Here is a 211949-nt window from a genome sequence, read left to right on the forward strand (position 1 = left end):
CACTAAATTGACGAGAATTTCGATATAGTTTTTTGACCGTGTAGCTCCAATGGCAATGAAACATTTTTCGGGAACAGCAGCCAAGGGGCACATGGCCGTAACTTGCAGGCATTTTACGGCCTTTTGGGCAGCTGAATGGAGTTCAGAGTGCTGGGGGAGCTGTTTCTGTCTGCTCTGCTCTCAATGGCTACTAACAAGCAGCCGCCCAAGGTGAATGCGGTTAAAGTGTTTTCGGTTAAAGCATTTCGTGGGCCAAGGCATTTGCATAAACAGTAAAACCTTCGCACCAACGCCAAACAGGCCAGCAAGCAAACAAACAAACAAACAGACATACAAATACAAACACAAATAGACAGAAGGCCAAAAACCGGCAGACACAAGTCCCCGGGATGCGAAGGATAAAAGTGGCAGAAGCAGAGACTTCCTGTTGCTATTGCAACCAGAATTATTTTATTTCCGTTTCCGGACACGCACACTTGTAGCTGGCCAGCCGGAGTCGAAAATGCGAAAATGCGCCTGCGGTTGCTACCTTTCTGCGCCCAGATAAATTTTCACTAAATGCACTTTTAATGGGCTCCACACGGCACTCTCCGGAAAACTAACCCGAATCCGGGACCCCCAACGAAACGAAACCGGAACAAACCAAATGAGCCGCCAGAGATGCGCCATAATCACTATTAAAATGATAAAAGGTATTTGGGAAAAATGGTTAAAACAAGATTTTGGATTATACTTTAAAAATTCAAATCTCTGGAGTTCCAAAATCACATGTAAAGGTGTCCAAAGGTGTGTTATATTTTATAGGTATATCGACTAATAGATTCTAGACTTGTTGTTGCATACTTTTAGGCACTTTAGACATGAATTTTAAATCCCTGTGGATTCTCTGGCGCCATTCAAAATTTTTTCTTTAGGCCTAATGTTAAAAATAACATTGCAAATTTTAATAGTTATAGCTTTTTCAACCGAATAGGTTCTGCTCATCTCTAAACTGCATTTGAAATTGTATGTTGCTATTTTTCGACAGCAGGCCCATCCACGGGGTCCTGGGATGGAGATGTTTGGGCAGAGGGAAGCTGCGGCTGCGGTTTGTCCAAATAAAGCAGTTGAGTTAGTTATGCGCAGCTTGCGGTTTCGCTTTGACTATTTTTGCGTGCAGGAATGCGAAATGCCAGCGGGAGGGAGGCAGAGAGCCTGGCAGAGAGCCTGTGTAAACGGCAGACGGACTAATTAGGAAATTGTACGCTTTAATGCAGCCTCAGCGAAATTGACGCATAAATTTGTTATTGAATTTACACGCAAAAGCAGGAACGAATTTTTGAGGACGACAAGCTGGGAAAAGTTTTTCGAACACAAAAGCGGAATGTCCTGGCCACACACATGCTGGCCATTTATGCACTTGAACTTTTGCAGCTCAAAGTTCCGGGGATAGAAAATCGAAGTTTTAATTGGATTTGCGATTCAATTAACAGATTTGTCAGCATGTAAACAGTTTTATGATGTCGTCGCAATAGCGACAGGACCTCCTGAGCTGAGCTGGCTGTGCAATTGCGTTTCCACCTTTGAATGAAATTTATTGAAATTGATTTGCCATTTTAATGGAATTACTGTGGCATGGGGAGCGGGAGATGGTGCTCCTGCATTCCCAGCTCGGCGTTTAATTGAAATCTTTTAATTAGTTTGATTTTCCAATCAAGTGGCATAGAAGACAAACAGGAGTGGCCATTTCCCTGCGGTTAAGGAGAGGACCCGGCTCCCCACTCAAGGAAAGCCAATTAGTTGCAATGCCTTGAAGTATGCTTTTGGGGCTGTGGGCTACTGTCTCGGTTCGAGTTCGATATCCATTATGTTGTTCACGTCGATTGTCTGTCGATTACGAAATCCCTCGACCCCTCTGTATCCCATCCCCCCTTTCCCCCCTTTGCCCAGAACCAGAAAAGCTATGCAAAGCTTTCCCTTCTCCGGAGTCGTTGCGCAACATAATCATTATCCTTGGCTTAACTCGAGTGGCAGCAGATATACACGGAGTGCGGAGCAGAGTGGCTCTGTGCCAGGCTCTGCCAAAAGGATTTCGCCTATTGATTCCACAAAGTGAAAGCCAAATCCACATGATATCAATTTGCTTTCAACGTTATGCCGCTGGCGTAAATAACCGAGACAGTTGGCTGAGGGGGAGCGAAACACTTTCCGGGGCAGGGGTTTTCCTGGGTTTTCGGGACTTTGCGTGGGAGTTTCCTGAAAAGCCGGCGGAACTAAGCGACTTCTAGCGCCTGACAGCGGGTGTTGAGCAGCGAGGAGTATCCAAATATCCAAGTATCACAGCCCCGGGTTCAATGGATCCCCATGAAAGGCGGTGGTAGCCACTCGGGCGGCATGCTAATGATGCGGGAGATGGTGATATCGAAACTGCAGCCGTATCCGATTCAATTAACTAATTAAGCTGCCAACTGAAACTATTCGCGTTTCAACTGGGGGAAAGTTATTCCTGCAATATGTCCCTTTATATACGCAAACGAGGTGAAAACAAGTTCATAACTGCTTTACAAGAAACGGCTTACGATACATTAAGAATAGTACTTTATTTTTTAGGCCAAACAATTTACAAATGTTAAAATATCAATCCGAAATATATTATCAGTATTTTTCCCTATATCCATTGGTTTAAGAATCGGAGCCCAAAACCTCACTTCCAAGTCACATAACTTGTGTAATTTTATCCCGATCTATAAGTTCGATACCTCTTTAAATTTGTGGTTAAGTTCCCTAATAATCAACGTTCAAATAATTCCTTTATAAAAGGGTCAACATTTTAACCCATTTTCATGTTGAATTTTTTCGTATTTCCAATGGCTTTCAGAATAGGAACCCAAAACTGCACTTCGAGATCCCATAATTCCTGCAATATGTCCCTTTATATACGCAAACGAGGTGAAAACAAGTTCATAACTGCTTTACAAGAAACGGCTTACGATACATTAAGAATAGTACTTTATTTTTTAGGCCAAACAATTTACATATGTTAAAATATCAATCCGAAATATATTATCAGTATTTTTCCCTATATCCATTGGTTTAAGAATCGGAGCCCAAAACCTCACTTCCAAGTCACATAACTTGTGTAATTTTATCCCGATCTATAAGTTCGATACCTCTTTAAATTTGTGGTTAAGTTCCCTAATAATCAACGTTCAAATAATTCCTTTATAAGAGGGTCAACATTTTAACCCATTTTCATGTTGAATTTTTTCGTATTTCCAATGGCTTTCAGAATAGGAACCCAAAACTGCACTTCGAGATCCCATAACTTGGGCAATTGGATCTCGATTTTGAAGTGGGATACCTCTATGAGTTTGTGGTTGAATTCTCTTACGATCTACATTCAAATATTTCCTTTATACGACGGTCGAAATTTCAACCCATTTTCATGTTGAATTTTTCCAGATTTCCAATGGCTCTCAGAGTAGGCACCCAAAATTGAACTTCCAGATCCCATAACAATTGGATCTCGATTTTGATGTGGGATACCTCTATAAGTTTGTGATTGAATTCTCTTACAATCTACATTCAAATATTTCCTTCATACGACGGTCAAAATTTCAACCCATTTTCATGTTGAATTTTTCCGTATTCCGAAAGGCTTTCCGAATGGGAACCCAAAAATGCACTTCCAGATCCCATAACTTTTGCAATCGGATCTCTATTTTGATGTGGGATATCTCTATGAGTTTGTGGTTAAATTCCTTAAAAATCTACATTCATTTATTTCGTATATAAAAGGGTCAAAATTTTAGCCCATTTTCATATTGAATTTTTCCAGATTTCCAATGGCTCTCAGAGTAGGAACCGAAAATTGCACTTCCAGATCCCATAACTTGGGCAATTGGATCTCGATTTTGAAGTGGGATACCTCTATGAATTTGTGGTTGAATTCCCTAATAATCTACATTCAAATATTTATTTTGTACGACGATCAAAATTTTAACCCATTTTCATGTTGAATTTTTCCGGATTTCCAATGGCTTTCAGAGTAGGAACCCAAAACTTCACTTCCAGATCCCATAACTTTTGCAATCGGATCTCGATTTTGATGTGGGATAACTCTATGAATTTGTGGGTGAATTTTCTTATAAGCTACATTCAAATATTTATTTTATACGACGATCAAAATTTTAACCCATTTTCATGTTGAATTTTTCCGGATTTCCAATGGCTTTCAGAGTAGGAACCCAAAACTGCACTTCCAGATCCCATAACTTTTGCAATCGGATCTCGATTTTGATGTGGGATACCTCTATGAGTTTGTGGTTGAATTCTCTTACAATCTACATTCAAATATTTCCTTCATACGACGGTCAAAATTTCAACCCATTTTCATGTTGAATTTTTCCGTATTCCGAAAGGCTTTCCGAATGGGAACCCAAAAATGCACTTCCAGATCCCATAACTTTTGCAATCGGATCTCTATTTTGATGTGGGATATCTCTATGAGTTTGTGGTTAAATTCCTTAAAAATCTACATTCATTTATTTCGTATATAAAAGGGTCAAAATTTTAGCCCATTTTCATATTGAATTTTTCCAGATTTCCAATGGCTCTCAGAGTAGGAACCGAAAATTGCACTTCCAGATCCCATAACTTGGGCAATTGGATCTCGATTTTGATGTGGGATACCTCTATGAATTTGTGGTTGAATTCCCTAATAATCTACATTCAAATATTTATTTTAAACGAGGGTCAAAATTTTAGCCCATTTTCATGTTGAATTTTTCCGGGTTTCCAATGGCTTTCAGAGTAGGAACCCAAAACTGCACTTCCAGATCCCATTACTTTTGCAATCGGATCTCGATTTTCATGTGGGATACCTCTATGAATTTGTGGATGAATTTTCTTATAACCTACATTCAAATATTTATTTTATAAATGAATGGGAACCCTAAACTACACTTCGAGATCCCATAACTTTGGCAATTGGGTCTCGATTTTGATGTGGGATATCCCTGTGAGTTTGTGGTTGAACTCCCTAATAATCTACATTCAAATATTTATTTTAAACGAGGGTCAAAATTTTAGCCCATTTTCATGTTGAATTTTTCCGGGTTTCCAATGGCTTTCAGAGTAGTAACCCAAAACTGCACTTCCAGATCCCATAACTTTTGCAATCGGATCTCTATTTAGATGTGGGATACCTCTATGAGTTTGTGGTTGAATTCTCTTACAATCTACATTCAAATATTTCCTTCATACGACGGTCAAAATTTTAACCCATTTTCATGTTGAATTTTTCCGTATTCCCAATGGCTTTCCGAATGGGAACCCAAAACTGCACTTCCAGATCCCATAACTTTTGCAATCGGATCTCTATTTAGATGTGGGATACCTCTATGAGTTTGTGGTTGAATTCTCTTACAATCTACATTCAAATATTTCCTTCATACGACGGTCAAAATTTCAACCCATTTTCATGTTGAATTTTTCCGTAATCCCAATGGCTTTTAGAATATGAACCCCAAACTGCACTTCGAGATCCCATAACTTGGGCAGTTGGATCTCGATTTTGAAGTGGGATACCTCTATGAGTTTGTGGATGAATTCTCTTACGATCTACATTCAAATATTTCCTTTATACGACGGTCGAAATTTCAACCCATTTTCATGTTGAATTTTTCCGTATTCCCAATGGCTTTCCGAATGGGAACCCAAAACTGCACTTCCAGATCCCATAACTTTTGCAATCGGATCTCTATTTTGATGTGGGATACCTCTATGAGTTTGTGGTTGAATTCTCTTACAATCTACATTCAAATATTTCCTTCATACGACGGTCAAAATTTCAACCCATTTTCATGTTGAATTTTTCCGTAATCCCAATGGCTTTCAGAATAGGAACCCTAAACTGCACTTCGAGATCCCATAACTTGGGCAATTGGATCTCGATTTTGAAGTGGGATACCTCTATGAGTTTGTGGTTGAATTCTCTTACGATCTACATTCAAATATTTCCTTTATACGACGGTCGAAATTTCAACCCATTTTCATGTTGAATTTTTCCGTATTCCCAATGGCTTTCCGAATGGGAACCCAAAACTGCACTTCCAGATCCCATAACTTTTGCAATCGGATCTCTATTTTGATGTGGGATACCTCTATGAGTTTGTGGTTGAATTCTCTTACAATCTACATTCAAATATTTCCTTCATACGACGGTCAAAATTTTAACCCATTTTCATGTTGAATTTTTCCGTAATCCCAATGGCTTTTAGAATATGAACCCCAAACTGCACTTCGAGATCCCATAACTTGGGCAGTTGGATCTCGATTTTGAAGTGGGATACCTCTATGAGTTTGTGGATGAATTCTCTTACGATCTACATTCAAATATTTCCTTTATACGACGATCAAAATTTTAACGCATTTTCATGTTGAATTTTTCCGGATTTCCAATGGCTTTCAGAGTAGGAACCCAAAACTGCACTTCCAGATCCCATAACTTTTGCAATCGGATCTCTATTTTGATGTGGGATACCTCTATGAGTTTGTGGTTCAATTCTCTTACAATCTACATTCAAATATTTCCTTCATACGACGGTCAAAATTTCAACCCATTTTCATGTTGAATTTTTCCGTATTCCAAATGGCTTTCCGAATGGGAACCGAAAACTGCACTTCCAGATCCCATAACTTTTGCAATCGGATCTCGATTTTGATGGGGGATACCTCTATAAATTTGTGGATGAATTTTCTTATAAGCTACATTCAAATACTTATTTAATACGACGATCAAAATTTTAACCCACTTTCATGTTGAATTTTTCCGTATTCCCAATGGCTTTCAGAGTGGGAACCCAAAACTGCACTTCCATATCCCATAACTTGGGCAATTGGATCTCGATTTTAATGTGGGGTACCTCTATGAGTTTGTGGATGAATTCTCTTACGATCTACATTCAAATATTTCCTTTATACGACGGTCGAAATTTCAACCCATTTTCATGTTGAATTTTTCCGTATTCCCAATGGCTTTCCGAATGGGAACCCAAAACTGCACTTCCAGATCCCATAACTTTTGCAATCGGATCTCTATTTTGATGTGGGATATCTCTATGAGTTTGTGGTTGAATTCTTTAAAAATCTACATTCATTTATTTCGTATATAAAAGGGTCAAAATTTTAGCCCATTTTCATATTGAATTTTTCCAGATTTCCAATGGCTCTCAGAGTAGGAACCCAAAACTGCACTTCCAGATCCCATAACTTTTGCAATTGGATCTCGATTTTGATGTGGGATACCTCTATAAATTTGTGGATGAATTTTCTTATAAGCTACATTCAAATATTTATTTTATACGACGATCAAAATTTTAACGCATTTTCATGTTGAATTTTTCCGGATTTCCAATGGCTTTCAGAGTAGGAACCCAAAACTTCACTTCCAGATCCCATAACTTTTGCAATCGGATCTCGATTTTGATGTGGGATAACTCTATGAATTTGTGGGTGAATTTTCTTATAAGCTACATTCAAATATTTATTTTATACGACGATCAAAATTTTAACCCACTTTCATGTTGAATTTTTCCGTATTCCCAATGGCTTTCAGAGTGGGAACCCAAAACTGCACTTCCATATCCCATAACTTGGGCAATTGGATCTCGATTTTAATGTGGGGTACCTCTATGAGTTTGTGGATGAATTCTCTTACGATCTACATTCAAATATTTCCTTTATACGACGGTCGAAATTTCAACCCATTTTCATGTTGAATTTTTCCGTATTCCCAATGGCTTTCCGAATGGGAACCCAAAACTGCACTTCCAGATCCCATAACTTTTGCAATCGGATCTCTATTTTGATGTGGGATACCTCTATGAGTTTGTGGTTGAATTCTCTTACAATCTACATTCAAATATTTCCTTCATACGACGGTCAAAATTTTAACCCATTTTCATGTTGAATTTTTCCGTAATCCCAATGGCTTTTAGAATATGAACCCCAAACTGCACTTCGAGATCCCATAACTTGGGCAGTTGGATCTCGATTTTGAAGTGGGATACCTCTATGAGTTTGTGGATGAATTCTCTTACGATCTACATTCAAATATTTCCTTTATACGACGATCAAAATTTTAACGCATTTTCATGTTGAATTTTTCCGGATTTCCAATGGCTTTCAGAGTAGGAACCCAAAACTGCACTTCCAGATCCCATAACTTTTGCAATCGGATCTCTATTTTGATGTGGGATACCTCTATGAGTTTGTGGTTCAATTCTCTTACAATCTACATTCAAATATTTCCTTCATACGACGGTCAAAATTTCAACCCATTTTCATGTTGAATTTTTCCGTATTCCAAATGGCTTTCCGAATGGGAACCGAAAACTGCACTTCCAGATCCCATAACTTTTGCAATCGGATCTCGATTTTGATGGGGGATACCTCTATAAATTTGTGGATGAATTTTCTTATAAGCTACATTCAAATACTTATTTAATACGACGATCAAAATTTTAACCCACTTTCATGTTGAATTTTTCCGTATTCCCAATGGCTTTCAGAGTGGGAACCCAAAACTGCACTTCCATATCCCATAACTTGGGCAATTGGATCTCGATTTTAATGTGGGGTACCTCTATGAGATTGTGGTTGAGTTTTCTTACAATCTACAATCAAATATTTCATTTATACGACGGTCAAAATTTTAACCCATTTTCATGTTGAATTTTTCCGGATTTCCAATGGCCTTCAGAGTAGGAATCCCATAACTTGGGCAATTGGATCTCGATTTTGATGTGGGATACCTCTATGAGTTTGTGATTGAATTCCCTAATAATCTACATTCAAGTATTTTCTTTAAACGAGGGTCAAAATTTTAACCCATTTTCATGTTGAATTTTTTCGTATTCCCAATGGCTTTCAGAATAGGAACCCAAAACTGGTTTTCTAGATCCCATAATTTGGGTAATTGGATCTAGATTTTTATGTGGGATACCTCTATGAGCTTGTGTTTGAATTCTCTAAAAATGTGCATTCAAATAATAATTAGAATAAGAGGGTCCAAATTTTAGCCCATTATCATACTCGATTTATCCTTATTTCCAATGGCCTTCAGAACTCAAAACTGTACCTCCCAATTCTAGGTTGTATATCTTCACTTTGTTTTACTTTAACTTAAGGATATTTTTGCAACGACTTTATTTATCTACCAGTGTCCTTTTCTGAGTTCCACAAACACTTTCGTTTCCGCCTGACCGTGCTCCCTCCTGCGACACCCACTTAAAACTATCCATAACTTACATTAGCTCATCGCAGGCACACCCAATTACGGTTGACTCCCGCTCCTTGCCCCTCCACCATTAACTTCTTGCCACAATCCGCAAGTTCGCAAGCCAAAACTCTGCGGCGAGTGCAAAAAACGCAACAAACCCGCCAACAAATCCATTATGAGCTTATGCCGCGAGCGCAGTGTAAACTTTTCACACGAATCGCGAAAGCTTCACTTTTTCCACGCCGAGCAATTATTTTAAATGCGCCGTCAACGCCGCCAAACACAAACTAACCAGACAAACAGGGGAAGTCCCGGAGTTTGGGTCCCAACTCCCGGAGTTTCGAGCCCCAAGTCCGGAGGAGCTGGAAATCCTCCTCCGACTCCGTGCGTGCATAATTAATTCAGCGCATAAATTCAAGACGCCGGCCCAGAAAGCAAAAGGAGCGGGGCAAGTCCCAAGGAGCTGGAAAGTCTATGAAATTATAAACTTTATCCTTTCGCGGCGCGAGTGTCAAATGGCGACTGGCTTTTTGATGTCGCCAGACAGTCAGCCATCCACAATTCCCGCGCACGACTTTAAATAAATTAAAAAACCTGAACGATTGTGCCAGATGGAAAATGCTCCCCAGTGGGTGGCAAAACTGTGCCACCTCTCTGCGGGGAACCCCTTTCAAAGGGGCGGGAAAACTAATCCAAATGTGGCAAAAGTATTCGATACAGATCAAACAACTTTCAGATAATTAAAACTGAAAGAGAAGAATAAATTGCTCGACGAAGTGAGAGATATCATGGATGAAGAGCTGGGGATATGCAAATCCCGTAAAGGACTCAGAAATGGATATGCAAATGTCTGCAGAAAAAGCAGAAGAAGGCAAGCAACATAAGTAAAAGCGGCAAGTAAAGGTGAGTGCTGCAAAAAAGTCCTGATCAAATATGGAAAAAGGATTGAAAACAAGAAGAAAAAGCTGCCATTGAACCATTTTAGGAGCCTAAATAATAACAGTTCAAGCGGAATTCAGTGTTCTAACAACTTTTGCACTCGGCCATTCCACTCGCATAAAAAACACAACCAGAAGCTGTCGCCAGTCGGCAGCTCTCCTATTTCCCATTTCCCATTTTCCATTTTCTCCGGACTTTTCCCCGCTTTCAATATTGTGTGCTTCAAGTGCTTTTGCTCTTTGCATTTTCGCATTGTCAGCAGACGGCGTCTGCTCCACATCCTTTGATTTTGATGCCTCGCCAGCTTGCTCCTGGCTCCTTAGACTCTTTGGTAATTGAAAACGCAAGTTAATTTCTCACTTGCCTGTTTCTTTGTTTGTTGGCTGGATTCGAGGATTCCAAGGATTCAAGGATCTCCGCAGGAGAGGCACGAGAAAACTGGGCATTGTCGCACTTATTGTATTAAGAAGATTTTTCGGCAAGTTTTCGTAATTAGTAAAGTTTTGATTGTGCGCCAGCCAATGTTCATTTGCGAAATGCCTTTCCCAAATTGATTTCAGTCCATGAAAATCAGCATAATCCGCCAGCTGGCAGCACTTTGCATAACCAGCCATCATCTGGAGTCCAGGATGCCCCTTCAAAAGCAGCTTTGCACTTCATTTTCTCCACAGTCTCGGCTCTCATGGTCAGAAAGTGCATAAATTGGGAGGTGAAAAAATGCTTTTTCCGCCACGTCAAGGAACATTTATCGCCATTCGAGACAGGACTTCGGGCAGTAAGTAGCTTAGAACTTGTTTTACCCACCGAGGCGGCAAAAAGTGCGCACTTCATTGATCAGCATTGCCATGGCTGGGCAAATATTCAAAATTTGCTCAGGCACGATGCGATAAGCAAATGCATATGGGTTTTTTGCCAACTGTAATCGAGCATTTGAATTTGCATTTGCAAATGTGGAAATGTGCCGGGAAAACTTTGCCGCCAACGCAGAGATGACAAAAAGGCGGTGGCAGCGTCCAGATAGTGGCATTTGCACTCGAAAAAAATTATCAGTGAGTTTTGGCAGTGATGGCAGTGAAATTACTAGAGTTTTGAGTTCACTCGTATAAGTGTCTAAAAGTATGCAACGAAAGGTTTTTCATCTTCACATCTATGACCTTATGTCGAAAGATGGCTTTCTTTTTTTTACTGCATACTTTAGACATCTATTCAAAAATCACCCTAAATATTTTGAAAATATTTTTCTATTTCTATTTACGAACACAAACTTATAAAATTCAATTTGTTCCCTTTTTTTTACCAGTGTTTCTGCGTTTTCCCAGAACTCTGATGATACAGGTGCCAGCGACAATTGTCGCAGTCACGTAAGGATCAAAAGCGTTGCAAAAAACGCAGACACAGCCATGACATAGATGCGAAAGCAAACTGTCATGTGGCAAAATATGCGCTGCTGTCCCCAATGGACAGTAGTCCGGAGTCCGGAGTCCGGAGTCCGAAGTCCTTTCATATCCTGCCTGCTCGGCATCCTGTCCGTGGGCTAGGCACACAAATGAAGCTTTGATGCCATCAAATCGTGTTTGATGGCGGGTGATAGGCGGCAGGTGAGGCCATTGATTGATTTTACCCTCCTGCAAAACAAACTAATAAGCGAGCGCGCAGTTGGGGAGACAAGCCTTTATGGCGGTGCAACAGTGCGTATGCGTGTTGCACACTGCGTATACGCCACGTATACGCAACGGGGAACGCGGTGGCATGTGGAAAGTGCATTTATATGGCAGCAGCAATCGCTTTTAAGCACCGAACAATGCAGCTTCCACGCATGAACAGTTCGCAGCTGGATCAAAGTTGCTGGCGCACACCGCACACACATGGCACAGGTTCGCACACACTCGCCACACACACCCACCGCTTGCTTTTGGCCTTGTCAACACACTTTTGCAGGTGGGCGGATTTCGGGACCACGCCCCCTGGGGATGCATTGTGCAACGGCACACAACACATGTGCCAAATTCCACCGGATTTACTCGATATGTTACTTACAAATTGTTAAAAACCCGAAAGGGGAAAAGATGCGAATTAAGCTGCGTATGAAATGTGCTGGGCAAATAAAATAGTAAGAAAATATTTCAAACATCTTTCGAATAGTTCCCACAAAATAGTTTTTTAGACGTGCAAGGCGATAAACATTCATTTTTATCACAGCCATCCTTTAATTTAGTACTATTTACTTAACAAAATTTTACTTCGATCAAAATGTAATAAAAAATATTTACTAAAATAAAATGTTTTAAATATCTTTACATTTCATTTTATACATGCATTCTACTTGTCGATTTTCATTTCAAATATTTACATTTTACCATGTAAACTACACGTAAAACTTGGCAGCAATACGAACTACGTGCGGTTTCTGCAAAGGGAACACTTCGTTTTTTAAGAAAAAACCGATAGGGGCGCCCTACCTTGAGCACCAATGAAAGATCCGCGAACCAAAGTACTAAGACCAAGTAGGTGCTGTTTTAAAGTTCAGCTCGTAGTTCGTTAAAGCATCCTGTGCAATACATACAATGACATTTTTTTTATCCGGGTTTTGTAAAGAAAGCAGTCCAGATCTGTGGTTAAGGGTTATTCCGCACTCGGTTATTCCTAAGTATTTAAACCCAGGTTTGACTTTGTGGTATAATAAAATATAAATGTTGCATTATAAACATTCGTTACTATTAAAAAAACACACTTCCTGAAGCTTTCAAGAGCTTATTAAATTATTTTTCAAAAATCCCACGACTATCTGGTGCAAACATTCGAAAGCTCTTTCAGGACATGCGCGACAGGACTCAGCTGACCTTGAGTACCACAAAAAATACGACAATCCCCGAGAGCAGCAACCCAAAGAACGTTGGGCCAAGCCGAAAATTTATGCGCGGGCAACAAAAGGCATTTGAATCGGCAATCGCCGTGAACGTGAGCAGACGTCTCATAAAAAAAAAACCCAAAAAAGGCAAGAGAAAAATCCCAGGAACACGAGGGCCTGGCATAATTTGAAAGACCAAGCCCATGATGACCATCCTCTAAGAACCAAAGAACCCTTGATAAAAGCCGGGGGTTGTGCGTTGCCCTCGGCTGCGAAATGTGTAATTTGCAGTTCGCAAAAGGTTCTCAAAAACGTGGTCTGCCGAAGGCTACGGCTTCTGCTCTCAAGACCCTCTTATCGGAGAGTTTTATCGGTATACCGGGGGGACTGAGTTCTATACTTTGATGATTGCTCTCTCGCTTTCTGGCGATGCTGTAACCACGAACTGCCCGTCAGTAGAACGCGAACTGTGGCCACGAAAACAAAACGGGTCTTGTACATAATTTATATTTTCTCACATCGCACAGCGTAAATTGCAGAAAAATATTATTTCTCAACAGTTCTTAACAAATACTTCATCTGAAAGTGTATCGATGATGCTTAGAACTCGTATGTTTTAACTTAAAGTGCTTATAAGTGGTTCGGGAGTCGCAGCAAAAAATCAATTATAATTTGTGTGTAAGTATGCCAACAGAATCCGTGACATTTTGTCTTTGGCTTGCCCTTTGTGGGCTATTTTGGGCCAGGACGTCACAAATGCCACTCCCTGACGTCACAAACCACCCACGCGAACAGCTTCCGAAAGCTTTGCCAGACACTTTGGCGCCGCTTTTCATGGTTAATAAGGTATTACCTATATATCGACACGAGTCTGATGCAATGTCAACCTGCGATTTGGTCAGAAACGTCACGAATCGCGAGATAGTACTTGAAATGCCAGCCACGTCGATAAGTACTTGGGCTTAGAGTCGATCTCGAAATTAATGAGCCTCGTTCGGCGGTGGAAACATAATACCCACGACCCACCTATTCTGGAAAGGTGTGTTTTCCTCGACTTATTGGCTATTGGCACGCCGGTAGTGTAGGTATCAAATGCTCACTTTGCTTCTTTGGCCAGTTCAATGCCTTAAAAAGGAGGGATAAACCCTTGGCCTTGACAGAGAGCCTGAAATTTATTGGCATTCGCGAGATGCATCACGAAATTGTAATTTAATGAAAGCGCTTAAATTGTTTTCTGAGCCCGAAAACCGCAATTTGTCAGCCCAAACAGATGTCAGAGATTAGGAATTAAGTATGCAATTTGCTTAGGCATGAAAGCTGGCAAAAAGATCAATTAATGAGCGTGATAAGCATTTTACTCTCTATAAACCTTAAAGATTTGTACACAGAAATTAAAAATATGGATCGATTGATGAAATATACATTTTATTTGATATTTGATTTAGTTTTAGAATATAAGACAATAATGTATTTTGGCTTCTATTACTTTAAACCTTAATTTAACATTCAATACGCAAAGCCGATCAGCTGATAGGACCGAGAGTTAACGCTTTTGCATTCCAAGCAAGATCCAAAAGACCCGATTTTATCAAGCGACTTTCAGGCTTAGTATATCAATTTCCTAACGAGTCGGGGAGCTCTTAAAGTGCCGCACTTCATGAGGAGAATTAATACAACAAGATGATCGCACTTAGAAATACCTTCTAACCGGCTACATATGACGTCGGGGGACGCACCGCCAATTGTCGTTAATTCGGGATTATATACACAAATTGCTAATAAAGGAGAGATTAAGCAGCCCGATGATGGGTACTTAGCAGTTTGGGAACAGAAAACCGGCTGCGGGACAGATCGCAAAATATATCGACAGTCAAATCATCAAAAGCTGGAAATCATCTGCCTTTGTTTCGTTGGTCAATAAACTCGAATGGCCCGAAGCGAAATTTAGGTTGAAGTAACGCTGAAAGGCGGCAAACATTCTCGGTAATACAAGTTATTTAAATAAATTATACTGGGAAATTGCAGACGCGTCGCCATTGTGCTTCAGTTGGCGACAGATTGCGGAGACTTTGAATGTGCTTTGAATGCTTTGAATTAAGTCATTTGTGTAGATGTGGATGCAGAAAGTACCCGGCTTACTGCGGATATATTCAATTATAGATCGGGGCAAGTGGGCAGCCAGGAATAGATTTGAATATTCGCGCGAAAATCAGAGCTTCTTATGTCCAATTTGCATTTTCAAGCGACGAAGGCAGCCTACGTGTGAGCGTGGAAAGATACACGACAAAAGATACTTTTGTATCGCAAAGGGTACATAGAACCTAGGTTCTAAGCAATTTGACTGAAGGGTACGGTTTTTACCCATGTGGTAACAATCTTTGCGGAACCTAAGTACCCTTCGCGATACAAATGTATCTTTTGCCGTGTATCTTGGGTTCTAAGTACCCAAAGATTGTTACCACATGGGTAAACAAACCGAATACCTTCAGTCAAATTGCTTTTGTTCTTGAGCTTGTCTCTGTGTATCTGTTAGATAAAAGCCAGCGTGTACCATTTTCCGCCTGCCAAAGCAAACAGAAGAAATGAGAACCATTTTTCGGCAACCGAAAAGGCCAAAAACCGAAAAAACAAAAGGTACGAGAGTCCGACAACCACGATCACGGGAACAAACAAAACGCGGCGTCAAAAACTTGTTTCGGTGAAATTACAAATTCAAAAAACACAGATTGCCGGTTAGAAACAAGCGAGCCTCTCAAACGAACATCGAACAGGTTCGAAGTAGCGCCAAGCCGAGCTTTTGTGGCTTTTCAGCTATCTGAAAACCTGTAGCTAAAACTCATTTGTTTACTAAAAAAATGTCTTCACATTATTTGACTAACTTATTTTATCCTTCTTGCTTTTAATATCTTTTTTAAATTCAATGAATTTAAATAAACAAATTGCTATAGTAATAAGATAATTTTTTTATCCTAAAATATTCAGTGGGTTAAGTTAATGGTTTAAGTTGTGTACTCTTTAAAAAATTTAATAATAATAATAAAAAGCCCTTCGAAAGCTCAAGTTTTTCTCTGTGCATAACAGTGTAGGAGATTTCCCCCAATCGACCAGTCCCGAGTCCGATTAACCTCTGGCTGAGATTTCCGGAGCGAAGATGCCTCGGAGCGCAATGGAATCGCCGGTGGTTGTCAGTCTGCTGTACCCGCTGAATGCGTGCGGTTCTCGTTCTCCGGCGCAACTTGTTGGCAACTGGAAATATCAGTTAGTAAAGCCCTCTTAATACACGGAAAAAGTGCTCGACCTTCTTGAGCAGGTAGCAAAGCCTAGTCACCTCTCTAGTACTCAGTTCTCAGCGTTAGTCAAATAGCATACAATTTACGTATATAAAATATGTTTGCTCTGTACAAGCAACACTTGTGTTTGTGATTAAAAATGCAAAAGAAAAGAACAATAAAAATTCCATTAAAATTAAAAAGGTGTTAATAAAATGGAAAAACAACAGTGGTGAAACACAAATTTAAATTAAAACGCATGATGCGATTTTGGCAACTCATAAAAACGCTATTAATAACTGGCCACAACAATTTATGTGTGCAGATCTGTTATATATACCAAATACCCGAAATGTTCGATTCTTGTTTAAAGTATATACTTAGAATTGGCGCTGAGTGAACGCCTAACTCAAACCTGTTGATAATCGAGCCTGTTTCCTCTTATTTTGATTTTTGTGAATCAAACGAAATTCTTTTTAGACCCTGATAAGAATTAGGTGGTTGAGATGTTCTTGGTGATAATCAGCACGAGGAAAACAGTTCTGAATCCAGAATGGGGAACTAATTTTAAAAATCAAACTGGAAGCATCTAGATTTGGTTAGAAAAAACATTTCATTCTAATTATCTTGTAAATTATATTAATGCACTAATGCGTGTTTTCTGTTTCTCTTTGAAAGTAACTCCCTATTATGCTCATTATCCAATTGTAATTTCGAAACAGATGGCCTGCGTATGATATTTTGCCAGCGAAAAAATCAAATTTTTCCACAATTAGCTTCAATTAGTTGATAGCCCAGGCTAACTACGCATATATTAAGCACTTGCCACGAAACTGATAGCCCACCAGTGATTTATATGGTCTATACAATACCGAATTCTGTTTACTATACCGAAATTAATGGATTTCGTTAGTTCTTTGTGGCACTGCGTTTTTGTTTACGCCTGTGGTGCGCACACGAACACCATTTTCGATGAATCAATAGTGTGCTTTGTATCTTGATTTGTGCATAAATTGGGTCAAGTAAATGGTAGCTGTGGTGCAAAAGAGCTAATTGCCCTGGAGTGAACTAATGACAATGCCTTTCACACGTAAAATATACCCCCTGCTGGCAAAATGACTAAGTCATGATGCAAACCCAGATGCAATGTGAATTCCAAAGATGTAATTTCGTATTTTTCCCCGCTCGGATTTCACTTGAATTCCGCACTAAATAATTGGAATACCCCGAATACCGATACTCCATTAAAATCCATAATCTATTCGTAGCGAGATCTGGAGTAATTGTATCTTTTTCGACCGTTTTCACTCCGTTCGGCTTGGCTGGCCAACTGTAAAGCCAAGAATATCTAACATCAGATGGCCAATTAGCAGTTGAGGGTTATAGATCCGAGTTATGGATCTGGTGTTCATTAGTTTTTTTCACCTGTTTGTTTTGATTGTGCCATTCTATTCTACCAGTTATTCCATAACTGAATCACACATCGTATTATTTTGTTTGTTGTTCTCGCCTCTTGATGTTATGCTAATTTATGCAAAGCGTGGGTCCAGTACCGGCCTCCGCTTTCGCTGAGGAAGTCACCCCTTCCCCTTCTGCCACATGGGGAATATGTATACTAAGGTAAACAATTGGCGTGACCCAATCCCATAAGTGGGCGGGCCACTTCCTTGGCTTTGTGTCGAGTTCATAGGCCCACACGTGCCTTCCTTCAGAGGCTTATCAATCAATCTTCAGGCTCCGTCAAACTTTTACGCCGAAAGGAATGGCTATAATATAATTTTTGTGGGTTTAACGAACCCCAGTCCATTGCTTCCCCACCATGTAATGAAGTCACGACTGATTGTAGGACCATGACAGACAGTTAAATATCTGTTGAATTACGCACACAAATACAATTTTTAAAAGTAATAAAAATACTTTTTATGCCAAAGTTAGAGGGTTTTTCCTCTGTGGAAATAATAAACTAAAAGCTTGTGCCCAAAAATGCGAATATAAAAGTCAAGGTAAAAGTAGAGCAAGCTTTTTACTTCGACCAATGACCTTTAATTACCTTTCACTCAAAAAAAAGTAGGAAGGGAATCGTGAAAGGGAGAACTTAAGTTCAGAGGCAGTGCCTTCTCTTAGAATTCACAAGAGATTATCAACTGCCTGGCAAACACTTTGAGAAACATTAAAATTAAACATCTGATAAAACCCAGACGTTGCTCAAGCAAAATCACAACTTGGCACATAATCTAGAATTTAATATTTAGAATTGAATTTCCTCTTTTCGCAATTAGCACGCCATTTCTCAAAGTCAGTGGCAGAATCGCAAATTCCCCTCCAGAGACAAATGAATAATTAACAGCATTAAGAAAGCAAGTTCATTAGCTAAGAGGTACGTGAACTGAAGGAAAATACTTTTTCTTTTAAGCACTGTGTTCAAATAATATACTAAGCTAAAAAGGTTGACTATAAATAGACTTTGAACCAACTAAACACGTATAATTTATTGATCTATAAAGCCATGTTGTAAACAATCATCATGTAATTAATCGATGGGGGGTAGATTCTACAAAAAGTCAAAGGTATGGGGAAAATAAGGTGGTTTACTTGTTATGACTGGCAAGACATTCAGTAAAACCTAAAAAAATGATTAATTAGCTTAATATTAGTGAAAAATTCAGAGAAAACCAAATTAAATTAATTAAAAAGATTATTGACCTTCTATGTAGGTCAGAAAACAAGTGGTTTTGGCTTTTAGTAAAGAATATCATATTTATAATAAATATTGTAAACTCTATTTTTATACTTTCCAGGAAACTTGTAATACCCGAAGCGCAGTGCTGACAGCATGGAAACGGAGTCTCTGAATCGCAAAAACTCCTCGCGAAAGAGTTCGATCGTGAACGGGAATGGAGATGCCTCCGCCAAGTTGACCAACGGAGATGCGGATGGCGGCGATGGAGGCGGAGGTGGGGAGGTGACCCTGAAGGCCAAGATGAGCCTGCTCAACGGGTGTACCGTCATCGTGGGCTCCATCATCGGATCGGGCATCTTTGTGTCGCCCACGGGAGTGCTGATGTACACGGGCAGCGTTAACCTGGCCCTCATCGTTTGGGTCATTTCCGGGCTCTTCTCGATGGTGAGTGCTAAAGCTCATAAATTCCAATAACCTGATATGCAAATTGGAGTAGGGCACTCGATAGCCCAGACACCTGTTGCCTTTTGCTCCAGGTGTAAATTACCCTCCGGTAAATAACAGCTGGGTGGCAAAAGTGGAAAGATCGAGTGGGTGGAACTGGGAAGGGACTTTCTCATTCAATTACGAATGCTGGCAGAGTGCCACGGCGACGCTTAATGAAATTATTGAAATTCCTACACCCAATCCAAACGCCCAACCACCCACACACCCACACAAAGGCACGCACACAAACATGACAAGTTCATGTCAAACGCAGGAAATGCGGCTTCAATAATATAACGTATACGCAGTGGTGCTGGTGACAGATGACAGCGATTGCGCACTCCTAAAGCACTTAAAAATTGAAAATAAAATCGAAAGAAACCCTGTATTATTTTAAAACTGGAAGATAGTTGTTTATCCATAACATATTATATCTTGTTTTATAAAAAAGGAATCCTTTTAAAAATATTATATTTGTTAAACCTTCTAGGTGGGTGCCTATTGCTATGCGGAGCTGGGAACAATGATCACCAAGTCGGGAGCTGACTACGCTTATATCATGGAGACCTTCGGCCCCTTTATGGCCTTCATCCGTCTCTGGATTGAGTGCATGATCGTGCGACCCTGTTCGCAGGCTATCGTGGCCCTCACCTTCAGCACCTACGTCCTGAAGCCATTTTTCCCGGAGTGTTCTCCTCCAGAGGACTCGGCCCGCCTCCTCGCCGTCTGCTGCATACGTGAGTTTCAATGGGTTTTCAATATATTTACTTTTTTTGCGGGCGGAAGAACCTCCCCTGAACCGCAATCTCTGCACTCGCGTACTTGACCCATAGATTAGAAACAATTAAAATGCATCCCCCGAGTAGTAGGCAAATAAACACGCTGAAAGAGTTTGCCATATGCATCAGGCTTATCAGTGTGCCAGAATGGGAGTGTTTTGTTTTGATTTCAGCTTGGAAACAAATACAGATTGGACAAAATAAAAATATATTTTTTCATGAAGAAGTATTCTGAAGAAGAAATAATTATCAAATTTATATTATTTATCCTACTCATATATGATCATGACTCAACAGAAAATGCGATTGAAAGCTTTAGAACTCTGAACTTGCGATAGGACTGAGTTAAAATAAACACTAATTCTGATAATGAAAATAATTACTAATTTACATTGTTTATCGTATTTATACATTGGAAAATTTAAATGAAAACAATTATTTGTCATAAGCCAGGACTCCAACAAAGTATTATAAATCACCAATTTAATGTTTATAATTTTAGTAATCTCGTCAAAAAATGTTGTGTGTACTGACTTAAATAACCACAAAATTTGTCAAAAATAAATTTTAGCTTGTCGGAAACCACCACCATAATTTATCTAAGTTCAAAAAACTTTGAGCGATATTCTTTAAAATGACAGTTAAATGGTCAATCACTTCCCCGCTTAGTTTAAAGTTTCCAATGCCCAAACCCACTTGTTGATAGTCGCGTTTCCCCCATAGCTCATTTAATAGTATTAATACTGATTTAATTGTGCGGAATCAAGTGCGTTTGCATGAAACAATAGCGCGGGCAATAAATAACGAGTTGTCACATTGTCACATGAAAATCCTCGCGCTATTACATCACCCACATGGGTCGTTCGCATCTGGGGTCTTATATCTTCGGCGTGACTCCAAAGTCGTGATGGGCATGGGTGATGGGGGCTCGAATGTGGGTTAAGCGGTCTTCTCAATACATATTTTCTATATATTTTTCAATATATTTTTCCATTTTCCCCGTTTACTTTACAGTTGTGCTAACCCTAATCAACTGCTGGGACGTGAAATGGGCCACTGCTGTGCAGGATATCTTTACATATGCGAAAGTAAGTCGGTTGGATTGTTTTTCCATGGACTAAAAGGCTAACTATTTGTTTCTCCCTGCTTACCAGCTGCTGGCCCTGTTTATCATCATTGCCACTGGCGTTTACCAACTATATCTCGGCAATACGCAATACTTTACGTTTGAGAACACGGACACAAAAGTCACCTCCATCGCTTTGTCCTTTTACTCGGGACTCTTTGCCTACAATGGATGGTAAGAGGATTACTGGGGACGTCGAAGACTCTGGAGGGACACTTACTAATTGGACTTGTTTGCTTTGCTTGCTTTTTGACAGGAATTACTTGAACTTCATCATTGAGGAGCTGAAGGATCCCGTCAAGAATCTGCCCCGCGCCATTGCCATCAGTTGCACCCTGGTGACCATTGTCTATGTGATGGCGAATGTCTCCTTCTATACCATCCTGTCACCGGATGAGGTCATGGGTTCCTCAGCCGTGGCGGTGACCTATGCGGAGCGGGCCTTTGGCATGCTGGCCTGGACCATCCCAGGTGGGTTGACCCTAATAAGCTGATTTTATAAAAGAGGTCCTTATGGCTTGGTTTGATTTTCCAGTTTTTGTGGCCCTTTCCACCTTTGGAGCAGTGAATGGTATTCTGCTGACCTCCTCCCGACTCTTCTATGCCGGAGCCAACAACGGACAGATGCCCGAGATCCTCACCATGATCCAGATCCAGAGATTCACGCCCACTCCCGCCGTTTTGGCCATGGCGCTGCTGTCTATGCTGTACCTCACCGTTTCGGACATCTTCGCCCTGATTAACTACGTGGGCTTTGCCACTTGGGTAAGTTGGGCAATATCCTTTGCTAGATCCCTAACTAACCATAAATTTCCCCCCTCAGTTGAGTATTGGCGTGGCTGTTTTGTGCCTGCCCTGGCTGAGATGGGCCCAACCCAATCTGCCGCGACCCATCCGAGTGCCCTTGGTATTCCCCATTGTCTATCTAATCGCCACCATGTTCGTGACCGTGGTGCCCATGTACGCCAGTCCCATAGAGACCGGATATGGCATCCTGATGATCCTGTCCAGCATACCTGTCTATCTGGTGTTCATCGCCTGGAAGAACAAGCCTATCTGGTTCCAGAAGACCATGGGTAAGTGGGCTAGCCCATTCTCACATGACAAAAACTGCTTCCTTCCTGTTGATTTTCACTTATTCACGCTGTGATCCCCACCCATTTTTGATATTCTAGGCGGACTGACACAAGTTCTACAGAAACTGATGATGGTTGTGCGTCCCAAAGCGGCGTCAAAGGTTTTTAAGTTTGCTATTTTATCCTAGTTTTACCTTGGTTAATCCATTCGACTCACCTGCCTGCCTTTTAATTCAGCACTAATTTCTAGAAGAGTTGATAACTCCACTAACCAACCACAAGATTTGCAACCTCAATCTTTACTTTGCACCCTAACTCTAGCTGATATGGTAGATTAATAATATTTATATAACTCACAACTAATCTCGCTTGTATTTTCTATACCTTCCAGTAAGCCTCACACGATTCCTACAAAAAATGCTCATGGTACTCGGAAAGCAGACGAAACCAGCTCAGGTGTAAAAAGTAAGGAACGTTCTTCGGGAAAAACAGCAGAGATTAGTTTTCAAGTTAGCCAAGAGCAGAGAAAAGCATTTAAAGCACACATTTGATTGCATGATGCATTATATAGACAACGTAAACGCTTTTGTGTAGCCAACCAATGATATACATACAAAAACACACAAAAATTTCTGCCAGCTTCTGGGCGACAATACAATATATACTATATATATTTTTATATACACATGTAAGTCTTAAGTTGAAACTGAAGCATGGCCCAGTGTCCAGTAGGTTTACGAAGTAAGTCCAAATTAAAGTTCAGGTTTGGTTCCGAACTTTATGGAAAGACTGTGGAACAAAAAGGGATATACAAGGAATTATTAGGTGTCCAGAGCTGAACTTCAATTGGGTCTTTCGAATTTGGCATTTTTAAGAGAGCTGTGCAAGCAGAACGAGTCTTTTACGATTTTCGAGTATTCTCAAAAGGTAAAGCCCCCACAAAAAGCTTTTGTTTAATAATTCATGTCGAAACTAGTTTTTTAAAACATTTAGGAACCATGCTCTAGGCTTGGCTTTGAAGTAGAAGAGCTAGAAGAACGCTTGAACATACTCAACAGAAGGATCTACAGAGTTAATTCTAATACCTATCAATCATGAACATTTTAGAGCACATTTGATTACTTTTCATTGATTTAAGAGTCTAGCTTAAGTGGCACTGCAATTTTATTTCATTTACTTAAGTTTAAAACTACCTTTAGGTTGCTCAGTTTAGGTTTCATTTGTGCATCGTAGGGAGTGATACATGTACAAATCCTGGTCGAATCTACAAAATACAAAAACCATCGCCCAATGCACATATCCAACAAGAGAAATGATTTAAAGTTGTTGAACGAGAACAGGAACATTGCCAACATACATATTAAATATATCGAGAATAACACTATATGCAAATTGTTGTCTAATTACGAAAACCAATCCTATCGAATCGAATGTATGTAGCATTGATTTAAACATTCATTAGTTGTTGTTGCTTTGAGTGTTCGGCACTAAGTGTTATTCATATAAAAATATTATTGCCTATTTAGCATTCAACTATTTAACTGTTACACACATACAAAATATGGAGCCGCAGCTGGGGAATCTGTTTAACTACTATGAAACATATTGTTGACAATAATAATGTATTTATATATAAATGTATATTATATTAAATGTATACTCCTTAGAACCTCTGTCTTTCTGGAAATAAGAACGATCAAGTGAAGTAAATCGACAATTGAATATTTATTTTTTCAGGTTTTCACTTGGGAAAAGGAGTTTCACTAAACATCACAGGTGTCACGGTGACATTTAGTTAAACTTCTAATCCCCGAAAATGCTGGAGTCCGGCGTATTGATGTACTGGATCAAACCGAGTCTTAGATTCTCGATCTCCCTTTGCTTGAAGACCTTCTCCGCCTCCGAAAGTTCGTAGTTCTTTGTGCTAATGTAGACTTTCAAAGTGGGGGCGAAGGTGGTTTTCTCCGCATCAGTTTCCAGTCTTTTGAATTCCTTCTTTAAGACGGAGTATGTTTTCCTGGTTGAATCCACTTCCCTGTGTGGCCTTTGCAGTCTGGCTCCATCGCCACCACTCTCGTCGATCTCCTCACTCAGATCTTGATTGATAGATCTAATTTCACTGCGCAGGTCTAAACTTTTCCGCCTATATAGATCCACAAAATGCTGCTCCATGGCCAGTTTTAGCTCCGCAAACTTGGAATCTATGCGTCCATACCAGTAGGCCAGACCATTATAGTCCTCATGAGAGAACTTGGCAGTACGACGCCAATGGGCTAGGGTTATGTCAGGCACGGATCTCACACAGCTACGGGTTCCAGAGGCCCTGCTTACCTTGTTTAAAGTAATAGAACTCTGGGAGACTGATTTCGGTTCAGATTTAGCAATTAATTTTCGGGATTTCTCCAGGGATCCATAAGCTATGTCCGCCAGCTTCAAGATCTTGCGTCTCGAATCACTTTGATCGGGAGCTATGGGCAGTTCAAACATAACCACTGCAGAATTGGGACTCCTAAAGTCAAAGGACTCCTTCAAGCAATCGTTTAAAAGGGTACTACCATTTTGCCTGCCCTGTGGCAAATGTCTAAAGAACTCGACCAAATCGGGTCGATTTTCGCTGCCGAAGATGTGAAAAATTGAAAGATGAACTCTGTGTTGCAAGGCCAAGCTATCCCGGTACACAAACTCAAAGTCCAAATAGTCATCGCCAATTCCACGATCTCTTATGGAGGTAAGGTCATTGGTAAGCCACTGGAATAGCTCCCTGGTGCTGGAAATACTTTTTCCGCAAGGTGTGACCCTTCGTCGATTGGGTACCGTAAGGGGTTCCACCAACATGTTGACCATGTCGAATTTTCTGACATCAAAGTAGTCTATGTTAACTGATTTCAGACGACAGCGCATTCCTACCATCACTTTGTCCACTTCATTTACCAATAGGCGGGTCAAATCGTTGGGGTTGTGGTTCCTTTGGCTTGTGATACGCAGCAGACTTCCATGGCGTCGGTGACGGAACATTTGGCCAATATAATCGCTTAGTTCCGCCCTGATGTGATTCTCAAAATCATGGCCAATGGCATCGAATTCCAAGTGACGGTAGTAGCGAGGAAGATCCACTTGATTACCAGGCTTAGCTGAGCTATTTTGCACCCTCAACAACACTGACTTGCTGTCCAATATCCTGATATCATTCTCCACATTTTGATCATCCACATGACCACGTCGCTTGGGATCGGTAAGAACCACCAGCACTAGATGGTTTTTTTTGGTCGCCGGGTGGCTGTTCATGGTCCAGAATTTTTTTATTCTTTCGGTGAAACGTTAATTTTGAAAACTAGAATTTTGATAGTCTAAAAGTATGCTATTTGAATCAAGACAGCTAGATCATTTCATTATTTTAGACTATATTGTAGGTTAAAATGAATACAAATGGTTACCACACAAGACATTTTAAAGGAAATGAACGACATATATAAGAAGTAAAACCTTCCCTAGTTATTCTTATCCACCAAGTTATTTATATGATGCAAATTCGCATGGGAGGCCTGCAGAAAATGGCCAAATTCTGTATTGGCTGTCTGTTTAAGTAGTTCCTCGTACTGGGCCAATTGGTCATCGAATCGTTGCCGATAGCCTTTCAGTTGCTCCGCCTTTTGGATGTACTGCATCAGACTGGCATGGACCAGTCTAAAGCGATCTTGGATCTCTTGCTGTTGGCTCTCCAAGTGATTCAAGTGGGCAAAGGAGCAGGGGGAAGACTAAAAATAATAATAAGTATTGGCGGGTGGAGAAACATAAGATACTCACCTGGGAACCCGATTGGGTGCCATTCTGCCGACTGACCAGATGAGCCAGGCTGAGGAGCTGGGCATTCTGGGCATCCACCTGGGAATTGGTGGCCACGACGTGGAACATGACAGGCATGTACAAGGATTGGCCGCGACTCCTTTTGGTCACATGCATCATAAAGTCTATGAGTTCGGTTGAAGGGACAGCGGGTTCAATTTCCTCATCATGAAAGTAGCCATGTAATCCTCGCAGGGAGTCCACACTGAGCTCCTCCATGGCCACCAAAAGGATGGACAGTCGGACACGGAACCGAAGTCGCCTGTCCTCCGAGGACACCATGTACTCCACCTCCAGGGCTTCGTGACCGGGTCCTGTGCTAAGTTGTGCGCGCATCCTGTACTGATTTAGGAGCCACAACATCAGGCCATGGAGGTCGTCGAAGGCACGCTCCACTTGCAAGCTGTTTCCCTCGTCGTCCTCCAGCAGTTTCCTGAACCTCAACGCGCCCTGATACAGGTGGAGACCCTCGCTTTGCAGCATCGATCTCACCTGGATCACCAGGGTGTCCAGGAGGAACATCAGGTGGCACTCGCGTCTCACCCTCAGATGAATGAGGAAACCATCTCGCCGCTTCCCAAAGAGATGGTTTAGAAGGATGGGAATCTCTTGGCCACATTCCCTTGTGCTCAGCACATCAAAGTGAAACTTTTGGCACATGATCAAGTGCGGCTTGGAGCTATTTTGGCAGTAAAGCAGTCGGAGGCTGTGCTCGTCCAGAATATTCACCTGGCCGCCATATTGGAAGCCCTGAGCCGGCGGCTCTTGTCCCCTTACCGATGCACAAACTCCAGTGAAGACTGCTCCGTCGCGCTGCCCTGCTTTTCCGGCGGTCTTATTGTCATTGAATTGCACCACAGCTCGGATCTGCTCCATGATCTCAATCACAATTACAGGTAAATTTAACACGAAAAACGAAGTATTTATGGGTAAAAAACGAGAAAAGCACAAATCACCGTTACAATCGAGCTTTAATAAGCAGCTTATTGAAAATCAAACGATCTTAAAAAGGTGATCTATCTAAAAGTTTAAGTACTCAAAGGTAATGGAAATACCTAAATTTTTCAGGGTTAAGCGTTTTGAAAAACCAAAAAAAAATTTACATATTCGTACTAACGTACGTTTATGTTTATTTATTTATTGTAAGATTTCAGAATTAACATGTAAATATTAAAAACAGATATATAATACAATTAAAACTTTCATTGAACTTTTTTCTTTTGCTTATTTTTTTTGCTTTCAATGGGAAGGCATTTATTCCAGGTTTTAACCACACAAAAACCTAAAATTCCTAGGACAACTAAAAAGGCAACTAAAAATGTGCCCAAGACATCCAGGCTGTGGTATACGATGAAGTCCAAATCCCTGCCGGCCACTCGCATGTGCGCAGCTCCCTTGTGCCGAAGGATATAGTGGGTCCACCAAATTGCCTTTTCCATAGGCTTCATGGGTTGATCCCGATGTCTGGTTGACGCAGTCTGTGCCATTTCCCAGAAGCTCGTGTCCGTTACCAGTCGTATAATGGTCGAGTTGAAATCTTCCCTTGTCATTTCCTTCAAGTTGAGAACCAAGCCCAGACCCGTTCGTTGAACATGTTCCATATTGCGGAACTGGTCAAAGAAGCAGGGCAGACCCAACATGGGCTTTCCATGATAGATGCTCTCTACAGTGCTCAATAATCCTCCGTGGGTTATAAAGAGTTTTACCTTGGGATGGGCCAGAATGTCCTGCTGAGGGAACCATTTGCTAATAAAAACATTCGAAGGTTTTCCTGGCAACTGCTCATCCTCGAACTTCCACAGGATTCTCTGTGGTAAACTTCCAAAAGTTTCGAGCAACACTCTTCGACGATCCTCGGACAGAGATTTACTTTTGACGTTGGTTCCGAGAGAGAAGTAGATTACTCCAGACTCACCAGCACCCTGGACAAAGTCCTCCAGTTCCGTGGGCAAAGCCTTGGGATTCTGTTCGACATGAAGTCCACCCACCTCGATAATATTTGGAACATAGGGGCGCGGAGGAGCCAGTGTAAAGTGCTGGTTAACCAGGACCAAGGCAACGTTTTTGGAGATCTCAGATAGGGGTTTATCTTTAGCTGTACTAGGGAAGTACTTTCTATAGAGCACCTTCTGTTTTTCCGCATGCCGCCATTTATAGTTGATCCAGGAAATAGCTCGTTCCACAAAGTGAGCCAATCGTCCCCCATATGTCTCCAAATCGTGAAAATCAGAAGAGGGAGATTGGAGGTACGACATCGGTGAGACATTGCCCACTAGTTCGTCAATCTTCCAGTCAGTGCCATACGAAGCCATTCCAATTATCGGGGCCCCTAAATGGGCCGACAGACCACAGAGCACGTCCATCCTCCAAAGATCCACTATCACAAGATCAAAATGGGACCTCTTTGGGCCGAGAACCTCGCGACGCACTACCTCGTTATTTAGCACTATGTTTGTGAGGTTCAGGGTGTATTCGTTGATAAAATCACTATGTTGCCAAGTACTCCTGGGAGAGGATGCCTTTCTAATGACCTCTGAAAGGATATCCGAAAAACGTGTTTATTCACAAAATAAAAAGTCTTATAAAGAATTTTAGAGCATTACCATCAATATTTTCAAACACCTCCGGAATAGGAACGTCGTGTATATTTTTTATTGGCTCCCTTAGGGGAAACGGATTTACGGTAGTTATTTCATGGCCCAGAGAGGCCAATCTTTTCAGGTAGGGTAAGGCAAAAAAGTAATGCGAAGGACTCGGTATAGAAAACAAAGCCAGGATACGAGCACTTTCCAAATATCCTGGGAGAAGACACAGTAGCAGAAAGATTCCCAACATATTTAGACCAGACATGTTCTGCCTTGAAGATCAAATGGAAGACTAAATATTTCAGTTCGTCAATGAAAAGTCTAGTTTTCTCAACTGATAAAGCGTATCAAAAGTTGGGTGCGAACCAACAAAATTTTCAAAATTGGACTGATGATATGCAAAATCAACAGACAAAGACAACAGAGGTAATGTAGTTCATTTCGTTTAATCGCATTAATCCTTACATCCACTATCAGAAATTGCTTGGGTTTCCCAATCACTTATCATTTTTAGGTGTCAAAATGCATGTACTCAAAAAAAAACCTTCATTTTCGGAAATAGTCCATGGGACTTTGTTATTCAAACATATTGTTCCATAACTTCGTACGTGACATTCATACCTTTGTCATAAGCTTAAGTTCTTAAAACAGAACTCGCAGTTTTATTGTTCAGAGGAATTTGAGTATATAAAAAATATTCCAATCGCTTAATTTAAAATTTTCGGTTGGCCAAAAACTTATCGCACTCTTGGCGCGAAAAATCGATAACGCCAATTGTGTCATCTCTCGATAGACAAGCGTGTTATCGCAACACGTGCACCTCTAACTTAGTACAAAATACGCAAAAAGTTTCCTTTTCCGGGAAAATTCATTGAAAAAGCGCAACAGGTGGACACTTTTACGCAATAAAACAGCAGGAATTCGCTAGTTAATCGATTCGGCATTGATTCCAAGTCGAAACAAGACTCAAAGTAATGCAGAAAGCAGCTGATTGGGAAACAGCTGCCAGCGCTGAAGACCGGCTGAAAATCTTATAACCCGGTGAGAATAAGAGGAAGAACCACCGATCCAGTATTTTAGAGCACCCAAATGTAGCCTGGACTTCACTTAAACCACTTCGACTGAGATTTAGCGAACAAATGGCGGACGAAATGGCTACCAAGGAGTCCTTCCGCGAGCGGCAAAGCCAGGAATTGGAGGTGATAAAGGTGAGAAGCTGTCCCCCTCAGTACCCATCAAACTAATCCCTTTTCTCACTTGCAACAGTCCATCTTCGGCGGCGACGTGGAGGACCTCAGACCACAGGCGAATCCTGGCCAATGGAAGCCCACGGACATAAGGATCCAGCTCACCCCGCTGAGAGATTCATCTAATGGTCTAGAGACCTATGTCTGCACAAAACTGCATGTCACCTGCCCCTCAAAGTACCCCAAATTGTAAGATAAGAGTACCCTTTATAATTCATTTGCTAAACCTGTTTTTCACTTAGGCCCCCCAAAATCTCACTCGAGGAGTCGAAGGGCATGTCGGATCAGGTGCTGGAGGCCCTACGCAACCAACTGCAGGCCCAATCCCAAGAGCTGCGTGGTGAGGTAATGATCTACGAACTGGCCCAGACCGTTCAGGCCTTCCTGCTCGAGCACAACAAGCCGCCCAAGGGCTCCTTCTACGATCAGATGCTACAGGACAAGCAGAAGCGCGACCAGGAGCTGCAAGACATCCAACGGCAGCGGGAATCCCTACAGCGCCAGACGCTCATCGACGAGGTGGAGCGGCGCAAGGAGATGTTCAAAACGGAGGCTAAGAGGCGCGGCGAGCCCAGGCGCAGTATGAGCGAATCGAATCCCCGGCACCCCAGCTCATCGGAGAGCTCCGAAAACTCCTCGCCTTACTATAGAGGCCACATTTACCCATCGAAATGCCTGGATCACCGTAACACGGATACGCTCTACTTCCACAAGATGGGCAGGCAAATTCAGAGGGGAGGCTGTGTGGGTGAGGGTTTCTCATGCAAAAAAGGCTCCTTATCTTAAACGTATGGTTTCCTAATAATCTTTTTTACTTTACAGGTCACTCTCAGCGGGGGTGCATCGCCTACACCGGCATAGATATGCACTGCGGCCAGCTGCTCTATATCACCGAGTGGAACATCAAGTACTGTCAACTGGAGCAACCCTGCATCGGTGGAGGAAAGTGTCACTGGAGCAGCGAGTCAAAGTGCATGGGCAGTCATCGTGTGGACGACGTGATCGCCGCCATCGAGAAGCAGGTTGCCTCGCTGGCCCAATTGCAGCACAAGAACCTCGTCTCGTACGAGTGCGTGCTATGCATCAAGCGGAAGGAAGGGTTGCTCGTGTATTTGGTCCAAGACTTCCTCCTCGGGACCAGTGTGTTCAGCATCTCCTCCTCGCTGGGTTGGTGTATGGACGGCGCTCGAATGGTGGCACGTGGTGTTCTGGATGCCCTCATTTTCCTGCACAACAAGGGCGTATCCCACAGCCACCTGCTAGACAGCACTGTGTTTATGGACAACACGGGCAATGTGCGCGTTTCGGACTTCTCGCTGGTCCCCAATCTTCTGGAGCTCCTAAGCGGAACTGGGCAAAGTAGTAGTCGTGGGGACTTACCCGCTTTGGGTGCCCTGGTGGAGAGCTTGATGCCCACTAACAGCTACGAGATGCGCGACTTTGTAGACAAGTAATTATTCGGAAAAATAAGTTGATCATCTGCTAATTCTATGTCTTCTGAAATACAGATGCAACTCGGACCGCACACTCTCCGCTTCAGAATTGCTTGAGCATCCATTCCTGCGCTTTTACGTGGATAATGGCCAGCAGCAGGTGATGCAACTTCCACAGCAACGACATCCTAATCCTGTCCAGCGAACGGGTCCCGCCATGCCTTACCAGATACCCACACTGGCTTTAAGTCAATCCCGCCTGCGAACCGAGTTCGAGGTCCTCATGTACTTGGGAAAGGGCGCCTTTGGGGACGTGCTGAAGGTGCGCAATATTCTGGACAATCGAGAGTACGCCATCAAGCGGATACCGCTACCCGCGAGGAGTCGTCAGCTCTACAAGAAGATGACGCGCGAGGTGGAGCTGCTATCGCGGCTGAACCACGAGAACGTGGTTCGCTATTTCAACAGTTGGATAGAAAGTGTGGACGATGCCGATGCCGCGGAAATGGACAAGTTGCTGGGTGGAGAATGGTCTCAGAGTCAGCAGGAGCTCAGCGTGAAACCCCCCAAGTCACCACAACTTGGACCAACTTTGGAAGAGGATGAGGACGAAGAGGACAGCTCATCCAGCATGTGGAATGGTTATATGTAAGGAACACTTTAGTCCCTTCGATTGAAATCATTATAAATAACTGGTTTTTATCCCGCAGACCCACCATGGAGGATTCAGATTCCGATGGCATCGAATTCGTTGACTCCAATGGCAAGGTGGCTGTCTACGATGACGAGGAGGAGGAGGACTCCACCAGAGGCAAGACCAACTCACCGAAACCGCTGATGCAGGTAATGTACATCCAGATGGAGTTCTGCGAGAAATGCACACTACGGTGAGTTTGGTGAAGAAATTTCCAGTTGATTTTCGATCTTTTTAATAACTATGCATTCCCATTTAGCACCGCCATCGATGACAATCTCTTTGACGACTCGGATCGCCTGTGGCGTCTATTTAGGGAAATCGCTGAGGGCCTTGCGCACATTCATCAGCAAGGAATCATTCACCGGGATTTGAAGCCGGTAAACATCTTCTTGGACTCCCACGATCAGATCAAGATCGGAGACTTCGGCCTGGCCACCACCAGCTTTCTGGCCCTGCAGGCTCACGAATATGCGGCCCCTGCGCCTGTTAATCAAATAACAAGCGCGGAGGATGGCACTGGCACGGGAAAGGTGGGAACCACTCTTTACGTGGCCCCCGAACTGACAGGAAATGCCTCCAAATCCGTCTACAACCAAAAGGTGGACATGTACACCCTTGGGATCATTCTGTTTGAGATGTGCCAGCCGCCATTTGACACAAGCATGGAGCGGGCTCAGACCATTATGGCTCTGAGGAATCCTTCCATCAACATACCGGAAGCGATGCTTAAGGATTCCAAGTACGAGAAAACGGTGAAGGTAAACTAAAACCATCATTTGAAAGCTTTATAGAGTCTAACTGTTAAATAATCGTTCAGATGCTTCAATGGCTTCTTAACCACGATCCCGCCCAGAGGCCTACTGCCGAGGAGTTGCTCAGCTCAGACCTCGTTCCACCAGCCCAGTTGGAGGCCAATGAACTTCAAGAGATGCTGCGCCACGCCCTGGCCAACCCGCAAAGCAAGGCCTACAAAAATCTGGTGGCCCGCTGTCTTCAGCAGGAGAGCGACGAGGTGTTGGAGCACACCTACCACTTGGGCAGCAGTCGGGCCATGAAATCCTGGAACTCGGCCATCATAATCGACGATATAGTGTCCCTGAATCCAGTGATTGAGTTTGTCAAGGCCAAGGTTGTAAATCTATTCCGAAAACATGGAGCCATTGAGGTGGACTCACCGCTCCTGTCGCCACTTTCCGCACGGAATAGCCGTGACAATGCGAACGCCAATGCAGTCCACTTGATGACCCACTCCGGATGTGTGGTGGTCCTACCTTGCGATCTAAGAACCCAGTTTGCCCGCCACGTGACCATGAACAGCGTAAACCTCATCCGTCGCTATTGTGTGGACCGAGTTTATCGAGAGGAGCGGGTCTTCAACTTCCATCCCAAGCAGAGCTACGACTGCTCCTTCGACATCATTGCTCCCACAACGGGTAGTCACCTAGTGGACGCGGAACTCCTATCGCTGGCATTTGAAATCACCAGCGAACTGCCGCGTTTGCGGGAAAAGAATCTGGCGATCCGCATGAATCACACGAATCTGTTGCGGGCCATCCTCATCTTCTGTAATGTTCCAAAGGCTCAGTATGGAGCACTTTTCGAAGGCACAATGGATTTCATTGAGTCCCGCATCTCACGCTTCCAGTTTCACTCAAGTATTACAGGGATAATGGAGAAGTCGCGAACCTCTGGCCAAACTCTGATGGACATGTTGTTGGCCAATTTTCTGCTGACTGGTTCCAGAAGCACTGTGGATGATTCGGCGTTAAAATCTCTGATGCGCGGGAAGGGCGAAGCGGCTTCGCTGGCGAGAGGAGCCTTGAGGGAACTGGAAACCGTTGTGGGATTGGCTTACAGTTTAGGTGTAAAGGTAATAATTTTACTTTTAAAGGAGTTACTTTTTCTAACCATCTAAAATCTAGTGCCCCATTCACATTTGGGCTGGTCTGCCCATCAGCTTCGACCGTGCTAGCAGCGGTGGAATCGTGTGGCAGATGACTGCTGACTTGAAACCCAATCGCTCTGGACATCCTTCGGTTCTGGCGATTGGTGAGAGATACGATTCCATGCTGCATGAATTTCAAAAGCAAGCGCAGAGCTTTAATCCCACCATGCCCGCACGAGGAGTTCTTAGTGGAGCAGGCTTGACATTCTCCCTGGACAAACTGGTAGCTGCAGTGGGTGTAGAGTACGCTAAGGACTGTCGAGCCATTGACGTTGGCATTTGCGTGTGTGGGACTCGACCGCCGCTCAAGGATGTGACCTACATCATGCGACTGCTCTGGTCGGTTGGCATCCGTTGCGGCATTGTGGAAGCCGCCAGCGAACTAGGGGACGAAGCACAGGATCTTGCTCGACTAGGAGCTTTACATGTCATCCTTGTGGCGGAGAACGGCTCGCTGAGAGTGAGATCTTTCGAGAGGGAACGTTTCCAGGAGCGTCACCTGACCAGAACCGAACTGGTGGAGTTCATCCAGAAGCTGCTGCGAACAGATGGGTTCAATGGAGCCACCGTGGAAAACTCCAGCCAGTTGTCAAACCTGGGAGCTGGCGACAACAGAAGCAGTGGTGGGCGAGAAAGGGAACGCGGCGAGAACGGACTCAGCACCTCTGCCTCGAATGCCACCATTAAGAACAGCTACAGCCAGCTGCCGAATCTACAGGTAACGTTCCTCACCCACGACAAGCCCACGGCGAACTACAAGCGGCGTCTGGAGAACCAAGTGGCCCAGCAGATGAGCTCCACATTATCGCAGTTTATCAAGAAGGAGACCTTTGTGGTGTTGGTGGTGGAGCTGCCGCCGGCTGTCGTAAATGCCATTGTGGGGGCCATCAATCCCCGAGAGATACGCAAAAAAGAGACTGAACCGGAAATCAACTTTGTGATTGAGCGGTAAGTGAATGAACCTTACATATTTCTTGCGCTTGCCCAGACTCTATAAACTCTCTAGATTTCCAAAATACAAACGCTATATATCCGAGATAAACGACGAGGTGATGGACTATCTGAGCGATGCCAAAACTCCAATAGTTGCCTTGTACAGCATTTCCGATTCCTACTATCGCGTCATCATCTAGCCAACGCCAATGCATAGATTGGGCGGCACTACCTAGTAGCTTTCGCCATAAGTAAGCTTTGAGTTGTCACAAATGATTTGGGCCAAAATTCTACTTAGTTGGCTGTCTTCCGTGCCATTTACCTTTTTGTCGAATCAAAATTCGTTTTTATAAGACCAGTTTAATGATGGATTGAGTGGAATTGAAATTTTTGAGATTGTACGTTTCTGGATCTGAAGAAAATATTTTGTTTCTTTGGCGAAGAACGAGGTTCTGCCATTTCATGTAATTCTTCTCTTATTTATAAGCAAATAGATTATATATTACTTGGTTAAAAGTAAAAAACCCTTACTGATGCTGTTCACGCCTAAGTCAAAGGAATAGTTGAAAACTTGCAAATAATTCCTTGTTCAATTTGTAGAAATATACTTTAACAAGAAAGCTCGTCGAAGAATTCAAGTATCAGAGTTCAAAGTAGTATAAAGTATAAGTTAAAGAAGAGGCTCATGGTTTTCATAGAAAATCTTCCGAATTGATTTTTATCCTGGTTTCAAATCCAACAATAACAGAGTTACGAAGAGGACGGTCAGAGTTGTGAATCTTCATCCATATTTTTTTATATACGTACAAGTTTTAAACACGAAATTTTTAAGCCTACAATAAAGTTGCATGTTTTGAAAGTGTCTTCCCGAAGGGGAAACATAACAAACGAAAACTGTACAAGTTTTATCCACATCGCGGAACTCACGTTCCACTTTCTCCGGCAGATTTGTTGAGCGAACGGGGGATCGCCGAGGCGGGTCCTTGGAGAACCTTTCGCGAGAGGCGCATGAAACCGGAGACGGGATCGCGGCCAAAGTACTTGACCTGGATCTCCTGACCCACTTCCAGATTTAGCGCAGAGGGATGGGCAATCTTGCGCTGATCCAGCTGCGAATTGTGCAGCAGAGCGGGTGGCATACTGGGATATAGGATGACCATCACTCCAGTGTCCCGCAGTTCTGTGATCTTGGCAGAGTAGATTCCGCCGAACTCCAGGTCCGGCACTCGCTCCTTCACCATGTAGCCTTCGATTAGTTCCTTCGCCTCATCCATGGCAGCTTGAGAAGGTGCGAATACATTGAACTGGGTCTCATCGGCAGCGGTTAGGGTGGTGCCCGTTTCTAGATAGATCCGCTTCATGTGGAGGCCACTGGGTCCAATCAACTGCGCCCGCTGGTGCGGCTCCACAGTTAGGGTCTCGCTTACTGGCCAGCTTTCCTTGGGGTATTTTCTGGAAGATAGAAGGATGATAAGTAGATGAAACCAGGCGTTCCAAGTTTTGTTCAAATTTAACTTACCTTGGTTCCCTGATAGCCTCGCTCATGATGTCCAGAATCTTGGATTTGGCATCGGTTGCCTTTTGCAGAGATTCCATCACTACCTTTAGAGGAATGCCCGGAACCTTGAGGTCCGCCTGGATGGCGGTAAAGCCCTTCCGCGTGCCCGCCACCTTCATGTCCATGTCGCCCATGTAGTCCTCGATACCGAGGATGTCGGTCAGGATGCGGTAGTCCTGCAGGTGCTTGGTGTCCTCGTTCTCGAACTTGGTGACTAGGCCAATGGCCACACCCGCTGCTGGCGCACTCACTGGCACTCCGGCGTCCATGAGAGCCAAAGAGCCACCACAAACGCTGGCCATGCTGCTGCTGCCGTTGGATTCCAGTACTTCAGAGGTGAGCCTCACTGTGAAAGGGTAGTCGTTGGGCAGGGTGGGCAGCAAGGATCTCTCCGCCAAGGCGCCATGGCCCAGCTCACGGCGACCCACTGGACCAATCCGTCCCACTTCACCCGTGGCATACGGCGGAAACTCGTAGTGCAGCATAAAGTTCTTGGCCTTCAGACCACCGCTTTCCAGAGCAGCCAGCGAGTCCAGTTTCATCGCGCTCTCCGGCGAATCCAAGCTAACCGTGCAGAAAACCTGCGTCTGACCACGCTGGAATAAGGCGGATCCGTGGAGCGGCTTGTACATGTCCACCTGGCAAGAAATGTTCCTCAACTGGTCGTACTCCCGTCCATCGCAGCGAAGTCCCCGCTCGAAGATCAGATCCCGGAAAATGGATCTGCTAGCCTGGTTAAATAGCTCGCCGATTTGCGAAGGTTCCGTGTCGGGAAAGGAACTCCACACCTTGTCGATGACGTTGGAGCGCACTTCGTTGACCGCGTTGTCACGCGAGATCTTGTCGTGCTGTGAGTCCTGGAAGATCTCCCTCAGCCGCATCTCGCACATGCTCTTTACAGCCTGCTCCAGATCCGGGTCTACCTCGGCTGCCGACTCTACTTCGCGTTTCTGCCTGCCGTAGGCCTTCTGCAGCCGCTCGATCTCGTGGATGATGAATTGGGCTTCCCGGGTGCCCTGTTTGATGGCCTTGAGGAGATCCTGCTGCAAAACCACATTGCCCTTGCCCTCCAGCATGACCACGAGGTTCTGTTTGGTGGCGGAGACTACAAGATCCAGTTGCGAAGACTGTAGCTCCCGGCGAGTGGGGTTAATCACCACCTCGCCATTGCAGAGGCCAACGCTGGGGGAGATTGAAGGTGTTATCCTGGGGACTCTACTTGGGTTGCCCTGTTACTACTAACCGCACTGCTCCAATGGGTCCGTTCCAGGGAATATCACTCAAAGACAGCGCCATGGAGGCGGCATTGATGGCCAGGACATCCGGACTGTGCACCGCATCCATGGCCAGCATGTTGCACACCAGCTGTGTCTCCGTGCGGTAATCCTTGTGGAAGAGCGGGCGCAGCGAGCGGTCAATCAGGCGGGCGGACAGGATCTCCTTCTCCGAGGGACCCAGCTCCCGGCGCATAAAGTTCATTGGTATCCTCCCGGAGGCAGCGTTCTTTAGGCGGTAGTCCACCACGAGCGGCATGAATCCCTGGCCGGGATTGGGCTTCGATTTGGCCACCGCGGTGACCATGACTGCGGTGTCGCCCATTTGGCACACTGCTGTTCCGTTGGCGAACCTCGCCAGGCGGCCGGAACTGAAGCTCATGTTACGTCTGTGGAGGAGTGGGTTTATACAACTGGAACTCGAGGTGGAGGCAGCATACTCACCCATTGCTGAAGTTCACCTCCACGGACGGAGCCTCTCCGTTGACAGTGCTCTGGATTCTTCGTTTTGGACCGGAACTGGATAAACTTAGGCATTTGAGGCGATAATTAAGCAGCTTCAGCGTTTTCCTCGTGAAAATCATGGCCATTATCTAAAAGTGCCGGTTCACTTCGGCCAAGGCGAAAGGTTAGTACCCTGCAAAAGTAATGTGTCAAACAACAGTATTTATTCAATAGCAATAATTACTTTTAGATTTGTTTTTCCCTTTTAATTATGTAGTTTATATATGGCACTTACGTATAACTTTTAAGTCATTTATTCCAAGAAATAATATGCCCATTGAAAAGAAGGTAGAGTGAGCAACATGTGTGTGTTTAGCGTTGCCACCTGACGACCTTAGTAAACAGCTGGAAAATAGCTTTAAAATTAAATATTATTTTAAGTAATTAAGAAAACAAATCTTCATCGCTTAAGTTTTTCATTTTTAGATATCGGTCCTAGTTTGTATTAACTTCATTGAAGTCAATTTAAAACAAATAACCGTTTCCGCTCAATGACTAGACAAAAAATACCAAATATAGCTACTAAATGGCTGAGTTGAGTACTGAATACACAGAGTTGAAGATGGCGTGTTAGTAAGCGCCAAGTTTAAAAGTCACCTAAACTCGTAAAAAACCTAATAAACATCAGGCGTCCGCTAATGAATGCGTTGTTTGCAATCACAATCCCAACGGAACTTTTTAAAATCGATGCATACAGAAAATCTTGGAAACTTTTTTTTTGTAAATTGGTGTTTTATAATATACCTAATGTAGATTTACTTTAGTTAAACATTCACTGAATATTTTGAACATTCACTTGATAGTTAAAATATCCCTATCACGTTTTTTTCGAAAAAGATATATCGTTACGATATTTCTAAAAATATTCGACAACCAATGTTACCATCTCCGTTAAATAAAAGCTCCCCTGCATTCAGCTAGACGACGTGGTATTTTCGCTTCTGCGAAAAACTGCAGCATATCCACCCACCGCCGGCGACGGTCACACAGAAAACAAAAAATTTTTTCGAAAGCAGACACATTTCGCGGATCCATCGGGGACTTGTGCAAAAAGCCCAATTGCGAACGCCGTCGTGCCGCCGTGAAAACGCCGCTAATCAGAAGACCTGGTCAGAATCAACCGTTTGCCTCTCGCGACGTTCCTTAGGAAAAGCAGAAATTTTCTCGCCGTATTTTTCGTATTTTTTCCGTCAGCGAAACGCCGCGTGTGTCGTTGTGTGCGTGTGTGTGTCTGTGTGTGCCCGCCCGCCCATCTGTGTGAGTGTGAGAGCGCGCGTGTGTGAGTGTCAGTTTTGGTGAGAGCCGCAACAACAACAAAAACAGCATAAAAGAAAACCAAAATCGACAAATGCGGTCAAATTGAAAAGAAAAACAAAAATCAAAGAGTATATCTCGCGCAAAGCCAAAAGGCAAAGTCAAAAAGCACAAAGCCAGGAAAAAAACGCAGATTTTCCAACGGAAAAGCCGGAAAATTGCCCACTAGGCGTGTCGCTGCTTCTTCTTTCAAATTGTTTATGCTGCAATTGGCGTAGTGAGCGAAAGACAGAGAGAGAAAGAGAAGGGTCTTATCAACGAGCGCTTATCAGAATCCGCAGATTTGTTGCGAATAAATTCCAACTAGCTGAAGTTCGCAGTAGAACCGCACTAAGCGGTAAAAAAAGAACATCAAACAAACAGGTAAGTCCCATTAATCAGGTGGAAATCGCTGCCTCTTCCTCTTCGATGGTCACACCTCATTTGCTGTCCCCCTCTGATGCACTTAAGCACTTAACGTAACTGTAATTTACACACACGTTGGCCTTGTCTCTCTCGTCTAATTAATTGCATTAATGCCGCAGGACTCGCGGCATCCCTCTTCCCCATCCCCGTCCCCGTCTGTCCATCGATTAAAAAGTGAAAGCAATCGGAAATGCTTATCAGCTGGTTCTTCTTCGTTCTTTAAACACACACACAGTCATGCAGGGCAAACAAACAAACAATGCACAATATGAATATTTATAGCTCATTATTTATTGTCACTTTGTTTTTGTCGCCTATCCTTTTAACCGCAGAAGAGGGCCGATCGATAAGTAATCGAAAAGTTATTGAAATAATCATTTGAATTGAGGGATCACATAAATTCCTTATGAGTAATCAACACACAAACAAAAAAACCCGATTTATCATTTACCACAGCTCGTTCTATTCATTCATACGGATATCCTAAAAATTCCCTTATTATGTTACAAGTTCAGAAACTTTCATTAAGACTATTGCTCACTCGAGAAAAATATTAGAAAAAACAGTGATTAATGTGTCAAGTGTCGTCACTATATGTCTCAGATTTTAAAATCATGTTTTAATAATATTAATATTGTCATAAGTTATTCATCACCCGTCAATTCTTTTCTGTCAAGGAAATGTTTTAAGAAATGCTAAAGTATTTGATTTTTTGAGTAATTTTTTGTGCAATTCACATTATAAATCAATGACTCACTTGTCAGTTATTTAGAACTACCAAAATCTTAAAAATTTAACGGCAATCTATTTGCGGTACGTGCACTTTAAAAATCCGTGTATTTATAGCATGAGCATCAAACTAAGAACTCGAACCAATTAGTGAAACATTTTGAAATCACCATAAATCACCATCCATTGCCGGGGTAATAAATTCCCGTTTCCATTTGCAGCTGACAAATGTGAGTCGTTAAAAATAGTTTTTCCCCAAAGCGAAAGTCTTTCCCCACATTTTCAAGGACGGCCCTCGCAATGCTTCGATGTGTTTCCCTTATTTTCCTTATCGCCTCTGCATTTCGAGTTGTTTTTTCTGTGGGACGTCATCGGCAGCCGGGTGTCTCTGATTGTTCCAGAGTTTCTGAATCGCTGGCTGCATAATTAAGACGGGCTGGACGTTTTGCTGATAAACGTTTCCGCTTTTCATCGGACGATTGGAGTCAATGTGCCATTTACAGAAGAACCCGAACTCTGCTCTGCAGATGGTTAAAGTCCAATATCTGTGATGTGTGACCCCATGTGGTGCCCTTTTCAACTGTCAAGTCGGAACTATTGTTTCGCCGTTTCAAGGGCTTGCGTCACAGTTTATCGACTCGAATGGCAACCCATTCCCACAGGGTGACGTAGGCAATTGGCAGGAACATGTGTATCCTGTGTATCCCGTATCCTGGGCCCAGGCCAGACCAGACCAGACAACAATAAACCATCAGTTCCAACCCCATGGGCAAATAAAACCCAATCGAATATTATTATCAATGAGGGCAGGACCCAAATGACGAACCCCATTTAGTGCGTGGAGGAGGGTTGGCCACATGCTGCTCTTCCCTTGGCTGGATATCATCGCCAGGACTTGAACCCATACCCTGGATGTCTCCAATCCCAATTCCAATCCCGACCACGCCCACATGCCATCATCATCGCCTTCTGCGCTAATTTGGCGCGACTTTGACACTTGTTAGCCAATATGTTTTTGGCTCGTGTTAATGGCCCAACGGGAATTGATATTAATTGCCCCGCACGCCCCGCACGCAGCCCAAAATGGGCGTGGTCGTTGGTCAATATTGTTAGTCCCTAGAACAAAAAAGCAACAAATAGAGAATACAAATGCCCCGAAAATCAGCTTAAATCAATTTTTTGTGGTCGCCGCCTTTGTTCACTTTCTGGTTTTTTGGCTAAAATCGGCTTACCAACTTTCGGTGCCTGTTATTCTTGTGGCTTTGAATTTTATAAAAGAGCCGAGGGTTCCCTCCTTGTCCAATCTAATTAATCCTGCCACCCCTGATTGGGAATATGGGATTTTCTTTGCTTCTAAGAAACTAAATTTTCCTCACCCTTTTTTCGAGCCATTGAAAACTGAAAACGCTCCAGAGGTTTCCATTTTTCCAGGCCCTGTATTTTCCTTTCATGTTCCCTAATAAAACTAAATTCAATTAGAACTTGCAGTTGGAGTTCCCTGTGCGTGCGGGAAAAGTTGAAGTGAAATGTGAGAAAAGTTTTGCGGGATATGTCGGAAAAGTGAACGAGGGATGAGGGATAGTGTAAATGGGCGGAGGGTTACGGCCTTATTAGTTGCCAAAGGAAGTCTCGGAGGGCATGCAAATTTAATCGAATCACTTCAAGTGAAAAGCAATTTAATGATGGTTGCTTTGCTTTAATTTCAAATAGATAAAAGGATAGTCCCTAATTGGGAAAATGTGGGATACAGTTTGCTGCGTGAATAAGATTCGTTGGAAAGATAAATACTTCTTTGATTATACGCTTTATCAAGTTTGTTTTTTTTTTGATTTCGTCTAAATCAAATTCTGAAAAATATAGTTTGACCCTCGAACTTGAATCAAATCCTAACAACACCATTCTCTAACCTAATTTGTCATGGCTAAAGGTTTTCTTAAACCCTCAGGTCTGGGCTTGCTTAGGTAATTGCCACACTTTCAATCCATATCCAATCCACCTGCCAAATTCGATGAGCAATTCCCCCATCCTAGCGGGCTAGAATTGATTCCTAATGGCCTCTCCTCCGTGCTTCTCATCTTTACCAAGAGCTTACCATCCGGCAATCCTCTTTCCTTAGGGGGTGGAACACATTCCGGGCGAACACCTGAACTGAACTGACGCACCTGCCCCCTCTGCCGTCGAATTGATAAGAAGAAACAGAAATTCTTGGTGCTAATCAACAAGACGGGAATGACAGGTGGGCGGCGGTGGGCTGATGGAGCAAACAGAAGCCAAGCTGGCGTAATGACCTTGATAAACTTTCGTTCCGAGGAGCTTCCATCGAGTAGATTTGCCGCTTCTCCAGCTCCGTTTTTCCCGGAATATTTGGCTAGGGGCTATGTTATTTGCTCTTGTCTGCCGAAAAACGTTTTACATTCACAGCCGCCCCCGAAATAACCACTGCCCCTCCCCCACGGAATAAAAACAACTCGTAAAGTACACATAGACAAAAAAAAACGAAGTATTCTTTTGGCTTTTTTTGGTCCCTTCCTGTGCCCAAAATTGTTCGGCTTATGCCGCCTCGACGCTTTTGTTGTCTCTTTATTTTTCAGTTTTTCAGTTTTGATTAAAGACAAACCCCAGTCCCTTTTCACCTTGCTTTGACTGAGTGTTATTACCACTTTGTCGCATCAACCTTTAAACTTTGCCATTTTATGGGGAGCTCTGCTTTTCTGCCTTTTTCGCCTCTATCCAAGTATTGTTTGCCGGCGCATTTGAGGTGGGTCCAGAAATTGGATTTTTTCGGAGCTCTGCCTCTGTCAACACACAAATAGGATATCATGATCCATCACCCGACGAGGCAGAGAATTTCAAATAATTATGCAAAGTGTCATTGAAACTTTGCAGCCCAAAAACAGCAGGGAGAAAAAGGTGAATCGTTGTCGGCGTCTCCTGCACTTAAAAACCAATCTCTTGTGCATTGACCCTCGCTTTTAAACCAAAAAGCAGCAAAGCCAACGCAAAAACATAAAGAAACGGCAACGCAACGTGGCCAACACCTTGACTTTGTCTCGGTCAAGTTTGGCGACTTGGCAACAGCGACTTCTTGGCCAAATGAAACGAAAAGGGTGGAGCAGGAGCCAAATGAAATTGATCAACAGTAGTCGAAGAAAAGCACACCCTTCTTTACTGAAAACCCATTTTAAACATGTTAAAAAGCAATGAAACTAATTGTATTGCATTTTAAACCATTTCAACTCATTGTGCAAAATTATTCAACCGTCAAAAACATTTTCCAATCGATTGCCAAGTATTGTGCAATCGTTTATTCAAAAAACGCGTGATTAGTTCCTTTGAGAATTCCAAATTAAAAACAAAATTATTCAGCTGTCAGAAGTGCTTTTGTAAAATTTACTAGAGTGTTTACCCAGGATTTAAGCAAAAGAGGAAGCGGCATTCAGCTGCGTTTAAACCGGTTGGGTGCCCACATTTAAATAATCTTATTTATATATAATTAAAATAACATATGGGTTAAGACCTTGAACTTAACTAAACCAGTTTTTAAAGAGCCATTTTCGTAAAGGCTGTGGCTCAATTTAAAAAATCAAAAATACTTTTTATCGCAGTGATTTTTTCGGCAGACAAAGAGTCAAATCGTAACAAATTGATTATGACTAGCCAGCAAAAAGGGTATAGCCACATTTTTATGCAAAAACTGGAAGGCAGAACAGGATTTTTTCGCCCAAGTGGCAGACCGAATCCAATGGAACCCAATTCGAGGTCCCCGCCATACGTGTAGAATTCATTAACCATAATGCGGGCTGAGGGGAGGGAAGAAATCGGAGGGTGCCTCAGTTTCCAGGAACTTTTGCTTAAACCTAATCCTGGGTGGTCCGCTGCGTTCGTTGTTGCCACAATGTTGGTCATAAAGAATTGTACCTAAAAACCCCGATTCACGTTAACCTTAAACACTTAATGTTGCAGTTCTTAATTCTATAATTGCGTTACTCACTTTCAGTTACCCAACCAGCCGTCAGCAAATCGGTCATTTCCATTTCGAGCAGCCAAAGGTGAGTTTACAATTCTCTGGAATTTGAGCAATTTTATCTGGCCAATTGATAAGACACACTATTCACGTTCCGCCATAAATTATGTCATAGATCGACCATACGGAAGCCGCATTTGTAGAAGCATTTGATTGACGAGCACGGCACGCTCATTCAAATGAATTGACATTCATTCAGCGACAGTCTGGTTGCAATTTTCTCCCAAAGAAATTCCTAACTGGCATCGCTTCGGCGAACTGCTATCGTTAAGTGTTTTCTGACGTCGGATGAGTTTGTTTTTTCAGTGGCCAATCGCGTTTTTTATTGAATTTATATCTGTCCCGAGGAACACAAATCATTTTTCATTCACTTTACAAGAGAGAATCATTGTGCAAACATTTATGGTGCTTAACGTTGTTTCTGGTGTTACTCACCCATTTGCTTAGAGTGGGCTTACTTCTCGAGGGGTCTATCAGTTACTTGCACTCTTGGCCGAAGAAGTTTTGTGCTCGATAACCAAAGAAATACCAGGCGAATTTCACTACGCAAATACATTTAATAATAGCTTTCTGTATAATTCCATAACTGATTGAGCGGTTTTGTTGATAAGGAATTCAGATTGCACTTATCAACATCCTAATAATACTTATACAGTGCATATTTTGGCTATTGTAAAGATTCTTTTAACAGAGAAATACATATTATCTCAAAGTATTTCGGCCCTCGAAATCAATTGATAACTCATAAGTAAAAGTTTGAAGACAGTGGTTATCAATATGGGAACCGCTTAATATGCGAAGTATTTCTGAAGATCCTAACCTATTTAGCAGAATATAGCAGTTTAAAGAATAATAAAAGAATAAAAAATAATAACATTTTTTCATGAGTTATAAAAACATAAACTTCCCGTGTAGCTTTAACACTAAATTTAATGGTAATAAAAAAAGAATAATCCTTTAAAAGTCGGGTGTACATTTTTATGGCATCAGAAGGTTGCTTGGATCCTCTCGAGTGTGCTGCATTTAAACTTGTTATTTATTGTTATAAATTTTTAAACATTTGTCCTCCTCGCCTCCACATTTGCAAAGTTGTGTGCCTTTTGTTACAACGTTGACATTTTGCTGCAAACACGGGGACACAACATTTGTACTGTGCAACAACAAGCGGCCTTTGTTGATTCTTGGGCTCACATATATAGGGAACTTTTGCCTAGGTAATTTGCCAGCGACGCCTACAAAATGGAGCTGGGGGCGTGGCAGCAGGGCTGGGCGATTAGCAACAAAATGCAAACTTGTTAGCAACATATTTTTTCCGAGTCCCAGGGTAGAGCGCAAAAGTTTCTGCTGCACTTCAAAATGTAGTTTGTTATTTTTTTGCGTCACCCGTTTTCTGCGCTGCTGTAACTCTGCAGTTTCCATTGCACTTGCCAAGTTTATGGGGCACTCGAAGTGACAAAGAAAGTTTCCGGGCCCATTCCGGAGTATTTCCAAACTCGCAGCTGGCATTTGCCATCGAGCATTTACAATATATCCTATCCCATTACCCATTTGGCAAGGTCCTGTGCAGGACAGGAAGAAACGGCGACGTCATGACGAGTTTTGCCCGAAATGTTTATGAGCTCATAAATTCTGACACAACACCGTCGGTCGTCAGATACTCAGATACTCCCCCTGAGTTTTTTGTCTGGCTACCTGGGAGTTTGCCTTTCGCGTCTTTTCTTTTTGTTTTTTACGCGTCTGACAACTTTTGGCACATTTGTCGTACATCAAATTAGGAGCAGAATGCCCGACGGCGCGAAATGATTGAGCATTTGCATTAAGCCGAATCAACACACAGGTACACACACAGGAATGCAAAAGAATCGTGAGGAATGTTGTATCTTGTAGCTGGCGAAGGTGTCGACTGGCCGAATGCCCTGCAATTACTCAAATAAACGATTTCGATCAATTACTTATGGGTGTGAGGTGGTTATTTATTCCAATTGAATCAAGGTAGGTGGCTTTTTAATTCTCCCCGGGTGCCAAAGAATTTCTAAATGTACTGGCCTTGGTCCGGTGTAACCACAGGTTGTATTCAAGTTTATTTTTTTTATGAAAGGTCTTAGAATACGAGAATACGAGCGTTTTCTATGGAACTGTTCCAAAAAAAAATCACGTAGTTTATGAAGTCAGGAGGGCAGCCCCCAAAATGTCCCTTGATTGCGCGAACACGTCATCATTGTCCCTTGGTCAATTTGCAGCTATTTTGGTTAGCAAAAAGCCAAGGAACACAAAGACACAAGACCAACAATAAACGTGGGTGTTGGCCTTCCGCGAGAGTGGGAAAACTTTGGGCAAATATTGACTCAGTTATACGAGTTCCATTTTTATTCGTCCGCCGACTCGAGTAAATAAAGCATTTTCAAATTTATGCATATGCATGTCAACTCAGCTCGGCTCGACTCAACTTGGCTGAGTGCCGTTCTCGTCATTCGTCATCGCTGCCATCTGCACTGCCGCCTGCAAACTTGGCTTTATTTTAGCCAACTTCAAGTTCTATTCACTGGCAGTCAAGGTCGTGAGACCCATAAATATCTGGGTATTTTCGCAGAGATTTAAGACAATGCCAATTCCCTTGGATGTGAACATATTTACTCCGCTGAAATATCTAGTTATTTCTATGTACTCTCTCTTTTAAAATCAATCAATCAATAAAATTACATCAATAACAATTCCTGATTTCTTGGACTACCTCGAATTATAATTAATCGATCTGGAATACATTCAATATATAGATTGGGTTCTCTCATATTTATGGTAGCTCTGCCCTTTAGGCTCCTTATAAAAATTCCCCTGGCTAGTTTCCATCCATAATGTGCAGCACAGTTGTCCAAATACCTGGCCAGTTCTCCAGTCCGAGTCCCTGTGCATTGGCGTCATCTGCTGTGTTGGCTTAGCTCTCGGCCTCGCTGGGCCATTTGGCCAGGTCTGGTGACCCGTACCTGACATTTGCTTAACGGCCGGGCCAGTCTTCTTCGGCCCGACCGACGATTGGCCTCCCCCAGGTCGAATTTCGAGAGCAGCCTCGGTGCGAACTGATGCACCATAATGTTTAATTTATAATTAAAAGCGTTCATGGGCTTGGGTAACTCTTAATGCGACACGAAATGAGATCAAAGGCAGGCAGTCAAGCGTCGCATCATGGACTTTAAGTCGCCTTATAAACATTGGGCATAATTACACCGAAATGCTCTCTGCCTTCTGCAATTCGGGATTCAATAACTTTTCCGATGGCATTCGAATGGCAGAAACACAACCTTGAGTGTATCGATTTTAGAACAGACGATGGAAACTTTGTGTCATTAGGGGAAATGGATATTGAAATGGAAATTTCAATCCCGCTCTGATGGACAATCGGTTTACGTGCTGCCATTGCATTTATGATGGCATTTGCCTCAAAGCCCAAAAAAAAGGAAAACATATAGAACAACCGCTGTTCGTTGATTGATAAATTCGTTAGCGAGGGCATGTAAAACTTAGAAAAACAAAAAGGCAGAGAGGCGATCGATTTCTGATTGGTTTGCCGTTCGATTAGGAAGACGGCGAGATTTACACGAATCGGACGTGTGCTTTGTTTGGCTTTCTGTATCTGTATCTCTGTATCTACGGCTGTATCTATATCGGCTGCAATTACGACACGCTTGTCTATTTGTTTATGCATTACACAGCGAAAGAGCCGCAGATCCCAGCGATTTGACCGGCGAGCAGCCATTCATAAAACCACAACAACAGCAGCGACAAGCTTTTTACGCAATCGCCAGCCTTGTGCCAAAAAATAATAATAGTAATAATGCGCAAAAATAATAATAATAAATAAATAAAAACGAGCGCATGAGCCAACGGCCGAATTCGAATCCGATTCGAAAATAAAATGCCTCAAGTTTTGCATTAAAATCGCATGCACTTTGTGTTGAAAAATCAATTAAAAGCGCCGGCCGTCGCTGGCAATTAATGCAAATAGCCAGAGATAAAACTAAATTAAGAGCTATGCGAACTCGAATGAAATGTAAACATGCAATCCCCAGCCGAGAGCCAGTAATAAAGAATGATTTAAGAATATTTTAAACGTACGCTCTTAGTATTTATACACGATAAATACTTGTATTTCTTGAAAATGGAACAAATGCACGAAATATTTGTGCAGCAGCAAATGCAAATAGTCAGTTGCAGATGAAAAATGCTATCAATAAATTGAAATTTTCAATGGAAAACCAGCTTGGGAGTGTGTGCGATTGAAGCTTTCAATTGTTGAATTTTAATATTGGGGTAAACAGGGCATAATGTGTGAAATTTGATGATTTCTCCTTTCGACAAACACATTTTTGACTTGCGAGAGTATTGTGTATTTCCATTTTACATTTTTTCATATTTTTTCTCGAGCAAAAGTTGAGTATTAAAAATCATTTTTAATGACGGGGGCCCGTTGCCAAAATCCAAATCCCTTGGAAAGTCCAACAATACAGAAACACTCACGTGGGAGCTCGAAAAAAGCGAGTAAGAACCTGTTTCTAACAAGGCGGCGCTTGGACTTGCTTAGACACTTTGGAATAGAATGATTAAACGAATGTTTATGCATTGTGTATGCTGTCGATAATTCCAAATGACGTCACTGTGACGTCAAGCACAAACCGCTTTTATTTTTATTTATTTATTTCTGTTCCTCCTTGAATTAATAGCAGAGGGGGTTAAACGGGGCCGGCGGCAAATGCCAAATTAAAACATGTACACAATGTCAATAATACATCGTCATAGTATTCAAATGAAGTTTGACAGACACACACAGAATGGCAGAAAGAGTAGACACAGGTGGCCTTATTTTACTCAGTTTTATTCAGGCGAGTGGTAAAAGCCGAGCTGCGGACTTGGTCAAAACGCGGGCCTTGGCCATTACGGTTGCCAATGTGGGATGGCATTTATGCCGCCCGCCATCGCTGTATTTATATCCCCTGTCTGGCCAAAGCGATTCGTCAGATAATTTGTCAGGTTCAAGACCAGATGATCGCTTGATTTGTGGTCTATATAAAGAGAACTGGATTGCATTAAATTTGCCTCCATTTGCTGTTGCGCATAATAATCATAGTGGTAAAGAAACCCGGCTTGCTTGGGTGCTAACAAATAATTAATTCCTTTATCACACTCCCTTGCACACCTGTAAATTATTGTTTTTATTTCGTTGGCAGCTTCTAAAAATAACATTTGCTTTAAATCCATTTCCAATAATAGCCCAAAGTCATAAAAATGTATACTTTTGTAAATATCTAATTATTCATAGCAGGTCGCCAGGCGGCCAACAACAACATTTTCAATTACATTTGCCAAAGTTAATAATTAAAACACCAGTGAATTATTTATGGCGCCCATTATTTTTTTGTTTTGCTGCGGTTTACACGGCCGTGTTTACGTTTTAATGTAATTACGCTCATTATTATGTAATAGAAAACAAGTCGGCTGAGAAAATCACAGCGAAAAGGCGATTTTGCAAGCGGACTACGGGGCTCCATATCACCAGCATCATCGGGGGATCTGTCGCGATGTTGTCGTTTTCGTGTTTCAGTTGTTTCCCAACGCGCCCAAGGTCCCTTATTAGAATACAGAGTACAGAATACAGAATCGCTGAGCCTCTGCCCCGGCCCCGCCCTCGTACCGCCCCGCCCCCAGTCCGCATGAATGGAAGGCTTGACGCGGAGTCGTCTGGAATGTATGGCGGCTATCACGAATGAATGGAACTGTTCAAAGCGGCAACAATAACAATAAACATATACAAATTCCAGTGCCATATTGCGGCGATCAAATGTGGAGAGCGAACAGTCAGCGTCATGCGTGTATGGCTGTCAGAAGCATAAATATTTAGAGAGATTAAGATCAAGGAGGGAGATATGGAGCGAAAACGTTTGCTGCGGGCTCTATGTGTTTAATCGTCGGTTTTGTTCAAAGTTGTATACTTTCTGATTCGAAAAGGGAAGAGTTTCCAAACCAATAGTTATATTTTTATTATTTATTTCTCTTTTCATAGAAGTTATCTTAAGTACAATGATATATTGACAGAAAATCAATAAGTCTTCGATTCTTTATCACTGATTTTTGGCCCAGTTTTTCCCTCGTTCCGTCCTTGATCTACATAACACTTTCAGAAAGAGTGATTCACGAGAAAGTCACACCTCCGTTTGCACACCCACTCCGTATTGTATCTATATCTATATGGATGTTTGACTTTGATTGCTATGGCCCAATTGCGTTTGTCGTGCCTCGACAATTTTCGCACCATGCAAATTAGGGAGCCAGAGCCTATTGCGATTCCAAATGATGGGTTTTGTTTCCTTTTGCTGCTGTTATTTTTCGTACTTTTTCGCCTGTCACTTTGTTGCCGCAGACTTCTAATTGTATTTTTCAATAGGCCAAACGTTTATGACTCAGCGCCGAATGCAAATGACAAAAGAAATTATCACATGATTATCATATGATGTGGTGGCTATACCTGTCTGCGATTTCCATGAGGTTACACAAGTCAATCGCTGATTGCTCGAATCTAATGAGCCACCCAGCTTCTTCTTGGCTTCTCATTCACGTTCCCTTATGAAAAGCCAGAAAAGGCCAATGACTTTGCCTGCCAGGCGTCACTGGAATATTTAAGTTGCAACTCCCGCCGAAAAAAGCGAACAAATTCAAGTCAGGAGCAGTTTGGGTCCTGTTTCTGGTCCTTATCCCGACCAGTGTTTGCCAGGCTTTCCCTCGACTCCGTCTGCCTTTGGTTTCTGCTGCTTTCGCTTCTTTTGTGCTGCATACAAAAGATTTTGCTCACCCGTTGTTTCCTTATTTTCATGTACTGGGTACTCGGAGGGTATGCCATCGAGGACTTAAATCCGAAGATCCCGAGCTCAAAAGGTCCTGTGGAGTGCTCAAAATCCACTTGCGGGGCACACACTATTCGCATACCCGGGCTTTAATTTATTCGAATTTTTTCCCCCATTTTTGTGTTCATTTGCAAGAATTCTTCCCTTATTTTCCAGCTAGGGTGTAGACGGTACACACATATATTTATATGTGCGATTTCGGGAGGGTGTTTACACACACTCGCCATTGAAATGCAGCCAAGCATCTCTGGAGCAGTGAAGCTTCCGCTGCATAAATATTGCGCTACTCGTGTGCATTCAGCATTCTGTGCAATTTATTTCATTTTACTGCCAACTGCCAGCTCTGAGCTCAACTTCAACTTCAGTTTCAGCTTCAGCTTGTGCTCAAATTAAATTCTTAGCGAGATTTTCTGAGGAACACATCTCATACTTCTGGCTCACTTGGTTTAGTTGGTAAGCCGGACATGAAGTGCTCTTTTCTGTTTGCTGATTAGCAGCTGGCAAACACATATTTGCCACCCCAGCCCAAATGTATGTTGACCCCGCCCAACCTTTGGGCCAACTTGCAAAGTTGCCCCGGCCTGATTTTGTCATTGGCCAAAACTTTGTTACCCAACTTTAATTGCAGCTAATTGTTGTGTTGACAAAAGCAAACTTCTAATGAAAGAGAGCTTCTCAAAAGTCTGTATATTTTTATCCCCCTTACAAAGCGAAATCCTTTTAAAGAAGTTTCAATGTTGCTGGCACTTGTTTTATTTGTATTTAAAAACAAAATAGATTTCTTTGATACTGAAAAATACTCTGTTTATTTACATAGTTTTATTTATTGCTGAATTTCTTTTAGTAATGGCGGGGCAAAACGACGTTCTATTGGCCTAGCAACATTTTTTTTCACAGACCTGGCTTTTTTCGTTTCATTTCACGGATTCTCTTTATTAATTGCGAAGTGGTTTTACAAAGTTTTCGTGTTGTTTGCAGTCTACAATGCATTAGTTGCAGTTGCAGTCCAGAGAGCTTTTGCTTTTGCATAAATAATAATAAAATATGGCTGGTGTCGGAAAGCAAGAAGAACGGAACAACGCTTGAATAAAATATTTAAATAGAAACCATTTTCGGGCTATTGTTTTGCATCAGTAATGGCTGCCATTGTGGCCAGTTTGTGGGTTGTGTTTCAGAATGCAATTTTTAGATACACAGATAAACGAATCATTGAATAATGTTAGCTTGATATTGAAAAATGTAATATTTCAAGATTGCGACTAAATGTTTGTGAGTTTCAAGAGTCTCACATTTTTGCTTCTTACTTTTGGAATACAAACTTCAACTATTTTCCAGAGTGGATGCATCTCTCCTGTTCCTATCCCAAATTGTATTGATTTTCGAGAGGGTTCTGGTCATCCTCGTTAACCAGATTTACGCATTTAAGTTAGCCCTCGGCCAATTATGGGTTCTGCCCTCCGATGACCTCGACTCTTGGGCGTGGCAGTGCATGGTGCGAATAATGAGTGCAACAAATTTGGCCAAAATGGCGTCGATTGGGTGCTGGGCAAAATAACCGGTGGCGAAATGCCAAGCCAATTTACACAGGCCATTAGTTGATGCTGTAATTTCTGGCTGGAATTCGCAAATGCTAATTAGCTTAGTTCCACCGGAAATAATTCATGCGAAAATTCATCATTTAACTAAATAGTTGAGAATTATGCGCACAGCCATTTTTGTGGCTTGTTTAAATTTTGAATGAGCTGTTCATTGTTATTGTAATTGTTATCTTTTAATTATTACGCTATTCCTGCGGGGTTTTTCCCTGTTTGAATTGTGAATTTTAAATGTTTTCACGAAAACAAATCGTCGTATTCAACGGAAAGTTATTTCTTTGACGTATGCTGGGCTTATCTGATTTTTTCTTTCGCATTTAAAATCCAAATTCTAGGAAAATAACTAAGTACGCAAAGTTAAGTTCCCCTCCGGTCAGTTTGTTGTTGTTGCCAATTAAGTTTTCATGTGACATTCAAAACTCGGGGGAACTGCAGAAACTGCGGCAACTGAAAACAAAAAGTCGCGTAATTGAGTTTGCCCAGTTATCAGTTCGCACTAACTGGGTAACTGAACTAGTAACTATAGTTACTGTGGCAACGAGGGTCCTGCGAAAGTTGCTGTCATTCGAAAATGTCAAATAATGGCAAATAAATAAGCCAGAGATAAATGAAAATATACTGGGGGAAAGGCGATTGGAGGAGGAAAAGTCAAGGCGAGTCGATTTGAGTCAAGTTGTGTGGCCATTTTGGTGGCCGCACAGTTTCGCCGAATTAAATCCAGTTGGCTCGTAAACCTTGAGCGCCGAAACCCAACAAATCCTCACGCTGCTTTGGCTTAAATTGTCTGAAAAAGGGTTTATGGTCATGACATTTTATGAACTCAATGTAGGAGCAAGCCAAACCGAAATGAAACGCAACCTTCTCGGCTGTAATCTACATAAAATTGCAAACAAGTATTTGCCCCCGTACACACACATTTGTGCAGGAATTGTTATTGTGATTGCCTGGCCAAAAGCGTTTCGTAATAAGCTATCTGGTATCTGGTCTCTGGACTTTCCCTGCTCCTGATTGCTGTTAACATGTCGTAGAGTTTTCCTTTTCCCAGAAATTTGTTTTGTACCACTTGGCCTGCAGGCAAGCGAGGGCCATGGGATTTCACCATTCACCATTCTCCATGCAGCTTTTGTTCTGTTGATTAGGGCCACGTACATTTCAATTAAAATGTCGCCCCCAGCGCCAGAAATTAGGTAAAATCCGGCCAACCAGCAGGCGCAGCATTTCCATTTCCCTCGGTTATCTTTTGGGGCAGGGCCTACTTCCATGTAACGCTTTTGTCCCGCTGTTCGCAACTGAACGCGCAGGAACCGTCGAAACATGCTTCCGCTTTTCACGGCCTGTCTGTTGCCCCAATCTTGGATGACTCCCCAACCATCTGCATTTGGCATCGGAACATGTTTTTCCAATTTCTGCTCTGGTCTTAAATGCTCCCAGGCCCTTGACAGTCGGATATTGTGGGTGTGTCCGATCAGAGTGCTGAATCACACTTGATGTGGGATGAAGGTTCTACAGGCTTGCGTCCATTAACTATGATAACTTTGGAGTGGATAGAAAATGGAATGTTCACTAGGTAAGGTAAATACATTCGGAGGAAAAATATAGTTTCATCGGATAAAGTTTCTAATTTGATGGACGATATGATACCCTATATTATATTTTAAGTATTTCCCTTACTATGTTATATATCACCACACTTTTTGAGTACCCGTTTCGGGTCTTAGGGTATATTTTATTATTCCTTTTAGTATCTGTGATACGCCCCCACCCGCCCTCAGTTTCCACTTATTTTTCATGGTGTTTACCCTGATGCCTTCCGCCCATCATTTCCACTTTTCCCTGTCCTGTTTTTGTGTGCGCGACTGCGACTTTCACTCATGAATAGTTAAATCCGCCTGCCACCTCGCCCCAAACCAGCTCCCTACAGCATTCTCGGGGCTGCTTTCCATCTTTGCCATTTTTTATTAATGAAATCTCATGGCTCAATGAAGCGGAAACTCCCCTAAGCCAAGTTCAAGTGTCCTAGAAGGAGGCCAAGAAAAAGAGGCCAGCTCAGGCGTTAATGGGCCAGCTCAAGAGCCGGCCAACGTGTTTTCTTGTCGGCCATCAACTCGAGTTCGGCTCTTACTGATGTGGGCCGTTCTAGTTTGTTTCTGACTTGACCAGGATCTGTCAGCCGCTTGATTGCCCCTCGTATTCATAATCCCCGCCCATTAATAAGTCCCGCAAAGTGGCCCTGTTGGCAATCAGTGAGCGCCAAAGGCAATTTATCTAAGAGCTAATCAAAGCCGGTCTGGTAGGTTGGTCTGCCAATCCAATCCAATCCTTTCGACCGGCAATTAAAGCGAGCAGGGTGCAAATTAACTATGGCCAGGATGGCTGGATGGCTAGCTGGCTGGCTGGCTGGCATGGCATCAAATAGATTGAATAACCCTATGTCCATCGCCGCTCGAGGGATGTTATTCGGGTTCCTGACCGTCTGTATTTGCTTATTTGATGTGGATGTTGATGTGGATGCAAACATCCACAGACCGATGGACGCTGTTGTTAACCGCAGACGCATTTTTCCAACTACCACCGAAAATGAAAATCCAGTTTCCCCATTTCCCCATCTGCCGGCCCGGAGGCAACTGCTCCCGATGATTGCTGGCTCTGCGGTCCCATCGAGATTCCGCTGCTCCGCCAGTCAGTAGTCAGTCGACTTCATTATGGGAGTGCTCTATTCAATTACGTGGGTGAAGTGCGGCAGGATGTCTGGTGGATCGGGATATCTGGGTATTGGGGACCATCATATTTTATGGGCGCCATAAAGGTAGGGCTGCTTAAAGCCCAATTTATAACTGGTCCGATAAGGGAGCCACACGCACATGGCATTTATTCGAGGCATCGTGGCATCTCCGCCAGCGGTGGCTTGTAAATATTTAACCTGCAACTGCTGGAGCTCATATATCTTGGCCGCCCTGGCTGGTGAATCATTCACTTCGCGTTCGCTTTTGAATATTTAAGTCTGCCATTTGGCACTTTCCGTACCTTTTTATCTATGGCATTATTTATGCTCCGCGTTTAGAGCCGCGCTAGGTGTCTGGATGTCAGGGACCAGCGACATTTAAAAAAAAGTCCCAGAAGTATTCATTAAACTGGGTTAGGGTAGCAAAGGGTATTTCAAATTCATTTAACTTTGTCCCTAAGTACCTTACCTTTTTAAAAAATAAATGTAGCAAATTTAAAATTGTATCTAAAGGTATCTCTGCGTCTATTCCTCCAGAGCACCTAGCTTAATGTTTACCATTACTTTTATGTTTCTTTATAATTTTTCTTCCTTTTCGGGATGCAATAAATTTCATGGTGCCCTCGGTTCAGTGCTCCACTTTAGCCCCGCAGCATTGGCATCAATATGGGCGGCACAAACGTAATTTAATGGACTTTTAATCTATTTCTTTACTGCCACTGATCAAAGGACGAGCACAGGGCAGAGAGCAGGCGCTAAAAAATTTTAAAATGCTGGAATAAAAGGAAGAAAAATGTTGATGATGCGTGCTATGTGCCTGTGCCTTTCACTCAGTGTCTCATTTTTTTCGGGGCCAAGAAATTTCATTAGCTTTCTCTGGGAGACTTTAATTGCCTGTCAATGCTTTTTTGTGGCAGCGCATAAATCGATTTTTAAGTAGCTAAGCAAAAATATGCTAATCGCAACAAGGGCAGCAGCTATAAACGTGGCTGAAAAGTGTGCAAACGTGCTGGGGAAAAGTCCATCAAAATGTCTGTTCCGAAGGGGAGGAAAAACGATGAGTTGCGTCCACTTTGATGATGGAAAACTCCAGGGAAGGGGTGCAAGTTTTCACATTGTTTCCCGTAAATTGGGGCAAGAATGAGTTTCAACTTTGGACCCTGAAGTCACTTAAAAATATCCTTTTTCTTACAGTTGTGTTTTTGTAATCTCAAATGCAACTCTATGCTATTAAATGTAACACAAAGTCCTTAGCAATTTGATCGCATTTCCACTTCACCTAACAGCTTTATCCGCAAAAATTCAACAGAGAATAATAAAACGAGATGCCATAGACGAAATAAATTGATGTCAACGCCTGAAAGCAAATAAACCAGTGATAAACCATTGATTTGTATCTGCCTTCATTTCTGGTGACAGCTGACGGAACGCTCGAAAGTATGCTTTGGTTTTGTGGCCATGGAAATTGCGTATACGCCCGTTGGCATTTAGGGCATTTCGATTTTGATTTGTGGTAAAAATTCAAAGGCAGGCCAGAGTGGCCGGAGTTTATTTTTCCATCGCATTCAATTAATATTTCGAAACGGGCAGAAGGCAGCAACCGCATTTCCTAGGTTGCCAGTCTTCTTGTGTATGTTATATTCATAAATCATTCTCGCATAAATATTCGATGGTCTTTCTTGGAAATGTTGCATAAGTTTAAATACTTTTCGGCCGTGGGCGGAGGCCCTCTATGTTTGTGTTCGCATTTTCGTGCCTATTGAGGCATGAAATCCGAAGGCTCTCCGCCTCACCGCCCAGCATCCGGTCTTTGTGCCCTGTTATTGTTCCAGGGCGCTGGCAATATGTTTGCCTTATTTCACTTTGTGTTGACAGCAATGACCCACATGCATAAATCATAACTTGTTCGCTTTCACACACTCACACACCCTCCAGAACACGAACCCACACCAATAGATGTTCAAAATTCAGCAAGCTGCAGGGAAAATACATTGTTTCTGAGAAAAACCACTTTTCGTGGCAAATATTTTAAAAGTCAACCGAAACATTTGCCCTGATTCACAAAAATAAGAATTCTGGGGAAAAGCAAATATTAAATAATATTTATTATTGCGATACTTAATTTGAAATGGGGAAACTACATTGTCAGCTTACATTTTTTTGACAAATAAATACAAAATGGACCCTAAAGCGCATTTTAAAGAAATATTCACAGGAAAAATCAGCTTAAAATTAAAGTTAAAAAATCCATAAATGCTCATTATGATCAAACACTTCTATAACAGATATGTGAAGGCAGTAATTACTCATTGTTAAATTTAATTTAAAATGTATTATGGTACAAAATCGTTTAAAACGCCAGACATAGCAATTCACAAATTTATTGAAGCAAAACGGTAAAGAAGTTTTTCGAGAAAATAGCAAATAAAAAGCGTAAGAGACACTTATTGTGCTATGTCCCTCTTTGGTCCAGTATTTTGCGAAAAACATTTTAAAGACAATTGACATTTTCATGCGCTCCTAATTAAATAAAGTCAGAACGCTGGAAATTCAATTTGTTTTAGCACGAGAGCTTAGAAGCGTGGCCCGAAAAAGTCGATAAAAACATGGCCACTGTGGAAAGCTGTTTGTTTTTGGCAAATATTTTCGTGGCACACATATTCTAATCAAATAACCAGGGATCGCTTTGCCTCGCCCCAACTGGAGAAAAACGAGGACTCATTGTGCACAAAATTCAAATGCAATTTATTAAAGCGCAAATTAGCAGAGTGAGTCCTGGGAGTCAAGCGCTGACAGCGTTTGGGGAAATCAAAAACAAAAAAGAAAAGGAAACATGAATAAGCAACGAGAAAGCTTTCCACTTTTCACAAACACACATGCGGAATATGCAGACATATGTGCAGGGTCCTCTTTGCATATGCATATCTGAGTGGAGGGGCAAATTATGCATGCAAACAGGTCGAAGCAGCCGGGCCAGGACATCCAGACATCCATACAGGATCCAGGGTCCCAGCCAGGACCCTTGGCAATCCAACGCTTCAGTGCGCCTCAAAGTATGCAGCAGTTTTTAAGTGTATCTCGGTTTCGCCAGGAATTCGAGGCGTTTCCAATGGCAGCTGAATCGAATCCCCCAAGTGGTTGGACCTCCTGCAGATACGTGTCTTGTGAGTAGAACTCAATCGCTTGCAATGCGGGTCGAATCATAATTTCTTCCTGCTGCGGGGCTCTAACTCAACCCTTTTCAAAAGAAGAAAAATGAGCAGTGGCAAAAAAAGCGAGAACCAATCAAGACCAATCTCGACCAGTCGCACTTGTTTTCCAACCCATACCGCATAGCTGTCATGCCAGGAGAATTTAAAACGAGGGAAAGCGGGAGGCAGGAGGAAAAATGGTTTCACTTGGCAGCTGCATCGATGTCCTTGCCGAGGTCTGTGGCTCCGAAGAACACCAAACTGGGTCATTTTTGGCATAGTTGTTGGCGCGCTGCTTTATTGATTGCCAGCAGGAAAAATGACACCAGTCCAGCATACTGGACATGGATTATCTTGCTCCAGATTCGGGCTACAATCTGGTGCTACACATATTTCACGGACTGGTTTAGTGGTCTGGTGACAGGAGAACGCAGGAAAAAATGAAGGAAAACTTAAATCACTGGTGTTTTGAAATAGCTAGTAAAGGTGCCTAAAAGAATGCAGTAAAAAACAAAGAGACTTTTAAGCTTTTAAGGTTATAATGGTTTCTAAACCTGTCTTAAACAATGTCTCTTTTACGCTTATATTAAACTAAATACTTTGGTAGTTAGGATGGGAAACCTATTTTCTGGTTATAAAATGCGCTCTTATTTAACTGTGTAGTTATTTTACTCGTTAGTTACCTGGAGGCGTAATTCTGGTTCGAATCTGATATCCGATGACTTGACAGAAAATGTACTACCGATGCTGTTGCGCTGATTCCCGGCTCTTTTCGATTATCATAAGTCAATCGAGTATTGGCCCAACTAACCGCATACTTGTGGTCGTCTTTGCTGTCGACCTACCCCATCAGCTCCCCCGATGTATTAATGCTAATGCGACTGCAGTGTTATACAACACCTACTGACACGTCTTTGCGGTCGACTGAGCAGTTAAGTAGACACAAATACGAATTGTGTTTGCTTGTCAAGCGGTGGGAATATCACTTTGGAGGGGGAAAACCAAATAGTTTGTAACGCTTGGGCCCTAAAATGTGAAAATTATCACTGGGCTAATTCCCAACGAGCTTAAACTAGATTATTCTAGATGGTTCTAGTTGGGAAAGGGCTGTAGGTGACTACCGCAATTCAGCTGCCTTGAGATTATTATACGAATAAATTTTAATTTAATATATTTACCTTTAAGTCCTATAAAATGATCAAAGTGAAAGGCTTTTCATTCCACTTTCCTTTCAAGCAATTGTCCCAAGTCAAACAGGAAAGTTTTTGTGCCGCTCACTAAATCGCCTCGCATTTCTAATTACCGACTCATAATGCAAAGAAAAGCGGAAAATAGAAAAACGGAAGAGAAAGGCGGACAAAGCATAAAAAGTCAGCAAGGGGGAGAGCTGATTAAAATTTTGCAGCGACTGCAAATTAAAGTGAAAACATTTTGAGGGAGTCCTACGCTCGTATGTACGACTACATGGCAGAGGAGGCAAAGGACATGCAATGCCACAGGGCGCCAGGCGAAAAGTTGATCCTTTGCCCGGCCAACCAACCAGTTGGAGGAGGAAGCCGCACCCAGCCGGAGCCGAAGTAAAAATCCGGGGAGTGGGAAATAGAGCCAACCACATATAGGATAGACCGACCGCCCACATGCACGTCCAAGTTTAACGCAAATAAATTGCGCATTCAGAGCGAAATTAACACGGCTCAAAGGGGGAAAGCGGGAAAGTGGAAAAGCGGGAAAGCGGGAAAGCCAGGAGGAGGAGCAACTCAACTGGGTGGCACAGCCATAACGAAGCTTAAGCGCAAAAATATGTGGGGACCCAAAAAATAGATGGAAAAAATATATGCGGAAGGCAGCAGCAAATAAAAACGAAAGCCAAGTGGGCAATATGACTCGCTTTACTCGACTCAACTCGACTCGACTCTGTGTTTTTCCTCCGGTTTGCTTTTGCTTTTTGCTGGCATCAGCAGCAAAATGCAGACAGAAACAGGATGCAGGCGACTCCATAACTCACGGAGTCGGGCAAAACGCGCTGAGGATATCCGTTTTGGGCATTCCCATGATTGAGGTTGTCCTTCGTCCTCCGTCAGTCCCAAACTGCTCCTTCGTGTCGCTATTTTTGCCCTGCCTACTTGACTATGCATGGGCGGTGGATTGCGAGTGAAAACATGGCACAGAGAGAAAATGGTAGTACGATTCGAGTGATAAGTTGTCTAAATTAATATGTGAAAGCTCAATCACTTGTAAAAGTGTCTAAAAGTATGCTACACAAAATTTGACGTCTTTCGGAATCCTGCGGGCTTGTCGATTTTTGACACTTTTATAGGAGATTTGAAAACTTTTGTGATAATACATTTTCACCTTAAAGAATGTTTCTCTGAGTGCCTCAAAAGACGGGGAACTTCGCGTTTGGCATTTAAATTGACGTATTCCGATTTTCTGGTTACGGTCATGACTGTCATAAATGTGATAAGGGATGATATGCCTTGTTTCTGATCCCTGTGCAATCCCATCTCCCCCTCCATTAACCGTGGACTGACATTTGGGGCTGTCTGCTTTGTCTTAATTAATAAGTCAATAGCTTGAATGCTTGAGGCTGCTTACGCCGCCCAAACGATGGCAGCTGCTCTCCTCCATAATTTAGTTAATGCGCTCCTAAACTAGGGCCGCTGTCAGCCCCCAGTCCATTTGGACCATCCAGCCCCCCTTTTGCCAAAATCTCGGATGCTGAGATGCTCGAGTGCCCAACAAAGTGGGACAGATAGAAGCAATTTGCCTGCGACAAGGTGACAAAGGTGCGCGGCTTGAGCACAAGTGAATGGTAATGGCGGCCATAACAACGGCGGCTTCTTCGGGCCGTGTGGCAACGTAGATACCCTGAGGAAACCCTAATTGGATGTGAACGGGAAGGATTATCTGGGAGAACTATCTTCAATTTGCTGTTAACTGAGATAGGTGGTGTTACATGAATGGTTTGCTTGAAACATTTCATTTTAGGTCTTAAAAAACCATTAATAAAATGTGATTAGATGCAAAAATGTATTGGAACTTTTTAATGTTAAAGTTTTCGAATCTAGTCCTGACATCATATTTCATTGACAGGAAGATTGATAGGACTTCAATGTATCTTTTTTTTTAACGAAATCACTGCGAAGCCTCAAAGAAAACGACATTAGCTTTGTTGCCACTTTTCCAGGAAGTGTTGAAAAAGTGGCTGTAATGCTGCCGCTTAATTTCGTTATGAGCCCCATGCACATTTGCGCCATTTCGCAACATTTTCATAATGGCGTCACTTGCTGCAGGCAGACACGTGGGTAAATGTGCCAGGGAGCTGTGGATGGAGATGGTGATGTGGATGTGGATGTGCGTGTATGGCTGGATGACTGACAACATCGTTTGGCGGTTGAGTTTTTTATGCCAGCATCGTTGTGACAGCCAGCAGAGGCGGCAGCATCGCAAGCGGGCCTAATGGCGCAAATGTTCAATAAAGAGGCTTTTAACGTGCGCAGCCCTGCTCCTGGTCCTTTCGCCCTGCTCCATCCTGAACTAGACAGGAGGAGATGTCAGAATCTAGACGGGAGTGCTCAATCTGGGCCCATTCCGATGCCGCTGGTGTTTCGCTCTTTTAGTGGCCACTAGAACGCACTTTATGGCTCCGCACCTCACATGGAGTGAAAATGAAATGGCCATATTCATGCCCATTCGAGGACTGAATAATACATGGCGCCCGTAAAAGCCATGTTTATTGGAGGGAGCCCCAAATATATTTAGCTTGATTGGCACCATCCCCCGTTTTATTTGGCTACGCATTTCAGAAACAATTAATTTAGATCCGGACTGCAAAGCAGAAAAAATTGTTTGGAAAATAAACACTCGCATGGCCACACTTTCCTGCCTTGATTGATGTGCCCCCAGCACATGGTGCGGTTGGGATGGCTGTTCCATAACAAATAGATCTATATGTAGCTACATGAGTTCATTTTTAATTAAAAATTGCCTATGCGCGGATCCAATTCAATTCGTTCGAGAAGAGCAACACCAACAGCTTTATGACGCACATAAGAGTTGATAAGTGCAAATAAAGCGACGCAGTCGTAAAAAGAGTATTTCTAATAAAGAAATTTCAAAATCATACAGCTCACGGGGTCCACATGTACACATCCACATGTAAATGCCTTCACGCAGCAGAAGAAAGCTGGTGTCATTCAATTATTTTGCTATTAGTTGCTCGTGACACTCGACTTCACAAGGCATGCCCACACGTATAAGGCTCCCACTCTGGAAATGGGGTCCCAGCATCGGCTGTAGATCCCCAGCTCTCGTATCTCCACTGTGGAAGGCCCTTGTCAGTGGGTCCATGATTAATAAATGCGACACAAAGTCGACCGCAACATTACTGACACCTCCAGAAGGCCAACAGCCATCAAGGTGGGCCAAGTATGCTGTGGCTTTCCAACCCAGATCTGTTTTTGCGGGGTCTCAACCACAAGATGGAACTCACTTACGCCTAGAAATACACATACAGAAAATTTCTAGGGATATATAAACGATATATGGATGAGATATGCTATGTTACTTTAATCTCAATTAATGAAGGTTTTTACAGAGGGGATCTAAAATCGTTTATTAAGGCTACTGAAAGTATGCAATAAAAGAACTCAACTAAGCTGTTCCATACTTTTAGAAACCTTTATGATAGTATTCTTAAAATTAAGTGATTATGTGGCTCTCCTACTACTTATAACGGATATCCTTGAAATAAGGATTTACCTCATTATTTTTCAGTGTACATATGCAAACTTCATCATCGCACGCAGCTCTTTTGTCACAAACAGGTGAGACAACAAGTACACGTCGACATAACGTGTACTAACTTCTCTCGAGGGGCGAACTTGAGCCACAAAGAGCCAAGGATAAAATGATATATGCGCACATGCAAATACTTAAATTTTAAGAGCCTCAAAAGGGTATTGTGGTTTTCGCCGGCAATTAAGGAAAATGTAATTAAATTTACCTAAAAGGAAGCTAAAATAAAAGAGTGAAAGAGATAATTCAGAGAGTCATTAATTAATTGATATTAAATTGCTAGGGAACTCATTTAAATTCATGATGATTTTCAGCCCAAAAAGAATTCCTAATGCACAGAAAATATAGTTCACTGAAAGCCACCCTAAATGGCCCCATTTAACCCGCATCGTAAGGACCCCTTTTATCCCAGCAATCCCTTGTCAAATCCAATTAACTAAGATATTTATACGTCTTTATCGCTTACATTTACTTGCAGATTGAGGAAACCCATTGGCCAGCAGTCCCACATTCAATCAAGCGCAAATTGGTTCAACTTGCACAAAAGGGCACATTTCGGCCTTGCAAATTCCAATCTTGAAACTAAATGACGCCTGTGTCTGAAACGGAAACCGAAACCCTGCTGCCAAATACCGCAACGCTGGACGCCAGACGACGGCCACAAATTAGCCAGCCAGCCGTAGATTTGCAAGTCTAAGGAGTAGCCCAGGAGCCAAGTGAAAAGCAGAAAGGATCCCTGTGCAAAGGAGCCAGCCAAGGTCAAACACGGGAACCACATCAAAGGGGAAGGACCAACCAGCCAGTGCGACTGCGACTATTTTTTCGAGAGCGCCAAAGGATTCATTAAAAAACCGCCAACCTGGAACTAATGGAATTAGAGAATATTGTGGCCAATACGGTCTACTTGAAAGCGAGAGAAGGTAAGTGGCTTTATTTTCTGAGCAAGTGAATACTTAAATATTTGAGTGCCGAATTTGTTTCACCATGTGCACAAGGGACAAGTTGGCAATTACAGTCGTAATTTATGTAAATAAGGAAAGAGCATATAACAGATTGGTATGCTTTTTAAAGATTAGGGAATCATTTTAGCAAGAGACAAACTGAACTTGTTTTTAGGTCAGAATAAACAGAATGTCTTAAACAAGCCAAGCGAAGTGTTGAAAGTTCAATAACTTTGGAAAATATGTTATAAAAGAATTTAAGTGAATTCTTTTCAGCTGCTATAGCAGCATCTTCTCCACCATCAAATTCCACTAGACAGACTTTTTTTTGGCAGGCACGTGCTGAAGTGCTCTGTGCTGTCACCTTGTCATCGATTTTTGCCGCCCCACCTGCCGCATTGCAGCGTGGTCTGTTTAATTGTATGGATTGAAGTTGGGCTCGAATTTTGCCTTCGAAAAAGGGGAGGCTGCGGGATGTGAGGGCTGTCCGGGCCGATGTTGTCCTCGCTGGGCGTTCTGCCTGGTCCTGGGCTTTATCTAAAGTTAATGAAGCGTTAAATGTTTGCGCTCCAGCAACTTATTCATTTTCATGCTCCATGGTGCCGGGCTTTAAGTGCTCTATTGGGCGGACGCACCCGCAGATACACTTCAGTTCGTTATCGAGGTCACACTTCAATTGCAGGGCCCACCACCACCGAGCCACCTACCAAGTTCACTGTCATCTTGGAAAACTCGCCCACCATCGAGTTTTCCTCGCTCGCTGCTGTTTGTTGGCGCCATTGTTCTGTTTATTTACAGCAGAGTCAACTTTGGCGATTAGGTTGTGGGAAATTTATGCAAAGTTATGCATTAGCCGGCGGAGGAGAGGGGCTTGTGCAAAGGTCACCTTCAGTGTCGGCATCTTGCAACATCCCCAACATGTTGCATGTGCCCCACCAGCCACCAACCAGCCGTATCGTATCCTTTTGCATGCGGCCCAATCAAATATTTCATTTTAAATGTTATTTATTTTATTGCCGTCTGCCTGATAGTAAAAGCCGGTTCCCGCTCCCCTTCGCTCAGCAAAAAGTATCTGGCAGATACTTTGGTTCGTTTGGTTTCGGGCCGCCTCAACAGATTTAAATGACAGAAACGTGCGCAAAATTTCAATTTGTAGTAATGTAATATTTTAGAGCAGAGCGGAATGGCAATGGGCTATAGAAGCTAGAAGCTAGGATGAGCATACACATTTGCAATACATTTTACGAGTCAAAAAGTGAATTTGTCTTTTGGGGAAGCATGGGGGAAGGAGGGTTGAGATGTCTTGAAATGAAGTCGCGCCTCCAACTGCCGCCGGCAACGAGATGAGGAAAAATCCATTGCCATAAAGTTTTTCCAGCCCTATTCTTCTCTCTCCGGAAAAGTTCTGGTCTTTTCCGTCTTCCCGTCATATTTTCTGGCCGGCAAAGTTATTGCTGAATTTTATTCTCCTCGCCAGCTGAAGTATGCAAAAGCAAATGCAAATGGAGAAAGCAGGGATGATTGTTCGCGTCGGGAGAATACGTTTCTTTAGTCACTCATTTACAAAGACTTATTGCTGTCGGATTGGTGGCATGAGAACTCTGAGATCTGCAGGAGATTTAAGGGCTTACTGGATGCGTTTTCATTTCGCAAGAATACGTACCCAATAACTGCCGTATGACTTATGCGACTGAACTTTTGAACGAGATTACTGTTTCTCTAGAGTAAGTTACCATATCCTTTTACCAATAATGCTGCATTTCGTTTTAATTAGTCCCTTATTTAAGGTAAACCAACCCAAATCTCATTAAACCAAGCACTTAATTATGGGCTGTCCATCACACGACTGTCCTAGACTAGCAATTGTTTTACCAGATTGCCATGTGGGCGCTCACACGATTAATTTGACACTGGGATATCATTTCCGATGACCCCAAACGAGTACGCAAGTCAAGTAGAAGTCATTGCCTGTCAAAGTTGGTCTGCAAAAGCAATTCTCCCGTATCAGTTGTCAGATTGTCGCTCGTCGATGCTATCGGCAGCACGTATGTTTGAATATTTATATATATGGGATCCAATCGGATGGGGATCACAGGGGTCTGGGGTCGGATGTTGGGGTCTTGAGCGACCTACGTCACTCAGCGGAAGCAGTGCGTCACAAAACGCTGGCTTATCGCTGGACTCTGGTGGTTTGCTGGTTGTTGGTGGTGCAAGTGGTGCGATAGTGGTGCTGCGGCCGCATTCCGTGATTGCTGGCTCATCCAATGGCTGAAAGGCCACGCCCCTTGGACAGAAACAACAAAAACAGCTGCTCTATAAAGTTGTTTTGGCTAATTGAATGCGTTCCTTAATGACTGCAAATGCCAAACTCGTCTTCCTTTGTGCTGGCATTAGGGAAAATTATGTTTGCATTCTGAGCTGGTCTGTTATTTCTCCTCTTCTGCTAGTTTTTCCTTTCTTTTTTTCCTCTTCGTGGCATTAAAATGACGTCGCATTAAAGTGGTTTTGCGGTGGTCGAGGGCAGTCGGGAGTCGGGGGAAAAACGTCGCCATCGCCGCATAAATTTCTCCCTAATGCCCGGTCATAATGCTGATTATACCAAGAGGCAGACGTTGAAATTCAGAAGACTTCTCTTGAAGTCCGAATGAAGTGAGAAATTTAATTTGGTCCCAGCTCAAAAGTTTGCCGCTGCACTCTAGTTATCAGCTGGACCAAGTGCCATAAAGAGCGGAATTTACAGTGCGATAGCGAATTAGAATTAGAATCCCACAACTAAAAGTGAACAATTAAAGCAGGGACTCAGAAGCTTATCGCCGAACTAAGAAACAGCAGCCGCAACTTGTTTGGCGGTGTCTTTTGATGTCGCAAATCCATTTATGGCTAACATTTAGGGGGAATCACGATCTTGCGTTCTTAATAGAGTAGATGATTCAAGAGTGTTTTGCACTTGGAGACGTTTCTTCCTAAAATGGGAAAATGTTTTTCGTTTATGTCAAAAACATGTTAGTCTTCAACTCTCCTTCTAATCTCCTTCTGTTTATGATTTCCCGCAATCATAATGGTATATTACAGTACATTCTAGCACTTCTGTGTTGATAGCTTTAGGCATCCTCAAATTTCTTTGTCATTACTTCCTGGAAATACCAAGAAAATTCGGATCCTTTTCTCGGTATTTCGTAGTACTTGTTTGTTTCTGGGAGCGACAGGTGCCGCTGCCAAGTGGAAAAGCAGTTCATTGACCGTTGGCCAAGTAAACAAGTGAGTGGGCACAAAACACAGCAGAGAAACACGCGAATTCGTTCCAAGTGGTCCCCAGTGGCAGTTCTCTTTATCGGGCGGGTCTAACAAGCCCCAGTTATGTTGTATGTATGCTAAGCAGTTAAAAATCTAGATGTTAATTATCGCACGCAAACCTGGGGCCACTAGAATGTGGAGTATAGAGTAGGCAGCTCTGGCCGTTGGGCAGCTCATCAAACCCACAATCTCTGGCAGCAGGATGACGGACGTCCTCCTGGTGCCGAAAGGGGGAAGCCACTCGATGGGCTTGGATGCGGTCTGTGGCTGTGTGTCTTTTGTGCCCTTTGGTCTTCGGTCTGTGCCCTTTGCTCCATCTGCATTTGCAGCACGTACCACCCACATCCCCGGGAACCAACTTATCACGCCGAAGCTGTATCTGGGCGAGGAAGCCCTCTCTCTTTGTTGGTAATTGCAATCAAAACGATTGTTGTTTGGCAAATTGAAGACACATTGATTGTTGCCACGCACCACACTCGCCCTAATTGTATATGTAAAGTGCCACAAATAACGATCTGCTGCAAAGTACATGGGGCGTGCATTAACTCCCTGAAAGTAATGCCAGATATCCGAGCACTGAACATTTCCGCTGACGGGTAAAAACAATATTCATTAACACTTTGACGCGTATAAGTAATATGCGAACGATGATGCAGATAAAGAAGGGAAGTCTTGGGTGATCGACTGTAAGGGTACCTCATCATATACAATATTTACTTCGGAATATTTATAAAATAAAGAAGAATATTTTTAAAAATGTGTTTCAAGCAGGAGTTTTATAAATGTAGTTTTTTTCACAACTAACCGAATAATTGGTTTAAGCAATTATAGATTGGTCTTACAACAAAGGTATTTGTTTGTATGCCCCTTTATATAATCCCGAAGGATCTAGAAACCATTCATCCTGTCCTGTTTTCGGTATATATTCTTTATTGCCACCTTTATTTGCCATTTTAAAAGCTTATTCCTTGTCACTAAAACCAATACTCCAAAGCTGTTGAATGGTTTTGGAAAGCAATTATCCTGGCAAATTAAATTCATTACCAGACAACAAAGCCTGGCGCACTGAAAGGTGTAAGCCTCTTGGGCTGGCACTGCTAACAATGCCCGTAGAAGACTGCGCCTCGATAGTTGTTTATTATTTGCCTTGTTGACAAAGGAAACTGATATCTTTTGTGCCGATCAGAATTTCAATTATTGGGGATTAAAAGGTGAGGTGGCCGTTTGCAGTGATGGGAAAGCGAATATACCCGTCCGTCGGCGAACTCACATGATGCAAACAAATCTAGCCCAGAGAGCTCCATGTTTATACGATGTCTGTTTCTGCTTGATTTTTTTTTGTTTTTTTGCACTGCCGCTGTGGGAATTCAAGAGATTGCTTTTGAAAAACCGGTAGCTGCTGCCGGGGGAGTCGTGAAACACAGATACTCAGATGCCCAGATACACAGATACAAACTGTTTTTGACGTAGGCAAACAGCAATAATCAGAACGGCAAAAGCAATAATAAGAAATAACATCGAAACGTCGACCCCCGACGTTCGAGAATCGAATCGCTGTATTAAGTGACGCGCTGCTGCGTCAGCAAATGAATATTTAATCGGAATATTTAATCGTTTTGTCGATGGTCCGTATACGTAATATGCGAAATATGAGTATTCAAATCAATTTTTTGGCGGAGCATTAGTCTTCGTCTTGCGTTCCTTTTGCTTTCCCTCTTAATTGATTGAAATGGATATTTATGATTGTGCATTGTCTTCAAATTGATTGAGTTTTATGCCCAGCTTTTTTGCCTTTTCGATGCCATCAAGTTTGGAATCCCATTAAGCCACCGCGGGGAATCCCCGACCTCATTAGTCGATTTCGTGGTTCTTCAGTTGTGAAAGTACTCCGATTACGATTAGAACCTACCCACTCAACCCCCTTCTTGCCACACGAACATCTATGCCGTAATGTTGTATGCATTGTGTGGGGAACCGCAGAGCAAAATGCGGCAGGTGGCAGGTGGTGACCCAGTATCGCAGCCGTGTGACCCTAACATGCTTAAAAATGCATGCACTAATGACCGCAGAGACGACAGGTTCATGTAAACACACGAGTGCCGTCCTGCGACATCATTTGTCCCTTCGCCCTGGCAGAATGGTGGCCGATGGTCAGCGGGGCGTATGATTAATGTTTTAAAATTTCATGCGGGAAATGACCGGAACTGGAAATAATTTAATCACCAAGCTGGGGACTAGAAATCGATATGGGCTAGCCGCCGGGGGACTTTCGTCAGCCCAACGAACTTAATTAAATAACAAAAAGTTGCCCTTCTCATCTTTTTTTGATGCCTTTATTAATAAAGGTCGTTCCTGATTCCTGATTGATTGTCAATCACTATTTCAAGACCTTCCTTAATTTAAGCATATGAATATAAATGTATTTTCGATGCTCGTGTCAAACCCAAAATGCTTCCAACCTATCGCATTTTAAATATAATTTATTATACGTCTATATAGAGACCCGCATGTGTACGCTGTTTTACCTGTATCTTTTGAGCTCGGCACACGCGTCTGCTCGGTGGTTTGGGGGGCGTGCGGATTATATACAAAATAAATTGGAATCTATTCACTTTGGCTGTCGGCTATGCCCAAAATAAAAATGAAAAGCAAAGAAGCCGCCGGCGGCAGCAGCTCAACAGCTGCCCACTGGCAGGCGACACAGATCGACAAACAGTGGGACTTGTATAGTATGTAGTGGATATAGACGAATATGGCCGATAAGCAAGGCGACTTAAGCGCCATTAGCCTGCCACGAGCCCACGTCGGCGTCCAGTGGATTCGGGACCATAAAGCAAATTTATTGATTGTTTTGACAATTAGTTTTTTATACTGTGCATTATTTATATGGGGTCGAGATGGGAGGAACAAAGGCCCGGCCAAATTCCAGGCAAAATGTGCTTTCACTTATATTTGCCTACGCTCCTCCCCCGGCTCGCCTCAGCTCTAATTTATTTTTATTATGTTGGATTCTTGTTTTAATTTGTGAAAAGGGGGTGTGGGGCTGCAACAAGCGTGCCAGACTCATAAATTAAAAGCATCCAAAGTCAAAAAGTGATGGGAGTTGCGAGGGATTTTCATGTAGCTGTGGGCGGGGTAGCTATCCAGCTATCCCGCTATCCAGATTGTGATTAATTTGTCGGCAGGGCAACGCGACGTATGCGCAATGCACGCAAATGCCAGTCGACAGACAGCAAGTCTGGGATTCGGATTGAAATTGGGATGGCTGCTCTTCTGGTCAAAACAAGCAGATCCCGAGGATAACTCGCCTATTTGTCTTTGTTAGGCGGAATGGGGAAAGGACCTTCCTTATGATTGATGTCCTCATGGCGCAGTGCGTGTTGCCTGCCTTTAGGCGTTGTCGCCTGCCATTTTACGAGGCAGCTCGGGGAACAATGCCAGAAGTGAGCCACTGAGCTTCGACTGCGTTAAATAAAACGAAACACCCATAGTTTGCAGATGGGAGGGGAGGAGTTCCTCCTTGACACCTCCTCAAAGGCCCAGCGTTTTATGTCCTGGCATAAAAAAGGAGCTCGTGCAGAGGCGGAACTTGGCATATTTTATGCTGGCGTCTGCCATGAAAACGTAAGTGTCGCAGTGAAAATTTCTGCTGATGAAAGCCAAGTGAGTTATATTTAGGTGGCACACTGGGCCGAGTCGAGTGATGCGAAATCGATAAATATTTATTGGGCTTACTTTACGATTATGCCTAAAGGTGAGCCATAAAAAGAGATTTGCCGGGATTCATTTCTGATTAAACTAAAATATTTGAATGCACAGGGGACGAAAGCTCACGCGACCACTGTGCTCATGGAAGTGGATCTCCTGTTGCTTTGCTGCTTCTTCCGCTGACAACGTGTCGTATGCGCAATTTCGCCATATAAATGACAGCATTTCAGGTTTATGGCAGTTTGCGACTCTCCCGCGCGCCTCGCATATCAATTTCAATTCAATTTCTGACAGCATACAACGCATCCATTATCCATTGAGCCGGTGCAGCAGCGGCAACTTAAATTTCTAAAATGCAGCCAGCCCGGCTCTTTACACTTCATTGGTTGCCAAATGTGCCGGCAACTTGAAATGTTGTCAGCGGCAGCTTCACCAGCTTCGCCAGCAGCACCAGCAATTCCCCAAAGCAAATAAATAAATGTCAACGGCAGGTGGGGAAACCAAAGGTAAGCCGCTCGCTTTTTGCTGCGGAGGCTTAAAAGCAATTATAAAATGCAGCGACAGCTAAATAATAACAATGTAACGCCAGCCAGGCTTTTCAATTTCCATTTCGCATTCGGCATTTGCCATTTACCATATACCATTTACCATTTAAATTGCAGCATAAACACAATAGAAGTAATGCACTGCCCGAGTACTGATCCTCATCCATAAAACGTTGTCGAATTGATTTTATTTATTGCCGGCCGACGAGAGAATTGCAAATGCAATTTCAATTAAATCGTTGATGCCACAAAAGCTGACGAGTTTGCAGTGGCAATTGAAATCGCAGAGCGGAGCTTATTGTTTATTTGGTGCTTGGGTGGTCGCTTGTTTAACTTGGCTGATACGACGTGGTCCCCGGTGACACTCAGTTGCCATAAAAATAATAAACTGAAAATGAAACTGGGGAGTATCTAAAAAGGAGTACCATATCCAAAAGGTCAGGATGTACAGAAATTTACAATGGATTGCCAAGTCAAGAATAACACTGTCAATCCTTTATATAAAAATGTCTACTTAAGTCTTAGAACCAACTTAAATTTGGTTAGAAATGATAAAATAAAATAGTTGAAAACCCGAGATAATTGCAATATTGGTTATATTATTGGTTATTAAATACCTAATCGTTGCTCATTTTCGATCCCTTCTATTTCTGTGCAATCTCAAGACATAAATAACTTTAATAACCACATAATCGTCATTCCCTCGGCTTGTATGTGCACTGTACATATATGCTGGTCCTTTGTTTATCTATGGATTACACATGAGTGACACACAACATTACATAGCAGATGAAACCAGTAAAGATGCTGGGTTTTATTGCGTTATTAATTTCAATAGATGACGTGCAAGCAGAGGATTTATGATGCAATGGTCCAAGTTGATTGTTGATATTTTGGGATTTGCTTTAAATGCCATTACTTGCAACAGTCGCAGGCTAAGCTTCGTATTTCTCACCATATGCTTGGTATTCGAATTGTGGCCATAAATTCCTGGAGTGTAATTATTTCCGCCTTGCGGCATTCGAGGCAACTAATTACATTCGCAGGATCAAGGATGTGCTAATGGTGATTGCACTTTCTGCTCTCGCGTTGCGTACTTTGTGGTCCCAGGCCAACGCTGCGAATGAGCAATCTTTGAATGTACGAATGTCTGAACGCCTGGCATTCGGTATGCGCATTTAATTATAATTACTACTTACAAGCTGCCTAATGCGCTCAGCGCGATTGGCGTGTGTACAGATGGGATGGGTCTGCGACGGCATGGGATGGGTTAGGCACCCTTATATCATATTATAACGTGAGCATAAGCCGCTTGCGTTGCATTCGAATGGCAGAGTGCTGCCTTCGACGACTGTCAACTGGCTTTTGTCGCTGTCAGTGCATTCTGGCATTCTGATACTCTGATAGTCTGGCATTGCATATTTGCCTTTGTTGCTCGACAGCCACCGCCTGCTGATTGTTTGACTGGTTGGGTGGGTGAGTGGGAGGGTTCGTCGGCTAAAAATAACACACCCATACGGACGGCGAGCAGAACCCACCGAGTGCGAGTGCTTGACAATAAACAATGCCAGTCGCTCAGCCAGATAAGTCTTATTTCTTTTTCTGCCCCTTCAAACGTTTAACTTTTGCCAAGACGTTTATTTTCGTACGCTTGCTTCTATTTATGCTGCTCATAGTGTGCACTTTTCATAAGAACGTCACTTGGTTGGCGTTATTTTAAGTTCTCAAACTTTTAATTAGAACATGTAAACTCCGCTCTTGGTGGGAAATTTAAATACTATCTGCGCTCAGAGTTTAAAAATCAGGAAACTCAACTCCTGCTCCTTCTGACTTTCCACCCATCACTTTCCGGATTCATCTGTTAACTGCCGAGAAGTCAGACATGCAAATTGCCTTGGAGTGAAAGTGGGAGAGAGAAATTGCAGCTCTGGCAAGTTTAATTGGCAAACCAGTTAGATGCCGGCCATCAATCAAAGGCGACGGCAGCAAATCGCTGGTTTATGATAACTAAATGCAAATGAAAATCACATGGCTGCAGTCGCACGGGGAAAATGAGCAGGAAAATAGCCAAAGCAGTGGAGCAAGAGTAAATAACGAGCATCGATCATGTTGTTCGGCTGTCAAATGAGCTGCCAAACAAGGTTGCTTAATGTGGGAATGCGGCATGTGTGTTTGTTTTTAGCTGTTTAGCTGTTTGGTTGTCTAGTTGTTTAGTTGGCCAGAGCAAACATTTATCTATCGCCAAGTGCCAGCAGGTCGCGATCCCAGTAACGATGCGAGCTGAACTAGACTGAAATGAAATCAAATGTTTGGCAAAATGTAGAGCGTTTAATTGACTGTTTGCTCGGCCGCAAGTCGACTGCCTCTGACTTGACTCCACTCCACTCGACTGCAATTAATGTCAAGTCAGCGGACACTGATGAGCCGCCAATGAGGGCAACTAATAAAATTCATTCATAAATAATTCAATGGAACCGAGACAATTTATAACAATTTCGAAACGCAGGCGTTGCCCGCTGCTCGTTCGGCTTAATTGATTTGTTTTGCACCCAATAGAGAGGCAGTGCGATTATTTGGCATTTGAATGTTTGAGCGAGCCTTGCCAAATTGGCGTAGATTGCGAGTAATTGTGGGTCCCTGTCTTCGTTGTCTAGCCACCAGAGTCAAAATTAGAAGCATGTGTGTACAATCGGAATCAAATCCCAAATCCCGACCCCGCGTTATCATTATCAGCCATCCGGAGTCTCCTCTGCAAGTCTATCAAGGCTATCGCGCAATCTTCTATCTCCATGTCGGCCATGTGGACGGCTGATGAGCAGACCGAAATAGAAAAATACTCGAAAATTATACATGCAAATCCAGACTGATAAAATGGCCCAGATAATTGCGAAGAAAGCACATGTGCCCCTTTGAGCCGTTTTTAAAGAGCTTCCATGGCAACAGCTGTTCACTTGTTCGGCGATACATTACTCAAATGTTGTACAACTTCAAATGCAACCATATGTGCAACAGTGAACAAGAAAGAGCAGCGAGCAACAGCAGTATTTCTTTCGCAGAAATAGTTTTTACACCAGGCACACTTTTCAAACAAGTGGGCATGATGTTTGCCCTGCCAAGTAGATTTATTTATTTAAATGCGTGATGAAAAATGTTGCTTAGATGATACTCAGCATAAGTTATTTATGGTCGTCTTAGAATGCCATGGATAGCACTATCTTGGAAAAACAAAAGATACATCTTTGCACCTTTAAGGGGTAATACCAAAGTCTGAAGCCATCACTTTTTGTCCCTGAATGTTTGGCACACTACACATTTCGTTGTTCAACATTTTTCTATGCAACTTAATACTTTTCCAACAGTTGCACACACACGATGAATTATAAAACAAAAAGCAATATAAAAGGAAGGACTGAAATAAAAGCCAATGGCAATTAGATGGCAAACAAGTTTGCTGGCCATAAGCAATGGCCAAGAGCCAGTGTAAATGTACATATGTGAGTGGTCTGAAGTAACGAGTTGAATGAAAACGAGTGACTCCCAGTGGGAGGGAAAAAGGGTCGACACCTTGGTTTCTGGGTGATACTTGGATAAACAGGGGATTGCATTTGAATAGGTGGTATCTTCAAATTTAAGTGGCATATTGGAAGTCAGTGTGTAAAATTTTTAAATGAAATAAAGTTGAGGTTTTATAAGGGGTTAGTTTACAGACAAATACCACTGAATAATGTTAACTTGATAATGAAAAATGGGATTTTGCATTTTTGATTTTGTACAGTAAAATTTCTTATGGAAAAGTTTAAAATTTAAATGAAATTCTCTCCGCGGAATGTCGCTCAAAAATCACTTCAAATTCGATCTAGATGGTTTCCACTCCCATTTCCGCCGATGCGCAAACTGATTGCTACCCTGTTTGCAGTTGTCGAGAGCAGAAGGCGAAAACATTTCGGAAATTCAACGCTGACGCTGAAATATGCAACATTTTGACAAATACTTTGACAGCTGCAATGCAAACTGAAAACTGCCGGCTGGCAGCAGTTGTTTTTCGATGTCGATTCGACCGGGCTAAGGCTAAAAACCCGATGCGGCGCGATGCTCCGGGTGCGTTGGCCAAAACGCTATTTGGATATTTGGATATTCGAGTATCAAATCACGACACGAGCAGCACGTTCGGACTGTCAGCGCTGGGCAGAATTATTTAAATTATGTACAAACTACACTTTGGCAAACTTGAAATGCGAGACACGCGCCATGTGCTGCTTTTGCTATTGCTTTTTTCTTTGCTTGTGTTTTTTGCCAGGCCTGTGCAATTTGCTTTTGTGTGAAAAGTTTTTGGCCAAGAACTTTTTCGGCATTCTTGTTGCCCTGCCTGATTATTTGTATTATTTTTGTGTGCTTTGGCGAATTGTTTTTCGGTTTTCGGGCCGGCGTAGGAAATTGCACTTTAATACCTAGAGAATGGCGAGAGGAACGTGCAATGTCTTTGATCCAATTTGCAATTCCAAGTCCCCACATCTTTTGCGGCGTCCCTTAAATGCTTTTGGGTCCCTAAGCCTTGCGAGTGTTATGAGGGTGGAAGTGCACTCAGAAAATAACTTTTAAGAATGAATTTGCTGAGTGCTCTTGAACCAAGAATAAATCATTCTTAAACCTCGAAGTATCCGTAAATGTTCTTGATTCAAGCTTGCTTAGAAGAGTTCATAGTTCATTTAAGCATAATCATTGTTCGGTTCAAGAACATTTCATTCTTGATTTCGCTTAAAAATGTTTTTCAATTAAGAATGCTGCTTTAAGACTGAAACGTTCTTGAACCCAATTCGCACCTGAGGCAATTTCCAGCCCATTTGGGCTACGTTTTTCCGAGTGTGGAAGTGAAAGCATTTGCATTACAAATTCCTTTTTAGCAGGCTTTTACTCGGTCTGGTTTTATTTTATTTAATTATCAACAGGACGAGCAACTCAAATTTCAGCACGGAAGAGGAGGGAACAGCCTTTGGGGTCTCCATCTCGAGGACCTTTCAAAAGGCGGCGACAGCAGCCTTTGATGTGTTCCTCGTCCTTGAAGTCACCGTCCCTCGAATACACGTGTCCTCCTCCTTTTCCGCTCCTCCTTTTGGCAAAAGGTCAAAGTCCTTGGCAACACTTGTCGGAGTTTAAGGCCAACAGGCTGTCCACCAAAATTGTCATTCAACCATTGAATCGACCCAATGGTAATGAGTCCAGCTGCACACGCGGCGTATGATTAATCAAATGAGAGGTGGAAAAAAGTGGAAAGCGAAATTGAATACGTTTTATTGATTTTTATTGTTTTCATATTTTTCATTTGCGTGCCTTTCATGGGAATTTAATGAGCCGAATCGGGGGCCTTTGTTGGACAAAATGTTTATTACGTTTATTACCACATCAAGAGGTCGTAACCCGGGGGCTGTATTTATTTATGAGCGGGATTTGCTCGGCTGCTCAACTAATTTCGCCCTGTTTTTGTGCCCACTTAATTATGGCCGACGAGCAGATGCCAAAGAAACATTGTCACATGGCCTGATGCATGTTTTTATTATTATTATCACTACTATGGTAGTAATATATACCATACAGGGCCGCTCTTTTTGTGTGCGTGCCCGGCAAGGTTAATACAATTTGCTGGCCAATTGCCCTCGGCCGAAGAGGAGCATAAAGGTCGGCTTCGAGTAATTACGACCAGTCCTGGCATCGGTCCAATTTTCCTAGATAAACTAATTTAACCGAAAATCAATATTAGCCCGGGCAAAATCAACAGACCCCTTGAGTTCCGGCCAACAAACTGCATTCTTCAGCTGATTGCCGACGCAAAAAGTGTTTAAAAAACATTTAACAACGCAAAAGCAAAGGGCCAAAGTGCCCAAAACCAAACGAGGCGGGAGTGTTGGCCATAATTTCCGTTTCCGCAATCAAAAGGAGATAGAAAGGACATTTCCATGGGAGAAAAGAAACGGAAAGGAAGCGTTGGGCACACAAAAGTGTTATAGGGCCAAAAGAGAGCATCGCAGCTTTTGCTATGCAATAAAATAAATTTTTTGGAAACTGAAAGAAATATAATACAACATGATATCTAAAAAAAGCAATTCAGTTTAGCTTAAGATACATTAAACTATTAAGGTTTATTGACTTTAAAATTAATTATGCAGTTTCTTTATATTTTAGTTCTTTACCTTTTTATCCAATTAAACTCAGCTGACATTTCCCTAAAGTTTCCTTAAACCAATTACATCTGAAAGTTACAAGCTAAAGTTTTTCCTTATATTAAATAGTTCGTCTTGTAAATTTCGAAGCAGAGTAAAGTTTTGTCAGTTTCCTGTTCCTTTGCATTTGGCTGCAGAAATAGGATCCAATATTTTTTCTTTTTAAGACCAAAAATGTCGTTAAATCTGCCACCCAATCTGTTGAAAAAAACGCACACCTGAGTTGGCAAAAGTATTGTTACTATTTCAGAAGTTAAAAGGAAATTGAAATGCTTGTTGTGCAGTCGAGCTGTAAGTTTAATTGGCAACTTTTAATAGCCACAAACGAAGCCAGTTGAATAATTGTGTAATGTTGAAAACAATAATTATAATTGCTGGGCAATTTGCGCAAGAAACGAGAATTCAAGCGGACCCTTCTTGGCAAATGGAAATTTTCACAACTTGTGTGGGGAGGGGGGAAGTGGCAAACGGGTAGCTGGGAAAATGGGAAAGCCGGCATGAAATATATTTTCAAACACAATGTCACAGGAGTAGCAAAAGCAACCACAGCCAGGAGGTTCAGCCTTCAGCCCTTGAGTTTACTGCTTGGCTGATGCTGCCACATATATATGTACAAAAGGGCACTGCCACCTCCCACCACCCACCACCCACCGACTGTATATACAGGGAACTAAACTTATGTGCGGGTATATATAAATTCGAGGGGCACCCGACCAACAACAACCCACTCAACCCACTCAAACATGCAGCGACAATTTCCTTGAGTAGGATACGAGTTTTCCTTTTTTAGTTTTTAGTTTTCCTCTCTGCTTGTGCAATTTTTATAACAGCAACAGCAACAACGTCAGCGACAGCGAATTATTATAACGAGAAATGCACTTGAACGCTGCAGCGAGGATACACCATGGTATTATGTATTATGCGGTGGAGAGTGCAAACTATGGCACTCGAGTGGCTAAGTGAAACGAGGCGGGACTCCGGGATGCAGAATTCAAAGGGTTTGGCGTGAAATGAACCACGCGCATAATACTAATTTAATAAATTAAAAAACTTTCGAGTTGCTGTACAATTTTTCGCTCCTTTGTGTGGCATAGAGGAGATGAGAAAGTGAAGGAAGCCATAATGAGTGAGGAAAATGGCCAGGAAAATAACTTTCACAACTAATAAGGGAGGAACTAACTGGAAAAGTATGAAATGAAGGAGGCCAGGTGGCAATTTAATTAACTAAACGACAAGCTACAGTTTCTCCCGTGCGATATTTTCTATTCCACACCCAATCCGCATTGTTTCCCCTGCAGTATTTATGCCAGAATTCCGAAAACATTTCAATTCCATTTGATTTTTTGAAATCCACCACCCACATCCGCTGCCACAAAAGCGGCAGCATCATTTATTTACAGCCGACGTCACGTAGTTGGCTCTCTATTTGCAAAAATCCATTTCGCAAGTTCATTCCAAAGGAAAAAATGTAACAAAAATATAAATTTTGATGTAAAGTCTGGCGCAGTGCGCCTGACTGCCAGTCGGGATGATGTGTTTTCCGGCTGAAACAAAGCCAAACCGCAGTGTGTTCAGTGTTTCAGGTAATGGACGCGGGGGCGTCCTTCTGATGGGGATGTTGATGTTTGCACAATGCTTTTCGGGCCTTTGTGTCCCGCGGCGGTTGCACAAACTATTTACCAGCTTTCAGCCGGCCATGTCAAGTCAGTTGTGCCAATATTTGCACTTCTGCATGCTGCACTCGCTGCCGTGGGGGCTTTAATTAAAAGGAGAAGCGACACGGAGCCTTATCAGTTTTTATATTGGCCATTAGGTCCTGTGTCCCAGGATTCCCAGTCAGGTTGGTGGCCATTGTCTCTGGGCATTCTCAGGTAGCTCGTAGTTCGCCCGGGTGCCATTACGCATACGCAGTGTGGTGCTTAAGCACCTCGGCCATGTTTACGTTTCGTTTATTGTGCGTTTTACGACGTCATGTGCGCCATATAAACCCGAAGGAACGGAACAGTTTATGCCCATTTATTGGCCAAGTAGCGTGGCCAAACAGGAAAGTCGCATTCGAAGTCGAGGTGAAGCCCAAAACGGAGCTCAAAGGTGGCACAACAATACTTCTCGGCCACTTTGTATTTGAATGAATAAATTAAAGCTCATACATATGTGAATCACAACTTGCTCGTTTGACATTTTCACATTTTTCCCTCCATTCTATTTGAAATGATTGCTTATGACGGGCAAAACGTGCAGAGGACATCAAAGGACATATATAGGGGGTTCTTCACCTAAGTTTTCCCCTTAAAATACCGAAATTACTAGCCCAGCTTAAAACCATTTCTCGGGTCATTTGAAGCGGGCTCTTTGGGGACTTAAGAAGGTCTAATGACGGCGCCAATGAATCAACTTTCCTTTATAGTTTGGCCCACCAAGTTAACTGTTTTCTGCCACTCCGACGAGGCCATTAAAAAACGGCCACAAAGGGCGCCAATTTTCGTGTCTGCCGAGGAGCAAATGAAGCTTGAGAGTCTGAAGATCTGGAGAGGAGACTGAAAGACAAACGAAGCAGCAAATTGTGTCCCAGGTTTCCAGTTGATGGCCAGGACCACTCCGAAATAAAACAAATTAATAATGCTAGGCAATAAAATCCTTTATAACGTCTCCCGTTGTTTTATGGCCCTGCCAGACTAATTTAACTATTGCCCAGCAGCTGGAAAAACATACGAAAAATAAAAGAGTAATTCTTTTTATCTCCCTCTTGAGTGAGAATTCCGATGATGCGATTTGTATAGCCACACATTTCGTTTTTATTCGCGTGTGCTCGGAATTTTAATGAAAATATTTGAGTTTCTCGATGGGTGTTTCGACTTTTAAACTGGAAGCACATGAGTAAGTAAGGTACAGAGAAAAAAATAAACCAAAACCTTAAGTAAGTGAAAATTGTTCATAGATAGTTATGATTGAGAAGAGACCAGTAGAGTATTTTGGATTCGTTTTGACTTTGGGTATATTATTTCCTTGAATAAATGTTAGCAATTTCGGTTTTTTCTCTTATGTGATCTACACACTCTTGTGCTGAATTTTATTAATGGGTTAGAGTAAATTAATTTACCACACTCCCATTTCCTTTATCGGACATTTCTGGTTTCGGTTTCCTCTATTGCTGTAATAAATTGCACTTAATAGCCAGTCTGTTCATTAATTCCTTCTGAATTTGGCTGCTTTTCTTTTGAGATCGATTTTCAGTTGGGTGTGAAGGTATACCTGGTGTAATTATTTTATCACGCATTTAATTAGTTGGCTGCGGGTGTGCAAAGTGCCATTTTGTGCATTCCGTGCGTGGCTTCTCCGCCTGACCTTCGACCTTGAGGGGTGTGGGCACCGCGTATTGCACATTCCATATCGCGTATCGCATTCTGCTGGCGGTCCTGGGTTGCAGCCCGCAATTAAAAGCCTTTGCCAATCAAAGGCCCATTTACATGCATTTCATGTGGCAGCGTCTGCTTTTATTTCCCTCACTTTTTCGACTCCACCTCCTGGGTGGCCGCCCACCCACTGGAACAGCAACCCACCACCCCCTCGTCGGGTTTGGGGGCGGAAGAGGGGTCTGCCAATCAACTTTTTCGATTGCCGGCGGCGTAACTTTTACGGCTTTTTATTGTTATTTTGTATTTTTATGGTTTTTTAACAGTAATAATTAATTTAATGTGCGCTTCGCTGTAGGTAAATCGGCGGCATAACGCTCCCCGATTCGCCTGACGTTGTTATTTCTACTGGCTGCTTTCTGTCTGTTTGTTTTGCATTAGCGAGATGTGTAAAAACTGCTGTTGAACATTGTGTCCGCTGCTTTAATACATGTTTTGTGTGCTGTCACTGCTTTTTGTTTTGTGCCCGCAGTGACGCTGAACTTGAAACAATCAAAACCCAGACAGCGCAAAAAGGAGACAAACGAGAGGTTAAGTGGGGTTGAACAGCAGGATTATCCATACATCGGGCCTTTTGAGATTTATCAGTGGCTGGAATTTTCGTACACATGTTTTAAACAGATTATTTAAATGGTATACTTGTACCAGTTTTTTTACAAAGTATTCTTTAAAATAAATTAAAATGAAATAAATATAAAAATAATATAATTGATGGATTGTGACTTACCTTAATTATCTTTTCTACAATCATATTTGAGGTATCACAAGCATTAAGGATATTTGCTAAATGATTTTGATGGTTTACTAACTTCAGGTCTACATTGATTCCTTAAATTTGAAGGAAATTTTTATATAGATAGATTACCTTGCCTAGGCCTTCCACCCTTATTTTTTGTTGCGTGCATAAGTTTTTAAGCTTTAATATTTTCCAACCTTCGCCATTCCACAGCAGTGAATTCCCATGGCCATTTCTTGGGTTTCAGCCCGACCTCACCGCCTCCTAATAGATTTCCCCTGTCGATCGAAAGCCTTCTGAGACGGCTCCCCGAGGGCCTTGGCCGTGAGCTTATTAGCACGCACTTAACCTTGGACCACGACTTGGCGACTTGGCCAAAATGGAGAGCGGCCATAAATAATTGCAGCTAACAGTCGGTGGCCGCCTCCTGGTTTTCCTTGGCCAGTGAAAAATTACATCAAATTACACTAAAACGAAAGAGCGGAGACAACTTGACACTTATAAATTGTGTCACATACTTCTTGGCGACCAGCGGGAAAATTGATCATAACGATGTGGCGCAGGGTTTTCCGAGGTCCATAAAAGTTTTCGACCGAAAAACTTTTAATGCGAATCGATAAATCAGAGAGCGTTTAATGTAAATTGTAATTTCTTTTTATTCCGCCCGGACTCTGAGATGTGGAATGGCCCTTCGTAATCTAGTGTCAACTTGTTGAGTCGTAAATAAGAAGGACTCTGGACTCGCCAGTCCTCCAGTGATGACTCCTTATCCTTGTCCTTACATCCTTGTACTGGGTTTTTGCGTCCGAGCTCTCAATTAGCCAGCAACATTGCGGCCATTGCAGTTGTCAGTCGCTCCGGCTGACAAATTGCATTTGTAACCGCTTGACTGCTGCAAGGGTGAAGTACATGGAGCCCCAAGCCCAAGATGGGGACGCTATTTTTCTTATTGATTGGTTTTAATTAGAAAAGCCATCAACCGCAAATTAGCCTTGCGATGGCTTCATTAATAAGTTTTTATAGCACTTTTCCTTCGCCCTCCTCCCTGCCACCTTCAATTACTTTTGTTTTTCTTTGGCACATCCACATGAAGCACATCAGCGAACTGAACTGAACTGAAGGGAAAACCGCTCACATAATGCGATTTATTTGTTTTGAAAATGTTTTCTTGACTTTTAGCTCGTCCTCGCACAAGTTTCGTAATTCATTGAAATGCGGCGTTGTTTCTGTTTTTACGCCTCGCCAAATAATTGCAGAAACTTTAGAAAACTTTTTCGGCGTCTAGAAGACGAGAAGATGGCCAGTTCAAGAAAGTTCACTTTTAAAGAGCACTAATGACGCAGAGTTTATTAGAAAATAGCTTTCCAATAGTCACATTACCTCCTCTTAGCCACTTTGAATTTAATAAACTGAATTTATCGAAGACTTGGCATTATAATCCCATAATCCCTTGGCCCACACATTTCATATTTGCTTCAGTGCCCGGGTCTGTCAGCTAATTGTTACTTGGAAAACTTCAGTAAGCCCCTTGAACGTTTCGCAGACCAGCAGTACCACTCTCCAGCTTTGGGTTAACTTTTCCCTTTTCCTAAACTTTTCGCCGGTAATTTCATTTAACTAAGCGCAGAGCAGCCTCATCCTTCTTCAGGTGGCTCTTCCTGCTGTATGGAAATTACGACTGCTGCCGCGGCTGCTGCCCTTCAAAGTTTGTGAGTTTATTTTTGCATAATTGCACTGAGACTAAATTAAATGCTCACGCACTGCGAGATCCTGCGTCGGAGGAACTTTAAGCCGGGCTAAACTTTTGGCAGCAGACTGAAAAGCTGCCAGTTGGCAACATAAATAAGTGGCTAATGCTCTGTGGCCAGACAAGTCTGTGTGTGCATTTGGCATTTGGCGTTCAAAGCCCCTCAGAACGAATGTGAGTGCTTGCAGCAACTGAAGCAGTCCAAATTACAAGGTTGCTTTTACGCCAGAAACACGCCTACTTTGTAGTAAATGGCAGTGTGCTCCTTTGAGCAACATATAGCATACTTTTCAGGGCACATCAGAGGGTGGTTAAATAGTTTTGCCAACGATTTAACTAGCCATTCCCTAAAATACCTTTGTAAAGGCAATTGAATTTAATATTAAATTCCTATATCCTTCATAAAGCTTATAAGAAGATTACAATAAATTATTAAGTGGATGGAACAGGTTAAACTATTTCCTTGAACTCGACTGTGTGGATGGGCATATTAACCCATTTTCCTCGACCGGCTTTGTTGCTGTTTCACCCGCTCTTCCGCTTCCGCTCGAACATTGTTGCCAACTCGCCTACATTTTGCACTTGATTTTGACTGCTTCTGACATTTATGCCCTCTCACCGGACTCCATTCCTCGCCAGATGCCTGGCCGTCCACTTAATTTTCTTGTTAGATTTTATGGCCCCACTATTATCGACTGGCCGGGGCACTGAGAGAAACGCCTGATATAGTGATTTATTCGGTGTAATGAGGCCTTTGTGTGGTCATCTGTGCACAACAAATGAGACGGGCTGGGCTGATTGCTGACTTGAATTCGGTGACGGAATTAGGGGTATAAACCATACACCCTCTGTGTGGTGTCCGAGAGATCTCTCGCCACATAAACTGATTCATTCCAAGTGTCACGAGTCACGAATCAACTCAACAGACGAGAACAGAGAATGCACTCAATTCAGTTTATTTGTCTTGTTTATGTGGATGCATTTTATGCATTTCGCATTGAAAATATTGTTTTTATGGCTCGATGCTAGTGCAAATAAAACAGAATTGCCGGCATAACGTTAAACCAGGCCAGACAGAAGAAGGACAGCTTGGCGATGGGTTCGGAGTTGGGTTTTTGAATGGGGATGGGGATGCGGAGTAGCAATCAGTGCAATCACGTCCACAGCCCCTAGTTTTATACACAAGTAAATGCAGAGCGCTCACTTTACCTTTGCACTCGAGTGGCTGGGAAAATCAGAGTGTTTGCTCCGGAGATGAGAATTAGAAATTCCATTCGAATTGTTATTCACAAAATGCCAATTGAGTGGTGCGGCTTCCGATTGAACTATTAAATCCCCAGTCTTTATTTGCTCATTATAAATGTTTGCTTCGAGATTGTCTAACTGATTTCTGTTCTGTGCCTTTTCAGGTGGTTCCGACAGCAACAAGGGAAAGAGCAAAAAATGGCGCAAAATATTGCAATTCCCACACATATCGCAATGCATCAACCTGAAAGACAAATTAGGTGAGATATAGGGGCGTGTTTAGTGCATACTCTGTATTTACTATATCTAAATTCTACAGACATAAGCTATGGCTACGTGATAGATCAGCAACCCATTGGTCGTGAGCTCTTCCGCCTGTTTTGCGAGAACAAGCGGCCCGTCTACTTTCGCTACATCACCTTCCTGGATGAGGTGGTCAAGTAAGTGATGAAGTGAGCACTCTAAGCCCTCAGTTCATAGGTTAACCCATGAATTTACGCCTTACAGATACGAGATCGAGTACATCTCGAACCGCATATTCATTGGCCATGACATCGGCCGACGCTTCTTGGACGTCGAGGCCCAGCTGGAGCTGCGCAACGGCAGCGGTGGCGACGCCCTGGACGCCGAGACGCAGGAGGAGCTGCTGCTCAACAGCAGCAATGCCAATCCAACTGAAACAGCTGAGACTGAACACTGCAACAATACCACCGCCAACAACTGCAACAACATCAACAACAGCAACAGCAACGACATTAATCACAAGAAGCTGGACACGCGCAATCACAACGGCGACGATGCCACCGGGAATGGGAGCGGCAATGGCCACCAGGAGGACGAGGACGACGGCGAGGGCGTCAAGAGCCTGGACGGTCATGGTGATGCGGAAAAGGGCGGTGGTATCGGCGGCGGGGGAGAAGGAGGCGGAAAGGGTGGACCCCATGTGGGCGGATATCCCGACGAACTCGTGCTGGACGTGCTCAACGATGATCTCATTGCGCAAGTGCGTAACAAACTCAACAGCGGCGGCAAGGACATCTTTGCCCAGTGTGTGAATGCGGTTAAGGCGTTCCTGGCCGGCGAGCCGTTCCGGGAGTTCGAGAGCTCTATGTACTTCCACCGGTGGGTTATATTGCCATTCAAGGAATAGTTCCCGCAAGAGCTTATTCCTCTGAAAGCAATTATTTCATTTAGTCTGTCAGAATGCATATTATTGGCATAAGCTGAGATCATTTTCATGCCACCCACTTTCAACTGAAAAAAGAGGGAAATTCCAAGAAAAGCCCTTAATACTTTTCCGTGTTTTTCTCTTCCCACCAGATATTTGCAGTGGAAGTGGCTGGAGGCGCAGCCAATCACCTATAAAACGTTTCGCATGTACCGGGTGCTCGGAAAGGGCGGTTTCGGCGAGGTGTGCGCCTGTCAGGTAAGCCAAGAGGAAAATCGCCACCTGTGGCCACCTGACCTCGTTCTCACACTCCCCACCTTCGCTTTTCCCTTTCACAGGTGCGGGCCACTGGGAAAATGTACGCGTGCAAAAAGCTGGAGAAAAAACGCATCAAGAAGCGCAAGGGCGAGTCGATGGTGTTAATCGAGAAGCAGATACTGCAGAAAATCAACTCGCCATTCGTGGTCAATCTGGCCTACGCGTACGAGACAAAGGATGCCCTCTGCCTGGTGCTGACCATAATGAATGGTGGGTGTTATCCTGTTACCCTGCATCTCTGCATCTCAGTGCGGGCCAATACAGCTGTCGATGGCCAGCCAGTTAGGGTTAATTAAGTGCTGGGACTCTTTATCGGTTAATCCTGTTAGTTTTCGTTTTCCCATTCGCTGGAATCCACTCCATGTGTCCAGTGTTCAGTGTTCAATGTTCAGTGCTCGGTGTCCTTCGCTGCCAATTATCAGACTGTCCGGCATTTGCATGCATTCATTAATATGATAACAAATGCATGTGTAATCCCAGCGATGATTGAGTTTGCAATTTTAATTAAATTCCTGGCATTCAGTCGGCTGGCACAATGCCGAAGTCTGTCCGTTCGTCAATCGACGGCCTAATTGAATTTGAACACAAAAGCCAGAGCAAGTCAGTCAATTCAGTCAGCAGCCAATGGGGCTCTCAGGACCTGTCATTGTTGGAGGAAGACAATCAACGAGCTCTTCTTTTGCAGGCGGCGATTTGAAATTCCACATTTACAACATGGGCGGCGACCCGGGATTTGAACTGGAGCGTGCCCGCTTCTACGCCGCCGAGGTGGCCTGCGGCCTGCAGCACCTGCACAAGCAGGGCATCGTCTACCGGGACTGTAAGCCGGAGAACATCCTGCTCGACGATCACGGCCATGTCCGCATCTCCGACCTGGGACTGGCCGTCGAGATTCCGGAGGGCGAGATGGTGCGCGGCCGGGTGGGCACAGTGGGTGAGTAATCGGAAAAGCGGATTGACTTAAATGCCTCCAGCTAAGCTCCTTTATTTCCCCCCCCTTTATCCCATTAGGGTACATGGCCCCCGAGGTCATCGACAACGAGAAGTACGCCTTCTCCCCGGACTGGTTCAGCTTTGGCTGCCTGCTGTACGAGATGATCGAGGGGCAGGCGCCGTTCCGGATGCGCAAGGAGAAGGTCAAGCGCGAGGAGGTGGACAGGCGCGTTAAGGTTGGGGTCATAGCCATTAGTATTCATCGGTATTCCGATTAAAGCTAATACTCTTCTGCCCTTACAGGAGGATCCCGAAAAGTATTCAAGCAAGTTTAACGACGAAGCCAAATCAATGTGCCAACAGCTGTTAGCTAAATCGATAAAGCAGCGCCTGGGCTGCCGCAACGGACGCATGGGCGGGCAGGATGTGATGGCCCACCCGTTCTTCCACGCCACCCAGCTCAATTGGCGTCGCCTGGAGGCTGGCATGCTGGAGCCACCCTTTGTGCCAGACGTGAGTTGACTCATTTGCATACATGCCGCTGTGATATTGGAAATGCCTGCTCGAAACGTCTACTTTAATCGCTTTTCCATCATCCGCAGCCGCACGCCGTTTACGCCAAAGATGTGCTCGATATTGAACAGTTCTCGACGGTTAAGGGCGTCAATATCGACGAATCCGACACGAATTTCTATACGAAATTCAACACTGGCTCCGTGTCCATTTCATGGCAGAACGAGATGATGGAGACCGAGTGCTTTCGGGAGCTGAATGTCTTTGGTCCCGAGGAGTGCCCCACGCCGGACTTGCAGATCAACGCGGCGCCTGAACCTGACAAGGCGGGCTGTTTCCCCTTTCGCCGAAAGGTTGGTCTACTAGTCTTGCTTACTCCTGAGTGGGACTCTAATAACTCGATTTCTTTTGCAGAAGAAGCAGCCGGCTCGCACACAGCCTATTCCCATTCCCGAGCATCTGCTTACCACTAGTCACAGCGTGTCCTCCACGACGGTCGAGAGCTGATAGCATAGATCGCTCGAGGATGCCTCTAAGCGGACGCCTGACGTAGACGTCGACACATAGCACAAATTGCGCACAGATACCCCGGATCGGAGGTTTTCAGCAGGAGCGGAAGCAAAAGAACATCATAGCACAACCTAATTACAAACCAAAACCGAAATCGGTTTCCCACTCAGTTGACGCGCAAGGAGCATTTTTGAAATTGTATTTTTACAACAAATTTTCTAATGAAATTGCAAGCTGATTTTGACCACACTACACACACAACATATATTTATAAATGTTTCCAAATGACTTCAAACTGAAACAAAAACACACACATAAAGCACACATTAGAGTGTTAATTAATTGAAACCGTGGTAGCATGAATACCACTCACTATAAGGCCGTCAGTTTGTCACAGCACCCAAGAATAATGTTACTTAAATACGAGCGCTATTTAATATCTAATTGATCATCTATGACATGCGTCGCCGGAGGCAGGACAACAGCAGGAGAACGAGGAGGAGCAGGAGCGGGAGCAGTACTATGTAGACGGCAGAGTAGAGGCAACGCCAGCAGAGTAATGTGTAATTTTTGTATAGTAGTTTGTGCTCAACGGGACCGCGTTGGAAGATAGATGTTCTAGTTAGCATTTGTAAGTTAAGAAAATGACATGAATACTCGAAAACTTGAATGCATTTTTAACAAATACTTAACACATGCTACTACTATATTGTACATGCATAGATACATAGATACATAGTTACGATACGAGCGTACAACCTAAACAGATTGTAAATTTTAAAACCTATGATTATTTATACGACTCCTAAGTTTTATTGCCGCACACCTTTGCTAAGCTTTCATATTGTTCTTTGACTCTTTTCTGTTGCCTAAGTTTAAGTTGGCCCGATGGCCGCAGGTTCCCGCGGGAGAACGTTATTACTGATATTTGTTTCGTCATGCAATAAATTGAACAGCAAGTAATGCTAACTAATGCTAATTCATTGAGATATCGATGTCAGCTAGTGTCTAAGTTTTGTGTAAACGTAGCGTAGGCATTTTGTAATTAGCAACAAAGAAAAAAACGAAAACAATGGAAAACCAATTGGAGAATTTATTATGTTAATATGGAAAATTGATTATGATTATTGAACTTGTTGGCATTGGCAGCGAGTCTTAGTTCCAATTCACTTGATTTAGGCACAACTAGTAAATTGTAAGGCATAGATTGAACAACTACTACCAGCACAAACAACAAGCAACCAACCCGCATTCAGAGCAACAGCAGCAGACAAACGCCATCAGCCCCGAATCCAATTCAGCACCACAACTACATAAAGTAAACCAAACTGAGCAAGCGCCGAAATATTTATCTCTAGCAATTAAAGGCATATTTATAGAGCATCGTAAATACCAGATATACATACATAAATAAATCTATTCTGTAAGCGAAATGATAATGATACAAAATGCAAAACACAAACGCAGAGTCAGAGATGAACATTCAAAAACAATAAACGTATTTAACTACCATGTCGGCTGGTGTTTTATTTCTTGGGTATGGGTGGGGAAATGTCGGAAATTATACGATTTATTACTTCCTTAGATAAATGGGTTTTAAATGTTCTCTAAAATAAGAAAATTGATTTTAAAAATGGCGCCTTTTTGTTTCATATTTTTGTAGCATACTTTTGGGCTGACTTTGGTTGCCAAAGTGTGGCATACTTTTGGGCCGTCGATGGTTGGCAACGCGGGTCTTGGCTATCGTGAAAACTCGTGACACGCACAAAAGAACAGCGTGGTTGCCCATCTCTAGCACATTAACAGCTGTCGGCCATCTTGAAAAAGAACCGTTATATGAGTTAATTCAGAGTTATCAGCAGACACCTGCTACCGATTCTGTTCGCCTGGTGTCTAAAATCATGAAATTTGGTTTTCTGATCTAAAATTGATACCGGTGTGGTCAATTTGTCTGTCGAATTGCGAGATTTTCCCAGTCCAAGTACCAGGGGAACAGAAATATCAGTAGGTGGATGCGAAATCTGAAACTTGTTATTTGTATGGATGTGTGAGGATCACCTTGCCCATCTCTAGCACAGTTGTCCGCCATCTTTGAAAATAACCATTATTTGAGTTCAGTCAGAGTTATCAGCAGACACTTGCTACCGATTATGTTCGCCTGGTATCGCAAAACATGAAATTCGGTTTTCTGATCCCATATTGATACAAGTTGTGGTCAATTTGTCCGTCAATTCGCAAGATTTTCCCAGTCCAAGTACCAGGCGAACAGAAATTGTAGAAGGCGGATGCTGAAATTTTGGAACTCAGGAGCCCCGAAATGTGGGCAATGTTTTCTCTTCTTTGTATGTGTGAGGATCAGCTTGGAATAAATGCCAGCAGCCCAAAAGTATGCAATATTTTGGAGCGAAAAGATGCTACAGAAATGTAATTCACGGCCTACTTTTAGGCTGCCCCTGACCAACATTCAAAATGAGTTTTTTCGTTTCCGAATAACAGAAATACTTTTACTTATTTATTTTAAGACCTATACACCACACCCTTTTAAAGCTATCTTAAAACCTAGACAAAATCATATCTTAAACCACAGTGGCTTGCGCCGACAGTTGAAAATCTTGGTCGTTTGGTGCACGCCCGTGTAATCAAGCAGACACTCGGCTCCATTGTTCTCGAAGGAAATCTCGCCCAGCTTGTACTCGGGATTGAGGGCCACCCGCAGGATGTAGCGCCGGTTGACGGGCACTCGGGTCACATCCACCCACTGGCAGTCCAGTACATCCGTGTAGGTGTCTGCACAGCCCACGGAGATGCCTGTAAGGATATTGGTTACAATGGTTCCCATTTGGACTTCCCAGTAGATCTTAGCTTACCCTGGGTGGTGTTGCCGCAGGTGTACTTGGCCCGTACTCCTGGCGTGCAATCCGTGTCCATCAGGCAGAAGGAGGCCTTGTGTCCCTGGGCCACCTTCCGGTATTTCAGGTCGTAAACATCGAAGGTGGCAAACACGTTCATGCTGTGGTAGTGCCTGTGGCACTGGTGCCACACCCAGTCCTTGTAGTTGGCGTACGGACTCACATCGGCCGTGCCCACATTGGAAGCCTTCACGGAGAAGCGTAGCAGGATCCTGGCGGCGTGCGGGTTCGTTCGCCGTATCTCATAGGCGTCGGCGGACACGCAGTGCTCCTCCATGGCGCAGGTAAGCCTCGACATGGGCACCGCCTCCAGTCGGGCGGTCCTCTCGATGTCCGCCAGCCCGATCTCCAGATCAGCCGAGTGGCTCACACAGGCCACCGTGCTGACATTTTGATTCCTGGCATTGCAGAGGTTGGGATAGTGCGATTCGCGGATGCACTCGGACAGCCGGCGCTCGGTTCCCCGACACAGGGTGCCCACCATGCCCCACGGATACCTGCGGCTGTCCCCGTGCTCCGTGCCCTGGCCCGCCTTCGAGGAATAGCCCAGTCCCAGCTGCCGGCACACCACATTCGCCTCCCGCATGCTCCAAGTTGTGCTGCAGATGGTGCCCCACGTGGCGCCAAAGTCGAAGCTCACCTCCACGCGCCCCTCGCGGAGGACTTGAATCCCGGCGAGGGTGGTCTTATTGGTAGCCAGTCGTACCATCATGTTTCGGTAGTTGTTTTGCACGTTCAGCCCACTGTTGTTGGCCCAGCACTGGCTCAGGCCCACCAAGAGCAGCACCAGCCATGTCATCGGTTCCATAGCTCATCCAGCACCTTCTGGTGGAGCACACCCGGCTCCCAAGCAGTTTTAAAGTCAGCGGAAACAATGCCGCAATAGGGCAACAACTGGCGAATGGGGCTACATATGTAGGAGGTATATTGTGCGTTGTGCTCCCCAGCGGATCGACCCACATCTGCTTGGCAGGCGGGAGGGAGCGGAAGGGAACACGTTTGTATACAAAGCTCAGCTGGCAAAATGCCTATTCCGAGCGCGCGTGAGTGCTCTTGTTTTTTGCGGTTTCTGTTTCTGTTCTGAATCTGATTCTGTTTTTAGGGGCTAAGGGTATGGAGTGCATACGTAAACAACAATTCCTGCGCCCCTGTTATGACTGGAGCAGCTTGGAGATAGCCTCTTTCAGTTCCGTCGGCTTGAAGACGCCGCGTTCCGTGATGATGCCGGTGATCAGGGTGGCGGGGGTCACATCGAAGGCGGGGTTCCAGCAGTTGATGCCCGGCGCAGCGATCCGGTGCTCTCCCACGTGTGTCATTTCCCGGTCTGGCCGCTCCTCAATGATGATGTGGTCGCCTCCGGGAATCGCCAGGTCGATGGAGGTCAGTGGGGCGGCCACGTAGAAGGGCACACCATGGTGCTTGGCCACCACGGCGATCTGGTAGGTGCCAATCTTGTTCGCCGTGTCGCCGTTGGAAGCCACCTGGTTGGAAAGACACAAAAATAATAAATGCTTCTTGGCATTTTTAAAAAGCAATGTTTGAAATGCTCTAGTTTCACAACATATGATTTAAGTTTTTTTTTTTAAACAGTTCTAAAAGTATTTAAAAATATATTAGCAATAAGAAATTTAGCAATCTAAATTTAACAAACACTTTGTTTTAAGTGATTCTAGACAATTGTGAAACCTGGTAAGTGGCAGCCTTTGACTCAAGATGAATATAATAAATTACAAATTCATTGGGGGCTGGGACACCAAATGTCTATGCATTGCCATCACTTCCAAACCAACAAAACCGTGAGATTTTAATTACAGATCCTACAGTTTACTCACGCGATCTGCTCCCACCACCACAGCAGCCACATTCTTGGCCCGCAGCAGAGCAGCCACCATGCTGTCCAGAACTAGGGTGGCGGGGAATTTCTCGTGGACCAGTTCGTAGGCTGTGAGGCGTGCTCCCTGGTTGTAAGGACGGGTCTCTGTGCAGTATACGTGCTCTGGAATAGGGAAGTGCCATTAATATAAATCATTTATTTAGCTAATCTCCATTTAGTGCTCACCCAGCTTTCCCAGCTCGGCCAGCTGCCGGACCACTCCCAGCGCCGTTCCGTATCCGGCGGTGGCCAGGGAACCCGTGTTGCAGTGGGTGAGCACCCTCACAGAACCCGAGGATCCTGCCGGAGCTCCACTTCCCTCTGCAACGCCCTGCAGAATCGCCTTGGCGCCATGTGCTCCAATGGCCCGGTTATCGGCAATGTCTTTCTTCAGCATCGCCTCGGTGGCATTTAGGAATCTGTAATAAAACTGAGATTAGCTTGGTTTGGTAAGGCTTTGGATATGGATTATTACCTTTGCTTCATTTCGGCCACGTCGATGGCCTCGTCATTGTAGAGATCGTTGGCCAGGCTGATCAGTTCGTCGGCGGCGATTTTCATGTTGACTGCCGTGGGCCGGGAGGAAACGAGGTAGTTCAGCTTGCCCTCGATCTCCTGGCGCAGCGATTTCTTGCTGCCAAACTCCTCCGGGTTGAGTTCCACGGCCAGGGAGAGGCAGCCCACGATAGCGATGGCGGGAGCACCACGGACCTATATAAAGGAAAGTTCAGAATCAGTTTAAAAATGTTATTTTAATTGGTTGAAATTAAAGTTAATTTCCTGATTAAATGTTAGTCTTATGAAAAGAAAATAAATGGTTTTCAATATTAGACATATTAATAACTGGCTAAAACCAGGGAAATACAATTATAAGACCCATTAATATAATTAAGACTTCTTCATCAAATCATCTTGATCAATTTAGACATTTAAATGTTTTCTAAACACACAATCAAGATGTAAACAGAAAACATTTAGAAAATGCAGATTGTCATGTTGTTGTCATGTCAGCAACGGGGCCACTGGGGGAATAATTTGGGGACTACATTCTCATTATTAGAATCAAGAGCACAGAGCACCGAGATTAGGTTGGCTGGCCTATCTTGGCTTATCAGGTGACGATGCAAAAGGCCGGAGTAAACAGTTTACATGGTATAATTCCGGGGCTCCACGTGATGAGGCGCGTGCTCCTTGGCTAAAGACCAAGCGATCTGCCACCAATGGGCCATCATCACCATCATCCTCTGGGGGCATTAGCCCAGTAAGAGCCGATCGCCGAGTGACGCGCAAGGAGTAGTTTTATTTTTGGCAAGCGTTTTAGAATTTTTAATTTCAATTATGTTATTTATAGTCGGGCAAGGGAAAGCCGACAAGCGACAACCGACAGCCGACAAGCGAGCGATCATTGCGCAGATTAAGAAATGTACCAATAAGAATTTTAATGGCATTCTGCCGGGGTACGTGGATGGGGGCTATTAAGGGTTACATAGGTGGGAAGGATGCTCACCTGCATCTTGTTGATGACCTTCCAGCCATCCTCCACGCCCCTCACCACCAGGTATTTGGACTGACCGGGCAGCAGCAGCTGGTCAAGGATCTCCAGGCTGCCCCGCGAGTATTTGATCGACTGCAGGCTCATCTTTCCGGGGTTTGTACTGTAACTGAAAGGAAAAATGTTCAATTAATAGGTGATACATTTGTGGGGAAAGGCAGGGCACGGACAACCCACACTTTGGGCTGCCGATGGAGCACAGCCGCGAATCGCTGACAATTTATCAGTTATTAATCAAAGGCGATCGCCGGGGTCTCGTTTTCAGTTTGGGTTTCGGAGCTTTCAACGCTTTCTGGCGACGTCTGAGAGGCGAATGCGAATGGATCACTGAGCAACTGAACAGGCAACGCGGTTTTGGGGCATCGGAAGAGTGTTTTTTGCAGCCGAGCGCCACGAGCGAAGGTGCCGAGAACGACGCCGGAAGAGCAGGCGGTGCACGGAAAAATGTGGTAATAAACAATCTAAGACGTTCGTTAATATTAGTTAAATATCAGGGTTAAAGAACATTAAACAAAATGGGAAAAAAAGTTTCAGGAAAATTTTGAATTGAATTGAATATGGTCTTTAATTTTATAATTATCTATACTAAAAGTCTACATTTCTGAACTCCTAACAAAATTGAAGTTTGCTTCTAACAAAAGATATACAAATTACTAAAAATAAATTGACTTATTGCAACTCTAATTCATATATAAGTTGCAAAAATAGTTATCCAATTCAAGTTGAAATTGAAATGGAGATCTTAAATTTTATGCTAACTCTATTCTTTAATTGAGTTAGATGAAGTTGAATTAGTTGAAATAGATTTTTTGTGATCAAGCGATTTTATGTATCGCTCTCTTTGGGAACAACTATTTTCTTCAGTGTACTTGGCAGAGGGGGCGTGGCGGGCGGAGGCATCGGCTGCTACATCGACGATTAATTCAAGTTGACAAGATCGGCTGTCGCTGCTTTTCCTCTGCTGCTGCCGCTGCCTCTGCTGCCGCCTTTTCCCCAACTGATAAACACTTTTGCCTTTATGAGGTCTCCCTGATTCGCTTGTTGACAAGTGTTGCGCGGCTAGAAATTAATCGTGTGCTTATCTGTCGGCCGGTCGTTGGTTATTGGGCAATTTTGAGGTGCCTAATTAATGCGACTGCAATTAGTTGGGCCGCACCGTGACAGCGACTTTTCCGCTGGTCCTGTGCCAATAAATCAGATCGGCCGATGGAATGCGCTGGGAGGATTGGATCGACTGGGGCAGCTCCACCATCGCCGTTTATAAGGCTGCTAAGGGTAGCAACTGGTGGTTGCCGCAAGTTAACCTCACCCACCCTATGTGACACCCAAATCCAGGTGGGATTTTCAGGTTCCGGGACTCGGAAATTCGGGAAACGGGGATCGCTGTTATCGCATCGGCCACGCGCACGTTTTTCCAACTCGATTTATTTATAATTTTTGATTTGTAAGATGCGGCAAGTGTGGTATTCTCTTTTTTCGGTAACAAAACCAAAAGGGGGCTTGTTTATCTAGCGATTTTTAGCTATTTTGTAGCTGTTTTTTGAAATCGTAACTCACAGCTGTGGTGAACTTTAGCTTCCGCCACCAGAAGCCAGAGGGCGCCAGCCGAGCGCCAAGTTCAAACTGAGCAGGCGTTTAGTCAGTTTTTCATATTAAAAACAGTTCCATAGTTATAGACACCTAGAATCAATCATGAGCAAAGTAAGTGGATCAGCGCTCTACCGCCTGGTGCCCTCGAAAACCCTGTTCATGCTGTGTGATGTCCAGGAAAAGTTCAAACCGGCAATACCGCTGCTGGGTTCCCTCATCGAAAACACTGCAAAACTGGTGAGGCAGCTAAAATTGACAGGATAATAGGCGACTTCTAATGGATTCGCATTCCAGCTGGCAGCCGGCAAGGTCTTCCAAGTGCCTCTGGTGGTCACCGAGCAGTATCCCGAGAAGCTGGGCAACACCGTGTGCGAGTTGGATGTGAAACATGCCTGTGCGAATGTTCCAAAGACCAAGTTTTCCATGCTGGTGGAGCCTGTGCGAAAGAAAATGACTGATATCTTTGGGGGCAAGCCCAAGACAGCGGTGCTTTTTGGCCTTGAGGTGGGTCTTATGTTGGGTTATCCATTAAGTTGGTAAAAAGTATTAATTCTCATTTCTTAGACCCACGTGTGCATAGAGCAGACGGCATTTGACCTGGTAAACGAAGAGATCGATGTCTGGTTGGTGGCCGACTGCTGTGCCTCGCGCCTCAATCAGGATCGGGATTCGGCCTTAGAGCGCCTGCGTCATATAGGTTGCACCATCTCGACTTCCGAGAGTGTGATATTCAATCTACTGGGGGACAAGGATAACAAATCCTTCAAGGAGATTGCTCCGCTGGTGAAGAAGGTCTCTGCGGATATGCAGCTTTGGCGCCCCTCAAAGAACTAAAGCCAGGCGGCCTTCTTTCATGTCTTTCCGACCACTAAAGTAAACTATCCTTGCAGCACATATGCAGAGTGTGTCCAGGGGGGAATTATGAGAATGGGAATTATGAGAGAAGGACCCACCGGTAGGGCCGGCTCCCTGTCCCTGTCCTCGTCAACTCATAAACATCTCGGCCAAGTGGACAGCTGAATGGAGCAGCATTTGGTGCTGCCCCTTTTTGCCTAAGCGGCGCCTTATAAGCACCATCAAGAGGCACACATCCATGGCCCATCTCCCATCTCCCACCTCCCATCGATAGAAACAGCAGCAGCTCCTGCAGCGCAGCAGTGCTGCCAATTTATGCAATGACTTTGACTTGGAGCCTCTCGGACCTGGAATTGGCTGGCGGGGCAGTTAAATTTTATGATGCAATCGCGACAATCTCCAGCGCCCATCTAGCCATCTTCCATCGGCGCTGCAGGCAGCCAAGGAAGAGATCCAGCCATCCAGCCATCTAGCCAGAGATCCTATCCTTACCAAGTGATGGTGACAATGTAGGCAGGCGTCTGATTGACTCATAACAGGCCACGCAAACATCGCGATCTTGATCGCCATTTGCATGCCAAGGAGAGGATCGCTTCGGATCGGATCTCCGCCGCCTCCGGCAGCTGGCAATTTATTTGCCCAGGCAGCCCGTGTCCCCATCCCCATCCCCATCTCCATCTCCATCTGCATCGCTCTAAACCTCGAAACCTCTAAGCCTCTAAACCACTCCTAAGCACAACTGATGGCGATGGCATCTTGGCACGCGATAAGTCAACAACTTATCTGAATCCGAGTGCTCCCCGGCCAAAGATCCCAGATCCATCCAATTAGGCATGCCCCTCAGCTGTTCCTAAGCGGGAAAAGTGAATTGGGCTAACGGCAATGTGCGTAAGCCTTTTCCCGCCCAGCGCAGCCATAAATTTCTGGCCTTGGGACTGGTTTTCATGTTTTCAGTGCCTACCTCACACTTCCCAAGCTGGCATATTAATAAATTCAGTTTTCCTTTTTCAGTTGGATAGGCTAAGATGATAAATCTGTGAAAATGCCAGTGTGCAAATGAACACGGCTCCATTTCCACTTCCACTTGTATCTCCCAACTGAAATGATCAGTGATCTGTGATCCTCGGCAGCAGCTGTAGATTCTCTGCTGCCGTGGAGAATCGATGAAAGATTGGGAATTTATGTGCTGGCAGCCCGGCAAGTGGCAACTGCGGACACGCTCATAGATCAAATCAGGAAACCAAGAGACCAGGAGACTTAAATGGAAGTTTCGTTGGTCTGGCCATAAACAAGCAGGAATTAGGAGAAAACCCAATCCCTAAAATTAAGAAATTTATCAGGCAAACGCCGGGTCAGCAACTAGAGTCCAAGAGCCAGTCCACCGCCTCCTCCGTCACAAGTTAATCCCCGAGGAGGCATTTATCCCCCATTTGAATGGAGCACTGAAACACGGTTGTCCGCTGCCGGGAACCTGGAAATTCCTGCAGATCCGTTGACAAATGTGAGAATCCCAGGCGGCGCCTTCAAAGAGCCGCTCGAAAGCGCTGTACCCGGTGCAGTTTGTTCACTCAGATTGCATAATTTATGGAGCCGCCTGCCCAAATTAGCCAAAATCTTGCTGCTCCCCAGTAATGAGACATCTAATGAAGGATCGCTTGCATTTCCCACACTTTGTGCCTCGCATTTCCCATGCCAAACAATTAGTGCAATCATGTCTTTATGCTAATTATTCGTTTGTTCTTTAAAATACCGCTCTTTCGGAAGGGGGCGTGGCACCCGGCGGTCATAGGGAAAATTCTGTTTCGGTTTCCGCCTTCCCGTTTGGGTTTTCAGTTCGGGTTTGAGGCCCCACGTCACCTGTTAACCCACAAATGCATGTGGCCAGTGACCAGCAATTAGCCGAACGAGATATGTATCTCCGGTTGCTAAGTGGCTGCGAGTACGTCTAATTAGCATATGGCCCACAATGTGTATATCTGCATCGGTTTCAGTTCAGTATTCCGTTTTGGGGGTGTGGCTCTGGGTGTGAGATGCCCAGGGCACACGTATTAATTAGGCCCGGTTATGATTGCAGGTTTTGGAGCAGCGGCGATAATCGTCCGCTAACAAGAAGCTGGGAGTCGGGAATTGGGAACTGAAATTGGGAATCGGAATTGGGAAATGCGTGTGGAAGAACTCGATGCCCCAATCAAAGCAAAGATGCGGATGGGTTAAGGTAAATCTGGTATTCGTGATATTTCACTTATCTCGTCTGATTGTAGTTCGAGGGTTATTTTAACGAATTCTTACGGTCTTTGCTCGGACGACTTCATAAACATGAAATTATCTTTTTATCAATGAGTAATTTTCGGATTACATGGTAATTGTACTGTACCATAACGGGGAATAAAAATGAAGCTTTGAATACCAATCAGAACAAAAATGGACTAATAATAGTTTTACAAGTTTTTGCAACCCCAACTAAAAGACTGAATTTTAGTCTTTTGAGGGTACTTCTATGTAAAAGTTACCTAACTTCTGTGAAGTTTGAAGAGTGGAGTATTTTCGATAATATCTTTATAAATTTCCATCCCATTTCTTTCTCCCAGTGGTTCCACCTGCTCAATTGAATTGGTCAGGCAAGGCAGGGACAATGGGTCAATGGTTGGCCAGTCTGGTGTGCACTGTACAGGTCGGCCTCCTGTCGTCGATAAAGATCGCCGCTGTTTATTTGCCGCTTGTCCGATCGCTCAAACTAGATCAGGCGGAGATATGAATGCTGTTTACACCGTGTCTCCGAATGTTTTCTCTCAATCCCAGTGCTATCTTCACTTTTATCAAACAATGCCGCAGCGGCAACAATGGCGCGACATTTGAAAAGCAGTGAAAGGTGGCCGGTGGCCAATGTTTTTTGGTTTCTGGCCGCTCTACTTGGCCATCGGGTCGGCCTGGAAGAAGAACACAGTCATAGTGGCAGTCATATATGTAACTAATTTGCTTAAAGCATGCACAATTGGAGGCCACTTCGCAGGGGCAGTTGGTTGGCCCACAAAAGTCGCCGAAAAAGATTTACACAAATTTATGCTGGACACTCGGACGGCAGACTCACTGCGGTATTTTATTTATATATGGGCAATTGGCCAACAAAGGCGGCCGAGTCCAACACATTTGCGTGCTTTATGGTCGGGAAACCATAAGCCCCTTCTCCATCTCTCAATCCCCCGTCAAAGTGACTTCACTCGCATTTGACTTGCAGTTTATGCAGTTGCAGTTGCCATATTTGGGCAGTTTCACTTGTTCGGGATCTTCTTCTTCGGCCGAAGGTGGGGGACAATTAGATATGCGCCATGTGCACTTACTTTCTAACCAAATTAGCATACGGCGTTCGCGGGCTGCGGAATTCCATCCTGTGATTGCAAAAGAAAGTGACAAGGGGATAGACTAGGACACCCGAAAACTCATAAGGAGCTGCGGTTTTCATTAGCCAAGGAAAGCAATCGATTGATTGCCCAAATCGACTGGCTTTCCCTGACCCAGCCCCATAACAGAAAAAAGAGCCTCCGAATAGTCCACTTGACTCAAAACTCAAATGTCAAAAGGCTGCGCCCGTGGTTCATTTCCCAGTGGGGTCAAATCCATTGTGTCACGACTGCCCATAAACACCTAGTAAAAATTAAAATGGTCGGACAACGACTGTTGTTATTAAATCGAAGTAATTTGTGCAGGGCCTACAAAGAAGCCGCCGAAGACTCTTGGATTGGCAGCCATGGAAAGTGAAGTTTTGGCCCGGCAGATTCACTTTCTGGGCGGGAAAACAAAGGCCCAGAACCCAGAGAAATGGGCTAATGATGATAGCCAAAAAGGGCTGAGCTCTCTGGCTCTAATTGGGCTTATTAGAGGCTGCCGAGCTAGTGATGCTCCAGTTCATTGCCCGAGACTCCCACCAGCAAACTACTCTGTCAAATGCATTCAATTAAGGTTAATTTATAGCCACTTCCCATCCGTAATTACCGAACGCCAAACGAAAATGTGTCAGTACGTTGGCAAAACTCTGCGGTTATGATTTGTGAAGATCTCCATTCGGAGCTCAGAGTTCCCAACTCCACTCCATTGTCCAATTCGGCTGGCCGTGATTAATGGAGTGTGTGGCCGGCCGGCCGCTGGAAATTGGCACAGTCTGCGGATTGCGGACTGGTGGTCAGTGAGCGATGTAGGTGATGTTCCCGAGATCATCTCAGATGTCCAGTTAGCCGGTTTCCTATGGCTCCAGCGTTGGCTTGTTGGCCTGTCAGGCGGCAGCGCAAAACTGACAGCCAACATTGACATCCGACGACGACAACGGAATGGGTAAATACTAAATAACAAGGGGCTACAGGCCAGGATTCCTGGTCTTACGGGCCTGCAAGCCTTGGACTGGGTCCAAGGCAACGGTAGCCCATGTCGGACATTCAAATAATGGAATGATGTTGTACCTGTACCTGACCCATATCAGTTTTCCTAGTGCCTGAGCCTGAGGGGGTTTTTCTTTTTCCCGCAGCCCGGTAAAAGTTCAGCAGGTCGCGGACAGAGATTTTTGGCGTATGAAAAGTGAAAATCCCATTTGAATGGGAACTGGGCAACTGAACACTTGAGCAACTGAACGATTGATCAAATGAACGGCCTGCCTCTCGGCGAACCAAACCAAACGGCAAATGAATCGTGTTGACAGTGAAGTGAAATGTAGGAGGTTTTATGCTGATTTCCACAAACTGCAACAGCTGCTTGCAGGCCGCAATTTGCTAGGAAAAATCAAAAGTGAAGGCGTTGCGGGAGATCTTCTTCTGCGGCCAAGGCTTTCATTAAATTTCCAAGCGAATTGCGATTCCAGCGATCAGCCGAAGAACCCGAACGGAAAAACGAAAACCGATTTAGCTTATGGAGCAAACACAAAGCACTCGAAAAGTCGCACTCGAACGCTTTTCACTCGAACAGCACAGAGCATTTCCTTTTGTCTTTGCGATCGGGCAAACGGGTTTCCCTCCATCGGCTCAAACTCGACTTTTTGGCTCGCACTTTGGCTGCTGCCGGGGTGTTGCTCTTTATTTTAATTTGCCTGGGCAAAAATATCCGGGCAAAGTGCTAATGAGACATAATGACGTAACAGCCGCCAAGGCCAGGACTAATTTATTATTTCTCCCCGACACCCGAGAGATCCCTTTGGGCCCATCTCCACACCCATCCGATGATGCCACTGCAGTTGGCTGGGGCAATATTTCCTAATATTCGCAATCATTTAACTTAATGTGCGAACATTAATTTTCCTAGTCGAGGATGAGGATGCGAATGCGGCTGCGAATGGAAGGCGATCCTGCTGCTGCCGCCGCTGCTGGCCAGGGCAATCTGCAATCTCCGCCTGGATCTTACCGCATCCATCGCTGGGCAAATAACCGAACACGATATTCACTAATGAGACTGGGTAACGCAATGTGGGCGTGTCGCCGCCGGCCTTCGTGAGCCAGCCACAACAAACAACAAACAATTCAATTTTCAATGCCCGCGGCCGCCCAAAAACAAAACATTAAATGCTGAGGAGGGCCGAGGCGGTGGAATTAAACATTTGCAATTTATAGCTTAATGCATGCAACGTGCGTCAGATTGCACCGCCAGATTGGAAGCTCAATAGAGAAGAGGAGCTGCCAGTGGGACTGGGACTGGGATTCGGATGCAGAGCGGGAGTGGGTGTGCCATCTAGTGCCATTTTGGACTTGGACACTCGGGACTTGAAGCCCATGCCCGATCTGCCGTATTAAGTTTCACTCTGCGGTAGCAATTTGTCACTCACAAATAAAGCATTCCCCATGCCCCATGCCCCATACCCAATTCCCCATTCCCATTCCTGGCTAGATTCTCCGGAGACTGTGAGAACTCCAGGCGAAGAGGCATCATTAAGTGTGCCGGCCCAGACACTTTTCAATGCCACTTGTGTTGACTTTTCAACCCAAAAGCGAAACGAAAACGAAACCAACGAGTTGGCCCCGTGAAAATGAAAACGATTCCAGCAAAAGAGAAAATGCGGCAAGTGTGTGGGCCACTCGGTATCCAAGTATCTAAGTATTCGAGTATCCGAGTGTGATGGCTGTCACTCACTTGGCCAGCGGACAACCACTGGCGGAGCAAGGGCACCACAACGGTTGGCGCTCAGGGCTGCCCGAGTCACTGGGTCAACTGGGTGAAGGTAATGCAAAGAAAGACAACCAAATTTTATCTAGAAAACGCAGACATAACCTAGTTCAAAAAACATAGCAAAATGAAAACGCTTTGTTTTGGGTGGTCTCTAAGAAGAAATATTATAAAATCCGTTCCTAGTACACACATACACATTTTATTACAATTTCGGTTTCAGTAACAGTATTCGCTGAGTCCTAATCCTCTACATAAAAACAGAGACTCCTTTATATACTTCGATTCTAACACATTTTAATGCTTATGTAAACCTACACTCAAACCATTTCTAGATTTCTTGGTCTGGCCATAATTTGCTTTGTGTTCTGCGAGCAAACATTAAGACATGCCTTGACTAAAGCGCGCAGCCGAAACAAAAGACTTAGGGCACAAACTTGGCCGGAACGCACTTGATGCGTTTTGCGAGTTATTGTTACTTTATTGTTGGTTCTCGCTTTTCGCCCATTTCTTTTGGCCACTTCAAAGCCGCCGCTGAGCAGGTTGGCACAATGCGTCTTAGCCCACTTTGAGCAGCGAAAAATCAACATCGAATTATGGCAACAACAAAATCGCAGTTGGCCTGTACAGGCTGACAAGTGGTACAAGTACAGCGAACGATCCATCGCACCTGCCCCCTGACTTCTACTTATATTTCCACTTCTCCAATGGAGAATTCTGGGCTGTCGAACATTCTAAGCGCACGCGGTGAAAGTCTAGAAACGCTCGAAACGCCGGGGCTCAATGACAAGAAATTCTGGTCTTCATAATGAGGCTTATAAATGTTTTTATGGTGGCAGCTGAGCTGAACCCCGTCTACAGCTAACTACAATTTGGCATGTGCACCATTTATTAGAGTCATGCGAAGAGATTCATGCACTTGTGGCAAATTGGATTTTTAATTGCTCTGTTTTAAATTTCATATTTCATCTGGCGATCCAGCAGCAGTCGATCTCTTCGGCTATTATGCAGCTGTATTTTCAGTTTGGTTGTTTTTATAATTCTTCCAGATGGAAAGATGTGAAATAATGTGAAATCGATCGATGGCTGATGTGCGGAAAATGCGCTGATCATTAATCTGTCAAATTGAAAACAGCAAAATGCTTCCTCGCCGTAAACGAGTGAGTGATCTTCTGGCAGTCCAGCGATTATGGCCACAATTTGTGTCAACTCTTGGGGAGATTGCTAAGAGATTCTCCCATCCAAGATCTCTATTCAATTCAAGCGATCCGTGATTCGTAGATGACAAGTTGCCGGCGAGAGTTCGTTTTCCCAGGAGTACTGTTAAGGGGCAGATTGTAACCGCCTCTTCCGTCTAATCAAGCTGATTGCCTCCAGATGCCAAGCAAATATAGCCATATGCATATAGGCATTACGTCCATTCGATTGCCGATTGCTTCCTGGGTTATGACTTCTGCGGCTAATGCCAAGAATTAGTTGTGGAAAAATTAACACCACGCGGGAACGGCATTGACCACAAGGCTGATTGTTCTCCGTTTCTGTTCTCCGCGGACTGGGACTGGATTGAGAGAGCTGAAAACAATTTACGGGAACCAGCCTTCTGGACTCTGGATTCTAGCTATTGGCCAGCTGTTTGGCCAAGTGCATTGACTGCCTGCAAATTGCACTCTGGCAGTTCGCTGCTCGCTGCACAAATTGATTTGAATGAAAGCGGAGGGAATACTGCATTTTCCATTTACCATTGCCATTTCCATTTACTGTTAGCTCATCTCTGATTGATTTCTGCTGCCGCCGCTGCTTCTTCTGTCACCTTTGACACATTTGGCAACGGGTTGGGCCGGATTGGACGGAACTCATCATTCGGTTGCTGGCAAATTGAGTACGGTCAGGTGATCTCGGGGGCAGCGAGTAAGGGGAAATTCTCCAGATCGATTTGTAACTGCAGATTTTGAAATATTGCCATAAAGAATTCATTTTCCAACGGGTAGATGCACAAGAAGCCATTGAAATTCCTCCTAAGTATTGCTTGAAAAGTTCTCTGGTTGATTAACATACAAATTAGTGCCTCCTCCTAATTAAATTTATATAAGCACTCATAAGGTAATCACAGAATGTCTATATTTAAATGCTTTAAGCATAATCACAAACTAATTTAAACATTAAATCATCTTGTAATCTCTTAGGAGCCACCTTGATTATGCAAATGCTAGAAAACGGACCGTGAATTAAAAGAAAACCTGAATGCTGATTATGGGAACTTGGCTTTTGCATTCTGGATTGCTGAAGAGAATGGAATAGAGATTTGCTGCCGGAGCTTGGCTGACACTCTGTCCTTTTGGGCGAGTCAGTCGCGTCGCTGATTTTCCAGCTGCCGTTGCCCATTTTCTATTTTCCATTTTCCATTCGCCCTGCCAGCCCATCCACAGCGTCCACAAACATCCACTAATCTCGACAATCGTCCGAAATCGACATGTAAGGCCCTTAAAATGCATGTACTCCTCGCCGGGTTGGGCTGCACTGAAAGCAGTGGGCGTGGCAGGCCCGGCAGCCTGTTAAGCAGACCACCAAAAGCCACAGACCGGGACAGAACCGCACTTTAGCTCGCTGAACACAGGGGTTTCGTTTTCGGCAATTATCAAGATGATGTTTGCCAGTTGTTGTTGTCTGCGACATTCGTTAGATGCTTCAGTTGCGGTCCAAAAGTCGTAGGATTCGGTTCGGTTGGGAATCGGGAGTCGGGAATCGATAGGCTTGGCTTGGACTGTTCGGGACTGTTCCTTCTGAGAGAGAAACTAGAACTTGGGCGTGGGTGTGGACAGACAGACAGCGCTGGGGATCGCAATCCCTATTCTGCTGGTCCTATTCCTATCCCTATTCCAATCCCTGGCCCTATATCGGCTGGTCATTAGTGCGCAATCGTTAGACTTTTAAATGCCCACCACGTTCTGCTGGCAGTTTTGCGACTCTTCTGTTTTGCTCTGCTTTGTTACGAATATCGTACCAATTAAGTGGGGGAAAACACACGCCGAAAAGGTAAACGAAACAGAGTGTCGAGCATCTGTACACAGCTTTAATCACGTTTCAAACGATAATACCCACTGAAAACTGGGTATGATGGAACAAGGCTTGGTTTGCCAACACCATTGTATTATAAAGAACTTTTATATTGGAAGTTTCAGAAGTACAAAGCAATGTAATATCTCTCAGAGTACATAGTTTTCTGCGTTAAAAATTAGGATAAGAACTTTGCAAGAAATATAATAATCTCTAAAAAATACTCAAACTAAATTAGTCTGTAGATGTCTTCACAAAAAAACCAGAAGATCCTTTTATAGATGGGGTTTCTAGAAGGGTATCTCTCAGTCCACTTCCCCGACTGTACCATCCACCATTCTATTCATTTGGCCAGCGAGATATATCATTTCAGTGCTGCGTTATACGAGCGTGTGTAGGATGCAGTGGGTCCACTCGCATGTACAACCAATTAGCCGATTGGCGCAGAATGAGATCGAGAGCGGAGCGAAGAAAGCAATAGAAACCAGCTGAGGATTCATAAATCAACACAAAATTATAAAACAATCGGAATGCGGGCTGCCAATAAACGTTAATTGCGACTACAGGACAATGTGATGTGATGGCCATGGCCGTGGACATCGATATGGATATTGGATATGCGACACCGACACCGGATTGGATGTGGATGTGGATGCGGAATAGGCAGCCAGAGCAGCCAGATCAGCAGATGCAAATGCAAATTGCCGAGGAGCGTTGAGCGTGTTGCGCCAATTTGCTTGGCCTGCCAACGTCTGTCAACGTCTAGAGGGCCCTTCTTGGCCAAGATTGGCTAGCAGCCTCTCAGTTTCTCGGTTTCATGGCTTCTTGGCTCCTTGGCTCCTGGTCCTTGTCGGCCATTGGCAATTACATGCAGCTCACGTCCTGTCAAAGTTGAAAGATGACAAATCAACTTGACAGCCGCGCCAATTTGCATGGCCACATGGCCAGCGACTAAGATGATGCTGATGATGACTGCACGTGGAGAAAATGAATATGATATGAAGATCAAAATAATATGTTACAAGAAGGAAAAGTTTGGAAGAAATAGGGACACTGTAGATTTACGAGTTTTGACTCTGCATTGATCCTTAAAATGTTAGAAAGAGCTTTATATATTTATAAGATGTACAATATTTTTAACGACCAATTTCAGATATCTCTTTTCCGAGACCTGCGATTATTAAAATACAATATAAATTTATTTTATTTTTTGAGTGTGCTCAGACCGTGTGGGGTTCGGAAGATCGGGGGCTTGGAGATCAGGAGATCTAGCTTTCGCCACCAGCCTTGACGCCCGGCATTGTGTAATAATTGGCAGTTCGTGGAAAGCTTGATTTTGAAGCCGATTAATTGGATCGCTTCTTGAAGTTGCAGTTGCAGTTGCATTTGAAGATTGAAGTTTGAGAATGTGAATGCCTATTTGGCATCTACTTGCCTGATGGAATGTTCGTTGGGAGCAGGGGCATTGGCCACAATTGGCAAAACCCAGAACCCAGAGCGTAGAACTCAACACTCAGAACCCCGAACCATTGGCAGGTGGAATTAGCATATTAATTTACGGCACCGGCAATTGCACTCATTTTCATAGCCAATTCTTTTTCTGCGGTAATTGCGATTGGCGAACGTCCATTAGAGTAGAATTTTATTGCCCATCGCATAAAAGCGGATTGAAATGGGCTGGGGAGGCCCAGAGGGTTGCCAAGGAGCGTTTGTTTTCCCGGCGACAGCTTCCGTCAATTTAATGGCTCCTTGCAGGAGGTGGCTGGCCATCCCAGCAGGGGATTCACCTCCGGCTGGGCCAGCGATTTGGCATCCAGTTTGCTTTTGGTCGCGGGCACCACAAAAGGAAAAAAGGAACAGGCTGGTAATGAAGACAACTGGGAGCCAATCTTCGGCAATATTTCAATGGGCCCAGGAATGGCCGTCCACGCAAATTAGTTACTCTTCAGTTTTGTAGATCACCGCCACTGAAGGCGGGGAATTCAGGGCGCACTTGTTCTCTGGCCATAAGTTATGTTAAAGCTAAAAGTTAAGGCCTTTTACCACTCTGATCTTCTGTCGACTGTCGTCGTGTGGGCCTTTTTTGCTGGCCTGTTTGTTCACACGACTTTCATGTTAGCAAGTCGTTCTGCTAACAGTAAAAATCAATAAGTACCAGGCGGCTTATTATGAGCCTTGCTTACAGTGAGCTAAATAACTTGCCTCGCAGAACATGCGGCAATCATCGTTGTTCGCCTTCTCCACCTTCCATCCTCCCTGCAAACAAGCCATTAGGCATTAATTTCAGCCATATGCACTGGACTATACCATACACCATACAGAATGCTCCAGGGACCTCTGGATATGTCGCACTGCAACCGCATGAGCACGACAAGGGGCAAAAAATAAATTAATGACATAACTTGGACGTAACACACGACTCGATTTGGGATGGGAATCAAGTTTATGAGTGGCCGTGATGGGGGAGTAGTACTGCAAAGCGGGCACTGGATAAACTGCACTAATTTCGCGGTATGTAATAGGAATAACATGCTCGTGCCCGCTCATATTTGCCCGACCTTTGACCCCCCGGTTTGGACCTTTCACATCGCCAGGAAGCCGGCTGGTAGATTGGAACATTGGCTTATGTAAGCAACCTTTTCGGGGTTAAATGCACATTACAAACAATTTTGTAATGCCCAGTTAGGCAACAGAACTGAAATTTGTTTTCAAATTATTTAAGTCGAGCATGGATGAGCGGATGCTGGACTTACTGGACTGAGTGGACCGGACTGTACTGCAATTGCAATTTACGTAAATTAAAGCAACATAATGCAAGACGTGTGGGTCACCGAGGGGCCTGAACTGATTCCGAAAATTGCTCGGATTGAGAGAAGAAGCTGCCTGACAAACTGGACTGCATCCATGGGAAGAAGCATCTGCTGGCTTTTTGTTTTTCGTGCACCCGTGGGCGGGCTTTGGTGGAGTTAGATGTCCCAAAGAAGATCTCAAAAGAGTGGATAATTATGCACACAAATGACAAGAATTTGACAACCTGTTGTGATCGACCGCTGACAGGCGGAGAAAACGCGCTTCTGTATTCGAAGTGCACAATGGACAATGGAAAAGTGAGAGGGACTGGGAATGCCGATGATAAGCCCTGGACACAAAGAAACAAGAAAGTCGGGCCGAAGAAAGCCCATGGATCTCCCTTCCGATCAGCGATCTCCAATCTCCAACTGAGGGGGGTGATGCATATTCAATCGACCCTGGTTTTCTGTTTAACCCTCACGTGTCCGTGGTACTTGTCTTTGGGAACTGAAAACATGACACATGAATATACAAATAGACGTTCACTTCTGGCCCGCGAAATGAGCTCTTAATTAAGCATCCGTGTCAGTTGTTTCTCGGCGCTTTTTTCGTGGCAGCGGGAGCCTGGCAATGGCATCCTTGAGCTGGTCAAACAAAACAAAAAAGAGGAAAATACCACAGCGACATGCAAGTTTGTGGCCAAAGTCTTTCGTTTTTGGCCATGACTTTGGCTTGACTTTGAGTTTGGCCAAGTGCAAGTGGGTCACACAGCTCTTAAAGCTCCAGAGCCACAGCTATAGCTATAGCAATATGGCTGTTCGATTTTCTTGTAAAACTGGCGCCTGACATCGTCGGCAGTGGCCATGCATAAATAAATATCATACGTGCATCGGACCCAGGTTCAGGCACATCTGGTTATGAGGGAAGGAAAAACGCAAATAGAAACAGAAATAAATAAAATAAATTTCGCCTGCAGCTTGTTTGTTTGCCGGTGTGTTTGCGGGTTTGTTTGCCTTGCTCTGCCAGCGAGCAATTTACAATTCGCACACATGCTGTGCTTGTTGCTGCCGCAATTGCTGTTGCTTTGCTGTAACTTTGATGCTGCCTTGCTGTTGCCTTTGCTATTTTGCTATTGCTTTTGCAGTTGTTTGGCAACGAAACCGAAAATAAATGCACGTTAAGAGGAGAAGTCCTGTCATCGGTCAACTGGCCGCAGTTGTTTGATATGCTAGCCAGCCAGCCAGCAGCACCAGCAAAATCGGCAATAGCCAAGGCAATAGGAAAGCAACAGTTGCCCCCCGAACACGAATTTCAATTGGCATACTCTTTCTTAATAAGGTCGACTCAAAATGTAGCGGTGCCACAAATGAAAAACCCAGCACAGCATTTTTTACGTTCTTTAAAATTTTGTAATAAAATCGTACAACATTTTTTTTCACTCTTATTGTCTAGTTAAATTTTTCAACCAATTTTCATGCTGGATTTTTCCGTATTTCCAGTGGTTTTCAGAATGGGAACCCAAAACTGCACTTCTAGATCCCATAACTTGGGTAATTGGATCTCGAATTTGCTGTGGGATACCTCTGAGTTTGTGGTTGAATTTTCTAATAATATACATTCAAATACTTTGCTTAAACGAGGGTCAAAACTTTTACCCATTTTCAATATTGGATTTTTCTCTATTTCCAATGGTTTTCAGTATAGGAACCCAAAACTGCACTTCTAGATCCTATAACTTGGGTAATTGGATTTCGAATCTAATGTGGGATGCCTCTATGAGTTTGTGGTTGAATTCTCTAATAATATACATTCAAATACTTTGGCTACACGAGGGTCATAATTTTAACGCATTTTCATGTTGGATTTTTCCGTATTTGCAATGGTTTTCAGTATAGGAACCCAAAACTGCACTTTTAGATCCCATAACTTGGGTAATTGGATCTCGAATTTGATGTGGGATACCTCTATGAGTTTGTATCTTAATTCCCTAATAATCTACATTCAAATATTTCTTTTGTTCGAGGGTCAACATTTTAAGCCATTTTCATGTTGAATTTTTCCGTATTCCCAATGGCTTTCAGAACAGGAACCCAAAACTGCACTTCTCGATCCCATAACTTGGGCAATCGGAACTCGATTTAGACGTGGGATACCTCTATGAGTTTGTGGTTTAATTCCCTAATAATCTACATTCAAATATTTCTATTATACGAGGATCAAAATTTTAACCCATTTTCATGTTGGAATTTTTCGTATTTCCAAAGGCTTTCAGTATAGGAACCCAAAACTGCACTTCTAGATCCCTTAATTTGGGTAGTTGGATCTCGAATTTGATGTGGGATACCTCTATGAGTTTGTGGTTGAATTCTCTTACAATCTACATTCAAATATTTCCTTTATACGACAGTCAAAATTTTAACCCATTTTCATGTTGCATTTTTCCGTTTTCCCAATGGCTCTCAGAATGGGAACCCTAAACTGCACTTCGAGGTCCCATAACTTGGGTAATTGGATCTCGAATTTTATGTGGGATACTTCTATGAGTTTGTGGTTGAATTATCTTACAATCTACATTCAAATATTTCCTTTATACGACAGTCATAATTTTAACCCATTTTCATGTTGCATTTTTCCGTTTTCCCAATGGCTTTCAGAATGGGAACCCAAAACTGCACTTCCAGATCCCATAACTTGGGCAATTGGTTCTCGATTTTGTTGTGGGATACCTCTATGAGTTTGTGGCTGAGTTTTCTTACAATCTACATTCAAATATTTATATTAAACGAGGGTGAAAATTTCAACCCATTTTCATGTTGAATTTTTCCGTATTCCCAATGGCTTTTAGAACAGGAACCCAAAACTGCACTTCTCGATCCCATAACTTGGGCAATCGGATCTCGATTTAGACGTGGGATACCTCTATGAGTTTGTGGTTTAATTCCCTAATAATCTACATTCAAATATTTCTTTTATACGGGGATCAAAATTTTAACCCATTTTCATGTTGGAATTTTTCGTATTTCCAAAGGCTTTCAGTATAGGAACCCAAAACTGCACTTCTAGATCCCTTAACTTGGGTAGTTGGATCTAGAATTTGATGTGGGATACCTCTATGAGTTTGTGGTTGAACTCTCTTACAATCTACATTCAAATATTTCCTTTATACGACAAGCAAAATTTTAACCCATTTTCATGTTGAATTTTTCCGTATTCCCAATGGCTTTCAGAACGGGAACCCAAAACTGCACTTCCAGATCCTATAACTTGGGCAATTGGTTCTCGATTTTGATGTGGGATACCTCTATGAGTTTGTGGTTGAGTTTTCTTACAATCTACATTCAAATATTTATATTAAACGAGGGTCAAAATTTCAACCCATTTTCATGTTGAATTTTTCCGTATTCCCAATGGCTTTCAGAACAGGAACCCAAAACTGCACTTCTCGATCCCATAACTTGGGCAATCGGATCTCGATTTTGACGTGGGATACCTCTATGAGTTTGTGGTTTAATTCCCTAATAATCTACATTCAAACATTTCTTTTATACGAGGATCAAAATTTTAACCCATTTTCATGTTGGAATTTTTCGTATTTCCAAAGGCTTTCAGTATAGGAACCCAAAACTGCACTTCTAGATCCCTTAACTTGGGTAGTTGGATCTCGAATTTGATGTGGGATACCTCTATGAGTTTGTGGTTGAATTCTCTTACAATCTACATTCAAATATTTCCTTTATACGACAGTCAAAATTTTAACCCATTTTCATGTTGCATTTTTCCGAATTCCCAATGGCTTTCAGAATGGGAACCCTAAACTGCACTTCGAGATCCTATAACTTAAACAATTGGATCTCGATTTTGATGTGGGATACCTCTATGAGTTTGTGGTAGAATTCTCTAATAATATACATTTAAATACTTTGGTTATACGAGGGTCAAAATTTTAACCCACTTTCATGTTGCATTTTTCCGTTTTCCCAATGGCTTTCAGAATGGGAACCCAAAACTGCACTTCTAGATCCCATAACTTGGGTAATTGGATCTCGAATTTGATGCGGAATACCTCTATGAGTTTGGGGTTCAATTCTCTAATAATCTACATTCAAATATTATTTTTTACGAGAGTCAACATTTTTACACTTTTTTATTTTGGGGTTTCCCGTATTTCCAATGGTTTTCAGAGAGGGAACCCAAAACTTTCCACATTCCATTACTTGGTTAAATGGACCCCGATTGTAAATTAGCTTTCCTCCAAGAGTTTTTGATTAAGTTCTCTTATAATCTATAGTACATCAAAATAGAGGAGAGCCATATCTGAAATATCTTTTAATAAACTTGCAGTCGAAAGCCTTTTAGAATGTCAAATAAAAAGTCTAATAAAATGCTCATTAAAACGAATATCTATAAACAGTAATCAAATTTTGTAGTAGCTCGTAAAATTTAAGTGAAGATTACAGAAAAAGCATATAAATAAACTGTCACCTTTTTCCATCAGTAGAGTTTTTAATTTGGAAAAGACTTTTAAAAAACAGTTTTCATCATTATTTCTTATGGATAATAAAAACCATACCATTAGCAAAACAAATATTAAATTGGATGCTCTACGTAGAACAGTTTCTTCAAGAAAACATAGCTGGTGAACTTCTTCAAATACCACGATTAAGAAGAGTATTTTCGATGGCATCGTTCAAGATCAACTGCGATCTGTAGGAGTTTCCCACCTCGTTTTTACTTTCAAGGCACTCCGCGAGCGGAGGAGTTGGGCTTTACTCGTTTTATGGCTGCAATTTCGTGGGTATGCCGAAAATCATCAGCCATCATTAAGGTCAGTTCGTGGCTAAGATTTGCGTAAGTTCGGCAAGTGAAATGATGCGATGAGAAGCGATGTGTGACAATTTCTGGCTATGATCGCTGACCCCGCAGATTTCGCTAATTTGAAAACGAAAGCCGGCGAATGGGGGAACTGAATGCTGAATATCTGCCAACCACTTTTCGGAAGCCCTTCTTTCAGTTGTGGGACCTTTTTCTTTTCAGTTACTTATGCAAATTGGCGAGGGCCAAAAATACGAGCCACAAGACCCCGTCACATTTTTGGGAATTTCTCTTTTGCCTTTACGACGTTCTAAATGTTCCCTCCAGAATATTTCGTTTAATGAGCGCGTAAAACTGCGTGTTGATAGTAAAATCCAGCAACTCGAAATCAACAACCAGTTTCAAGGTTGTTTGGGCGTCACGGTGCTGTGACACTTTCCATTTTATGGATGGGTGTTAATAGCGAAAGCTGTTATCACTGTATTCTCAAATTTCGGGTTCTTTGTTTTGGGACACCCACCTGTGGATGATCGTCAGCTACCGGATGATCCTTTCACTTTTCCCCACCACTCACTGTCGGAGATTCAATCAAAACCGAAAAATAATAAAGATCAATCAAGCAGCAGCAGTGAAACAAAGGCGACTGTGCCTTTTGTTGCGGTGTTTGATTTCGTTTATCATGTTAATTCTAGTCCCAAAGAAGCGTCTATCTCATCCGCCACTTTATCTAGAGACAGCTACCTGAATGGAGTCACGGATCCACACATAAGTGAAGTAGAATGGAGGCGGGGCCAGGTGGGCGTCGATTCAAGCTCTCAACGTCGTACAAATTAATCAACACGTAAACGAGACGCTTTGGGGCCAGATGATCAAAGAGGAGACCTTTTGTCCCAGTTCGAGGAGCACGCCCGCTCACATATGGTTGGGGATGGGGTTTTGGATTTAGGTGGGGATTTAGATGGGGCGAGGATGGGAGGATGGTCTCCTAATGGGCTTTTTATTGGGTCACCAGGCGACGCAATTCACACAAGGCAACGGCGGGCAACGTTCAGACACCTGCCAAAGACCCACATTTCATTAATTGCCTTTTAGCCCGAATCGTGAGTGAGCCAAAATGGATGTTGGAACGGGCCACTCTGGCCGAGAGGGAAAGTTTAAAGTGCAAGGGAGTCAAGGAGCCAGGCCAAATTGGATATTCAGTTCACGAACTCTGTGCAAGAAGTGATGGATTAATGGAAAAGACTTTGCAAGTCTCTCTTATGTCGCAGAAAATGTTATACAATTGATTTATGGATTCTTCTGGCCAGCGGAATTCCCTAAAACGCCGAAGCCGCATTTCTTCCATCGAGAATCCAGAATACAGAAGCGGATTCTGGGACAGAATGCTGTCGTTTCCCAGAACTGTCAGCATTGCAGATGTCTTCGCTTATATATCAATAAGGCGACTTAAATGGTCTAATGAGTAAATTAATTGCTGCCGGCCATGATCTTGTCCATGCTTTATTTGATCTACACTAATTCGCAATAAAGACTCTATTAATCAGCCAGGGAAAAAGCCGCCCCATTTGACCCCACATCAACAATCGGCGATTAATTAGTGATTGGATAGTGAGGGATCCATTAGGAGAGGTTAAAGAGATGCTATGAAAGTGCATCGATTTTAGTGCGCTTTTTACTTTCATTGCAAGAGGGTTAACAATTTGAGCGTTGCCCTAATGATGGCACATGCAGGTAACAACGATCGATTAAAGTCGTTCACTTCAAAACAAACAAGCGAATGGGAAAACATCGCGATGAGCTATGTCAGATTAGATGAACTGGTTGATGCTGGTGGCACCTCGAGCATTCAGCTCTCACTTCTCCTCCACTTGGATACCCTGTAAGAAATCAGTACTCTAAACTTAGCTCAGAAGAACCTCTACTAAATTAAGACATTTACGACCTGGTCAGATGCGAATCAATAATGAAATGGCCATGCAAAATTCTAGACACAACAGCGCTTAAAAGTCGCCACGGGGAATGCCGCAACGGTAAATGGGTCTTGAGGAGACTTTGGACTTAGACTCCAAACTTCATGACTGCAGATACCCGACTTGAGATTAGAATGAATCATTTCCAGGCATCCTAATTGAGTTGTGGCCACGCTGGCAGGCCGAAATATTAGCAGACGCCTTGTCGATGTCCAAGTTCGGTTGGGTGAGTTCCAGTCTGGGTGTTAGTCTGGCAATAAGACCGGAGTCCCAAGGTGTGAGACTACTTAGCCTGGGCAACTAAGCGGGGCCAAACGGCAACGATTAGTCGCAGGCTTTTCACGAGGAAGTGGACGAAGTATGGACAAAGGGCCATTTATCAAGAGCTGCTCATGTCTCGTCTCTCTGGGCAAATTAACCGTTCCTGAACAGACTAACTTACTAACTGACTGACTGACTGACTAACTAAGTTGGTGGCTAACGGGGACTCCCACTTTAATTGCTCCATCGAAGCTCTCACACCGAAAGTGTTATTAAAAGTCGAATATGGAAGCGGAGGGAATGTAGTTCTCTGGGTCAATACGAGCACCTGAACTAATCAAAGCAACGTTGAGAAAGGCACGCGTTCTGTAAGCTTTCACAAATAACTCACCAATATTGCACGCACTTGGAATGTGACTTCGAGAACTTGAGGAGAACTTTAGGTCCGGTTTAAAGAGAGATGTGCCAAACGAATTCGATGGGGGAGTGACAAGAACCTAATCTGATCTTCAACCCGAACCTTAAGGGTGGACATGCATCTGTGAGAACTCTTACTCGAGCTGAACCTCACGTTCCATGTGGCAAAGGGTTCGATTTTCCAGGTTCCAGGTTCCAGTTCCATAAAACACAATGGAGCATCGCCCGGCTCAGTTCTATTGTTCTATCGATGGCCATGGCTTGCAAATTTTCGGCAGCTTTAATGTTTATTCATGAATTCCAACATGAAACGGCAATGCAACGAGGAAGAGACAAGTTCTCTGGCCTGCGCAAACATAAATCAAATTGGCCCAGTCAAGACTTGTGGTCGGAGCCAAAGAAACAGATGCAGATGCAGAAAGAGCCAAGAGCAACTGCAGTACGCAGTCATGGCCAACTGATTGAGCTGTCGCGTATTTGGGTGAGGTGAGATCGCCCAGTGTCCAAATGGCCATAGAATTTGAGAATTTGAGGCCTTGTGGATGGGGTACACCTATTTCTGGCTCTGAACTTCGTGTCTTGGCTGCTTAGGGAAATCTGCCGCGGAGAAAACGAAACGAAAATTTCCATATACCCTGTGCTCTTATATGGCTCCAGATCTCTGCCATTTTCACGGACTTTTGTCATATCAAATGGTAAATGGTAAATCGTAGATGGTATATCTGGAAATGCTAAAATGCCCGAGGCCCGCCCACAGTTAGCACAGATCCATCCTGAGAAGCCGGCGCAAGTGGGTCAACTGCAGCCGGCTAACGGAAGTCGATTATCAGTTTTATTCTAACTCATATAAATGCACACAGGTGCGTACTCGGATACCGTATTTTGCAGGGGAAATACGGGGGATAATGCTCGAATTTCCCAGAGCAGAAACTCGATTTAATCCGCTGCACCAGTGAATGATCTTCATTTTGGCATGGCGCTCCAGATTTTAAGATTAGGGAGGGGTCTCCTCCGCCGGCGGCGATATCGAAAATGATTTTCATGTAAGGAAGGCGGGCAGGGGAAGCAAAGGAATAGTACTCTGGATGGTGGACATCGGGAAGAAATCGCAATAGCAATATAGCAATAGCTCTGGGACCGCGAGTGCGCTGCACTTATTCTATTACAAATTTTATTACACTTAAGTGCGGGGAGGCCGAAATGTGTGCCATGGGTCTACAGCTCCATGGCTCCATAGACTAGTTGAGCCATGTCCAATCCTCCGGCGGGCGCGCTCTTTGAAGATCTTTGAGGCTCCCCAAATTGCGCCCACTGATGTAATGTTTGCTCGATCTGGTCACGTTGCACGTAACCGCAGCGCGGCTTTTATTTAACGTGCGGTAATTGCATTAATAAAGAGAGCCCAAATCCCAAATTATATTGTACAAATTGAGCTGCTGCGTACAATGAAAGCGAAATTGTTTGATTTCCAGCCGATTGAAGCAGCGGCATCGAATCGAAACCATAGCTGGAAATCAATCAGCCGCAAACGAAAGACTCAAGACACGAACTTGTCAAAGGGGGTTCCAGGAAAAGCTGACGAGCTGGGGAGGATGATCTGGGTGGCGTGGGCCCAAATTAGCTGCGGAATGAAAACAACCATTGCCTGCAGGCGGCGTGGAGGAATAAACCGAATCAACCGAAGACTTCATGTGTTCTCTGATGTTTCTATTATCGCTTTACGACCTAACCGTATTTCGAAATAACTGCTTGATGATCAGCATTTAACACTTCCATTTCCTTACAGCAGCAGCTGAATGCATTCCCATTCTGGATCGGCTCGCCGGCCGACATGATTTACGACTTGGCCACAATAAAGCTAGCTAGCTAGCTAAAAAAAACCCTCCCACAGATTAATTTCAAATCCATAACCATCTGGCCAGATGCGAGAGAGCCATTTGGTATTCGGTGCTCCACACTCTGTTCTGGAACCCAACTGGTTGCACCTGTTCCACTTGGCCGCGGGTCGTGTGGCCATAGAACATTTTCATGTTCAGCAGAGCATTTTGTTTTTACGACAACATCGGAGGAGTCGTCGTCGACGTCGTATCGTCGTCAGACTCCAGAATGGAACAGGATGCGGCTCTGCAGGCTCCGATGGCAACTTTGGCCCGGACTCGGACTTTTGGACTCCTGTCATGTGGAACTGGCATAATAAAATGCTAGCAGCGCTTTTCGGTGGCCGCGGTGGCCCCGTTGTGCTCCTAATGTTGGCATTTATATGCCACAGAGTTCTTAATGCGATTAGGGCAATTAATTGCCCGTCGCCGGAGCGTTCGACTTGCAGATTTCAGTCGATGTTGGCGGAAGTGGCCATGGCGTGCTCACAAACTAACGGTCATTCAGGCAGTGCCTATCGATTGCCTCTGCCCATTAATAATCCCAGTCCCCGTACCAAGATGTTGAAAGGAATGCTGCGGGTTTGGTCGAAAACCAAAGTCGAAACCAACCCGAAACCGACCTGAAAGTGAGAGTCGCTCCGGGCAGCCGAATCGATTCCAATCCGAGTCCATGCGTGGATGCAAACAAACAAATCGCTGATTTATGCTTGACTCGACAGCAGAGGGAACCATGTGAAAAGTGCCGAACCTGCTGCACAGCTCCTCCCACTTCACTTTCGTGTGAAAAGTGGGAAAGTGCTCCAAACGGGCGGCAATCTGCATCTGGTCAGGCATCCCTGCCCCGCAGAAGGCGATGATGGATTCAAGACCCCTGTGCAATTACCGCCGCTTAGCATAAATCGCGCGACCCAACCGCTCTGACCCACATTAATCCGCTGCAGAACACTGCGCCCAGAGCCAGAGCGGAAATTAACTAAGCTGCAATCGGGGGGAACTCCATAGAATACACTGGGCGAACCATTTTAGGGGTTTAAATCTAACTAAATAGATAATCCTGAATATGCGATCATTAAGTTTAATCTGATAACTCAACTAATTTAAATCAAATCATATCAATAATTTCCCTAAAAATTGTTTCCCAGAAAAGGGATCTTACTCTACACATGTCCAACAATATTCAGCACACATTAGGTTATCGCAATATTTTCTTTCCGTGTACGAAATAAAAGCCACTGCGCACGCGCCACTAGTTCGCTTCATAAGTCACCGCCGCAGTGGCGGTCTCGACTTTGTTACATATTATTTATTGTGTCGGCGCAGCAGTCCCGACAAAACCTGGGTCCCAGATCTCTGGGCCCTCTAAATATATCTCCAAAGTGCGGCTCCGACTCCGAGCTGAGCTCCTGCTATCCTCCTCCGTCCCAATCCAACCAAAAACAAATCCCGTGGGCGTTTAACGGCATCCCGTAAGTTGCATATTTGCCGGCAAGTCAAAAATTCGTGTGCTCAGCTTGAGTATCGCCTAATGGGTGTGGGTGTCTGATTCTCAGCTCCTTGGCTGCGGGAGTGCGGGATTACGGGATCCAGACCATATCGGTGGCAATAAAATTATGTAAAGAGCATTTCCTTTTATTTTTCGGCGGCAACAAGTGTCGATGCGGAGTTGTGGGCGAACTCAAGAGCAGGGGCAGAACAAGTAAATGCAATTTGTGGCTCCATTTATGGGTTAGATGGTTTCGGGGCGTTAATTTGCTCAAGTCGTAAAGGTTTAGGCCTAGCTAACAAATGTAGCAATTATAGGCTCATCTTTTAATTTGTTTTAAAAGGTTTTCTTCTTAATGAAAAACCATAAATAGTATTTCTCATCCCGGCTCCATCTGACCAGCAGTTTTCCCATTTAAACGAGACTTTCGTCTCACTTTCATTAGCTCGAGTGCGACAAGTTCCCATGTGGGGAGACCTAAGCCCTAGGAAATCGGCTTATGGGCCATTTTATGCGGGTCTAAGTCTAAGTAGTGAAGGTCAGAAATAACACTCGTAACAAGCTAATGTCACTTAGAACCTGTATGCGTTTTCGGGGGGCCCTTAACAGTTCCAGAAAAACTGAAAGTCGTAATTGAAAGTTTAGAAAGAAAGTTGACGGCTTGGGACCCCCGAGAAGGGGCATTCGAATTAGAAAAGCGTGTTTGATCAACACACAAATCTCTGGGGCCTGGCCCGATGAAAGAAAGAACCCAGTCGGTCACACAGTAGCACACTTTGCATACCCATACCCCGAAGAGATAGCTTCGTCTCAGATAGCTCCTCTAAAAGGTCTCTTTTGTCCATTTAACCTAACGGTTGAGCACATGAATGGGCTGCGTGTTAAATTTATTCATGTGGGGTTGCTTATCTCCTCAGGAATGGTAAGACTAACCGAGTTTTCTAAATTTTATGAACTGATTAGGCAAATTATCAAATTAGCTGTTCAGCTCTTCGGATTCTGTTTGTTTTCTGGCATTGCTTTAATTGGTCAGCTTAATTATGGTGCTTGGATCTCATTAGTTGAATGAAATGCGAACTTGTAAAAAAAAATGTCTTACTTGGAAAAGAATAATTCCCCGACACTTGGAACCATCAGGCAGCCGTTGACCTGCGGCAATTGAAGTTCGATTAGCCGGTTTAAAACACACATCTCAAGTATGTGCTAAACGTCTTTTAATTGGAACAATCTCAAGATCGCATTTTCTCACCCTCTCGAGTGAAAAGCTGGACCGCTTTCTCTTTGACTTTTCATCCTGTCTGAAATTTAATCCTGTCAATATCATTTGCGCCAAGCGTATAAGCATAAGCGAACCCGCTCCACTGAATCTTTCGCAGATGTTCATGAGTTGTTGAACCCACGAGAAATTCAAGATTCGAGCTGAATAACGATATATTAAATGGCAAATTGTTTTCTGATGAGTGTGAATGGGGAGTGGCGGAGTTCACATAGTGATTTTTTGGGTAGAAGCCCTGCAAATTCGTTTAATACGATTAGAGTGGCTTTTGTTTTCGGAAATCTATTGGAGAACGCTGATTTGTCATACCCATAAATAATCTCTCTTTGGCCCCCAAAAAGGGGACTTTCTTTGGATCGTAGCCAATTGTAGCCAGAAATAGAAGCGACCTTTTGTTGTCAATGGGTCTAGTGTAATTACAAAACGGTTTCGGGAGATTCACAATGCAAATTGTCTGGCCTGACCCAAATACGCAGTAGAAGAGCCTTCCATTATCCGGAACGGAGCAGAGTAGAGTTCAATTTAATCATACGAGAGGAGGCTCTTTGGGCGAAAGAAGCCAACTTAGTTAACTAACTGGCACAGCACAGGAGCCAAGGAGGCAGACAAACGAACTATACCATACCATCGTATGTAGGTAAACAAGCCAGAGCCATTTGCTCAATAACTCATTTAAAAGCGACGTGGACTGCGGACCCAATAATGAACAAATAAAAACCGAATCTGCCGTTCGCATGGAGCCCATCGAACAATGCCCAGGAACTAGCGGAATCGATGGATTCCACACACATGGTTTCGGCTTCGGCTTTAGCTCTGCTATAGAAAGAGACCCAAGCCGAAACCCGAAACCAAAAGCCTGACCAATTGACCGCAAAAACGGCCCACTAAAACGAACCCACAACAAACAATGCAGGCAAAAGCGAAAAGGATGTCAGTCATAAGCCAAGATACATGGCCTCCTGTTGCCTGCTGCCCATCTCCAAGCTCCTTGGGTAGTGGGAGTCAGGAGTTGGGAGTTGGGTAATGGTTAATGTGATATGGCCAAGATACTGCCTCGCGGCATAAATCACTGTGCAGGTTGGCCCCACCATCCAGACTTTATGATCGCAGCAGACCAAACCGCACTCGAGTCGAAATGAATATGTTGCCATTTCCCAGGGAAATCGAATCGGCACAAGAAATTGATTATGTCGATTTACATACGAGCATACGAGTCAATTGAGTTATGATGCCCAGACTTGTGCGCTTGTGGGACACATTTGAGTAGCTGTCCCACTTGCCCTTAACCCAGATAGTCCCCAAAATGGGTTACAGAATCGCATTTATGACAAGCTCCCCGGGTTTCGTGTCTGGCTGCCACAAATAAGTCAGGCTTTTTAGCCAGCTCGTGCTGTAAATGATGTTGTTCCCTTTCCGGGCAGCCAAAAACAAAAAAAACCAAAAAAAAAAAACAGTCCCTACCGTTCTGGGCTCTCGTTTCTCAGCTGCATTTGCGACTTGCATGAATTTCAGCCGAATTTTTATCGAAAGTGTGCATCTTACGCCCGCTGCAAATGGTTAGGAGGAGGCTTTACTGGATTCCTCGTGGCACGGCTTTGCATGTCTATTTAAATCTTAACATGCCGCTGACAAAATGCTCAGCAATGAAGACAACAACAGGAAGGCAGAAAAGCAGCGGAATTAGGAACGGCAATAAAAAACAAAACAAAAAAAGAAAAGCAACGGGAAGACGTCTGGCCTGGAAATTGTGCCAGTAGTGTAGACATGGCCACATTTAACAGGAGCAGCAGGATCAAGTCTTGTTCGAAGTCCCTCCTCCACCTGAAGTCCCCGATCCCGATCCCCAATCCCCCACGGTTGTTCGCCTGGCTGTTTAGGCGATGTCAGTGCTGATAGGCGACGCTGTCTGGGATCGGGTCATGCCTCAGATGGAGATGCAGATGGACCAGGAGGGGTCCACCCCCCGCGGCTCAAAGTTCATGACATTATCCTTCTTTGTCTCCATCCCCCTCCCAGAACCTTGTTAATTCTGCTTGTATGATGCGATGTTCTCGTGGGGGAGATGCAAGATTACAAATTTGTATTCCCAGATTGTGCCAATTCCTTGTCCACACATCTTGCCCGTCCATTAATCTTTCTGCGAACCTTTCGTTTGCTTAATTATAGAAAGGTGTTCTCAATGCCATTCCAATTCGCGGGATAGGGCGTGCCTTGATCTGATTCCCTTCGATTCTTTGATTCCAGTAACCTTTATCATAAATCATCTTGAGTCATCTCAAGCTAATTGATTCGCTCGAACGAGGAAAGCAAGAGTTATTCTCCCTCCACCTGACCATCACATTGTGGGTCAAAGCAATTCCCCAGGCTGTCAATTCTTCTGCCACCACAATTTATGACTATTTGCATAGATCTCGACTGGGGAGAATGTCATCCATGTGCGTCAGATGATATCGCAATCAAACTGAAGTCGAAACCTGTTGGAAGCCGCGGGTTGAAAGTTGGAGGATAACAAATGAGAATGTTGGGGGTTAATGATGCCTGGTGTTGACTTTACGCCACTCGGTTATCTATTATGGTGGGGAATCTATTTCTATTTCTCCGATGTCAGCAATTATTGGCTATTAGAGGTTTCACTTTTAACAGGTCTGTGGAGTTTTACACACATTCTGTTCTTCTTTGTTTCGCGATTTAATGAACTTTCATTTCCCGAGCCGAACATTTGCAATTCGCTGGCCGGTTTAGCGTTCTGCTGCATTATACATCCGATGAGAATGCGAAATGGAGTGTCCCCAAATCCAATTCCTATGCCAGTGATGCATGGCCATCGCTCATCTGCCTGACTTTTTGCTTTTGTCTCTGGTCAGAATCGTGACGCGAATGCCGAATCCGAATCCGAGAGCAGGAATATCGAAGGAAGTCGACGGAGATGGAGAGGAGACCTTGAGGAGGATGAAACCAGAACCACTGGAACACCAGATGTGTGTCGATCGCGGGGATTTGATTTAGTTGAAAGCCCCGTCCGCTTGACACTCGACATGAGTGAAAAGCTGGCGGAGATTCGTGGCGATTCTACATTCTCCTTTTCGACAGGCATTATTTCATTAAATCCGTACCCGTTTGATTAGAATCACTTTCGAGTTCGCTGGGAAGTGAAACTTCTGCACGACGCACTTTCGATGGCACGTGAGACAAACGGAGTGCATCGGGAACTGACCATGAGAGACTCTACCAGGTAACTGGTGGCTGGTAACAATGGAGTGATATGGGAAAGGCTCTCCCGAAGAGACCTCTCCCCATTAGAGGGTCAGCAAATGGAAAAGACAGTATCCAAGCGAAATGAAATGAAAATTGCAATGGGCTAGGTTTCACTTCTGGGCGAAGAAGAGCGGCATCTAATCACAAGGGCAGCCCGTTCAACTCCCATCTGCAATGGCAATGGAAACTGCAGATGCAACTGGTTGCCGAAATGCAACGTGAGCCACATGCAACATGCAACATACGAGATGAGGTTAGAAGAAAGAGAAACGGAGGTGGAAACCAAAACCAAAACAGAAACAGAAGTCCCAGAAGAGGAGCCAGTCAAAGTGGCAACGGCCTGGGAATTGGGCTAATTGATGTTTAGCTGCACTTTTACCCGAAACGTGGACGGAGAGGAGGCCATATCGATGCACATCCAGCGACAAACCAGCCTCAAATGCATATTACATGACTCCGCAACCAGGAGCGATCCGATCCCAGTGCTTGTCTGCTGATCCGACTGCATCTTAATTAATCCGAGCATCGGCTGACTTTGAGCGGGATGGAGGTGGAGATGGAGATCGGGGAGTGCTTTAATTGAATACAATTAATTATTGACACATTTCGGCAGGAATCCAAGGCTTTGGGGCCCGATAAGCGGAGTCGTGAGCTGACTTCTGAGCAGAGCGAATTAGGATATGGAAATGCACTTTCTACGGACCTCTATCTACAAGGAGCTGCATGCTAAACGGAGCTTGTTTTATGCAAACTGCAGGCTTAACCCAATTTGTTGGGGAGTCATTGGAGCATTCCGGAGTGGAAAGAGTTAATTGCTGCGGGAGATTCTCCCACTGGAATGCCATCCACCCAACGGTACCATGAGCGTTGCCTCTCCACTGGAATCTCCACTCCAAACCCAACATCTGGTGCTACTGACAGGTGCTGTGGACATTTTCCAATGCATTCAATTGGAGGAGACACCAAACAGAAGGCGGAGGAGACACCAAACAGAAGGCGGCGAAGACATGGAAACGTTGACAAAGTCGCGCAAACATTTCAAACATCTGCTGCCTGTTTGCGTTGAATGGAGGAGATCACAGAACAAAGTGGAGGATGGAATAGGGGATCCAAGGAGGAGGGCCATCCAACGGCTTACTTTTCTCACCCGGCCAAGAAGACCGCAGATTCCGCGGAGGAACATGGCCAACAATCGATTGGAATGCCAGTTGCGGGTGTCGCTTGCCAGGGGACAGCTCCTCCACTCTCCAGTCTTCTGGTGACAAAGGCCCAGCATCCGAGATCCAAAACCCCGTCCAGCTAGTTCAGGAACCCAGCCGAAGACAAGTGCCCGCTGACGCTCCTGACGCCCCCAACGGTGCCATTTGAATATCAACATTTGTCATCGTGTGTCGTGTCGCATTCCGCACTCCTTCTGTTTCTGTTTCTGCCCCTGTTTCTCTTCCCGGTTGAGGAAATGTGCCCAAAAGTAAACAAAATCCAATTAAAGTCAAGTGGAACATGGCCAGGGATCAGGAAGAGTGGAGCTGCTTGTCTCGGCCTTTTAATTGAGGAGCTCTCATGTAGCCATGCAAATGTGGGCCAGCCGGAGGCTTTGCAGGGGAAGGTGGAACGGGGAATGGAGCTACTTAAAAGGATTGTTGCGGAATGGCAGTGCAAATGCAATTACTTTGCGGATCAATTTCCAACACTTTCCCTGGGGGGAGTGGAGCAGCGGGATGGAGGCAGACATAGAGACCTGGAGCCTCGAGATCCGAACAAAGGAAAGGCTTTCCCGCTATCTCCCAAAGATCAGAGCAGACCAATGAAATTTTGAACGCGTTCATTGCGAATTGTAATTGAAACGCATTACCGCCAAATGGCAGCCGTAGAGTTCGGCTCTGTCTCCCTGTTTCTGGCTCTAATGGGCGTTGGCCACAGATCTCCACCAGCTCCGCCAGTTGGAACACAACGAGCACAAGCAACGTAGGCGATGACAGCATCGGGAAATGGAGACCAAACTGAACACTACGCACAGGAGCAGGATTTGGGGGGCAGGCAATGGCGACATGGCAGCCGAAAGTAGGTGAAGCAGCCGCTAACGAAGACCAACTGGAGGATAGGATGGCATCAGATGGGATGGGATCCGCAGGGAAGGAGCCTGGAGGCCAGTATCAATGGAAGGCAATCGGACATGCCGACGCATTGGCAGCCAACACAGAAAGAAACAAACTCACCACGTCCAGAGTGGGAGTCACTCGACTCACGCACCTAGATGGAGGAATTGGAATCTGGAGGGGATTCCCGGGAGAGGAGTGGCTGCTCTTTTAGGGACAACAATGCGCGGCTCGATTTGTTTGCGATTTGGTTAAAGCAAATTTACGGCAGCCGAGGAATGTCCCCTGTCTTCAGAGTCCACATCTCTCTCTCAAATCTCCGTAGGTGGTCAACACCCAGAAACCTGGTGGTACTGATGGCCATCAACTGGTTACCCACTCATCCAACCAGCGTTCCATGGAGAGGTGCATGCGATTAAGTGGAGCTAATGAGGCTAAAGAGATTTCATATTCCCTGCGATGGAGGCCCATTTGTCATATGCATCCCAGGGCCTCCATAACGGTTTCGTTTTGGTTAAGGCATCGCAGATATGCAGCATGGGAATTCTTGTCATTAGAGGAGCATCTTCACCCCACCCCTTAATATTCATGGGCTTGGTCACGTGCAGCAGATGTGAACGATTTAACCTTGACAGGAGACAAAAACGTGGACCCATCAACGATCGATGATCAGCGATCCAACGATCCAGTTGGACCCGCCGGACAGGAAGAAGAACCGTTCTGGCAACGTGAAATCAGCAGGTTGCCTTGGTCGATAAGAGATCGGGCAATTAGTTGACAGGGATTGGATGCGATGGCCAGGAGGAGGAGAATGAGGAGGAGGCAGTGCGTCTTCGTGATCCGATGACGGTGACTCCGACTGTGATGTTGGAGGTGACTGTGATGGGCACGACGGCTCCATATTGGTAATACCAGAGGTTGAGGATCGTGATGACCGGCACGTTCGTCACTTGTTCTCTGGCTCAGATCAGTCCGGATTGACTCTTTTCGGGAGCAACTTGGCCACCTTCCTCTTCCAAGTTCTCTGTTCTAAATGCCGTTAAAACGAAATGACTTCACGGCCATTTCCCAGAAGCAAACGACACAGAAACCGAATTCGAAATCAGCATCTGAATTAAATCCACAATTATTATGAGTTCTCTGTGGCTCGGCTCTTCTCTGTTTTATCTCTGCTGGGAAAACTCATCAGCGATTGCTGGGAGAGATGACCCAAATTCTGCATAATTGTTCCACTGTAGCTTGGTCTCCTGATCGCCTAACCGCATATCTCCTTTCGGTGGTTTCCATTCCTGGCCGCCAAACACTAAGCACCGCAAATACACCCCAAAAGCGAGAAAGTTCATTATGTCCGGCGATCATTTGCAGGCGGATCATTTTCATTTCCATTTGCGTGGCGTCGGCGGCGTCGATCTGCAAATTATCCTGACACCCGGCTCCATCTAGTGTCCAACTCCATCTCTGCATCGGCTCTTGGTCCGGTTTGAATTTTGTTTGGAATCTCTGAAAGCCACTTGACCGTCGTCCAGGTCGACAGTTGCGTGTTTTCCAGATTTCGGTTTCGTGTCGGGGATAATGGAGAGTGGAGAGGAAGAGGGTGGACCGAGGCGTTATGTCGACTTTGATATTATAACCGCAATTAGTCGACATGGTCTCGAGTGCTATCTCTGGCATCTGCACTAGCCACGAGAGATTGCCCCTCCGGATCCCCTTTCCTGGTTCCGCAGTGAGAGTTTGGCTGGACTCCATTTCCCTGCATTTCTCGCACTCTCGAACGTCTCGAGCGGCGAGTCTCGAGTGGCGGATGATTGGGCACGCGGAGCACGGACACCAGGGAACCCTCCTCCCTGGGAGTGACTCAGCCTCCCATTTCCACCGAGATGCAGATGGAGTGCAGATTGCAGACCCGAGATTCAGATCGAATGGGTTTGGAGTGCGAGTAGGAAACTTTCGATTGCTCACTGGCGGGGTTAGATGTCAAGAGCACATAGATGAAACGGGAAACTGACCGCAGGATGCCGTTGAACTCTGGGTTCGCAGTTGTAGATCTCTTAATCGATGGGAACTGGCTAAAAATAAGAATCGGAATCGGGCTCTGCCATAACAATTTCCTGTCAATCAGAGCAGCGACTGCGACGAGATCTCCGCCCCTTCTTTGCTACCGTGGAGTGCTTCCAGCACGCAATTAATTAGTACTCTGTCTAAAAGGGAAAGGGGAACTACGAATGGTGGACAGTTCCAGATCGAATCTGCTGGAGCGAGGAGATCCAAAGAGAAGTACCCGCCAACTGACCAACGGAGCTCATCAAGCCACCTACGCTTACGGTACTTGGCCAGCTGCAAATTAATCTCCCCCCCCCCCACGTCACAGTAAGATTCTCCAAGATTCTCTGGAGAACTGGAAACGGGGAATACGGATAGGAAGCCCCGGGGCCTGCCACACTTCTGAAGTCATTTTCCAAATGCTTGACAATTTATCATTCAGCTTTATTTGGGCAATTTTTCTGTTCGTCAAGTGCTCGTGGCCAAAGGGAATGGGAACGGGATGGGGTGGAAATGGGGAAACTGGTCAAAAGGTAGCAGAATAGCTCAAGTCAATGGCTTGGCCCAAAACTGGGTCAGACTGATTGAGGAGCCGGCGGCCGTCGACTGCCAAAAATGTTAATTAATTCGAATTAAAATGTTGCGAACGCGGTGCGCTGACAGAATCCGAATCCGCAAAGGAAATGGAGTTGGACTTGGTCTCTGGCCAAAGAGATGGCATAGGAGTTCCGAAACGGAGTCCAGATATGCCGAAGAAGGCGTTGGCGTTGGCAGTTTACCGTTGGGCGGACTCACCTGAACCGCTGATAACTCGGTCCTCCGATTCCCATTCCGTTTCCATTTCTATTCATTCCACTTGGTTTGGTTTTAAGTTCTGCGGTTTCTGCAGCGGACCAAAGGCCAGGCCAGAATTTTGATATTGAAATTGCTACCTTGGCACACCGAGCCGAGGAACAGAGGAAACTTCTGCCGGAGGCCATGGTTTGATAACATCAGTCCGAATCCGGGGGAGGAGCAGCTCCCACTACAGACTACATTCTATAGGAAAACAAAAGACAACAATTCCATTTGGTAAACGCTCGCCCAGAGGAAAGCGGAAAATGCAACGCCACGGAGGAAAACAAGAATGAAAAATAATCTAAAGTTTGGATGTGGAGCTGTGGCTGGAGTTGCAGCTCAGTTTGGTTTCGGTTTGCGTTTGCTTTGGCCAAATGTAACTACAATTTAAATGCTAATCTGGCATCTGTTGGCGGTCGGAGGTTGGTGGATTTCGGATGGCGGACAATAGAATGGAGTGGTAGGAACGGGGGGCATGGGCAAACAGCCCGCCCACAAACCGCCCACCAAAGGGAGGAGGAGGGGTGACTCCGGGGGTGCAGTCACACTTAGCGGTTAGTTGGAGCTGTGATTTGCATTTGCTCATTAGCCGCCAAAACAAACCCACAAATAAAGGAGGAGAACCTCCAGAAGCCCCTGCCCTCGGAGGTGCTTATTTATTGTACCATCTGACTCCTGACTGACTCCGCTGTCTAATTAGTTTTCACGCCTATAAACTGCCGACTTTATTTGCGGCGGATGCCTGCTCTGGATTCCCAGCGAGATTGGCCACAAAAATGTCGGATCTGGGATCTCTGGCCGAAGTTCAACGGAACCCAGAGCCCAGTGCACAGTACCGCTAGTTCCCCTCCGAACTCTCTCCGGGAAACCGCGGCGTTTAGGGGGAACTGAAAGTACAGATGTACAAATGGAATCAGAAATAGCCAGAACTGGAAGCAAAATCAAAAGCGAAAGAACATTTGTAAACTGCCAATTATTATGAAAAGAGGAGACAGCAACAACGGCCACATGAGGTCGGGAAATGGGAAATGGGAGGACGGGGAGGAGGAACAAGACCACAGCGACATCCCAAGAACTAGATTCTAGTTAGTTAGTTCTCCATCTCCATGCGAAGGGGTTCCCCTCTGGAGAACAGAAAGCGCGTCACGCCGAAATCCCGAAATTCGCTCGTTACCATTCCGAGGGTTTGTGATTGGGTTCTGGGTTTTGGTTTGGGTTTGGGTTTGAGTTTCGACCGGGACTTCAGCTGGGGTTCAGTTCAGCAGAGCGCCGGCTGTCGGAAGAACAGACCCCTCGTCCAGCTCCCAAGTTCCAGCCCAGACCACTCCAGTGGACGTCTTCTTCCTCCCCTCCCGATTCCACCTCTTTTTCGGCTCGCGTGCTGCCAAACCGCCAATTACCGAACATCAAAAAGCAGTTTCCCTTCCTCTCCCTTCGACTCCACTTCTTTGTCCAAGTCTCTGGCCAAGTCTGCCCAATAATTTGCTCTTGGTTTGTGTGTGGCTTTGTTTATAGTTTTGTCAGACTCTGACCCTTTACCTTCCAACCCATTCCCATTCCGAGTCCCACTCCCTTCCCCTGTGGACACCCAAAAAGGTGTTCGAAATGCCAAGAATCCGTTGCCGAATCACGCAATGGGAAATAAGAGGAGGAATTACCCAGCAACAGAAATGCAAATGGGAAGTGCTCTCCAAGATCTTCGTGGTTCACGATGCGATACATTTCGGGGCCAAAGCCACGCCCACAACCGCCCAGCCTTCCTCTCCAAGTTCGAAAATCCAAGTTCCGTTGCGAGCAGAAATTAATTTAATTATATCGGGCATAATAAATAAAGTGAGTTATCCAACGCGGTCTGCCCTGCGGCGTCTTTTGACATTTTAATCACGTCGGTCGAGGAGTCACTGGCCCATTTAAAAGGCGTCGGACGCGTGGTGGGAGTAGTATTCCGGAGTTCCCCCGAATCGTGACTATGGAGATAAAGTCGAGGAGCAGGAGGAACAGTTCTTATAGATGACTTCGGGGGAGGTGTCCACCTATCCACAGATTGCGGAAGAGAGAACCATTTTGATCTCACCATGCATGCTAATCACTATCATCGGTTGCCATTATATGAGGGGCACATCCATTGGCGTAACCATTAACAACAGCGATAATCCTCGATGACTTGATTGATAACCCACTGATCCATAAAACATCGATGGCTTGCTCGTTGCATCACACAAAACGATGGTCTTGATCAATATCATTTCATTTGCATTTTGCAATATGGTTTCTGCCCAGGGTTTATCCTTTTATAGTCGCCTCTGTTTGATCAGTCCGCTCTTTGGCTTCTGCGTGGGCCTCCCTCTCTGGACCTCTGGAGTTCTCGCTTTGGTTATAATGACAATCACGTTCCTCCAGCCGAATCATCTCTCATCTCCGCAATCATCATCTGCCGCTGAGATCTTCATGAACTGGGATCTGGGAAGCGGTTTGTTTGCTAATGTGCGAGAAGTCGAGGATCGCGTGGGTCGAGTTTTCCAGGGGAACAAGTGAGGTAGTAAGAGGAAGCTGCAACAAAGTTGCTGATTATCCCAGCTGGTTGATTAGAGCAGTCCCCCAAATCATCATCAGACGAATGAATGAGTTCTAAGCAGCTCCGCTATTCCACTATTCCACTTCCAATTCCATGGGATGACGGAGCCAAAATTCGGAAAATGCAATTGAAAAGCCGCGGAAAATGCCACAGAGTGGGGTTGATAAAGCCAGCGCCAATTTCCCGGTGCAAATTATTGCGGGTTTATGGGTGCTGGGTGCAAATGAAATGTTTAAGGCATCCTGTTTCCATCAGCGATCGAATGAAGCGTGGACTCACGGGGCATCCGTGGAGATCCGTTTATTGCCGCCTTGATTTATGCAACATTTTCCGCAATAAAAGTGCCAACGACTCGAAGAATTATTACATCATCACGTAATAGGCCTCCGCACTGGACCCAGGTTCAGGTGGGACTCTTGCCAGGCAGCAGCCTCCTTTGGGGCGCCACGCCCGCCTCAAATTGCCCTCCGATTGCAGATCCCCTTGTAGTTATACCTCCCCGACCCAGAAGACCCATCCACTCCACTCTTTCGCGCTGTCATAAATCAGTCGCCTGCCTCGAGTTCCCGCAAGAGGAGCGGCATTAAATACTCGTACTCTCCTCCTAAATTGCTGCCCGAACAGTCCAACAGCCCAACAACAACCATGACCACAATGCCGCTGTTAAGTGTCGTGTCATCCCCGAAGATCCATCATAATAGTCGGGCCTCGACTACAAAGATTTGAGCAGAGAAGAATTTGCCTGGCACGTGTCCATCATGGCAAGTGGCAACGAATTCCGGCGAGGGAGTTACTGGGTAAGATCTTGGGGGATCGGAGGTGCTAGATTGTGAGGAGAATATTACCAGATGCTGTAATAACCCGCCAAATTGGGGCTCTTCGCGGGGAGGGGGCAATACCTGTCCAGCCACTTGTACTCCAGGTCCCTTAACCGGACCCCACTGTACAGATGTACCCCGCGATGTGGCTCGGAATGGCCCATTGTGCAGAGACACCAAACACGGAAGTCGCGGCGTGCGCACTCCCCAAATGCCCATTTAATATAATTTCTATTATTTCTGCCAACTCTGGCAACTGGAAACTGCCACCAGGTGACAGTTACAATGCAGAAACAATATACAACGACCGGAGTCCCGATCCCACTCCTCGAATTCTGAGTGGGGACATTGCCACCATCCCAATACCAATACCATTCCCGATCCCGATCCCAATCCCACCAACCTGTCTTTGCCCACTCGATGGTCCGTTCCCGCAATCGTCGCAATGATCATCATAATCGTGATCGTTTTGGGATCGAGTTTGGGCTCCAACTCCAAGGTTGTCTTGTCCTCGGGGATCCATTTTTGGCATGCGTTCGGCAGCGAACACTTCCTGTGGCTGTGGGAAACACTCGGGAACTTGTTCCTTCCATGCGACATGTTCGCCACGATTCCTCTCGAGCTTTTCCCCCAGTTTCTGTTTGGCAACCCACCCACATGCAGTATGATATCCCAACCATATAAAGATCACTTTAGCCCGTGTTTGTATTGCAAATATTTTGGAAGCCCGCTCTCATAAATCAATTAGCCAAGTGTAACAGTTTCGGGTCGGGATGCCAGTTCTGGTGGGTTGGATGGGGCGATGGTTAAGATGGGTGGGATGGGTGGTGGTGGCTCCGTTCCACTTTGTGGTGCATGGTGATCGGTGCATGGTGCATGCAACAGGCGAAGCGGTCATAAATTTCCAAGGCGATGCCCCTTTTGTGTAGCTGCAAATGGCAGCCGAACTTCGAGGTCCACTCCTCTGCCTTCTGGCATGTGGAAATTGGTGCAAATTGATGAGAATATAAATGGAAAATATTGGGAGCGGAGTAAGGCGTATCTGTCGGACCCAGGATCATTTTCAAGTCGCAAATAGAGGGGCAGATCCACAGTCTGTTTGCTTTGTCAAGTGCCGCGCAGTGAAATTGATGAAAATTGCTCCCATTTACCGGTTCGGTTCGCACACCCGCAAGACGCGAATCTCGCCCAGATAGTTTATCAACTCAAGTGGTGCTCCATCAGGAGCCAACTCCTCCGACTCAAGGTCGCTGCAGGTGGAAGAAGTGCAGCCAGTGGATGCGAGGAGCAGAAACAGGTGTTGCCTCTATTGACAGTTGCCTTGATTGGCTTGTGTTGCATGTCGCACGCCTCGTGCTGCCTCCTTGGGCCCAGGTGCTCCTCCTGCACTTCCTCATCTGATTCCACATCCACATCCACATCCAGGTTCCAGCCCATGCCAGACACACCCCTTCATTTGCAGAGACCGCGTTTGAGCAGGAACCCATCCACTCCAAAGACAACTGCATTTCGGGCCCATTCTAACAGAGCAAGCCACAAGTTGGCGACTTGTCGACTTGGCGAGCTGGTGTGCCAACGCCCAGAGCAAATATTGGGAGAATAGCAACAAAATCCCATCCCATCCCCTTCCGCATCCCATTTCTCCATCTCGATCTCCATAACTTGCTGCAATGTCGTCGCTAATCGCAGGCTCTGGGATTGTAAATTAAAAATGGAAGCCTTGATGGCAGGGAGATTGCATCACCTCTGCTCACCTCTCGATGTGTCCGGATTCATCAGCGGAGGAATTAATGATGGGAATATGAAACCGCCAATTTGCCTAGCTCCATATCGAAGTGAATCCCTCTCTTCAAAACACCCAAAGAAGGAGAAATGCTTTCCAAATGCTTTCCTCTCCATATGGGCGCAACAATCGAATTGCTCCAACGATGCCACCTCTGCGTGCCCATAACTCACTAAATCCCCCCCCTTAACCCATGTCAGCCGAATCCAACTCTGGCCAGGCTAAGCAGGAGCAAAAAGTGCGGCAATTAGAAGCAGAAGCTGCCGATGGCAGTTGGATGTTGCCCGGTGATTGAGTTGCAGCTCAGGTGGACTTCTCCTTCGCCTCCGAATCCCCGAGATTCTCCATTCGCTGCTGTAATTGATGATAGATGTGGAAGAGGGGGAGGAGGCAGGGGAGTGGGAGGCAACGACCAACGGCAAACAGGAAAATTCATATTACGAAAAAACTGCATCGCTTAAGTGTCATTATTGAGACCAGAATTTCAACAAGTCGCTGCCGTTGTCGTGTCTTCTGATGCAAAAGTGGAAGGTGCAGGGGGTTCTGGGGAGAAGGGGCAGATGGAGATGGCAACTTTCACCGCGCTCAGAATTCCTTTGAGCAGTGATCTTGTGCTTCGGTTGGATGCAGAGGAACCAGAACCACAGCCAGACATCGGTCAATCTCGGATCTCCGGACCCCTTCCTTTCCTCCTCCTCTGGGTGCGCCAATATCCGCTGGCCACAATCAACACCTCCGCACCGCCCACCGCCCCTTCTTGGCGAGGTGGAGCCATCACTCAACTTCACCTTCAGTCAGTCTGAGGCCTCTCTTATCTTTGGATATACCCAATCCCCCATCCAGTCCTCCTACTCCTCCCCCAAAGTCACCTGGTGTTGTTTTTACACCTTGCTCGTTTTTGTGGCCATGGTCTCGTGTCGAATGGATCCCAACTTGGGAGCAGAGTGCTGTAGTTGTGGTGGCAGTCCAAGTACAAGACAGCACCAAGTTGTCGTCGGCGAAGGGCGTTAACTGGGTTAAACGCTCGTTGACAGTTCTATGCCGCCGACCAAGCCAAGACCACATCTAAGCCAAGAATTCTAGACCAAGAGGCAGTGGCAGGGGAGGGTGGAGCCGAAGGTACTGACAGTCAGTCAGTGGCACAGGCCAAACGAGACACTTGCTAAGAGTGAAAATTCTGATAGAATGTTTTTTCCTTCCTCTGCATAGAAAGCTGCAATTAGAGAGAGCCGAAGGGAGCCATTGAAAAGTGAAACAAAACAAATGAGATGGCGGTGCAATCAGAGGAACATCGTTACCATTCCACCTCATGAAGTTCACCTTTCGATTCGAATCGGGGTCACCGGATCACACTTTCATCATGCGTGCGATTCTTATCGTCATTAGGACTCCACTGGCTACTCCTTACCTGCAGATCTTAACTCCCTCCCTTGATTACCAGCGCAAATCTGGAGAAACACTCGCCGAAGATTGATGACTCACATTTGTATCTTTGCGTGCCATCGCAATCCTTTCCATTTCGCCAAAAATTCTCTCCGTTCCGAGTGAAAGTAAACCACTGCGATGAACCCACTGAAATTCAAGAGTGAGAGACTAGCTCCACTTCTAATGAGCCAACTCCAAGTGCATTTCCAAGTAAAAACGAATCTGAGGTGGGGACCAATCAATTTGCAAACAATCGAGACACGAGACGAATAAACGAGCTGCACAGCGAATTTCTTCGAATGATTGCCGGAAACATAAACTCCTGCTCCTGATCGGCCTCCACTTTCTGGGGAAATGAAAATGGGAGGTGGTCTTTTGGAACACAGGAACAGCCCACGCGGCAATCAGAGAATGTGTGAAAAATCGAAAGGAAATTTGCATGTCACTCAATGGAGGCCTAAACTTTGTTTGCTCTGCAAACGAACCTCGAAACTCTGGACAAGATCAGGGCAACACCCCGCGGTTGTTCCGTCACTCTCGGCACTGTTTCTTGGCACAGTTTCTCGGACCTAGAATGGAAACCAATATTTGAATATTGATCGACACAGAAATCAGAACACGTCGAAAATCAGTCGATGGCCCATTTTAATCCACTTCCTTCTAACGGTCGAGTATTGATATATCTCTAACCATCCGCCGCAGTGAATCTGGCCTTGATAAGAGGGAGCAACAAACTCGGCGCTCTCGAGTGTGAATGTAAGCGTTGTCCAACCCCATTCGGGAAATATCTGACATGAGATCGAGAAGAATGGCTTCCCGAGAATCGCAAGCTTCGTAATTTTGGCAACGATCGCGGCATGCGATAGCAATTAGAGCAAAACTCTGACATTTCCAATTACTCAATCCAAAGTTCACCCACTCTTCTGGTATCCCAATCAATCCCTGACCATCTCGAGAACTGGGGGTCTACCCATTCACACGCCAATTCCAATTCCGACTCCAAAGTCAAGGAGCGAATCCGGATGACGGTAGCCGATTGCAGACTTCCTACTTCGATCCCAACTCCCAAAGCTTTTCCGAGATGAAAGACAGAAAGACACAATTTATATAATTTCTTTATCAGATCTTTTCGATGTAGTTCATTGTTGGAAAAATTGTATAATTCCCTCAGAGGCGTTAATCGAACGCGGAGAGGCCTCAATTATGGCCCAAAGCGACAATCGCTGCAGAATCAAAGTCGAATCTGGATTGGAATCACTGCCCCGACAAGTGTGGAAATCGGATGCAGTGCATCGGATGGAGAGTGAGATTCAGATACATATGCTTGAAAACGCGGGAAAAGTGCGACGAGTGCAGTTCGCTGTGCTTTCGATGATTGCGCGTCAATATTTAATTGCATTATGTGACGGACAAATTCGAGACAGCCTCCGCTTTCTTTGTGGCGCAACTACTGCTGATTGCTGGTGGTGTTACTATGTGCAGTGTGGTTGCATAAACGCTGTATCAAACCCGGTTGCCTTGACTAAGCTGCCCCCACAATCAGTGACCTCATTCCGCACTCCCCGTTTTTTCAACTCTTTATTTCTTATTTTTAGCTCTGCCTTCGATTGTTATCGCGCACTTAATTAGGCGTGCGTTGAGGTAATGCTCGTGAAGTTCCTCTGGTACTTACAACTTTGGTCATTAGAAAGCTAAGCTGCAAGGTTCTCGGGGTTCTACTTCCCTCCCCCCTGGAAAATCGCGGGGCATCTGAGACTCTTCTCTGAGTGATCCGTGCACCTGCCGCTCTTTTATGGCCCGCTGTGGCACTTCAATTTGGCATTATTCAGTGCAATTCAATGCCGCTGCTGCGTGTCAGGCAATCGCATTAGAAAATCATTTGCCTCGACTGTTATAATTGCATTTTATTACTTCCGACAAGAACGAGAAACCCAAGAGCTGTGGACCCTTGGCGAGAAAAGCTGTAGTCGTAGCTCAAGCTGTAGTTGAAGTTGAAGCTAGAGCTGGGACTGAAGAAAGTTGCAAGCGAAGAGCTCTCTTCTGCGGAAGAGAGCTGGCGAAGAGCGGCTGCTTAAGCCATTAGCTTTCCGCCATCTACCGGTTTTTCTTCTTGGCCAAAAGAGAGTTAGTCGCCGCTGCCTCGGCCTCTGCCGCTGTCTCTGCCGACGTCGTTTGGGGCCTTCGACGGTCGGCTTCCCAGCTTGAAAACGTTTTCCGCGGCCTTCGCAGCGAGCATTCAGTGTCAAGGTGCTCGAACTGGCGGTCGCTAGCGCTCCATCGATAGAAGAAGCTAACGAACTCGATCCGATCTTGCCCAGCATCTGGAATCTGGAGTTCCTCGAAGAGTTTCGCATAAGAACGTTTATCCAAATCGCACAAGATTCAGTTGGGCGCTCCACTTTCGACAGTGAGGACGTCGCTCGAGCGGTTCGCGTAGTTTCGGTCCATCAACTTAAACAATCAAAAAACTATTTTTTAAGAAACAAATCAATCGTGTGTTTTGTGCGTGTCCTGTTCCGAAACAGTTAAATAACCCCTGCCACATTCTCAAGTGACCAAGGTAAAAATTGAAAACGCGTTCTGCAATTCATTGACATTCAATGCCTGACAAGGTGTCAATTGTCAGGCGAACAGGATGTCCACATGTCGATCAATTAAACGAAAATGGTCAATGGATCATTAGAGAAAGCTTGGGTGAATGTCAGCACAAAAAGCATCGAGGAGATGTCACATTAGATTCCAAGTATCCAAGTATCCAAGCATCCGAGCATCCAAGTTTCCAAGTTTCCAGTTTCGAGATAAATCCGCGGAGCTGGAACTGGCATTTTTGCCATGCCGGAAACACGGCGCGCAGAACCCGTCAACTCCCAAATGTGCAGAATTCTGCAGGCAATTAACTTTCGGCCTGGTCAAGACTTCTTGCTCCCCTGTCGATCCACCATCCACTGGGAATCCTGGTGGTGACCAGTGATTTGGGTCAGTCAACGGTTCGATGCGACCATTTAATGGCAATTAGCTGGGGCTCCGACCAGTCAAGACCTGAATGTCAAAAGAGTGCAAGACTTTCGCTGCCTGGGCGAGAATCCAAGAGTCTAAGAATCCGAGTGACAAATCTCTGCACTACGTGATCCACAATTCATTGCCCTGTTACGAAATAAGCCGGGCCAAATGGTGACCCAAACTCATTAATATTCCGGTGGGGTATTGGATCCGAAATGCGTTCAACGTCTAGAGCTGCTTCTTCGTGAGCTCGGAGATCATGTTTATGGATTTGGGTGCATAGATTAGGGTTTCGAATGGCTTTCGAATTGGTGCGGTTGATTTGCCGTTAGGTTCGGGCCATGAAATGAAAAGTTTTGTCAAGATTTTCCCAAAGCTTCTTGCCTTTTTTTGTTTTTGCTTTTCGATACACCGCAGCCAAGGGAAACTAGTTTTGTGGCTCTTTTGATAGTTGAGAAATTTCACTGGCCATTAATTGAAGATTTGTCGCTAACTTTGAGAAATTTCTGCCAGCCACAAAAAAGAATTTCTATAGAAATAACTCGAGGTGACCCACATCCAAGCGGAGCCAACTCCTTCTGACGATGGCCAGCGGGTGCAGTTTTCAAATTGCCAGCCATGAAATGAAGATAGCAGCTAGCAGCTAGCAGCCAGGCCAAGAAGTAGTTGCCAAGTGGCTTTTCTGGCCAACTTGGAGAACCTGGCTCCATCTCCTTCTGCGGCGAGTTGCACACATTGCTTACAGTTACACTGAGCAGCGCTTCAATTGAGATAAGCTCCGATGGTAGTTATGTCATTCCCTGGCACACTTTTCCAACCAGCCAGCCAGCCAAGACAACAACTAAACCAATCACTCGCCATTCTAATTAAGTGGCAACTAGTTTTTGGCGTATTGGTGTCATAAAAGTGCTCTATCGGCACCTAGACAGCACAGGAAAGCAGTGGGATTAGCCCGAATTTCGAACCAGATCTGAACAAGACTCACTCAAAACAACACTCCATAAAGCCTGGCCAAAACAAACTGTCAAATTTGGCTGTAAATATGTGTGCTAAATGAGAAACAAGTTGCTAAGCTGGCTGATAAATGCTCGGACATCCCGATGCGAGCATGCATATATATAAATCTCCATTCGATTCGAATCTCGGGATCCGCAGCAGGAGCAGCTCGGCTGCCAAATGGAAATTTATGTCCATGTCCGTGAGCTTGTGAGTCTGCAGCAGCGGATCTGTGGATTAGTTTATTGGCCCACTAAGGCAACTGACCCACAGCATTAAATTGTGATTTGAGTGGGCCAGTAGCTGACTGGCTGGTAGTAGTTCTCTCCAGCTGGGTTATACCACCGGGTAATTAGAATGTTTTCCTCTCTTATTTATTTTATTGAATTGCAATACATCGAGTTGAGGTACCTGCGAGGGGCACGCGACTCGCTCTGCTGGGCAGTCCGTGTCATTGACCAGCAACCATGGAAATTGATTTGCAGGCAGACAATTGCATAATCGTTGATTATGAGGCACTCACGAAGCTGTAGACGGAGCTGCAGCTTCAAACTGCAGTCGAATTCGATTAGTGCGGAAATCAAGTCGAGCGCATGTGGATAGAAAAGCCGGGCTCTCTGTGATTTAACGCATATTACACGTAATGCATTTTCCATGCAGCTGGGTACTGGGTCTCGAGCTGAAGCTGAAACTGAAAAAGAACCGCAAAAGCCACTAACGATCCAACATAAAGCATCCAACAGTTGTGTTCTCCTCCGTATCGATCGCATTGTGATCGGAGGGGCCCAATCAGAATTCCAGCTGACCATTCCAGTTAACAGCTAGTGCTTCTTGGCTTAAAGTCCAGGTGCTTTCGGCCATGGATTCTTTTTTGTGTAGCCTAGCTTCTTGGCTTCCTGTGCGTGCGCCAATGCCTAAGTGGCATTATTTTAATTCCTCTGGCCGTGCGTGTGAGCAGCGTTTAGATCTCCGAACTGCAGCCGTTTTTCCTCTCCAAGGTTCTGATGGGACCATCAACCAAATTGATTTTGCATCTATTCCTGGGCAATTAATCAGTGCTGGCTTCTTCGTGCTGGTGGGCGTTGCCATTGCGATTGCAACTGCAACTGCACAGCTGGATAGCCCGTATTAAACCCATTATTAAAGCTTAACTGTAACTGCCGGGGCAATTAATCACGAGATAAGCATGGGAGTGGGAAGACACTGAAATGCTAATTAAAAACCAAGCTACCAAAACGTTCTTTTTGCCATTTTCCTTCGCTTCCAGAGTGCCGGAATACAGAATACAGAACACAGAGGCCAAAATGCAACTGCGGTCAATGACAAAGAAGCGAGGAGTCAGCATGATGGCGCTGCTGGGCCTAATGCTGCTTTTGGTGGACACCTCTTCGGTGGCGGCACGCAAGCTGCCCAAGCGGCCGGCGGTGAAACCGTTGAAGACATTTCCGCGCAACAACGCCACACCGATTCCGGCAACGGGAGCGGGAATTGCGGCGCCGAACGGAAGCGAGCTACCAAAACCGTTGAGCGTTGAGCCAGCGGAAGCGATTGTCGCATCGCCACCTGGCTCTGCAGATTCCTCAGGTGATTCTGCCACTGCCACTGCCACTGCGACTGCCAATGCCCCCGCCCCTGCCCCAGCATCACCTGCTATATCACCTGCCGCCGAGACCAAGGCCGATGATCTGGGCCCCGCTCCCATGGCAACACCTTCGGGGAGCTCCTCTTCGGTGGACGAGGACTGCGAACCGGATATGATTGGCTTCGAACTCATAACAGGGTAAGTGTCACCGGCAAGCAACATAAATCTTAATTGCGGACAATTAGTTGTCCATGGAGTACCATGAAGTGCCATTGAGAACCATTAAGTACCATCGAGTACCATGGGATCCCGTGGAGCAGGGACAATCGCAGCATAAATTATACCCACCACTGCCTGTTAACACATCGTAAAGGTGGTTTCCCCCATTTATAATGCCGCCAAACCACCCACTTGGGTTGGCCCAAAGCCCCAACGAGAACCCCAGAATTTATGTGCGTTACTTTCCGGTTAATCCACCATCGCAGGTACGTGCTATCGGCGCCATCCAAGCAATTGGAAACGCTGCCCGGCACCCTCATGCTGACCGACTGCCTGGAGGCCTGCCAGGCCAATGAATCTTGCAGCGCGGTTAATTACGAGACGGGCCTGTGTGTCATGTTCCGCAGCACCGCCGATCAGTTGCCAGGTGAGTCGACTTTTGGCTGCGCCGGGAGAAAAGAAATGAAATAGGCTTGGAGAAGGATTGGGTCCTATAGCCAGTCTGTGCAGTTCCCTCTACAAAGCCTCTTAAAACGCCACAAAATCCTAATGACGGCAGCAAAACAAACATCATAGATACAATGAGAAGTACCAATGAAAGCTCTAAGTTCTCAAGTGTAGATTTTAAAAGTTTGTTGCTAAAGCTACCTAAATGTGATTCAGTTTACGACTCCAATCATTTCCAAAATCAAAGAGAAAGTAAGTCATTACAAATGATTTTTGAATTCCTTTGCGGTGCTGCCTTACTTAATGGGTTCCCAAACACAAACTACTAAGGATTAAACAAGACAATGTTGTTATTATGTCCTTAGCATCAAAGAGAACTTTAAATTAGAATTTTCCCATTAAAACTTTCAGTATTAGTTAGTTTTTCCATGTGTAGTTGCTGTTTAAAGAGCACCCAGCTCAGCACTCGATAGCCCAATCACGATCTTTGGCTCGCAGCTTGTATGTTAAATGTTTCCCGCTAATCACAATGAATGCCGCCCCCATCTGGCCATCCATTCCCCTGCACTTCTTTACAGGTTCACTTTCCCGCTCCCAGTACCCCGTGTTCACCGTTTACGCGCAGAAATCCTGCTTCGGAGTGCGTCCCTGCTCGAAGGCCTGGTGCATCGATCGCGTCCAGGGCTACCGACTCCCAGAGCGGGCCAAGGCCAGCCAGAGTGTGGCCACGCGGCGCGACTGCATCGAGCTCTGCCTGGGCGAGACGGAGTTCACCTGCCGGTAAGTGCTGGGGTACCGTTACAGCAGAGCCACCCTCTTGAACTGAAACACCCACCCCGCCTCCTTTGGTGCACACACCTCTTTACTCCTCCCCAAAGCACTCGTCAGAAACCACTAAGCACTCTGCGACACACGAAAAAATATAAAAGTATGCATTGGGTCTATTTGGTTTTTGCAATGTGGATTGTTTCCTATCGTAAATAAAAAGTTTAAAATTTATAAATAATATTGTTATTCATTTGTATTACCAAAAGCGAATTTACGCAAGATCAGTGTCTTTACTAACAATTAAGAATAACTAGATTTTCTTTTATATTTTTTAAGTACCACATTTCTTTTGCCCAAAAAAATGTCATTTCACCATTTCCCCCCTTATTTTTCTCTGTGCACCCCGATCCACCTGAAGATCGGCCAACTACTATGCGCACTCTGGCCTGTGCGAGCTCTCGGACATGGATCGCATTACGCTGTCGGACGAGGCGAACATCGCGGCCTACGATGGCGCCGACTATCTGGAGAACAACTGCGCGGAGGAGCCCAGCAAGCTGTGCGAGTTCAAGCGCGTAGCGGGTCGCATTCTGAAGACGGTGGACTCGGTGCACCAGAACGTTCAGACCCTGGACGAATGCCGCGACCTCTGCCTGACGGCCCCGTTCCGGTGTCACTCGTACGACTACAACGAGACCGGGGAGCTGGTGTGCCGCCTGTCCCATCACAGCCGGGCCACTTTGACGGATCTCTCCGAGCCCTACCTCTCCATCGAGGAGGCGGCCACCTACGAGCAGTCCGCTTGCTACAATGTCTCCATCGACTGCCGCTCAGGCGAGATGGTGACCAAGATCCGTACCTCCAAACTGTTCGACGGCAAGGTCTACGCCAAGGGAGCACCCAAATCCTGCGCTGTGAATGTGAACAACTCTCTGGAGTTTGACCTCAAGATGCGGTACAACGATCTAGAATGCAATGTGCGACAGAGTGCCTACGGCAGGTATATGAACGACATTGTGATCCAGCACCACGACATGATTGTCACCTCCTCCGATCTTGGACTGGCCGTATCCTGCCAGTACGACTTGACCAACAAGACGGTGGTTAATAATGTGGATCTGGGTGTAACTGGAGAGATTGAGTCTACGCTCAGCGAGGAAATCATCGTCGATTCACCGAACGTCATCATGAAGATAACCGCACGTGATGGCAGCGACATGAAGAGGATCGCCGAGGTCGGGGATCCGCTGGCACTGCGATTCGAGATCGTCGACGCCAACAGCCCGTACGAGATCTTTGTAAGGGAACTGGTGGCCATGGACGGGACGGACAGCGCCGAAATCACACTGATCGACGCCAACGGCTGTCCCACGGACCAGTACATAATGAGTGCCATGCAAAAGCTGGCCAGCAATCGCAAGGTGCTGCTCTCACAGTTCGACGCCTTCAAGTTCCCCTCCTCGGAGCTGGTGCAGTTCCGCGCCCTGGTCACGCCCTGCATACCGCGCTGCGAACCGGTTATCTGCGACAACGATGAGAACGGCGAGCTCAAGTCGCTGCTGTCCTACGGTCGTCGCAAGCGATCGGTGCTCAACGGCACTGATGGCGGTAAGTAAACGGTTCTTCTCGGCCAGCTTCGAAACCAGGGATGGAAGGCCAGCCAAGCCACCAATCCACCAACCAGTGACCTCTCGAGAGGTGCACCATCTGGGTCTTAGTTTCTTGGGGCCACATGGTGTTGCACATGTGACATTTACTTTGACCGACGGAAGGAAATCTTCAGAAATAGCTGAGTTTTTGAGTAGGTTGCAATATTTCTTAGAAGAAGCTTAGATAACCAGTGGATTGTAGAAAAATTCAGAATTTAATATCATTTTGTATCTTATTTCCTTAAAACCCAAGAACATTTATAGAATTTATGTAGGATCATCCAATTTTTGTATTTACAAAGAATATTTAAAAATACCAAGCTTTATAAGGTAAACACATTTATTTAACATCTATGTCTGTTAGAATTGGTATCGAAAGCATAAATAATGGCCGGTTTTTAGCCAAAAAAATAAGGTACTTTTAAAAGTCCAATAACAATAACTCAATAGGATTGAAAGTAAATTGGTTTCCTGTTAAATTTTAAAAGTCAATCTATTTATGGCCGTAAAAAAGTTATAGGAGTTTGCACTGCATCTACAAAGATGTGTCCATTAAAAAGAGTATGGACCATAACAAGGCTGACACCAATAGCTTTTATCATTCGGTCGGCCGAATTGGAATGCCGTACTATATGGCCCATCCGGGATTTATGAACCTTCCTCAGCGGTACACCATCCCTGGTTTGGTAGCACAACAGACCAGAAAAGAACACTACAGAACAGAACAGAACAGCTCCCAGAAAACATATTTCATTTCTTGTTTGCCTCTTTTTCTCCTTCTCGCTTCTCTTTGCTCGCCTGCAATTTTTTGTGTCTTCTGTGATTTTCTGCTCGATGGATGCGCTGCTACCTTTTCACAGTTGAGCTGGCCATTAAGTCGGAACGCCAAAAACGTGATGTGAGTCATCAGGCGGCCGGCGATGAGAACCTTCTGCTGGTGCAATCGATACAAATCACCGATAAGTTCGCCTTCAATGGCGCCGATTCTCCGGGAGGCAGCGGTTTGGAGGCCGGTGGTCTGGATGGCCTGGCCAAATTGCAACTGGACCTGGGCACCAAATCGGACACTTGCATAAATGGCTATGGTGAGTAGTGGGGGATGGGGACGGGGATGGGGATGGGGCACAGGGGATTGGGGATCACTTAGGTCTTGGGTCTCGGGTCCAGACCAATGTGTAGCACGGTGGCAAGTCTATCCAAGTCGGCTCCATCTATTTGGTATCGCTGAGCGTGGCGAATTGATTTGCGTTAATCGCGTGCCGTCGCGCCATCTAGCCTCTAGAAAAGTTTTAAAAAAACGAAAGAGCCGCACGGACTTGCCAACTTGCCGACTGAGTGCCCAGCTAATTAAATAAGCTCGTAAATTTTCTTCAACTCTTTTTACAACTCTATCCAGGCTTCATAATTGCCGGGGCTCTGTTCCTGCTGCTCCAGCTGACGGTCATCGCTGTCTGGGACAATATGCAGAAGCGAGCGTTACACAAGCGGTAAGACCGTCAACGCCAGTGAATGGCCTCTTAACAAGCCAGTTGGAGAGGTTGGAGACGGAGAAGATGGAACCGGTGGAGTGGATGGAGCTCCAAATGCAGATGGAGGATGGAAATGGAAGCAGAGACAGAAACAGAAACCGAGCTGCAGGTGGAGAGGCAGAAACTAGCATGAAATTCTACTTAGCTCAAAACTTAGCACCGCTCATAATCTAGTTAGTAGATGTACGATCGAGAGATGGAGATGGAGAATGGAGAAATGGAGACGCCCTTCCCCGGACTTTCCGCCATAGAGCTGGACTCCTCTGTGAAGGGATCCCCCTAGGAACGAACCGTAGCTTAATATTTATACCTATGCCTAACTATAAACCCCCACGTATGTGTGCGCATTTAGGCGCCCCCTCTATAAGACTTACTTGCTAGGACTACTCACTCTGAATACATATGTCGGCATACTATCAGCTTAAGACTCGGAACTTGGAACTCGGAACGAAAAGCTCCTTAGTTGTAGTGCGAACGAACCATTCAAACCTCTCAAGCGAGCTTCGAACTGACAACCATTGCTCGTTTAAGAGGTTTGACTGTCTACTAATACTTAAACACTTAACTTAACTTAACTTAACTTAATGCTTATATATGCTAGGCCCAATCGAACAATCGAACACAAACACACAAAAATGTAAGAAAATGTAACAAGAGACAAAACTTCAGATGCTATAAAAGGTAAATAAACGTATTAGAAAGATACTCGTTTGCATTCGCATTACTTTTCTTTTCCTTTTAACCGGGTTTGTTTGGTCTGCGATTTCGTTTGCGTTTGCGGAATACAAAATTTGCCCGTCACTGTCAATGCCAATCGATCGATTTAACAAGGCCAAAACCTCAAGCCCCAGCCTCGGCCATGATTGTTGGTTTTGGCCTAATCAACGTTGATACAAATCAATCAAGAGCAGCGTTTAGACCACCTCCTCCTCCGATTTTACTTCGAATGCGACTTCCTTCAGCCGAGTGGCACACTCACCAGGTGGAAAATTGGCCCGAGTGAAACTGAACCTTGGCTAAATGGCGCTGAACTCGGCTCTAAACGGCTCCAAGTCGAGCTGCCTGCAGTAAAAGTGACAAACTAATTGGGCGAGGAAACGAGGGCTATGAATTGCAGGTAAACAACTTCATTAACATGATTTCACCCACATTCGCAGTGCAGGCAGCGAAATGAGCTCCAAGTTGAGTGGGTGGTGTAAACTGGGCTTTTACTTTAGGAATGTGTGGGGCCTTTTGGGCACCCTAAAGTAGGTTACTTTTATGGGTGTACTTAAAGCAGTAATTAATTGCATTACATGCACCCAATTACGTTCTTTAGATGATCGTAACTTTTCAAGAAAAAACAAACAAGATAATGGAAGGTAATATCTTGGTCCGTTTACGCATTTGTTAACAAAAGAATTTCTAAGTTTATGGTATCACATTAAGTAGGATTTCTATTGGAAAGGCCAGAAACTTGTGCGGAAATCAGAACAGTAGCTTTAATTGTTTCTAGCCAAATCGTTGCTCCAAAGTAAGACAAGACTTGCCATAAAATATTTAAACAATAATATCCTTTTACCAAACAACTCGCCATTTACTTTTTCATATGGCTAAATACCAATTGTTACAAAGACTTTCTTCAAGCCATTCTTCATCTGCGCCTAGATGAAAAGTCACCATAATTTTTAGTCATAATTATTACTGATTTTCTATCAACCCATCCCAAGATGGCAGTTGCAGAGGAGAACAAAAAAAGAGAGGACAAAAGGCAGGCGGCAGCAGCGGGCAAAAAACAATTTGAAAGGAAATGTTTAACATTATCTCGAATCTGATGCTTTGAACTCGGCGCAAGTTGGCGAACATGAACATGAAAAGTTGCCAAGTCAAATGCTGTCACTGACATGGCCATCCAAATTTAGACAAAGCCTCCAGAGGAGGCGACTCCTCGCGACTCCTCGAGACTCCTTTTTTTGTATGTATGAATTTTTGTTCGTTTCGTTTCGTTTCTAATGTCCCCGAGACTTCTGTGCTCCCTGCTCCCCAGCATAGCGAAAGTCTTTGAACACTTTCCGTGGCTGCTTGGATGCACAGCATCCGTTTGGCCAAGGCTGGCTGGCGTCTTTCTTTTCTATATTTTTGTCACCGCGGGACTCACGGGTCTCGAGTCTCTCGCAAAGGCACGCATAACATAAATTCTGCAATGCGTATTTCAAAAATTGCTGCCTTCGATGTGTCGTATGGTCTTTATAAGGAGCCGAACAGAGGCCTTGGCCATTCAGTTGTCCGCTGGGCAAATGTTTATGTCAAACGCGCAGCAAATAAAGTGCTCGGCTTGACAATGTCCGCGGCAATGTCAACAGATGGTGGCCATGGCCACGGCCCTTGGGGACCAACAATCTGGGTGGGTATCCAGTTTTTTTCCATTTTTTCGGCTTCTCTATTGCTGCTTCATAATCTTTATGAATTGCCGGGGAGACAATGGCCTGACGGAAATGCTACTGCCAGGCATTTGCAACTCATTTTGCTGGCAAAAACCACAGGTAGAAGCCATAATTGATAAGAATTATAAAATAACACTAGTTTCTAAGATCACGCACGCGGAGGCAATACCCGAAACGCTCTAGATTGGGCCAGGATCGATTCGGGAGCATCAAGTGGCGAGTTGGATATCGTTAGTGGCATTGCATTGCGGTTCTTTTCTGTTTCGTCCACTATTCTAGTAGAATAACAACAGCAACGGCAGCATGGAAAATGCATTACGTGTAATGTGCGTTAAAGCACGAAGTTCAGCTTACAGCTCAGATATGTGCGGAGTTTTCCACGGACAGCGATTGATTTCCGCACTAATCAAATTCGAATTTACCATTGATTTTTCACTTTGAGCTGAGCAGAGAATGCGGTGTGTGCACAGCGGGAAATTGCATGTAAATTTGTTAGGCGGAATCAATATTTTCCTTTCGTGTTTTGGGACAGTGCTCGATGAGAAGCATTGCATTTTATGATCTGATAGTATTTATTGTTCATCTAAACTAAAATATGTGATTAAAATTTCGTTTAGATGTTCTCCGAACGTTGATTTATTTTAATCGGTTATTCATATACCATATATGATTTGAGATTTATGGTTTGAGATGATATTTTATTAAACAATCCATAATCCAACATTTTTAACGATTTAAATGCCCTGCCTTTTCCCAGTGTACTCCCCTAATTAACGATTATGCAACTGTCCGCCTGCAAATCGATTTGCATGCCTGCTGCCATCGCCAGTTCTGGTGAGGTGAGTCTGGGAGTCTGGTCAATGACATGGCCGCGGAGTCATTAGCGAAACGTTGAGAATGAGTCGCGTGCCAATGGCAGTACCGTTCTCCTCGCGGAGAATTACACAAAAGCGGGCCACAACACTGGGGCGTGAAGAGTCACAGATGGAAATTCTAATTACTCGATTTCTTGTTGACTCCACTGACTTACATGAGCAAGAACAAGCCAAACCGAACAGAACCGAGCAGTCGAGAGGCTGGCGAAATTTGCAGTAAAAATGTTCGCTTTGCCCCACTCAAATTACAATTTAATGTTGTGGGTCAGTCGCCTTAGTGGGGCAATAAACAAAGTTCCAGTCGAACTCCCATACCCATTCCCATTCCCATTCCCAGTGCAAGTCCAAGTCCAAGTCCAAGTCCAGGTCCGAATCCGAATCCAAGTCGCTAAGTCGCGGATTCCTCGCATCGGGCAACATAAATTGACTATGTGCACAGCACACAAATGTTCGAGTGATTTTGTGTGCCGCAGGGAGTGGGGCGGATTTTCGCTATATATTTTCCACTTTTCTTCTTGATTCGCCAGCATATAAATACAATTGCTGCCGAGCGGTGCGCTTTTAGCTGCGCATTTGGACCCAAATTCAAATTCAGATTCCGACTTGAATTCAGGTTCGTCGGCGATTTATTTAGGCAAATAAACAAATGGCATGTGCAGAGTGTTAATTTATCAAGTTGCCGGCGCACAGAATTGAAAATAAGTGCGAGAAAATCACTTTGCAACGGGGAAAGATCCCCAGATGCAAGTTGCTCAATGCCCAATGCTCAGATGCTGTCGGTTGGCATATTTATGGCCCGGCTGCTCATTTTGTCAGTCCAAAGTGCCTGCCATATATCAGGGGAGCATATCTCATTACTTTGTGATATTGCCAATGCATTTTGTCTGACCCAATAGACACCTACAAATAATGAAAAGGACGCAGATACCCCGCACCATCTTTGTGTCGACGTGGAGAAAAGATTTGGCAACGCCAACTGGATTTCTCCAGGCCAAAAGCCAGAAGAAAAAAAGAAACAACCAAAAAAATCGACAGATACAATATGTGCAAGGAATCGAAAGACTTAAGCGACAAACTTGCTCGGCATACCTCTGTAAAGACGCGTTGCCAGCAGATAAATGTTCTTTAAGTCGTTTTAATGCTATATAAATTCATATTTCTGTACAAAATCTTATAGTGGTAACGACACAGATGTATCAGAGTCAAAAGACTTAGGCAAGAAACTTGATACAAATATTTTCACGGCTCAATTTAAATACTTACAATAAAATTACGGTCCATAATAATTAATAAACAAAGGAGCAATGCAAGCAACCATTTCCGACAACCCAAACACGGTATAACAAATCACTCAAATCGAAACCATTAACAAAGGAAAGCCCATACATTGTAATAAAGAGCAATAAATTCATCATTTAGGATCTTTGGGAGGTCGGTTTCCACCTTCAATGCAAGCCAGGGCCGATCCGAAGCCACATCGCATTAAATGAATTTCCCTATAATTTATTGTTGATCTTTAAGTCTCATTAAAATGCTGCTCCAGTCGCACGGCGGTTCAGTTTGTGTTCAACTCGGGCTGTAAATGAACTCGACCACATAGATCATTCATAAGCAAAAGATCTCGTGACGCTGGCCAGCATATTGATGAGCTGATTCTTGCCGGGGAGAAGAATTCTTCTGCGGATGCTGTAATAGCGGCTGAAAATGAGGAGAAGAGAACCCCTTCTTCGATGGTCTCTAAGCACGTAGCCAGAAATTTGTCAGCCGAAGAAAGGAAAGTGAAAAATCTATAAACGATGCAAATAGCGACGTTTTGTTCAAATGCCAAGTGAAAAACGTTGGAAGATTGTCAAGGGGTTTTTCGGTTCGGAATTGGAATTGGGATTGGCTTGATTCCGTTTGGAAATATCAATGGCAGCCGCAGGGCGAGAAAATGGAAACAAATGGCCTTTGTTCGCCAAGGTGAATGCCACGCAGTGATTTGCCGACCAGCCGCACATCAATTGTTCGATCTTTATTGGCCGCTTTTCAATTCGAAGGCAGTTTTATGAGCCAAGACATCCAAGCGAAAGTTTTTCCTGTCGTCGTCTTCGGCTGGGTGGCATAAATTACAAAATCAGTTAGACAAATTGTTCGGGCAAATGGCCGGGGACCCAAGACGATGACAAAGTCGTCAGCTACTCTCGTTGATAATCTGCACAAAACTGGGGGCCCAGTTTGGCTCGGCTGCCGGCTAATTGTCTGCAATTGTTTCATAACCGTTGCCTGACCCAAGCCAAGTGACCCAAATCCCCTGAGCTGACCATCCAGCCGCATCCAGAAAGAGATTTGCCTCTGAGTCTCTGCATCTCTGGAATGAGAATTGTGTTTTCTTTTTTTTCTGTTTCTGGTTTTTTGTCATTCTGCGTGTGCGGCCGAAATGAAAACCCAGCCGAGCTATCAGCGTAATTGTGTAAGAATTTTCTGCGCATTTGGGAAATGTGTCTGCCAGATGATGAAAAACAGAAAACAAACCAAACGAATCTCCGAGTGCCCGCAGAAAAACCTTTTCCGGGCAGTGAGAATTTTCAGAGTTTTGTCGCACGAAATGCCAACGGTTCAACTCCGTTGTCGAACTGGAAGATGACACGGCGCAATGTCCGTCCGCACGCGGAGACATTCACCCATACCCATGGTCATATCCCAACCCATTCTATTCCAATGCAATCCCATCCCATCCCAGCTCATCCCATACCATACCATTCGGTTTTCTCAGCTGGAGCATCCAAAGAAGCATCCATCCGTCCATCCACCTCGCGGAGATCCTCTTCATCTGCTAGTTGGGGCACGTACGCCGCATGTCAGTCTAATTTGCTGACATGATTATGATTTTGCTGGCCAACAGAGGCCAAGACAACACGGTAAGAAACATAACTATATACGACTTATATACACATTTACAGTAAAACAGTAACCACAAGCTACAAAACAATATTAATATATTCCGTCAACATGTTTTAAGAAAATGTTGAAACAGTATCTTGATAAAATTTGTCAAATATTGAAACCCATAATCATAATGCTGATTAAGAAGGAAATTAGCCTCTAAAATTTTATAGCACCCTAAAATTGGGTTTTCGGAACAGCAGCTTTTGATCGTTTGAGGAACGAGAACATTTCAAAGACACAGTTACCTAAAGCCACAATTTAAAAAGTATGTTGAAGTGCCATAAAAATTATTGATTGGCTTAGTTGGACTGTAAAATTAAGAAAACTGACAACTGCCTGTAGCAATGTGTGCAACTTGACAAACATTTCTCGCTGTGTGGTGTTTAGTCAAAGGAGGAAGAGGCCTATGTCGGCAAGTGAATGGCATTGCCTCATAAGCCGCCGAGATGGGCTCTACCAATTCGGTTTTGCGACCAGTCCGGCTTCCCTGGAATCGGAACCCTCCTGGCCACTGGATCTCCGTCGATCTGCTCCGCTTTGAGGCACTCTGATTTGAAGGCCTCCTGCTGTTTTGTTTGTTTGATTCAGCGCGGATTGATGTCGGCCCATGTCGACCAAGTCGGCTGTTGGCTGAAAGCATTTGAGCCATTTTTAGGCGGAAGTCGCTGCCGCTGACTTGGGCGTGACATAGTTGCATTTATTAATGCAAATATTCCGTTTAGCCGTGCATTCCGCAGATATGAAAATGAATAACCGTTCTTGTCGCGGCATTGAATTATTCTTTGGCGAAAACTCGGCTGTGTTCTTGGCCAAGAGAACTTGAAGAGTTGGTAGAAAAGCCAGGCAGCGCAGTCCACGCAGGCTTCACTAATTCTCTTCAAGATTCTCTTACTTTCTACTCTTAACCAACACTCTTCAGACCTCTCTCCAAGAACTTTCTCCAAAAGAAGCTTTTCCGACACCTGAAGCTCCCCATTCTCAGTTCTTGTTCTCGTCGGAAGCAATAAACTGCAATTATAACCGTCGAGGCAAATGATTTTCTGCCAGGCACGCAGCTTCGGCATTGAATTGCACTGAATAGCGCCAAATTGAAGTCCCACAGCGGGTTATAACAGAGCCCAGGGCATTAGCAAAAGACAGGTGCACGGATCACTCAAGAGGGGAGTTATGGAGATGCGAAATTCTGGAAGAGGGGCGGACTCAGCACGGGGAAGCTCCCAAGCACCCAGCAGCCCGGCTTTCTAATGACCAAAGTTGTAAGTACCCGAGGAACTACACGAGCATTATCTCAACGCACGCCTAATTAAGTGCGCGATAACAATCGAAGGCAGAGTTAAAAAAACTAAAAATTAAGCGTTTAAAAAAACGGGGAGTGCGGAATGAGGTCACTGATTGTGGGGGCAGCTTAGTCAAGGCAACCGGGTTTGATACAGCGTTTATGCAACCACACTGCACATAGTAACACCACCAGCAATCAGCAGTAGTTGCGCCACAAAGAAAGCGGAGGCTGTCTCGAATTTGTCCGTCACATAATGCAATTAAATATTGACGCGCAATCATCGAAAGCACAGCGAACTGCACTCGTCGCACTTTTCCCGCGTTTTCAAGCATATGTATCTGAATCTCACTCTCCATCCGATGCACTGCATCCGATTTCCACACTTGTCGGGGCAGTGATTCCAATCCAGATTCGACTTTGATTCTGCAGCGTTCGATTAACGCCTCTGAGGGAATTATACAATTTTTCCAACAATGAACTACATCGAAAAGATCTGATAAAGAAATTATATAAATTGTGTCTTTCTGTCTTTCATCTCGGAAAAGCTTTGGGAGTTGGGATCGAAGTAGGAAGTCTGCAATCGGCTACCGTCATCCGGATTCGCTCCTTGACTTTGGAGTCGGAATTGGAATTGGCGTGTGAATGGGTAGACCCCCAGTTCTCGAGATGGTCAGGGATTGATTGGGATACCAGAAGAGTGGGTGAACTTTGGATTGAGTAATTGGAAATGTCAGAGTTTTGCTCTAATTGCTATCGCATGCCGCGATCGTTGCCAAAATTACGAAGCTTGCGATTCTCGGGAAGCCATTCTTCTCGATCTCATGTCAGATATTTCCCGAATGGGGTTGGACAACGCTTACATTCACACTCGAGAGCGCCGAGTTTGTTGCTCCCTCTTATCAAGGCCAGATTCACTGCGGCGGATGGTTAGAGATATATCAATACTCGACCGTTAGGAGGAAGTGGATTAAAATGGGCCATTGACTGATTTTCGACGTGTTCTGATTTCTGTGTCGATCGATATTCAAATATTGGTTTCCATTCTAGGTCCGAGAAACTGTGCCAAGAAACAGTGCCGAGAGTGACGGAACAACCGCGGGGTGTTGCCCTGATCTTGTCCAGAGTTTCGAGGTTCGTTTGCAGAGCAAACAAAGTTTAGACCTCCATTGAGTGACATGCAAATTTCCTTTCGATTTTTCACACATTCTCTGATTGCCGCGTGGGCTGTTCCTGTGTTCCAAAAGACCACCTCCCATTTTCATTTCCCCAGAAAGTGGAGGCCGATCAGGAGCAGGAGTTTATGTTTCCGGCAATCATTCGAAGAAATTCGCTGTGCAGCTCGTTTATTCGTCTCGTGTCTCGATTGTTTGCAAATTGATTGGTCCCCACCTCAGATTCGTTTTTACTTGGAAATGCACTTGGAGTTGGCTCATTAGAAGTGGAGCTAGTCTCTCACTCTTGAATTTCAGTGGGTTCATCGCAGTGGTTTACTTTCACTCGGAACGGAGAGAATTTTTGGCGAAATGGAAAGGATTGCGATGGCACGCAAAGATACAAATGTGAGTCATCAATCTTCGGCGAGTGTTCCTCCAGATTTGCGCTGGTAATCAAGGAAGGGAGTTAAGATCTGCAGGTAAGGAGTAGCCAGTGGAGTCCTAATGACGATAAGAATCGCACGCATTATGAAAGTGTCCATCAAAAACGCCACCCGGTGACCCCGATTCGAATCGAAAGGTGAACTTCATGAGGTGGAATGGTAACGATGTTCCTCTGATTGCACCGCCATCTGATTTGTTTTGTTTCACTTTTCAATGGCTCCCTTCGGCTCTCTCTAATTGCAGCTTTCTATGCAGAGGAAGGAAAAAACATTCTATCAGAATTTTCACTCTTAGCAAGTGTCTCGTTTGGCCTGTGCCACTGACTGACTGTCAGTACCTTCGGCTCCACCCTCCCCTGCCACTGCCTCTTGGTCTAGAATTCTTGGCTTAGATGTGGTCTTGGCTTGGTCGGCGGCATAGAACTGTCAACGAGCGTTTAACCCAGTTAACGCCCTTCGCCGACGACAACTTGGTGCTGTCTTGTACTTGGACTGCCACCACAACTACAGCACTCTGCTCCCAAGTTGGGATCCATTCGACACGAGACCATGGCCACAAAAACGAGCAAGGTGTAAAAACAACACCAGGTGACTTTGGGGGAGGAGTAGGAGGACTGGATGGGGGATTGGGTATATCCAAAGATAAGAGAGGCCTCAGACTGACTGAAGGTGAAGTTGAGTGATGGCTCCACCTCGCCAAGAAGGGGCGGTGGGCGGTGCGGAGGTGTTGATTGTGGCCAGCGGATATTGGCGCACCCAGAGGAGGAGGAAAGGAAGGGGTCCGGAGATCCGAGATTGACCGATGTCTGGCTGTGGTTCTGGTTCCTCTGCATCCAACCGAAGCACAAGATCACTGCTCAAAGGAATTCTGAGCGCGGTGAAAGTTGCCATCTTCATCTGCCCCTTCTCCCCAGAACCCCCTGCACCTTCCACTTTTGCATCAGAAGACACGACAACGGCAGCGACTTGTTGAAATTCTGGTCTCAATAATGACACTTAAGCGATGCAGTTTTTTCGTAATATGAATTTTCCTGTTTGCCGTTGGTCGTTGCCTCCCACTCTCCTGCCTCCTCCCCCTCTTCCACATCTATCATCAATTACAGCAGCGAATGGAGAATCTCGGGGATTCGGAGGCGAAGGAGAAGTCCACCTGAGCTGCAACTCAATCACCGGGCAACATCCAACTGCCATCGGCAGCTTCTGCTTCTAATTGCCGCACTTTTTGCTCCTGCTTAGCCTGGCCAGAGTTGGATTCGGCTGACATGGGTTAAGGGGGGGATTTAGTGAGTTATGGGCACGCAGAGGTGGCATCGTTGGAGCAATTCGATTGTTGCGCCCATATGGAGAGGAAAGCATTTGGAAAGCATTTCTCCTTCTTTGGGTGTTTTGAAGAGAGGGATTCACTTCGATATGGAGCTAGGCAAATTGGCGGTTTCATATTCCCATCATTAATTCCTCCGCTGATGAATCCGGACACATCGAGAGGTGAGCAGAGGTGATGCAATCTCCCTGCCATCAAGGCTTCCATTTTTAATTTACAATCCCAGAGCCTGCGATTAGCGACGACATTGCAGCAAGTTATGGAGATCGAGATGGAGAAATGGGATGCGGAAGGGGATGGGATGGGATTTTGTTGCTATTCTCCCAATATTTGCTCTGGGCGTTGGCACACCAGCTCGCCAAGTCGACAAGTCGCCAACTCGTGGCTTGCTCAGTTAGAATGGGCCCGAAATGCAGTTGTCTTTGGAGTGGATGGGTTCCTGCTCAAACGCGGTCTCTGCAAATGAAGGGGTGTGTCTGGCATGGGCTGGAACCTGGATGTGGATGTGGATGTGGAATCAGATGAGGAAGTGGAGGAGGAGCACCTGGGCCCAAGGAGGCAGCACGAGGCGTGCGACATGCAACACAAGACAATCAAGGCAACTGTCAATGGAGGCAACACCTGTTTCTGCTCCTCGCATCCACTGGCTGCACTTCTTCCACCTGCAGCGACCTTGAGTCGGAGGAGTTGGCTCCTGATGATAAACTATCTGGGCGAGATTCGCGTCTTGCGGGTGTGCGAACCGAACCAGTAAATGGGAGCAATTTTCATCAATTTCACTGCGCGGCACTTGACAAAGCAAACAGACTGTGGATCTGCCCCTCTATTTGCGACCTGAAAATGATCCTGGGTCCGACAGATACGCCTTACTCCGCTCCCAATATTTTCCATTTATATTCTCATCAATTTGCACCAATTTCCACATGCCAGAAGGCAGAGGAGTGGACCTCGAAGTTCGGCTGCCATTTGCAGCTACACAAAAGGGGCATCGCCTTGGAAATTTATGACCGCTTCGCCTGTTGCATGCACCATGCACCGATCACCATGCACCACAAAGTGGAACGGAGCCACCACCACCCATCCCACCCATCTTAACCATCGCCCCATCCAACCCACCAGAACTGGCATCCCGACCCGAAACTGTTACACTTGGCTAATTGATTTATGAGAGCGGGCTTCCAAAATATTTGCAATACAAACACGGGCTAAAGTGATCTTTATATGGTTGGGATATCATACTGCATGTGGGTGGGTTGCCAAACAGAAACTGGGGGAAAAGCTCGAGAGGAATCGTGGCGAACATGTCGCATGGAAGGAACAAGTTCCCGAGTGTTTCCCACAGCCACAGGAAGTGTTCGCTGCCGAACGCATGCCAAAAATGGATCCCCGAGGACAAGACAACCTTGGAGTTGGAGCCCAAACTCGATCCCAAAACGATCACGATTATGATGATCATTGCGACGATTGCGGGAACGGACCATCGAGTGGGCAAAGACAGGTTGGTGGGATTGGGATCGGGATCGGGAATGGTATTGGTATTGGGATGGTGGCAATGTCCCCACTCAGAATTCGAGGAGTGGGATCGGGACTCCGGTCGTTGTATATTGTTTCTGCATTGTAACTGTCACCTGGTGGCAGTTTCCAGTTGCCAGAGTTGGCAGAAATAATAGAAATTATATTAAATGGGCATTTGGGGAGTGCGCACGCCGCGACTTCCGTGTTTGGTGTCTCTGCACAATGGGCCATTCCGAGCCACATCGCGGGGTACATCTGTACAGTGGGGTCCGGTTAAGGGACCTGGAGTACAAGTGGCTGGACAGGTATTGCCCCCTCCCCGAGAAGAGCCCCAATTTGGCGGGTTATTACAGCATCTGGTAATATTCTCCTCACAATCTAGCACCTCCGATCCCCCAAGATCTTACCCAGTAACTCCCTCGCCGGAATTCGTTGCCACTTGCCATGATGGACACGTGCCAGGCAAATTCTTCTCTGCTCAAATCTTTGTAGTCGAGGCCCGACTATTATGATGGATCTTCGGGGATGACACGACACTTAACAGCGGCATTGTGGCCATGGTTGTTGTTGGGCTGTTCGGGCAGCAATTTAGGAGGAGAGTACGAGTATTTAATGCCGCTCCTCTTGCGGGAACTCGAGGCAGGCGACTGATTTATGACAGCGCGAAAGAGTGGAGTGGATGGGTCTTCTGGGTCGGGGAGGTATAACTACAAGGGGATCTGCAATCGGAGGGCAATTTGAGGCGGGCGTGGCGCCCCAAAGGAGGCTGCTGCCTGGCAAGAGTCCCACCTGAACCTGGGTCCAGTGCGGAGGCCTATTACGTGATGATGTAATAATTCTTCGAGTCGTTGGCACTTTTATTGCGGAAAATGTTGCATAAATCAAGGCGGCAATAAACGGATCTCCACGGATGCCCCGTGAGTCCACGCTTCATTCGATGGCTGATGGAAACAGGATGCCTTAAACATTTCATTTGCACCCAGCACCCATCAACCCGCAATAATTTTCACCGGGAAATTGGCGCTGGCTTTATCAACCCCACTCTGTGGCATTTTCCGCGGCTTTTCAATTGCATTTTCCGAATTCGGCTCCGTCATCCCATGGAATTAAAAGTGGAATAGTGGAATAGCGGAGCTGCTTAGAACTCATTCATTCGTCTGATGATGATTTGGGGGACTGCTCTAATCAACCAGCTGGGATAATCAGCAACTTTGTTGCAGCTTCCTCTTACTACCTCACTTGTTCCCCTGGAAAACTCGACCCACGCGATCCTCGACTTCTCGCACATTAGCAAACAAACCGCTTCCCAGATCCCAGTTCATGAAGATCTCAGCGGCAGATGATGATTGCGGAGATGAGAGATGATTCGGCTGGAGGAACGTGATTGTCATTATAACCAAAGCGAGAACTCCAGAGGTCCAGAGAGGGAGGCCCACGCAGAAGCCAAAGAGCGGACTGATCAAACAGAGGCGACTATAAAAGGATAAACCCTGGGCAGAAACCATATTGCAAAATGCAAATGAAATGATATTGATCAAGACCATCGTTTTGTGTGATGCAACGAGCAAGCCATCGATGTTTTATGGATCAGTGGGTTATCAATCAAGTCATCGAGGATTATCGCTGTTGTTAATGGTTACGCCAATGGATGTGCCCCTCATATAATGGCAACCGATGATAGTGATTAGCATGCATGGTGAGATCAAAATGGTTCTCTCTTCCGCAATCTGTGGATAGGTGTCCACTCCCCCGAAGTCATCTATAAGAACTGTTCCTCCTGCTCCTCGACTTCATCTCCACAGTCACGATTCGGGGGAACTCTGGAATACTACTCCCACCTCGCGTCCGACGCCTTTTAAATGGGCCAGTGACTCCTCGACCGACGTGATTAAAATGTCAAGAGACGCCGCAGGGCAGACCGCGTTTGATAACTCACTTTATTTATTATGCCCGATATAATTAAATTAATTTCTGCTCGCAACGGAACTTGGATTTTCGAACTTGGAGAGGATGGCTGGGCGGTTGTGGGCGTGGCTTTGGCCCCGAAATGTATCGCATCGTGAACCACGAAGATCTTGGTGAGCACTTCCCATTTGCATTTCATTTGCTGGGTAATTCCTCCTCTTATTTCCCATTGCGTGATTCGGCAACGGATTCTTGCCATTTCGAACACCTTTTTGGGTGTCCACAGGGGAAGAAAGTGGGGCTCGGAATGGAAATGGGTTGGAAGGTAAAGGGTCAGAGTCTGACAAAACTATAAACAAAGCCACACACAAACCAAGAGCAAATTATTGGGCAGACTTGGCCAGAGACTTGGACAAAGAAGTGGAGTCGAAGGGAGAGGAAGGGAAACTGCTTTTTGATGTTCGGTAATTGGCGGTTTGGCAGCACGCGAGCCGAAAAAGAGGTAGAATCGGGAGGGGAGGAAGAAGACGTCCACTGGAGTGGTCTGGGCTGGAACTTGGGAGCTGGACGAGGGGTCTGTTCTTCCGACAGCCGGCGCTCTGCTGAACTGAACCCCAGCTGAAGTCCCGGTCGAAACTCAAACCCAAACCCAAACCAAAACCCAGAACCCAATCACAAACCCTCGGAATGGTAACGAGCGAATTTCGGGATTTCGGCGTGACGCGCTTTCTGTTCTCCAGAGGGGAACCCCTTCGCATGGAGATGGAGAACTAACTAACTAGAATCTAGTTCTTGGGATGTCGCTGTGGTCTTGTTCCTCCTCCCCGTCCTCCCATTTCCCATTTCCCGAGCTCATGTGGCCGTTGTTGCTGTCTCCTCTTTTCATAATAATTGGCAGTTTACAAATGTTCTTTCGCTTTTGATTTTGCTTCCAGTTCTGGCTATTTCTGATTCCATTTGTACTTCTGTACTTTCAGTTCCCCCTAAACGCCGCGGTTTCCCGGAGAGAGTTCGGAGGGGAACTAGCGGTACTGTGCACTGGGCTCTGGGTTCCGTTGAACTTCGGCCAGAGATCCCAGATCCGACATTTTTGTGGCCAATCTCGCTGGGAATCCAGAGCAGGCATCCGCCGCAAATAAAGTCGGCAGTTTATAGGCGTGAAAACTAATTAGACAGCGGAGTCAGTCAGGAGTCAGATGGTACAATAAATAAGCACCTCCGAGGGCAGGGGCTTCTGGAGGTTCTCCTCCTTTATTTGTGGGTTTGTTTTGGCGGCTAATGAGCAAATGCAAATCACAGCTCCAACTAACCGCTAAGTGTGACTGCACCAACGGAGTCACCCCTCCTCCTCCATTTGGTGGGCGGTTTGTGGGCGGGCTGTTTGCCCATGCCCCCCGTTCCTACCACTCCATTCTATTGTCCGCCATCCGAAATCCACCAACCTCCGACCGCCAACAGATGCCAGATTAGCATTTAAATTGTAGTTACATTTGGCCAAAGCAAACGCAAACCGAAACCAAACTGAGCTGCAACTCCAGCCACAGCTCCACATCCAAACTTTAGATTATTTTTCATTCTTGTTTTCCTCCGTGGCGTTGCATTTCCCGCTTTCCTCTGGGCGAGCGTTTACCAAATGGAATTGTTGTCTTTTGTTTTCCTATAGAATGTAGTCTGTAGTGGGAGCTGCTCCTCCCCCTATTTTCCTCCCCCGGATTCGGACTGATGTTATCAAACCATGGCCTCCGGCAGAAGTTTCCTCTGTTCCTCGGCTCGGTGTGCCAAGGTAGCAATTTCAATATCAAAATTCTGGCCTGGCCTTTGGTCCGCTGCAGAAACCGCAGAACTTAAAACCAAACCAAGTGGAATGAATAGAAATGGAAACGGAATGGGAATCGGAGGACCGAGTTATCAGCGGTTCAGGTGAGTCCGCCCAACGGTAAACTGCCAACGCCAACGCCTTCTTCGGCATATCTGCACTCCGTTTCGGAACTCCTATGCCATCTCTTTGGCCAGAGACCAAGTCCAACTCCATTTCCTTTGCGGATTCGGATTCTGTCAGCGCACCGCGTTCGCAACATTTTAATTCGAATTAATTAACATTTTTGGCAGTCGACGGCCGCCGGCTCCTCAATCAGTCTGACCCAGTTTTGGGCCAAGCCATTGACTTGAGCTATTCTGCTACCTTTTGACCATTTTCCCCATTTCCACCCCATCCCGTTCCCATTCCCTTTGGCCACGAGCACTTGACGAACAGAAAAATTGCCCAAATAAAGCCGAATGATAAATTGTCAAGCATTTGGAAAATGACTTCAGAAGTGTGGCAGGCCCCGGGGCTTCCTATCCGTATTCCCCGTTTCCAGTTCTCCAGAGAATCTTGGAGAATCTCACTGTGACGTGGGGGGGGGGGGGGGGGAGAGAGAGATTAATTTGCAGCTGGCCAAGTACCGTAAGCGTAGGTGGCTTGATGAGCTCCGTTGGTCAGTTGGCGGGTACTTCTCTTTGGATCTCCTCGCTCCAGCAGATTCGATGTGGAACTGTCCACCATTCGTAGTTCCCCTTTCCCTCCTAGAAAGAGTACTAATTAATTGCGTGCTGGAAGCACTCCACGGTAGCAAAGAAGGGGCGGAGATCTCGTCGCAGTCGCTGCTCTGATTGACAGGAAATTGTTATGGCAGAGCCCGATTCCGATTCTTATTTTTAGCCAGTTCCCATCGATTAAGAGATCTACAACTGCGAACCCAGAGTTCAACGGCATCCTGCGGTCAGTTTCCCGTTTCATCTATGTGCTCTTGACATCTAACCCCGCCAGTGAGCAATCGAAAGTTTCCTACTCGCACTCCAAACCCATTCGATCTGAATCTCGGGTCTGCAATCTGCACTCCATCTGCATCTCGGTGGAAATGGGAGGCTGAGTCACTCCCAGGGAGGAGGGTTCCCTGGTGTCCGTGCTCCGCGTGCCCAATCATCCGCCACTCGAGACTCGCCGCTCGAGACGTTCGAGAGTGCGAGAAATGCAGGGAAATGGAGTCCAGCCAAACTCTCACTGCGGAACCAGGAAAGGGGATCCGGAGGGGCAATCTCTCGTGGCTAGTGCAGATGCCAGAGATAGCACTCGAGACCATGTCGACTAATTGCGGTTATAATATCAAAGTCGACATAACGCCTCGGTCCACCCTCTTCCTCTCCACTCTCCATTATCCCCGACACGAAACCGAAATCTGGAAAACACGCAACTGTCGACCTGGACGACGGTCAAGTGGCTTTCAGAGATTCCAAACAAAATTCAAACCGGACCAAGAGCCGATGCAGAGATGGAGTTGGACACTAGATGGAGCCGGGTGTCAGGATAATTTGCAGATCGACGCCGCCGACGCCACGCAAATGGAAATGAAAATGATCCGCCTGCAAATGATCGCCGGACATAATGAACTTTCTCGCTTTTGGGGTGTATTTGCGGTGCTTAGTGTTTGGCGGCCAGGAATGGAATCCGCCGAAAGGAGATATGCGGTTAGGAGATCAGGAGACCAAGCTACAGTGGAACAATTATGCAGAATTTGGGTCATCTCTCCCAGCAATCGCTGATGAGTTTTCCCAGCAGAGATAAAACAGAGAAGAGCCGAGCCACAGAGAACTCATAATAATTGTGGATTTAATTCAGATGCTGATTCCGAATTCGGTTTCTGTGTCGTTTGCTTCTGGGAAATGGCCGTGAAGTCATTTCGTTTTAACGGCATTTAGAACAGAGAACTTAGAAGAGGAAGGTGGCCAAGTTGCTCCCGAAAAGAGTCAATCCGGACTGATCTGAGCCAGAGAACAAGTGACGAACGTGCCGGTCATCACGATCCTCAACCTCTGGTATTACCAATATGGAGCCGTCGTGCCCATCACAGTCACCTCCAACATCACAGTCGGAGTCACCGTCATCGGATCACGAAGACGCACTGCCTCCTCCTCATTCTCCTCCTCCTGGCCATCGCATCCAATCCCTGTCAACTAATTGCCCGATCTCTTATCGACCAAGGCAACCTGCTGATTTCACGTTGCCAGAACGGTTCTTCTTCCTGTCCCGCGGGTCCAACTGGATCGTTGGATCGCTGATCATCGATCGTTGATGGGTCCACGTTTTTGTCTCCTGTCAAGGTTAAATCGTTCACATCTGCTGCACGTGACCAAGCCCATGAATATTAAGGGGTGGGGTGGAGATGCTCCTCTAATGACAAGAATTCCCATGCTGCATATCTGCGATGCCTTAACCAAAACGAAACCGTTATGGAGGCCCTGGGATGCATATGACAAATGGGCCTCCATCGCAGGGAATATGAAATCTCTTCAGCCTCATTAGCTCCACTTAATCGCACGCACCTCTCCATGGAACGCTGGTTGGATGAGTGGGTAACCAGTTGATGGCCATCAGTACCACCAGGTGTCTGGGTGTTGACCACCTACGGAGATTTGAGAGAGAGATGTGGACTCTGAAGACAGGGGACATTCCTCGGCTGCCGTAAATTTGCTTTAACCAAATCGCAAACAAATCGAGCCGCGCATTGTTGTCCCTAAAAGAGCAGCCACCCCTCTCCCGGGAATCCCCTCCAGATTCCAATTCCTCCATCTAGGTGCGTGAGTCGAGTGACTCCCACTCTGGACCTGGTGAGTTTGTTTCTTTCTGTGTTGGCTGCCAATGCGTCGGCATGTCCGATTGCCTTCCATTGATACTGGCCTCCAGGCTCCTTCCCTGCGGATCCCATCCCATCTGATGCCATCCTATCCTCCAGTTGGTCTTCGTTAGCGGCTGCTTCACCTACTTTCGGCTGCCATGTCGCCATTGCCTGCCCCCCAAATCCTGCTCCTGTGCGTAGTGTTCAGTTTGGTCTCCATTTCCCGATGCTGTCATCGCCTACGTTGCTTGTGCTCGTTGTGTTCCAACTGGCGAAGCTGGTGGAGATCTGTGGCCAACGCCCATTAGAGCCAGAAACAGGGAGACAGAGCCGAACTCTACGGCTGCCATTTGGCGGTAATGCGTTTCAATTACAATTCGCAATGAACGCGTTCAAAATTTCATTGGTCTGCTCTGATCTTTGGGAGATAGCGGGAAAGCCTTTCCTTTGTTCGGACCTCGAGGCTCCAGGTCTCTGTATCTGCCTCCATCCCGCTGCTACACTCCCCCCCAGGGAAAGTGTTGGAAATTGATCCGCAAAGTAATTGCAGTTGCACTGCCATTCCGCAACAATCCTTTTAAGTAGCTCCATTCCCCGTTTCACCTTTCCCTGCAAAGCCTCCGGCTGGCCCACATTTGCATGGCTACATGAGAGCTCCTCAATTAAAAGGCCGAGACAAGCAGCTCCACTCTTCCTGATCCCTGGCCATGTTCCACTTGACTTTAATTGGATTTTGTTTACTTTTGGGCACATTTCCTCAACCGGGAAGAGAAACAGGGGCAGAAACAGAAACAGAAGGAGTGCGGAATGCGACACGACACACGATGACAAATGTTGATATTCAAATGGCACCGTTGGGGGCGTCAGGAGCGTCAGCGGGCACTTGTCTTCGGCTGGGTTCCTGAACTAGCTGGACGGGGTTTTGGATCTCGGATGCTGGGCCTTTGTCACCAGAAGACTGGAGAGTGGAGGAGCTGTCCCCTGGCAAGCGACACCCGCAACTGGCATTCCAATCGATTGTTGGCCATGTTCCTCCGCGGAATCTGCGGTCTTCTTGGCCGGGTGAGAAAAGTAAGCCGTTGGATGGCCCTCCTCCTTGGATCCCCTATTCCATCCTCCACTTTGTTCTGTGATCTCCTCCATTCAACGCAAACAGGCAGCAGATGTTTGAAATGTTTGCGCGACTTTGTCAACGTTTCCATGTCTTCGCCGCCTTCTGTTTGGTGTCTCCTCCAATTGAATGCATTGGAAAATGTCCACAGCACCTGTCAGTAGCACCAGATGTTGGGTTTGGAGTGGAGATTCCAGTGGAGAGGCAACGCTCATGGTACCGTTGGGTGGATGGCATTCCAGTGGGAGAATCTCCCGCAGCAATTAACTCTTTCCACTCCGGAATGCTCCAATGACTCCCCAACAAATTGGGTTAAGCCTGCAGTTTGCATAAAACAAGCTCCGTTTAGCATGCAGCTCCTTGTAGATAGAGGTCCGTAGAAAGTGCATTTCCATATCCTAATTCGCTCTGCTCAGAAGTCAGCTCACGACTCCGCTTATCGGGCCCCAAAGCCTTGGATTCCTGCCGAAATGTGTCAATAATTAATTGTATTCAATTAAAGCACTCCCCGATCTCCATCTCCACCTCCATCCCGCTCAAAGTCAGCCGATGCTCGGATTAATTAAGATGCAGTCGGATCAGCAGACAAGCACTGGGATCGGATCGCTCCTGGTTGCGGAGTCATGTAATATGCATTTGAGGCTGGTTTGTCGCTGGATGTGCATCGATATGGCCTCCTCTCCGTCCACGTTTCGGGTAAAAGTGCAGCTAAACATCAATTAGCCCAATTCCCAGGCCGTTGCCACTTTGACTGGCTCCTCTTCTGGGACTTCTGTTTCTGTTTTGGTTTTGGTTTCCACCTCCGTTTCTCTTTCTTCTAACCTCATCTCGTATGTTGCATGTTGCATGTGGCTCACGTTGCATTTCGGCAACCAGTTGCATCTGCAGTTTCCATTGCCATTGCAGATGGGAGTTGAACGGGCTGCCCTTGTGATTAGATGCCGCTCTTCTTCGCCCAGAAGTGAAACCTAGCCCATTGCAATTTTCATTTCATTTCGCTTGGATACTGTCTTTTCCATTTGCTGACCCTCTGGTGGGGAGAGGTCTCTTCGGGAGAGCCTTTCCCATATCACTCCATTGTTACCAGCCACCAGTTACCTGGTAGAGTCTCTCATGGTCAGTTCCCGATGCACTCCGTTTGTCTCACGTGCCATCGAAAGTGCGTCGTGCAGAAGTTTCACTTCCCAGCGAACTCGAAAGTGATTCTAATCAAACGGGTACGGATTTAATGAAATAATGCCTAGCGAAAAGGAGAATGTAGAATCGCCACGAATCTCCGCCAGCTTTTCACTCATGTCGAGTGTCAAGCGGACGGGGCTTTCAACTAAATCAAATCCCCGCGATCGACACACATCTGGTGTTCCAGTGGTTCTGGTTTCATCCTCCTGAAGGTCTCCTCTCCATCTCCGTCGACATCATTCGATATTCCTGCTCTCGGATTCGGCATTCGCGTCACGATTCTGACCAGAGACAAAAGCAAAAAGTCAGGCAGATGAGCGATGGCCATGCATCACTGGCATAGGAATTGGATTTGGGGACACTCCATTTCGCATTCTCATCGGATGTATAATGCAACAGAACGCTAGACCGGCCAGCGAATTGCAAATGTTCGGCTCGGGAAATGAAAGTTCATTAAATCGCGAAACAAAGAAGAACAGATTGTGTGTAAAATTCCACAGACCTGTTAAAAGTGAAACCTCTAATAGCCAATAATTGCTGACATCGGAGAAATAGAAATAGATTCCACGCCATAATAGATAACCGAGTGGCGTAAAGTCAACACCAGGCATCATTAACCCCCAACATACTCATTTGTTATCCTCCAACTTTCAACCGGCGGCTTTCAACAAGTTTCGACTTCAGTTTGATTGCGTTTTCATCTCACGCACATGGATGACATTCTCCCCAGCCGAGATCTATGCAAATAGCCATAAATTGTGGTCGCAGAAGAATTGACAACCTGGGGAACTGCTTTGACCCACAATCTGATGTTCAGATAAAGGGAGAATATCTCTTGCTTTCCTCGTTCGTGCAAATCAATTAGCTTGAGATGACTCAAGATGATTTATAATAACCAGGTCACTGGAATCAAAGAATCGAAGGGAATCAGAACAAGGCCCGCCCTATCCCGCGAATTGGAATGGCATTGAGAACACCTTTCTATAATTAAGCAAACGAAAGGTTCGCAGAAAGATTAATGGATGGGCAAGATGTGTGGACAAGGAATTGGCACAATCTGGGAATACAAATTTGTAATCTTGCATCTCCCCCACGAGAACATCGCATCATACAAGCAGAAATAACAAGGTTCTGGGAGGGAAATGGAGACAAAGAAGGATAATGTCATGAACTTTGAGCCGCGGGGGGTGGACCTCTCCTGGTCCATCTGCATCTCCATCTGAGGCATGACCCGATCCCAGACAGCGTCGCCTATCAGCACTGACATCGCCTAAACAGCCAGGAGAACAACTGTGGGGGATTGGGGATCGGGAATTCAGGGGGAGGAGGGACTTCGAACAAGACTTGATCCTGCTGCTCCTGTTAAATGTGGCCATGTCTACACTACTGGCACAATTTCGAGGCCAGACGTATTCCCGTTGCTTTTCTTTTTCTTGGGTTTTTATTGCCGTTCCTAATTCCAGTGCTGTTGTCTTCATTGCTGAGCATTTTGTCAGCGGCATGTTAAGATTTAAATAGACATGCAAAAAGCCAGGAAAAAGGTGGTCGGTAAGGACAGGCTTTGAAGCTCCTCCTAACTTTTTTTCAGCGGGCGTAAGATGCACACTTTCGATAAAATTTCGGTTGAAATTTATGCAAGTCGGGGCAGAAACAGAGATTTGCTGGGCCGCCGAGTCAGACAAATGGTAATCCCGTTCAAGGAGAACTTGAAGACTTGAAGGGTGCTGCTCGCCCAATGATTTGGCAATTTGTGGTTTTTGTGAACTTATGCGATTCTTTCAGGTTTTTTCCACCGCCTGTACATAATTTACTAAGCGGCTTTTGTGTAATTGCTTCGAGACAATGTTTATAAAGAGTGGGGGGAGTGGGAGGTAGGAGACCACCCGAGTCGGGTAATGACAAAATAAATGTTTTGGGCCGGGCCAAAAGGTCAACCGACATGGCTGCATAACGGCATTTTTCGACAACCGACATCTAGAATGCAAAGCGATCTGAGAGCGAGTTCCTGGATTCGGATTCGAATTCGGGCTCGGATTTGTGCTACCAATTTATGCTTTGGCCCAAAGCTATCTGCCATTTATCGGTTTGGCAATTAAACTGGTCGAGAGTTGTGGTTTCTTTTGGTTTTGGGTTCTGCTCGGATGCTCGGGTGAGGTTAGCGTTGAGGTGGCGTTGGCAATTGTCGTCTCTTTTTCTATTTTATCGCCGACAGCTACCGAAACCGTCTGAAAAAACCGTCTCCACCGGCTTAAGCTTTATCAATGGCCCCGAGTTAATTGAATTTCTATCCATTGTGCGCACTTAAGTGGCACTTAACCCACTGCCGCAGGTCCAGATATGATGCAGCTGCATCAGCAACTGCAGTTCGCCGGAATTCGTATAAACCAACAGACCCCGACTAATTGCTTTTTATTATTTTGCCCATTTCGGCTATTTTGGCGGCGGGTCCTATCGGCCCATTACCATTACCTCTCAATTAGATGAAAGCCATGGGCCGTAGTAAAGCCGACTCGAATTTCTCCAATTGACATGTTTTAGCCCTCCGATTAGCCGGTGTGTGTGGAATTTTAGCCGCTGGTCTAGCACTTAACAATCATTTGGCCGCCGCTAAATGTGTATAATTATGGCCATAATTAAGAGGCCCACTTTCGATGGCGCAGCCAAGCGATTTGGCTAGCGGGTCAGACGAAAGGTTGCATTTCTGGGTTTCCACCGCTCGCATGGAAATTGTAAATTAATTAATTATACGGAATTCGCTTTGTGTGCGACTCCGAATGGCGTATAATACCTTGATGTCCAATCGGCTTATGTGCAGAGTTCTCGGTAAATTGGCAAAAGAATATTACCTCCATCTCTACAGACGTATAATGCGGGATCGCACTGGGTGGCCACTAATGCGCTAAATTAAAACCAAACAATGGCCGGGCGAGCATAATTGTATTTGCCAAAAGCCACGTGCAGGGGATTCTATATTCGAGCTCCAATTTGTAACGCAAACCCAATAGAGGTGGCAAACCGATCCAAAGACCGAGCATCTTGTGTGTGTTCCCCACTCCGTTCCCTCTTTTTGGGCCATAAACCTGAATGGCCGCAATAAATGTGGTCGATCGCCACCGACGATCGGATCGGTGACCATGAGGCTGCCGACGACCGACGTCCAGGTTGAAATATGTATTTGATGAGTTTGACAATCGGGCGATCGATCTTGTGGCCGGGAGCACATAAACCAGGGTTCAAGCCCATCAATTCGGGAGGCGATCGTTTGCCCCGATCAGTACCAATAACAATTTGTTGGGGCCACCGGAAGCTGAGTTAATTTAAACGGAGGCATTAAAGAACCTTTACAGGTAGACCAAAGGTTTCCAAATTTTCTGCCACTGATAACCATTTCCCAAAAGCATTTATCGCATATGCAAATGACCCACAAAAGGGTAGTAAAACAGGGCCAAGAATATTAGCCGTGTGCTGACTTGTATGGCCCTACACATGGCTTTCATTTTCATGGGAAACACGAAAACACTTTCCAACTTTCGGTTTTCCTTGCAGGGCCATAAACAAAATTGTTCTTAATTAAGAATTTTGGAGTAGGTTGTGGCGACATTTTCAAACCAGAACTGAACCTGGGTAAACAAAAAACGAAAGTAGCTGCCCATCGTTCAAGGGTTATGCAACAACGAATGTGGGAAAATATTTTTCGGGGAATATGTGCAAATAAAAGATCTTCTAAAATTAGACAGATGATGGGCGCTTGTCTACCGAAAGCCTAAGAAATGAAAGTTACTGTTTCTTTTCTGACCGAAAGTCTTGTTAGTGCTTTCTGTGCATTCATATTCAAATCGATACGCTTTTCATGGGCCATTTTTGTGGCCCCAGACTCTCACTGCCATTGATCACTTGCATTGAAGCCGAGCTCTAGCATGATTTGTTTCATAGGTAATCGCTTAACGGGTTGACCCGATGAAAGAAAAGCCAGTCAATATTACATGATTTATGAGTCATCAATTGTGGCCAAACAAATTGGAAACATCGCCTGTCAATCGAGTGGTCGTCTCGAGGGTAGGCTTCCATCTTCCATCTAACTAGCCATTCATCGAACCAGCGAGTCATCGATGAGTTAATCAAGTCGAAGACTGACAGCCGTCAATTACAACACTCGAATCTGCGCAATTGTCGATGCATTTTCTATTTGGTTATCTTGGACCCTGGAATATGGGCGCTAGGAATAGAGAGTTTTGAGATCATATAGAAAACGAAGCTTAGATACTCTAGTAGCCTTAAAATATTCTTCGAAACAGAGCAAAGTAACTTATGGATTTTAAATTGTAAATAAAACATTGTCAAGAAGTTTGATTCATAAAATACATTACAATTTTCCCCATTTTCGGCTCTTCAATTTTTTTGGACCAACATGAATAGATTAGGCTCTATTGTTTTTTCAAAAGCAACTACACGTTTGTGCTCAAAAAAATGCGATCCATCCAAGGACAAAGCATCCAAAAGTGATAACCCGAAGGGCAAAGGAGACAAGAAAGATCACTGTGGAAGAAGTAAGCTGAAACATATAGTATTAATGTCTGCAATATACACAAGACTAGTTGTTTTAAAGGTACAGAGCCCACTAAGCCGAAATGTAATAAAAATCCTGGTGCTAAAACATCTACTTCTGGAGGTAAATCAACTGAGCAATGTGAAAAAGACAAGAAATGAAGCGGAATCAACAAAATTAAATGTTATAAAGGCATTCCTATAAAGTAAAGGGTCTTTCAAAGTACAAATAAATACTTTAAATATAATAAACCTCAAATAATCAATGTTACCTAATCTTTTTAATCAGATAAACCCCTATTCTTTATGGAGCCGCACTCTGCAAACTCCCACCTATTTGGCATCTTGTCCACCCAAACGACTCAAACATTCATCACTTCGCGCCTCATCAGCAAACCATTATACCCTCTATTAGCAGTGGCATGCAGGTGAATATGCAGAGTCATAGAGGCACTCGAGCATCCTCGGCAGAAGTGTGAAGATGATTTGCACTCGGAAGACCATGGATGAGTCTTCGGCTACCGAACATTCCTGCTGCCTCAAGGAAAGAAGGGAAGGGGCGCACTTTATGGCTTTTCCGCCAACGGAGCACTGCAAAATCGTGCCTGGAGTTATGCAAATGAATTGTTTATTGACAGAAGTGTCACTCGTGGCTTGTTGGATAAACATTGCACAATAATTTTGACTAATTGCAAGGCAAATTGTTAGAAACGCGCAAGAGAAGTGGCTGCTGTGGTCAAGCGGACAACCCAATTTCAGTTTACTGACTGCATTTTTTCAGCTCAACTTGCCAACTTGCCGGCCGCCGGCGGCTTTTGGAGCCAGTCTTTTTGGTGGGCGTTTTTGTGGACCAAAAAAAGGAGAAATGGGGAACATTTTGCTCGCTACTTTTTTGTTTGAACTATTGAACGAACGTATCGGGGCCCCCGGTTAGAACTAACTGTGCGCTTGAGTTAAAGCCTGCAAAAATATTATAATCTTTATGCATAAATTCACACACCAACAACAACTACAAGAACAACAACCAGCAGGCAACGCACAGAAACGAGTTCGAGTTCGCTACTTGAGTCTTTTGTTTGTAGTTGGCGGATATAAATAGCCATGGACCATTGAGTTTCTGCACTATAAACCCAATTTCGCCGGCTTTTTTATGGCATCTGCCGAATAGCCTTAATGGATATATTCGCCTAATTAGCCATAGACACACGATTCTCCATTAGCCAAGCTTAATCTCCGCCTGCATGATGAAGAGTTTGGATTGAAGATGGATGTGGCCGTGGAGATGGAGATGGACTTTTCCCCGAACCCCACACGATACTTGCTGGGAATGTGCGTTCCACCGAATGGCCAGAAATAGCCAAGTCAAAAATAATATAAAAAATAGCTTTCCTGCACACGCAGCTGTGACCCACAATTGAAACAACAAATCAAGAGACAAGCAGATATGCAGACACAACTGCAAAACCACTTTTCGGTGGCTTAAAGCCCCCCGCCAAATCGACTACTTAAATTGCCCATTATCCGGCAGTACTTTTCGCTTTCAACTAGAGCAGTTAATGCCATTATGGCAGATGATACGGTTATGTGGATGCAACTCGAATCGATTGCAGACCAAGCACATTACATCAGTCCGCTGCATCAAAAGAAAGCGCCAACCGGCCGCCGAAAGATGGAAGCTCATTCAAGGCACTTGGGAGCTTAGGAGTAGCTAAAATCGTAGTAGAGCAAGTGCCCGGGTCGATTGAAGTCGGTTCACAGTGGTTCATTGGCAAAAATAAATCCAATGAAATATGAAGTTGGGGGAAAATCCGATCTTGGAACGAAAATATTTGACAAAACAAAGATGACACCAATTCTAGATTAAAAATTGCAAGTTCTTAAGAGAAGGGTAACCCTACTCTAGCTCCCTCTAACTTAGTTGAAAAAGTACTTAAGCGGATACTTTAAAGCGGATCAGTAAAGATTTATGCCCCAAACATTTAAAGGTATACCCTTTTTGAAATTGCTGAAAGAAGCACCTGTTCTGCCTTGATTGTAAATCTCAGCAACTTTAATGGATATGCAGATAAAATGTTTACCATCTCTTTAGATCTTTGCGACACCATCGTCTTTATGAACAATTCACATATTTACATTTAATTAGCTTGCGTTAATTAAGAGTTCAAAAACTCGCTCATGTGATGATGGCTCAAATAATGGGATATTTATTAGCTGCCATTTCCATACAACATAAACCGAACAAACCATCAACATAAAATAAAAGGCAATGCTTTTCTCTTCGACTCATCCTGCATGATTTTACACACCGATTTACGTAATTATTTTATTAAGATTATAATTATTTCATTAGTATATAGTAAAAATATTGCATTTAAGTTTCGCCAAGCTTTTCCGCCTGCCCGGTGGGGTGCCAAAAACCCGAGACGAAAACCACTGTGGCAGGGAAACATGGAAATCATTTCAAATTTTTCCTCTGGGATGGCCAAAGTGCGAGTGGAATAAAGGCCATTAATATGAGCCAAAATAAAATTGATAATCGTCTTCCGTTAGCCGAGCCACTGATGCTGCTCCTGATGCACTTTTGTTGTCTGAACCAGCTGACCCAGTTGTTCCCAGCGATATGAATGCATTCCGAACCGGACCAGGATGCCAACTGATGGCCACAGTGGGCGGGCTTTTTAGCATTTTAGCATTTGCCATTTACCAACTTCCATCCACCATTTACCATTTACCATTTGATATGACAAAAGTCCGTGAAAATGGCAGAGATCTGGAGCCATATAAGAGCACAGGGTATATGGAAATTTTCGTTTCGTTTTCTCCGCGGCAGATTTCCCTAAGCAGCCAAGACACGAAGTTCAGAGCCAGAAATAGGTGTACCCCATCCACAAGGTCTCAAATTCTCAAATTCTATGGCCATTTGGACACTGGGCGATCTCACCTCACCCAAATACGCGACAGCTCAATCAGTTGGCCATGACTGCGTACTGCAGTTGCTCTTGGCTCTTTCTGCATCTGCATCTGTTTCTTTGGCTCCGACCACAAGTCTTGACTGGGCCAATTTGATTTATGTTTGCGCAGGCCAGAGAACTTGTCTCTTCCTCGTTGCATTGCCGTTTCATGTTGGAATTCATGAATAAACATTAAAGCTGCCGAAAATTTGCAAGCCATGGCCATCGATAGAACAATAGAACTGAGCCGGGCGATGCTCCATTGTGTTTTATGGAACTGGAACCTGGAACCTGGAACCTGGAAAATCGAACCCTTTGCCACATGGAACGTGAGGTTCAGCTCGAGTAAGAGTTCTCACAGATGCATGTCCACCCTTAAGGTTCGGGTTGAAGATCAGATTAGGTTCTTGTCACTCCCCCATCGAATTCGTTTGGCACATCTCTCTTTAAACCGGACCTAAAGTTCTCCTCAAGTTCTCGAAGTCACATTCCAAGTGCGTGCAATATTGGTGAGTTATTTGTGAAAGCTTACAGAACGCGTGCCTTTCTCAACGTTGCTTTGATTAGTTCAGGTGCTCGTATTGACCCAGAGAACTACATTCCCTCCGCTTCCATATTTCGACTTTTAATAACACTTTCGGTGTGAGAGCTTCGATGGAGCAATTAAAGTGGGAGTCCCCGTTAGCCACCAACTTGGTTAGTCAGTCAGTCAGTCAGTTACTAAGTTAGTCTGTTCGGGAACGGTTAATTTGCCCAGAGAGACGAGACACGAGCAGCTCTTGATAAATGGCCCTTCGTCCAGACTTCGTCCACTTCCTCGTGAAAAGCCTGCGACTAATCGTTGCCGTTTGGCCCCGCTTAGTTGCCCAGGCTAAGTAGTCTCACACCTTGGGACTCCGGTCTTATTGCCAGACTAACACCCAGACTGAAACTCACCCAACCGAACTTGGACATCGACAAGGCGTCTGCTAATATTTCGGCCTGCCAGCGTGGCCACAACTCAATTAGGATGCCTGGAAATGATTCATTTTAATCTGAAGTCGGGTATCTGCAGTCATGAAGTTTGGAGTCTAAGTCCAAAGTCTCCTCAAGACCCATTTACCGTTGCGGCATTCCCCGTGGCGACTTTTAAGCGCTGTTGTGTCTAGAATTTTGCATGGCCATTTCATTATTGATTCGCATCTGACCAGGTCGTAAATGTCTTAATTTAGTAGAGGTTCTTCTGAGCTAAGTTTGGAGTACTGAAACTGTGATACCCTTTCTCACAGTCTCTTGTTAATTAGGAAAAGTAAGAGCTGGGTGCTCGAGGTTCCACCAGCATCAACCAGTTCATCTAATCTGGCATAGCTCATCGCGATGTTTTCCCATTTACTTGTTTATTTGAAGTGAACGACTTTAATCGATCGTTGTGGCCTGCATGAGCCATCATTAGGGCCACGCTCAAATTGTTAACACACTTGCAATGAAAGTGAAAAGTAAGGTAAAATTGGTGCACTTTCATTGCAACTCTCCAAGCCCTCCAGCCAGATCAATCACTAATTAATCGGCGATTGTCGAAGTGGGGTCAACTCAGAGGTCGTTTATGCCTGCTGATTAATTGAGTCTTTATTGCGAATTAGTGGAGATCAAATAAAGACTGGACAAGATCATGGTTTCGAGTAATTAATTTACTCATTAGGCCATTTCTGTCGCATTACTGATCCACAAACGGGAAAAGGCGACGCCGCCAGTTCTGAGAAGAGGCATCTCAACTTGCCCCAGAATCCGCTGCTCGATTCCCAAGAGCCAAGAACCAAGAGACTTCCTTGTTACAGTTGCAGCATTTTAGGGAATTCGGCTAACAAGAAAAACTCATAACTCAATTAAGAAGCGGCCTGTAATTGCTACACCCATGGACCACTCGTAGGCGAGTGGATCGGATGACAAGTCTGGGAGCCAGTCCGTAAGTGAGTGTCACCTGCTCCTACTTCACCGATTCTATTCGATTCGAATGCGATGGTGACAGCGACCGTCTCCAGCGATTCCACTCGAAATGTGGCCTGGACAACGTGCTAATGAAAGAGGTAGCCAGACGAGTCAGACCATGGTGGACTCATCTCGCACTAGATAACCAATTTAGTAGCCGACTGGTCCATCGAGATGCGTGTGCAATCGATTGTGCGAAGAACATGTGTTAATTATGCTGTTAAATGGCGTTGATTCGATGTCTAACAGTGGCCACAATTGATATTGATGTGGACAGGTTATGGGATGTAATGGGAAATCGGGTGGAAAGCTGCGGAAAGAACCAAGAACGAGGCCCAAAAAGAAGGGCTGACCAAACGAAAGTGTCACATCATGCTAACCTTGAAATGAATTTATACCGCGACCACAAAATTAAAGCTTTTTATGACCTGGGCCATTAGAATTACTTTTGCCAAACACAAGAAAGAGAAACTTAAGCACTTGTCTGTTGGCTTTTTTGCCAGAACCCGTGAATAGAAAGCCAAATGAAAATTAAACACGATTTCATGGTCCTGGGATTTGCTTTAGTTCTACGCTACTTTAATTTTTGCCCAGCCCAACAAAAGGTTTAGCTTAAAAAAATGTGAAAATAATTGTGTATAAGTTTCACACACTTGCCCCCCACGCAGAGCCAACAAAAAAATCCGCTTAATCATCCTAATTGTTCAGGTATGGCTTTAACATTTGCCGTGACTTTTGGCTTTTGGGTCCGGTAGCCGAACACTCGATAAAAAGTCTGTTGTTAAACAAATCATTTGCATGCCACAAACAAGAGCGTTTCAGATCGAGTCACGGCTCATCAAATCGAAACACATCACGCAGTAAAACAGAAAACCATACCAAACCGAAAGTAAGAGGTCCATTAGTCCGAACAAAAGCGATTTAATTGCCAAGCTGGCTATTCTAAGATGGGTCTCGTTTCTCCTCGAAAGAAGAGTCTGCCTTCGGTTGATTTTCTGATGGATAAGTAGCTGTATCTGTATCTGTATCTTTACGGAATGCGCTCGCTTTCATTCACTTTCATTCACACCTCAAATTAGCGAAACGCTGTAAAAGATTCATTGTTCGCCTGCTGACTTAACGGTTCCGAAATGACAATTGGCCATTAGCATAATATAACTTCTTCTTTTGGTTTCTGTGCTGTTTTTTCGTCTATTCGAGTTGCAAATTCGTTCACGTCTGAGCTCGCGTGACGAATGACCCTTGACCTGCGGAATAATGAAGAGCTCAAGAAGTCTGGACTTAAACAGCTGACACATTTCGTCTTTCGATTGCGTTCTCAGCTCGTTACTCAAATGAGGTTTCCGGTGTTTTCACTTTTTCTTTCTTGCACTTGAAGTACCATCTTCTTTTACTTTTCCAGAACCCGCATATGGCTCTATGTTTACCTATGACAGCTGTCAAGTCGAGCTCTGTAATGATATTTCCATAATGTAACACATTTTCACCACTTTTCCCGAAATTCCCCGGGCGTGAGATATTTTTCGGAGGTGTTAATATGTTTACCCTGTGTGGAATTCTATTTTAAAACGTGATATAATTCGATTGAGAAGCCACCAACATGACTGGGCAATTCTCATGGACCATGGACTGTGGACCGTGGATCTTGGCTTATGGATTATGGGCACCCATATATCATCGCGATGATCTGAAGCATTTAAGCCAAATTAAGCCGCCATTCAATTGCCATTCAGCATTTTGCGGTCTTCGCCGGGCAAGCAATTTGTCCTACAATTAAAGTGATTCAGATACTTGTAAGACTGTTGCACAACCGAAAGAAAAGACTCGAGTTTTCCTTACATAACACGATCATTTCAATAGTAATGGTAATGCGCTGACAGTAAAAGTAATGTCCAGCCATATTTTGGGCTATCAACATGTGTGTTTAAGCCGCGTCGCGTACAATATTCAACGTTTTCGACTTTAATCTTTAACGACACTGCCACACAAACTCAAACGAAGAGCAGAGCTAATTGTTTTTAATGCCTTTGTTTTTGGCCAAGACAAGACAAGAAGAAAGTGCACGAATTAAGGCAAATAATGTCAACGGCTAACGAACTATGTATTCCGAACCAAAAAACCTTTTAGCCAACGGCCGCGTGCCTCGACGCGCCATAAATACAATTTATTCGGTTTGCTTTCTTTTGTATTTGTTATGGCTTTTTAATAATTTACCGCGAATGCAACGTGAAATTTACTTATACAATCGCCGGGCAAGTTCATTTCACACAATCAGCGAACATCTTTCACAATAATTCCACTCGCCGTCCCGATGAAACATATAGATTTCGGCGTGAAAGTTTTATGACAGGCCTAACAGAACATCAGAGCGTCTAACATCGATACGATATATGGTGTGGTGCGATCCGATTATGATGATCACTTGATAGCCAAGGCCGTGGACGTGGATATGGATGTGGATGCCACATCTATCGCCACGATGGCGGTGGTAACTACATCCCAACATCTAATCCAGACGCAGCTGCGGGCCTGCAACTTGTTAGGCGTTTTTATGATTTGATACCCTGGAAGTGGCTGAGATATTTCTTGACGGGGTTTTTGGGATGTGAAGTCATTTTGTATAGATTTACCATTGTCCAAGATTGCTTTATATACGTTATTCCCTCTGCTGGCACTCTACCGAAACACTCTGTGACCACTTCCTCACAGTGAAATTCCGACATTTTATACTCTCTTCCTTGAAGATCTAATATTTTTATAATGCTAAGCATTACCCATTCGAATCCTCACAGTCACACCCATATTACTCGCTTTTTAATTGAAAAATGTTAGCGGCTCTTGGCCACTTTGCACATAACTGACAAAACACCGCGGGTCCCAACTGCACTGGCTACATGGATGCTAGATGTTGGATGCTGGCTGTTGGATCTGCAGACTGGGTTATGTTTTCATCTTCGTTTTTCCATTTCTCGTGCTGCTGCTCCTGGTGGTGCTGTTCTAATCTTAATCGCTGCTAATCACAAGCGATCAATTTTTTGCCGAGCAGTGCCAAGGCAGACGTGCTGGCAATTTGGAAGACCATAGCGGGCTTTCTGCTCCATTTCGAGGTGAGAAGCATTCAATCCTGGCCAGAACATCGGGAACCACCCAGTCTTGCATGTGGGATACAGCATTCAGATACAGATTCTGGGCTTATGGACCAGTGGACTCGTGGCCAACGAGTTGCTAACACGTCTGGGGCGAGGCACCTTGCAGTTGGCAGTTGGTTGTTGGTAGCCATCCGCAGCTGTGATTGCTGCCATTTGATTTGAAATTTGAGATTTAAGATTTGAGGCATGCAAGCGGGCAAAAAACGACCTTGACTGCGCCACAACGTGATGTAATGGGAGGCTAACCATGCCCACAAGCAACACACGACATGCCAAACTTCTGACATTTGCATAACACGCAGCCGAGATCCCAGATCCGAGATCTAACTGGAGCTGAGTTTGATTTATGTGCCACAAGTGTGACTGCCGTTAGGTAAGCTGTAAGCTGGAGTCGCCACAAATACGGCTTCTGCAACTTGGGGAACTTCCAGAGAAGCTGGGCTGGGGCGTTGAACGTTGTCCGATTATGCAATATTGATTGCACAATAATTGGCGAAAGGGCGCAATCGCAATCGCAAATAATCCATACAAGGTGTCGATGTCTCAACGCCGCGCACTAACGAGCTTCTTTCTTTCTTTTTCGAGCGATATCTGGGTCTGCAGCTAGACATTCAGCCAAACAAATGCTGCCATAAAGACTCATAACTACAAAATGGAATACAATTCTAGAACTTCCGCCATCCCTAGTACAATGGGATCAAGCGGAGGAAGTTTGACTATATTTTTTAAAACTTCTTCAGAAAGATCTTAGAAGCCTCCTAAAAACTTTACACACATCTATTGAACTGTTCTTTGAGGAGTTGTCTCTATAAATCTCTATAAAATTAAGTAAGCACTTAATTTAATAAGATTATAGGCAACAATTTCGCTTTTAGTCGCCCATTAAAGACACCTAACGAGCAGGTGAAACAAAGGAAATTCCTTCCTAACAATATAGGCACTTGCGTAATGAGACTCCTTGAGATTCTTTGAGTGAATTCCTATTATACTTCTCAACCATGAAGCCGCCGCACATTTCGATCTGCCCACAGTGCCTGTGTGGTCAAGTTGGGAGAGTATCGGTGGATATCGCGTTCTGCAAAACTGTTGTCCATGTTGCACTTTAATATGATAACAAATTATGGCCAGACGGGCCCAAAGACGTGTAACCAAAGTCGAGTGCGGCGCTTTACATGCTGCCATGGCCAAACTGCCTGGGCCACACATATATGGCCAGGAGAAGGAAAATTGGAGATGGAGATGGAGAAGGAGCAGCCTCATCGGAGAGCTTTGGCTTTTATGATTATCATGATATACGAGTGCCCATTGTTTTCGGGAGCAGGCAACTCGGCACAGCGAAGATACTCACCAAAAATGGCCAGGCCAAAACCAGGGAGCCGTGTGTAAAATTTAAATGAGCAGCCAGCCAGCTAGCAAGCCAACTATCCATAGTTTTTGGTGGTTGGCTGGAAGGGTCGGGTTCGGAGTCGGGGTCGGGGTTTCCACAAACCGATGAGTTTCACAAACTGTTGGCAGGCAGCAATTTGTTGGGGTTTTCCATAACATTCCTGTACGCTTATCAGAGCACATTAGGTGAGAATTGTGTCACCTAATTAGCGTAAATGAATCAAGAGTCAAACGAAGGCAGTTAGCCGGGTCCGGGTCCAAAGAGAACTCGAATGTCTGCCGCCTAATCCGTACCAATCTCGTTTTCGAAACGTGACAACACAGAGCCACAAAATGAGGCATTTGAAGCCTTTTGGGCTAATTTCGAGCGTCACTAAAGAGCCAGAGCGGAGGCCTAAAATAGCAGCTACCAAAGAAATTTAAATAGACTTTACAGTGGCCAAAATGTTGAACAAACGTGACAAATGCCACAAGCCTAAGTCGAAAGTCGCATTGTCTTTGGTGTGCGAATTTTAATTGCATTCAAGAGCTCAACAAAGGAGCCAAATATGCTCGGTACCGTTTTTTTAAATATTCAAGAAAAATAAATAAGGAAAGGATTATATTCCATCAAAAATACAGCGCATTCAAGCTGAAAGATAAAGTAGACATCAAACCAATATGGCTAATTAATAAAAAATCTTTGCTATGCTCGGAACAGGAATTCCATTCTTATGCTATTTATAGTTAGTAAATTATTTTTTATACAAAAAAGGAATGGCAAAAAAGCAGAGGCCATTTTTTTCTCAGAAATTATAAAGATTTCTAGACCGAAATGGAAACAACCAAACCAGATTAAACGGTGGACAAGTGCAAGTCTGTCTGTCAATGTCATTACAAGCAAATCCAAGCGAAGGCATTTAAAGTCTTTTACTTTCTGATGGCCGTTCTTGGATTTTCTTTTTATTGTTCCTATTATGATTGCCATTACCATTATGATTTCTGTATTTCTGTATTTCTATGTTAAGCCGAGAGCAACGCCACATGCCAATCTGTACTTAGAACGTGAGCAGATGACGATGCGGTGATTGTGATGATGAAGATGCTCCAACTGGCTGATGGAGATGATGCTGCTCGGACAGTTGACCATTTGTCGCACTATTGAGCACACAAAACACCGACGAAGAAGAGGAAGAAGTTCTTGGCCGTTGACAAAAACAACTTTCACCGAGCTTAGAATACTGACATCTTTCAGTTCTCGCGGTTGTCGCAAAAATTGTTTTCTGTCGGAAGAAAGCCTACTCGATTTAGGTGAGATAAAACGAAGACCGAAACTAAGAAATTCCCCCTCGACATAAATCATTCACTTCCGTAGGCCCAAAAACTTTATTAAACCTCAGGTTAATTAGTCAATTAGGAAAGGGCCCAGCCCAAATGGAAACCCAAAACCAAACCCCCAACCAAAGACCAGAATTGCATCATTTATCTGGATGAAATTTCTCTTTTTGGGGTCACACGCGCTTTTGGCCAGGAAACCCAAAGGCAACAGCACCATCAGCATTCCTCGAACACAGATGTTCGAGTAGATACATTAAATTACCGACTTGACATTCGGCGAATTTGCAGCTCCGAAGTGCAGGGCTGGAATTTCATAAAGGGCCCGCTTCATTCATTTTTTCATTTTCGAGAGGCCCGGCGGACACAAACAAATTACGGTAATCGGCTTTAATTAACGCCGCGTTTTATCTGACCAGAAACGTTTTCGGATCCGAATTCGTTTAGCTTTTCATTTTAGGCCTCCGAGGGGCGTTGAACTCGATGTTTGGCAAAGGCGTTGTACAAAAATTAATCAATAAATTCTCACACTGGAACTAATTTATGTTTTTGGCTAACAGATCTCGATCTCAACACAAGCCCTTTGTCCGAATTTAAAGTTCTCATTGTGGCCGGCTCGCATTTGTTTCCATCTGGAGTGAAGAAAATAGTCCGATGTACGCGTATGGCAAAACGATTTCATGCTTTAAATATTTGCCCCAGCAGACAATTGTTAATCAAGACAAAATGGTAACAGTCCGCATGTTGTTTACTTAACTTAACACAAAGCATCTTTGAACCGAGCCGCCAAAAAAGAATTATTGGCTTTTTGTTTTCCTAGCAGCGCAGATGGCCAGCAAAAAACGGCGGAGAATTAGAAACTTGTCTTCTGTGTGTGTCATACAAAAAGTCAAGAACATATTTTCGAAAATTGCAGGAAATAAACACTTTAGATAGATCTCTTTGCTTTTTGCTGGGTTGCCGTGTTGGGCTGTGCCAAAAAATTTGGCCAAAGGCCCAGCGAGAAACCCATTTTAGGTGAGCCGCGAATGTTTACGACCTGTGTGTTTGGACAGGTAGCTAAATTTCTGGGATTTCTGGGCGAACGGACGGGTAACCGGACTCTCAACTCCACAATCTCCACCCACAAGGCTGGGTAAGTAAGTAACCCCGAGCAGCGGCAAATTGAATTGGTTTATGTTTTGCTTGTTCAAGATAACACCACGCCCAGAAGTATATAAATATTAAATGCTGACCTGATTAGCGGTCGAATGGGCAAATATTGGACCTATTTGTTCCATATTTTACGAGCGTATCTCTCTCCTTTCGCTGTTTATTTTTGATGAACTTCACCTGAGGCGGCGTTTTAACGTTACGATGCCACGGCGGGCAACATGATCGCATTAAATAAGCCAATAAATGCTTTAATACTATCGCTAACAAATCGCAGGGGCCCAAAGCGAGGGAACAGGCCCAATTTCTGCCCAAAATTCGAATTCGGACACACTCGTGGAACTCGGGGACAGAAACAAAGCCGAAATAAAATTTTCTCAGCTCATATTTCACCCAGCCTGGGCATAATATTACGCCCAATTTGGCTCTGTACTTGTACTTGGATCGTTTCCTTCGGTTTAGACTTTGGTTTGGGTTTGGGTTTTCGTTGGCTTTCCGACTCGGCAACCCCTTGTTAACAACCGTTCAGTTACAATGGGATAACGTTAGCTCTTGTTCTGTTTTGGGCCTCAAATTTGCCTCTGGGGTATACTAAACTAATGAAGAGCTAGAGAACTTTAAGAAGGTACTAAAAAATAAGTAAAGGATACGCTAGATTGCATTTAATATTTGTTAAATGCCACAAATTAACGTTAATAATAACGTTTTTTTCCGTATGTAAGATCAACAGATCCGTGATAATTAATCAGATAATAAAAGATATCCAGTAGAAAGAAAATTAATTAATGATTATAAAAAACCATCAATAATCTTTAATGAAGCTGTTAATATACTCAGCCATCGATTAGCTTGATTCTGCTTTATGCCGCTTAAATATAAGAGCATTTCCGTTTCGGCTTGATGTTTCACCGAAACTTGCAGTCGGGCTTTGTTTGTTTTCGGCACATTTTCTTGGCTGAAATGCAGCAGCAACTTAATCAGCAGGCAGCGCTCGAAAACGTTAACGGATGCTGTTAGAATCTGCACCAAGAAGAAAAGCCCCTGGAAGAAAGGCAAAGAAGACGGGGATTGAAATCTCCCCAATAAGCATAAAGATCCCATGGCTGCGGGCAGTGAGAAAAATTTTTGCCAGCGCATAAACCGAAAATGAGCGAGAAAACTTTGAAAATGAGCTGTAATTAAAATCCGGCGTTTGTGGTATAAATAATAACGAAAGACTCAAGCGGCGAACTTGATGGGATAGATGGAGCATCTGCAGCTGCTTTTCGTGTTATTTTCGGAAATTGCAGTTTTCATTTTCGCCCGAAAAAACGAAAGCAGCCAAAAAGAAGCCTCGATTCTGGCGAACAAAAGTAAATGCACCTGTTGGCAGTCACACCAATGAAGAAAAAAGATCCCCAAAGATACAGATCCCCAAATCTTGGCAAATCAACGTGAATCATCATTAAGCAGCTGTCATTGTCACACGGTGAAATGCAAATTGCCTTTCTAACCCCCTAAAACCCCTCTCCAATCTGCAATCCACAATCCACAGTATTTTCGGCCATATTCGAGCTCTTTTTGTGTAAACATTTCCGGCGACATTTGATTGCCGCTTTGCAAGTTACAATTTGCGCTTCCTTGCGCGACATTTCATTTAGCAATTGTCGCTTTGTCGTCAGTTGTGGATTTCTTTGATTTGGCTCGGCTTTCTCCAGATCGTGATGATCGTCCCATGGTCTCATCAGTATGCAGAAGATCGTGCCGGGCTAACTTCTCCTTCCCGCTTTTCAGTTACAGCTTCGTTGAAAGCGAAAGGTCTGCCGTCTGCCGTCATCCGATTCCAAGACAATCCACATCCAAAATCCGATCCGATCACAAATTGATTCATTTTTCGGTGGCCCTTTGTGTCGATTGTTCTGTGATCGCTTGTGTTTACATTGGATGATCGTTTCAACCGTTCAATTTATGAGCCTGACATGCTAATGACTCAATAGAAATGTTATCAAACTATTTGTTTAGCCACGCCGTCCGACAAATGTGCAACTTTCTTTGGCATCTCGTGGGGCTGTGTGATCCATTGATGGCTGTTTTGATTCTGCGCCACCGCCTTTCTAATCAAGTTGACTTCGTTTTGGGCTCCTAATTCATTTAAACTGCTGTGCTGGACAGCTTTTATGGAGCATAAAACGCACGACACTGCTGCTGCTGACCACAAAAGAGAGAAATGAGAATTCGAGCTGGCCAAGAAGTAATATCATAATTTTCATGTACCAATAACTCGCCTAAGTGCGATCTCATGGGCAAAATTGATTTTCCCCCGGTTCTAGTTCTCTGGTTCGATCTCCTCCGCAGCTCGTGAACTGATTCCAATTTAATTAATGATATTGAACGTCGTGTGTGCCCGTTTTGAACTTTCCGGGTTCTGTTTCTTCTGCTGCCGGGGGATTCGGTAATCGAAATTATGAATGGACCGCGACGGGACTCAATGAAACATGCCACATGTGCCGCAGAAGAGAGCTGCCGAAGCGAAGAGAGCCCGAGAAGAGCGTCTTCCGAGTCTTCCCGAGTGAAATGCAAACAAAAGACAGCAGAAGACACACTCACTCGCTTTTCCCCCAGAGAAACTCACTCAAACGCGAGCTCAAAACGAGAGTTTGGCTTTGAGCCTTTTGCGTTTGCGGCTCATTTCTTTGGCTTTCTTTGCCTTTGCCGCTTTTTGTGCTGGCTTTCTTTTGAGCTCCGTGCTCGGCAGCAGTTTAAAACGTTGCCCATTGTCAAGGCGAACGCACGCGAGCAGCGCAGCAAAAGAAGCAAATACCAGCAGAAGAACTCAAAACTCCTCCGAGAGCAACTTATATAACGACTGATTAGCCGGAGTTTGCTTTAGTTATTCGGTCAACTCTCGACGGTCAAGTTCGCAGCGATCTCGCGACTTGCCAAACAAAAAAAAATCACAAATCAAACCGAATCGCGTTGCAGGAACCCTTTGTCCGTGGCTCTTTGAGAAGGAACAACCCCAGTCAAGTGCAACATTCAATCCCCAACCAATGTGCAATGTGTGTAATCAGCAAACAGTGATCATTTACATACATGAATAAAACTCATCTCGAAAGTGAAGCGTGACTCAGCATCGATAGCCGAAAAAGCCAGGAGAACAAGACAATCCGAAAGGAAAGGATACTTTTCGGTCACTTCTGAAAATCACGACCCCAAGTTACAGTTGCAGTTGCAAGTTATTCTGCCCAAGTGAGTGTTTATTAACTTTTACCTCACACACATATTATGTTTATGTGCGATGACAAGTCAGAAATGCAAAATCAGAAACAGAAACGGCGATCGGCAAGAATTCTCCTTCTTGTTTGAACTATCTGCTCTGAGAACAACCTTGAGTCGATTGATTACAGCATTTCCCGATCCTCACGGAGTTCAAAATAAATAATTTAAGTGCTTTTAATAGCGGTTCACTTACCTCTGCCTTCGAAAATATTATTCTTTAATTTCTTAACAGCAGTATGTGGTGGTATAGCTTATCCAGAAGTTCCTATAGATGACGGTGAATTTGAAGCTGCAAGTTTAAAAACGTAAAATTTAAAACCATTAATAGTAGCGAAAATAGATTCAAGAAATAAACAGTTTTTGGTAATCCATCCCTTAAGATATAAATCGTTTTGATATTTTTTATAATTATTTTTATAATTTTATTTTCTAAGTCGATTTTAAATATTCAAATTGAACTATATTTTATTTTGGTAGTTTTCTTTTCTTAATTTCTCACCTATTTCTTGCTCAAAAATGTGAGCTTTACGAAATCCTTAAATATTTTTTCGTTTACAATACATTTATTAAAGCCTGAGGCCAAATCTTCCCAAGATCTAACACTCCCTTGTGCAATCAAATATAATGCATCCACATTGTAATTGTGATGGCATCCATAACATTTGCATTAATTGGCAACAGATTCATTAAGTTTCGTTGTCTTGTGCTGTCTTTTATAGATCATCTAGAGTCCCCATAATTAAAAGCGAACACAAGTCGGGCAATTAAAATAATTAAGCCCCAGATGTGGTGTGAAATCCACAATGCAACGTGTCAGAAGAACAGAACCCGCAACCAAAGAGTGGGGAAGAAAGATAATAGAACCCAGGACTGCTCTGCGACTTCTGATAAAAGGCGATGATGATCTGGAGAGCCCGGGTTAAAGTCAAGAATAAGAAGAGGCCCGAAGACCACCGGCTGAAATGATCCATTGAACGTCAGCTACCGTGTTTGTTGGCTGCCTTGGATAGGGTTTCTCCACGGACTTCGGGGAGTTGGTATTTAAATTTGCCCGCAATAATTGCCCTGGCCATGACTGGGCTTTGACTTTGTCTCTGGCCTGGCTCTGGCGAGGAAGCTGGGAAGCTAGGGAGCTGGCATCATCATGATGACATGACAGTTACAACACAGCCTTCTTTCGCCTGGCAGCTATTCATTTACGCAGCCTGCCAGTCGCCGTTGATTAGACGAAGCGTGCGCTTTAATTGCCGCCAAATGGGCAAGCAAAAAGATGGCCAAGATGGCCAAGGAAAAAAAGAGGAGAATCTCCAAGAGCCTTCGCCTTCGGCCTGGCAATTTGTCATGTGCATTTAATATTCGCCTGGGTCTGGGTATGGGCCTGGGCTTCCGTGCCTTGGAAAACAATTTGCGTTTGTTTGTCCAGCTTGTTTGTTGCAGTTAGCGTTGATTAGCCTCTGCAAAAAGTTCTCCCATTGCAATTACGGGCAAACAACATCAAATGCCACAGCAGCTGTGCCTTAGAGCCATCTAAAGCATCTACCATCTAGATGCTATGGCCACTCCCCACACACTCTGGTGTCAGCAAAGCAATTTCAAATGTCTGGCCAGGCGGATTTTATATGGGATTTATACACCCGGCCAGACCCACCGCATTTGGGCGTTCATTCTGCTGTGAAATTGATAGATTTAATTTGACATTTGGCGCAAGTCCGCGCTTTTGCTTTTGCATTTGATTTCTACCTTCCAGGCTATATGCTTTATGCTTTTTCTATTCCCTCCATTTTGTAATTTACTTTTGCGGCTGACAGCGGTCATCAATGGCTAATCAAGTTGTCGTCGACGAGAAGAAATCGCGAAATGGATTCTAAGTAGCGAGATTGCCATTGCGATTGCGATTGTGATTGTCAGGCAGAAAAACCGCTTCCGTTTCAGTTTAACCAGAGGAAAATTGATTGATGGACCGCGGCTAGAATTGTCAATTGTGAAGAAATCTCCCCGTCTGAGTTTGCCATCTGAAAGCCGAGCCTCATTTGGGTTAACAGTTTTACTGTTTGGTTTTCGGCGTGCCAAATTCCCATTTTTGTTTATTTGCGATTGTCAGCTTTTGGGTCAGTTGGCTGTTTGGCCCGGCAATTAGCAAAGGTTTATCCAACAATGGTCGACGGATGGGAAGTAACATAACTGTTTGGATTACTTTGCATTTGGCTATGGCCAGTGATTAGCTCTCATCTGGGTTTTCGGCACCTTTTTTGGGGCTAATGTCGCTTGATCTGATAATTTATGCGCAAGATCCAAGAAATTGGGTTGAGAAATTATCGAAGGAAATTGGCTGATGATATCATCTGATGAGAGCAGCTTTCTACACATCGGATTTCCCCCCGAGAAGAAGATTATCTGGCTGGGGCAGTTAAGTACAGTTTATCCCACGACTTGCGTGGTCATATCAAGCTATGAAACCGTTTTGATCATGTGAATTACACTTATTAAGTATACGCCCTGTTCAATCGCCTCTCCAGAGGCTAATAACACGGCAACAGCACAGCACAACCTGTCCATCAAAATGCTAGCTCGTTTTGCACTTGATTCGCTTTCATTGAAACGTGTCCGATTTGAAGACATGCAGTTTGGCTAATTCGTTCAGAAGTGCTGCCCGAAATAATTTGCGATTGTGTGAAAGTATTTCGGCTGCCGTCTTCTTGTTGCGGTAATATTTTAATTGAAATTTAATTGAAAAGCAAATGGCTTTCGCATGCAGCATTGGCAGCAGCCAGGGGCTAAGATATCTGAGCCAAGTTCAGAGACATCGGACATTGACAATTGAGAGTTTCACTTTTCGCACACTCGAAATATCGTTGAACCCAAAGTCAAAGTCAAAAGACAATGGCAGGAGTTGCTATCGCCTCCTGCCGCCTGAAGGCCTAGAGGCAATCCGCAATCCAAAAACCAAAAATACGAAAGAGAAAAATGAACTCAAGGTGGGGATAAATGACACCAAAGTTTGGGCAAACGATTTCAGACAGAAGAAGCGGCCTCCGAAAATCAGCAAGAAATAATCGTTGAAGAATTTGACTTTCGCTTGTTTGGCTTCCTTGGCCATAAATAAAAACGTCTTTCTCCCCCTGCCCCCCAAAAAAAAGCCTTGTGATTGTCGCCGATTAAATGCGCGAAAACGAAGCAGAGGAGGCTGGAAACGCTTTGGGTGCAACTCAGGCTCAGACTCAAATTCAAACCCATCTGGCACGACCAAATGGCAAATGGCAATCGCCATCGCAATGCCAATGCCAAGGCGTTTGTATTTGCTTAAACTTTGACATTTGCCAGCTGGCTCGCCGATGGATATGTGGATGCAGTGCCTCATACATATTTGTCTGTCTGCCGCCAATGATAATGCCAAAAAGGAAAAGCGCCAATTGGCTGGGAAGAAAAGTAAAAGCACGCTCAAGGATCCAAGAGCCATGAGCATGGGACATCTGCTGGTCAAACGAAAATTCAATTACACATACCACATACCATCATTAACCTAAAGAGTAGAATAAATAAATTAATCATTAAAATAATCAAAAGAATAAATTAATTATCATTAAATAAAGACATCAATAAGGAAAGGTTATCTCTATTAAAGAACATATAAAGAGATAGGAGATAAAGTGATTGTATTGCATAATATAACAATCCTAAATCAATAACCTCTTCTAAATCTTTAAAAATAGGCTATGCTCTTCATAACCATAAATAAAATGGTACCCCAACCTTTCCAGATCCCTTCTAAATATCCAATAAGTGACCTTTAGCCAAGGTCACTGCAAGACGAGTAGCGCCTCTTTAGATCTAACCTCTGACTCACGCCGAGGACTTCCGTCCCTCAAAGCCCTCTCTATAGAGTTTCACCCGTCTGGATTTCGCTTTCAAGACTTTCCGCGAAGCCAAACAAATTTAATGACAATAATCCAATAAACGTTAAAGCCTCGGGATCGTGACAAAAATCTTGGCTGGGTGCACAAAAGAAAGCGCCGCAGACCTCCAGACCCCGCAGACCTCTAGAAGACCCCTTTCCAGGGAAGCGAGCGAAAAAACAGCCGGTGGATGCCATTGAGTGCTGTTAACATTTTGACATTGCCTGCGTTTCAGTTCGGGAGTGTAGATGTACCCATATATATAAAGAAGATACTAGAGATTGAGAGAAAAATTACATTAATAGGTTGGATTTCCAGAGTTAGTGGGTCTGCTTTTTTTCCCCACCGGTAGGGGAACGTGCCTGGCATTTTGGGCATTTCCATTGTGCTGGCCATGCATGTCTGTCCGCCTTTATGAACCAGCCAACCACGAGTTTTTCTAGCTTCCCTAGCCTCTACACCCATTCAATGGCATTTTTATTATTATTTCGTTGGTGGTTACTTTTTTCGGCTGACCCCAATAGAAAGTGTTACAGTTCAATGTCTGAAAGGCAGAGGCAGAGGCTGAAGCTTCCGCCTGCCATGGTTCTTTTCTTTCCTCGCCGCCAGCGGAAACCTCTTGTTGTCTGAAACTGCTGACGTCAGCCGGTGAAGACTTGTGGCAACCTGATACAGATCGAAAGTAAGAGTTGAAGATTTTGCAGAAATCTCTAGTTGATTAGAATGCCCGGCACTCCATCATCAGGGCAATTTGCATTTTAAAACTGCCAAAAGAAAGTAACCAAAAAATAAAAAAGAAACGAACATCGGGAGCATCGAAGTCGGGCGCGTGCACTGCATAGTTAATTGTGCAAATGTTTTCAGTCTTCAGTGTTCAGTTGCTAGTTGGTGGTTGATAGTCGGTAGAATTCAGTGAAGATTGACCGGGAGAAACTTCAACAAATTTCCATGTTAAATGGCTGCACAGGAAGAAAAAAGAGATCTTTAAAATATCGAATTTTTTAAGGTGATAAAGAAAATGCTGGAGGTCATAACACACCGATGCTCAAAAACTTGATTAAATATATGAGTTTTATTTTTAAAAATCGTTTTTCAAAATTTCAAAGATATTATTTGTCAATATAATCTTCTGTATCTTTTTATTTAATAACAATTTTCACATTTTGTCTTTTATCTTTCTGAAAATGATACGTCAACTTTTCCAATCGATCATTCATTTTGTCTCTATGTTATCCAAATGTGCTTGGTCATAGCTGCTAGTTGAGTTATTTGGCTTTTGGCCAAATTTAATTTCGTTATTTATAAGCAAATTTGCACTGCCTCGTTTTGCAACCCCTGCCGCCTCCAACGACAAAAACAAAAACCGCGATCGTCGACTAGGTCAACTTTCGCTAGCATGGAATGCGAAAAGCAGCAGCAGCAAATGCAGCAGCAGCAACTGCAACAGCGGCAACTGCAGCAACGACAACCACTGCCGCAACAACGACACCACTGTCAGCCAATAATAAAGCAAGAAGCTGGAGAAGAAGCTCTTAGAGCCAGAGCTCGGGGGAAAAAGCCGAGTTCTGTGAGTGACTGAGACTCTGGCTAATAATACCTACCAAGATCGCTGCCTTCGTTGAACTGGCCTGGCTTTTTGCCGCATCGCTTCGCTTTTTGGCCCGGCTTTCTTGTCTTCCTTCTCCGTATTCTCTGTATTTCTTCGCTTAAATAGTTGCAAATAAATTGTGTGGGTAGCGGTGGAAACTGGCAACAGCAAGTAAATTACTTCAATGTCACCTGCTGACGATTCAAACTCCAGATAAGCGCTCGACGTCAAGACGGATACACCATGCAGCCATCCAGCCATCCAACCATCCATCCGCTGGAGTGGCTATGCCATACTATACCATACATAAGATCTCCCTAAGTTTTCTCTCTTTTAATGAAATTATCGCTGCATCTCATTGTTTGTTTGCAGTGGTAAAAATTATTTATTTAGTTCTCGTTTTCACATTAAACGTTGTCACACTAAACTCAATTGCCTCGAGATGCAGATGCAGATGCAGATGCCCAGATCTGTATCGGGCGTACTTTAGCTTTAAGTGGGTTTGTGGCTCAAAACCGGGCCCATTGTTGTAGGCAAATATTTAACTAATTTGCATTTGTTTGCCTTACAGATACAGCGAGGAAAGACCCGATCTGGAGTTTTGAGAGGATTGAAGACACGAGAGCAAACAGTTAAGGTATGTGCCAAATCAAATATGGCTTGGGGGTTATGTCAAGTTCAGAGTGTCAGAGCCCCAGAATCGACAATGGGATGAGAATTCTATTTAAGAGCCGGCAGGCAGGCAGGATTCTTGGGTATTTTTTAAGGCCATCCAGTTGACACAATACACTAAATTATTCATAGGAAAATTTCCCAGAACACTGAAATGTTCTACTAAAAACCATAACAATTTTTCGAGGGGAGCGGAAGTTGCCTGTTATTTTTTACTACGGGAAATATTTAAATATTCATCAAAATGAAGTGCGAACGATGAAACAGAAGAACCATAAAACCCGAACCAGCGAGTTTAATGGGCGGCCCAAGGTGGAAAATGCAATCGAGAAAACTGCAGTCGGTCATAAAGTTTTATACCAACGCCATTCACTGGAAGAGCTCTTATCCAATCTTTGAATGCGAGTCGTAATTGGTTTTAAATAAATTAAATAAATCCGGGGAGTTTGAAAGGAAGTTGGGTTTAGTGCGTTTGCAGTACATAAAAAAGCATCCCGTAGTTAGTATAATCAAGATTTCGGTTCCAGAATCTTTTGATGATGGTAGAACAAGGTAAACAACGTGAAGTTCGTTTAAGCCAAATTCAGGTGCATTCCAGTGCATATCGCCGACCCAGTTTCGGCTTCTCCGCCAACTAGGCTGATGTTTGGCTAAATAGCAAATAATTTGGCGTGGGCTGGGATATATATGTATGTGAGTATCTAACTGACGTGCAGACACTGCATAAATTAGCTGTCTATATAAAGCATTAAGATCTGGTATAAGAATCAGGCAAGGCATAATTGTGCAATGAATATTGTTAGCCAAGAACAGAGAACAGAGAACAGCGAGGAGGGAGCCCAGTTGTCGTGGCTTCTTTTCTTCTCCTCCAGCCAATGTTGCATGCCGTTGGCCTGTTCCACTTTTGAGATGCTTTTCTCGGCAGCATTTTCGCCTAGCTGCCGATAGGCAGAGGAACAGAGATACAATTCCACGGCCATGGCTACGGAATCGCGAATAAACTGAATAAACTGCACGCAGAGGACCAGGGGCTTTAATATTTATTGCGTTTTAAAGACGCATTCGAAATGGAAGCATCGCCACAAATGGCAACTGCGCCCGGGCCATAAATCTTGGCCAGTGCAAATTATATAATGCGATCCGTTCTATATATAAACGTGGCCAATTGGGCTACTGACTCTCTTTTTGGTGGTTATTTATGGGTCCATACAAGTCGTAGTCCAACCGAAGTCCGATCCGCTTCCTTTCCAAAAGGACTTGATTTCTCTTCCTCTGGCAAATGGTGGGGATAAATACAAACACCTGACTGAACCGGAAGTCCAACTGCGATGCTGAGATATTGATTCTGATTGCCCGGCAGCAGCAAAAGATCAGCGGCCATCGAATGTGTGTAATGATGGTTAATAAATCAAACGGAGAATTACCTGGAATTCTGCAGACAGTCTTTCGCGGCGGCAGCGTTTGTCTGCCAGATTCCGCAAGCTCTTTGGTTGGCTCGGCTTGGCTTGGCTTTTTGCTTTTTGCTGCCTTCCTGTCTTGGCCAATTCCACTCGATGGATGCCAACAAATTAGCGCAACGTCGGCAAGGCGAAATCATAAGGCTGCAAAAGCCACTGGTCCGTCAGTCTATCAATCAGTCAATCTATCTATCCATCTGGCAAACAAACAAATCCCATTCCCATTCCAACGCCTAACTAAAATTGTTTTGCTTCTGTTTGCTTAGGCCCGTGTGTTTGAGTTTGAGCAGCACAAAACTTGTTTGTTTCCCTGCGATGTTTGTTTGTTTGTTTGTTGGACTGTTGGTTTGCTTGTTGTCTTAGCTGCCGTAAGCCGCTTTTAACCCCTTGAGTGCCACATATTTAAGTGCCTGCCATTCATCCTTTGGTCCGCCTGTACCTGTTGTGCATACAGAACTTGTTGACAAATGACTGGATGGAAAGGTATTTCAATCGCGACAAAAGAAATGGAAAATATGATTTTTAGTTGGAGAAGTGGAAGAGAATTGTATTGCTCTACGTCTTGAAATTTTCAACCAGAAAAAATGTATATGTAAAATCCATTTTAATTTGCGATCTGAACATTACATTTTCTTTTTATGGTCTTTTGAGCAGGATTATTGTCTTATTTAAAGTTGATAAAGCTCAATAAAGTTGTTTTACTAAACGTTCATAAGAGAACAAATCAGTCTATCATAAAACCACAAATCGAATTAAATTCCTATCATAATATTTACCTAAAACTCGTTAACTCATCAATTGTGTTATCTTTACGGGTTAATTGAATTTGTCGCCAGCTTCGCTGCGCATTTAAATTGCACATTCTATGTGCATCTTTCGCGCCAAAACCCCAAATAGACGAGCCAGCGCTCGCAAATGGGTTAATGGCACATTCTAATCGACCCAAACACACGGAGAAGATACGGCTGAAAGTCGAGATCTTGGCCAGAATTCTGGCCCCGGGTTTAGATATTTAGATGGCAGCCGTTTTCCAGCAGCCAGACGGGCAACAATGTGAACGCAAATTGGCTTAAATGCAAAAAGCGTCGACAATTAGCTGCGCGGTCGGTGGCTCAGTGGCAAAAGTGGTAAGGTGAGGTGAGGTGGCTCGGTGGCTCGATGGCTCAGTGGTTCAGTGGCTGCATTTTCTGCAGTGGGTGGTTGTTGGCATATGCAGTTTACAGTTAGTTTGCGCCATGTTGACAGTTACGTGCGCCGACAGCTTCCACCTGCCAAGCGAACAAATGTTGCATAAATTAGCCAGCAAAACTGGAGCGGCCAATTCACATTGTTGCCCGTTGAATGTTGAATGTTGCATGGTGTATGTTGAATGTTGGCAGTGGATGATGATGTTGCTGCCACCATTCACAGCCTTTTGTACTTGCGTAATGCATTTTCACGCAATTTATAACCGTTTTCCCCCTTGGGAAACTGGGTCACCCACCGGCAGGAAAAGACCCCCAGCAGGTGCAGCTCGGTTCAAAAATTCTTGCAATTTGCATTTGATTGAGTCGTAAATTTGCAACGCACCCATGAGTTGGTTAGTTGGTTGGTTGGTTGGATGGTCGGGCGGTCGGTCGGTGGGTGAACAGTTAACTGGGCATAAATCATACGACTGTGGGAGGCCCGACCGCCAAGCGACCTGATTTCCAGATTTCCAGGTCCAGTTTTCAAGCTCTCGATGATGATGATGCGACTTTGGCGTGCGCTTTTCAATTTGTTTAGATTTTGTACGGGTTGTTTTTCCTCATGTCTTGCAGTCTCTCAGCCGTTTCCTTTTTCGGGCTTTGTCGGGATTTATGTTTGGCTGTCAGCGGTTTTCGGTTATGAGTCTCGGCCCCAAGAATTTCCCAAAAGAGAAAAGCCAGCGATGAAGACGACACGTGCCGCCCGGGCATTCGATTTCGAAAAAGCACGCTTTTTCTGTGTTGTTTTTCGCCTGGCAGTTTCCATTTAATTTACGTCTGGCCGGCTTTCTTTCACTTCTGTATGTTGTGTGTTTCTGTGAGCCAGTTTGCTAGAATTTCTAATAGCCGACCGCACAGAGCAACTAGCATTCATTATTGTTTGCTTTTAAACGCTTTTTTATTGACTCGAATTAGCGCTCAAGTAGAATTTGATGCCATCGGACAATGGAGCCGAAGAATGGCCAGGTGAAGGCCAGAATACCATAATGCCGGAATGCCAGAAGACCAGAACGCCAGAATGTGGGCTGCTAGAAAGCGAAATGTACTTGGCACCACGTCCGAAAGAACTCTCTATTCTCCAATTCTCCGGTCCCTTCTTGAATTCTTCGCTTGCACTACTAGCCATAAAGTTCTGTTTGTCACGTAGTTCAAATAAAATGTGTTTTTATGAGGCGATTAGTGGTCGCTGTTGTACGGGGCCTAAAGCATATCAACGGCCGACAAAAAGTGAAAAGAATGTCAAGTGTTAATTGCCTGGCTTATGACCATAAACTGTCTCCAGTGCCGACTGCTCTGATGAAGATTAAGTTGTACCTGGTGATGTGCCTTTTCTTTGTGGTTTTCCAAGTGCCATTTTAACGATGTATCTTTCAGATATGAACCATAAATGATTATGGATGACCATCCTGGGATATCAGATTGATGCCGAAGGGATTTAGGTTGTTTTCAAACATTCGTATCATTTTTTAGAATTTCATGTTAGCCACCTAAGGTTAGAAATTCAAGAAATGAAATTTATTTTATGGTCCTTCTAGGCGGATTAAGAGCGTTAATTGCCTTGCGTTGACTGAAGATTCGTGCCTTTTCCTGCTAGTGTTCTTTTATGGAGCTCCGTGAGCAGCTAGTAGCCCAAAGTTACAATGTTATGTGGACCATTAATGAGTGAAGATGGTCAGTCCGAATGGGGAAGGGTTGGGATGCTGTCAATCCAAATGATGCACATAACATACTACTGATCGTAACTCAAACTAAGCGAGATTCACCAATCAAATATCTGTACTCTCCGGCCAGAAAAATGCTACCCGTAGATTTGCCTCTGCTTTCCATGCCAACTGTCGTTCCTCAGCCTTATCACGGGCATTTATCGAGTTGCTTTGGCAGCGAACTTGTTCTGTATCGCGCCGAGTTCCTTAAGCATTTCTGTGATGCTTGTGCGAGAGCATTCTGAATGACATTATCTATAAACTAAACAACGCAATTTGCATTGCTAAATGGCTGGGGATATATCTGGAGATCCTGGGATTTCAGGGGAGAAACACGCCCCGCATGGGGCGGCCCCGAACATAACTGAAATTCCTTTGCATGTCATGAGCATTTGTGCGGGACTCCGTTACTCTGAATGTTAGATGTTAGATGGAGTTCGCTTTGCTCTGGCTTCACCGTACGGTGTTCTTTGCGGCCGTGGCCATGTATTTATGCGCTCTAAACATTGTTAGTTATGCAACAGGCGGCAGCAACCAGTCCTCGCCGTCTCCGTCTCCACTTATGCAGCATGACAACACAAAGAAGACAACCACGACAACATCAGCAGCAATCATTGGCGGGCATCGATGATGGCAAGGCCTACATTTCAATGTCAGCTTGCCCAGTGCTACCAATCAAGTTGTTAACTATGCAAAAGTAGTAAATTGCGAAGCGGACAAAGCATCAGCACCACTCCGAGCCACTCTGAGCCACTGCACCACTCTGCACCACAATTGTTATGAACTGAACTTTAAATAACAATCAGCCAAGTGCCGTTAAATGAATGCGACATTGTTCTGCTGTTCTGAAGTTCTAAAGTTCTACAGTTGCAGCTCCGAGCTGAGCAATATTAATTTGCGGCCTTAAGTTAAGGCTAAAATATTTGCATAATAAACGCCAACGCCTTGGCAAAAGCCGGCTGTTTATCTCCGGTTACCGCCTGCCCATCGGCCAAAAGCGCATTCTCATCGTCAGAGCATTCTGATTCCCACTTTTATTGGTGGTGGAGGTGGTAGAGGTACTGAGGTGGTGGTGCTGAGCCACTGCAGTCGCTCACCTCGTACATTTCCGAAAAGTAATGGCCCGGCCAACAGTGATAATTTATCACTGGCCAGCAGCCGGACATGCGGCAAAGCTGAACGGTACTTGCTGGCCAACACAATGCCTGTTTTGGCCGGGTCTTTGGTCTCTGCAGTCTCTGGTTGGCCAGTCTCTGGACTGAATCTGAATCGCCATTGTGCACCGGTCTCAATTTGTGCGCTCTCGGCCAGCACAGCACAATCAAATTGATATTTGCTGCTATATTTAGTTTATGATAATGCCGCATCGGCGACTCCAGTGCTAATATGCTGCTTCCTCCTGCCAGACGGGCACTCATTTCTCGGCAGGCCGCATTTATTATGCATGCTCAGGCTGGAATTGTAAGCCTGCAGTCAGCAGGTTTTCCTCCGCGCTTCTACTGAGAAAGTGTTTTTTTTTTTATGGCCGCAAAGTCAATTAGCATTTGGCATTTAGTTGGCATAAATTCAAATCGAACGATCGAAAATATTATTATGCCTTCTGTGGGAACCCGCATACGAATTCGAAACTAGAGAAATTTTTATTGAATATATTCAGCAGTGACCTTTCGACCAGTCAGTAAAGCAAATCGAATTCAGTATAAACGTTTTCAATTAGATTTTCATCGGCAAATGGGTTCATCTTTTGTTTTCACTTGCGAGAGAGTCAGATGGACGGGGCGAAAAGCCATTAGCAAATTGTAATGGAAACTCTGCAGGCCGCAATCAAAGCGCCATACACATATAGTTAGTTCGTTGCTTGAGACTTTTGTTTATGGGCCAAACATTAACAAGGCAGAATCTGGATATCTGACTAGGAAGCAGCTGCGAATGGCCGGGTCTCACCTAATAACTAACCAAATTGTATCTCTCCCTCTGTTCGATTTGAATCGCCGAGTAGTTTACATGATTGATAGATGGAAAACCGCTTGCAGCAACGATGCGGCGGCTTGTTAACGTTCAATTAGTGAAATTGATAGACATATCTAACCTCGACGAAGAAAAATCATCAGCCGCTCGTTCGTTGAAGAATCAAAAGTCAGCAGATAGAAAAGGAAAAACGGGAAGACAAAAGAACGTTTGGCTGGCCACAAATTACAGCAGCGGGTTAATTAAAATGTAGCTGCCTTTTTTTGGGAGGTTCTCGGTTACGCTCACATGAAAATTCTAAGTGCTGTGGAACCACAGAACGTTTTTCTTTTTACCGAATCCAGAGATTTGAAGCAACCGCATGCCACACACACGCACATTTACCGTTCCTCCGGTTTTGGGCCATTCTTCTCGTGGCTTTTCTGTCCACTTTGGTCAATGGCTCATTACATTTGTGGGTTAGCAGGTGAAACTGAACCGAATCGAAAGAAAAACTAGGGGGAAGGGCCGCAGAAAAAGGCCAAAAAGGCCAGAAGAGAGATAAGAATGGGTCTGAAACCAAAGTCAATGTTTCAGCCCGCGGGGGCTTATTAAAAGCGCGTTGCGTTGCCTGTCGAGGCCCATAATTAGCATAAATTCATTCATACCACTAATTGCAAGTGGAAGTGAGCGTTCCGTAATGAGTTCGCCTCTGGTTTCTTCCCATTTTTTCCATCTCATTCTTATTTTCTTATTTCGCCGATCAATCGAGCAGAAGAATGGTGGTGGTGGTGCGCAGCAGCGAGATGGGATGGGATGATCGAGGGGTTCCAGGTTGCAGGTTCCAGCCACATATTGTTTTTAGTGCAGTATCTTAAAGCATGTTATTAACATTAACGGTTCTTTCTCCTCGCCACCATCCCATCCACTCTTGTTTGGCTTTCATAATTTATGTGTGAGCCGCTGCCGCAGTCGAAGGAGGTGTGGGCGTGTCCCTGGTTTTGCATGCAACCCACCTGCCGGCTAACCCCTGCCCATAATTAATTATGTAACTAACGAAACATTAAACAAGTGCCCAGCAAGAGAGCTTAAACAAAAATGTACGAAAAAAACTAGCAAATCCGAACGAAAATCTTTTCTCACGCAGCCGCTTATTAACCGCTAAATCTTCTTCGTTGTCTCTCCGGCAAAATAATGAGCCACACTTTAGATTATCTCACAGGTGGCTCAGCAGTGCGAATCTCTGTTTTCCAACTGCTTTGCCTTTTTTTACTGCCACGCTGCCAGTCAGTGAAACTCACTCTATAAGCTCTTGCCGGCGATCGACAGCCGAAACGCATAAAAGTATTTTACAACACGAAAATGTCTTTTTTGGTTGTCTTTTTTTATGAATGGGGCATACGTCTTGAATTCACTTTCACGCCGAAATGCGGGAAATAGTCAGTTATTCGCAAAAAAAAAAATAAAGGAAGGAAATACTACTGAAGATTTGAGATTCGCCTGCTGTAAAGTGTTAATTGTTTCGCGCGTTGAAGTGAGATTGCATAATTGGATTAGCAAATCGTTATGACAGAGGCAAGGAACTGAGACGACAGTATGATTATTTGGATACGCGACATGTCAATGACATTTTAAGTGACATGTTGGATTCCAAATATAGACATCAAGTAAAATAATAAAGTTAAAGGGGATTCACCTCGGGTTTTAGCTGACTAACCCGTTTTTTTGCCTTTATGGTAAAGTAGGTTGTAAACTGTCTTACTATTCTAAGATCAAATAACCATGTAGATGAGAAATCAGGAGTTACACTTCGAACCCCAAAGTATATGATTTTAGTACTTAAAGCAAATAATTACTTTTTAATTTCTAGTATTATGTAGAAAAATCACCTAGCTACATTTGTAATAATACTAATTATCACACCTGACTGATCATTAAATATTCAAGCGTCCCTTTATGAATAAATTTCGTTTTAATTTATTATGTGGTAAAAATGTAAGAGCTCATATTTCATTGGTAATAATATTAATTATCACACCTGACCGAAAGCAGCTATATAGTATGCGCTCTGTGTATCTGGCACATTGCACACCTATACTTACCAGGTGGAATCTAGGCCCCTGGGGTTTCTCGGGTCTCTTGGATCTGGGGTCTGGGATCTCCCAGCGTGGTGCCACCTACACCCGATCGCATCCAGGCACTACCTATCCGAAGTACTGCTCCCAAATAATTCCCATGCGGCGGTGTTTTTCACACATAAAACTTCGCCCCACTAAGGGGCCCGAGCAATGTTTTTGTTCTGATTGTTGTATATGCAACTGTTGTATATGCACAATGAAAAGAGCCGAGATCGCTGTAAGCGCAGCTGTAGCTTTAATTAAACGCTGCGAACACACAGCGTACAAGTCAGGCAATTAAAGCTCGAGCATAGAAAGACCAGAGGAATACCACTGAATACCACAGAATACCATGGAATACCATCGAAGACACAAAGTTCCGTTCCGTTTTCATTCCTGGGCGAGCAAAGCCCCCGTGGAGGAACCCTAGACTCTCGTAAGACTAACGCCAAACTAATAAAGTGCACACCAGGAATTACATAAATTGCGCGTAATGTGAAATTAGTTGCCTAATTAGCATTTAGCCATCTCCCCGGGGGATGACGCTGGAGCCACCAGATTACGGCTCACACCATGTAACCATATACCCATTTCAATTGCAGACAAAATGTTTCTACGCCGCTGCACCTTTCTGCTGCTGATCTGCCTAATTGCGAGTGACGCCGCCAGCGCCGCACGCAAAACAAAACGTCCTGTCAAGCCGGTCAAGCAGACCAATCCGCGCACCAATGTGACGCCTTCGCCGCCGGCAGTAGCCTCATCTGGCAGCTCCACGCCCGCCAGCACCAGCAGCACCAGCACCACGGAAGGAAGCGGCGACCAGGAGGCAGCCACGGTGGGATCAGCATCTGGATCTGCAGCTTCAGCTGGCAGTGGAGAGCTGCCCAAGCCCCTGGCCACACCCATAGAGGCTCAGCCGGAGGCGAAGACGGACAAGGCACCAGCCGGAGCTCAGGAGGAGGAGTGCGATCCAGATATGATTGGCTTCGAGATCATAACCGGGTGAGTTCAGTGTTCAGAAGTACAGTGTTCGTGCAGGAAACCTGCGAAAATAAATATGCTAGGGCATTGTTGATATGATTTCTTCTAGAGCTTAAACAAACTAAATAAATAGAAGTCTTTGTTAAATAATAGCTGCCCATTAGCTTAGTGATTTGCATCATAAGTAAGCTTATTAAAAACAGATTTTCCAAATATAAACAGACTTTCCTAGCAAGTGTGGCATAACCAATGGAAGAAATTCCCCTAAACAACCGCCACCTTTTCAAAACTGTCACAAGAAACAATGAACAGTTTCACTAAACCCCAAACTTACGCAACATCGCCGGCATTATAGAAACTTGATTACATTTTATGGCCACTTGTTATTTTCACTTTTGCTTTTCTTCTAAAAATTTGAATTTTGTGAGCGACAACACAATGGGCCGGCCGCAAGTTCGTATACATTTTTAATGAAATGCGCCCCGACATCTGGGCCAATTAACATTTCCATAAGAAGAGAAGACAAGATAACGGTGAGCCCAGGAAGGGAGCCTCCAATAGCATCAGCACCACCACAGTGGAACACTGCTAACTGGCATATGCAAATGTGTGGTCTCCGTAGGAGTGACACTATGGTTAAAACGTGACTAATCCCATTACTATTTCTTCACGATGTCATCGCCCGCCGCAAGTTCGTTGCCTGAGTCTTTTGTTTGGCGCTCGATAATATAGACCTTCCGTCGCAAGAACGTCCGATCACTTTCGTTTTCGTTCGTATTGGGCATCCATTAGCCATCTGCCATAAATCATCGGGTATCTCGGTATCGATCTCATTTATAAATCATCTTTCCTCACTTCTCAGCTACGTGCTCTCGGCCCCATCGAAAATGCTTGACACTTTGCCCGGGACTCTGATGCTCACCGACTGCCTGGAGGCCTGCCAAAATAACGAGTCCTGCAGCGCTGTCAACTACGAAACCGGATTGTGTGTGCTGTTCAAGACGACCGCCGATAAATTGCCAGGTGAGTTAGAAAGTGTGAGAATTCCAAACGGCTGCGCTGTTTTATATTTCTTTTTTCTTTTTGTGCCAAAGAAAGCTCAATAATTCAGGCGACTCAGCCAGTCGGTCGTTCATTCATTCATTTACTCAATTACTGAGTTCTAGTTCATGCAGGTCGGCTGTTGTGGGCTGTTGTCGTGGCCCGGGGGCATAAATCACCCGCGTGTCCGCGAAAAAAACAGAAATAAATAAAAGGCGAACCTGCAGCAGCACACGCCTTTTGCTTTTACGCACGACGCGGTTTTTGGCCCGGCCTGCAAACTAGATTTTTGCCCATTCTGCAGGCAAACTGGCTTTTGGCATAGTAACGCATAATTTCTGCAGCCTCAGCCTTCCCAGTCGAATCTCGAATGTCGATGCAGTTGTCGTGGCTCGGCTGATTCAGCTGATTCGGCTCCGAAAGGCCGGAGCTGTTGCCCGTTTCTCAACGCCTGTTACTTTGCAGTGAAGGGGCGTGTGCGTAAAACGCATAAAATACGCACAGCCCCGTTGCCTTTCCCGCATTTTCCGCCTTTCGCGCCGCCTTTTCGCCACTTTTCATTTCTCATTTTCTGCGTTTTTCAGGTTCACTTTCGCGCTCGCAGTTTCCGGTTTTCACCATCTACGCACAGAAATCGTGTTTGGGCGTGCGTCCTTGCTCGAAGGCCTGGTGCATCGATCGCGTTCAAGGTTACCGCCTCCCGGAGCACGTCAAATCTAGTCAGACGGTTCTGTCGCGACGCGACTGTTTGGAACTCTGCTTGGGAGAGACCGAATTCACATGCCGGTGAGTGTTGAGTAATGCCAGTGGCTTGTGGGATGGGATTGCTATTACAAAGATCTAGAAAAATATGTATGGTTATTTAAGGTTACAATCTGAGCTGACATTTCATTAATAGAACAGTTCTTCCAATATTACATCAAAGACCCAAACATATTTTTATAATCTATAGATCTAATCTAATCAAATAATGCTAACATTTTATGATTTCGAGCGGCTTAACTTGAACTCATCGCTCTCGTTTGAACTTGCCACTCCTTCCTAATGCCTTCTCGTAACGCTTGCTCTCTTCCACTACCTTCGCCACTCGCTTTCCGTCCTTCACTCTTCCGACCTCTACCGCTCAATCCTCTCAGATCGGCCAACTACTACCGCCACTCGGGTCTTTGTGAGCTGTCCGACATGGACCGCATCACCCTCTCCGCCGGAGGAAGTGTGGAGCCCTACGATGGAGCCGATTATCTGGAGAACAACTGCGCCGAGGAGCCCAGCAAACTGTGCGAATTCAAACGGATTTCGGGCAAAATCCTGAAGACGGTGGATTCGGTTTACCAGGACATCAATACCATCGATGAGTGCCGCGATCTTTGCTTGAACTCTCCTTACAGGTAAGAAATAGTTAAGGTGAAAATTAGGTCCCTCTCTGACATGTAATCCTGGTTAGATGCCACTCGTATGACTACAACGATACTGGAGACATGGTCTGCCGCCTGTCGCACCACAGTCGCGCCACCTTGACCGATGTTATGGATCCCTACTTGGATGTTCCAGAGGCGGCCACCTATGAACTCTCCGCCTGCTACAACGTGTCTATCGAGTGCCGCTCCGGGGAGATGATTACCAAGATTAGGACCTCCAAGCTTTTCGACGGCAAGGTTTATGCCAAGGGAGCTCCCAAATCCTGCGCTGTGAATGTGAATAACTCCCTGGAATTCGACTTCCGCATGGGCTACAATGATCTGGAGTGCAATGTGCGACAGAGTGCTTATGGCCGGTATATGAACGACATTGTGATTCAGCACCACGACATGATTGTCACCTCATCCGATCTTGGTCTGGCTGTTTCCTGCCAATACGACTTGACCAACAAGACTGTGCTGAACGATGTGGACCTGGGAGTAACTGGAGAGATCGAGTCCTCGCTGAGCGAAGAGATCACCATTGATTCGCCCAATGTGATCATGAAGATCACCTCGCGGGATGGCAGCGACATGAAGAGGATTGCCGAGGTCGGGGATCCGCTGGCCCTGCGTTTCGAGATCGTGGAGCCCAACAGCCCGTACGAGATCTTCGTGAGGGAACTGGTGGCCATGGACGGTTCCGACAGCGCCGAGATAACCCTGATCGATGCTAATGGCTGCCCCACCGACCAATACATCATGGGCACCATCCAAAAGCTGGCGCACAATCGCAAGGTGCTGCTCTCGCAGTTCGACGCCTTCAAGTTTCCTTCCAGCGAAGTGGTCCAGTTTCGTGCCTTGGTAACGCCCTGCATTCCTCGCTGTGAGCCCGTGATTTGTGACAGCGAGGATGGCGCCAGTGGAGAGCTCAAGTCTCTGGTTTCCTATGGACGCAAGAAGCGGTCTGTGCTGAATGGAACCGATGGTGGTAAGTACTGCTTTGTAGTGTCTTTTGGACTCCTCAGTAGGATCAGGGCTACCTTATATGTTCGATATGTTGATATACAGTTTGAATATATGAAACTTATATGCTTTATGTGCATCGCAACTTTTGAATCAGAGATTTTTTATCAATAAAAGTAAAAATGTTACAATTTGCCCGATTTTATATCGATTTTCTCGATATTTTCTCGTTTAGAACGATACATAAAATTTCAGTAATTTTTCTGATAGGATATTTTGAATATATTTCATAAGATATGATATTGAACGCCATATTATGGTAGAGATATCATTTTAAACTTTTCTTTCCGATATACATCCCAACTATAGTCATTTCGCCTTTCCTTGCAGCCGAGTTCTTGCTCAGCACACGCCACCGACGTGATGTGGGCCCTGTGGATGATAACATACTGCTCATGCAGTCCATACAAATCACAGACAAGTTCGGCTTCCAGCCAGAGGATGGCACCACTACCCATGGAAATGACAGCGGTCCACACGAGAAGGCCTATGCGGGCGTGGCCCAGGACAAGCTCACTTGCCTTAATGGCTATGGTAAGTTCGATATTCCTTTCCGGGGGCTCTGTGAAAAAGCCCAATCAAGCGCGAATCAAAGCCAGCTTGATTTGCATAGACAAGCAGCAGGAAGATCAGGAGCTGGAACTGCAGCTGTAGCTGTAGCCGGACGACATCGTGTCCTCCTCGCATCGTGAGGCGCTCAGCTTGTTCTTGGCTCGCTAATTTTGATAATGAATCAATTTTTCATCATTGCCGACTTGGGCAAGGGGCCTTAAATTAGGTTCTTCGTTGTCCAGAACGTGTTCTGTGTTATGATGTTGGACTGGCATCTTCTTGGTGTCTCTGCTGGCTCACGACCAGGTCACTAGTTCATCCGAGGCCGAAGCTGTGCAGCAGGATTCTGCACGCCTCGTTTTCGTGCGACGCGAAAATCTTTCTGCACAGTTGGTTGTCCAACATCCAGGTGGCTGCTGGGTTTTCCAGCTACCGAGATTCTGACTCTGCTTCTGCTTCTGCATCTCCCATGTGTCGCTGCCGCTGCTTTTGTGGAGCAATTGCCAGGCCGCGTTGAAGCGTTAAATTGACAGCTCGTTAGACAGATGAAACTCCACTGGACCACCAGACATCAAGCGTACATTTCTGTGGTAATTACGCGCTGCATTTCAAGGCATTTCAAGGCAGATCAGAGGCGAGCAAACCGAAGCAATTAGAGCAACGGTTTTACCTGTGCTTAAGCTCATTTGCCGCACACATTGCTCACTCTTCACCGAGATCACCTGGCCAACTTGGATATGCGTGTGCACCCAGGAGAAGATGAGTCGTGGCCTTCAGCTTTGGCATGCAGAGCAGCAATTTAACGCCGCATCAACGACACCCTGTAATTTGTCAAAGTTTATGAGCATTTTACATTCTTCGCCGATATTTATTTAGAAATGAATCTCACCCATTAATCCAATCATTTTAATGGCCACTTTACGGTTGTTCAGGTCTTTAATTTCTGGTATTACAACGAATGGAATCGCCAGGAAGTTTTCCTCTTAAATGCAGAGCAACCGTTTCGCTTTCATCAAACTCGCTACTATTCATAAGTGCTTTTGCCTAAGAACCACGACATAATTTCTAATATTTGCCTAATGGTGCATTATCTTTTCTCTTTCATAAGACAGCATTTAAAATCAATTTAAATGAATTACTCGAAGCGGCCTTGGTCTAAGAACTAAGCAGTTTCGTTGTGCCAAGTTATAGACTTCGGTCAGCTCACTTTTATTTATTTACTTGTCCATTTTCTATAGAACCTTTTTAAAAATAATCTGAGCTCTTAAATCACTGTTATCACTCAAGCATTTTTTGGTTTATTGATTTTGGGATAACCATTCCTAAATGCTGATTTATATTCGTTACTAATCTGTAACCAATTTTCTGAGAAGCACTATACACATAAATTTTAGTGCTCCCGATTCCTAGTTGGTCCTTCCAGTCGTTAAAAAAAGACATCAAGCAAATGAACCCTTCACTTTTGATTATATTGATCAGCGGTCTATGCTTTAGACCGATTTTAGCATATATATTATAGGATACAACAAATTTATAGGTTTTTTAAAATAATTTTAATGATCGCTTTACTACACAGTGTCTTGATCGACCTTTAGGCGGATGCAAAAATTGATGATCCATGGTTTCGCTTTTAGTGTTTGCATTTAATCCATTCGATTTATATAGTTTCGCCTTTTAAAAAGTGGTTTTCTTCAGACTTTAGTTGGCTTCACTTTCGTTACTCTGCAGGCTTTCTCATCGCTATTCTTCGCTCTTTGTTCTGGCTGGGGTCTCATCAAATTGTTTACCATTTTGTAGGCGCCTCAGTTCACTTATTGCCCCCCGAAACTCCCACAACTCCGTGGACCGTTTATAGTAATTGCTATAATTTTGTATATTTTTGTTGTTGTTTCCTCCTTTGTTACTGTTATTGTGGTTGGTCTTCTTGTTGCGATGAAAAACCAGAGTCAAATACATAAATAAAGTCCCAAGTGCGTGCACTTTGTTATTGAAACTCATTCAAGTCATGGCTATCATCATGATGATGGTGATGACGACGTTGTGGCTCTGCGTTGGTTTGTTTGTTGATTTGTTTTTCGGCTTACTTTTTATGGTCATTTGAGGAACGAACGAATGGACGAGCGAACAACCACAACAATGTTACGAAGTAATCTCTGATAGTCATCTGGCATGTCGTCGTCGCAGTTGCTCTTAAATTCTGATTTCGTGAACTGGACACGAAAAACAACGGAGGCCACAACGCATGCAAGTTGAGCACTGCAGCTCTACTTTGACTTTGACTTTGACTTTGGCGGCACTTTCACCCGATTTCTACCGGCTTCGGTTCAGTTCGGTATTTCGAATCTCCTCCGTCGAGGTCCGGGCTTATTTATGTGGCATGTTGCACTCTTAAGAACCCAGGCGAGCGGAAAACGAGGGGAACATGCGATGTGTCTAGGGTGTAGAAAGTGAAGTCCAAGCAAGTCCGTGCCGAAATATGCAACTCATGCATTAAATTGTCGCTGTTTTATTTCTCATTGTTTTTGTTTATCTTCAACTTGTTGCTGTCAAACTTGGTCACTTGGTCATTCTGCTGGGTCTCTTGGTCTCGGGGCCTTGGAGCTGTACTCTTCTCTAGCCTGGTTTCAGTTCCCGGTAAAGTGGGTCAAGTGGCGCCCACTTTTGTTTTCTGTGATAACCGAACTTCTGGCTTTTATTCTTCTTGTTTTCCGCCCATCGAGGCGATCTTATCGAGCATTTGGCCCGTTGTCCGCAACCAGTTTCCATCGAGACTTTTCGAACTAGATCAGTTACCCGAGATAGTCCCCTTGATTTATGGCGATAAGGGGCCGACTTCCCTTTTTAAATTGCTTGAGTACACAATCTGGAGCGAACTCTTGTTTTCAGGTTGTTAGGTTCTCGAAAGGCTTAGCTTAAAAGAAGATTAAAAATTGTATGAAATAACCATTTATTGGTATTTTTTCTCATGCGTGTGGCTATAATTTTAATGCGTTTGGAGTAGCAAGGGGAATTTATAAATGTTTAAGGGATTACGGTTATGTTTAGGATATTCTTCTTCTAACACACCAAGGTGTAAGGTTTAGTAAATATTATGGCCCTTACTTAACCCTTCAATTTCCCAAATTCCCTCTTTGCAGGACTGATCATGGCCGGAGCCCTCTTTCTGCTGGCCCAGTTGAGCATCTTCGGTATCTGGAAGACCGTGCAGCGTCGCACCAGCAAGGAGCGCTACCTGTACCAGCACGAGCCCACGCCCACCATCACCTATGGAGCGCCCACCATGCTGTACGGACCACCCCCCAACTCCTCCGCCGGATCCTCGGCCTCGGGAGCGTCCTACGGAGGCAGCGCCAAGGACACGCTTAGCAAACTCTACGATAGCGGCATCAACGGGCGCTACGGACAGCAGTTCTAGGGAAGATCTGGGTGGCTCTCGCTGTTTGCCGGGAACACTTAGCTGGGAACAAACGCAATATGCCTCGAAAGCTTCAAAAGATTCGATGAGACTTGAATAGAAAATATTCGCCTAGCAGCGACACATGAAAATCATTGGAAACCCTAGATTAATCCACAATAGGTTAGGCCTACGATTAGTTTACACTTAGAGTTTTGACTCCTTTTTTTTAAACGTTACAAATACACATATCTCTCAAGAATGCGCGCTTTTAAATGCCTTGGAAATCGAGGTTCCAGCATTTTAAATCGGCGCATTGCCAAGAAAAGAAAAGAACGTAAAAATGCTAAATTCGACTTAATTTAGAGCTACTTAAAATCTCTCTAGCGAAAGTTAGGCTAATTATATGTTTAGTGAGAAATCTGCTTCATGTCCTCGAGCGAATTGCATTTATAACTATTATACTATTTATTAATAATTATTCAGCTGCTGACAATTTACCCACAAAGTTTGCCAAATAATTTTGTATCAAAATGTTTTGCGCCAGGCTTCTGTGCAAGGCGGCATTTCTAAATTTCCGAGGCCCTAGCCCTAGACCCCAAATTAATTACCCCAACTATTTATTTGCTAATCATACTTCATATTATTTATTAATTTATTAGCCGAAACGCAAGGCGGTGCTAATTATTAGGAACTTCCGAGAGACTTCAATTAATCTCGAGAAGACAGGAGATGAAAATTAATTAACGAAAATTTGATAAACGAATTGTACTGATTAAGTAATGCAATAAACTCTACGCCTAAATATAAATAAATGTCTAAACATAAAACGAGTTGGTTTTTAATTAAGCAATGAATGGCACACGACCAGGAACCCAATGAATTAAGAGATTAATTACGGTGGCAAGGTGGGCATGTCGAAATTTATTAACGCTTTGAATTAATAAACTCCAAAACATAGACCTTTTCCTATTAACATGCGTCCGACGAAACTTGGGGAACCGCTTAGCCAAATTGATGTTTGTCAAAGCTAAAGACAACCATAGAAATTATGATAATTTCACGGCCTTTTGAGCAGGGCAAACAGATGTGGCACACATGGATATATCTTTCTGTTGGGGGCCGTCCGAC

General features: G+C 44.6%; 12 protein-coding genes and 1 long non-coding RNA gene across 23 annotated transcripts; 7 read left to right on the forward strand and 6 right to left on the reverse strand.

Annotated features, from left to right (window-relative positions):
• The first annotated feature begins 13518 nt into the window (after positions 1–13518).
• Positions 13519–24134, forward strand: LOC108010853 (Y+L amino acid transporter 2). 4 transcript variants are annotated; one of them, XM_036819483.3, is made up of 10 exons: positions 16228–16359; positions 19117–19442; positions 19975–20221; positions 21278–21351; positions 21418–21563; positions 21646–21860; positions 21925–22154; positions 22213–22465; positions 22565–22626; positions 22857–24134. In XM_036819483.3, exons 2-10 carry the CDS (start codon positions 19152–19154, stop codon positions 22857–22859), a joined length of 1521 nt encoding a protein of 506 aa, XP_036675378.3. In that variant the 5' UTR covers positions 16228–16359; positions 19117–19151; the 3' UTR covers positions 22860–24134. The 4 variants fall into 4 exon arrangements, with proteins under 4 accessions (XP_036675377.3, XP_036675375.3, XP_036675378.3 ...); XM_036819482.3 differs by lacking the exons at positions 16228–16359; positions 22565–22626 and adding an exon at positions 13519–13727; XM_036819480.3 differs by lacking the exon at positions 22565–22626 and having other exon boundaries at positions 16227–16359.
• A 37-nt stretch (positions 24135–24171) lies between these two features.
• Positions 24172–25750, reverse strand: LOC136116448 (uncharacterized). Its single transcript, XM_065867024.2, has one exon. The coding sequence runs from the start codon at positions 25748–25750 to the stop codon at positions 24269–24271; it is 1482 nt and encodes a 493-aa protein (XP_065723096.2). The 3' UTR covers positions 24172–24268.
• A 99-nt stretch (positions 25751–25849) lies between these two features.
• Positions 25850–27283, reverse strand: LOC108010852 (uncharacterized). The gene is made up of 2 exons (XM_017075824.4): positions 26270–27283; positions 25850–26220 (listed from the first exon to the last, which is right to left on the reverse strand). The coding sequence occupies exons 1-2, from the start codon at positions 27182–27184 to the stop codon at positions 25954–25956; spliced, it is 1182 nt and encodes a 393-aa protein (XP_016931313.4). The 5' UTR covers positions 27185–27283; the 3' UTR covers positions 25850–25953.
• Positions 27284–27464: 181 nt separating this feature from the next.
• Positions 27465–29170, reverse strand: Ugt35D1 (UDP-glycosyltransferase family 35 member D1). The gene is made up of 2 exons (XM_017075736.4): positions 28912–29170; positions 27465–28841 (listed from the first exon to the last, which is right to left on the reverse strand). Exons 1-2 carry the CDS (start codon positions 29156–29158, stop codon positions 27511–27513), a joined length of 1578 nt encoding a protein of 525 aa, XP_016931225.4. The 5' UTR covers positions 29159–29170; the 3' UTR covers positions 27465–27510.
• Positions 29171–29700: 530 nt separating this feature from the next.
• Gcn2 (eukaryotic translation initiation factor 2 alpha kinase Gcn2) lies at positions 29701–36042 on the forward strand. The gene is made up of 10 exons (XM_017075799.4): positions 29701–30101; positions 30160–30329; positions 30383–30888; positions 30963–31590; positions 31649–32221; positions 32284–32460; positions 32527–33028; positions 33088–34140; positions 34193–35163; positions 35222–36042. Exons 1-10 carry the CDS (start codon positions 30033–30035, stop codon positions 35346–35348), a joined length of 4776 nt encoding a protein of 1591 aa, XP_016931288.3. The 5' UTR covers positions 29701–30032; the 3' UTR covers positions 35349–36042.
• On the reverse strand, positions 35914–38849 carry PNPase (polyribonucleotide nucleotidyltransferase 1). 2 transcript variants are annotated; one of them, XM_065865433.2, is made up of 5 exons: positions 38720–38849; positions 38425–38617; positions 37950–38369; positions 36668–37888; positions 35914–36600 (listed from the first exon to the last, which is right to left on the reverse strand). In XM_065865433.2, the coding sequence occupies exons 2-5, from the start codon at positions 38568–38570 to the stop codon at positions 36072–36074; spliced, it is 2316 nt and encodes a 771-aa protein (XP_065721505.2). In that variant the 5' UTR covers positions 38571–38617; positions 38720–38849; the 3' UTR covers positions 35914–36071. The 2 variants fall into 2 exon arrangements, with proteins under 2 accessions (XP_065721505.2, XP_016931290.4); XM_017075801.4 differs by having other exon boundaries at positions 38669–38759.
• Positions 38850–39469: 620 nt separating this feature from the next.
• Gprk2 (G protein-coupled receptor kinase 2) lies at positions 39470–90949 on the forward strand. Of its 2 annotated transcripts, XM_017075819.4 has the most exons (13): positions 39470–40161; positions 44930–44981; positions 64630–65071; positions 86160–86255; positions 86315–86435; positions 86503–87117; positions 87316–87421; positions 87502–87691; positions 88167–88415; positions 88493–88650; positions 88718–88927; positions 89017–89280; positions 89342–90949. In XM_017075819.4, exons 3-13 carry the CDS (start codon positions 65020–65022, stop codon positions 89432–89434), a joined length of 2154 nt encoding a protein of 717 aa, XP_016931308.1. In that variant the 5' UTR covers positions 39470–40161; positions 44930–44981; positions 64630–65019; the 3' UTR covers positions 89435–90949. The 2 variants fall into 2 exon arrangements, with proteins under 2 accessions (XP_016931308.1, XP_036675580.1); XM_036819685.3 differs by lacking the exon at positions 44930–44981.
• A 978-nt stretch (positions 90950–91927) lies between these two features.
• Positions 91928–93154, reverse strand: Loxl1 (Lysyl oxidase-like 1). Its single transcript, XM_017075808.4, has 2 exons — positions 92305–93154; positions 91928–92245 (listed from the first exon to the last, which is right to left on the reverse strand). The coding sequence occupies exons 1-2, from the start codon at positions 93152–93154 to the stop codon at positions 92007–92009; spliced, it is 1089 nt and encodes a 362-aa protein (XP_016931297.4). The 3' UTR covers positions 91928–92006.
• Positions 93155–93248: 94 nt separating this feature from the next.
• LOC108010837 (methylthioribose-1-phosphate isomerase) lies at positions 93249–188035 on the reverse strand. Of its 5 annotated transcripts, none has more exons than XM_065866451.2 (6): positions 188018–188035; positions 95727–95880; positions 94695–94930; positions 94406–94638; positions 94179–94342; positions 93249–93827 (listed from the first exon to the last, which is right to left on the reverse strand). In XM_065866451.2, exons 2-6 carry the CDS (start codon positions 95856–95858, stop codon positions 93498–93500), a joined length of 1095 nt encoding a protein of 364 aa, XP_065722523.2. In that variant the 5' UTR covers positions 95859–95880; positions 188018–188035; the 3' UTR covers positions 93249–93497. The 5 variants fall into 5 exon arrangements, with proteins under 5 accessions (XP_065722523.2, XP_016931294.3, XP_016931296.3 ...); XM_017075805.4 differs by lacking the exon at positions 188018–188035 and adding an exon at positions 97085–97242; XM_017075807.4 differs by lacking the exon at positions 188018–188035 and adding an exon at positions 97085–97227 and having other exon boundaries at positions 95727–95874.
• LOC108010839 (isochorismatase domain-containing protein 1) lies at positions 97409–98255 on the forward strand. Its single transcript, XM_017075809.4, has 3 exons — positions 97409–97598; positions 97656–97865; positions 97926–98255. Exons 1-3 carry the CDS (start codon positions 97464–97466, stop codon positions 98193–98195), a joined length of 615 nt encoding a protein of 204 aa, XP_016931298.4. The 5' UTR covers positions 97409–97463; the 3' UTR covers positions 98196–98255.
• On the forward strand, positions 139354–148021 carry mey (morpheyus). Its single transcript, XM_017075804.4, has 7 exons — positions 139354–139686; positions 142390–142902; positions 143190–143350; positions 143949–144150; positions 144557–145746; positions 146648–146872; positions 147184–148021. Exons 2-7 carry the CDS (start codon positions 142427–142429, stop codon positions 147276–147278), a joined length of 2349 nt encoding a protein of 782 aa, XP_016931293.3. The 5' UTR covers positions 139354–139686; positions 142390–142426; the 3' UTR covers positions 147279–148021.
• On the forward strand, positions 172374–172915 carry LOC136117094 (uncharacterized). Its single transcript, XR_010654358.2, has 2 exons — positions 172374–172651; positions 172711–172915. It is a non-coding gene; the product is annotated as an uncharacterized lncRNA (long non-coding RNA).
• On the forward strand, positions 187303–211648 carry nyo (nyobe). 2 transcript variants are annotated; one of them, XM_065866449.2, is made up of 9 exons: positions 187303–187794; positions 193877–193942; positions 203030–203429; positions 204271–204431; positions 205034–205235; positions 205586–205837; positions 205894–206837; positions 207203–207406; positions 210562–211648. In XM_065866449.2, exons 3-9 carry the CDS (start codon positions 203035–203037, stop codon positions 210837–210839), a joined length of 2436 nt encoding a protein of 811 aa, XP_065722521.1. In that variant the 5' UTR covers positions 187303–187794; positions 193877–193942; positions 203030–203034; the 3' UTR covers positions 210840–211648. The 2 variants fall into 2 exon arrangements, with proteins under 2 accessions (XP_065722521.1, XP_065722522.1); XM_065866450.2 differs by lacking the exon at positions 193877–193942.
• Positions 211649–211949: the final 301 nt, after the last annotated feature.

Source organism: Drosophila suzukii, chromosome 3 (genome assembly GCF_043229965.1).
Source record: "Drosophila suzukii chromosome 3, CBGP_Dsuzu_IsoJpt1.0, whole genome shotgun sequence".
In the NCBI taxonomy this organism is placed as follows: Eukaryota; Metazoa; Arthropoda; class Insecta; order Diptera; family Drosophilidae; genus Drosophila; species Drosophila suzukii.

Excerpts from the sequence above, each read along its gene's own strand:
- LOC136116448 (XM_065867024.2), bottom strand. The coding sequence starts at position 25,750 with ATGAACAGCCACCCGGCGACCAAAAAAAACCATCTAGTGCTGGTGGTT.
- Ugt35D1 (XM_017075736.4), bottom strand. The coding sequence starts at position 29,158 with ATGTCTGGTCTAAATATGTTGGGAATCTTTCTGCTACTGTGTCTTCTC. Across the intron at positions 28,842-28,911 it reads GGTGTTTGAAAATATTGATG|AGGTCATTAGAAAGGCATCC; the intron begins GTAATGCTCTAA and ends ATATCCTTTCAG.
- LOC108010853 (XM_036819482.3), top strand. The coding sequence starts at position 19,152 with ATGGAAACGGAGTCTCTGAATCGCAAAAACTCCTCGCGAAAGAGTTCG. Across the intron at positions 21,564-21,645 it reads CTCTTTGCCTACAATGGATG|GAATTACTTGAACTTCATCA; the intron begins GTAAGAGGATTA and ends GCTTTTTGACAG. Across the intron at positions 21,861-21,924 it reads GCTGGCCTGGACCATCCCAG|TTTTTGTGGCCCTTTCCACC; the intron begins GTGGGTTGACCC and ends TTGATTTTCCAG.
- LOC108010852 (XM_017075824.4), bottom strand. The coding sequence starts at position 27,184 with ATGGAGCAGATCCGAGCTGTGGTGCAATTCAATGACAATAAGACCGCC. Across the intron at positions 26,221-26,269 it reads GCACCCAATCGGGTTCCCAG|TCTTCCCCCTGCTCCTTTGC; the intron begins GTGAGTATCTTA and ends TATTATTTTTAG.
- Gprk2 (XM_017075819.4), top strand. The coding sequence starts at position 65,020 with ATGGAATTAGAGAATATTGTGGCCAATACGGTCTACTTGAAAGCGAGA. Across the intron at positions 65,072-86,159 it reads CTACTTGAAAGCGAGAGAAG|GTGGTTCCGACAGCAACAAG; the intron begins GTAAGTGGCTTT and ends GTGCCTTTTCAG. Across the intron at positions 86,256-86,314 it reads CAACCTGAAAGACAAATTAG|ACATAAGCTATGGCTACGTG; the intron begins GTGAGATATAGG and ends TAAATTCTACAG.
- Gcn2 (XM_017075799.4), top strand. The coding sequence starts at position 30,033 with ATGGCGGACGAAATGGCTACCAAGGAGTCCTTCCGCGAGCGGCAAAGC. Across the intron at positions 32,461-32,526 it reads TGCGAGAAATGCACACTACG|CACCGCCATCGATGACAATC; the intron begins GTGAGTTTGGTG and ends ATTCCCATTTAG. Across the intron at positions 35,164-35,221 it reads ATCAACTTTGTGATTGAGCG|ATTTCCAAAATACAAACGCT; the intron begins GTAAGTGAATGA and ends TAAACTCTCTAG.
- PNPase (XM_065865433.2), bottom strand. The coding sequence starts at position 38,570 with ATGGCCATGATTTTCACGAGGAAAACGCTGAAGCTGCTTAATTATCGC. Across the intron at positions 38,370-38,424 it reads GAGGTGAACTTCAGCAATGG|ACGTAACATGAGCTTCAGTT; the intron begins GTGAGTATGCTG and ends ACTCCTCCACAG. Across the intron at positions 36,601-36,667 it reads GAGGCTATCAGGGAACCAAG|AAAATACCCCAAGGAAAGCT; the intron begins GTAAGTTAAATT and ends TCTATCTTCCAG.
- nyo (XM_065866449.2), top strand. The coding sequence starts at position 203,035 with ATGTTTCTACGCCGCTGCACCTTTCTGCTGCTGATCTGCCTAATTGCG. Across the intron at positions 203,430-204,270 it reads GGCTTCGAGATCATAACCGG|CTACGTGCTCTCGGCCCCAT; the intron begins GTGAGTTCAGTG and ends CTCACTTCTCAG. Across the intron at positions 205,838-205,893 it reads TGCTTGAACTCTCCTTACAG|ATGCCACTCGTATGACTACA; the intron begins GTAAGAAATAGT and ends AATCCTGGTTAG.
- mey (XM_017075804.4), top strand. The coding sequence starts at position 142,427 with ATGCAACTGCGGTCAATGACAAAGAAGCGAGGAGTCAGCATGATGGCG. Across the intron at positions 143,351-143,948 it reads CACCGCCGATCAGTTGCCAG|GTTCACTTTCCCGCTCCCAG; the intron begins GTGAGTCGACTT and ends ACTTCTTTACAG. Across the intron at positions 146,873-147,183 it reads CACTTGCATAAATGGCTATG|GCTTCATAATTGCCGGGGCT; the intron begins GTGAGTAGTGGG and ends AACTCTATCCAG.
- LOC108010839 (XM_017075809.4), top strand. The coding sequence starts at position 97,464 with ATGAGCAAAGTAAGTGGATCAGCGCTCTACCGCCTGGTGCCCTCGAAA. Across the intron at positions 97,599-97,655 it reads TCGAAAACACTGCAAAACTG|CTGGCAGCCGGCAAGGTCTT; the intron begins GTGAGGCAGCTA and ends TTCGCATTCCAG. Across the intron at positions 97,866-97,925 it reads CGGTGCTTTTTGGCCTTGAG|ACCCACGTGTGCATAGAGCA; the intron begins GTGGGTCTTATG and ends CTCATTTCTTAG.
- Loxl1 (XM_017075808.4), bottom strand. The coding sequence starts at position 93,154 with ATGGAACCGATGACATGGCTGGTGCTGCTCTTGGTGGGCCTGAGCCAG. Across the intron at positions 92,246-92,304 it reads CTGCGGCAACACCACCCAGG|GCATCTCCGTGGGCTGTGCA; the intron begins GTAAGCTAAGAT and ends ATATCCTTACAG.
- LOC108010837 (XM_065866451.2), bottom strand. The coding sequence starts at position 95,858 with ATGAGCCTGCAGTCGATCAAATACTCGCGGGGCAGCCTGGAGATCCTT. Across the intron at positions 94,931-95,726 it reads AGGTCATCAACAAGATGCAG|GTCCGTGGTGCTCCCGCCAT; the intron begins GTGAGCATCCTT and ends TCCTTTATATAG. Across the intron at positions 94,639-94,694 it reads GTGGCCGAAATGAAGCAAAG|ATTCCTAAATGCCACCGAGG; the intron begins GTAATAATCCAT and ends GTTTTATTACAG.